The sequence below is a fragment of the Erythrolamprus reginae genome, chromosome 2 (genome assembly GCF_031021105.1).
Source record: "Erythrolamprus reginae isolate rEryReg1 chromosome 2, rEryReg1.hap1, whole genome shotgun sequence".
Classification (NCBI taxonomy): domain Eukaryota; kingdom Metazoa; phylum Chordata; class Lepidosauria; order Squamata; family Dipsadidae; genus Erythrolamprus; species Erythrolamprus reginae.
This window is the reverse complement of record NC_091951.1, coordinates 39,400,375-39,660,257: the sequence shown is the minus strand read 5'-3', so window position 1 is coordinate 39,660,257 and position 259,883 is coordinate 39,400,375. Positions and strand designations below refer to the sequence as shown.

Below are 259,883 nucleotides of genomic sequence, written 5' to 3'. Positions count from 1 at the left end.
CAAATCTAATATTAAGTCTAAAATAACAATTTTACATTCAAAACCTAAAAAAAACCTTAAATAAAAACATACACACAAACATTCCATACATAAAACTACATAGGCAAGGGGAGATGTCTCAGTTCCCCCACGCCTGACGGCAGAGGTGGGTTTTAAGAAGTTTACGAAAGGCAAGGAGGGTGGGGGCAGTCCTAATCTCCTAGTTCCAGAGGGTCGGGGCCGCCACAGAGAAGGCTCTTCCCCTGGGCCCCGCCAGCCAACATTGTTTAGTCGACGGGACCCAGAGAAGGCCAACCCTGTGGGACCTAATCGGTCGCTGGGATTCGTGTGGCAGAAGGCGGTCTCGCAGATATTCTGGTCCGGTGCCATGAAGGGCTTTATAGGTCATAACCAACACTTTGAATTGTATCAATGGATTGGGGACTCAGGTACAACACTTTGCAACCTCCGCTAGATACTATTGGTTTAAAGATGGAAGACAGAAGAGCTCTGAAAGGGATGATGCAAAAATAAGGACATACCGATACAAAAGCAAATACACTGCACAAAGCATTTTACACACACAGCAGGAAAGGTTTTTTTAGATCCAAGAATGCTTTTAAAGTCTCAGTAACATGGTGACAAAAAAGATTAAACTACTGAAAAACAGTGAAGAGTTTTTCTTCCCTCTTTCAGGAATAACACCTACACTGGAAATTAGTGAAAACCGAGCTTATTAACTTATTCTGACTCCAGGTGAAGAAACATTGTATCTTCACCTGGGGGACACTATTTTCACTATCGAGTGTGACAACTCGAACCTCACAAGTAAATTTGCCCAATATTGCAACTTCAAAATGTTCCTCAACTGTTGGCAAAGTGTGGTCTCCAGATAGCTTGATCCAAATAAGGAGAGGCTCACCTGCTGCAGAGAGGAACAAAATAGTAAGTATACAGAGAATCCAGGGAGGGTCCTTGAAGCATCCCCACTTCTTCTCCATAGTAGCAGAGTAGAGCAGAGAGCAGCGGTCTTGGGTGCACTGGTCAATTTTCTGGCAAGACTCCTGCAATATTTGCAACCCTTTTATATATAAGCGATTGCAACAGCCAATTCTTTCCTAATTTAGCAATACCTCTTCAGCAAAATAAGTGTCTCAATGCGTGAAACATTCGTCATATTTTATCAAAATATGCACAGATGTGCATTAAAACAGGAAAGGGCCTGAAATATACTTGTAAATCTGGCTTATTATTATTTTGTCATCTTCCTCCAGTTAATGGAAAAGAGAGAGTTGAAAAAGAGAGAGAGAGAGAGACAGAAAGAAATATGGTCCCGATGCATTAAATTGCAGTGTAGGTTAGTCCCATGCGGTTAATTACAGAGGCACAAAATTAACAGGGTGATTAATAACCCAGCTGGAATGAACCCAAGTTGAACTGAATTATGGGTGTTTCTGGAAATGACAAACCTGTTCCTGAAGTGTCCTATTATTATTTTTCTGTATATAGCCCCGTTCTTTATAAGAACTCACCCCTGCCTTATTACCTGCTCCCTCGAGAATGCCTAGGATAACAACAAGGGCAGGGAATGAGATTCCTTCCCAGGTGGCTTCAACCTCAATCTTTGTGAGATGTCAATGCTGAAGAGGCAAGGATCTACCTCTCAACCAGGGGTGGGTTTTAACCAGGGGTGGGCAGCAGGCAGGATGGGGTGCGGCGGAAATGAAGATGTGTGCACAGCTCCAGCTGATTGGCAGCTATCACTTCCTGGATTACTGGTCAAGGCTTGGTTCTCTTATTTTTCCACTGCTGCTGCGTCTGCATCTGCGCTCTTTGCTTTTTTCCTCTTTTCTCCTTCCTGGCCTCGGACGAGCTTCTCTTTCTCCTGCCTGGCTTCCCTCCAGCCTCATGTGGCCACCTCCCCCCTGAGGTGCAAGCAGAAGCCGTGAGTGGAAGCAGTGCTGGCAATATTTATGCTTCTGGCAGCACCCGTTCGCCTAGCTACCTAGCCTGAGGCGGAGGGGGGGTAGACCAGGAAGGAGAGTGCCGGAAACGTGAAGCAAATTGTCACTCCAGTGAGCGACACTGGTAAGGTTGTAAGTTGAGGACTTAACAGTTCACTTGAATAATGATGATCGTTCAAGCCACTCCCACTTTGTCACATGGCCGGCAAGCCACTCCTTTCCAGTCACATGACCATTAAGCCACACCCACAAAATAAGCCACATCCATAGTGTGGCAGTAAAAACTTTGGCTGCTCATTACTGGTTCTAACCAGGGGCAGATTCCTATCCCCATCGCTACTGCTGCACAGGCACAGGAAGCAAAATCTCACGAGGGGACGTGCGCAAGAGAGATTCTGAGAATGTGCAGAACTTGAGTTTCTGACATGGCGCCTGCCGCGCCATCTATTTTTTGTCTTCTTGGCGGGGGGATTTTTTTCAGATTTTTTTGTCCTGCGCATATGTGCATATCATATCCTCGGCACACCCACATGGCACAGGAGGAAGCGAACTGGCAGTGAGATAAGTACCCACCCCTGATTTACATGCCCTCTGTAGCCCCTTACATTGTCTATATGTACATATCCTTAAATTAGAATCATAGGATTTGGAAGTCAGGAAACCCATTGTATTTGAATGACTTGAGCCTTCTTGGTTAGGACATATTTATTTATTTATTTATTTATTTATTTATTTATTTATTTATTTATTTATTTATTTATTTATTTATTTATTTATTTATTCATTTGTTTGTTTGTTTGTTCATTCATTCATTTATTCATTTATTCAGCCCTATGCACAATAAATAAACAAACAAACGAACAAACAAATAAATAAACAAACAAACAAATAAATAAATAAATGCAGTTATTTGGATCAGGTGTATTTAGTACTGATAACTCATTTGGGGTTGCTAATAATAGCAATAGCACTTAGATACTGCTTCACGGTGCTTTACTGCCCTCTCTAAGTGGTTTACAGAATCAGCATATTGCCCTCCCGCACAACCAGGGGTGGGCTACTGCCCAGACCGGGGGGGGGGGGACTCAGTGGGGTAGCAAAAATGGAGCTCCATCCCAGAGCACCCAATTTGCACTGAAAGATGTTGAAAGAAAATGCAGGGCGTCCTGCATAAGTCACACCCACAGTGTGGTAGTAAAAATTTTTGGTAGCCCTTCACTGCCCACAACCATCTAGGTCAGTGTTTCCCAACCTTGGGCACTTGAAGATATTTGGACTTCAACTCCCAGCGAATGCTGGCTGGGGAATTCTGGGAGTTGAAGTCCAAATATCTTCAATTCTGGGAGTTGAAGTCCAAATATCTTCAATTCTGGGAGTTGAAGTCCAAATATCTTCAATTGCCCAAGGTTGGGAAACACTGATCTAGGTCAGTGATTGTGAATCTATGGCATGGGTGCCACAGGTGGCACATGGAGCCATATCTGCCGGCATGCTAGCTGTTGCCCTAGCTCAGCTCCAGCACCGATGTGCGTACCAGCCAGCTGATTTTTGGCCCGCATGGAGGCTCTGGGAGAGCATTTTCAGCTTCCGGAGGGCCTCTGGGGGAGATGGGGGAGGATGTTTTTGCCCTCCGCAGGCTACGGGGAAGCCTTTGGAGCCTGGGGAGGGTGAAAAATGGGCCTATTGGGCCCACCAGAAGTTGGGAAACAGGCTGTTTCTGGCCTCCAGAGAGTCTCTAGTGAGGCAGGGGATGCAATTTTTGCCCTCCTCAGGCATTGAATTATAGGTATGGGCACTTGCGCAGGTGCAATAGTGTGTACACACATACTTTCAGCACCCGATGGGAAAAAGGTTCGCCATCACTGATCTAGATCCTCGTTTTACCAACCTGGGAAAGATGGAAGGCTGAGTCAACCTTGAGTCGTTCACGATCGAACTGCTAGTAGTTGGCAAAATTATTGCATTCTAAGCTCTGTGCCACCAAGGCTCTTGGCACATTTATTGGTAACTATTAAATGTCAAATAAAAGACAAAATACAAAAAAAGGAGAAACCATTTTGGATGTTTATGCAGAGCATTTTCCCCAAAACCTCCAAATATGATCAGAAGAGAATATTTATAACTTAGGGTTGGACTGAAATTAAGTTAAGTTAAGTCAATAATGGTGGAAGGTCTTAAGCATAAAACGTATCAGGAAAGACTTAATGAACTCAATCTGTATAGTCTGCAGGACAGAAGGGAAAGGGGGGACATGATCGAAACATTTAAATATGTTAAAGGGTTAAATAAGGTTCAGGAGGGAAGTGTTTTTAATAGGAAAGTAAACACAAGAACAAGGGGACACAATCTGAAGTTAGTTGGGGGAAAGATCAAAAGCAACATGAGAAAATGTTATTTTACTGAAAGAGTAGTAGATCTTTGGAACAAACTTCTAGCAGACATGGTTGATAAATCCACAGTAACTGAATTTAAACATGCCTGGGATAAACATATATCCATCCTAAGATAAAATACAGAAAATAGTATAAGGGCAGACTAGATGGATCATGAGATCTTTTTCTGCCGTCAGTCTTCTATGTTTCTATTATTATTATTATTATTATTATTATTATTATTATTATTATTATTATTATTATTATTTATTAGATTTGTATGTCGCCCCTCTCCGAAGACTCGGAGCGGCTCACTACAGGAATACAAAACACAAATCCAATGATTAAAAAGCAAAACAGTTAAAAACCCTTGATTAAAAATACTCATACAACCCAAACAACCATACATAAAATGGAGCGGCCGAGGGGAATCAATTTCCCCATGTCCCCCTGTTAAGTTAAATTAAATTGTGGAATCTTTGATGCTCTCTGAGCTTGATTGTGTTATTGACGTTTCAGTACCAAACTAGGTAGCATCATCAGTGTTGATGGTAATGAAACATCAACACGAAAACAAGATCAGAGAGCACCATAATACAAGAATATCCCTGACATCATCTCAGCTCATCATCCTCCCTAAGAAGTTCTTCTGAGCCTTTCTGGTGTTTTAGAAGTCTAGCAGGAAGGAGGAGGTTCATCTTTTGTTTTTGCAGTTATTTACAACAATTCTTCTGTTTTAATTACAGGCTATCCATATATTTACATAGGAAATAGCATGCATTCTCTAGGTGTGTATGGAGCCAGTGGTTCTTCATTTGTCCATAGTCTTTCCTAAAATGTTTGGCTTGATCACATAGGCTAAACCAATGGTTCTCAACCTTTTTTTTTTGGCCATGCCCCACCTAAGCATCTCTAAAAGCTTGATGCCCTCCCTTGTGACATACAATTCTTATTATTCAAAAAGTGAACTCCTACTCATGTGGAGGAAGCCTAAAAGGCCATTAACTGCCAATTGCCCCTCCCATTCAAAATTAAAATTCCCCCCCCCAATGGGGCGTGGGCCCCACATTGAGAACCACTGGATTAGACATTGAATAATTCACCCCAAAACATGTTTTAAACATCCGTGTCTGGAATAATTCCACAATTCTATCAACACTGACACAATTATTCACACAATATGTAAAAAACTTTAAAAATTTAAAACTAAGAGAACATTGCAAACTCCCATAGACCAGATGACCTGGTCTATTTCCAGCCAATCGTTTTTTCCTTTCTTGGTGTTCTTATTTTTCTGTATCCCACTAAATTAAGGTGACCATACGTCCCGCTTTTTGGCGGGACAATCCCGATTTTTAATAATTTGTCCCGCGTCCCGCGGGTTTTTAAAAAGTCCTGATTTTTCTTTCTGGGGACCGCCCAGAGGGAATCAAGTGTTTCCTTTCTCTGGGTGCTGGGAGAAGCTTTCTCCTCCCGGCGCCCAGAGAAAGGAAATGCTTTATTCGCTCTGGAGGGCTCAGAGTGAATAAAGCATTTCCTTTCTCTGGGTGCTGGGATGAGGAAACTTCTCCCACCGCCCAGAGAAAGGAAATGCTTTATTCGCTCTGGATGGTACAGAGCGAATAAAGTGTTTCCTTTCTCTGGGCACTGGGAGTTTTCTCCTCCCGGTGCCCAGAGAAAGGAAACACTTTATTCACTCTGGGCAGTCCAGAGCGAATAAAGTCCAGGCTATGGATTGCTTTGCGCATGCGAGAGAGAGAGAGAGAGAGAGAGATCGGAGGGTTGGAGAAGAGGCGCTGGGGCTGACCTAGGGCAATGGCTCATGTGCCATCAGATATGGCACAATGTGCCACCTATGGCACATGTGCTAGAGTTTTGCCATCATGGCCCTATACTATTTCCAACAAATAGCTGTCTGCATCTCTTCTTAAAAATCTCTAGTGATGTATTCCATGTTCTCCATGACTCTGTTTGGAAGTTTTTCCAGGCCAATCTGGAGATGTTGAAGACTGAATGTAGGTCCTTCTGTGTAGAAATCATGTGCTGACCCTTAACTTATGCTCCCTTCTTAAAGTTGTGGAACTTTTTCACACGTGACAACATCCTACCTCTTCTTCAGCAAATTCCCATGTAAGCTTGTATTTATAAACTGTTATTGCAACACTTCCACAATGTTTAGGAAGTGTCAGATGCAGTCATCCTGTTGATGGAAATGTCATTCTGGAACTGGGACATTCTTTGTAGATGTGAAATTGGTTTGTGGGGGAGGGGAATTGGGCTGAAATTCACAGATTATGAACATAAGTCTACACCAGGTGCACCATAGTACGAGTATAAAATATATATTGTATTATACTTGTATAAGAGTAGATATATTAAGTTTGGTTACATTTCCAATGTCTGGATTTTATTGAAAAAAATTAACAATTGTGAAATTTTCAATCATAAAGTTTGGCCAACACTGGAGGGAATATTTCATTTCTGACAACCATCAATAGATGGCTGGTTTTGTTTGTCAACCTTTTTTTAAAGAAAAAGTTATAGAAAGAGATGTTTGAGCTGTATTTTAATTGTATGCATACAAATCTAATTATTATTATTAATAATAATAAAAATAAAAATAATGGTTATGTTTATTGACAGATTTTGCTATTGTCGAATTTTGTTTCTACTTTGATGCTTATTTTATTTTGATTGCTGTGAGTTGCCCAGAATCTATGACTGAAAGGCATATAAATCATGTGTTGAATATAATATTTAATGTCATAATAGATCAACCTGCTTTGAATGTTTGGGATTAATTGTCCAAGCCTTTCCTTTCCCTTTCTCCTTCCTTCCTTCCTTCCTTCCTTCCTTCCTTCCTTCCTTCCTTCCTTCCTCCTCCTCTCCCTCCCTCCTCTTCCTCCCTTCCTTCTTCCTTCCTCTTCCTTCCTTCCTTCCTCCCTTTCCCTTTCTTCTTTCTTTCTGTTTTGAAGTTATAACATACGGTTAACCCCGTCCAATGTAGGCATTTTCCTTAACTAGTTAATATAATAATTTATATTTTAAGATAAATCCTATTGCGATAAGACCTAATTATCTTTTTTTTAAAAGTTGGTATTTATTTTGTGTGCTTCACTTCCCTGTGTCCCATAACTGCTTATTAGATAGAGAAGTCCATGTGTCACCATACTTCAGCAGTTTAGAATAACTGGAGCACATGAAGTGATGCTGTTTGTGATGGATGTGACATTTTGTGCTGATAGCCAGAGGCCACATTATATTTAAGATGTGTTTTAAATAACAAACATCCTTTCTTACCATCCATAGTAGATCCATTATGTGGGAAGATGCATGTTTAATTCTTCCTCCATGTTATAGGTCCATTGAATATCATGATTTCAAAACTTGTATTTGCTGCAGGAACAATTTAACAAGAATTGTTAAATTCTTGTTGAAGCTACAAATGGGAAGGATCAAGTCCATTCATCTATATGGTATCCCCAATCAGGTCTGTTCTCCTATAAACATCAAATTCTGAGTATCATTTAAAAAAAACCACCACCAGCAAATAGCACAATTTGTTGTTAATAGATCTTTATTGTTCAATACAGAGGCAATGATGACAAGGATAATTTCATTTAGGACACAACCTGACTTGTCCTCTTTGGGATGTTTATATACAACAGTTTTTCTCAACCTCGTCTCAAATTGTATAGTCTCTTCCTTGAGCAAGAGACTAGAAGATCTCCAAGGTCCCTCATAGCTCTGTTCTGATTGATTGATTGATTGATTGATTGATTGATTGCCTGCTTTAATAACATATATGGACTTCAATTCCCAAAATTCCCCTACCAGTCTTGTTGGGTGGAGAATTCTGGGAGTTGAAGTCCACACATCTTAATATAATCGAAGTTGAGAAACACAGAATATTATCCTGGGGTGGATAAGACACTGGCTATTGTTGGCCTCTGTCAAGATCTTGGTCAAAGAGTGGCAAAAACCTCTACAACTAGATAAAAACTAGATGTGCGACAAAAATCAGGAGACAAACATATAGAATGTATTTGCTCAGGCCTTCACAACGCTGCAAGATGACCTCTCTATGTGCTCACAGAATTACTGTATATGATCTTCAAAAATAAACAGCAGAAATGTGGAAAGATTATAAAATCTCAGGAGATACCACAATTCCTGTAAAAAATCTTACAAGGTCAGAGGTGAGAATGGGTGAGAAATTGGTGTATTGTCTTAAGAATGCATGAAAACAGATTCGGTGATCTTGTACTACTTCAGCCATATATAGGAAATAATGTGCATATCTGAAAAAAATCTCTTTTGTAAAATTATACAATGGCTGTTTGTAAAACAAAACAAAACACCTGAATTGTTCCTAATATGTTGTTGGTTAAACTAAACAGTTTGTCCTGGTTTTTAGGGTTTTAACATTTTATAATCAATTTTATTTACCCACTGTTCTATCCCGCGCCTACACAGATTGAAAACAAAGGAGGAATCTACCCACTGATATTTCAAATCAATCCTTTTATATAGAAAGTCTCATTTATACAAGCCAAATTCATGCATGTGACTTCATCTTGGTGGCTTCTCAGTGAGAGGAGTTAAAAGATAGCAGTCCTGCAGCTGAAGATCAAAGCTAATTGCAAATTCCTTTATGAGATAAGGAGTCTCCAGTCTCACTGACTTACATTTACAGCTTTCCAACATCTCTGTAGACAGGGCACTTTTACTCTAAGGATTTTAGCAGGGAAATAACAGATAGCTAGCATAACCTGGCTGAAACCTCAAACATTGTTCTGTTGAGCTCTCTGGCAGAATCCTCCCGAAAATTCAGATACAAATTTCAGACACACACACACACACGTTTGAAAATTCAAAACAATGTTCTTTATAATGAAAATTCACTTAAACAAAGCCCTCTTTTTGAATAGCAAAGAGCACTCATCTCCAAACAAACTGGTAATTGGTACAAGTCCTTTATCAGTTCTGAGATACTTAGCTTGCAGCTGTGAGGCAATTCACAGTCCTTCTTCTTTCACAAAGTGAAACACACTTTGCTCTGGTTTAGCTTCAAAGCAGGGAAAAAGCAACACACCAAGGTCGAAGTCAGCAAGGCAGGCACGAAACACAATGATCAGATAATCCTCCACAATGGCCAAACCCACACGCTGCTCTATATAGCAGCCTCACTAATTACCACAGCCCCACCCAACCACAGGTGGTCTCATTTTCTTTGATAATAATCTCTGCTGCTGCCTATGCATCGCTCTCTGCATGCGTGGCTGTATCATTAACTCTTGTTCCGAATCCAAGGAGGAGCTAGATAATTGATTTCCTTCTGAGCTGTCTGCCACACTCTCCTCCTTGTCACTCATGTCTTCTTGGTCAGAGGAGCCTTCATCAGCAGATTCCACCGGGAGCAAAACAGGCCTGCGGCATGTGGATGTCTCCCCCACATCCACAGTCCTTGAGGCAGGAGCTGGGCCAGAGCTAACCACAACAAACATCAATCAACTTCATTACAAAGCATTGAAACTGCACTCAAATTTCCCATCCGCCACCCTTTAATTCCCTATGGGGAGTGGTCAACAATTCCCTAGAGCAGGGGTAGGCAAAGTTGGCTCTTCTATGACTTGTGGACTTCAACTCCCAGAATTCTTGAGCTAGCAGGATTGGCTCAGGAATTCTGGGAGTTGAAGTCCACAAGTCATAGAAGAGCCAACTTTGCCTATCCCTGCCCTAGAGTTAACAAACCACAGACTACTTGCTTTTCCCATACAACTATTCTTGTCTTTTTTCATAGTTTTCTAAAGCAGGCATCTAGCAAAGGCTCATGGTCCTCCTCCTTCTCCTCTAAGTCAGACTCTATTGCCATTGGCATTTCTGGCACCTCTGGTGGTCCTTCAGGTTCATCCAGGTCTATTTCTCCCTCACTCTCACACTCTGCATCAGTTGGCAAAACCACTGACCCAGGGTACCAAGATCGGCCTGGCTCATCCTCCTCAGAATCTATCATTACCAGAGTTGGTGAGGACCACTCACAACACTTACATTATAGTTTATTAATTCATCCCTACAACAATTATTAAAAAACCCACAGAGAATCTAATTCCTGGGTATATAGATAAAAGAAAACAAAGTAATAAAATACATCTGTGATAAATATAAAGAATCAATATATCACCTTTACAGAATACCCAAATATGTTGATATAACAGGTTCTTAGCTCAACTGTCTTAATAACAAGCTTAATATTCCTTTTCACAATGTATACATTAGTGTCTGGGGCAAGATTATTTGCTAATAGAAAGTCTCAATATCGTGAGGAATCAGCCTATTTTCAATTATCTTTTTCTTTTATGTACGCTGAGAGCATATGCACCAAGACAAATTCCTTGTGTGTCCAATCACACTTGGCCAATAAAATTCTATTCTATTCTATGCACAATGCATTACCCAGAATACTTTCTAAGTTGAGAGAAAAAAAAAATGATAAACCATATGCCATATCTGCAGCAGACACTCATATATTTTATCGGTGGAAAGCTAAATAAAGACATAAACGGACTCATTCTAAAATCCCATTTTATTAGCATGAAAAATAACTCACAGTGTTTTCCTTTCTTGAAAAAAAATTGTATAACGCTTGAAAATCCAAATGTCTTAAAACAAAAGGATTTTTTTTTTCCAGTGAAAAGAAAGAAGGACTTTCTCTGTAAGTTGAACATTTTTCTCTGAAGTTATTTGGGTAAATATGTGCTTCTCTTACATTCAGGGAAAGATTTACTGTGAGTTCTAAGGATTATTGCAGCTTGACAAAATAATTTCTAGAGACTTAAGAGATGGTTGGGTTTCCAGGCACCTTCAAGCGAAATGTCAGGTCTTCTCAGATGGGATTTTGCTCTGCTTCTCTTCCTTCCCCCTTCCTTGAGCGTCTGCTTCAACGGGCTATGTGGGTTGCTGGAAAACATTCGTGCGGTCAGTTCCTTGCGCATCAACTCGTTCACTTCAAACTGAAGGTCTCTGGCGCTGAATAAACAGAGATTCCTGGCAACTTTTGCCCTTTTAGCTTTGGAGGAGGCCTGACAGGCGCTTCTAGTGGAGGAAGCTGCCTTCCCGCTGCTCTTCGGAGGCAAGCGAGCTTTTCTTTGGCGGCCCACTCGAGACATCTTAGGCGCAGGTGAACCGGAAACCTCTCCCTTCTCCTTCCTCTTATTCCCCGGCCTCACCGTTGGCGTTTTTTGGTCCTGTTTGCTTTGCCTGAGCTCTGGTTTCTTCTCTTTGGTTGGTACTCTTTTGCATGGGGTCTTCCCTCCTGGAAGCCGCTGTGTTTTCTTCTGAGGCTGAGATTTCTTCTTTCCATTTTGGGCGGCAGCCATTTTCTCTTTTTCCTTCTTGCTGCCAGCTCTGGGGTTTAGGGACCAAGGCGTCTGTCCTCTTGCCACCTCTGGGAATTGGATTCGGTGAAGGGCGGGAGCAATTGGCTGTCTAGAGGAATACAGCTGCCTTGTGACATAGCGGCCGGAGAGCTTCATAATATGTATCTATGAGGCGTCCATCCTTCCCACCCATATGCAAATACAAGGAATTGTGACATCAAAGCCTTTGGTGGCCAATTGGAAAGATGCAAAGGAGTCATAACGGTGGTTATTGGTGTCTCTGGGTGTGAAACCTAACACAGTAAAGTAACAAATCTAAGAATCTATCATTACAAGAGTTGGTGAGGACCACACACAACACTTACATAAGTTTATTCGTCCCTACAACAACTATTAAAAAACCCATAGAGAATCTAATTCCTGGGTATATAGATAAAAGAAAATACAGTAATAAAATAAATCTGTGATAAATATAAAGAATCAATATATCACCTTTACAGAATACCCAATTCTGTTGATATAACAGGTTCTTAGCTCAATTGTCTTAATTACAAACTTAATATTCCTTTTCACAATGTATACATTAGAGTCCGGGGCAAGATTATTTGCTAATAGAAAGTCTCAATATTGTGAGGAATCAGCCTATTTTCAATTATCTTTTTCTTTTATGTGCGCTGAGAGCATATGCACCAAGACAAATTCCTTGTGTGTCCAATCACATTTGGCCAATAAAATTCTATCCTATTCTATGCACAATGCATTACCCAGAATACTTTCTAAGTTGAGAGAAAAAAATATGATAAACCATGTGGCATGTCTGCAGCAGAAACTCATATATTTTATCAGAGGAAAGCTAAATAAAGACATAAACGGACTCATTCTAAAATCCCATTTTATTAGCATGGGTGTGAAACCTAACACAGTAAAGTAACAAATCTAAGAAATAAAATCTAAGAAATAAATGAATTACCCCACAATTAATTAACATAATAATAATAATAATAATAATAATAATAATAATAATAATAATAATACAATAATAATAATAATCATCATCATAAATTTATTGTCATTGTCAAAACAACGAATTGTCATTGGCAACGAAAGTCGTGCGACACCCAGAGACCAGTCCCACCATACATAAAGTTAGAATAGGTAAATTTAAAAATAGAATTAACAATAGAATTAAATAATAGAATAAAATGTCCCTCCACTACAAATTCCCCACCCTAAACCACTCAACCATCCACACGACAAAACGAGTAATATTGTCCAACGGTTCACTGATGGTGACCCTTTAGTTCGTTGTTAAGTACGAGTATAGCTCTGGGATAAAAACTATTCAGGAAACGTGTGGTCCGAGTTCTAATCGTTCTGTATCTTCTGCCAGAAGGCAACAGTTCAAAGAGATTGTAAGCAGGGTGAGAAGAGTCTTTGAGAATAGAATGCACCTTCCTAGAACAGCGAGATGTGGAGATGTCATCCAGGGCGGGTAGCTGGAGCCCAATGATGCTCTGGGCAGTTTTAATAATTCTCTGTAGAGCTTTTTTGTTCGCTACAGAGCTGCTCCCATACCAAGCTAGTATGCCGTATGTCAAGACACTCTCAATGGTGCTGCGATAGTAGGACAACAGTAGATGCTGAGATAAATTTATCTTCCTGTTTTGACTAATGTGATGAAGGGGGAGGGGTAACATTGCTTGTATTTTAGAGCAGGGTTACCAGATCAAAGAACCAGTTTGCCATCAATAGACTGGAAACTGGGAGACGCTGAGTTTTATTCAGAATACAGCCGCGCGAGCTATCATGGGTCTACCCAGATACACGTATACATCTCCATCGCTCCGCGAACTGCACTGGCTTCCGATTGGTCTCCAAACGTAATTTAAATTGAGACATCTCCCCCAGGCTTTTATAGTTTTATGTATGGTATGCGTGTGTTGCATTGTTTTAAATGATGGGTTTTTTAGATGCCTTTTTAAATATTAGATTTGTTTACATTGTCACTTTTATTATTGTTGTGAGCCGTCCCGAGTCTTCGGAGAGGAGCGACATACAAATTTAATAAATTATTATTATTATTGTTGTTGTTGTTGTTATTATTATTAAATTGTTGGTTATTATTACCTGTAAAGCCCTACATGGCTTAGGACCAGATTACTTATGAGACCGTCTTCTGCCTCATGTGTCCCAATGGCTGGTCAGATCCCACAGTCAACCTTCTCTGGGCACCATTGGCTAGGCAGGGCAGCAGGCAGGATGACTTGGTAGGGCCTTCTCTGTGGTGGCCCTGGCCTTCTGGAATCAACTCCCCCCTGGAGATTTGTACTGCCCGCACCCTCCTGGCCTTTTGAAAGGCTTTAAAAATCTCCCATTTTTTATAATGTAAAAAAATATTCTCTCCATGAGGCATGAATTCCTGATGTATTTATTTTTTGCTTCAATTAGAAATCCAGTTCAGCCAGAGGCAAGCGATACCTATTTAATACCACTGCTAATTAAGTTATTAAGTCTCCATAGTTTTCAGATTATTTTCTTTAAATGTTTTGAAAAGTGCTGTATGGTATGTGGAAAGAAGCTGCTTCATCATTAATAAGTATAATGACCAATTAAGGTAACAATTAGAAGAGAATTTTTAACACTAATTGCCAGGCTTAAGTGCAGACAATTTTTTTAGGCAGCCTTTAATCATACAAGAGAACATGAACTTAAAACCAAAGAGGGAGGAATTAGAAATGAATACAAATGAAGTTCGTTGGATCTCCTGTTTCTATTCAATGTGATTTGAGGGAAGAATCGTTACCTTCTAACTTTCTAGATCTGTACAATTGTGTTGTATTTCCTTCAAGCTATTCTGTTTGGCTAGAAACAAATTATACACCCAATGCAGCTGCAAAGAATGTAATGAACCACAGCAAGGTGGCCATCTGAGGATGAGTGTTATTGAGGCAGAAACCATGGTTTTAAAGCTTCGTTTAGCATACCCCCCGTTTCACATCCCTTCCATTGAACAATGTTGAATCTCCACACCCCGTTTCCCACAATCCTTTGTCTTTATACCGACTGGAAGTGGCATCACACCTCAAAGAGGCTAAGGCTGTAAGCTAATGCCTTTTACTACGTAACTCCTCTCGCCTTCTCAATAATCTTCTACATCGAGGGTCAATCCATTGACTTTCCACTCTCATGTCTTCCTCATCCTCCAACTGGGACCACTCCGTTGTCACATCAACGCCCTCTAGTGGTTCCTCAGGCTCACTCAAGTTACTTTCTGCCTCACTCTCGCTCTCTGCTTCGTCTGTCAACCCCGCTGGCCCAGGGTATCCAGAGGGCCTGGCACATCCTCCTCACAATCTGACAAGACCTGAGGTGGACAAGGAGCACTCACAACAGAAAGAGTAACAATGAAAGAGTTTGCAAGCCCTTAAAAGCTGGAAAGATCATTAGCACCTAGTTAGGGCTGGAAAGAAATTTATTCGGAGCAAGTAGAGCAATGAAAAAAAGCTTGCAAAGACTTAAGGCTGGGAAAACAATTCTTCAGAGATATTAACAATGAAAGAGCTTGCAAGCCAGTAAAAGCTGGGAAGATCGTTAGCACCTTGTTAGGGCTGGGGGAAAAAAGCTTTGAAAAAAGCTATATTCAGAGTATAAGATGCACCTAAATTTTCAGCCTCTTTTAGGGAGGAAAAGGTGCGACTTATACTCCAAAAAATATGGTACTAAAGCAGTAGTAATAAAGAATCTGCATACCAGATTTGGATTATAACATTCCAGGTGTCCACTAGATGGCAGCAAAGACATACAGGAAGAATTACATAGGCCTGTAAATTTCTGAAGTCAGAAATCAAAACTGACTTGAAGGATTGTACATACACACAGAGATTATAAAGTTATAATTATATATATATATATATAATTATGTATGCTGCCCCAATCCAAGTCTTCGGAGAGGGGCGGCATACAAATCTAACTAATAATAATAATAATAATAATAATAATAATAATAATAATAATAATAATGATGATGATGATGATGATGAAATACGAAATCCAGCATAGTGATCTCGTTTGCTGTGTTGTATTGACATAATATTAATAATAATAATAATAATAATAATAATAATGATGATGATGATGAAATACGAAATCCAGCATAGTGATCTCGTTTGCTGTGTTGTATTGACATAATAATAATAATAATAATAATAATAATAATAATAATAATAATGATGATGATGAAACACGAAATCCAGCATAGTGATCTCATTTGCTGTGTTGTATTGACATAATAATAATAATAATAATAATAATAATAATAATAATAATAATAATACTTTACATTATATTTTTCCTTTCCTAAAATGAGGTCATGTGACAATGGAACAGAGCAAACAGTTGAAAATGTGGCTTGACTTCTGAGCACTTAGTGTGGTCATGTGATCTTGAGGGGGCAACAACCACCAGAATTTTAAATTCAGGTCATAAGCACTCCTTAGGTAGGTACATCAGAACTTCAAACTGTTGCTTAAGTCGAGGACTACCTGTATTAAGGCAACTGTCTTGTTGCAACCCAACAAGACCAACACAGACTTCAGAGAATAATCAGAACTGCAGAAAAAACAATTGCTGCCATTGAGGACTGTATACTGCCTGAGTCAAAAAGAGGGCTGTGAAAATATTTACTGACCCCTTGCATCCTGGACATAAACTGTTTCAATTCCTACCCCCAAAACGTCGCTACAGAGCACTGCACACCAAGACAACTAGACACAAGAACAGTTTTTTCCCAAGCGCCATCACTCTGCTAAACAAATAATTCCTTCAACACTGTCAAACTATTTACTACTCTATTACTACTAGCTTTTTCTCATCATTCCTACCACCCATTTTCTCCCACTTATGACTGTGTGACTATAACTTGTTGCTTGTATCCTCAAGATTTTTATTAATATTGTTTCTTCATTGCTTATTTGACCCCTATGACAATCATTGAGTGTTGTACCCTCATGATTCTTGACAAATGTATACCGTATATTTTTTAATGTACACTGAGAGCATATGCACCAAAGACAAATTCCTTGTGTGTCCAATCACACTTGGCCAGTAAAGAATTCTATTCTATTCTCTCCATCTACAGGTCTTTAAACTTGGCAACTTTAAGACTTGTGGACTTCAACTCATAGAACTGGCTGGAGAATACTGGGAGTTGAATTCCACAACTCTTAAAGTTGCTGTTTGAGGACCTCTGAAATACAGCTTGGCTTTATTACCAGCTGGAGGAGTGAACTGTCCATGGTCCTGAACTCCTTTGTCCTTTAACAAAGGATCTCCATAGACTCAAACATGGGCAACCGTCCCTTTAAAAAAAAATGTATAACACTGAGAGTTTTAAAAACAAATATTTTAATAGGGTACCAAACAATCATATACTCCAAGCCAAGTGAGGCAGGCTTGTGTAGTCAAAAGGACCAAAAATGTAACCCTATGATCATCCCTGCTAATGGAAAGGAAATTATCTGTAAGGGGGGGGAGGGGGGATACAGTGACCATTCCCTCTTTATTAGAGAATTAAATCAATCAACCATGACCATGACATTCACATCATTGTTCAAATAATCTATTCCAACAATTTCTAAGCAAAGCATTCATATCGGGTGGGGGGTGGGGGGGAGGTTTCATGGCAGATGCCATCACAATGGCTCTGATATATTTTTTCAGCTTCCATCGTCACTGATGCTTCTAAAATTGGGCTGGTTCCAACAAACCTTGAGTAATAACTCTAAGATCAACTCCCACCACAGAAGGTGATGCCTAAACTCTGGTGAAGCTTCCAGGATCTGCATCCTCCAGCTCTGCATCTTCTGCTTTGGAGTTAATTCTGCTATCTGGAACAGGGTAAATCCACTAATTCTCCTTAAGTCAGTTGAGCATCCCGTTATTTGTCCATTTTCTGCAACGTGGCAAACACTTGCTCTAAGTGCTGAAGCTCTGAACGAAGCAAGGAGATCTGTGGAGAAAAAGGGAGTGTTAAGTAAGTAGGTGGGCCAGGCCTTCCTAACATCATGGCAACTGCTTTCTTTGCGCCCTGTGAAACGCTCCAAAAAATGTCAACTGGTGCCAGAGGGACCAAACAATTGGGAATCTTAGCGTGAAGCTCTTGATACCTTTTGTTCGTGATTCATTTTGGCTTTTAAGGAGTTTTGCTTCTGAAGTTTTTCAGTGAGATTTGCCAGCTGCTGCTTTAATTTCTGTTGCCGAGATGTCAGTTTGAGGAGTTCTTTAGGATCCACCAAACCCTAAGAGGGGGTGGGGAAAATCAGACAAAAACCATGTAGTGGAAGATATAACCCGCCTTCTAAACACCCTATTCTCCATTTATGGTCCTTCTAGCTCTGTGTCATCTGTCTGTTTGTGACTGTCTGTCCATCTACCCACCCACCCACCCATCCATCCGACCTCTCTCTCTCTCCTTCCCTCCCTCCCTCCCTCCCATCTCTCTATGTCTCTGGTCTCTCTCTATATATGATCTCTCTCTCTCTCTCTCTCTCTGGTCTCTCTCTTTTTATGGTCTTTCTCTACGATCTTTCTCTCTCTCTCTGGTCTCTCTCTTTTTATGGTCTCTCTCTACGATATCTCTCTCTCTCTCTCTGGTCTCTCTCTTTTTATGGTCTCTCTCTACGATCTCTCTCTCTCTCTCTATGGTCTCTCTCTTTTTATGGTCTCTCTCTACAATCTCTCTCTCTCTCTCTCTCCAATCTTTTTCTATGGTCTCTCTTGCTCTTTCTCTCTCTACAGTCTCTCTCTCCCCACACCATCCTTAAGATTGACTCAGACTTCCATCCTTCTATCATCTATCTATGATGCACTGGCCCATTCACTGATTCTCTGGTAAGAGGCCATGAACTTTCCACAGTCCTTTCAATCAGTTCCTTTCTTTGATTCCCCATAAATCTTGAAGCCAGTTATGCGCTAAATTGTAGCCCACCTGCAGATCCATGTAAATGCTAGTATGACCATTGACTTTCACAGCCAGGCAGTTCAGAGGTAGCTCTATTTCCTCAGAATTGGCGAGAAGATTCACAGATCCAGCCAAAGACAATGTCTGCAATGGCTCCTGATATTTCTCAAAGGCAGCCCAGGGGACTGTTTCTGAACAAGCCAGGTACACTGGGAGCAAATAGAAAAAAATTAAGTATAACTGCCACTTTCAAGGTCAAGACCCCAAGAAAAGAAGAAACCAACATATGTTTGATTGGGAACCTTGTTATCACCTTCACGTGGGTATAGTTTATAAAGTGTATAAATAAACATCTAATAAACTTTGCAAGGAGAAACTTTCCTTCTCAAATAAACATAAGTCTTGATCTTCTGCCTACTTTTGCAACGAATCTGAGAGATTACAAATTTCATTCCAGGTCATTGCAAAAAAAGCAAATACCACAAGAAAGTCAGCCATACTTAATTTTGGGAAGGGTTCCCACTCTACTTAATTTTTCAGACAAAAAACAACCTTAGAAAAAAAAATTGGAACTTTGATTTTATATGTTGACATCAACAAGACTCAGGAAAAGGGCGGCCTAGAAATCAAATAAATAAACAAACAAACAAATAAACAAATACATACATGCATGCATACATACATACATACATACATACATACATACTTACATACATACATCACCATGGACTAATGGCTACAGAAGTTGATGGAGTTGGCAGAGATGGTTAAATTGAGTGTTTTGATCAAAGAAAAAAAAAATCCGTACTTTTGTTGCTATATGGAAACGCTTCTGGACTTCATGCTTGAGGTGGGAAAAAATATGCACCAAGACATATTCCTTGAGTGTTCAATCACTCCTGGCCTATAAAAATTCTATTCTATTCTATTCTACCCTACCTTATTGGAAAATCTTGTAAAAAATGCAGTATCTATGAAGAACTATCAAGAAAAGTGAATAAAACAAAATATGTCTGTATCTCTTCAAATATCTTTTGGATGGAAGTGGCTTTAGAGTATTTGTTGAAAATACCAAACATACAGAATGGACCACATCTTCTGATGCTACAATCCATAGGCCTATGGCTTAATTAATGTTGTCATTTCAGTTTTAGCACTTTCGTTCTAGTTTTAAGGTTCTGCTATTCATCTCCACTGTAGTATCTTAAATACCATGTGCACTCCTGGTGATCATAGTTCCCTCTAAGCTGAGCAGTGAGCAATGTCTCACTTAAAAATCATCATCAACTCAGAGTTTTTCAAACCTGCCCAGAAGCCGAGAGGGAAAGAGTGAGAGGGAAAGAGTGCTGCCCAGTCCCGAAGGGACTGCTGCTCAGACACTATACTTTTCCGCCCACCCCCCAAAAAAATTAGAGGGAACACTGCTGGTGATATCTTAGAAATGTTTTAAACTCTGAACCATTTTAATGCTCTTTCTAGATAATATCTATGTTTTCTTTGCTATGTCAGGGTTCCTTGCACATTGTTTTTAAAATTATTTTTATAATGGTTGATTATTCAATTTGCTAAGATGTCCAAGAACAACAATTAGGTTTGTGGCTTACTGTAGATAGCAATAGCACTTAGACTTATATACTGCTTCACAGTGCTTTTACAGCCCTCTCTTAGCAGTTTATAGAGTCAGCATATTGTCCCCAACAATCTGGGTCTTCATTTTACCCACCTCGGAAGGAAGGAAGGCAGGCTGAGTCAACCTTGAGCCTGGTGACATTTGAACTGCCAAATTGCAGTCAGCCGACAGTCAGCAGAAGAAGCCTGTAGTACTGTACTCTAACCACTGTGCCACCACCTGAGTTTACCATCCTCAGGGCTCTCATTTATTACTTCTGCCCCAGAGCTGTACATGCATTAAGTTGTACACTCTATTTATTATTTGACATTATGTGCTACCCATGAAGTATTACTCTGCTAAAGGGAAGTCCATGCATCCACAGGCTTTGATAGAAAATGGAGAGCCCAGACTCACCTGTTGGTCGAGCTTTGGTTAGCTGGCAAGTTGTCCTCATGGACCGTATCACTTGGATAATTCGCTGCACTAACAAGAAGTTTGCCTCTTCCTCGGGATTACACCAATGTCTCTGGAAGTTGGGAAGAAAAAAATCACTCTTGAAAAGATCTCTTTTTTGTGCTCTCAAATTCTAGGACATCACTGTCATTTATGGGAGGAAGAACTAGGTTTGCCCCAAGTAATGGAGGTCACCAAGGGAGCTTCCATGTGAAAGTTGGACTCACCAGATGTTCCGGGCTTGGGTACCTGGCCACACAGATACTAGGAGACATCTCCAGGTCTGTTTTGGGAAGCCGCTGCCATAGCTCCTCGGTGAGGAAAGGCATGAAGGGAGATAGGAGGCGCAGAGCCAGGTCTACACAACTGTACAAAGTCTGCTGAGTAGACAAAAGACGAACGGCATCTCCATTCCTCAGGATGGGCTTGACAGATTCCTGGAAAGAGAGAACCAACACATTATTATTATTTTATTTTGTTATTTATTAGATTTGTATGCCGCCCCTCTCCGCAGACTTAGGACGGCTCACAACAGTGATAAAAACAATACATGGTAACAAATCTAATGATTAAAATCTAAAATAACAGTTTTACATAAAAAAGTCTAAAAAGAAAAAAGACCCCAATATATAAAAACATACACACAGTCATATCATACACAAAACTACATAGGCAAGGGGAGATGTCTCAGTTCCCCCAAGCCTGACGGCAAAGGTGGGTTTTAAGAAGTGTACGAAGGGTAAGGAGGGTGGGGGCAGTCCTAATCTCTAGGGGGAGCTGATTCCAGAGGGTCGGAGACGCCACAGAGAAGGCTCTTCCCCTGGGTCCCGCCAAACGACATTGTTTAGTCGACGGGGCCCGGAGAAGACGGGCTTTAAAATTTGGAGGCCCGTAAAATGTTTAAGCACACATACACACATACTACAACCTAATGAGCTCTGCAGGAGTTCGAGCACAAATCCTGGAACTACTTAAGAGGACCGTGTTTTAATGTAAAGACACAGCTTCTGGCCCTGTAATCCAATACAACCACGTCTTTCACATACACACGAAAATAACCCAACACAGAATAACCTACCATATTTTTTGGAGTATAACACGAACCCTTTCCCCCCCTAAAAGAGAGTGGAAATGTCGACGTGTCTTATATACTAAATACAGCCATTTTTAGCTCCCTGAAACCCCGCCCCCGTGTCCTATTTAGGCAAAAAATGGGCCCGGTTTTTTTGCAAAAATGGGGTGCACAAAGGGTTGGGGGAACTGCAGAGTGCTCCTGGGTACTGGGGAAAGGCAAAAACACCTTCATTTTGGGGGGGAAACTGGCTGGTTTTTTGCAAAAATGGGGGGCCTTTTTTGCCTTCCCCCAGCCCCCAGGAGCACTCTGCAGGCTGTCAGGATTAGTCCCTGAGGTAATATTCCAGTTACAATGGAGTAGATGGTGATTAATGTAAATTAAAAGGAATGCTGAGTCACGGTGGATCAGCAGAATGTGCTATGACCTGATTGGTTAAGAACTGTATATACTGTAATGCCCCTTTGCATAGTTGTGGTTAGTTTGTGGTTGGTTGGTTAGTTTATGGTTGGTCTATGATTGTGGTTAGTGTTGTCTAGTATAGTTTTCCCCAACCTTGGCAACTTGAAGATATTTGGACTTCAACTCCCAGAATTCCCCAGCCAGCAAATGCTGGCTGGGGAATTCTGGGAGTTGAAGTCCAAATATCTTCAAGTTGCCAAGGTTGGGAAACACTGGTCTAGTAAGATAGTGTTGGCGTTATGTAATATTATATAGAGCGTATAGTTTTTGCCATGAAGAAGAAGTAAAGGTCTTCTCAAGAATTCCTGCAGTACTGTCTTCATTCTGAAACATCTCCAGTTCCTGATATCGTGTCTGAATCTGGGTGGGTAGCTTCCAAACGCAACTCTGGTGCATCTTACAGTCCGAAAAGTACGGTACTTACAGGTAGGCCTTGACTTACAACGTTTCATTTAGTGACTGCTTGAAGTTATAGATTTGGGGGATTTTTGTTTCTCATGTGAGATTCCTCATTGTTAAGTTATACAGTGTCATTGAAAAAAGTGACTTATGACCCCTTTTCACACTTTCACAACCATTGCAGCATCCCTACCTGGTCACGTGATTAAAATTCAGAAGTTTGGCAACCGACTCATATTTATGACGGTTTGCAGCGTCCTGGGGTCGTGTGATCCCTTTTTGCGACCTTCCGGCAAGCAAAGTCAATGGGGAAGCCAGGTTCATACAACAACCGGGTTACTAATCTAACAACAGCAGTGATTCACTTAACAACTGCAGCAATAAGATGGGGCAAAATTCACTTAACCGCTGCCTCGCTTACCAACAGAAATGCTGAGCTCCATTGTGTTCGTAAATGGAGGACTACCTTTACTCCATGTGGCTTCCAATGAGGAATCTCACATGAAAGAAAAAATCCCCCAAATTCTTAGGACTCTCTGTGCACTATTCCAGCTGTGTACCTGATGCCTGGAATTGCCCAGATATTGACTGCCTTGATGGTATTTCCTCCACTGAATTTGGAGCTTGAAGCCTGTCAACTTGAAGGATGCCCAGGTATTTAGAAACATAGAAACAGTCTGCCCTTATACTATTTTCTGTATTTTATCTTAGGATGGATATATGTTTATCCCAGGCATGTTTCAATTCAGTTACTGTGGATTTATCTATGTCTGCTGGAGGTTTGTTCCAAGGGTCTACTACTCTTTCAGTGAAATAATATTTTCTCATGTTGCTTTTGATCTTTCCCCCAACTAACTTCAGATTGTGTCCCCTTGTTCTTGTGTTCACTTTCCTATTAGAAACACTTCCCTCCTGGACCTTATTTAACCCTTTAACATATTTAAATGTTTCGATCATGTCCCCCCTTTTCCTTCTGTCCTCCAGACTATACAGATTGAGTTCATTAAGTCTCTCCTGATACGTTTTATGCTTGAGACCTTCCACCATTCTTGTAGCCCGTCTTTGGACCCATTCAGTTTTGTCAATATCTACATCAAGATATTTGTCAATATCTAACATCAAGAATACAATCACTACAAATTTGTAGTGATTGTATTCTTGATGTTATTTCCATAGGAAATCTTCGTTCCTTCAGTTTTCACTATTTTCCCCCCGTTGATGGTGGGCGAGGCACATTTGTCCAGTCCAAACTCCGTTACAATAACTTGGCTACTTCTCTTTTTCTACTCCTTTCTCCTAGATCTGGTTCATTTTGTTCAAAACAGAGTATGTAAGGTATATATTTTTTTTAAAAAGTTCAAAACCACAACTGCTTTTCTTTAGTGTTAGCATTGTAATTTTTTTTAATTTCACTATTTAATAACCAAGAAAATTGGAAATACAGTAAAACCTCACCTATCGCTGGTGTTACGTTCCAGACCCGGCCACGTATAAATATATATATATATATATATATTTAAAGGGCTGGTTGTCCACGTTTGCGTCTATGGAAATCCTTTGTTGAAGGGCAAAGGAGTTCAGGACCATGGACAGTTCACTCCTGCAGCTGGTAATACAGTAAGACCTCACCTATCGCTGGTGTTACATTCCAGACCCGGCCGCGATAGGTGAAATCCGCGATGTGGAATTTATCGACTGATCGTACTTATTTAAGTATTTATATTGTAATTGTTTGGTAAGTTTTCATTGTTTTACGTGTTTATAAACCCTTCCCACACTCTTACAAAATACATATCACAGTAGTACATATATAATATAACTTAAAACTAATAAAAATAATAAAAAACAATAAAGCAACAACATTCTCTTTCTCTCTCATACGTATACATAATCTCTCTCTCTCTCTCATATATCCTAAGAAATATTTCTTGAAAACCGCGATGAAGTGAAGCCGCGGTAGGTGAAGCGCGATATAGCGAGGGACTACTGTATCCCAAGTGCGAAGGTCTAGCAGCAATCCCTGCAAGGAATATGTGAAGGTGATTACGCTGAACCCTGGAATGTTGAACTGGGTTACAAACAATATTTGTGTTTTCTCTCCTAATCCATAAGATGGAGAGGAGAGGGAGATTTTATGTCTAATAATTGTAAATTTAGTTTACATTCCTTCCATCACACTGATAATTTTATTTCTTAACATCAACCTGCATGATTTCCTAGGCCAAACTATGCTCCTCCTACCGCAAATGGGGTCGTTGAATCAAGACTAAGCTTACCATATAGGTGCTGCAAAAATCTTGCAGCCAGAAAAGATAAATAGCGTTGGCCACAGAATGCAGCTTGTAATTCTCAAAGTGCTGGGCACAAAGTTCTGCTGTGTGATAGAGACGGCTCAAAATCCACTGGTCCATCGGAAAACTTGGGAAGACCTGGAAGGTGTAAAGAAAGATAATTCAGAGTCATGTTGCCTTTGTGCTATCTATCCATGCATGAAGAGGTTTAAAAGATAAGAAATTCGGCTGCATCACGTTACATCATCTATAGACTAGACTAGAATAACTTTTATTGTCACTTTGAATGTGCACTAATTGGCATACATTAAAATAAAATTTCATTTTCACACAATTTCATCACAGTTGTCACACCCAGTTACCTGCTCTGGATCCAGTGGGACAAAATTTTCTCCCAAAGCTGCAAAAGTGAACTTTAGGGCATTCCACACCTTATTACAGAAATGGGAGGCTTTTTCCGTCTCTGCCATATCTAGATTAATACTAGTACCTGTTGGGATATGAATTAAGTAGAGTCTAAATTTTCAAGTGCACCTATGATACACAGTTGCCATTAATTTATACAAGCAGTAGTTGTATTATATCATGATGTCAAGACTAACTACATGGTGCCTATTGATTCCTCTCATAATATCTCTCCGGACACCCCAATTAGGACAATTTCCTAATTCTTCTGACTTTTTCCACATCTCCTTTAAATTTAAAAAAATAAACAGGAGGTTCTTGATTGCAAGAAAGCCAGCTTGGTATAATAGTTAAAACAGTGATTCACAGCCTTAGAAACTTTAAGATATATGGACTTGTAGGACTGGGATGGAGGGAGGAAGGGATGGAGGGAGGGAGGGAGGGAGGGAAGGAAGGAAGGAAGGAAGGAAGGAAGGAAGGAAGGAAGGAAGGAAGGAAGGAAGGAAGGAAGGAAGGGTGAGATGCACCAAGATTTCAAAGAGTAAGAAAAAAAGTATTTGTGAAAAATGGGTCACATAGAGTTTGGGAGGCCTACACCAGTGCTCCTGGGAGCTGGGAGAAGGCAAAAATGCCCATTTTTGTGAAAAATGGCCCGTTTTTGCAAAAACAGGCATTTTTGCCTTATCCCAGCCCCCAGGAGCACTCTGCAGGCCTCTCAAAACTTCTGTACATGTTTTTGCAAAAGAACAAGCCCATTTTCCACAAAAATAGGACGTAGGGGCAGGGCTTCCGGAGGCCAAAAATGATGTGTCCGGTGTATAAGTCGCACAACATTTCTGCCTTTTTTAGGGGAGAAAAGCTTGCATCATACTCTGGAAAATATGGTAAGTCTGGGTGGGACTTGACCCTTACAATTTCCAAGGTTATATTTTGAACCAAACCAGCATGAAAGAGACTTTGCCAAAAGCTGTATCATTCCTAGCCTTCTTAGTTGGCCAACTACCTGGAGCTTGACCGATGGCCAAGTCAATAATAAATTGTCGGTTTTGTGATTCTTCTTAGGAGTTCTTAAAGGGCCAGCAACAGATCCACATCGTGAGAGAAGGACCGAATGAATAGATTTCTCACCCTGGGCATCGTAACGGCAGAGAGCAAACCGCAGAGCATCCGAGCCACTTTCAGCGATTCCTTGAGGAAAATTCTGCAGCTGAAAGGGAGCAGAGAGAGGACCACTGAGATCACAAGGGCCATGGGAAGAGAGACGGATGAAGGTGGGGGACGGACAATAAGGAAAAGAGATTACCAGGCCTTCTGTACCAATGACAAGCTCTCGCGGACTCAAATTGCTGTCCTTTAGCTTCTGTTGTAGGACCTGAGACAGGAACAGAAGCAGCCAATGACTGACCAAAAGAAACCTCCAGGCACCTTATCAATACCAAGTACTGTATGGGTTGGGTTTTCAATATATGGAGATAAACCAGCATTGTATGTTAGGAGAAAATAGTAGTATTAATAGGTGGCAATTATGAGCTAGACTGCAATTTAGCTACCGTATATAAGAAACATAGAAACATAGAAGTCTGACGGCAAAAAAAGACCTCATGGTCCATCTAGTCTGCCCTTATACTATTTTCTGTATTTTATCTTAGGATGGATCTATGTTTATCCCAGGCATGTTTAAGTTCAGTTACTGTGGATTTATCTACCACGTCTGCTGGAAGTTTGTTCCAAGGATCTACTACTCTTTCAGTAAAATAATATTTTCTCATGTTGCTTTTGATCTTTCCCCCAACTAACTTCAGATTGTGTCCCCTTGTTCTTGTGTTCACTTTCCTATTAAAAACACTTCTCTCCTGGACCTTATTTAATCCTTTAACATATTTAAATGTTTCGATCATGTCCCCCCTTTTCCTTCTGTCCTCCAGACTATACAGATTGAGTTCATGAAGTCTTTCCTGATACGTTTTATGCTTAAGACCTTCCACCATTCTTGTAGCCCGTCTTTGGACCCGTTCAATTTTGTCCATATCTTTTTGTAGGTGAGGTCTCCAGAACTGAACACAGTATTCCAAATGTGGTCTCACCAGCATTCTATATAGCGGGATCATAATCTCCCTCTTCCTGCTTGTTATACCTCTAGCTATGCAGCCAAGCATCCTACTTGCTTTCCCTACCGCCTGACTGCACTGTTCACCCATTTTGAGACTGTCAGAAATCACTACCCCTAAATCCTTTTCTTCTAACGTTTTTGCTAACACAGAACTGCCAATACAAAAGGGAGACAGATGTGTTGTTCTCTGTTACATTCTGTAGTTGCATTCCGTTGAGTTGTTGTTGTTGCATTGAGTCTGTTCTGTTGCCTTACATTGTATTGTTGGTGTATATATGCTGGTTAGTATTAATATCTGGACTGTGTGCAATATACTGTGTAGAATATACCATACAGTGATACCTCTACCTACAAATGCCACTACTTATGAACTTTTCTAGATAAGAACCGGGTGTTCAAGATTTTTTTGCCTCTTCTCAAGAACCATTTTCCGCTTACAAACCTGAGCCTCCAAAACTGTAACTGGAAAAGGCAGGGAGAAGCCTCTGTGGGGCCTCCTAGGAATCTCCTGGGAGGAAACGGGGTTGGAAAAGACGGGGAGAAGCCTCCGTGGGGCCTCTCTAGGAATCTCCTGGGAGGAAACAGGGTTGGAAAAAGTGGGGAGAAGCCTCTGTGGGGCCTCCTAGGAATCTCCTGGGAGGAAACAGGGTTGGAAAAGACAGGGAGAAGCCTCCGTGGGGCCTCTCTAGGAATCTCCTGGGAGGAAACAGGGCTGGAAAAGGTGGAGAGAAGCCTCTGTGCGGCCTCTCAAGAAATCTCCTGGGAGGAAACAGGGCTGGAAAAGGTGGGGAGAAGCCTCTGTGCGGCCTCTCTAGGAATCTCCTGGGTGGAAACAGGGCTGGAAAAGACGGGGAGAAGCCTCCGTGAGGCCTCTCTAGGAATCTCCTGGGACGAAACAGGGCCTCCACCCTCCCTGTGGTTTCCCCAGTCGCACACATTATTTGCTTTTACATTGATTTCTATGGGAAAAATTGCTGCTTCTTACAAACTTTTTGGGGAAAAGGAATCCTCAATCTGAGTATTGTATTGGCAGTTCAGTGTTGGCAAATACTTCAAAAGAAAAGGATTTAGGGGTAGTGATTTCTGACAGTCTCAAAATGGGTGAACAGTGCAGTCAGGCGGTAGGGAAAGCAAGTAGGATGCTTGGCTGCATAGCTAGAGGTATAACAAGCAGGAAGAGGGAGATTATGATCCCACTATATAGAATGCTGGTGAGACCACATTTGGAATACTGTACTGTGTTCAGTTCTGGAGACCTCACCTACAAAAAGATATTGACAAAATTGAACGGGTCCAAAGGCGGGCTACAAGAATGGTGGAAGGCCTTAAGCATAAAACGTATCAGGAAATACTTAATGAACTCAATCTGTATAGTCTGGAGGACAGAAGGAAAAGGGGGGACATGATCGAAACATTTAAATATATTAAAGGATTAAATAAGGTCCAGGAGGGAAGTGTTTTTAATAGGAAAGTGAACACAAGAACAAGGGGACACAATCTGAAGTTAGTTGGGGGAAAGATCAAAAGCAACATGAGAAAATATTATTTTACTGAAAGAGTAGTAGATCCTTGGAACAAACTTCCAGCAGATGTGGTAGATAAATCCACAGTAACTGAATTTAAACATGCCTGGGATAAACATATATCCATCCTAAGATAAAATACAGAAAATACTATAAGGGCAGACTAGATGGACCATGAGGTCTTTTTCTGCCGTCAGACTTCTATGTTTCTATGTTTCTGCTTAAGAATCTGGTCACGGAATGAATTAAGTTTCCTAAGTAGAGGTACCACTGTAATGTTGTAAAGGTATTTGCTGTCGAATAAGAGAATATATGTAATAGTATATGTACCTGCTACGTGCAAATAAGAGATGTATTGTGGACTGCATTAATATTATGGAGATATTGTATATCTTGTAAACAATACCTTTACTATATGTGTATTATTGACTGAACAACCACCACTGCCACATCTACACTGGTTCAAATACAGTATTTCGATCATTGGCTGTTTAGACCAGCGTGGAATGCCGACACAACCCAAATTCATATTTATAGCCTACCTAAAACCTTTCCCCAAAATCATAGCACTGGAATTTGGACAGAGTTTTTCTCATTTTTTTCAAGATATAAGCCCCCAGGTACTTAATTTTTTTTAAACATACCTTAAAGTATAAAAACTTTAAAGTACTTTCAAGGTACTTTAAGATGAAGCATTCCTTATTCCCTTCTTTAAGAAGATTCCGAGTCTCTGAGCTAACCCTAACCTTAATATCTGCTGTTGTAGAAATAAGCCCAGTTGGGAGGATTTTTTTTTAAAAAACTCAAAGGGAAGGCTATGAAAGAAACTCTTAAATGCCTTCACATCTATCTGACCCACCAGAGCAAGGAGGCAGGGAATGCTGCGGGTCCCATCCCCGAGGGAGGTACACCTGGTGGGACCCAGAAGGGCCTTCTCCATGGTGGCTCCCTCTCCCTGGAACATCATTCCCTCAGAGATTAGAATGGCCCCACTCTAATAGCCTTCTGGAAGGTATTGAAGACCTAGTCCTGCCAGCGGGACTGGGGAACCCAGAGCGGGATGGAGTCCACTAAATGGCTTGTGTGATTTGTTGTCGCTGAGGCAAGTGTTGGTGTTGATTGTATTGTATTGTAATTGCATTGCGTTGCATTGAACTGAATTGCATTGTAAGTGTAATTGTATTGTATTGATCAGTTTCCGGTCATAATTCAAACTGTTGGTTATGACCTATAAAGCCCTTCATGGCACCGGACCAGATTATCTCTGGGACCACCTTCTGCTACACGAATCCCAGCGACCAGTTAGGTCCCACAGAGTGGGTCTTCTCCGGGTCCCGTCAACTAAACAATGCCGCTTGGCGGGACCCAGGGGAAGAACCTTCTCTGTGGCGGCCCCGGCCCTCTGGAACCAACTCCCCCCCAGAGATTAGAATTGCCCCCACCCTCGCCTTTCATAAGCTACTTAAAACCCACCTCTGCCGCCAGGCATGAGGGAATTGAGATACCCTTTTCCCCTAGGCCTTTACAATTTTATGCATGGTATGTCTGTATGTATGTTTAGTTTTTATTATAATGGGTTTTTAAATTGTTTTTAGTATTGGATTATTGTTATATGCTGTCTTATTATTGCTGTTAGCCGCCCCGAGTCTCCGGAGAGGGGCAGCATACAAATCCAATCAATCAATCAATCAATCAATCAATTGTATTATGCATTGCATATCACATTACATTATTAATTTATTTGATTCCTGTTATTACTTTTGTTGTTTTAAATGTGGTTTTATATTCTATAGGCCACTTTGAGTTGTCCTGGGTGAATAGGAGGCAATATAAATTCAATGAATGAATGAACGAACGAACGAACGAATAAATGAATGCAAAATACCTGCAAAGAGGCCCCATGAATAACATCCAAAGGGTCAATCACGTTCCCTAGAGATTTGCTCATTTTCCTGCCATGAGCATCATGGATTAAGGAATGAAGGAAGACCTGAAGCAGAGAGAAAGAAGACAGGATGGAGCACAAAACTCTACTAAAAAATCTTCACCTTGGATTCTTTTTTTTCTCCGACACATAATTCATAAAATCCTAGCACTGAGAGGTAACCAAGTTCGGTTAGGTGACCATGTCCTAATTTCTGCTCAATCCAAGTTCAAGCTTCTCTAACCAATGGCTGTGTGTCTTCTGTATATCAAAGACATCCCCGAGTCTTCGGAGAGGGGCGGCATACAAATCTAATAAATTATTATTATTATTATTATTATTATTATTATTATTATTATTATTATTATTATCTAAGAGAAAAGTCCGTCAGCTCTCTACCTAATTCAAAGTGTTGGTTATGACCTATAAAGCCCTTCATGGCATCGGACCAGAATATCTCCAGGACCGCCTTCTGCCGCATGAATCCCAGCGACCAGTTAGGTCCCACAGAGTTGGCCTTCTCCAGGTCCCGTCGACTAAGCAATGTCGTTTGGCGGGACCCAGGAGAAGTGCCTTCTCTGTGGCGGCCCCAACCCTCTGGAACCAGCTCCCCCCCAGATATCAGAGTTGCCCCCACCCTCCTTGCCTTTCGCAAGCTCCTTAAAATCCACCTCTGTCGTCAGGCATGGGGGAATTGAAATTTTTCCCTTCCCCCTAGGCTTATAGACTTTATACATGATATGCTTGTATGTATGAGTGGTCTCTTAAATTGGGGTTTTTTAGATTGTTTTTAATATTAGATTTGTTACATTGTCTTCTTTATTGTTGTTAGCCGCCCCGAGTCTTCGGAGAGGGGTGGCATACAAATCTAATAAATAAATAAATAAATGATTTCACTGATGAACAAATACTTTAAGAAAATCCTTCTGGCATATGAGGAAGAAGTGCCATCCTGCAACTTAAGATCACATCCTCTACTCTAGGAGTGTGGAAGTGCTTGATCCAGGGATCAGCAAACCCACGGCTCTGGAGTCGCATGTGGCTCTTTCATCCCTCTGCTGTGGCTCTGTCACTCAAAATATGTGTCACAGCTGCCTATGTGCAACACCTACAGACACAAAATTTATTAAGCTTTTTGAGCCCTGGTATGCCAACCAAGTTTCAGAAGAAAACAGAATCTTTAATTCAACTATATATGTTAGTTTGGTGGCCGTTCAGGAAATAGTCAGGTACATGAAGAGTTTTGTGGCTCCCGGTGTTTTCTTTTCTGTGGGAAACGGGTCCAAATGGTTTCTGAGTGTTTAAGGTTGCCAACCCCGGCTTGATTCCTCCAAATTATTTGTATAACTATGATTACTTGTCATTAACTACATTGTGGGTATTGAAAGCCCCAACGTAACTGCCTATCCTGTAGTAGATGTATTATGATTCTTCAACTAAAACTGAAGTAAACAATATGATGTTCCCTATTTTAGGTTACGGTTTTTACAATTCTTTACTGTCTTCGGCTGTAGCTGGTGGAGTGCAATCAAACTGAAGGCACAGAATTCTTTATTTCTAATATACACCATATAATTGGTTCGATTACTGCAACGCTCTCTACATGGGGCTACCTCTGAAAAGTGTTTGGAAACTTCAGATCATGCAGAACGCGGCCGCGAGAGCCATCGTGGGGCTACCTAGATTCGCCCACGTTTTTGCAACACTCTGTGGCCTGCGTTGGCTGCCGATCAGTTTCCGGTCACAATTCAAAGTGTTGGTTATGACCTTTAAAGCCCTGCATGGCATTGGACCAGAGTACCTCCGGAACCGCCTGCTACCGCACGAATCCCAGCGACCAATAAGGTCCCACAGAGTTGGCCTTCTCCGGGTCCCGTCGACTAAACAATGTCGTTTGGCGGGCCCCAGGGGAAGAGCTTTCTCTGTGGCAGCCCCAGCCCTCTGGAATCAACTCCCCCCGGAGATTAGAACTGCCCCCACACTCCTTGTCTTTCGTAAATTACTCAAGACCCATCTATACCGCCAGGCTTGGGGGAGCTGAGACACCTTTCCCCCAGGCTTTTTTATATTTATGTTTGGGTATGTATATGTTGTTTGCTTTTTTAAAAATATGATAGGGTTTTATGTGCTTTTTAATATTAGATTTGTTTTCGCTGGAATATTGTTTTTATTATTGTTGTGAGCCGCCCCGAGTCTTCGGAAAGGTGCGGCATACAAATCTAATAAACTGAATTGAATTGAATTGAAAGACAATAAAAGGTCATGAAAGTCCCCTAGTTATGATCCAGAATCACAAATACAGTACAGGTAATCCTTGACCTAGGCCCCTGATGGAGTCTGCTCATTGTGGTCATATGTTCCTATGCTCGCTAATCAGGTTGGTCATATGGCCAATCTGATTTTATGATTTTTCTTAATAGCAGCCACTAAGTGATTGTGGCAGTCGTAAAACAGATGCTATGGGTTTTTTGCAAACATTTCTGTCATTTAAAAAAAAAAAACTTGCTTAAAGTGGTTTGTTATGTGTGTAGTTTTGCTGAAAACCAGGAGTGCTGGTTTTTGGCAAAAGCATCATAAACTGCAGTCAGATAATTATGGAATGCTACACATGGCTGTAAATGCTAGGGAGCTAAAGTTTGGTCACGTGATCGTGAAGGGGGCCTTCAAATTTCAAACAGTTGCTATGCGACCAATAATAAAGCCAACGGCAGTCTAAATAACAATCTAAGCTGAATTCGGTGTGACCAATACAATCGATGTCAAACCAAAGAGGAGTGAGTTCACGATGATAGAAAAATTAACCAATGGAACTCAACAAAGAAAATGCAGACTGTGAGGGAGAACACAGTACAGTGGTACCTCGACATACGAGTTTAATTCGTGCCAGAGCCGAGCTCGTATGTCGATCAATTCGTATCTCGAACGAATGCATTTAGATTTGGCTCTTCGCGCCGAGATAACTGGAAAAAATGGAATTCTTGCGCCACCTAGTGGACGCTCGGCTCGTATCCCGAATTTGAGCTCGGGTGTCGAACAGAAATTTTGCTTGCGTCTCAGCTCGTAACTTGGAATACTCGCATGTGGAGCAGCTCGTATCTAAAGGTACTACTGTATTAATTAACAAAGAACCTAGACCAGTGATGGCGACCTTTTTTCCCTCGGGTGCCGAAAGAGCCTGGGCATGTGCTATTGCGCATACACGAGTGCCCACACTCATAATTCAATGCCTGGGGAGGGCGAAAAGAGCTTCCCCTGTCTACCGGAGGCCATAAACACCTGTTTCCCAACTTCTGGTGGGCTCAGTAGTCTCGTGTTTTGCCCTTCCCAGGCTCCCAAGGCTTCACTGGAGCCAGGGAAGAGTAAAAATGCCCTCCCACATCGCCCGGGACGCTCTCTGGAAACCAAAAAACGTCCTCCCAGAGCCTCTGTGCGAGGCAAAAATCAGCTGGCCAGCACACACATGCACATTGGAGCTGAGCTAGGACAACGGCTCACGTGCCAGCAGATATGGCTCCACATGACAGCTGTGGCACCCGTGCCATAGGTTCACCATCAGTGACCTAGACGAAGCGAAGCTTCTCAGAGTTAATGGATACTTTGGCTCCCGTCTCTCAATTGGGTATTCCTATTGTGCCCTCAGGTGAATCCCAAGAGCTCAAAAGGCAAGACACCTGGCTTCCAGCCCTCACCTGAGAGAAAGGCAATTCTCCAGTTAGCTGTTTTCCCAGCATCACCATCCGGGCGACCCAAAAGAACAGAAGATCGCTCCCAGTCTCCAAAAGGCTGTTGGGAAAGAATTGCTGGAGATCTTCTGTCTGAGGGAAACAAGAGATGCCTCTGAGATCACCTTCACCATTAGGGAACACTTGATTACACAAGGTTCCTGTCCGTCTTGAGAAATCACCGAGAGAGCATCTGCTGAAGGCCCCATGTGTCAACTTGCAAAGATTTCAAGTTGTCATAAGCAGGAGGGGGGGGACAGGATCCCGGGGGTCCTTAAAATAAAGACATTGTTAGTACTCATGGTTTTCACTTCCTGTCCAGACTGAAAATATCGTCAATGCAAGCCGCCCTTAGTCCTCAGAGAGGGGCGGCATACAAATCTAATTAATTAATTAAACAAACAAACAAACAATATTAAAATAAAATAAAATAAAATAAAGCCAACTGCTCTAATTCTCCACTCACCTTGTGGGGCCAGCCCAAAGCAGCAAAAGGGAAAAGGCTGGAGGAGAACCAAGTATCCAAGACATCAGAATCTATTGAAGAGAAAAGCAAATGGAGATGTTGCCTTTAAAATCATCTCACAGCCCCTTTGATTGTAAAAGATTCAGTGAAGCCAAAATGTTTTTGGAAAATGTTTCATAGAAATACCGCATTTTTCGGAGTATAAGACGCAGATAAAAAGAGGGTGAAAATTTGGGTGCATCTATCAAATTTCTAATAATTTCCAAAATTTTTGGGCATAAGTACATTTACCCATTTACCCTTTGTTAATTAATAAACTTTATTTATTTAAAAAAAGAAAAGAAAATTTGGGTGCGTCTTCTACATTGAATGTAGCCCCACCCAGCCTCTCAAAGGAAAGTTTCAGAGGCTGAAAACAGCCTGTGAAGCCTCCCTTTTGTTCTCCTGGTTGAGCAGCAGAGAAAGACAAAACACACACACAGACTGGAGGCTTCTGAAAGGGAAAAATATATTGCTTTACAAATTGGCTAAGAGCTGCAATGACAGCAGAAGAATGTCTGTGTATGACCAAACTCCTGCGAAGAACCTCCCACAAAACCTCCCCTTTTAAGCCTGCTGCAGCATTCCCTAATTACTCCCAGCTGTGATTTAAGATCTTCTTCTGCGCCTGTGCAGCTGCTCCTGTCGTCCCATAATTCTACACCCAGATGTTTACAATGAGGTCATTAATCACCCCCTCCCCATCTGACACAGATGAGGCTCTAACTGGAGGTTCCACAGGCACTGCAGGGGCCTCTACCTCTCCAGCAACTTCAGCTTCCATCTCTCCTTCCCCCTCACTGTCTGAACCCTCAAGAGCCACACCGGTCTCTGATGCTCCGATGGACCCAGCTCATCCGGTTCAAAATCTGTTAACAGAGGAGCTGGCCTTGAGCCAACCACAACACATTTGTGTGTGTGTGTGTGTGTGGGGGGGTGTTCCAGCCCCTGAAACCTCCGTTTGAGAGGCGGGGTCGGGCAATAGTCCTAAATGTGAAAAATGCTCATGTCATTTTTTTCTTCCGAGTCCTCTAAGAGGGGCGGCATACAAATCTAATAAATTATTATTTATTAATTATTATTATTTCCAGTGCTATTGTAACTTTGAATGGTCACCCAACTGTTGTAATTTGAGGACTACCTATAAGCTCCTATATTGTTGCTTTACCTCTCACCAACTCCAGCTGCTGTTCGGATTTTCCCAGCATGCCAGCTGCTTTCGTCCGAGCTTCTGCTTCTGTCCTGCCCACTACCCATAGCCCATCACTCTCCTTCTTCTGAAAAGCACACACAGAGGAATATAATGATCGAAACATTTAAATATCTCAAAGGGTTTAATAAGGTCCAGGAGGGAATTGTTTTTAATAGGAAAGTGAACACAAGAACAAGGGGACACAATCTGAAGTTAGTTGGGGGAAAGATCAAAGGCAACATGAGAAAATATTATTTTACTGAAAGAGTAGTAGATGCTTGGAACAAACTTCCAGCAGACGTGGTTGGTAAATCCACAGTAACTGAATTTAAACATGCCTCGGATAAACATATATCCATTGTAAGATAAAATACAGGAAATAGTATAAGGGCAGACTAGTTGGACCATGAGCTCTTTTTCTGCCGTCAGTCTTCTATGTTTCTATGTTTCTATAAGTTGCACGGTGGCTGAGGGAAACAGACAAGCATTCGTTTACAGTTGTGATCTACAGTTAGAAAGGTTGATGCTTACCTCTTCTAGATCAGGTGACCCAGGAAGCATGACCCGATAGGCTGGAATCTGATGACCCCACCACAGTTGTCGAGAAATGCACCAGTCACTAAGCGAGAACACCAGAAACACAGCATGAGCAGATTTAAAAGATAAGAAATTCTGCTGCATGAAGTTAGACTAGACTAGAATAATTTTTATTGTCACTTTGACAAATGTGCACTAATTGGCATACATTAAAATAAAATTTCATTGCATACAGTTCTCAAAAGGGTCTTCACCTCCAATACAGTGTTCCCTCGATTTTCGCGGGGCATGCGTTCCGAGACCGCCCACGAAAGTCGAATTTCCGCGAGGTAGAGATGCGGAAGTAAATACACTATTTTTGGCTATGAACAGTATCACAAACCTTCCCTTAACACTTTAAACCCCTAAATTGCAATTTTCCATTCCCTTAGCAACCATTTAGATTATTACTCACCATGTTTATTTATTAAAGTTTATTAAAAAAATATTAATTAAAAGCAGACGAAAGTTTGGCGATGAGATATGACGTCATCGGGTGGGGAAAAACGTGGTATAGGGAAAAAACCCACGAAGTATTTTTTAATTAATATTTTTGAAAAACCGTGGTAAAGACTTTTCGCGAAGTTTGAACCCGCAAAAATCGAGGGAACACTGTATACACTAAGCATCACTACCGTATTTTTCAGAATATTTTTCAGGACAGGAAAACAAGGGGGAAAAATTCTACCTGTGTGGTTCTGTAACAAAATATGGCTGCATTCTTGTTCCTTTTACAAAAATAAATCATCAATCTTTACATTTTTCTCACACTCTGCCTCCCAGCAATTTGCCAAATAGCAAAGAATAAAGTTGATATATACTGTTTGTTGTGTGTTTCTTTGCATGTGTGCCTGACCCATAGAAATAGCAAAGAATTGGAATAATAATAATAATAATAATAATAACAATAATCATCATCATCATCATCATCATAATCATAATCATAATAATTAGATTTGTATGCCGCCCCTCTCCGAAGACTCAGATCGAAATGTAAATTATGGCAGTGTATTAACGCCATTAAGTTTCCTTGAATGTAGTCACAATAACCCCTCCCAATTATTCAAATAGATCTACTCCAAACATTACTAAGTTAGGGTTTAGCTCAGCTGCCTTATCTTAATACTAAAACAGGACACAGTTGTACAGATGCTGTTAAAATTGATGTGGCTTTCTGGAAGTATACATTATTCTCTGCTATCTTAATGAAGATACTATAGCACTGGGCCTCTTCAGATCAAGCATTTATTTTAAAAAGCTTCTTCATTTTGCTGGGTTGTCTAGAACAATAATAAAGCAGTCTTTAAAATAAGGTTTAATAGTTTGAACATTCTATAGATATTTATATTTATTGACTTACCTCCTTGCATCCAGTTCCAACAGTCTGATTAGCATAAGAAAATAACATTTTCTCTCTGCCTCTACTTCTACCTGCCAGCAATTTGCCTCCTTGCAGCTAGTTTCACTTTCAGTTTTAGCACCTGGCCTGCCTGCAGGCTCAATCAGCTGTGGGTCAGGAAGCTGATAATTGGTTGCTTGTGCTAATCAGATTCTGTTTGCTGCCAGGAAGTAAATTGCTGGAAGGCAGAGATCAAATGGGAATGGCTGGGTGGGGCTACACCCAAGTTTTCACCTTGCTTTGTGGATAAAAAGGTACGTCTCATACTCCAAAAAATACAGTAAACAAACAAACAAACAGTTACACACACACACACACCGGGCCAGATTATCTCAGGGACCGCCTTCTGCCGCACAAATCCCAGCGACCAGTTAGGTCCCACAGAGTGGGCCTTCTCCGGGTTCCGTCAACTAAACAATGTCAGTTGGCGGGGCCCAGGGGAAGAGCCTTCTCTGTGGCGGCCCCGACCCTCTGGAACCAACTCTCTCCAGAGATTAGAATAGCCCCCACCCTCGCCTTTTGTAAGCTCCTCAAAACCCACCTCTGCCGTCAGGCATGAGGGAATTAAGATAATCTTTCCCCCTAGGCTTCTACATTTTATGCATGGTATGTTTGTATGTATGACTGGTTTTATAACAAGGGTTTTTAGCTGTTGTAGTATTGGATTTTTACATTCTGTTTTTTGTCACTGTTGTTAGCCGCCCCGAGTCCACGGAGAGGGGCGGCATACAAATCCAATAAATAAATAAAATAAATAAAATAAATATGTTTACACACAAAATTGCATATATCCACATATATTATGACACAGAGAAACATGTACCTGGCGAGAAAAACGATTCTTGAGAGTTTGCCAGACAAATGGCATAAGGAACAAAGCTGTCACACTCTCTGGCAGTCTTGCTAGAAACACTTCGAAACCTCCTCCCAGAGCGGAACAACAGATTCAGACTGTAAAGTGGGTGTGTGGGTCTCCAACAATGCTAAGAGCTCTAAGCACATGGCGCTTATTAGCAGTATCTTGAATGACAGGAAGCAAGCTTCCTATAATTTAAAACCAACCAAGTTTGCTCTTCCCTAAGCTAAGACCATATTTTGCATAATTTCCATGGAGTTGCAATCTCTGCAAAAGCTCAGCTCAAGAGACCATGCAACGCTACCACTAACAAGACCAAACAGTGGTGACCAAATGCAGAATAATTTAATAATAAACTGGCTGCCGATCGGTTTCCGGTCACAATTCAAAGTGTTGGTAATGACCTTTAAAGCCCTTCATGGCATTGGACCAGAATACCTCCAGAACCGCCTTCTACCGCACGAATCCCAGCGGCCGATAAGGTCCCACAGAGTTGGCCTTCTCCGGGTCCCGTCGACCAAACAATGTCGTTTGGCGGGCCCCAGGGGAAGAGCCTTCTCTGTTGTGGCCCCGGCCCTCTGTTCTAATCTCCCCTCAGAGATTAGAACGGCCCCCACCCTCCTTGTCTTTCGCAAGTTACTCAAGACCCACCTTTGTCACCAGACATGGGGGAATTAAGACATCTCCCCCAGGCTTTCTTATATTTTATGTTTGGTATGTATGTATTGTATGGTTTTTAAATTGTTGGGGTTTTTTAATGTAATTTTATTATTAGATTTGTTCCATTGTTATACTGTTTTTATTATTGTTGTGAGCCGCCCCGAGTCTTTCGGAGAGGGGCGGCATACAAATCTAATAAATTGAATTGAATTATTTAATAAAGAGCATTTTTCATCTACAATAGAGGTGGAGGTTACAATGCTGAGCCATTCTTCAAAAATATGAATCCCAGCCAGCTAAGTAGAAGATAATAAAAAGAACATGAAACCATTCATGGAAGATCTCATTTGTTGGATGAAGATGTTGGATAACCATTTGTCTGACGTGGTGTAGGGTTTCCTGCCTAAGCAGGCAGTTGGACTAGGAGACCTCCAGGGTCTCTCCCAACTCTGTTGTTGTGGTTGTGGTTGTAATTATTATTATTGTTGTCTCATGTGTCTTACTTGATGTTCAAGAGCCAAGTCCTCCAGTTTTTCTCATAAAATTGGGGTATGAGCTTCAAAGATCCAGATTCCACAGCCTTGGGAGACAAACAGGAGAGGTGAATTCTTAAAGAATCTATTGTTATCTTCTTCATAAATGTGCTTATGACAAGCCTGTATAATTTGACACCATCATACCCTGTTTCCCCGATAGTAAGACACCCCCGATTGTAAGACGTATTGGGGGTTTCAGGGGGGTCGGCTAATATAAGCCGTACCCCGAAAGTAAGACATATGTCTTACTTTCCGGGAAACACGGGGGTATTGCCGCCTCCCTCTCATCTAGCTGCGCGCCGCCTCCTGCCCACGTCCGCACCGTCCCCCTCTCCATACGTTGCCGCGTCTGCCACCTCCCTCTGATCTTAATGAGCGCTGCCTCCTGCCCACTTCCGCGCCGCCCCCCCTCCATACGTCACCGCGTCTGCCGCCTCCGTCTGTTCAGGTTGTTAATAAATGTTAATTTTATGGTTAAAACAAAAAATCCGACAATTTTTTTCCAATATAAGACATACCCCGAAAGTAAGACATAGTGGGGCTTTTGGGGATAAAAAGAAAGTAAGACACTGTCTTACTTTCGGGGAAACACGGTATATCTCTACAGCAAAGCTTCAAATCTTATGGCTGGAATCACAGGTCACAAGAAGCCATAATAGCATTTTATTTTAGCTTAGCAATATGTGCGGACTTGATTGCTATGTTAGTAAATGGTATACAGAATCAGGCACGATAAAGCATTTATCTTGCCTATGTAGTTTTATGCATGGTATGTTTGTGTGTATGATTTTTAAATAATGGGGCTTTTAGACTTTTAATGTTAGATTTGTTATTTTAGACTTTAATATTAGATTTGTCATTGTATAATGTTTTATCACTGTTGTGAGCTGCCCCGAGTCTGCGGAGGGGGGCGGCATACAAATCTAATAAAAATAAATAAAATAAATAAATAAATAATAATAATAATAATAATGGCTGCCAACTATTAATATTTATTACAGGTACAGTATTACATTCTCAAAATAAATAAGATATTGATATGCCCATCAATTATTCAGACACACACACACACACCAAAAAAACAAAGCAGGGGTTGGTAACTATGGCAACTTTATGACCTGTGGACTCCAACTCCCAGAATTCCTGAGACTACTACAGCTGCCTCAGGAATTCTGGGAGTTGGAGTCCACAGGTCATAAAGTTGCCATAGTTGTCCACCCTTGAATTGGAGTGTTACCTCTAAGGTGCTTTGAGCAATGGCTTCACTTTGGACAAACCACTGGTTCTTCAAGAGGATTTCAACCACATCTCCAGAGCGGCTATGAGAGGAAAAAAAATTGCTTCCTTACGATCTATTTGTTCTTTTTTTATTTTATTTAGACCCCATCTTTCCATTTGAATGAGGTGACAACAAAAATTTAGAAATGAAAACAGAACAGGTTATCAATAGAAAGCTAGGAATTAAAGGAGTTAAAACTTTAAAGTTATTTATTTATTTATTTATTTATTTATTTATTTAGTTAGTTAGTTAGTTAGTTAGTTAGTTAGTTAGTTAGTCCAATACACAATTAGTGTTTTAGTGGGTGTATGTATGTATGTATGTATGTGTATATATATATATATATATATATATATATATATATATATATATATATATATATATATATATATGTGTGTGTGTGTGTTAAATGTTTTTAGCTGGAATTTTAAAATTAAGGGAGACTAGGATAGATCCATTTCGGCCTTATTAGGCCTCATCAGCTAGCCACACCCTTTCTTTACTGGGATTCGATCTGGGAAGCTTCTGCATTGTAAAGCAGAGAGCTTTACATAAGAAAAACATATATATATGTTTTTAACATATATAAAATTAACTGCCTTGGAAATGGCCCTGGGTTGGGCCGAGAGGCAAAAAAGGAGCTGTGATGTTCCTTCAATATACCAGGGTGATTCGACACAAAATGTAACCCTTCCCTGGTACAGAGCTGAAGGGATTGGATACTGTAGCCTAGAGGATAATTCTCTGCCTTACAAGGCAAAGGTTGCAGGTTCAAGTCCCAGTGGGTATGGCTAGCTGATGAGGCCAAAATAAGGCCGAAATAGATCTATCCTAGTCTCCCTTAATTTTCAAATTCAGCTTAAACATGTGACACATACAGATAGAATTGTCGGCTATCAATAAAATTAACTGCCTTGGAAATGGCCCTGGGTTGGGCCGAGAGGCAAAAAAGGAGCTGTGATGTTCCTTCAATATACCAGGGTGATTCGACACAAAATGTAACCCTTCCCTGGTACAGAGCTGAAGGGATTGGATACTGTAGCCTAGAGGATAATTCTCTGCCTTACAAGGCAAAGGTTGCAGGTTCAAGTCCCAGTGGGTATGGCTAGCTGATGAGGCCAAAATAAGGCCGAAATAGATCTATCCTAGTCTCCCTTAATTTTCAAATTCAGCTTAAACATGTGACACATACAGATAGAATTGTCGGCTATCAATAAAATTAACTGCCTTGGAAATGGCCCTGGGTTGGGCCGAGAGGCAAAAAAGGAGCTGTGATGTTCCTTCAATATACCAGGGTGATTCGACACAAAATGTAACCCTTCCCTGGTACAGAGCTGAAGGGATTGGATACTGTAGCCTAGAGGATAATTCTCTGCCTTACAAGGCAAAGGTTGCAGGTTCAAGTCCCAGTGGGTATGGCTAGCTGATGAGGCCAAAATAAGGCCGAAATAGATCTATCCTAGTCTCCCTTAATTTTCAAATTCAGCTTAAACATGTGACACATACAGATAGAATTGTCGGCTATCAATAAAATTAACTGCCTTGGAAATGGCCCTGGGTTGGGCCGAGAGGCAAAAAAGGAGCTGTGATGTTCCTTCAATATACCAGGGTGATTCGACACAAAATGTAACCCTTCCCTGGTACAGAGCTGAAGGGATTGGATACTGTAGCCTAGAGGATAATTCTCTGCCTTACAAGGCAAAGGTTGCAGGTTCAAGTCCCAGTGGGTATGGCTAGCTGATGAGGCCAAAATAAGGCCGAAATAGATCTATCCTAGTCTCCCTTAATTTTCAAATTCAGCTTAAACATGTGACACATACAGATAGAATTGTCGGCTATCAATAAAATTAACTGCCTTGGAAATGGCCCTGGGTTGGGCCGAGAGGCAAAAAAGGAGCTGTGATGTTCCTTCAATATACCAGGGTGATTCGACACAAAATGTAACCCTTCCCTGGTACAGAGCTGAAGGGATTGGATACTGTAGCCTAGAGGATAATTCTCTGCCTTACAAGGCAAAGGTTGCAGGTTCAAGTCCCAGTGGGTATGGCTAGCTGATGAGGCCAAAATAAGGCCGAAATAGATCTATCCTAGTCTCCCTTAATTTTCAAATTCAGCTTAAACATGTGACACATACAGATAGAATTGTCGGCTATCAATAAAATTAACTGCCTTGGAAATGGCCCTGGGTTGGGCCGAGAGGCAAAAAAGGAGCTGTGATGTTCCTTCAATATACCAGGGTGATTCGACACAAAATGTAACCCTTCCCTGGTACAGAGCTGAAGGGATTGGATACTGTAGCCTAGAGGATAATTCTCTGCCTTACAAGGCAAAGGTTGCAGGTTCAAGTCCCAGTGGGTATGGCTAGCTGATGAGGCCAAAATAAGGCCGAAATAGATCTATCCTAGTCTCCCTTAATTTTCAAATTCAGCTTAAACATGTGACACATACAGATAGAATTGTCGGCTATCAATAAAATTAACTGCCTTGGAAATGGCCCTGGGTTGGGCCGAGAGGCAAAAAAGGAGCTGTGATGTTCCTTCAATATACCAGGGTGATTCGACACAAAATGTAACCCTTCCCTGGTACAGAGCTGAAGGGATTGGATACTGTAGCCTAGAGGATAATTCTCTGCCTTACAAGGCAAAGGTTGCAGGTTCAAGTCCCAGTGGGTATGGCTAGCTGATGAGGCCAAAATAAGGCCGAAATAGATCTATCCTAGTCTCCCTTAATTTTCAAATTCAGCTTAAACATGTGACACATACAGATAGAATTGTCGGCTATCAATAAAATTAACTGCCTTGGAAATGGCCCTGGGTTGGGCCGAGAGGCAAAAAAGGAGCTGTGATGTTCCTTCAATATACCAGGGTGATTCGACACAAAATGTAACCCTTCCCTGGTACAGAGCTGAAGGGATTGGATACTGTAGCCTAGAGGATAATTCTCTGCCTTACAAGGCAAAGGTTGCAGGTTCAAGTCCCAGTGGGTATGGCTAGCTGATGAGGCCAAAATAAGGCCGAAATAGATCTATCCTAGTCTCCCTTAATTTTCAAATTCAGCTTAAACATGTGACATATATATATATATATATATATATATATATATATATATATATATATATATATATATATATATATATGTAGTAAAATACATGAAGAAGGTTATAGAGGAGATATTCATACTAAAATATATCTATGAAAGAATACAAAAGAAGATATAGTAATTGAACATGTCAATGAAAGAATAGAAGAAGAGATATAGGAATAGAAGAAAGGTATAGGAGATAGAGGAGAGCAATAGGACAGGGGACGGAAGGCACTCTAGTGCACTTGTACTGACCTCTTAGGAATCTGGATAGGTCAACCGTGGATAATCTAAGGGTAAAGTGTTGGGGGTTTGGGGATGACACTATGGAGTCCGGTAATGAGTTCCACGCTTCGACAACTCGGTTACTGAAGTCATATTTTTTACAGTTCAGGTGGAAGAAGCTTACATTATCAATACAACTTCTAAAAAGTTAATAAATATATGGATGCTCGAATTGCACAATTTTTAAAAAGTTTTATTTATTAAATTTTGCAAATTATAAACTGAATTGTATAATTAAAGCTAAGTATGGCCTTGGAAGACCTTTGTAAAGTGCATTTAAGGTTCCTATGAGGTCCTTGGTGCTCTCTGTCTTTGATGGTTTTCTTGCAGATGTTTAATTACCAAACTAGGTCATATCATCAGTACTAGCATACGATATGTTATAGAGAATATATATTTTTGTTAAATGTTTACCCTGTCTAGCTTCCCGCGGCTTCTTGATAGCTTCCCACAAAATCTGATCCATGACCCTGAAGGGAGGGAGGCAAAGGGGGACAAATAGGAAGCCCACCAGAAAACATTTCAGGGTCCCATTACCTGCAAACCGGGAGGACTAAGCAATGGTCTTTCGCACCCCGATAGAGTCCTTTCTCCTTCAAGGCAGCCAAAACTTTCTCTCGAGCCAGGAATCGATGCAGTCCCTGAAAAGTGAACCACCTATGTCCAAATCAACTCAGTGGCATCTATTTTACTACTGATTGGGCTCCATCTTCAAATGTGCAGCCCCCCACCCTGTTCTGGTTTCTGGTATAAATTCAGCAAGTACAAATAACTTTTATCAAGCACATTATTTCATAAACAAAGAAACTCCATTTTATTCTCTTCTCTTCTGGTTATGCACACATTTCATACTGGCGTATCTCTCCTGGCTCCGTTATTTTTCTTAATTGCATTCCTTACATTCCTTCTCCTGCTCTGCTAGACAAGATTTATTTCGTAAAAGCATGATCACTAAAAAACAGCAGACGGACAGAATACTTGGCTTACTTGGAGTGCGGCATAAAAATCAACATCTTTTTATTCGGCAACGTTGAAACTCCACCCTTCTCCTTCACTGGTCCCATGACGTGCCAATTACCTCACTCAATTATTTAACCCATTCATCTCCTTAATACCTTCTTCCAGACCTTTGCTCTCTACGTTTCTGAATTCTTCTGAATTTAGGATTAACCCAGCGTGCCTCTAATTCTCCCTCACTAGATCCTGAACTCATAGCCCCATCCTGTGGCTGGCCTCCCACCTGTTCTACTACCTATAACCCCGGGCCCCCCACTACTTCATAAACACTATCTGAATCTGAGTCCTCAATATCTTCATCATCCTCCAACTGATCAAGAGTACGTACAATACACCCCACCCAGCCAAACACATATTCAGGTGTCTTGAGTCATAATAGAAACATTATATACTGCTCAAAAAAATAAAGGGAACACTCAAATAACACATCCCAGATCTGAATGAATGAAATATTCTCATTGAATACTTCGTTCTGTACAAAATTGAATGTGCACAACGGCATGTGAAATTTGATTGTCAATCAGTGTTGCTTCCTAAGTGGACAGTTTGATTTCACATAAGTTTGATTTACTTGGAGTTATATTGTGTTAAGTGTTCCCTTTATTTTTTTGAGCAGAGTACATTCCAACAACGGAGGAATGAGCTGGGGTGGCGCAGCAGGTAGAGTGCTGTACTGCAGGCCACTGAAGCTGACTGTAGATCTGTAGGTCAGCGGTTCAAATCTCATCACTGGCTCAAGGTTGACTCAGCCTTCCATCCTTCCGAGGTGGGTAAAATGAGGACCCGGATTGTGGGGGCAATATGCTGGCTCTGTTAAAAAGTGCTTTTGCTAACAGGTTGTAAGTAGTGATGGGCGAACTCAACAGTGTTCGGATTTGGCAAGTTCGGATGAACTTTACACAAAATTTGTCCGAACCCGAACCGAACCTGAACGGGGAATCCCACCAAGAGATTCCGGGGGCGGAGCTTTGACGTCACGTATACCGGCAGGTTACTAAGGACACCAAGGTGATCACTTCCTGGAGACCTCCCTTTGAAGGAGCTGGGGAATCCCTCCCACGAAGAGATTCCGGGGCGGAGCCTTGACGTCACTGGCAGGTTGCTAAGGACGCCAAGATTATCACTTCCTGGATTCCATGGAATCCAGGAAGTGATCACCTTGGCATCCTTAGCAACCTGCCTGTGTCGAAGCTCTGAACGCCGAACGCAACCCCGAACTTTGGCCGAACTTTCAAAAAATTTCGGGTTCATGTTCAGCATACCGAACACCGCAAAATTCGGTACGGACCTGAATTGTGCGGGTTCGGTTCACCCATCACTAGTTGTAAGCCAACCTGAATCTAAGGAGCAGGGCAGCATAAAAATTGAATAAATAAATAAATAAATGGGCTTACCTGCACCCATTCTCCACATTCTGCGGTCATCGTGCCATTTTCCGCAATAACGGAAATGAGCGGCAAATTGTGCCTCTGGGCCAGTTTGTAGTCGACGTGGTTGTGTGCTGGAGTGACCTTCACAGCCCCTGAAAGATGGTAGGAAGCCCCAAGTTGAGAGGCATCAGGGCAAGCATTTGCCACACCAACCTTTGGCTTCTGCCAGGTAGCAGCGAGGTATGTTTCTCACCTGTGCCCATCTGTGGCTCCACTGCTGGATCCGTAATGATAGGAAGGAGACATCCGGTGAATGGGTGGCACACTCTCTTGCCATGTAAGTGCTGCCAAAAACATGCCAGAAAGTCAGTTCATATATGGTGAAGGGGTTCTGCCTGAAATAAATAGATGGGCAAAACTTTGTGGCAATATCACCTCGAGGTTTGACTACTGCAATACTCTCTACATGGAGCTACCTTTGAAGAGTGTTCGGAAACTGGAAATTGTGCAGAAAGCAGCTGCACAAGCGGTCATGATCCCTCCTAGGCATCTCCATATTTCTCCAACACTCCGTGGACTGCACTGGCTGCCAATTGGTTTCCGGATGCAATTCAAAGTGTTGGTTATGACCTATAAAGCCCGACGTGGCATCGGACCAGAATACTTGCGGGACCGCCTTCGGCTGTATGAGTCCCAGCGACCGGTCAGGTCCCACAGAATCGGCCTTCTCCAGGTCCTGACAACTAGACAATATCGTTTGGAGGGACGTAGGGAAAGAGCCTTCTCTGTGGAGGCCCCAGCCCTCTGGAATCAGCTCTCTCTGGAGATTTGCGCTGCCCTCCACCCTCCTCGCCCTCCGTAAGAGTCTTAAGACTCATTTATGTCATTAGGCTTGGGGCGATTAGACCCTAGCCCCCTGGCCGACGAATATTATGTATGGTTGCTATTTGAATGGGTATGGTTGATTTTTAATATAGTTAACGATTTTCGAGTAGTTTATTTAATTTTACTTAATTGGATCTAGTGTATAGAAACATAGAAGACTGACCTCATGGTCCATCTAGTCCATCTAGTCTGCCCTTTACTATTTTCTGTATTTTATCTTAGGATGGATATATGTTTATTCCAGGCATGTTTAAATTCAGTTACTGTGGATTTATCTACCACGTCTGCTGGAAGTTTGTTCCAAGGATCTACTACTCTTTCAGTAAAATAATATTTTCTCATGTTGCTTTTGATCTTTCCCCCAACTAACTTCAGATTGTGTCCCCTTGTTCTTGTGTTCACTTTCCTATTAAAAACACTTCCCTCCTGGACCTTATTTAACCCTTTAACATATTTAAATGTTTCGATCATGTCCCCCCTTTTCCTTCTGTCCTCCAGACTATGGTATTTTATTGTTTTTTTTTTATATGCTGGGAGCCGCCCCGAGTCCTCGGAGAGGGGCAACATATAAATTTATTTATTTATTTATTTATTAAATTTGTATGCCGCCCCTCTCCGTAAATCCAATAGACAAACAAACATAGCCTCCCAATGACTCAATAGGGTAAAATACACAAAGCTGCTTTGTGCATCTTTGGCTATAAAGTCATAAGGCCAGGATTATGGGCACTGATTTTTCAGGATCTCCCTCAAGCAGTGTGTTATATATTTGTATTTGTATTTATTAGATTTGTATGCCGCACCGCTCCGAAGACTCTGGGCAGCTAACAACAATATAAAAAGACAATGTAAACAAATCTAATATTAAAAACAATCTAAAAAAACCCAATTTAAAGAACCAATCATACATACAAGCATACCATGTATAAATTCTAAAAGCCTAGAGGGAAGGGAAATTTCAATTCCCCCATGCCTGACGACAGAGGTGGGTTTTAAGGAGCTTGAGAAGGCAAGGAGGGTGGGGGCAACTCTGATATCTGGTGGGAGCTGGTTCCATAGGGCCGGGGCCGCCACAGAGAAGGCTCTTCTCCTGGGTCCCACCAAACGACATTGCTTAGTCTATGGGACCCGGAGAAGGCCCACTCTGTGGGACCTAACTGGTCGCTGGGATTCGTGCGGCAGAAGGCAGTCCCAGAGATATTCTGGCCCGATGCCATGAAGGGCTTTATAGGTCATAACCAACACTTTGAATTGTGACCGGAAATTGATCGGCAACCACTGCAGACTGCGGAGTGTTGGTGTAACATGGGCATACTTTGGGAAGCCCATGATTGCTCTCGCAGCTGCATTCTGCACGATCTGAAGTTTCCGAACACTTTTCAAAGGTAGCCCCATGTAGAGAGCATTACAGTAGTCGAACCTCGAGGTGATGAGGGCATGAGTGACTGTGAGCAGTGAGTCCCAGTCCAGATAGGGTCGCAACTGGTGCACCAAGCAAACCTGGCCAAACGCCCTCCTCGCCACAGCTGAAAGATGGTTCTCTAATGTGAGCTGTGGATCGAGGAGGACACCCAAGTTGCGGACCCTCTCTGAGGGGGTCAATAATTTCCCCCCCCCAGGGTGATGGACGGACAGATGGAATTGTCCTTGGGAGGCAGAACCCACAGCCACTCCGTCTTATCCGGGTTGAGTTTGAGTCTGTTGACACCCATCCAGACCCCAACAGCCTCCAGGCACCGGCACATCACTTCCACTGCTTCGTTGACTGGACATGGGGTGGAGATGTATAACTGGATATCATCCGCATACTGATACCTCACCCCATGCCCCTGGATGATCTCACCCAGCGGTTTCATGTAGATATTGAACAGCAGGGGGGAGAGGATCGAGCCCTGAGGCACCCCACAAGGGAGTAACCTCGAGGTCGACCTCTGACCCCCCACTAATACCGACTGCGATCGACTGGATAGGCAGGAGGAGAACCACTGGAGAACAGTGCCTCCCAAAGTCCCAAAGTTTTAACACTTTTAGTACTTCGTTTTCTGACACTCCCACACCAACATTCCAGCTTTTCTCCCTCCAGAGACACAGGTATGTCCCCAAATCCAGGGGTGAAATGCCCCCAGCCTGATCATGCCTATCAGTCTTTCTAGAGCTGGTTGCGAAGGGAGTGCAAAGCTCCGCCAACCCACCCAAATGCCACCATTTGGGGTCTTTTATCCTCTGCGCAAGCACAGAATGCTTTGTGTAGGCACAGAGGGTAAAAGAACCCAAATGGCGCCGTCTGGGCGAATGGGTGGAGCCTCGCACACCCTTCGCGATTGGCTGTCCTACGACCTACAGGCACGAGCGAACCAGGAGTATTTCACCCCTGCCCAAATCTCTTGTAGTCTTAAAAGTTGGGAGCGGAGGACAGAAGTCCTCCTACTTATGTCCTTCCTGGTCAAGGAACTCAATCAGAGAGAACCCCTTAAACCTTATAACTCAGGACGGCTTTCTTTATTTTTCTGTCTTTCCTTAAGAGAGAAAGAGAAGGATAACAAAGCCATTGCAGTTACAAGATAGAGTAACGTTAAATCTGGTCTCAGGATGGACCAACTTCCTTCTACTCAGAAAGGTTAGCAGTAGTGTATTATCAGTTTGTTTTATATAAAACTTATTAGAACTGAAATCTCTCAAGGGAAGGTTTAGAGGGAGAGAGAGGAAGTAGTTGGAGAAAGGTAGAGGTGGGGTGGAGAGAGGAAGGAAGGAAGGATGGAGAGAAAGGAAGGCAGCTAGATGGGAGTAGAAGGGGAGTGAGAAAGAGAAATATGAATACAGACTGATAACTTATTAATATGATAGAAGTGTTGATATGAGATCAGTCAGAAATATGAAACTATGCATGTTATGGATATGTTTGTAAGGCATATGCATTGATATATGTATGAATATGGAGTTTAAAAAAATAGAAACATAGAAACATGACGGCAGAAAAAGACCTCATGGTCCATCTAGTCTGCCTTATACTATTTTCTGTATTTTATCTTAGGATGGATATATGTTTATCCCAGACAAGTTTAAATTCAGTTACTGTGGATTTATCTACCACGTCTGCTAGAAGTTTGTTCCAAGGATCTACTACTCTTTCAGTGAAATAATATTTTCTCATGTTGCTTTTGATCTTTCCCCCAACTAACTTCAGATTGTGTCCCCTTGTTCTTGTGTTCACTTCCCTATTAAAAACACTTCCCTCCTGAACCTTATTTAACCCTTTAACATATTTAAATGTTTCGATCCTGTCCCCCCTTTTTCTTCTGTCCTCCAGACCAGCGTTTCCCAACCGGTGTGCCGCGGCACACTAGTGTGCCGCGAGACAGGGCCAGGTGTGCCGCAAGCTCCTAGGGAAGCTGCAGCTGGGCGGGGCGCTGCCGGCATAGATCCCTGTAAGCTGCACAGTGAGCTGGGGCACGGGCAAATTCCAAGCATGGCGCACCCTTTTTCAAGCTAGCGCACAGTAGCCCGCCTTCCCCGCCCAACAGCTGATCTGCCCCTCCCAAGCTGTGGGCGGGGGAGAAAACCCCGGCTTCTCCGGCTCTAGTAGGCTGCAGTCGCGTGTGCCTACCTCCCCTGCGACCTCAGAAGGCGGCAAAACATGGCCTCCTTCCCTGCCAAGCATCAAGGGCACAGAGGAGGCACGGAAACTTTTACAAACATTGGAGCCCGGCTTGGCTCCTACCGCGGAGGTGGCTGCAGCTGCGGCGGAGCCTGCGACTTCTCCTATTCCTTCTCCTCCTCCGGCCGCCGTCCTGCTGTGCTCCTTGTCTGAGCAGTCCCATCGCCTGTGTCCCGGCGCCCCTGCCTGAGTGTCGTCCTGGGCGGGAGAGAAGCGCGGGGGTGGGAAAGGAGCGCTTCCCCTCCGCCAAGCTGCCTGCTTTTCCTCGCACCTCGTTGCTACCTCCTGCCTTTTTCCAGGGGCCTTTGGAAGGAACCCAGGGAAGGGGGGGGGATTGGGGGTGGCTGCAGCAGCTTCTCGTCCTCCTCATCCGGCTGCTAACACCCGCCCGGCCCCTCTTGCAGTTCTTTCACTGAGCGCTTTTGTCCCAGGCTGTCAGCAGGCGTTCTTCTCACAGCTGAGGCAGGATTTGGAATGTCGGGTGTGTGTGCGTGCGGGCTCCGCATCCCCCTGCCACCCGGAACATTTAAAATAAGAAAAACCTTCGCCGGCCTCCGCAGAGAAGAAAGGAAGAGAGAGAAAGAGAGAGAGAGTGCAACAAACAGAGCAAGATAGAGAGAAAGTGAGAGAGGGGGGGGAGAGAGGGAAGAGCTAGCAAGAGAGAGAGAGAGACAGAGAGAGAGAGAGAAAGAGAGCTAGCAAGAGAGAGAAAAAGAGAGACAGAGAAAGAGAGAGAAAGAGTTAGCAAGAGAGAGAGAAAGAGAGACAGAGAAAGAGAGACAGAGAGAGAGAAAGAGATAGCAAGAGAGACAGAGAAAGAGAGAGAATGAAAGAGAGATAGCAAGAGAGGCAGAGAGAGCAAGGGAGAGAGAAAGACATAGGGAGGGAAGGAGGGAGAGAGAGAGAGCAAAAAAGAGAGGAAGAAAGAAAGAGGGATGGAGAGAGAGAAAGAAGGGAAGGAAGGAAGAGAGAGAAAGAGTGAAGGTGAAATAGAGCGAAATGGAGGAAGATTTTTTTTTGTCAAAACTTTTCTTTAGCCGCCCCCCCCCCCCCTCCCCGTTCAGTGTTCCCCAGGATTTTGAAAATATGAATAATGTGCCGCGGCTCAAAAAAGGTTGGGAAACACTGCTCCAGACTATACAGATTGAGTTCATGAAGTCTTTCCTGATACGTTTTATGCTTAAGACCTTCCACCATTCTTGTAGCCCGTCTTTGGACCCGTTCAATTTTGTCAATATCTTTTTGTAAGTGAGGTCTCCAGAACTGAACACAGTATTCCAAATGTGGTCTCACCAGCACTCTATATATCACACACAAAAGAAGAGGACTTGGGCAGAAGGGCCTTACCAAATAGCGTGAGTCATCTGGGTGAATGGCGACAGCCACGTCACCCAACATTGTCTCAGGACGGGTAGTAGACACAGGAACTTCCATGCCTGTTTTCATCCAAGAAAGAGAAGTGTCATTGGAATGAAAAATAAATAAATGAAAAGAATCATCGAACATTTTTGTAGCTATCTTTTGTTGTCTGATTGTTTGCTACTCCAAGTTATTGTATTTTTCGAAGTATAGGACGCACCATTCCCTGCCTAAGAGACTGAAAATTTGGATGCGTCTTATGCTCCAAATGTAGCTTTCGCTAAGCTTTTATTGAGCCCTAACGAGGTGCTAACACAATCTTCAGTGCTTTGCTAGCTAAGCCATCTTTCCTTTCCTGGCTTCTTTCATTGCTGCTCCCTCCGACAATCAGCTGAGCCTTTTTTTCCAGCCCTAACAAGGTGCTAAAAGTGAAGCAATCTTCCGTGCTTTCCTAGCAAGCGATCCTCTACCTTTTTTTCAGCCCACCAGATTATTCTCCTTCTTTCTTTCTGAAGAGAGAGGGAGAAGTGGAGTATTTTAGAAACTGTCTTTTATCCCCAATCAGGGGATACAAAGCAAGCACGTGGGCTCAAAACCAGCAAACTAATGTGCTGAAGATGACCAGACTAAAGACTAGACAGATTATTGCCTGGTAGGTGTTGTGATTCAGCCTGAGGCTCCTCAGGGACCGGCTGGAGCTCTGCCGGATCCATGCCCAGAGGAGGAGGACAGTGAACAGGAGGGGGAGGACCAGGCAGACGGGGGAGAGAAACGTCAGGAAGAGGAAGAGGGAGAGCAGCCTGAGACCCCCGGGCGGGGGCCTCTCCCCAGGTAGTAGCCTGGATTCATTGGATGAAGACGCACAGGCTATAATAGACATAAGGCAGAGACGGGCAGCTCAAAGAAGGGGCCAATTAGCAAGGTATTTCCATCCCTGAATTGGCAACAGCTGGGTTTGGGTGTGGTTCTCCTCAGCAGGGTTGAAAAGGCAGGCCCGCCCTTACAGTCTTGTGGAGAGTTATCAACTGGGAGTCCTGTGACCTTGCTTCGATTCTTGGCGTCTCTGATCTTGGCTTGTGGCCTAGAAGTCTGGAAGACTTGGGGGAGGCGTGGGTTTTATTATCTCCAGCGTTATTTTTGCCAGCAAGAATCCTGTTTTATTGCCTGGCCATCGTGAAACCTCTGTGAAGCTTCATCGTGTTCCTGTCTGTTAGAACAGTTTTTGTTACCTGTGTTTGCTTTGAATTATATAAACTGCCTTTGCTTTTTACCAGTGTGTCTGGATACTCTTTTTGGTTGGTGTTGGCGTCTGGGGGGGACCCAGACAGAACAGTAGGCAGATTATTTTCCTTTATTTTCTTCTCCAAAAACCTAGGTGCGTCTTATTTATGTATGTATGTATGTATGTATGTATGTATGTATATATGTATGTATGTATGTATGCATGCATGTATTCATTCATTCATTCATTTATTTATTAGATTTGTATGCCACCCCTCTCCGCAGACTTGGGGTGGCTCACAGCATACAATGAAACAATTCATAACAAATCTAATAAATTTTAAAAACTTTTAAAAGCCCCATTATTAAAAGAGACATACACACAAACATACCATACATAAATTGTATAGGCCCGTGTGTGTGTGTGTGTGTGTGCCTCAATTCCCCCATGCCTGATGGCAGAGGTGGGTTTTAAGGAGTTTACGAAAGGCAAGGAGGGTGGGGGCAGTTCTAATCTCCAGAGGGAGCTGGTTCCAGAGAGTCGGGGCCGCCACAGAGAAGGCTCTTCCCCTGGGACCCGCCAGACGACATTGTATACTATGGTGCATCTTATACTCCGAAAAATACAGCACTTCTTTGAAATGGCTGGCTATAAAAAGTGAATAAATAGATAAACAAACATTATTTGGGGCATTTGCCTATGGCCTTCAGCAATGCTTAAGGTTTTCATGGCTACTAATTGGTCTCCGGTCACAATTCAAGATATTGGTTATTACCTATAAAGCCCTACATGGCTTAGGACCAGACTATTTATGGGACTGTCTCCTGCCACATACCTCTCAGAAACCAATTAGATCCCACACGGTTGGCCGTCTCCAGGTCTTGTCAACTAAGCAGTGCCGGTTGGTGGGCTTTCAAGGGATAGCATTCTCTGTGGTGGCCCCAACCCTTTGGAACCAACTATCCCCAGACATCCGTGCTGCTCCCATCCTACTGGCCTTCTGAAAAGCCTGGGAGCCGTGAGAATTAACATCTAAATCCTGACCGAGTCATGCTTCGATTGGTATGTATGAGTGTATGATTGCATTGTTTAGTCTAGGGATGTTATTGTTATTAATATTGATTGAGTAGCTTAACAGAGTTTTATTGCTTAATATTTGACTTTAATTTTTAATTAAAGTCAAATTTACTTTAATTTTAATTAATATAAAATTTTAAATTTTATATTGTTTGAAACATAGAAACATAGAAGTCTGACGGCAGAAAAAGACCTCATGGTCCATCTAGTCTGCCCTTATACTATTTTCTGTATTTTATCTTAGGATGGGTCTATGTTTATCCCAGGCATGTTTAAATTCAGTTACTGTGGATTTATCTACCACGTCTGCTGGAAGTTTGTTCCAAGGATCTACTACTCTTTCAGTAAAATAATATTTTCTCATGTTGCTTTTGATCTTTCCCCCAACTAACTTCAGATTGTGTCCCCTTGTTCTTGTGTTCACTTTCCTATTAAAAACACTTCCCTCCTGAACCTTATTTAACCCTTTAATATATTTAAATGTTTCGATCCTGTCCCCCCTTTTCCTTCTGTCCTCCAGACTATACAGATTGAGTTCATTAAGTCTTTCCTGATACGTTTTATGCTTAAGACCTTCCACCATTCTTGTAGCCCGTCTTTGGACCCGTTCAATTTTGTCAATATCTTTTTGTAGGTGAGGTCTCCAGAACTGAACACAGTATTCCAAATGTGGTCTCACCAGCATTCTATATAGCGGGATCATAATCTCCCTCTTCCTGCTTGTTATACCTCTAGCTATGCAGCCAAGCATCCTACTTGCGTTCCCTACCGCCTGACTGCACTGTTCACCCATTTTGAGACTGTCAGAAATCACTACCCCTAAATCCTTTTCTTCTGAAGTATTTGCTAACACAGAACTGTTTTATTATAGTAAGCTGCCCTGAGTTCTACAGGATTGGGTGGCATATAAGTCAAATAAATAAATAAATAAATAGAGAGAGAGAGAGAGAGAGAGAGAGGGAGGGAAGGAGAGGGAGGCCAACTCACTTTCTTCTCCTTCTACTTGGTAAGCAAATGTCTCCAATACTCCAAACAGCACTGTGTCCTCAAGTCCAGGCACAGAGAGCTTTGTCCGTCCTTTTATCTGTCTATTCTCCACCTGCCAGGAACACAATCTATCAGTTTCTAGTCTCTAAGCATTACCAATGTCCTTATTTCAGGCTGTACTCCAACTACATACTTCAACGTCAGAAATAGCCGACTGCAAGGCACAGGACCAGTTCACCAGGCGCCTGTCTCGATATATCAGGCCTTGTTCATGGAGTTGCACAAAGGCCTCTGTCACGGCTTCGGAGAAACGCTGGACAAGAAAAGGAGGAGAATTGTTAAACTCAACAACTTTTAAAATGTGTGGAGTTCCAATTCCAAGAATTCATGTCAAGGCTGACTCGTAACGCAACCTGACAACAGAAACGAAGAGGGCCGGGAGAGAAATGCTTGCACTGTATTAGGAGCTGAGAGGGAGGCGAGGAATTCATGTGAGCCGTTTGCAGCCTGAGAGAGGCCAAGAGATGGAAACTTTCCAAAGGCATAGGCTGTTTTCCCAAAATAAAAAGAATATGTAGGATTGAGGCAAGGGTAGGCAAAGTTGGCTCTTCTATGACTTGTGGACTTCAACTCCCAGAATTCAATTCAATTCAATTTATTAGATTTGTATGCCGCCCCTCTCTGAAGACTCGGGGCGGCTCACAACAATGGTAAAAACAAAATTACAGTGGCACAAATCTAATATTAAAAGAAATAACTAAAATCCTATCATATTAAAACCAGACAACACATACATACCAAACATAAATTATAAGGAGCCTGCAGGAAGGATGTCTCAAATGACCCATGCCTGGCGGTATAGGTGAGTCTTGAGTTGTTTACGGAAGACAAGGAGGTTGGGAGCAGTTCTAATCTCCGGGGGGAGTTGGTTCCAGAGGGCCGAGGCCGCCACAGAGAAGGCTCTTCCTCTGGGGCCCGCCAGACGACATTGTTTAGTCGACGGGACCCAGAGAAGGCCAACTCTGTGGGACCTTATCGGTCGCTGGGATTCGTGCGGTAGCAGGCGGTTCCGGAGGTACTCTGGTCCAATGCCATGTAGGGCTTTAAAGGTCATAACCAACACTTTGAATTGTGACCGGAAATTGATCAGCAGCCAATGCAGGCCACGGAGTGTTGTAGATACATGGGCGAATCTAAGAAGCCCCACGATGGCTCTCGCGGCCGCGTTCTGCCAATATGCTAGCTCAGGAATTCTGGGAGTTGAAGTCCACATGTCATTGAAGAGGCAACTTTGCCTACTCTGGGATTGGTGGGGAAAACGAGAAATTAATTATATTGTCCCAAAAGTGCTTTTTTCTCTAGAGACATTTGCACAGGTGCACCAATTGTGACCTTACTTGGATCAGGAGGCTCTTCTTATGGTAACTCATGCCCTTATCATCTCACAGTTAGATTGTCTACATGGGGCTACCCCTGAAAAGCGTTCTGAGACTATAGTTGGTCCAGAATGCAGCCCGCGAGCTATTGTGGGTGTACCTAGGTACACCCACTTTACACCGATCCTCTGCAGACTGCATTGGCTCCCGATAGGTCTCTGAGCGCAATTCAAAGTGTCGGTCATTACCTTTAAAGCCCTACTTTGCTTAGGGACAGACTATCTATGAGATTGCCTTCTACCACATAGCTCCCAGCGACTAATAAGGGCCCACAGAGATGGTTTTCTCCAGGTCTCATCAACTAAACAGTGTTGGATGGCAGGTCCGTGGGGTGAGGGCCTTCTCTGTGGCTGCTCCGACTCTTTGGGACCAGCTGCCTCCTGAGATCTGGACTACCCCGACCCTAGTCGCCTTCCAGAAAGCAGTAAAGACCTGACTTTTCCGTCCGTTGATCTGATGGTGCACCATCGTGATCTGGCCATAAATGGTATGTATGGTTTTTAACTGTTGGATTTAAATTGTTTTAAAATTGTTTGTAGAGGTTTTAATATTATCTGTATGTTTTAATTTTAATGGAAGGATTCAAACTCAATTTGAGACACAAATGGGACAAGAAATGTAGATTATTTTCACTTGCTTCGTCTCTAACAATACCACACAATTTGGTCCAGAGTTTTTCAGGCACTGTATTTATGAAATTTAGACCACTAAATCAATATCATTGGAACATGCAAGCCCTTTTCATGGTAATGATCCATGGAGGAGTTCTTACACTTTGTCGCCTGTACAAAATGAGAATGAAAATTTGCAGATCATCCTAGGCTTGTGACTGGTTGCTGAATGACCATTTGAAGTTAGGATGGACACTCCCAAAAGGTATTCAGTTCCGAAGGTCAGGACCCATCCTGCAGTCACATGACTGTGTTTCAGACTTTTGGCAATCATCCCACATTTATCGTGTTTACAGCATCCCGGTGGTAACATTCCCACAATTTATTACACTTTTTTTCGCCCCAAACCGCCATTTCCTTCCGGGTTTTGGCAAAACACACCATAGTGAACAACGGGTTCTCTTTACAGCTGCAGCATGATGATATAAAAACTTAGCAAACCTGACCCACAGAAAAAAAAATTGCCCGTGAAGATATCAACTACTCACCGAATCCATAGTAAAACAAGCTCTATCCCAGTCCAAAGATGCTCCCATCTCTTTCAGCTGCTTGAATATTTCATTCCCTTTCCTGATATTGCAGAAAGACAAAATAAATCTTTTTTGGTCAGAAATATAAAGAAAGATACAAAGCATTTGACAGTGTAAGCTGTTTATTTATTTATTTTATTTTATTCTATTTCTATGCTACCCAACTCCCTAGGGACGCAGGGCGGTTCACAGTAAAATAAATTCTTCTTCTTCTTCTTCTTCTTATTATTATTATTATTATTATTATTATTATTATTATTAATTAATTAAATGTGTATGCCGCCCCTCTCCGTAGACTCGGGGCGGCTCACAACAATAATAAAACAATGTATAACAAATCTAATAATTAAAAGTCGCTAAAAACCCCTTATTAAAAAGCAAAATATACACACAAACATACCATGCATAAACTGTATAGGCCCGGGGGAGATGTCTCAATTTCCTGGCGGCAGAGGTGGGTTTTAAGGAATTTACAAAAGATAAGGAGGGTGGGGGCAATTCTAATCTCCGGGGAGAGCTGGTTCGAGGGTCGAGGCCGTCACAGAGAAGGCTCTTCCCCTGGGTCCCGCCAGACAACATTGTTTAGTCGACGGGACCTGAAGAAGGCCAACTCTGTGGGACCTGACCGGTCGCTGGGATTCGTGCGGCAGAAGGCGGTCCCGGAGATATTCTGGCCCTATGCCATGAAGGGCTTTATAAGTCATAACCAACACTGGATCCATATAAAAAAAATAGTACAATTTAAAATAATTGCAGCCATCCATACATTCATTGTTAGTAGCCCACGAGGTGAATGGTCCCAGGCCTGTTGGAAAAGCCAGGCGTTTACAGCTTTCCAGAAGGCCAATGAGGTGGGAGCAGTGCAGATCTCAGAAGGTAGCTGATTATAGAGAGTCGGGGCTACCACAGAGAAGGTTTCTCCCCTGCGGACTCACCAGCCAACACTGTTTAGTTGACAGGACCTGAACACCAACACTGTAGGATCTAACTGGTTGCTGGGAGGTATGTGGTAGAAGGCGATCTCGAAGATAATAATAATAATATAATAATAATAATAATTATTATTGTTGTTGTTGTTGTTGTTGTTGTTATTATTATTATTATTATTATTATTATTATTATTATTATTATTTATTAGATTTGTATGCCGCCCCTTTCCGCAGACTCTGGCCCTGAGCCACATAGGGCTTTAAAGGTAATAACCAACAAATTGAATTGTGACCGGAGACCGATGGGAAGTCAGTGCAGCTTATGAAGAATTGGTGAAGTGTGGGTATATCTGGGCGCACCCATCACAGGTCGAGCAGCTGCCTTCTGGACTAACTGTAGTCTCTGAACACTCTTCAAGGGCAGCCCCATGTAGAGTGCATTGCAATAATCCAGCCGTGAGGTGATAAGGGTGAGTGACCGTGTTCAGGGAGAAATTGATCAGTTCCTGCCTTTAAAAATCTATTTCAGCATTTTTTCAAGCTTAGCAACTTTAAGAAGTCTGGACTTAATTTCCCAGAATTCCCCAGACAATATGAAGTCCAGATACTTTAAAATTACTCAAGCTAAAAACCCACTAATTTATTCATCTATTTAACCTTAAAATTAAACCATTCCTAAACAATGGCTGGAAGCTGACCAAGGAGAGATTCAACCTAGAAGTAAGGAAGAACTTCCTGATGGTCAGAGCGATCAACCAGTGGAACAACCTGCCTGCGGAGGTTGTGAACTCCCCAACTCTGGACACTTTCAAGAGGAGATTGGACTGCCACCTGGCTGGGGTGCTTTAGGATTCCTGCTCAGGCAGGGGGTTGGACTTGATGACCTTTCAACTCTAACAATAAATAAATAATCCAGAATTAACCACCTGTCAGATAAAGATATCATCATCTTTCGGCTGTGGCGAGGAGGGCGTTTGCCCAGGTTCGCCTGGCGCACCAGTTGCGGCCCTATTTGGACAGGGAGTCATTGCTCACAGTCACTCATGCCCTCATCACCTCGAGTTTCAATTACTGCAATGCTCTCTACATGGGGCTACCTTTGAAAAGTGTTTGGAAACTTCAGATCCTGCAGAATGCGGCCGCGTGAGCCATCGTGGGGCTCCCCAGATTCGCCCATGTTTCTGCAACACTCCATGGCCTACACTGGCTGCCGATCGGTTTCCGGTCACAATTCAAAGTGTTGGTAATGACCTTTAAAGCCCTACATGGCATTGGGCCAGAATACATCCGGAACCGCCTTCTACCGCACGAATCCCAGCGGCCGATAAGGTCCCACAGAGTTGGCCTTCTCCGCGTCCCGTCGACCAAACAATGTCATTTGTCGGGCCCCAGGGGAAGAGCCTTCTCTGTGGCGGCCCCAGCCCTCTGGAATCAACTCCCCCCAGAGACTAGAATGGCCCCCACCCTCCTTGTCTTTCGCAAATTACTCAACACCCACCTTTATCGCCAGGCATGGGGGAGTTAAGACTACGGCCCACATGTTGGGGACCCCTACTTCAAGAGACTCAGACTATTATTAGTTCAGAAAATTGTCACCACCACTTCCACCCAAACTTTGCAGCCTCTTCACCTCTAATACTCACTCCTCGATCCACTTCCAAACTTCTTGGAGAAATTCGTCGCGTGAGAGATTTTGCCGCAAAACTCCCTGTTCTTTCCAGATCTTCTTTTCTACCACCGCCTGGTCAGATCAAGAAAGAACATAAAAAAACCGTGAGGGGCTCACAAGTGAGACAAAGAATACTGTATATCCAAAGAGTGTAGTACTCAACTTATGAACACAGCTGAGCCCCAAAGTTATCATTGCTAAGCAAGGCAAGTGAATTTTGCTGACGTTTAGGTCCCACAGAGTCGGCCTTCTTCAAGTCCGATCAACTAGAGTACTAGACAATGTCACTTGGCGGGGCCTAGGGGAAGAGTCTTCTCTGTGGGGGGGCCGCCCTCTGGAATCAGTTCCCCCCAGAGATTCGTACTGACCCCACCCTCTTTGCCTTCTGTAAGAGTCTAAAGACTCATTTGTGTCGCCAGGCTTGAGGCCATTAGACCCTAGACCTCTGGGCGATGAGTGTAGGTATGTCTGATGCTGAACAGGAACGAGGGATTTCTAAATGCTATTAGGGTTTTTAAATTTAATCAGCTAAATTAATTGGATTTTAGATACAGTGGTACCTCGTGATACGAACCTAGGGTTCGGAAATTTTTTGCCTCTTCTTACGAACCTATTTCAGCTTACGAACCCACCGCAGATCGCAAAATGGCGCTCCGCTGAGAGCCGTCGCCCGGCTGTCACCTTTTAAAACAGCCGGAAGGCTTCTTGGCAGCCTCCTGAACCCGAAAAGTTCGGGTTCGGGAGAATGCCGAGAAGCCCCCCAGCTGTTTTAAAAGGTGACAGCCGGGCGACGGCAGCCAGCGGAGCGCCATTTTACGATTTTTCCCCCCTTTGCACGCATTAATCGCTTTTACATTGTTTCCTATGGGAAACAATGTTTCGTCTTACGAACTTTTCGCCTTACAAACCTACTTCCGGAGCCTATTAAGTTCGTAAGATGAGGTATTACTGTATTTGTACTGTATATTGTGTTTCTCGATATGTTGTAACTGCCCTGAGTTCTCGGAGGGGGCAGCATATAAATCCAATAAATAAATAAATTTATTGCCACAGTTGTTAGGTGAATCACTGCATTTGTTAAGCTAGTAACACACTGGTTAAGTGAATCTGACTTTGCTTGTCAGAAGGTCACAAAAGGTGATAGCATGATCTCAGGATCCTGCAACCATCATAAATACATGCCAGTTGCCAATCATCTGAATTTTGATCATGTGACAGTAGGGATTGCCTCAACAGCCATATATGTGGAAAAAACAGTCAGAAGGCAGTTTTTGCAGTGATGTTGTAACTTCGTCACTAAATGAATGGTTGTAAGTCGAGGATTATCTGTATATTTAAAAGTGCTGAGATTTCTTTTTATGTTTTGATTCAGAGCTGCTTTGGCAGAATGAGAAGTCTTCCTCTTAGGGTAAAATGTCGGGTTAAAATATGCAAATTAATCCACATCCAAACCATTTTTCAATCCCAAGAATCCTTCCAGTTACAGTATTCCCTCGATTTTCGTGGGGGATGTGTTCCGAGACCGCCCGCGAAAGTTGAATTTCCGCAAAGTAGAGATGCGGAAGTAAATACAGTGATCCCTCGATTATCGCGAGGGTTCCGTTCCAAGACCCCTCGCGATAATCGATTTTTCGCGATGCAGGGTTGCGGAAGTAAAAACACCATCTGCGCATGCGCGCCCTTTTTTTCATGGCCGCGCATGTGCAGATGGTGGAGTTTGCGTGGGCGGCGGGGAAGACCCAGGGAAGGTTCCTTCGGCCGCCCAGCATCTGATCTGCTCGGCAGCGCAGCGAGGAGCGGAATCGGGGTTTCCCCTTTGCGTGGGCGGCGGGGAAACCCCTATCTTCGTCTGCTCACTGCTGCTGCGGCCGCCCAGCAGCTGATCTGCTCGGCAGCGCAGCAGCAGTGAGCAGACGAAGATCGGGGTTTCCCCGCCACCTACGCAAAGGGGAAACCCCGATTCCGCTCCTCGCTGCGCTGCCGAGCAGATCAGCTGCTGGGCGGCCGAAGGAACCTTCCCTGGGTCTTCCTCACTGATGCCCCCGCTCACCCGCCCACCCGCCCGCCCGCCGCCCGCCAGCAAGAGGGGGAGAGATAGAGAAAGAGAGAGAAGGAAAGAAAGAGATGAGAGAGGGAGGAAGAGAGTGTGAGAGAGGAAGAAGCAAGATAGAGAAAGAGGGAGAGAAAGAAAGATGAGAAAGGAAGAGAGTGACGTCATCGGGTGGGAAAATATTTTTAATTAATATTTTTTGAAAAATCGCGATATAGCGTTTCGCGAAGATCGAGATCGCGAAAATCGAGGGATCACTGTACACCATTTTGGGCTATGAACAGTATCACAAGCCTTCCCTTAACACTTTAATCCTCTAAATTACCATTTCCCATTCCCTTAACAACCATTTACTCACCATTATTACTGGTAGTCACCAGTGAATAAGTCACTTAGTGATCCTGATATTTATAAACATAATTATTTATTAACAATAATTATTTTTTTTGTTATTTATTTGCAAAAACTATTAGTTTGGCGATGACGTATGATGTCATCGGGCGGGAAAAACCGTGGTATAGAAAAAAACCCCTGTGAAGTATTTTTCTATTAATATTTTTTGAAAAACCGTGGTATAGGCTATTCGCGAAGTTCGAACCCGCTAAAATCGAGGGAACACTGTAATTCTTAAAGGATTTCTCACCTGAGTTGCAATTCCAGCATGATCAGAGCCTGGAAGCCATAGAACTCGATAGCCTTGCATTCGTCTCCTGGAACACATCGAGAAGGAAAAAAGAAATCTTGCATTCAACTCTATTCATTAAAAGTTCCCAATCCTTAGATGGCTTTCAGATTCAAACAGAGATAATGTCCAAAATGCAGCGGAACAGGAAGGTAAAAATACCGCTGTCAGTACATTTAAGGCAATGTTTCTCAAGCTTAGGTTTTAAGATGGGTGAACTTCAATTCTGGCTGAGGAATTCTGGGAGTTGAAGTCTACCCATCTTAAACTTGGCAAGGTCGAGAAACACTAAATTAACCCCCGGAGATTCAAACTGCCCCCCCCACTCCTCGCCTTCCGCAAGATGTTGGCATCGGACCAGATTATCTCCGGGACCACCTTCTGCCGCATTAATCCCAGCGACTGGTTAGGTCTCACAGAGTTGGCCTTCTCTGGGACCTGTCGACTAAGCAATGTCGTTTGGTGGGACCTAGGAGACGAGCCTTCCCTGTGGGGGCCCCGACCCTCTGGAACCAGCTCCTCCCAGATATCAGAGTTGCCCCCACCCTCCTTGCCTTTCGCAAGCTCCTTAAAACCCACCTCTGCCGTCAGCCATGGGGGAATTGAAATCTCCCTTCCCCCTAGGCTTATAGAATTTATACATGGTATGCTTGTATGTATGAGTGGTTCTTTAAATTGGGGGTTTTAAGATTGTTTTTAATATTACATTTGTTTATATTGTCTTTTTATATTGTTGTTAGCCGCCCTGAGACTTCGGAGAGGGGCGGCATACAAATCTAATAAATAAATAAATAAAATAAATAAATGTTGAAGACCCATTTATGTTGCCAGGCATGGGGTGTGATTGTGTAGTATTGTTTTTAGTAATAATGGGTTTTAACTTGTTCTTTTTAATATTAGATTTGTATTGCTATTGTATTGTATTATATTTGTATTGCTATTATATTGTATTATATTGTATTGCTATTGTTGTTGTGAGCCGCCCCGAGTCTTCGGAGAGGAGCGGCATACAAATCTAATAAATTATTTATTATTATTACTATTATTACTATTATTACTATTATTATTATTATTATTATTATTATTATTAAGGAATGGGTTGTTCCTCACTTGAAATTAAGTAAGGGACAACCCATGATTGGCAAATCATTGCCAATAAAAGCAATGCAATCACACGACTCTGATTTCTCAGGCGTAGCGCCATCTGTTGGTTTTCATCAGCCTTTTTGAAGATATCTATATTTCTCAGTGATATGACTAAATGCATCACTAGTAAACTTAAAGCCTGCGGGGTCCATCACTATTGACGCTAGATCAATGATGGCGAACCTATGGCATGGGTGTCACAGGTGGCATGCAGAGCCATATCTTCTGGCCCGCGAGCCGTTGCCCTAGCTCAGCTCCAATGTGCATGTGTGTGCCAGCCAGCTGATTTTTGGCTTGCACAGAGGCTCTGGGAGGGCGTTTTTGGCTTCCAGAGAGCCTTCATGGGGATGGGGGAGGGCATTTTTACCCTCCCTTGGCTCCAGGGAAGCCTTTGGAGCTTGGGGAGGGTAAAACAGGAGCCTACTGGGTCCACTGGAAGTTGGGAAACTGGCTGTTTCCACCCTCCAGGGGGCCTCCGGGGGATGGGGGAAGTTGTTTTTGCCCTCCCCAGAAATTGAATTATGGGTGTGAGCACTCGCGCATGTGCGATAGCGTGCACCCATGCTCTTTCGTCATCTGGGCGGGGGAAAGGTTCACCATCACTGCCCTAGAACATAGAAACATAGAAGTGTGACGGCAGAAAAAGACCTCCTGGTCCATCTAGTCTGCCCTTATACTATTTTCTGTATTTTATCTTAGGATGGATATACAGTGATCCCTCGAGTTTCGCGATCTCGATCTTCGCGAAACGCTATATCGCGATTTTTTCACCCGATGACGTCACTCCCTTCCTTTCTCATCTTTCTTTCTCTCTCTCTTTCTCTATCTTGCTTCTTCCTCTCTCACACGCTCTTCCTCCCTCTCTCATCTCTTTCTTTCCTTATCTCTCTTTCTCTATCTTGCTTCTTCCTCTCTCACACTCTCTTCCTCCCTCTCTCATCTCTTTCTTTCCTTCTCTCTCTTTCTCTATCTCTCCCCCTCTTGCTCTCGAGCGGCGGGCGGCACCCAGGGAAGGTTCCTTCGGCCGCCCAGCAGCTGATCTGCTCGGCAGCGCAGTAGCAGCGAGGAGCCGAAGATGGGGTTTCCCCTTTGCGTGGACAACGGGGAAACCCCATCTTCGGCTCCTTGCTGCTACTGCGCTGCCGAGCGGATCAGCTGCTGGGCGGCCAAAGGAACCTTCCCTGGGTCTTCAACTCCCAGAATTCCCCGCCGCCCACGCAAAGGGGAAACCCCGATCGTGAACCGAGCGGCGGGCAGGCGAGCGGCGGGCGGGCGGGCGAGCAGCGGGCGGGCGGGCGGCGGGCGGCCAGCGGACAAGCGGCGGGCGGAAAAGCGGCGGGCGGAAAAGCGGCGGGCGGACAAGCGGCGGGCAGACAAGCGGCGGGCGGAAAAGCGGCGGCCAGGCGGGCAGGCAGGCGACTCCTCAGCTGCTGGGCGGTGGAAGGAACCTTCCCTGGGTCTTCCCAGCTGCGGAAGTAAAAACACCATCTGCGCATGCGCGGCCATGGAAATAGAGGCGCGCATGCGCAGATGGTTTTTTTACTTCCGCACCACTACATTGCGAAAAATCGAGTATCGCGAGGGGTCTTGAAACGTAACCCTCGCGATACTCGAGGGATCACTGTATGTTTATCCCAGGCATGTTTAAATTCAGTTACTGTGGATTTATTTACCACGTCTGCTGGAAGTTTGTTCCAAGGATCTACTACTCTTTCAAATAATATTTTCTCATGTTGCTTTTGATCTTTCCCCCAACTAACTTCAGATTGTGTCCCCTTGTTCTTGTGTTCACTTTATTAAAAACACTTCCCTCCTGGACCTTATTTAACCCTTTAACATATTTAAATGTTTCGATCATGTTTCCTTCTGTCCTCCAGACTATACAGATTGAGTTCATTAAGTCTTTCCTGATACGTTTTATGCTTAAGACCTTCCACCATTCTTGTGGCCCGTCTTTGGACCCGTTCAATTTTGTCAATCTTTTTGTAGATGAGGTCTCCAGAACTGAACATAGTATTCCAAATGTGGTCTCACCAGCACTCCATATAGCAGGATTATAATCTCCCTCTTCCTGCTTGTTATACCTCTAGCTATGCAGCCAAGCATCCTACTTGCTTTCCCTACCGCCCGACCACACTGTTCACCCATTTTGAGACTGTCAGATCTGCACAGCCATTTCTGGCCGAGTTGGGCGGCCTATAAATCCAACAGATAAATATATAAATAAATTTCCCAAGTCTCCACTTACCATCGTACCAAAGCATCTTCAATGGCCACAGTCAGGGCATGGCCCAGGTGAAGGGATCCTGTGACATTAGGTGGCGGGAGAGAAATAGAAAATGTTTCTGGCTTTCTGTGGGGCAGGTGTTGCTGTGAAAAAGAGGAACTGGGTTTAGCATTGGTCCAGGTTTGCCCTCATACCATCCTATAGAGCTGTGATGGCATGCGCGCCGTGTTGTCTGCTCTTCTAACATGCGGGTGCATGGTCCAGTTTTGGCACACAGCGCCGAAACGTTTTGCCAGCAGTGCTATAGAGCAGAGTTCTCCTACCTTGGCAACTTTATGAGATGTGGACTTCAATTCCCAGAATTCCTCAGCCAGCCATGCTGGAGACCTCTGCTATAGAGGCTCCATGCTGGTACTGCAAAGCCTGAAACTCTTAAAAATGTGAGGGAATGTGAGTTTGTTTACAAACTGAGCATGAAAATAGTTTGACTAGCAATTCCCACAGAAAATACTATTCACGGAGTGTTGTGGTTAGCTCTGGCCCAGCTCCTGCCCTAAGGACTGTGGATGTGGGGGAGACATCCACATGCTGCAGGCCTGTTTTGCCCCCGGTGGAATCTGCTGATGAAGGCTCCTCTGACCAAGAAGACATGAGTGACAGGGAGGAGGAGAGTGTGGCAGACAGCTCAGAAGAGATCAATTATCTAGCTCCTCCTTGGATTCAGAACAAGAGTTAATGATACAGCCACGCATGCGGAGAGCGATGCATAGGCAGCAGCAACTGAGAGATTATTATCAAAGAAAATGAGGCCACCTGTGGTTGGGTGGGGCTGTGGTAATTAGTGAGGCTGCTATAAATAGCAGCCTGTGGGTTTGGCCATTGTGGAGGATTATCTAATCGTTGTGTTTCGTGACTGCTTTACTGACTTTGACTTTTTGTGTGCTGATTTTTCCCCGCTTTGAAACTAAACCAGAGCAAAGTGTGTTTCACTTTGTGAAAGAAGAAGGACTGTGAATTGCCTCACAGCTGCAAGCTAAGTATCTCAGAACTGATAAGGGACTTGTACAAATTACCAGTTTGTTTGGAGACGAGTGTTCTTTGCTATACCAAAAGAGGGCTTGGTTTAAGTGAATTTTCATTATAAAGAACATTGTTTTGAATTTTTAAACATGTGTGTGTCTGAAATTTATACCTGTGAATTTTTGGGAGGATTCTACCAGAGAGCCCGACAGAACACGGAGGAACACAAGCAATTCCTGGGTGAAGAACAAACTCCATTCTTAACTCATTTATTTCAAATTTGCATAGGTAGTCCTCCACGTATGACTGAATTGAGCCAGGAATTAACATGCTAGTACCTAGGTCATAAATCATGCTTGTAGCAAGTCATTATATCCATTGTTCCATTGTTATATTCTTTTTTATTATTGTTGTGAGCCGCCCCGAGTCTTCGGAGAGGGGCGGCATACAAATCTAATAAATAATAATAATAATAATAATAATTATTATTATTATTATTATTATTATACGACCAACCCAATTTTATGACACTTTATTGCAATTAGACTTATATACCGCTTCATAGTGCTTTTACAGCCCTCTCTAAGCAGTTTACAAAATCAGCCTATTGCCCCCAACAATCTGGGTCCTCATTTTACCCACCTCGGAAGGATGGAGTCAACCTTGAGCTGGTGGTGAGATTTGAACTGCTGTTGCAGTTGCAATTGTTATGCAAGCCCACTGTCCACAATGGGTGGTTTTTTTGCAGGAAACTGGAAGTAAAATTTAGTTTCTGGCACAAAAATGACGTAAATTGCAGTCTCATGATTGTGGGATGCTGCAAATGAGGACTCGGATTGTGGGGGCAATATGCTGGCTCTGTTTAAAAGTGCTATTGCTAACATGTTGTAAGCCGCCCTGAGTCTAAGGAGAAGGGCGGCATAAAAATCGAATGAATGAATGAATGAATGAATGAATGAATAGACACAAATGGGGTTCAGTTGCCGGATACCCAAAATGCAAATCTAATCAATCAATAAATAGATAGATAGATAGATAGATAGATAGATAGATAGATAGATAGATAGATAGATAGATAGATAGATAGATAGAAACATAGAAACATAGAAGTCTGACGCCAGAAAAAGACCTCATGGCCCATCTAGTCTGCCCTTATACTATTTTCTATATTTTATATTAGGATGGATATATGTTTATTCCAGGCATGTTTAAATTCAGTTACTGTGGATTTATCTACCACGTCTGCTGGAAGTTTGTTCCAAGGATCTACTACTCTTTCAGTAAAATAATATTTTCTCATGTTGCTTTTGATCTTTCCCTCAACTAACTTCAGATTGTGTCCCCCTGTTCTTGTGTTCACTTTCCTATTAAAAACACTTCCCTCCTGGACCTTATTTAACCCTTTAACATATTTAAATGTTTCAATCATGTCTCCCCTTTTCCTTCTGTCCTCCAGACTATAGATAGATAGATAGATAGATAGATAGATAGATAGATAGATAGATAGATAGATAGATAGATAGATAGATGATGGAAAGATAGATAGATAGATAGATAGATGGAAAGATAGATACATAGATGATAGATAGATAGATAGATAGATAGATAGATAGATAGATGGAAAGATAGATAGATAGATAGATAGATAGATAGATAGATAGATAGATAGATAGATAGATGGATGGATGGAAGGAAAGATAGATAGATAGATAGATAGATAGATAGATAGATAGATAGATAGATAGATAGATAGATAGATAGATGGAAAGATAGATAGATAGATAGATAGATGGAAAGATAGATAGATAGATGGATGGATGGATGGATGGATGGATGGATGGATGGATGGATGGATGACTGCATCGTAACTAAGGAATGCTACAGATGCATAAGAAATCACGCGAAATGCTTCTTCTATCCTCAGTCACTTGGACTGGGGGACTCAAATAGTTACTATTATGGGAAAAGGAAGAAAAAAGTTTTACCAGTTTTTTCATCTATTACAAGTTGGAGCACTTGCTTGTGACTGATGCTAATACTAATAATTAATATTAATAATTTAACAGACACTTTTTTTTTACCTGGAATTCTGGTTTAAAAAAACCTTCTTTCACCCACCAAGGATACCAAGCAGCTTCAACATAGCGTGGGCTATAGGAGGCGGGCAAAGGGGATGAGGTATCTACGGGAAAGAAAGTCACACTAATAAGATCCCATAATTAAAACAGGCACTTGTGCAATCTGTATGTCCCAAATGGTCACTGAGTCTCTCCCGCAATGGGGCACAAGCGTGGGGCGTGCATGTGTGAGGCCACACACGGGCATGGGGGGCAGGGTACACCGGGAGCGGGGTGCACATGCGTGGGGTGGGCGCATTGCATTTTGGGGTTCAGCACTCGCTCCAAAAAAGGTTAGCCATCACGGGCCTGTGCGCTCTCTTTTTTGTACCCCCAGTATACTTTTTTCTATGGGACAAAGAATCCTTGGCACATTAAAAAGTCACATTAGTTTTGTATACCACTATGAGTTTAGAGCGAGAATATCAAATCAACTGGATAAAATACAAGAAGGAAAAGTGATATTTTTCTAATCAATTGACTAATAAGCTTCCTGACAGCCAAACATACAAAGAGGAATTTATAATAACAATAATAACAGAGTTGAAGGGGACCTTGGAGGTCTTCTAGTCCAACCCCCTGCTTAGGCAGGAAACCCTGTACTACTTCAGACAGATGGTTATCCAACATCTGCTTAAAACTTCCAGTGTTGGGGCATTCACAACTTCTGGAGGCAAACTGTTCCACTGATTACCGTAATTGTTCTGACTGCCAGGAAATTTCTCCTTAGTTCTAAGTTACTTCTCTCCTTGTTTAATTTTCACCCATTGTTTCTTGTTCTACCCTCAGGAGCTTTGGAGAATAGGTTGACTATAGATTTCTTGATTTAAAAATAGATTTAAGACAGATGTATGGAGACAGTAAAATGGATCTCAACATTAGATTTAATCCTCACTATATCACAGCTTTATCACAGCTCCGTTCCTTTCTTGTCTATTCCTTTTTCTTTTATCAGCCCATGAGAAAGTCAGAATTTCAAGTTTAGCAACCAGGTATGGTACCTTTTCCACAAAGAAAGACAAGCTAAATTTCTTTTAAACAACATTTTAAAAAGAGAAAATCCTGCAAACCCATTTGAACCAAGCTATTTCCATCCTACCTTTTTTCTGTCCAGCTAGAGTTGGGATGTCATATTCTGTGATGTTTTTTGAGGAAAGGGTCTTGCCTTGATCTGAAGGTTCCTTCAATGAGGAATGGAAATAGAAGGGGGGGGGAACGTAAACAAGTTTTTTGAAAGAGGAAGCAATGTTATTTATTTACAGGTAGTCGTCAATTTAGAACCATAATTGAGCCCCAAATTTATGTAGCCAGATTATCTCAGGGACCGCCTTCTGCTGCACAAATCCCAGCGACCAATTAGGTCCCAGAGTGGGTCTTCTCCGGGTCCCGTCAACTAAACAATGCCGCTTGGCGGGACCCAGGGGAAGAGCCTTCTCTGTGGCGGCCCCGGCCCTCTGGAACCAACTCCCCCCCCCAGAGATTAGAATTGCCCCCACCCTCCTTGCCTTTCATAAGCTGCTTAAAACCCACCTCTGCCGCCAGGCATGGGGGAATTGAGATGCTCTTTCCCCCTAGGCCTTTACAATTTCATGTATGGTATGTCTGTATGTATGTTTGGTTTTTTATATTAATGGGTTTTTAATCATTTTTAGTATTTATTGGATTATTATTGTACATTGTTTTATTATTGCTGTTAGCCGCCCCGAGTCTCCGGAAAGGGGCGGCATACAAATCCAATCAATCAATCAATAAATAAATAAATAAATAAATAAGTGGATCACTGTCATTGTTAGGTTAGTAACAAGGCTGTAAAGTCAATCTAGTTTCCCCCCACTGACCTTGCTTGTTGGAAGGTTGAAAAAAAATGATAACTCTCTCACACTCAAACACACACAGACAAACACAATCCTTTTAGACTGTTGCCTTCTGGCAGAAGATACAGAACAATTAAAACTCGAACCACACGTTTTCTGAACAGTTTTTATCCCAGAGTTATAATTGCACCTAACAATGAACTAAAGGTGTCACCATCAATGAGCTGCTGGACAGTATTACTTAGTCTGTTGTGTAGATGTTTGGGTGGTTCAGAGTGGGAGATTTGTGGCGGGTGGGGCATGTTTTTTGGGACTGTTATGTGTGGTGGGCCTGGTCTTTAGGCATCATGTGAATTTTGTTGTATGGATATATTGTGTATATACATACAATGACAATTAATTATTTCATTTATATATTTACATTCATTTTCATATTTTCATATGTCTGTCTGTCTGTCTGTCTGTCTGTCTGTCTGTCTGTCTGTCTATCTATCTATCTATCTATCTATCTATCTATCTATCTATCTATCTATCTATCTATCTATCTATCTATCTATCTATCTGACAAATAATATTGGTAGCAACCAGAACCAGAATGCCACAACTCTACCATCAATGTGATAAAATCATGGAAAGTTCTACAAACAACAAAGCAGAACTTCCCCTAGTCTTGAGGGAAAAATCGATGTTTTTTTAAAAGTAACAAGCCATTAGTTTTGACCAATTTTTTTAAGTAAAGTTTTTATTCACAAATAGAAAAACAATACAATTAAAAAAGAATAGTAAATGGCTATTACAAACATATACTGGTAATTAAAAGAAAGAAAAGGATGGGGAGAAGGGGAAAAAAGGAAAAACCTGGCAAAAGAAGAGAAAGAGAAATGAGAGAGGGACAGAGACAAAAAGAGAGAAAGGAAAATAGAAAAGAAAAAAGAAAAAAAATGGTTACATAGTACGTCATTTCCATTTTGTTAGTTTTGACCAAATTAATAACCGAACATCGGTTCCTGTTAAGCAGTCTTACCTTGGAGACAGCAGCCATATGAGCTTCAATGGCCTCCATCTTCTTCCATAACCGCTTTTGTCTTTGTTCCTTATTTTTTAGATGGTCCATTTTCCTTGATTGCTTATAAAGGTCAGGCTTATTTCCTTGGGAATAACTCCTCCTCCATCCACCAAATCCATTACAGGTTCTCTTCTTTGCCCAGATAAGCAGACGGTAAAGAGTGGACATATTCCAATGGGAGGCAGAATTAAGATGGGCTGAAGGCATGTTTGAATATCGGTGAGCTTAGTCCTTTTGCACAAGTATAAAAAAAAGCACACCGCCTTCCTCCTTTTGGTTCCAATGGCACATGCTTCCAATAGTCGCTTTTCGATCCCTTATATTGCCAACGGGGCCTACAGAAATAAATACCAAAGAAATCATATAAATAAGGTGACCCAAAACGTTAGGGCCACTGGTCCAGGTCAGGAAACAGATCCTACAAGATTTTTTAAAATATCCTAGATTTTATTGAGTTAAGACTTAGGAACAGGGTCATTTTTTGTCAAGTGGACCAGATGCCCACTTGACTGATTTTTGCAGCCTTATTTGAAAAGAAACCATCACAAACACAACATATACGATAGAAAAATATGTGCACTTTTTAATGAAACAAAAATGAAGGTGATCAAAGGTGAGAAAACAGAGCTGTTTCATCACCTTCAATCATCTTTATTAGAAAGAGCATTTTTTTTTCTATCCGTTTTCTCACCTTCAATCATCTTCATTTTCATTTCACTAAAAAGAGCACTTTTTTTTCCTTTCATATATTTATTTATTATTATTATTTATTTATTTATTTGATTTCTATGCCACCGCACTCCAAGGTCTCGGAGCGGCTCACAACATATAAAATATACAATAGACAATATATGTTGTTTTTGTGATGGTTTCTTTTCAAATAAGGCTTCAATTTCACCTGGTCCACTTGACAAAGAATAACCCAACAGTATCTTGCAACAAGTCTACTAATATTTTCTATTTCCATCCACTTACACCCATAGAGTTTGGGGGAAACCAACCTAATAATTTTTTTTCGTTTCCCAGGGCTTAAGACCGACTTCTGTCCTTTTTCATTTTGCAATCCATTTTGAATAGCTCTCTCAAAACCAGTAGAGTCAAACTCAATTTCATTGAGGACCACATCAGCAGGTGGGAATTACTACTTACCACCACTATTGGTGCGATGTGTGCGCAGCCTCGAGTCGCCGCATGGGCAGGAAACAAAATCTCACAAGAGCATGTGTGCAAGAGAGGTTTCAGCAATTTCTTTTTCCTTCCGCGCATGCAGAAGGAAAAAATCACAGAAGCAAAAAATCACCGAAATCTCTCGCGTGCACGTGTCCCCTTGTGAGATTTTTTTTAATTGCAAGATGGCGCCGATGAAGGCTGCCTTGGTGAAATGCTCTCACCAAGACAACTAGACACAAGAACAGTTTTGTCCCAAACGCCATCACTCTGCTAAACAAATTATCCCCTCAATATTGTCAGACTATTTACTAAGTCTGCACTATTACTACCGTTTTTTTCTCATCATTCCTATCACCCATTTTCTCCTATTTATGACTATGACTGTAACTTGTTGCTTGTATCCTGAAGATTTTTATTAATAGTTTCATTGCTTATTTGACCCCTATGACAATAATTAAGTGATGTACAGTACTTCATGATTCTTGACCAATGTATCTTTTCTTTTATGTACACTGAGAGCATATGCACCAAAGCCAAATGTCTTGTGTGTCCAATCACACTGGGCCAATAAAGAATTCTATTCTATTCTAAATGTGCACTCACTGCACTTCTTATTCCCTTTTGAATAAGAAATGCAGAGTGGAGCAAAGGAGTTAAAAATGGTACACCAAAAGAACGAAAGTCCCAAGGACAGGATTAGGGATTGGATTAGGAAGAGTAAAGGCGGCGGGACTCCAAATCCCATTCGCTTTAGCTAACACAGCAAGGAATGGTAGCGCCCTAACACAAAACCGTCTAGAAAACCCAGCTACTACCCCCTCGCCCCCAATACCAGACCCCAGTTTTTGTACCAGTTTTGCACGCCCCCTTTCCTCATTGACAACGGTGAATCGACTGGATGGTCTTAAGAGTCTGGCCTCCCTCCCCGCCCCCCCCAAAACACCCTTCCCCTAAACCAGACTAGATGGATCATGAGGTCTTTTTCTGCCGTCAGTCTTCTATGTTTCTAATAAATAAATATAAATAAATAAATAAGCAGCGCCCGAACACAACATCTGGAAAACCCAGTTATCAAGAGACTCATATCTTCCCTCCAAGTGTGATTGGACACACAACGAATTTGTATAAGACAATCCTTTATACATATTTACAAATATGCACCCACGCACCCGCACTGACATTCCCTTTTGAATAAGCAACGCAGAGCAGAGCAAAGACACGATTAGGAATAGAAAAGCGGGCGGGACTCCAAATCCCATGCGCCTTAGCTAACACGGCCAGGAATGGTAGCGCCCGAACACAACAACATCTGGAAAACCCAGTTATCAAGAGGCTCACACATCTTCCCCCCTCGCCCCCAATACCACATTATTAAAGATTCCCAGAACCCACTTTTGCACGACTTTTTCACGCGCATTTCCACTGTGAATCGACTGGATGCTCTTAAGAGTCCCGCCTTCCTGCCCCCCCCCCCAAAAAAAAACCACCCTTCCCCTAAATGGAGACCTGCCCACAATCCGGGCCGCGTTAAAAACCAGCCTTAGGTCTCCTGCAACCCGGGCCTTTCCCCCCCCCCCCCTTTTTTTTTCCGCGCTCCCGACATGCAACTCACACAGGAAAAGGAGGCGACGCCTTGAGGTGGGCCGGGCCGATCGCTTCCTGCTCGCCGGGTGGTGCGGGCTGCATAGCTGGCGTGGAGCCGCTGCCACGGATCCTCGTCCCCGTCGCGATCCCGGCGAAGGTGAGTCCTTTGGATCGGGACATACAAGCGCCACCGCAGCAGCCGGGTTGGAGGACCCGGAGGAGCCTTTGCGGTCCGGGGAAGGGTGGGTTGCAAACGCCGCCCCGTCTAAATAGCAATAGCGTTTAGACTTATATACCGCTTCCCAGTGCTTTTGCAGCCCTCTCTAAGCGATTTGCAAAACCAGCATATATTGCCCGCAACAATCTGGATCTTCGTTTTACCCACCTCGGAAGAAGAAGAAAGCCCTGGAGGGGATTCTCCCAGCCCTGGGCATCATCGGTGGGGGGGGGGATGTCTCTGGAGAAGGAGACCCTGGCGAAGGGGAGCGCCCCGTTTTGGTGTGCCAGCGTGGAAAAGTTGGAAGATCGCAAATAACCGAATGGAATTATGTTTGATAAGTCGCTCCGGTTCCTTAAGAAGGTCTGACTGGTGTATAGACGCCCATCCAGCGATCCGATTGAGAAAGAAAATGTATAGAAATATATGATCCCCAAATGCACCAAAGCAGGCACAGTTAGCAACAATTCCTATACAGATTATTTTCCCCTCTGCCGGAAGTCTCTCCTTTAAGTCTATTGTCTATCGTCTGGCTCTTTGTTTAGTCTTATCTTATTTGTTTTATCTTTGTATGCCCCCCTGAGTCCATTAGGAGAAGGGCTGCCTATAAATTCAAATAATAAATGGACGGATGGATGATAGATAGATAGATAGATAGATAGATAGATAGATAGATAGATAGATAGATAGATAGATATGGATGATAGATATGGATGGATGGATGGATGGATGGATAGATGATAGATAGATAGATAGATAGATAGATAGATAGATAGATAGATAGATAGATAGTTCATAGACTTTCCTAAAATATGTGATTTTCTACTTATCCCTGTGCTGGTTCCATCCACAGTGAACGTAACTGTGTTACTGAATTCACCAGATGTTTTATCTTTCAACTGGAACTAGGTTCTAGGCTGCATTAATAGAGGGATAGAATCAAGGTCATGTGAAGTGTTAATACCACTTTATAAGGCCTTGGTAAGGCCATACCTGGAATGCTGCATTCAGTTTTGGTTGCCACGATGCAAAAAGGATGTTGAGACTCTAGAAAAAGTGAAGAAAAGAGCGACAGGTAATTAGGGGACTGGAGGCTAAAACATATGAAGAATGTTTGCAGGAACTGGGCATGGCTTGTTTAATGAAAAGAAGGACCAGGGGAGACATGATAGCAGTGTTCCAATATCTCAGGGGTTGCCACAAAGGAGTCAACCTATTCTTCAAAGCACCTAAGTGTAGAACAAGAAGCAATAGGTGGAAACTAAGCAAGGAGAGAAGCAACTTAAAACTAAGGAGAAATTTCCTGATAGTCAGAACGGTTGATCAATGGAACAGCTTGCCTCCAGAAGTTGTGAATGCCCCAACCCTGGATGTTTTTAAGCAGATGTTGGATAACCATCTGTCTGAAGTACTGTAGGGTTTCCTGCCTAAGCAGGGGGTTGGACTAGAAGACCTCCAAGGTCCCTTCCAACTCTGTTGTTGTTGTTGTTGTTGTTGTTATTATTATTATTATTATTATTATTATTATTATTATTATTATTACTATCATAGCCTTTGCAGGAAAATGTCCCGGTGATGAAGGGTAGCTGCCATGACGGACTCAGTGATGAAACTGCAGAGAGTTCAACTGAAATGCAAGAACCTTCATGAATACCTGCGGGGTCTCAGCCCCGGGATTTTGGATCGGCTGTATAATCATCCTGCCACTTGCCTGGCTGTCCTTCGGTAAGTGAGAATCTTGCCCATCCTCAAATATTAGAATATAGGCCTTGTATTAGCTGAGGGTGAGATTGGGGATAAAAAGATGCAAGTCTCAGGCCTGGAAAACATTTTGAGCATTGGGTCTTCAGGCCTACCACATTTAGTGCTGGGGGAAACTGGGAGAGGAGATTGTACGGAGCTTGGGGAGATATATACCCTGTTTCCCCCAAAATATCTCAGGGACCGCCTTCTGCCTCACGAATCCCAGCAACCAGTTAGGTCCCACAGAGTGGGCCTTCTCCGGGTCCCATCAACTAAACAATGTCGTTTGGCGGGACCCAGGGGAAGAGCCTTCTCTGTGGCGTCCCCGGCCCTTTGGAACCAACTCCCCCCAGAGATTAGAATTGCCCCCACCCTCCTTGCCTTTCATAAGCTTCTTAAAACCCACCTCTGCCGTCAGGCATGGGGGAACTGAGATATTCTTTCCCCCTAGGCCTTACAATTTACGCATGGTATGTTTGTATGTATGTTTGGTTTTATAATAAGTTTTTTTTTAGTTGTTTAGTATTGGATTGTTACATGCTGTTTTTATCACTGTTGTTAGCCGCCCCGAGTCTGCGGAGAGGGGCAGCATACAAATCCAATAAATAATAATAATAATAAATAAGTCACCCCCGAAAGTAAGACATAGGAGAGGTTTCGTAGAATTGCCTAATATAAGGCATCCCCTGAAAGTTAGACGTAGGAGACGTTTCGTTTCTCAGCATTTCTGAACAGAACATATATAACACTGCTGTCAATAAATTGCAGCCCAAAACGCTGCATCAATCAATCAGAAAGAGAGGAGGGAAGTGACGTCAAGGGGTTATAGAGTACTGTGATTACTGTGAAACATTTCGTCCAACATTTTTTCCCCTCAGGGAAACTAATGAAATCTCTTTAATATTAATTAAACTATGCTATATTAATTAACTGAAACCATCAATTAGAGATCTGTGATTCAGATTATCTCCTTTTAGCAACCCTATATAAACTTGTATAGTTAAAATAGAGACTACAAATCTACAAAAACCATAGAAGAACACCAAAAATGACCATGTTGTACATGGAAATAATGGTACGGTAGTAGTAAGAAATTCTTGATAGGATTCACAGTTTGTCTGGTTATGCTGGTTTGTGATGACAACTAACGTACAGTATGTAATAAATGTTCATTTTTTTGTTCAGCCATAAATGTGAATTCTTCTTCATTGAAAAAATGTAAGACATACCCTGAAAATAAGACGTAGCACATCTTTGGGAGCAAAAATTAATATAAGATGATGATTATGATCGTTCAAGCCACTCCCACCTGGTCACAAGGCTGGCAAGCCACTCCCACCTGGTCACATGACCATTAAGCCACACCCACAAAATAAGCCACACCCACAGTGTGGCAGTAAAAAAATTGGCTGCCCATTACTGGTCAAGGCCACTTCGGCTCATGCGTGGAAGCAAAGAAATTGCTGAAAATAGGTGAAATCTGACACGTGAGATCATCCTTGTGCAAGATTTCGCTTGCGGTGCATGCGCAGAAGTTGAATCTCACGCTGATAGACACCCACACCAGTGTCAGAGAGCACACTGGTAGCCCCGAAGAGGAGAAGCCTTTTACTGGGTGCGCCCCACTTTGAGAAGCACTGCTGTAGCCGAAGAGCAAACAAGCACTAAGATGGCAGTTAATACAGACTTTGGCAGACCATGACTGGCTATAAAAAGAAAAAGCATACTAACATAAGAAGAACCATGCTGAATCAGGCCGAAGCCCATCGAGTCCAGCATTCTGTGTCCCACAGTGCCCCACCAATTGCCCTTGGGGATCTTAGGTTTAGGTTTATTGGATTTATATGCCGCCCCTCTCCGCAAACTCGGGGTGGCTCACAACAATAATAAAAAACAGTACAGTACATAATACCAAATCCAATGCCCACGCATCTAGTTACAATTTAAATTAATAATCTCATAAAAACAGTATATATAAAAAACAGGCACACAGTCAATCAATCAACAAAACAACATGGGCAAGGGGGAGGTGTTTTAGTTCCCCCATGCCTGACGGCAAAGGTGGGTCTTAAGGAGTTTACGAAAGGCAGGGAGGGTGGGGGCAATCCTAATCTCAGGGGGGAGCTGGTTCCAGAGGGTCGGGCCCCCCACAGAGAAGGCTCTTCCCCTGGGTGCCGCCAGACGACATTGTTTAGTCGACGGGACCCGGAGAAGGCCAACTCTGTGGGACCTAACCGGTCGCTGGGATTCGTGCGGCAGGAGGAGAAGATAAAACCCTCCCTTTCCCTCGACCCCCAACAAATGGTACCCAAGGGAATCCTGCCTGCCTCAAGCAACATAGAGGCAACACTTGGACATCCCCCCACCCTCCTTGCCTTTCGTAAACTCCTTAAAACCCACCTCTGTCATCAGGCCTGGGGGGACTGAAACATCTCCCCCTGCCTATGTAGTTTTTTGTGTATGATATGACTGTATGTATGTTTTTATATATTGGGGTTTCTTGTTTTTTACACTTTTAAAATGTATTATTGTTATTTTAGATTCTAACTATTAGATTTGTCATTATATATTGTTTTTATCATTGCTGTAAGCCGCCCCGAGTCTACGGAGAGGGGCGGCATACAAATCTAATAAATAATAATAATAATAATAATAATCCGTTTCAATAACCACTGATACACTGGGCATCCATGAATCTGTCTAATGCTGCCTTGAACCTATCCAGGCTGACAGCTGTTGGTTCCATAAACCAACAACCCTCTGGGTGAAGAAATATTTCCCTTTATTTGTCCTCACTTTCTTACCCATGAGCATTGACTGTGAGGTTTCCAAAAGACGCCCTAATTAATTCATTCATGAGCCCATGAGTCCCAAAGAAATTCAAAGATTTATTAAAAGTGACATTTTGGCAATAGATGCAGCCAGAACTGAGGTCACGCCCGTCGCACGTGGCCAAAACCCTGTTTGCCCCCTTCTTCTCATAAATCACATCCTCCAATTAATCACAATGGCAGCTTGTGACCCCCACACCCCTTCTTCTGACTCAGTCAGTACACAATCAGTAAAGGAAACATTTATGGAATACATTTTCAGTTCGGGAAACAGTCTTCCTCCAACTTTCTCCCGTCCCCACTTCTTTTCATGGCAACTTGAAATCTTTGCAAGTTGACGCATACCTTGTTGCATTCTTCTCTTCTCAGGGAACTACCTGGGTTAGCCAAAAATTATGTCATGCGGATGCTTTTTCTGGAGCAGCCTCTTCGTCAGGCAGCCGTGGCCCTGTGGGTGAAGAAGGAATATGCCAAGTAAGTTTATAGCTCAAGCCCTGATTGTCTAGCAAAGTTTTTGTTTTAAAGCCAAAACTATGACTGCTTAAATGAACATTGGTATAAATAAAGCCCGTGTTCACATTCATTTACCATATTTTTCAGACCCACCTAGCCCCCCAAAAGAGGGTGAAAATCTGGGTGCGTCTTATACTCCAAATATAGTCAGCACAAGCCAACTGCTCTATTCTCCAAAGGTTACTCAACTTATAGGGCAAGCCCAAAGGAGCAAAAGGCTGGAGGAGAGAACCCAGTTTCCAAGACATCAGCATCTAGAGAAGAGACAAGCAAATTAGTTAAATCAAATTAGATTAATTAAATCAATTTTAAATTAGGATTTATTGATTTGATTGGATTGGATTGGATTGGATTTGTATGCTGCCCCTCTCTGTAGACTCGGGGCGGCTAACAACAGTAGTAAACAGCATATGACAATCCAATATAAACAGTTAAAAACCCCTATTGTAAAACCAAACATACAAACAGACATACCATACATAAAATTGTAAAGGCCCAGGGGGAAAGAGTATCTCAATTCCCCCATGCCTGGCGGCAGAGGTGGGTTTTAAGAAACTTACGAAAGGCAAGGGGGGTGGGAGAAATTCTAGTCTCTGGGGGGAGTTGGTTCCAGAGGGTCGGGGCCGCCACAGAGAAGGTTCTTCCCCTGGGTCCCGCCAAGCAACATTGTTTAGTTGATGGGACCCGGAGAAGGCCAACTCTGTGGGACTTAATTGGTCGCTGGGATTCGTGCGGCAGAAGGCGGTCCCTGAGATAGTCTGGTCCGGTGCCATGAAGGGCTTTATAGGTCATAACCAACACTTTGAATTGTGACCGGAAACCGATCGGCAACCAATGCAGACTGCGGAGTGTTGGTGTAACATGGGCATATTTGAGGAAGCCCATGATTGCTCTCGCAAATGCATTCTGCACGATCTGAAGTTTCCGAACACTTTTCAAAGGTAGCCCCATGTAGAGAGCATTACAGTAGTTGAGCCTCGAGGTGATGAGGGCATGAGTGACTGTGAGCAGTGACTCCCGGTCCAAATAGGGCCGCAACTGGTGCACCAGTTGCTTTTATTGTTTTTATAGGTTGTAAGTCGCCCCGAGTCTTCGGAGAAGGATGGCATATAAGTCTGAATGAATGAATGAGTGAGTGAGTGAAAGTGAACGCAAGAACAAGGGGGCACAATCTGAGGTTAGTTGGGGGAAAGATTAGAAGTAACATGAGAAAATATTTTACTGAAAGAATAGTAGATGCTTGGAACAAACTTCCAGCAGACGTGGTTGGTAAATCCACAGGAACTGAATTTAAACATGTGTGGGATAGACATAGATCCATCCTAAGATAAAATACAGGAAATAGTACAAGGGCAGACTAGATGGACCACGAGGTCTTTTTCTGCTGTCAATCTTTTTCTATGTTTCTTTGAATGAATAAATAAATGGGATGTTTGTCTTTAAAGACATCTTGCAGCCCCTTTGATTCTAAAAGACTCAGTGGAGCCAGATGTTTGTGAAAAATGTTTTATAGAAATAACCGTATTTTTCAGAGTATATGACACACTTTTCTCCCCCAATAAGTGGGTAAAAATTTGGGTGTGTCTTTTACTCCCAGTGTAGCCCTGCCCAGCCTATGAAATGGAGGTTTCATAGGCAGAAAAAAAAAGCAAGGCACAGAACTTGCAACCAGTGAACCTTTTACTAAAATTCACCTCTGGGAACAGCTGATTGAAGGTATTCCAGGAGGCCGATGCACCTGCCAATCAGCTTTTTTTCTTATTTTCCTCTCCCAAAACTAAGGTGTGTCTTGTACTCTGGTGCATCTTATAGCCCCAAATATACGGTATTCAATAAACACAGCCTCAATTACAATGACAACTTGAGACATTTTACATATTCAGATTAAAATAATAAAAAAAACCTCAAAAGACACAACGGTAGCAACATACTAATGGAAGAGAATATTTGTAGGTGAGCATTGACCTGTGGAATCCTTGGTACCCTCGGAGCTGGTTTGTTTTCTTGCAGACATTTCATTACCCAACTAGGTTATACCATCAGTGCTAGAACGGAGTGAGATTTGCTTTTTGTTTATATACAGTGGTTTGCCTTGTCAATGTTGGTGGGAGTGTTGTTTTCTTCTTGGTAGTTCCTTGTTCAATTACTCTTAGTTGTCTTAAACTTAACTCCGGTAAACTACCTTAATCAAGGAACTACATTTCCTAAATTGATGATGGGCTCTGGTGTTTCAGGGAACAAGAAGAGAGCTCGGATATCCTACTCGGACTGCGCCTTTGGCACACCCAGCTGCTCCCAGGAGGCCTCGAAGGGATCATCTTGAACCCCATCTTCAAGGAAAACCTGCGGGTTGCTCTCTTGGGAGGGTGAGTGAAGGCCACCCAGATTCTTAAGTGAGGGCAGGCGCTAAATAGAAATTATTGCATGGGCTGAAGATGGGGGTACTTTCAGTTCTCTGAAACGGGATTTGGGGGTCCTGCCGCTTCACATATAAGGAGCAAGCTAGCTATTAATAGGTCAAATGTCTATGGAGATTCTCAGTCATCCAGGTTGCCCCAAAGGTATGAAGGTGCAAATGACAGACTCAATAATTCCTTCATAGGTTGAAATTATTATTATTATTATTATTATTATTTATTAAATTTGTATGCCGCCCCTCTCCGTAGAAATATGTATTAAGAGGGAAGGGGGCACTACGGCTTAGATTTCAAGATTTTAAAGATATTGTTTTTATTAATAGGTCAAGGAATACTAATGGTGAATTTAATTAGAGTAGTGATTTTCAACCTTTTTTGAGCTGCGGCACATTTTTTACATTTACAAAATCCTGGGGAACACCACCAACCACTCTAACACAGTACATATTATACATATAGTTAATAATATAGTTTCTAAATGTATTTAGAAACTGACTTGGTGTGAAACCTGGGCCTGTTTTGATGAACACAAAAGGGATATCCTAGCAGGAATGGTAGTTTTCAGACCCATGTTTAATTTATCCGCGGCACACCTGACCATGTCTCACGGCACACTAGTGTGCCGCGGCACACTGGTTGAAAAACACTGAATTAGAGGATAATTGGGCTTATCTGGATGGCAAAATTAGAAAAGATGGAACAAGGGGGTGTGATGTCTACTGAAATTAATAGATGAGATTTAAAAATTTGTAATTTGAATATACAGTATAAGGTTTACTAATTCAAGACTATTTTATTGTAAGAAAAATAGAAGGTATCTTGTTTTTTGTATGTTATGTAGACATAATTTTTTTTAAAAAATGTACGTGGAATAATTCCTTTATTTATTTATTTATTTATTTTATTTATTTATTTATTTATTTATTTATTTATTTATTTATTTATTTATTTATTTATTTATTTATTAGATTTGTATGCCGCCCCTCTCCGTAGACTACAATTCCTTTGTAGGAATTGCTTTTCTTTTTTAAAAAAAATGTTTTATTTATTGTTTTTAATACATAAAGAAAAATATATTTACAGATCATTTCCCATTTTTTATGTACAATTGTAAATTATCTTTAATTCATTGATGAAAGGGGAAAAAAGAAAAATAGAATGGAAAACTTACTTCAGTCCAATAAAAGATATTAAAATAGAACAAATAGTAAGTGTATACATATATTCACAATAAACCAAATGAAGGAAAAGAAAAAGAACAATTTTTAACCTAAATTCATATATCAATATCTTTTAAATTTTCTAATTGCAAACTTTTTGTCATATATTTCAGAACACCTATAGTCTGAGATTAACTATCATTCTATCTGGTATCTTTTTTGAATCCATTTGTGCCATTTTCCCCATATTTTGTTGGTTTCATTATCTTTGGTTTTTTAAAATTGCTTTTCAATTTAATACCTACAGAAGATTTATTACACTGATGGTGAACCTTTTTTGGGTTGGGTGCCGAAAGGATGCGTACACACGCATGGTCACACCCATAATGCAACGCCCTTCCCCCTGTGCATTCACACAGGCCTCATTGAAGCCTCCGGACTTCCGGTAGGCCCGTTGGACTGTTTTTTGGCAATCTCCAGGGTTCAGGAAATCCTCCTGAAGCCTGTGGTGAGCGAAAAACTCATCAGTGGGCCAACTTCCAATTGGGCCATTTTTTTGCCATCCCCAGGGTTCAGGAGGCTTTCCTGAAGCCTGTGGAGAGCGAAAACAGCCGAAACGAAGGCTGAAAATCAGCTGGCCAACACATGTATGCGTGTTGGAGCTGACATAGGGCAACACTTTGCATACCCTCATATATGGCTCAGTATGCCACCAGTGGAACCCGTGCCATAGGTTCTCCATCACTGATCTGTCAGGATTAAGCATATCCTGAGGTAATATCTCAATGCAGAAGAACGGCCTACGTTGAGAATGCTGAGTCATTCTGAGGCAATTAAGCATGCAGCAACCTCATCAGGTGATAAGTATTTAAATAGGCAAGAGCTCTCTGCTCTCTGTCTTGCTCACACTCTCTCTGATCTCTGTGTGAAGTGTGCTCTGGAGTTGCTGTATTGATCTGTTGGTTCCTGTGAGTTATTGTAACTGAGATAGCTGTAGTGAGATACTAGTGAGATACTAGTGTGATATATGTATAGTAAAGTAGAATACAGTTAATGTAAATAAGAAGTAAATATGTTTTTCCAAGACTTCCTACTGCTGCTGTGTTTCATTGAAGACTTCAACTCCATATCTATTGGTCTGTGGGTGGCTGGTTGGGCTGGTTTGCTGCTTGGACAGGCTAAGAATCATTACTCTTGAATAGGACATTAGTAGTGCTATCCTTAAATTATAGCCTATAAATAGTAATGGTGTTTCTTGCGTCTTAATTCTCTGTCCACAGAGGTAAGGCCTGGTCTGATGATACTAGCCAACTGGGCCCAGATAAGCATGCCCGAGATGTCCCATCTTTGGACAAGTATGCAGAAGAAAGGTGGGAGGTGAGCATTTTGCCCTGTATAAGTAGCCTGATTTATTATTCATGTACCATATTTACAGGTAGCCCTTGACTTACAACCTTTTGTTTGGTGACTGATTGAAGTTACAGTGGCATTGAAAAAAAGTGACTTATCACCAGCTCTCACATTTATAACTGTTGCAGCATCCCAACGGTCACATGGTCAAAGTTACATACGTGGAGGTGGCATGTATTTCGGGAAGTTGCAATATCCCACGATCAGAGGATTGCCCTTTGCAATCTCCCCAGCTAGCTTCCGGCATGCAAAGTCAATGGGGGGAATGTCAGATTAATTTAATGACTATGATTTACTTAACATCAGTGATTCGCTTAACTATAGGAAGAAAAAGAAAAAAGTTAAAAAAATGGGTATAACTCAATTAATAGAAAAGAATAGAATTTTATTGGTCAAGTGTGATTGGACACACAAGGAATTTGCCTTGCACATGGTCTCATTGTACATAAAAGAAAAGATAAGTTCACCATGAATCATAACCTATAAGACTTAATGATAGTCTTAATGATAGCTGACAACCACCTTGCTTAGCAACTGAGATTCTGGTCCCAATTGTGATGATAATTTGAGGATAATTGTGATGATAAGTTGAGGACTACCTGCATTAATCTTCAAATGACTGACTTTGTTGCAATGTTGCAATGTTTTCCTACCTTTTGCCACTGAAGTCATCAAGGCTGCTGCTTCCCCTCCTTCCTTGGACTTTTTATTTGTTTATTTCAATTCAATTCAATTTATTAGATTTGTATGCCGCCCCTCTCCGAAGACTCGGGACGGCTCACAACAACAATAAAAACAGTATAACAATGGAACAAATCTAATAATAAAATTACATTAAAAAACCCCAACAATTTAAAAACCATACAACACATACATACCAAAGATATAATATAATTATTTATTTATTTATTAGATTTGTATGCCGCCCCTCTCCGAAGACTGATTGTTTGTTTGTTTATGAGATTTAATAATTTAAATTAAATTATTTAATAATAATAATAATAATAATAATAATGTATTAGATTTGTATGCCGCCCCTCTCCGAAGACTCATTTAGTTTAAAAAACTTCCTTTTGGGAAAACAGCAGGTTAATCATGCAACAAGAAGATCTTCTGGCTGACAAAATTAAATTTTCTTGGAATCAAAGTATTTAAAATGGTGTGTTTCCTTCGATGGAAGATCAAGCTCCCATTTTAATTCATTCACGAAGGAATACTACAGTGTTTCCTTTTCGCCAGACCATGTTTCTCAATTCCTTACTGGCTCTCCCTTTATCTCCACCGCACGAATCCAAGCGACTGGTGAGGTCCCACAGAATTGGCCTCCTTAGGGTCCCGTCGACCAAACAATGTCAGCTGGTGGGACCTAGGGGAAGAGCCTTCTCTGTGGGAGCCCCGACACTCTGGAATCAGCTCCCCCCAGAGATTCGCACGGCCCCCACCCTCCTTGCCTTCCGAAAGGGCTTAAAAACTCATCTTTGCCGCCAGGCTTGAGACTTTTAGATCTTCCCCCTGATCATTGAATGCTTTAAATATGATTGTTGAATGATTGGCCGATAAGTTTTTCTTTTAATTGCTTTTAAATGTAGCATTAATTGGATTTATATTATTGTTCTGTTTTTTATATATGCTGTCAGTCACCCCGAGTTCTCGGAGAGGGGCGGCAAACAAATCCAATTAAATAAATAAATAAAATAAATAAATATCTAATGTGGTCTTACGGTCTTTTAGTAGCATTTGCAGTTGCCTGTCGCTTCATAGTTTCAGCTGAGAGTAGTTGCCATTACAAGCCAGGATCCCTCAGTTGGGTCTATTCTAGAATTCTGCCCACCAAAGCAATAGACACGATGACGAATCATGAGTGGAATTGCAACCATTTGTAGAGTCTCCAGTGACTGGCTGGCCTTTGCGTATGGTGGTGTAGCACACACAGTGAGTTGACTTTACCAAACACCGTTGTGAACATAGTTCCACAGAGATGACAGTTTTTCTTCTCTTTCTCCACATGGTTCCATTTAGGTCATCCTGCATTTCATGGTAGGCTCTCCGAGTGCAGCGGTGAGTCAGGACCTGGCTCAGCTGCTGATTGAAGCAGGCCTGATGAAGAGGTAAGTAGTGTCTCAGGGAGGGACAAACGTTTAGATCAACCCCTTCCTAAAGTTTCTCCTCTAGCCGTAATACGGCCCAGTGTCTGTTTTCAACCTCAGATTTTAGCATTAGTAGAAAAAGAATGACTGCACAGAAAGACAGGGGTACCATTCAGACAACAATTTTTACCCTCTGAATCTTTTATTTATTTATTTTTGCTTTAGTTACTCTATCAGAATTTATTTATATTATTTTATTTATTTATTTTATTTATTTTATTTTATTTTGTTTATTTTATTTTGTTTGTTTGTTTGTTTGGATTTGTATGCTGCCCCTCTCCGAGGACTTGGAGAATAGAACAGAACAGAATAGAATAACAGAGTTGGAAGGGACCTTGAAGGTCTTCTAGTCCAACCCCCTGCTTAGGCAAGAAACCCTACACTGCTTCAGACAAATGGTTATCCAACGTCTTCTTAAAAACGTCCAGTGTTGGAGCTTTCACTACTTTGGGAGGCAAGTTCTTCCACTGATTAATTGTGCTAACTGTCAGGAAATTTCTCCTTAGTTCTATGTTGCTTCTCTCATTGAGGTTAGTTGGGGGAAAGATCAAAAAGCAACATGAGAAAATATTATTTTACTGAAAGAGTAGTAGATGCTTGGAACAAACTTCCAGCAGGTGTGGTTGATAAATCCACAGTAACTGAATTTAAACAGACTTGGGGTAAACATAGTTCCATCCTAAGATAAAATACAGGAAAGGGCAGACTAAATGGACCATGAGGTCTTTTTCTGCTGTCAATCTTCTGTGTTTCTGTCACTGGACTAGAAGACCTCTGAGGTCCCTTTCAACTCTCTTGATTTGTCAGGCATGAATACTCAGATAATGGCAGGACAGAAAGCACATCAGCCTCCTGTAGCATCAGGGAACAACAGCCACCATCGGTGGGATCCTTGTGAAAACTGGGTGCAACTTTGCAAAACTAAGAATTATTCTTTTTCTTTTCTTGTTTTTTTACTTGAGTTACTCTTCTTCCCAGCAGTGAGCCTGGGGAACCTCCCTGCATCACATCCTCTGGCTTCCAGTTTCTGTTGCTGGATACTTCGTCACAGCTGTGGTACTTCATGCTCCAATATCTCCAGTCGGCAGAGGTGAGGAGGAATAGTGACGTGAACTGCTTGCCATCTCAGTTCTCGTTATTCTGTCTTTTAGTACTATGTTAAAGGGTTAAATAAGGTCCAGGAGGGAAGTGTTTTTAATAGGAAAGTGAACACAAGAACAAGGGGACCACAATCTGAAGTTAGTTGGGGGAAAGATCAAAAGCAACGTGAGAAAATATTATTTTACTGAAAGAGTGGTAGATGCTTGGAACAAACTTCCAGCAGACGTGGTTGGTAAATCCACAGTCACTGAATTTAAACATGCCTGGGATAAACATAGATCCATCCTAAGATAAAATGCAGGAAATATTATAAGGGCAGACTAGATGGACCATGAGGTCTTTTTCTGCCGTCAGTCTTCTAGGTTTCTATGTTTCTATGTACATAACTAGTTTGGTTTGGCAATATATAAAATAGACCAACAATGTATGCTTACATGTATTGGAACACTACTGCTTTAAGAGCAAGTGTTACAGATTGCCACAAGAGGGAGCCAGAAGCGTGATTCTCTCTCTCGGCTATTCTCTGCTATTTCTGTTTTGTCTTTGTGACTGCTGTAGTAAGAACTGTGTGTTCAAATGATGGTTTATGTATTTGTAAGCTGGACAAATAAGTTTATATATTGTGTATGTATCGAGAGTTTATTTATTTATTTATTATTTATTTATTACTTGGATTTGTATGCCGCCCCTCTCCGAAGACTCGGGGCGGCTCACAACATGTAAAAAGACAAATCATAAGTAATCAACAATTTAAAATTTTAAAGATTTAAAAAACCCCACAAACTAACAGACTCACACACAAGCATACCATATATAAATTCAACGTGCCCAGGGGGGGGGATGTTTCAATTCCCCCATGCCTGACGGCAAAGGTGGGTTTTAAGAAGTTTACGGAAGGCAGGAAGAGTAGGGGCAGTTCTAATCTCCGGGGGGAGTTGGTTCCAGAGGGCCGGTGCCGCCACAGAGAAGGCTCTTCCCCTGGGGCCCGCCAACCGACATTGCTTAGTTGACGGGACCCGGAGAAGGCCCACTCTGTGGGACCTAATTGGTCGCTGGGATTCGTGCGGCAGGAGGCGGTCTCGGAGATATTCTGGTCCAGTGCCATGAAGGGCTTTAAAGGTCATAACCAACACTTTGAATTGTGACCGGAAACTGATCGGCAGCCAGTGCAGACTGCGGAGTGATGGAGAAACATGGGCATACCTAGGTAAGCCCATGACTGCTCTCGCAGCTGCATTCTGCACGATCTGAAGTTTCCGAACACTTTTCAAAGGTAGCCCCTTGTAGAGAGCATTACAGTAGTCGAACCTCGAGGTGATGAGGGCATGAGTGACTGTGAGCAGTGAGTCCAGATAGGGCCGCAACTGGTGCACCAGGCGAACCTGGGCAAACGTCCCCCTCGCCACAGCTGCGAGATGTTGTTCTAATGTGAGCTGTGGATCGAGGAGGACGCCCAAGTTGCGGACCCTCTCTGAGGGGGTCAATAATTCCCCCCCCCAGGGTAATGGACGGACAGATGGAGTTGTCCTTGGGAGGCAAAACCCACAGCCACTCCGTCTTATCCGGGTTGAGTTTGAGTCTGTTGACACCCATCCAGGCCCCAACAGCCTCCAGGCACCGGCACATCACTTCCACAGTAACTTCCAGTTACTGACTGATTTAACTGTGTATGACTAGGACTGTTCTTGATTAAGATATTTGCCAAAGTAGATAATATTGCATACACATAATGATAGTAATAGTAGTAGTAGTAGTAGTAATAATAATAATAATAATGTATATAATAAAGAAAGTATGGATCATCAACATCGCAATACCAGGGGACAGCAGAATTGAGGAGGAGCAGCTAGAGAAATTAGTGAAATATGAAGATCTAAAAATCGAGCTGCAACAACTCTGGCATAAGCCAGTGAAAGTGGTCCCAGTGGCACTTGGCACGCTGGGCGCAGTGCCAAAGGATCTCAGTGGACATTTGAAAACCATCAGAATTGACAAAATCTCCATCTGTCAATTGCAAAAGGCCGCTTTACTGGGATTGGCAAACATAATTCGCCGCTACATCACACAGTCTTAGGTGCTTGGGAAGTGTCCGACTGGTGATGAAATACGAAATCCAGCATAGTGATCTGGTTTGCTGTGTTGTATTGACATAGTAATAATAATAATAATAATTAATAATTAATAATAATAATAATTTATTAGATTTGTATGCCGCCCCTCTCCGAGGACTCGGGGCGGCTCACAACAATAATAAAATACAATAAACAGTGGTACAAATCTAATACAGTATTAGTAAAAGCTAGAATTTAAACCCCTTAATATTAAAAAAAAACAATCAATGCTACTCAATCATACCATTCTCAAGTGCTATAGTTAGCAGAGGGGGTGGGGTGGAATCAGTCCCCCCATGCCTGGTGATATAAGTGGGTCTTTAACATCTTGCGGAAGATGCGGAGTATGGGGACAATTCGAATCTCCGGGGGGAGCTGATTCCAGAGGGCCAGGGCCGCCACAGAGAAGGCTCTTCCCCTGGGTCCCGCCAGACAACATTGTTTAGTCGATGGGACCCAGAGAAGGCCAACTCTGTGGGACCTAATCAGCCGCTGGGACATAATGTATCTGGATTGTATTGATACTTAATGTATCTGGATTGTATTACTGAACCATTACTCGTATCTCTGGGCTATCAGCTGGATATTTGCTAGAACTCCATGTTTCCTCTGCGTACGTGTATGTTTGACAACTCAGAGATCATTCTGCACCCTCCTTAACACTGTCCACTTCTTGTTTCTCCTTCTAATTCCCCTTTTTCTTTGCATCTCTCTACAGACCAGGGGCATGGACTTGGTGGAGATTCTTTCCTTCCTCTTTCAGCTCAGTTTCTCCACACTTGGCAAGGTGAGAAGCAATGATGGCCGGCTACCGGAATGAGAAGGTGCTACGTTCCGGTAGTGATTTCCGGGATGCCTGCGCAGCTGCGCCGCCCCCCCCCCATGCACGCCCGCATGCGATTTGGCTTCTGCACATGTGCAGCAAGCGAAACCCTGTGTGCGAGGGAGATTTCAGTGATTTTCAGCGATTTTTTTGCTTCTGCGCATTCGCAGAATCCAAAATATCGGCAGAAATCGCCAAAATCTCACTCTCGCGTGCGTCCTCACTTGTTGCGCATGCGCAGGAGCCAAATCTTGCGCTTACGGGCACATGCGCCCACAATGGCCTTGGAGGGCGTACTGATAGTGCCGAAGACAGCAGGCCTTTGCAGGTGAGAAGGGTAGAAGACGGAACTCCTTTTATCTATGAGCAACAGTTCCTGTTGAGAAGTTGGGCTACGTATCCAAGTCAGTAACTGAGAAGAGAAGTTGTTGCCATGGTGGTGCTCTGAAGAAGTTTAGAACATTCTGGGAAAGGATGGAAAAGATGAGTCCCCTCATTAGGCCATCTGAAGAATAGTACCTCCTTAGGGAGAAGATGAATCTTCTCAAATTGTTTACAAGATCATCCCTTTATTGTATTTTTTTTAACATGAATTAAGGTTTATTTATTTTATTTATTTTATTTATTTTATTTATTTTAGTTCAGTTCAATTTGTTTGTTTGTTTATTTGTTTATTTATTTATTTATTTATTATTAGATTTGTATGCTGCCCCTCTCCGTAGACTCGGGACAGCTAACAACAATAATGAAACAACATGTAACAAATCTAATATTTAAAATAATTTTAAAAACCCTGATTTAAAAAACCATCAGAATACCATGCATAAATTGAATAGGTCTAGGTGGAAGGGAGTATCTCAGTTCCCCCATGATTGACGACCAAGGTGGGTTTTAAGGAGCTTACAGAAAGGCAAGAAGGCTGGGGGCAATTCTGATCTCTGGGGGGAGTTGGTTCCAGAGGGTCGGGGCCGCCACAGAGAAGGCTCTTCCCCTGTGTCCTGCCAAACGACATTGTTTAGTCGACGGGACCCAGAGAAGGCCAACTCTGTGGGACCTAACTGGTCGCTGGGATTCGTGTGGCAGATTCAGGAGAGAAGTGTTTTTAATAGGAAAGTGAACACAAGAACAAGAGGGCACAATCTGAGTTTAGTTGGAGGAAAGATTAGAAGTAACTTGAGAAAATATTATTTTACTGAAAGAGTAGTAGATGCTTGGAACAAACTTCCAGCAGACGTGGTTGGTAAATCCACAGTAACTGAATTTAAACATGCCTGGGATAAACATATACCCATCCTAAGATAAAATACTGGAAATAGAAGAAGGGCATGAGGTCTTTTTCTGACAACAATCTTCTATGTTTCTAAGCCCCTCTGATCATTTTGCAATATCCTAGGACAGTGATGGTGAACTTTTTTTTGGCTCGGGTGGCAAAAGGGTGTGGATGCCCACACCCATAATGCAATGCCCTCCCCCCACCTCACGTGCACAGAACTCCCCACACTGCCTCCACTCATGTGCGCACACACCTGCACTGCCCCAGGTCTCACTGAAGCCTCCAGACTTCCAGCTGGCCTGTTGGGCAACTGGACGTCTGGAGCCCCGGAAAGCCTGGGGACAGCAAATAAACAGCCCAACACGCCAACCGGAGGTTCAGAAACAAATTTCCAGTTGGCTACTTGTGCCATGTCTACCATCGGTTCACCATCACTATCCTAGGAGAACATGAAGGATCCCAATTGCAACTGCTTCACTGATATCTATGAAGGCTTCATGGCCCTTCACAATGCCTTCACAATGTCCTGGGGGTAGAGGGGTTCATTTTCCATTTTATAATGCTCTTTCCACTGAGTTTCAAGGGATCACCTTCAACAACTTGTCATGTCAGTAAAACCATCTGTGTTTATTATCTATTTATCAGTGATGGGCAAGGTCCTCTATAGCAGTGTTTCCCAACCTTGGCAACTTGAAGATATTTGGACTTCAACTCCCAGAATTTTCCAGCCAGCATTCGCTGGCTGGGGAATTCTGGGAGTTGAAGTCCAAATATCTTCAAGTTGCCAAGGTTGGGACAGTGGGGTTAATCTTGAATATGAGGATTGGCAGTCTCCAATTGTAGTGGCTTCATAGCAATAGCACTTAGACTTATATACTGCTTTCACAGCCCTCTCTAAGTGGTTTACCGAGTTGGCATGTTTTCCCCAACAATCTGGGTCCTCATTTTACCCACCTTGGAAGGATGGACGGCAAGAGTCAACCTTGAACCTGGTGAGATTTGAACTGTTGGCAGCCGGCAGTCAGCGGAATTAGCCTGCAGTATTCCATTCTAACCACTGTGCCACCACAGCTGTTGACTTAGAGGAGACTTAGACTTAAAGGAGATTTTGTTTCAAGTCTGCTTGATCACCAAAACCACTGGATCACTTTGAACCCATCACTTAAGGTTAACCTGACCCCTTCATTACAGGGTTTTTGTTGTGGGGATAACGTTAGAAGAAAATTCACTTAGACAGCAAAAAAATTTCAAAGAAAAAGTGAGAATTTAGAAAGAAGAAAGCAGATGTTATGAATTATAACAGAAAACCTGGCTTTCTTCCCATGAATTAAAGGATTGTTGTACCCAAGGTTGATTCCTGAAATCATGCATACTGACTTTGATTAGGGGTAACCATGGTCCTTGAACTAACTCCAATTAAAGTCTTACCTCTAGATAGCACACATTATTCAATTACTAATCTAAACAATAGTGTTTGACGGGTGATGTTGAGAGGCATCGAAAGCCAGAACCTAGAAAATTGAAGCAAACGGCTGAAAATAAGACATTTGGTTAGTGCAGAAATGGTGCATTTGATAAATGCTCAATTTAAATTATGACATCACAAACATATAATATTTTTCGGAGTATAAGACGCACTGGAGTATAAGATGCATCTTAGGTTTTTTAGGGAGGAAAATAGAGAAAAGAATCTGCTTATCAGGTATTCATGGCTAGCGAATCCTTAGTCTGGTCAGCTTCAGCCCATTATTTTATCCCCTGGTTAGGGCTTTAAAAAACTTTATTTGGAGAGAGTAACAGCGAAAGAGGTTGCAAGCCAGCAAGAGCTGGGAACATCATTAGCACCTGGAAAGAAACATTTGGAGCAAGTAGAACAATGGAAAACCCCCTGCAAAGACTTAGGGCTTGGAAAACATTCTTCGCAGAGAGTAACACTGAAAGAGCTTGCAAGCTGGTAAGAGCTGGGAACATCGTTAGCACCTGGTTAGGGCTGGAAAGAAACTTATTCGGAGCAAGTTAGAGCAATGAAAAAAACCTGCAAAGACTTAGGGCTTGGAAAACACTCTTTGCAGAGAGAAACAATGAAAGAGCCTGCAAGGTAAGAAATGGGAAGATCGTTAGCAGGTAGTTAGTGTTGGAGGGGCTGGAGAAGCTACATTCAGAGTAGTTAGCAGCTAGTTAGGGCTGGCGGGGAAGAAGCTACATTCAGAGTATAAGATGCACCCAAATTATCAGCATCTTTTAGGGAGGGAAAGGGTGCGTCTTATACTCCGAAAAATACGGTAGTTTAATTGTTCAAGAAAAAAGGCATGAATGGCACATGCCCAGAGCATTCGTCCCCTTAATAAGTGCATCTTCAATTGATGACTATTACAGATAAATCAGCAGAATAATTCTTTCATGGCCTTTCATTGTGATTTGAATTGATCTACTGGTCCTTATACATTGACCAGTAGAGATGTTTGTGCAACGTACTTGTCTGTGAACAAATTCTTTTCCAATTTCTTTATTCCCAGGATTATTCCGTGGAAGGAATGAGTGATTCCCTTCTGAATTTCCTTCAGCATCTCCGGGAATTTGGTCTGGTGTTTCAAAGAAAGGTACAGCACAGTAGGGGGATTGTATGAGGAGCTGAACCAGAGTTTTAAAAAACACAAATTGTCATGTGTTAGAGGTATTAAGGACTTCTTCAAGGATCTTGTGAGGCTAAAATGGTAGGTTTGTCTTCCGAAAGATGAATTGTCAAGACAGCTCTGAAGTTACCGCCAACTTGTTTGCCAATGTCTTTCCTTCTTCCTTTGCAGAGAAAATCCAGGCGTTACTATCCCACCCGCTTAGCTATTAATCTTTCCTCCGGCATCTCAGGTACCACCGTGGATAGCCATAACCAAGGCTTCATCGTGGTGGAGACCAACTACAGGATCTATGCATACACAGGTCTGAAACCACACCAATTTCTAGTCCATCCCACTTCTTCTAATTCATAATTGAGAATCAGTGATCCTCAACCCATTTTATGTGTGTGTGTGTGTATAACATTTTTGCTAATAATGAAAAAAAAGGGAGGCTAGTATAGATCTATTTCGGGCTTATTTGCCTTCAACAGGTAGCCATACCCTTACTGGGATTTGAACCTGGGGCCTCTGCCTTATAAGGCAGAGACCTTAGCCATTAGACTACAGGCTCATCTCCTGTATCAGCTTGTACCAGGGAAGAGTTATGTGTGGTTTTTTTGTCGAGTCACCCTGGTATATTGAATACAGTAATCACTCGTTTTTCACGGGGGATGCGCTCCAAGATCACCCACGAAAAACGAATTTCCATAAAATAGAAGAAAGATATTTTTTAATGTATTTAACAAGTATTTGGACTCTTAAAACCCTCCCTGTATTGTTGACAACCCACCGCTGCTGACCGCTGCGAGAGACCGGCTTCTCTCAGCAGTCAGCAGTGGTGGTAGCGGCTTTCCTGTAGTCAGGCGGCGGTGGATGACCTTCAGAGAGTGGAGAAACATCCATGAACCAAGACAAGCTGAGCCTTCCTCCGTGACGCGTGGGCTGAAGGAAGCCGCCACTGCAGTCGTCCCCGCCCCCCAAACTATCCCTGCCCTGGCGTTCTAAGCCATAAGATTCCTTTGAAAAAAACGTGAAGTAGCGAATCCGCGAAACATGAATCACAAAGTAGCGAGAGATTACTATATATATATATAAAATTTCATGGTTGTATAACAGAAAACAGCTGAGATTTTGCTTTACTAATTGGAGGAAAGAGTATTTAGCCAGGATTACTTTCTTTTATGTTACATAGGACAATATTTCTGAAATTGTCTGCTATTCTAATATAATTTTTAAAAAATGAATTGGAAAAAACCCGGGGTCCACCCAATTAAATGCACCCTTTCCTAGGTTTTTGTCTTTAAGAGCAGGGTAGTTTCCATTCGTTTTTTTTTTTGGGGGGGGGGGGGGGGACTTACCTTCCATCGCTTTAAAAGGTATCTTTTAGATTAAACTTTGTACCAAAAGATGTAATCCAAAGTTAAGTATTAATTTGTTCCCTTGGATTGTGTGTGCGTGTGAGATGTTGAGGAATTCTGGGAGTTGTAGTGCACACACTGTCAGGCCGAAGCCATCGTTTGAGTTGGAGACTTCTGGCCTGCCACATATTATGCATTAAGCTGTATTAGTGCTGTGGGAATTTGGGAGGGGCTGCTGCATGAGGGATGTAGAGAGTAAGCCATAACAAATTCCTTCTAGATTCTCAAGGTCATCCTTTGTTTGACACCTGCCCAGAAGTTGATAGGAGTAACTGATACGTTGGCATGGAGGAGACTGGTCAACGTGATGGACTTGTGGGTGGGGAACGAGGGAATGAACATTAAATTGGGTGGAGAAACCCACGGGACTTCAGCTTCGAGTTTCTCACAGATGTGCTAACATGGCTCTGTTAATAAATGGGAACCAGGAGGAAGTCTATGCCTCAGACTCTGATTTAATTTCAGATGCTATTTCAAACCTGTACACACATCTTAAAATGGCCAAAGTTGAGAAACACCAGTCTATTTAAAGGACACCAGGCTGGGGAAGGCTGCTCACGTGTTTTAAAGCAGGGTTTCTGAGAACTCAGCCACGTTAGGTTGTGTGGACTTCAACTCCCAGAATTCCTTGCCTCGGCCACCCTGGCTGGGGAAATCTGGGAGTTGTAGTTCACACATGTTAAAATGGCCACGGTTGAGAAACACCAATCTATTTAAAGGACACCAGGCTGGGGAAGGCTGCTCATGTGTTTTAAACCAGAGTTTCTGAAAGCTCAGCCATGTTAGGATGTGTGGACTTCAACTCCCAGAATTCCTTGCCTCAGCTACGCTGGCTGAGGAAATGTGGGAGTTGTAGTCCATGCATCTTAAAATGGCTGAGCTTGAGAAACATTTTTTTAAAAATGTTGCATTTCCCTCTCTCTCTTTTCTTACTTCCAGATTCAGAACTACAAATTGCACTAATTGCCCTCTTCTCTGAGATGCTGTATCGCTTCCCTAACTTGGTGGTGGCGCAAGTCACCCGCGAGAGCACACAGCAGGCCATTGCCAATGGGATCACAGCCGATCAGGTGAGGATAGGTTTAAAGGGGACTTTGGAGTCGTGCTCTGCTTCCCTCGGTTGGGTGGGTGGGGATTTAAACTTTAAATGGCGAAGTCCCAAATTTGCCAAGGTTCATTATCCTCTTTTGCTACAGATCATTCACTTCCTACGGACAAGAGCTCATGCGGTGATGCTGAAACAGGTGAGGAAATGGTTACAACCGGGGTGGCGCAGTGGTTAGAGTGCAGCACTGCAGGCTATTTCAGCTAACTGCTAGCTGTAGTTCAGCAGTTCAAATCTCACCACCAGCTAAGGTTGACTCAGCCTTCCATCCTTCCGAGGTGGGTAAAATGAGGACCCAGATTGTTGGGGGCAATAGGCTGATTCTGTAAACTGCTTAGAGAGGGCTGTAAAAGCACTATGAAGCAGTATATTTATTTATTTTTATTTATTTATTTATTGGATTTGTATGCCGCCCCTCTCCGCAGATTCGGGGCGGCTAACAACAACAATAAAACAGTATATAACAAAATCTAATACTAAAAACAGTTAAAAGCCCATTATATAAAAACCAATCATACATACAGACATACCATGCATAAAATTGTAAAGGCCTAGAGAGAAAGTATATCTCAGTTCCCCCATGCCTGGCGGCAGAGTTTTAAGCAACTTTCGAAAGGCAAGGAGGGTGGGGGCAATTCTAATCTCTGGGGGGAGTTGGTTCCAGAGAGCCAGGGCCGCCACAGAGAAGGCGTAAATGCTGTTGATATTGCTACAGGAGATGAAGGGAGAGGACACCTGGGGGAGATTATGGCATCTAAGAAAAACTTTGCCCTTTGTAAGAGTTTTTTTACTGTTTAATAAAGCTGGTTCAATATTTATGCTATCTTAAGAAACACAGGACCTAAGCCATCCCAAACGGCATCCCCAGAACCCCAAAATTACCACAAGTTATTTTTTTTCAAAATGGTCTTCTGTTAATTTAAAAGTTGAACCATTATTTTTTTAAATTTGTAAAATGTATTGCCCGTCCATGTTTTCACAAGATAAATCTGGGTGGCTTACAATCTTAAGAAAAATAAACATATACAAAATCTAAAAGGTATAAATGAAACACTGTAAATATCAATGAAATTATGCATAAAAAAAGATTGCTAAATCTTCTGGGGAGAAAGCCCAATACTGGGCTTAACACTGATCCCAAATATGAAATATGAATTAAAACAGCGGTCTTGAACCTTTCCGGCTTGGTACCCTGTGCAGAGGGGAAGGTTCTATGCAAGTGGCGGGTGTGCACACAATTCCATTTGTGCAAGTGTTCGTACCCACCAAATGTCAGAGTTCCAAATAGCATCCAAAATTCAAAAGTCCAAGACACGGATTTCCTCAAAATTCCTATTTATTAGCAGAGCCATGTTGTCACATCTGTGAGAAACCTGAATCTAAAGCCACAAGGGTTTATCCACCCAGTTTAAAGTTAATTCCCTTGCTCCCACACCCACAAGTTCATCACGTTGATTGACCATTCATCTTCTGCCAACATGTCCGTTACTTCCAGGCAAGTACTAAACAAAGGATGACCTTGAGAATCTAGAAGGAATTTTCTTATGTCTACTGTTCTGTCTAGACGAGCCACCGACAGTAACTAAGGATCACACACACTCCACAGATAGCATATAAATGACATATATTGATTAAAAAACGTCAAGGCATAAAATGGTTAGTAGTCCAACATATATCTTAGTTCATTCTTGCACTGTTCCCATTCTAAGGACTTCCAGATAACAATAGTTCTGGGCCCGAAGCCAAAGAGTCATTAAGGATTTCACTTTGAAGTGATTCTGTCGAATAAACTAACTCACACATCTGTGTACCCACTCCGAAGATGCAGATTTCATGGTTTTAAAACTGTCTTTGAGGCACAAATACTCTTGAAACTCCAGAGCTCACATCTGGCCGTAATAGAATGGTTGCTCGTCACACTCACTATTCACCAAACTGTCCCTTATATAGTGACAAGGCATGGCCAAGTGTTCCATAGAGCTACTGTTCTGTCAGGCTCTCTGGTACACTCCTCCCCAAAATTCACAGGTACAAATTTCAGACATACACACGTTTGAAAATTCAAACAATGTTCTTTATAATGAAAATTCACTTAAACTAAGCCCTCTTTTGCTATAGCAAAGAGCACAGGTCTCCAAACAAACTGGTAATTTGTACAAGTCCCTTATCAGTTCTGTGATACTTAGCTTGCAGCTGTGAGGCAATTCATAGTCCTTTTTCTTTCACAAAGTGAAACACTTTGCTCTGGTTTAGTTTCAAAGCGGGGAAAAATTAGCACACAAAAGGTCAAAGTCAGGAAAGCAGTCATGAAACACATAATCCTCCACAATGGCCAAACCCACAGCTGCTCTTTATAGCAGCCTCACTAATTACCACAGCCCCACCCAACCACAGGTGGCCTCATTTTCTTTGATAATAATCTCTCAGTTGTTGTTGCCTATGCATCGCTCTCCGCATGCGTGGCTGTATCATTAACTCTTGTTCTGAATCCAAGAAGGAGCTAGATAATTGATCTCCTTCTGAGCTGTCTGTCACACTCTCCTCCTCCCTGTCACTCATGTCTTCTTGGTCAGAGGAGCCTTCATCAACAGATTCCACCGAGGGCAAAACAGGCCTGCAGCATGTGGATGTCTCCCCCACATCCACAGTCCTTGGGGCAGAAGCTGGGCCAGAGCTAACCACAACAGCTACTAATGCAAAGATCTCTTTCTTATCAGATACTCTGTCTGGTCATAGTTCTCCTCACCCTTGCGTCTTAACGGGCTCATCCTCAGATTCAGCCTCCTCCTCTTCACTCTCCCTCAACACCCACTCTGCAGGTGCCACAGTCTCTGGTTGGCTTTCCCTTTCTAACTCCTCATCCTCAGACTTGGGTTCCAAAAACACTGGTCTAGGACACCAATACGCATCGGTCTCTCAATCTATGAAATCCGTGATCAGCTGAGCAGGACGTGGACCAGCTACAACAGCTACATATCTAAATAATAATAATGATGATGATGATGATGATGCTACAACAGCTACATATCTAAATAATAATGATGATGATGATGTTGATGATGATAATAATAATAATAATAATAATAATAATAATAAATTTTATTGGATTTGTAAGCTGCCCCTCTCCGCAGACTCGGGGCGGCTAACAACAATAATAAACACAACATGTATAATCCAATAATAAAAAACAACTAAAAACCCCTATTATAAAACCAAACATACACACAAACATACCATGCATAACTTGTAATGGCCTAGGGGGAAGAGCTATCTCAACTCCCCCATGCCTGGTGGTATAAATGAGTCTTGAGTAGTTTACGAAAGACAGGGAGTGATGGGGCAGTTCTAATCTCCGGGGGGAGTTGGTTCCAGAGGGCCGGGGCCGCCACAGAGAAGGCTCTTCCCCTGGGGCCCGCCAAATGACATTGTTTAGTCGACGGGACCCGGAGAAGGCCAACTCTGTGGGACCTTATCGGTCGCTGGGATTCGTGCGGTAGCAGGCGGTTCCGGAGGTACTCTGGTCCATTGCCATGTAGGGCATATCCCTATATCCCTCATGCAACAGCTCTTCCCAAGTTCCCACAGCAAGAATACATTCTAAAGCATAAAGTGTGGCAATGGCTTCGGCCTGACACCAGATATGAGAAGGGAGCTTCGCAAGTGAGCACAAACTCCCACTGCTCGTGTGAGGGAAGCTTGTGCACAGATGTGCTTCTATTATGCTTTTTGCGGCCTAGTTTATGAACAGGCCTCATGGCTCAGTAGTGGGCCATAGCCCCGAGATTGTGCATCCCTGGATTAAAAAGTTGAGGGAAAATACGGGTTGGTCATTTCTTTTTCTTTCTTTTTAAAAAAATATTTTTTATTATTTTTCAAAAAAGACAAAGACAAACGTCATTAAACATTTAAGGAGCTACCATTGCTCTGCTTGTCGTGGAAGGCTAACTAATACAAAAATATAAAACCCTAACTATTGTCAGACCAATACAGAAATGTCACACATGCACATTACATTCTTGTTAAATTTAACTCTATATTCTTTATGTTAATTATGTTAGTTAAATTTCTTTATCTATAAAATATCATGTACTTATTCAAAAAGATAGAATATAAAAAATACAAGGAAATATAATATAGAAACATAGAAGACTGACGGCAGAAAAAGACCTCGTGGTCCATCTAGTCTGCCCTTATACTATTTCCTGTATTTTATCTTACAATGGATATATGTTTATGCCAGGCATGTTTAAATTCAGTTACTGTGGATTTACCAACCATGTCTGCTGGAAGTTTGTTCCAAGGATCTACTACTCTTTCAGTAAAATAATATTTTCTCATGTTGCTTTTGATCTTTCCCCCAACTAACTTCAGATTGTGTCCCCTTGTTCTTGTGTTCACTTTCCTATTAAAAACACTTCCCTCTTGAACCTTATTTAACCGTTCTAACTTTATCACATTATAAAGGAAAAAAGAACAAAAATTCTATGTTTATATTGTTTTTAAACTAATTCACTCTATCTTATAAATCTTAAAATAATTATAAATTCTTACTTATTTAATTTTTAATACTATTTTTAAAATTCCACCAGTCATATACTTTATCCCATATTTTATAAAATTCTGTTTCGGCTTGATTGTTCAAACGTTTTGTCATCATATCTAGTTCTGCACATTCTATAATTTTCTACATCTTTTGGTATTACCTTTTCTTTCCATTTCTGCGCAAATGTAATTTGTGCCGCAACCAATATATGTACAGTGTTCCCTCGATTTTCGCGGGTTCAAACTTCGCGAAATGTCTATACCACGGTTTTTCAAAAATATTAATTAAAAAATACTTTGCGGGTTTTTCCCCTATAACACGGTTTTTCCCGCCCGATGACGTCATATGTCATCACCAAACTTTCGTCTGCCTTTAATATTTTTTTTTAATAAACTTTCATAAATAAACATGGTGAGTAATAATCTAAATGGTTGGTAAGGGGATGGAAAATTGCAATTTAGGGGTTTAAAGTGTTAAGGGAAGGCTTGTGATACTGTCCACAGCCAAAAATAGTGTATTTACTTCTGCATCTCTACTTCGCGGAAATTCGACTTTCGCGGGCGGTCTTGGAACGCATCCCCCGCGAAAGTCGAGGGAACATTGTATTATTAAATAGTAAATTTCTTTTTTATACTTTGTATTTGAAATGCCCAATAGGAAGAATTCAGGAGATTTTTTAATCTTCCCCTTTGTTATTTCATTTATCCATTTCTCTACTTTGTTCCAAAAGTTTTTAGCCTCAGGACATGTCCACCATGTATGGTAATATGTGCCAGTTTCTTTTTTGCATTTCCAACAAACCGGTGACACTGTCGGAAACATTTTAGAAATTCTATCTTTTTCTTTGCTTGTTAGCACATAGATATTTTGTGGTCTCTTAACATTTCCACTCTCCTCCCCACAGACCCCTGTGCTTCCCCCCACCATCACAGATCAGATCCGGCTGTGGGAGTTGGAACGGGACAGACTGCGCTTTTCTGAAGGTGAGCCTCTCTGAGAAATGGCACGGATGGTCAGGAGAGGAAGCAATAACCATGAGAAGAATTTAATAGGAGGTCAAACTAGGTCAATTATAGCTTATACAGTGTTCCCTCGCTTTTCACGGCGGATGCGTTCCGAGACCGCCCACGGAAGTCGAATTTCCGCGAAGTAGAGATGCGGAATTAAATACACTATTTTTGGCTATGAACAGTATCACAAGCCTTCCCTTAACACTTTAAACCCCTGAACTGCAATTTTCCATTCCCTTAGCAACTATTCACCATGTTTATTTATTAAAGTTTATTTTAAAAAAATTATTAAAGGCAGACGAAAGTTTGGCGATGACATATGACCCAGGGGAAGAGCCTTCTCTGTGGCGGCCCCAGCCCTCTGGAACCAACTCCCCCCAGAGATTAGAATTGCCCCCACCCTCCTTGCCTTTCGTAAGCTACTTAAAACCCACCTCTGCCGCCAGGCATGGAGGAATTAAGACTTCTTCTCCCCCTAGGCCGTTACAATTGTATGCATGGTATGTTTGTATGTATGTTTGGTTTTATATATTAAGGGTTTTTAATTTGCTTTTAGTATTGGATTATTATTGTATATTGTTCATGATTGTTGTTAGCTGCCCCGGGTTTTCGGAGAGGGGTGGCATATAAATCCAGTAAAACTTGAAACTAGATTGACGGCAGAAAAAGACCTCATGGTCCATCTAGTCCAGAGGTCTTAAACCCAGGCCACTTTAAGACTTGTGGACTTCAACCCCCAGAATTCCTCAGCCAACTTTGCTGAGGTGAGGTGTTGAGCTTTGCTGGCTGAAGAATTCTGGGAGTTGAAGTCCACAAGTTTTAAAGTGCCCCAGGTTTGAGACCCCTGATCTAGTCTGTCCTTATAGTATTTCTTATACTTTTGGGGCCATTTTTCGCTCTCCCCGTGCTTTAGGAGGCTTCCCTGAACCCTGGAGATGGCAAAGTTCGTTTCTCAACTTCCAGTTGGCCCATTTTGGCCATTTTTTGCTCTCCTGAAGCTTTAGGAGGCTTTTCTAAACCCTGGGGAGAGGGAAAAACAGCTCAACGGGCCTACCGGAAGTCCAGAGGCTTCAGTGAGGCCTGTGTGCATATGTGGGGGGGAGGGGATTATCCATAAGGAGTTGGGTAGCATACAAATCCCAATAATAAATAAATAATTGTGCACATGTGCAGGGGGGCAGCGGTGTGTGTTTGTGCAGTGGGGGAGGGCATTATACAGTGGTACCTCATCATACGAACTTAATTGGTTCCAGGAGGAGGTTCGTAAGGTGAAAAGTTCGTAAGATGAAACAATGTTTCCCATAGGAATCAATGTAAAAGCAAATAATGCTTGCAAATCCTTCAGGAAAATCCCAAACTTTAGAAGGGAGGCGAACAGAGGGCAGGGAGGAGCAGTTAAAGGGGGTGGGGGGAAGAAGCAAGGCTAGGCTAAAGGGTGAGTGGGAAGGAAGAAAGGCAAGGGGGGCACCGTTTCAGTGCCTTTGCAAGCACATTGTTCTCTGCAAAATCTTTCCTCCTCCAAGCCGCCCCTCCCTTTTCTTTCTTCAAAAGACACCGTTTCAGTGCCTCTGCAAGCATGTTGTTCTCTGCAAAATCTTTCCTCCTCCAAGCCGCCCCTCCCTTTTCTTTTTTCAAAAGACACCCTTTCAGTGCCTTTGCAAGCACGTTGTTCTCTGCAAAATCTTTCCTCCTCCAAGCCGCCCCTCCCTTTTCTTTCTTCAAAAAAGGGGAAAAAAAGAAACCCCTTCATCCCAGCAGCAGCGGCTTGGGTTCGTAAGGTGAAAATAGTTCGGAAGAAGAGGCAAAAAAATCTTAAACACCGGGTTCGTATCTTGAAAAGTTCATTAGAAGAGGCGTTCGTAAGATGAGGTACCACTGTATTATAGGTGTGAGCATGAGCGGACGATATCGCACAGGATATCGCGCCTGCACGCACCCAAGCCAAAAAAGGGTTCGCCATCACTGCCTTACTTCTTCCATCCTTATTTCTCTTTTGCCACATATTGCTGCCACTGCTTTTTTTTCCACACCAGTCTCTTCCTATTTCTCCACGCCATTTCTCCTTGCATACCCTTCCTGTTCATCTCTTCCTGTTCATGTGGATTTGCAGCTGGCTGAAGCGTAGACATCAGAGAGTTATTGTTAATGGCGAGTATTCTGAGCAGGGACAGGTTACAAGCAGTGTGCCACAAGGGTCTGTTCTGGGTGCTATTCTTTTTAATATGTTTGTGAGTGACATAGGGGAAGGTTTGGTAGGGAAGGTTTGCCTATTTGCCGATGACTCTAAAGTGTGCAATAGGGTTGATATTCCTGGAGGCGTCTGTAATATGGTAAATGATTTAGCTTTACTAGATAAATGGTCAAAGCAATGGAAACTGCAGTTTAATGTTTCCAAATGTAAAATAATGCACTTGGGGAAAAGGAATCCTCAATCGGAGTATTGTATTGGCAGTTCTGTGTTAGCAAAAACTTCAGAAGAGAAGGATTTAGGGGTTGTGATTTCTGACAGTCTCAAAACGGGTGAGCAGTGTGGTCGGGCGGTAGGAAAAGCAAGTAGGATGCTTGGCTGCATAGCTAGAGGTATAACAAGCAGGAAGAGGGAGATTGTGATCCCGCTATATAGAGTGTTAGTGAGACCACATTTGGAATACTGTGTTCAGTTCTGGAGACCTCACCTACAAAAAGATATTGACAAAATTGAACGGGTCCAAGGGCGGGTTACAAAAATGGTGGAAAGTCTTAAGCATAAAACTTATCAGGAAAGATTTAATGAACTCAATCTGTATAGTCTGGAGACCAGAAGGAAAAGGGGGGACATGATCGAAACATTTAAATATGCTAAAGGGTTAAATAAGGTTCAGGAGGGAAGTGTTTTTAATAGGAAAGTGAACACAAGAACAAGGGGACACAATCTGAAGTTAGTTGGAAAGATCAGAAGCAGCGTGAGAAAATATTACTTAATGAAAGAGTAGTAGATCCTTGGAACAAACTTCCAGCAGCCGTGGTTGGTAAATCCACAGTAACTGAATTTAAACATGCTTGGGATAAACATATATCCATCCTAAGATAAAATACAGGAAATAGTATAAGGGCAGACTAGATGGACTATGAGGTCTTTTTCTGCCATCAATCTTCTATGTTTCTATCTCTTTCCCACAGGTGTCCTCTACAACCAGTTCTTATCCCAGGTGGACTTTGAGCTGCTCCGTGACCATGCCAAGGAACTTGGAGTCCTCGTTTTTGAGAACCCAGTCAAGCGTCTCATGGTGGTGACACCGGCCGGCCACTCGGACGTCAAACGCTTCTGGAAGCGTCAGAAACACAGTTCCTGAAGACATTGATTGCGCTCCGTGTTCTTCCGATCATGCTTGTTGGAAAGGGGACCAAACAGAAAGGCAGGAATATCTTTCCTCCCGTTTACTTGGAGTTGGGTGCAAGACATGTGGAGAGAAGGAAAACGCGCATGGCTGACTGATTATCCCTCTTCAGCCAAAAAGAGATTCAAAACTTGTTTTTTTTAAAAAGAACAAAAAAGGTCATTGGTGTCACCTTTCCATCAATTGTCTTTGGAAGGAATGACCCCCAAACTTGGACAACATGGCACTGAAATTGGTTAGAAGTCCAGTGAAATGCTTTGAGAAAATAGAACTAGCAGGGGCAAAGCCATCTCACTAAACTAAAGACCAAGGAAGTTTGTCGGTGGAAAATTACTAAAGTTGAGAGGATCTTCCCTGCGTGGTTGAATACTGAATCTTCAAGGTGCCAGAGAGTTCCAGTATCAAACGGTCTACAACTTTGCGCCAACCTACTATTTAGGCCCTTGCTGCCATCCTCCTGTCTGGGGAATGATAGAAATTGGAGCCCAGCACATCTGGAATGCAACACGTTGAAGAAGGGTGTCAAAACAAAGTGTTAAGCAATTACCATTTTTAGTCTTTAAATGGTTTGACTCTCATTTCAAGGGGTCCAGGAAGAAGAGACTTTCATTTTAGTTTTATAGTAACAAAGCACAGCTTACGTTCAGGTTGCCTTGTTCTAATAAGACATGAGTTTTTATAGGAAGTGATTCAAGGTGTTTTTCTATCCCTGTGTGAATGAAGATAAATCTCTATGCAGAAACTGGGTTTACACATTGCACTAACCCGTATTGTGATTAGTTTGGCCCTAACATAATGTGTTCAGCACACCAAATCACCCTATCTTGATCTGGTGATTTGCCTAATTTGATATGCCATCATGGGGTTGCCATTTGTTGTTGTTTTAAAAAAAAACCAGTGCCAATTGCTCTGATGTTTCACCGTTGACTCAACACTGTAACTCCAGCATGAAGATGCTGTGGTTTCTTCTATCTGTGAGGGAGACTTCTGTTGAAGTCAAGCAGATAACCTGTTCACCAATCTGTCCTATGTTGGTGAACTTACCTAATCTTGTACGCACATTTGAAACCTCTGTTGCGATGGGCAGGTCAAGTCAACAGATTCCTCATTCCAGCTTTTTTTAATCTGAAATTCAGATGTTGGATTAAAACTAGCTGAGAAGTAGTGGAAATATCTTCAGTTTTTATTCTTCATCCTAAATTTGGCATCTCCAAACATTGCAAAGGGAAAGGTGTATTTTATACTTGGGAAGCTGCGCTGGGTGGCTTATGGGTGATTGTAAAGAGGAAATGGGAATCTTTTATGTACATCAAACAGATAAAAATGATTTTTTTTTAAAAAAAAATAAATAAATAAAAATAAAGCACCTTGGGTGTATCCCTGTACTTGGAGGATCTATCATTCTAAAGTAAAGAATAAGGCAAGAAAATGTGGTAATTGCTAGAGATGAATAATCCAGAGGTTCTCATTCCTGACTGCTAATAAAATTCTTATTTATCTCTGGTTCTCAGAGATACAGGTTTTATATCACTGAAAGGGAATTCTTTCCTCAATCTGAGGTTTGCCAGGTTGCTTTAGCAAATTTTTCCTATTGTGATAAAAACTTACAATAACTTTATATAAACTTCCCTGTCCATCCACTGTAGGAAATGTTCCCAGGTAGGCCAAATGTCCCCTCACTTCCTTGATTGGCCAGAATGTGGGGATTTATTTATTTATTTATTTATTTGAATAGTGAATAGAATTCACTATTCTATTAGTTAGAATTGTGAATTGTGTTCTGCTGTCCATCAGTCCTTCTGATATGATCTACCTTGAGCCTAAGGCCACCATCATGGGCCACCCTGGGGAAATTAAGCAAGGAAGGTGGTGATATGAAAGGCAGCTGGGTCTAGTGATTAAAGCACCAGGCTATAAACCTGGAGACTCTTGAGTTCTACCCTAGCCATGAAAACCAGTTGGATGACTTTGAGCTAATCATCCTAGAAGCTTCATCATTTCTGAATGGTCTTGCAGCCCATCTGCCTTACCAAATTCAGCAGTCCATTTGCATTTGAAAGACAAAGGCCATTCTTTTGAAGATAGCAAAGTCCATAATCTGGATAGAGAAGACCACTGTTTTGAAAGATGTGCCAAATAGGCTATCTATATTAAAATTGAAGAGACCTCCTTCGACAGGATTGTCTTTTCTACAGTAGGTAGAAGTTATTTGTGTGTCTATTGATGGCCAATTTGTCACAGTGCGAGGGTCCCAGGAATTCTCTAGAGTTTTTGGACTCGGCTTGGTCTAGGATGGTCACCGTTTCTCAACTGAAATTATGGTTAAGTCCATAAATTGTGAAATTAATGAGTTTTCATCATGCCCTTTGACTGGCACTCTGACAAATCAGCCATTTGTTTGCAAGAAAACAACCAAGCTCAGAGAGGACCAAGGATTCCTCATTTCAATTCTGAGCTACAACTATTCTCCTTTAAAGTAGAATAATTTGACCCAGGTCACTTATACCACAACTGGGAATGCTGGGTTGATTTGCTCCATTGGTTTCTTTTCCTGGCTGACCGTGGTAGCCTCAGGAGTCTTCTCCAAGATTAAAATTCAAAGGTGTCAATACTTCCCATCTTGCTTCTTTAAATTACAACTTTTGCTTCCCTAGAGTGCCACAGGGAATACCATAATTAATTCTTCTCACCCAAACGCACAAGACTGCTTACCTAAAGGGTTTATAGGGTTCAATGTACTACCATTGACCTGGTTGATGGCAGACATTGAAGAATGTCTGGGAAGAGAGCCAACTGACCTAATGTTGGCTGTACACATGTCAGAGGTGCATTTGTAAGGTGCCACCTCTCACCAGTACGCCAACATTTTTTGCTGAAGTCTTAATAACAACAACAGATTTGGAAGGGACCTTGGAGGTCTTCTAGTCCAAACCTCTGCTTAGGCAGGAAACCCTACTTCAGACAGATGGTTATCCAACATCTTCTTAAAAACTTCCAGTGTTGGAGCATTCACAATTTCTGGAGGCAAGCTGTTACACTGAGTAATTGTTCTAACTGCCGGGAAATTTCTCCTTAGTTCTAAGTTATTTCTCTTCTTGTTTAGTTTCCGTCCATTGCTTCTTGTTCTACCCTCGGGTGCTTTGGAAAATAGGTTGACTCCTTCTTTGTGGCAACCCCTAAGATATTGGAACACTGCTATCTTGTCTCCCCTGGTCCTTCTTTTCATTAAACTAGCCATGCCCAGTTCTTGCAACTGTTCTTCATATGTTTTAGCCTCCAGTCCCCTAATCATCTTTGTTGCTCTTCTCTGCACTTTTTCTAGAGTCTCAACAGCCTTTTTGCATCATGGCAACCAAAACTGAATGCAGTATTCCAAGTATGGCTTTACCAAAGCCTTATAAAGTGGTATTAAACACTATGTGATCTTGATTCTATCCTTCTGTTAATGCAGCCTAGAACTGTGCTGGCTTTTTTGGCAGCTGCTGCACACTGCTGGCTCATATTTAAATGGTTGTCCACTAGGATTCCAAGATCCCTCTCACAATTACTACTTTTGGGGCCATGTACCACATATACTTTACCTGTGCATTTTGCTTTTCTTGCCTAAATGTAGAATCTTACTTTTTTCACTATTGAATTTAATTTTGTTAGATAGTGTTCAGCCGGCATATGCCACGCACCTTCAATTAAAGGGAATTTGAGCCAAGCAGACACACACACACGAGAGAATGAAATTAAATGTTTTTTATCCAAACAAAAAAGAAGCAAAACTCCCTTTTAAACTTCAAAGGGATTTCTTGTACAAACAAGGCACTCTTGAATACAGACAGATAACAGAGTCCAAGCAATAAACCAGTAACTATGAAGTTCATCACAGCTACTGTTGTTCAAACGTGATAAACACTCACAATGTCTTTATATTCCAAAGTCCGGGAATCCAAACAAAGTCCTGAGCACAATCCAGAAACAGCAAGGTACAATCCAAACCAATATGATCAGGTAATCTTCCACACTGCGAGGCCTGCACACTGCCAATTTATCAGCAGCCCTAATTACTGGAGCCGCACCCAACCACAGGTGGCCTCTCTATCTCCTATAATATTTCTTAAGTTCTCTCCTATGCATAGTTCTAAGCATGCATGGGTCTACCATTATTTCCTCATCCAAATCTAACGAAGATAAGGAGGATTGGCTTCTTCCTGGGCTGTCTGCCAAGCTGTATTAAAAGGGATAGAATCAAGATTACATGAATTATAATGCCTTGGCAAGGCATGCCTGGAATAATGTTGCGACCCTACGTGGACCGGGAGTCACTGCTCACAGTCACTCATGCCCTCATCACCTCGAAACTCGACTACTGTAACGCTCTCTACAAGGGGCTACCTTTGAAGAGTGTTCGGAAACTTCAGATCGTGCAGAATGCAGCTGCGAGAGCAATCATGGGCTTCCCCAAATATGCCCATGTTATACCAACACTCCGCAGTCTGCATTGGTTGCCGATCAGTTTCTGATCACAATTCAAAGTGTTGGTTATGACCTATAAAGCCCTTCATGGCACCGGACCAGATTATCTCAGGGACCGCCTTCTGCTGCACGAATCCCAGCAACCAGTTAGGTCCCACAGAGTGGATCTTCTCCAGGTCCCGTCAAGTAAAGAATGTCGCTTCGTGGGACCCAGGGGAAGAGCCTTCTCTGTGGCGGCCCTGGCCCTCTGGAACCAACTCCCCCCAAAGATTAGAATTGCCCCCACCCTCCTTGCCTTTCGTAAGCTGCTTAAAACCCACCTCTGCCGTCAGGCATGGGGGAATTGAGACCCTCTTCCCCCTAGGCCTTAACAATTCTATGCATGGTATGTATGTATGTATGTTTGGTTTTTTATATTAATGGGCTTTTAATTATTCCTAACATCAGACTACAATTGTACACTGCTTATTGCTGTTAGCCGCCCCGAGTCTCCGGAGAGGGGCGGCATACAAATCCAATAAATATATAAATAAATAAATAAATAAATAAATAAATGCATACAGTTTTGGTTTCAATGATGTAAAAAAGATGTTTTTGCTCCAGAGTGCAGAGAAGAGCAAAGTACAACAAAGATGATTAGGGGACTGGAAGCTAAAACATATGAAGAATTCCAGAATTCGCTATGTCTAGTTTAATGAAAAGAAGGACCAGCTCCTCCTTGGATTCAGAACAAGAGTTAATGATACAGCCACGCATGCGGAGAGTGATGCATAGGCAACAACAACTGAGAGATTATTATCAAAGAAAATGAGACCACCTGTGGTTGGGTGGGGCTGTGGTAATTAGTGAGGCTGCTATAAATAGCAGCCTGTGGATTTGGCCATTGTGGAGGATTATCTGATCGTTGTGTTTTGTGACTGCTTTACTGACTTTGACTTTTTGTGTGCTGATTTTTCCCTGCTTTGAAATTATACCAGAGCAAAGTGTCTTTCACTTTGTGAAAGAAGAAGGACTGTGAATTGCCTCACAGCTGCAAGCTAAGTATCACAGAACTGATAAGGGACTTGTACAAATTACCAGTTTGTTTGGAGACGAGTGCTCTTTGCTATACCAAAAGAGGGCTTGGTTTAAGTGAATTTTCATTATAAAGAACATTGTTTTGAATTTTCAAACATGTGTGTGTCTGAAATTTGTACCTGTGAATTTTTGGGAGGATTCTACCAGAGAGCCCGACAGAACACCGGTGATGCTGTCTGTCCAACATTTTCAGTCATCCAATTTAGGGTCACCTCAGGTCTTTGTTATTTGCTTAAGTTTCTTTCAAATATGGACAGATGTTGCAATGGCTCTTTTCAAGGCTGCCTACCAGAGACAGTGACTGCCCTTTGGTCTAGAATTCTCTTACCCCATTTGAAGGAAGTTCTCTCTTTTTCCATGTCTTTGATATTGGAGCTTTTCGCCAATACTTGCAGCTTCCTCCCCCTTTGTGGACAGAATCCAGTTGGTCAATGGACCTTCTTGGAATATATAAAGTTGCTCTTTTGTTGATCATTTGTGTGTGTGTGAGCAGGATACAGCCCGATGATCTCTCTCAAGCTGCTTTCTTCTTTCGAATAACAAATAATCCCGTTCAATCTGAGAAGTGAGTAAGTCTGCAGGATTTTTGAATAACAGTTTTATTTTTCAGAGAATTAGATGAATTTTAGGAAAGGGACTAGAATTTCTAGTGGGGGTTTTTTCTGGCTGGTTAATTCTGTTTAGGCTAGTTAGTTCTATTGCAGGCTAAACATTCATAAAGAAACAACAATTTCTTCAGCCATAATAGGAAATATCTGCTAGAGTTTGAGACACAGAGAACAAGGGTGGAAAAGAAAAGCAGGGAAGAGAAATCCCATACTGGGCTCTCATTTCTTCTAGGTTCAGATAGCTGCTTGCATATTCCTACCATCTTTATTATTTTTTTATTTATTTTATCCAATATACAATGAGGGTTTTAGTGGGTATATATCAATATACACATAGTAAAATACAGGATAAAGGTTATAGAGGAGATACTCATAGTAAAATATATCTAAGAAAGAAGAGAAAAGAAGATATAGTAATAGAACATAGCAATGAAAGAATAGAAGAAGAGATATAGGAATAGAAGAAAGGTATAGGAGATATAGGAGAGCAATAGGACAGGGGATGGAAAGCACTCTAGTGCACTTGTACTCGCCCCTTAGTGATCTCTTAGGAATCTGGATAGGTCAACCGTAGATAATCTATGGGTAAAGTGTTGGGGGTTTGGGGATGACACTATGGAGTCCGGTAATGAGTTCCACGCTTCGACAACTCGGTTACTGAAGTCATATTTTTTACAGTCAAGTTTGGAGCGATTAATATTAAGTTTAAATCTGTTGTGTGCTCTTGTGTTGTTGTGGTTGAAGCTGAAGTAGTCACTGACAGGCAGGATGTTGCAGCATGTGATCTTGTGGGCAATACTTAGATCTTGTTTAAGGCATCTTAGTTCTAAACTTTCTAGGCCCAGGATTGAAAGTCTAGTCTCGTAGGGTATTCTATTTCGAGTGGAGGAGTGAAGGGCTCTTCTGGTGAAGTATCTTTGGACATTTTCAAGGGTGTTCATGTCTGAGATGCGATATGGGTTCCAAACAGATGAGCTGTATTCGAGGATGGGTCTGGCAAAAGTTTTGTAAGCTCTGGTAAGCAGTGTGAGATTGCCAGAGCAAAAGCTACGTAGGATTAGGTTTACAACTCTTGAAGCCTTCTTGGCTATATTGTTGCAGTGGGCTTTGGCACTTAAATCTTTTGTTATTAGTATACCAAGATCTTTAACCGAGTGGGGATTATCTGTGATAATTTGATTATTCAGTTCGTATTTGGAGTTCAGATTCTTCTTCCCAATGTGTAGGACAGAGCATTTGCTAGTTGAGATTTGGAGTTGCCATGTGTTAGACCACTCAGAAGCAGCGTCAAGGTCTTTTTGGAGAGTAGTTGTGTTATCGGTGGTGCTGAAGAGTTTTACATCATCGGCGAAGAGGACACAGTTGCTTGTGATGTAATCGCAAAGGTCATTGATGCAATAAGATCTGTTAAAAATCAGTGGGATATTCTTTTAGGTAGATACTGATAGAATTGCATTTCCTAAAGCACTTGTGCAATTGTACAGGTTATATCATGGGCAGCATTATTTTTACTTTGCTTTGCTCTAATATTGTTGTCTGTACAGTTGGACGATTTGTTCAGTTTTAGAATCTGAGTGTCTAATGTTAGACCTTATTCAGAAAGATCAAAGAAATGCTTGTTAGGCAGCCTTGAGTGCCCGTCGAGAAAATCGTGTATGGATAGGAAAATGTGAGTTAAAGTTAGGGCAGAGGTCCCCTACCTTTTCGGCTGTGGACTGTTGGGGGGTGGTGGTGTAGAAGGGAACAATCTGTGTGTGAGGCAAACACACACACATGCTTCTCACGTGAGTGGAAATTATTATTATTATTATTATTATTATTATTATTATTATTATTATTTATTAGATTTGTATGCCGCCCCTCTCCGAAGACTCAGGGCGGCTAACAACAATAAAAAAGACAATGTAAACAAATCTAATATTAAAAGACAATCTAAAAAACCCCAATTTAAAGAACCACTCATACATACTAGCATACCATATATAAATTCTATAAGCCTAGGGGGAAGGGAAATTTCAATTCCCCCATGCCTGACGACAGAGGTGGGTTTTAAGGAGTTTGCGAAAGGCAAGGAGGGTGGGGGCAACCCTGATATCTGGGGGGAGCTGGTTCCAGAGGGTCGAGGCCGCCACAGAGAAGGCTCTTCTCCTGGGTCCCGCCAAACGACATTGCTTAGACGACGGGACCCGGAGAAGGCCAACTCTGTGGGACCTAACCGGTCGCTGGGATTCGTGCGACAGAAGGCGGTCCCGGAGGTATTCTGGTCCGATGCCATGAAGGGCTTTATAGGTCATAACCAACACTTTGAATTGTGACCGGAAATTGATCGGCAACCAATGCAGACTGTGGAGTGTTGGTGTAACATGGGCATGCCTTGGGAGGCCCATGATTGCTCTCGCAGATGCATTCTGCACGATCTGAAGTTTCCGAACACTTTTCAAAGGTAGCCCCATGTAATGTGTGCCTGTGTACACATTCATCTGCCACCTCCACAGCCTAGTTCCAGAAGGCTCAAGGGCAGGTAGTGGGCCACGGCCCAGTGGTTGGGTATCCCTGAGTTAGGGGAATGTAGTTGTTCTAAAAAATATTTCTGAGGCTAGCCTCTGGGGAAAGAAAATAAGGAAACCCCATGGTGATTAAAAACCTGAGTTACTGGGTTCAGAGGCAGAAGTTGAAAATGTGCTCTTTGTCTTTTCATGTTTTGTAACATTACCATATTTTTCAGTATATAGGATGCACCTCTTTTTACCCCCCAAAAGAGGGCGAAAACTTGGGTGCATCCTATACACCACCTGTAGACCCAGCCATCCCCACGCTTTGGCCTCTGCCTCCCAGCAATTTACTTCCTTGCAGCAAACAGGGGAGAGCCTGTTAAGCCAAGCAATTGATTATCAGCTTCCCAACCCCTCTGCTGATTTGTGGCTGCAGGCGAGCCCCAAGTGGCTAAAATGAAAGTGAAACTAAAGCTGCAAGGAAGCAAATTGGGAGGGAGAAGCCGAGGCAGAATTTTATTTTCATGTGCTGATCAGTTGCTGAATCTGGATGCTAGGAGGTAAGTCAATGTCTGTAGAATGTCTGTAGAATGTTCAAATTTTTAGACTTATTTTTTAAAGACTGCTTTATTATTGCTCTAGACCAGTGTTTCCCAACCCTGGCAACTTGAAGATATCTGGACTTCAACTCCCAGAATTCCCCAGCCAGCATTCGCTGGCTGGGGAATTCTGGGAGTTGAAGTCCAAATATCTTCAAGTTGCCAAGGTTGGGAAACACTGCTCTAGACAATTTAACAAAATGAAGAAGCTTTTTAAAATAAATGCTTGATCTAATATTAAATATAAACTTAACATAAGGCGGTAAGCAAATAATGAACTTATGGACAAATCTTAATAAACCAAGATGTATGATTGAACAATGATAACCCAATGCCAGATGAGAGACAGGATTAAACTCAGGTTTGGTGTTTTTTTTTTCCTTTCTCCTCACAAAGCATGAAATAAATAAATATAAGTTAATATATTGTTATTTAACATTTGTTGTGATTAGATTTTCTTTTCTTCTTTAGTATTTGTTGCCTTTATTTTATTTTTTTCTTTGTTTTTTTTTAATGTTCTTCCTTGATTATATTTGTGTATTGTATGAGGTTTCTTTATTACTGTATGTTATATGTTTTTTTAATGAAGAAATTTAATAAAAATTTATTTACAAAATAAAATAAAATAAATCCTTGATCTGAAGAGCCCCAGTGCTATTGTATCTTCTTTTAAATAGCAGCGAATAATGTATACTTCAAGAAAGCCACCTCAATTTTAACAGCTCTGTACAAGTATAGTCTGAAATGTAACTGTCCTGTTTAGTATTAAGATACAGCAGCTCAATTAAATCCTAATTTAGTCATGTTTGGAGTAGATTTATTTAAATAATTGAGAGGAATACTTAAATGACTACATTATGTTCTGTCGGGCTCTCTGGTAGAATCCTCCCAAAAATTCACAGGTACAAAGTTTAGACACACACACGTTTGAAAATTCAAAATAATATTCTTTATAATGAAAAGTCACTTAAACTAAGCCCTCTTTTGGTATAGCAAAGAGCACTCGTCTCCAAACAAACTGGTAATTTGTACAAGTCCCTTATCAGTTCTGTGATACTTAGCTTGCAGCTGTGAGGCAATTCACAGTCCTTCTTCTTTCACAAAGTGAAACACACTTTGCTCTGATTTAGTTTCAAAGCGGGGGAAAATCAGCACACAAAAGGTCAAAGTCAGTAAAGCAGTCACGAAACACAACGATCAGATAATCCTCCACAATGGCCAAACCCACAGCTGCTCTTTATAGCAGCCTCACTAATTATCACAGCCCCACCCAACCACAGGTGGCCTCATTTTCTTTGATAATAATCTCTCAGTTGTTGCTGCCTATGCATCGCTCTCCGCATGCGTGGCTGTATCATTAACTCTTGTTCTGAATCCAAGGAGGAGCTAGATAATTGATCTCCTTCTGAGCTGTCTGCCACACTCTCCTCCTCCCTGTCACTCATGTCTTCTTGGTCAGAGGAGCCTTCATCAGCAGATTCCACCAGGGGAAAAACAGGCCTGCAGCATCTGGATGTCCCTCCCACATCCACAGTCCTTGGGGCAGGAGCTGGGCCAGAGCTAACCACAACACATTAAAAAAAACTTTCTGGCATTAATACACTGCCATAATGTACATTTCTCCAATTCTTTGCTATTTCTATGGGTCAGGCACACATGCACAGAAATACACAGCAAACAGTGCATATCATCTGTGCTGTTTGCTGTTTGGCAAATTGCTGGGAGGCAGAGGCCTTTTTTCCTTGTTTTTCTCCCCGCAAACTAAGGTGCGTCTTATACTCCAAAATACGGTATTTCTCAACTTTGAAAACTTTAAGACAGTGGTTCTCAACCTGGGGATCGGGACCCCTTTGGTGGTTGAATGACCATTTCACAGGGGTCGCCTAAGACCACGGGAAAAGACAAATTTCCCATGGTGTTAGGAACTAAAGCTTTTATTCTGGCCCTTGGAACATATTTTTACAATCCAACCAATCAGATGTTTACAAGGGTGGTATCCCTCTGATCTTCCTGCCAATCAGCTTAAAGCTCTGTTGGGAGAATTGACGCTAGACTTATGGCTGGGGGTCACCACAACATGAGGAACTGTATTAAGGGGTCGTGGCATTAGAAAGTTTCAGAACCACTGCTTTAAGATAAGTGGACTTCAACTTGCAGAATTCTGGGAATTGAAGTCCATACATCTTAAAAGTTGCTAAGATTGAAAAACATTGCTTTATAGACATTATAGATTAGCCCTCTCCATTTTTTCCCTTGATTCTTCTAGCTTTTGTTGTGGTTCAGCCTGAGGCTGCTCAGGGACCAGGTGCATCTCTGCTGGCTCCATGCCCGGAGGAGGAGGACAGTGCAGAGGAGGGGGCTGAGCAGTCGGACGGGGGAGAGGACAGTCAGGAATGGGACGAGGAAGAACAGCATGTGAGCCCCGGGGGGGGGGCTCTCCCCAGCCAGTAGCTTGGAGTCATTAGGTGATGACGCAAAGCTGTCATTGACATGCGACAGAGACGTTCAGAGAAAAGGAAGGAGCAATTAAAGAAGTATTATCAGCATTGAATTAGGAACAGCAGGGCTTGGGTGTGGTCCTCCTTAGCAGGCAAGCCCTTGAAGCCATGTGGAGTGTTATCAGTTGGAGTTACGGTGACCTGCTTTGTTTCTCAGCGTCTCTGTTCTTGGCTTGTGGCCCAGCAGTTTGGAAGACCCGTGGGAGGTGTATGTCTGCTATCTACAGCCTCGTTTTGGCAGCAAGAATCCTGTATTGCTGCATGGACTATTGCCTTCGTGGATATATTGGAAGTTCCAGCGTTTTCCTGTTTGTAAGGACATTTTCTGTTAACTGTGTTTTTCTTGAATTTTATAAACTGCCTTTGCCTTTTACCGGTGTGTCTGGCTTATCTTTTTGGGTTGGTCTTGGCTTCCGGAGTGACCCAGACAGAACAGCTTTTAAGCAGTATCTTGCTTGTTGGTATTCTTTTCTGGCCTCTTTTATAAGTGCCTCTAACCATTCTTAGCATAACTAGTTTTTCTAGGGAATTTTATTGCAGAAATTTTATATACCCAAAAGAGGGATACACTTGCCTTCATAATCCTTCATAATAGAAACATAGAAACATAGAAGACTGACGGCAGAAAAAGACCTCATGGTCCATCTAGTCTGCCCTTATACTATTTCCTGTATTTTATCTTACAATGGATATATGTTTATCCCAGGCATGTTTAAATTCGGTTACTGTGGATTTACCAACCACGTCTGCTGGAAGTTTGTTCCAAGGATCTACTACTCTTTCAGTAAAATAATATTTTCTCATGTTGCCTTTGATCTTTCCCCCAACTAACTTCAAATTGTGTCCCCTTGTTCTTGTGTTCACTTTCCTATTAAAAACACTTCCCTCCTGAACCTTATTTAACCCTTTAACATATTTAAATGCTTCGATCATGTCCCCCCTTTTTCTTCTGTCTTCCAGACTATACAGATTGAGTTCATCGTTTCAGTGACTCTTCTGGCTTGACATGGTTGGTGGATATAAAATAGGATAAATGTTGATTTGGGGTAATTTTACCATGTTCTTTATTTCAGTTATATCTTAACCATACTTTACAATATAGAGTTAGTACAGCAAGTTCCTGAATCGGATTCTGGAATAAGTTAGAAACACAGAACGCAGAGAATCAGTGGTGGGTTCAGGCCCGTTTGGCCAAATCGTTGGTGGCAGTGGGAGGCTGTGCCTACCAGACCAGATGTCATCAAAAATGCTCTGTGCATGTACAGAGGCACTGCATGCTTGCAAATAAGCCCATATGCCTGTCGCTACCTATACTGAATCGGTGGCACTGGTATTTGAATCCCACTATTACACATAATATATAACAACATGGTATTGGGAATCCTGGAGAGGATCTATTAGCAATTCTGTGTAAAACTGTGTACAATATTTGTTGAAGGGAACCCAGAGTTCTAAGCAGTTCATGGAGAAGGGCAAAGTTGACCAAGTCATTGGTATCCTCAGCAAAAAAGTAGCTCCACCATCATGATAAAGTAATCATGACTTGGCATAAGGTGGATTTATACACTATTGCAATAATCTTATATTGGTTGAAACTTTTTCCAGGTCCATCAACTCATCCTATTGATGCAATGCCTTGTCTGCTATGCCCGTCTCTCTTGTGCTGCCTCCTCATCCTCTTTCCATTACTCTCCGGTTCTGCTTCTAATGAGGACACAGTGGTCATAACCAGCAGTGGCCCTATTAAGGGCAAGCAGTTCCTATCTGACCTTGGATCTGTGACAGCCTACCTAGGCGTTCCTTATGCTGAGCCTCCCCTGGGGAAATTGCGTTTCCAGAAACCTCGCCCACATCAGCCATGGAGTCAAACATTGGAAGCCACCAGCTTTGGCGATTCCTGTCCTCAATTTATTTTCCGGGGTGACCTCGAAGAAAAGATATGGTCTCCTAAAACACCACTGTCAGAAGATTGCCTTTCCCTGAACATCTGGGTGCCACATCCACAACCTCCTTCACCACTGCCAGTTTTGGTCTGGATACATGGAGGGAGTTTTTTAATGGGTACATCTTCGGTGGACATCTTCAATGGGGCACCTTTGGCTGCCACTGAGAATGTCATTGTGGTCACCATCAATTATCGCTTGGGAGCCCTGGGCTTTCTGTACTTGCCACCAGATGCTCCAGGGAACCTAGGCTTATGGGACCAACAGCTGGCCCTGAAATGGATAAAAGAGAATGCAGCTGTCTTTGGGGGAGATCCTTCTCAGGTGACTATTTTTGGCCACAGTGCTGGAGCAGCTTCTGTGAATTTCCACCTTCTCGCACCAAAAAGCCAGGACCTTTTTGCCCAAGCGGTTATCCAGAGTGGAACGGCCAATGTCTTCTATTCTTGGAGGTCTTCTGAAGAAGGCAAACAAAAATCACTGGAATTTGTTCATCTGCTAGGTTGCTCCGAGGACAATAATATCAGCATAGTGAATTGTCTGCAAACAAAAAACGTTTCTGAAATTATTTGGCATGAAACAGTTCTCTTCCTCAAAGGTGACTTACTTTTGAATTTTCCCTCCAAGCCAACCATAGATGGGGAGTTTTTGCTTGGTGATCCAGAAAAACTCATGGAGGAGGGGGAAATTCAAGTCAAACCAGTCCTCATAGGTGCAACCTCTGATGAAGCAGCCCCATTTATCCACAATATTTTCCCTAACATCACTGACAATCTCATCAATCAGGAGCAGCTTCTGAAGGGGATAGGGCTGTTGGTGCGAAATGCAACTGAAGATTTAATTCAGACTATTGCAATGAAGTACAGTGAAGGACAACACGGCCCAGCACAATACCGCTCTGCTCTGTCCCACTTCTATACAGATCAAGTCTTTGCATGCCCAACAAAGGAAGCTGCAGAAAATATCGGGAAAACTGGGAGTCCTGTATATGTCTATTTATTTGCACATCGCCCTTCATGGTCAGTTTGGCCTGAATGGATTGGGGCATCTCACGGTGCTGATGTTCCCTTTGTTTTTGGAACCCTGGAATCAGTGATTCCTGTCAATCAAACAAATACAGAGGCTGAAGTCAGACTGAGCCATAAGATGATGCACTACTGGGCAGAGTTTGCCAGAACTGGGTAAGTGGTTCACTTTATTTCTATAAAATTGTATTTGAAATCCAAAGAAAGCCCTTCCATTCACAAACACACTTTAAATTTAAAGTAATGCAGCCATAAAATAATGCATGCTATTCTTTTGTATATGTTTACAGATTGTATTAATACAAGTAGCTCATGGTTTACGACTACAGTTGGGACTAGAATTTCTGTTGCTAAGCAAGGCAGTTGTTGTTCTGCCGGGCTCTCTGGTAGAAGCCTCCCGAAAATTCAAGGGTACAAATTGCAGACACACACACACACACGTTTGAAAATTCAAAACAATGTTCTTTATCACAAAATTCAAAATAAACTAAGCACTCTTTTTGTATTGCAAAGAGCACTCGTCCCAAAACAACCGGGTAGTCTGTACAATTTCCCTTAAGCAGTCATTAAGTACTTAGCTAGCAGCTGTGAAGAAACTTCACCCCCCTTCTTCCTTCAACAAAGTGAGGCACACACACACACACACACACGTTACTCTGCTGTGGTTTCAAAGGCATGAAAAATCAACAAACAAAGTCCAGAAAACAGCAACACATGATTCCTGAAGAACTGCGATCAGATGCTCTTTCACAAACGGCCAAACCCACACGCTGCTATTTATAGCAACAGCCCTAATTACTGGAGCCCCAACACACCACAGGTGGCCTCATTTTCTCTTGTAATAATCCTTCAGTTGTTGTCTCCTATGCATCACTCTACACATGCGTGGGATGTGTCATTAATTCTTGTTCAGAATCCAAGGATGATACAGATGATTGATCTCCTCCCTGGGCTGTCTGCCAAACTCTCCTCTTCCCTGTAATTCATGCTTCCTTGGTCAGAGGAGGCTTCATCGGCAGATTCCATCGGGAGCAAAACAGGCCTGCGGCATGTGGATGTTTCCCCCACATCCCCCTGCACATTCCTTGGGGCAGGAGCTGGGCCAGAGTAACCACAACGGTTGTTAAAAGAATCATAAGTGAGGAGATTCACTTCCACTTTTATTGAATATGATGTGCGGATCATTGGCTGAGCGATGGTGTTCTCTGAACCACCTTCTCACTGCAGAACAGGGTCCCATTTTGGAATAGGTAGGCCAGTAACACTGATGGTCATGAGGTTGGTTAAAGTGGAAATGGTTAGGCGGCTTCTGTTTTCTGAACTTCATTTTCAAAAAAAAAACCCTTTCCACAGTGGGAGGATAGGAAAGGAGAAAGTCATTAAGAAAGCAAATCGAGGTTCTTTAGGCAAATGATGTGCAATATACTCCATATAATCAGTTAAAGCACATTGAAAAGATAAGTTATTCTGAAAATAAAATTGAAAATCAAATTTAGGAGAGGAAGAATAGTATTAATTAAATTGGTCCCAGTTCTTTGGCAAACATGAGTGTGTCCCAAAGTTATTATTTTAGCAAAGGCCTGGATAAATGGCAAAACATCTTAGGATGGGGTACGGGGTAAATAAAGCCATTTAATACAATATAATTTCTGCAACTCTAATACAATTAATCCTCCCGTAGGCAACTTGCTAGTAGGGAATATCAAAAGAGTTAACTGACAATCATTATGAGGAATACAATCCACAAATTGAGTGCTCAAGATGTCATTAATTTGCTCAATCCTGGCAAGTGCTGCAGGCAAAACTACAATGAGATTTCCAGGTTGTTTTTCTTTAGTCAATAAATCAAATAATGGACTAAATAAATGTGTAGGTAAAGAAAAATATGGGCGAATCTAATTGAGGGTACCTAACAATTGCTGCCAATTTTCCAAAGAAATAACTTTGGGTAAACTCAAACGAGGAAAAACTGGAGCAGAATATGATTGAAACATTTTATGCCCTAAATAAAGATAGAGAGAGTGTAGCTGCAATCCATAAATACTTTAATCATTTTATTTATTTATTGGATTTGTATGCCGCCCCACTCCGTAGACTCGGGGCGGCTAACAACAATGATAAAAACAGCATGTAACAATCCAATCCAATAGTAAAATAACTTTAAAAACCCTTATTATAAAAACCAAACATACATACAGACAGACAGACATACCGTGCGTAAATTGTAAAGGCCTAGGGGGAAAGAACATCTCAGTTCCCCCATGCCTGATGGCAGAGGTGGGTTTTAAGAAGTTTACGAAAGGCGAGGAGGGTGGGGGCAATTCTAATCTCTGGGGTGAGTTGGTTCCAAAGGGCCGGAGCAGCCACATAGAAGGCTCTTCCCCTGGGTCCTGCCAAATGACATTGTTTAGTTGATGGGACCTGGAGAAGGCCCACTCTGTGGGACCTAACTGGTCGCTGGGATTCGTGCAGCAGAAGGCGGTCCCTGAGATAATCTGGTCCAGTGCCATGAAGGGCTTTATAAGTCATAACCAACACTTTGAATTGTAACCGGAAACTGATCGGCAACCAATGCAGACTGCGGAGTGTTGGTGTAACATGGGCATATTTGGGGAAGCCCATGACTGCTCTCGCAGCTGCATTTTGTATTTCAAAAAGCCAATTAGATTGTATCTTGGAGCTGCAATTAAAATATCATCCATATAATGATATACAAAAGCCAGTGGATAATATTTGCGAAAAGGGGCTAATGCTGCATCAAAATAAAGCTGACATAATGCACAGTACCAAAACTGCTTTGGTTGCACTGATGGGTGATCTCTGGAAGGAATGGGATAGGAGTCATTCCTCTATCATGGTGCTCCTTGATCTCTCAGCAGCTTTCGATACCAATCGACCATGTTTGCGCCCATAGGAGGCACCATTCTGTGGTGGTTGTCCTTCTACCTCTCTAGTAGGATGCAGTCAGTGTTGGCAGGGGGTCAGAGGTTGACTCCTAGGTCTCTCCTTTGTGGGGTTCCTCAGGGGGAGGTCCTCCCCAACCCTGCTGTTAAAAATCTACATGAAACCAGTGGGTGAGATCATTACCACCAGTACACATGTACGACGCAGCTGTACATCTCTACCCCGTGTCAATTCATTGAAGTACTAGAGGTGATGTGTCAGTGTCTGTAGGCTGTTAAGGTCTGGATGTGTGTTAACAGGCTCAGACTCAACCCTGACAAGATGGAGTGGTTGTGGGTTTTGCCTCCCAATGATGTTTTTATCTGTCCGTCCATACCCCTGGGGTGGGGAGAACTTTTGACCCCCTCAGAGAGGGTCTACAACTTGGGAGTCCTCCTTGATCCACAGCTGACTTTAGAACATCATCGTTCAGCTATGGCAAGGGAAGCTTATGCACAGGTTCGCCTGCTGCACCAATTGCGGCTCTATGTGGACAGGGAGTCTCTGCTTGCAGTCACTCATGCCCTCATCACCTCAAGGATTGACTACTGAAATGCCCTCTACATGGGGCTACCTTTAAAGAATGTTTGGAGACTACAGTTGGTGCAAAATGCAGCTGCGCGAGCAATTACGGGCCTTCCTATAGGCCTTCCTAGGCATATGCACATCTTGCCATCACTCTGTGAGCTACATTGGTTACCAATAGGTCTCTGGACACAATTTAAAATGTTGTTCATGACCTATAAAGCCCTACATGGCTTAGGACCAGATTACTTATCTTCTGCCTCATGTATCCCAGTGGCTGGTTAGGTCCCACAGAGTTGGCCTTCTCCAGGTCTGATCAGCTAAACAGTGTCAGCTGTGGGGCCTAGGGGAAAAGCCTTCTCTGTGGCGGCCCCAGTTCTCTGGAACCAACTCCTTCCAGAGATATGTACCACCTGCAGAATTTCACCCCTGGCCTATTCCATTCTGTTTCTATCCAATCTCTTCTTAAAAACCTCCAGTGATGAAGCACTCACAGCTTCTGAAGGCAAGCTGTTCCACTGATCAATTGTTCTCACTGTCAGGAAATTTCTCCTTTTTCCTAGGTTGGTTCTCTCCTTGATTAGTTTCCATCAATGTCCTTTCCTTTCTCCATAGGAATCCCACTGGGTTAGCAGCCACCAAGGATGAGTGGTCAGTCTATAATGCCACAGAACAGAATTTCTTCCTTCTTAATACTGAGCCATTCCAGGAAAGGGTCAGTGATTGTGATTTTTTAAAGAGCCTTTCTTCAAAGGCTGAAGAGACAGGTAAGTTCAGCTATTAGTTCTGCCTTTGGAAGGGAATAGTGGTTGATGAAAAAGATATTTTTAAAAACCATTTATATAGCAAATATAGAAATCGCCCATCTCACCCATACAGCAATTTCTAAAAATTGATTTTACTGCCAGCCTTTACTGAAACATACTCATTTGATTTTACACTAGGCAATGTTGTAATGCTATTTATAATTTTTTGTAGAGCAAGCATATTTCATTACATCCCAAGAGTTGGGTCTCTAGTAATGTATATAGAGCGCTGGTGAGACCACATTTGGAATACTGTGTTCAGTTCTGGAGACCTCACCTACAAAAAGATATTGACAAGATTGAACGGGTCCAAAGACGGGCTACAAGAATGGTGGAAGGTCTTAAGCATAAAACGTATCAGGAAAGACTTAATGAACTCAATCTGTATAGTCTGGAGGACAGAAGGAAAAGGGGGGACATGATCAAAACATTTAAATATATTAAAGGGTTAAATAAGGTCCAGGGGGGAAGTGTTTTTAATAGGAAAGTGAACACAAGAACAAGGGGGACACAATCTGAAGTTAGTTGGGGGAAAGATCAAAAGCAACATGAGAAAATATTATTTTACTGAAAGAGTAGTAGATCCTTGGAACAAACTTCCAGCAGACGTGGTTGGTAAATGCACAGTAACTGAATTTAAACATGCCTGGGGATAAACATATATCCATCCCTAAGATAAAATACAGGAAATAGTATAAGGGCAGACTAGATGGACCATGAGGTCTTTTCGGAGGACTCTGGTGCACACTGTTAACAGTAAATACTGCAGCAAGACTTGATTGTGTGCTTTGGGTCCTGCATTTTGATTCCATAAACCCCTCCATGTTTAGTATAAGGGAAATACAGAGCACCTCAAATTGACTTTTAACGTTAAGTTTAAGGCACCAGGCTAGATATCAGGACACTGTGAGTTCTAATCCTTGAAAGTCAGAAAGGTAGGATTAGAATTCACAGCCTGATCCCTTTAGCCCTGGTGCCTTAATCTCAAAAACCCATCTAATGTGCTATGTGTTCCCTTTATAATAAATAGACTGGTTTTAGACTATTCACTCTCTCTCGGCCCAACTCACCTCAAAGGATTGTTATTTTGGGGGAAATAGGAGGAGGAAGGTGTGTGGGGTATGTTCTCCACCTTGGGATATTTGTAAAAATAATAAGACGACATACATATACAAATTTAAATAAAATTCTCTTATTCTACCTTACTACAGAGTAGAGCATTTTGGAACCTCTGCTTTGCCAGTGTCTTGAACTGGTCTATAAAGGCTGGCACTTAGGTTGAACCTCTTTGAAAATGGCATCCATATCTCAAAGGCACCATTTGAAAACCTAGCTACAGTTTTGGTGGCTTCAGAATAATGGTTGTGTGTTTATTTCTCTCAGGAATCAACCAAGACTTCTCTTAAAAGCCTGGGGAGATTATCACAAGCTGCACCAGAGAACCTTCCAGAAGCATCCATTGTCCCTTCAGTGACTGACTGGTGGGATCTTGGAAGACAAATGAGGAGACCACTAAAACCCACATCACTTTTACGGTTACAATAATACATTGTTAGGAGTAATTTATTATATCTTGATTTGAGACAGGCTTTTAATTAACCTCCCTCCCTCAAAAAGAACCTCTTAATAAACACTGTCTGACTTCTTAGGATAAATTATAAATTATTTTCACAACATAAGAAATTGACGCAATAGGGAAAAAGCAAATAAATAAACCATAAATTCTGCCAAATTTTGCTATAATCTAATGACTCACATAACTTTTCCTTAAATCTAATAAAAGGGCAGATTTGGTATTCTGGGTATCAAAATTATTTTAACATATCCTGATATGGAGAAAGGTAGGTAGGATGCTTATATTGGGACATCATTCATTTAATTAGAGATTTTTTTTCTCATGTGCAATAATGCTTGTAAACATGGTGGTTTAAAATTGGTTCACTGCAGATCTCCTCAAATGCAAGTCTACTCCCACATCTACTCCAATTTACCTGTGCTTCAATATCAGAGAATAGTCTACATCTTGTGCCATATCGTAAACTGTAAAAAAATACTGTTTTAATACTAAGTTCATGTTTTTCATTTGTCTTCCTCATTATTTTTTCAATAGCACCCTGCTCCATTGTTTAACGCTTTCTTTGCAAAGGGCCTTTGATTTTGATTTAAAATGTTCAAGGATTTTTTTTTTCTGAGTGATGATTGCTGCACCTCCTTATTTATCCTGGCTGCCATGATGCTGAAATTTTTTCATTCTCTGGAAACATGAATTACCTTTCTCCAATGAGAACTCATATTTCTCACAGTACAAGCAACCTAACTTTTTGTCTGATAACGCTAGCCCATCATACTTCTCCTGGAAGTTTCTTTTTTTTTTTTAATTTAAAAGTTTTTATTTACAAATATACAATAAATACATAAAAAATGTATAACGACGGTTGGCAGTTGAAACATAGCACATTACATAGGCAGTAGTCGTGTATTTGAACGATAGGCCAAAATATAAAAACAAAACAATCAACGAACATACAAACTTACAAAGGAAAGAAAGGAAAAAGGAAAGAAAGAAAAGAGGAGAAGAAGAAGAAAAAGAAAGGAAGAAAAGAATGGGCGGGTGTGCGGTGAAGCTGTGTTAAGAATATGAACTAGTTTGAATTTCAGCAGCTCATTACCTAGAAACATAGAAACATAGAAGTCTGACGGCAGTAAAAGACCTCATGGTCCATCTAGTCTGCCCTTATACTATTTCCTGTATTTTATCTTACAATGGATATATGTTTATCCCAGGCATGTTTAAATTCAGTTACTGTGGATTTACCAACCACGTCTGCTGGAAGTTTGTTCCAAGGATCTACTACTCTTTCAGTAAAATAATATTTTCTCATGTTGCCTTTGATCTTTCCCCCAACTAACTTCAGATTGTGTCCCCTTGTTCTTGTGTTCACTTTCCTATTAAAAACACTTCCCTCCTGAACCTTATTTAATCCTTTAACATATTTAAATGTTTCGATCATGTCCCCCCTTTTCCTTCTGCCCTCCAGACTATACAGATTGAGTTCATTAAGTCTTTCTTGATACATTTTATGCTTAAGACCTTCCACCATTCTTGTAACCTGTCTTTGGACCCGTTCAATTTTGTCAATATCTTTTTGTAGGTGAGGTCTCCAGAACTGAACACAGTATTCCAAATGTGGTCTCACCAGCGCTCTATATAAGGGGATCACAATCTCCCTCTTCCTGCTTGTTATACCTCTAGCTATGCAGGCAAGCATCCTACTTGCTTTCCCTACTGCCCGACCACACTGCTCACCCATTTTGAGACTGTCAGAAATCACTACCCCTAAATCCTTCTCTTTCCTTACCTCGAAATTGGTAGTATGAATAGGTAAAGGCAGACGTTGAATAAATCACGGTATAGAGATTTTGAAAATAAAAGATACATTCCATTTTTAAATATCTAATATCTCTTACAACTACTGGAAAAAAAGGGGAAAGTTTTATACCAGATTTGTATCTGTTCAAATATATACAATTCATTTCATTTGTTAAGCAAATTGTTCTCTTTTTTTTAACCAACAGTAGAAAAGATCCCAGCAATTATTAAATAAAGACTCGGTTTCGTTTCTAACTGCCATAGTTAACTTGGTCATCTCTGCACAATATTTAATTTTCCTTATTATTAAATCGTCTGGGGGTATATCTTCATTTTTCCACCACTGTGCGAAAGTTAATCTAGCTGTAGTGGTTATATGGATAATTAAATGTATAGTGATACCTTGTCCTACAAACTTAATTGGTTCTGGGACGAAGATGAAAAGTTTGTAAGACGAAACAATGTTTCCCTTAGGAATCAATGGAAAAGCGATTAATGCGTACAAGCCCAAAATTCACCCCTTTTGCCAGCCGAAGCTCCCGTTTTTGCGCTGCTGGGATTGCCCTGAGGTTCCCCTCCATAGGAAACCCCACCTCCGGACTTCTGTGTTTTTGCGATGCTGCAGGGGAATCCCAGCATCGCAAAAACAAGCGCTTCGCTGGCAACGGAAGTCTGAAGGTGCGTTTTCCCATGGAGGGGAGACTCAATGGAATCCCAGCAGCGCAAAAACGGGTGCTTCGCTGGCAACGGGAGTCTGGAGGCGGGGCATCCCAGCAGCGGCGATGGGTTTGTAAGGTGAAAATAGTTTGTAAGAAGAGGCAAAAAAATCTTAAACCCCGGGTTTGTATCTCGAAAAGTTTGTATAATGAGGCGTTTGTAAGATGAGGTATCACTGTATTTGAATTTTAGGTAGATTTTGTCTTAGAATACCTAAGAGGAAGCATTCTGGGGTTTTATCTATTTTCAAATTTAACATTTCCATATTGCTGTAACTCCAGCAGACAGAAGGTTGTGGAAGAATTTCAATTGAGGAGATGGACTTGCTGCTTTCTCCCACTTCAAGTGGTGGAAGCGGTGCTGCTGGTGGTACTGGTGTTGCTGGTGACTGTTTTGGATCAACTGATTGTGCCCGACTCGGTTTCTTTGAAAAGAAATCGGCGAAACACTGTTGCCTCCCCTTCATCCTGTTAAATAATACTAACTGCAAAAGAAATAAAATATATTGTGGTATGGACTCCATTAAGTATGAAAGAAAACACTAAGTGTGTTGTGAGGAAAGGTCACTTAGATGTATCAGCAAATATTATTAGTATTTGCTCATTATTTGGTTTTTATAATAATGGATTTTTAACTGTTTTTAGTATTGGATTATTATTATATGCTGTTTTATTATTGCTGTTAGCTGCCCCGAGTGTCTGGAGAGGGGCGGCATACAAATCCAATAAATAAATAAATAAAATAAAATAAATAAATTATTAATGTGTATAGATAACTGCAGGACATTACACACTATGACAGTGTTAGGCAAACATCAAAAGAACCACAAGTTTTCCAAAACACCAGGTTTTTTTCATTAGGGACTGAAAAGACAAAACCACTGGAAAAGAAACCATCAAGCCATTGTGGAAAGTACAGTATTAGCTTTATGCTGCATAATGTGCCTCAATCCTCACAGAAAACATTGCCAAGAAACTCAAGCCAGCCCTTTCCCTTAAAGGAAACTCACAGGGAAAAACACCAGCTTAATTCTTAAGTAAATCAGTAATGGGATTGGGGCTCTGGTAGTAAAAATGGAGATGCGCACACATTTTCGCACACCCAACGCATGCACACACATGCACGCATGAGATTTCCTTGCGCTGTAACCACTTGACTTGATGAAAATAATTAACAATAAAATATTTTTTTAAAAAATATTAAAAGTATAAAGGAAAAAAAAAACCAGCCACTTACCAGCAGGCAAAATCAGCTTATCTCCGATGATACAGCAGTCCAGGTGAAAGTAAGTTAGAGAACTGGAGGCACCGAGGGACAACCCAGTTAGCTAGGCTCACCTGGCATGGAAGGGTGGCAAGAAAACTTCCTAGGAGCTCTGCTGGGGTACTAAGTCTACAGGAATACAGGGGATAGTTGCAACTAGCAAAGAACACCATTCCCAGGGCTCCAGCAGACAGCTAACGGAGCAGTTTTCAGCTATTATCTCCACTCCACTCCACTCCTCTACTATTCTGCTCCTGTTCTGTTCTGCTCCCTTCTCCTCTCCTCTCTTCTCTTCCCTTCCATTCCATTTCAAAAATCTTTCACCCTTTATTTCTTTTCTTACTCTCTAATGCCTTAGAGCAGGGATAGGCAAAGTTGGGTCATCTATGACAGTGTTTTTCAGCCAGTGTGCCGTGACGCATTAGTGTGCCACGAGACATGGTCACGTGTGTCGTGAAGAAGGAAGCTCAGGTTCCGGTCTCACAACTTTTTGCTGAGGGTGCGAAGAGCAAAAAGTTGCGAGACCGGAAACTGAGTTTCCTTCTTCGCGCCTCCCAAGTTTTCTGGCAGCTGCAGTGCCCCGCCTGGCTGGAGCTTTGGGGCCCGGCGGGAGGGCGCCAGCAGCGGGAGCGGGAAGGTGCCAGCAGCAGCGGCACTGGACTGTAGCCATGGGGCAGCGGCTGCAAGCGGTCAGCAACAGTGTACACCACACTGGCAACAGCGGCATCGGGCAAGAGAGAGAGAGAAAGAAATCAAAAGAGAGAGAGAAAGAAATCAAGAGAGAGAGAGAAAGAAAGAGAGAGAGAGAGAAAAAGAAAGAGAGAGAAAGAAAGCAAGAGAGAGAAAGAAAGAGAGAGAGAGAAAGAAAGAGAGAGAGAGAAAGAAAGCAAGAGAGAGAGAAAGAAAGCAAGAGAGAGAAAGAAAGAGAGAGAGAGAAAGAAAGCAAGAGAGAGAGAGAAAGAAAGAAAGAGAGAGAGAGAAAGAAAGCAAGAGAGAGAGAGAAAGAAAGCAAGAGAGAGAGAAAAAGAAAGAAAAAGGGGAGAAAAAAAGAGAAATGAGAAAATGATTGAGGCAGAGAATGAGAGGAAAGAGAGAAATAAAAGAGAGAGAGAAGTGACTCTTGATTTAAAGCATATGATAAAAATCACCCAAAGAATAAGAGAGACAAAACCCCCAGCCCTAACCTGTTTTTGAAAATGGTTCAAGAGTGTGTACACACACACGCACACACACAAGGGGGGGGAGGAGACAGGGATGGAATAAGGGAGGAGAGTGTCTTACAAGTGTCATTTTGTGTCATTTTGGTTGGTGGTGTGTCCCAGGATTTTGTAAATGTAAAAAATGTGCCATGGCTCAAAAAAGGTTGAAAATCACTGTTCTATGACATGTGGACTTCAACTCCCAGAAGTTCTGGGCTAGCATGATTGGCTCAGGAATCCTGGGAGTTGAAGTTCACAAGTCATAGGAGAGCCAACTTTGCCTACCACTGCCCTACGAATGAGCCAATCCCCTTTTCTTTGTGACAGCCCCTCAAGTATTAGAAGATAGCTATCATGTCCCCTCTAGTCCTTCTTTTTTATAGGCTGGTCACTAGACGTACTTAGCTCCCACAATTGTTCATGATTCTTGCTGAGTGCAGTTGGTCAGCCAATTGCAAATCTATCTGGTGGTGATGCTGCCTGTCCAACATTTTTAGAGTCATCCAATTTAAGTTCACCTCAGGTATCTGTTATTTGCATTCAGGTTCTTTAGTTGCTTTCAAATATGGACAGATGTTGTAATGGCTCTTTTCAAGGCTGCCCACCAGAGATAGTGACTGTCCTTTGCTCTAGAGTTCTCTTACCCCATTTGAAGGGTATGTATGTGTGAGAGCAGGATACAGCCTGGTGATCTCTGAAGCTTCTTTCTTCTTTTGAATAATCCCATTAAATCTGACAAGTGAGTATGTCTGTAGAATTTTTGAATACTGTAACAGCATTTTTTTTCAGAGAATTAGATGATTCTTAGGAAAGGGACTAGAATTTCTTATTGTTGTTTTTCTGGGTGGTTAATTCTATTTAGGCTAGTTAGTCCTATTCCAGGCTAAACCTACATAAAGAGACAACAATTTCTTCAGCCATAATAGAAAATGCTTGCTAGAGTTTGAGACACAGAGAACAAGGATGGAAAAGAAAAGCAGGGAAGAGAAATCCCATGGTGATTAGAAAATTTGAATTACTCGGTTCCGAGGCAGAAGTTGAAAATGTGGTTTTTTTTAATCTTTTCAGTTGTACCTGGCTTTTTATAACATTATTTCTCAACAGTGGCGACTTTAATATGTGTGGACTCCAACTCACAACTTAAATTGCACACATCTTAAAAGTTGCTAAGAATGAGAAACTTTGCATTATAGACTTTATAGACTAGCACTCTCCATTTTTCCCCTTCTAAGTTTTAAACAGTATCTTGCTTATTTGTATTCTTTGCTGGTCTCTTTATAAGTGCTTCTAACTATTCTTAGTATAACTGGTTGTTTTCTAAGGAATTTTATTGCACAATGTATCCAAAAAGTGGTCAGGCTTAACTTCTTAATCCTTATTATTATCTTTAGCAATAAGACCTGTTAAAAATCAGCAGGATATTCTTCTAGGTAGATGATAGAATTGCATTTCCTAAAGCACTCGTGCAATTGTATTGGATACATCATGAGCAGCATTATTTCTACTTTGCTTTGCTCTAATTTTGCCGATGATTTGTTCAGTTTTGGAATCTGAGTGCCTTGCTCCTCAAAGACAAATAATGTTAGGCCTTTGTTAGATCCAGGGAAGAATCAACTGCAGACTCTTTGAACAAGTAACGGTTCTTTGGAACAGAATTAACGGTTACAGAATGGAACGAGACAACAACAATGTCACGGCCGTGCCTGGCAGCTATATATATACCCCAGGCTGCCAGGCTGAGCCAACCAATCATTGCACAGTATTTTCCCGCCCAAGGAATATGGGGTGGATACAAAACCTAACTGTCCTCTGGACACAACAGCCTTCTTCAGGAAGCCTATAGAAATGCCTGTTAGAGTGTCTGCTGAGGAAAGCATGTGTGCATAGGAAAATACTATGGTTAGGACAGAGTTCCCCAAACTTTTCAGCTGTGGACCACAGGGCTGGGGGGTAGTGTAGAAAGGGACAGTCCATGTGTGCGGCAGACAAACATGCTTGCTGCTTGTGTGACTGAGGAGTGCGTGTATGCTCACACACTCATCTGCCACCTCCACAGCCCGGTTCCCAAAGGCTCAAGGCCTGGTGACGGGCCACAGCCCAGGGGTTGGGCACTCCAGAGTTAGGGAAATATAGTTGTTCTAAAAAATATCTCTGAGGCTAGCCTTTGTGTGAAAGAAAATAGGAAACACCATGGTGATTAAAACCCGAGTTACTGGATTCAGAGGCAGAAGTTGAAAGCATGCTTTTTGGAGAGAAGGGTGTGGCCAAGTGCCATGGTGACATGGAGTTCCCCATGATCTGCTGGGGAACCCCAATATCCATGTCAGCGGAGACTCGGTCAGAAACCAGGCCAAAACCACCCTGGAGAGATGGTGAAGAAAAGAGACATATCAGCAATCCAGGAGGGAATTTATTTATTTATTTATTTATTTATTTATTATTTAGATTTGTATGCCGCCCCTCTCCGAAGACTCGGGGCGGCTCACAACAAGATAAAACAAATCATAAATATGGCAATCCTCTCCCCCCAGGAGCCAATAAAGAGCTCCTGACTAGCAGCACTGGAAAACAGCTTAATACAAGCTGTCCAAACCACGGTGGTCACAGACAGATTGAATGGAATTTTGGATGGGAAATCACCTGGAATGGAATGAAAACTAAGAAAAGTGCCGGAGAGACAAGTTGGGAGAGTATAAGTTGAGCTGGTGAGTTTAAGTTTAAGTTTTATTAGATTTGTATGCCGCCCGTCTCCGAAGACTCGAGACTTACTTTGCCAATGAAAATACCTGGGACTTTTTTTCCCTTAAAGACTAAAACGGGAACAAAAAGATTGTCTAAAACCTCCCCAGGAAGCAGCTATTTAGCACAGAAGGCTATAGAAGAAACGAATTGCTAAATAAAGCAGTAATTAAATCCCACTCTTTGAGAACTCTTGGAGATACTGTTATATTGAATCAATTTTAATCTATGAAGCTAAAAAAAATCCAAATCAATATGAATTTTAAAATACCTGTTAAAATACTCTATATAATGGGAAGAATGGACTTGACGAATCTGTGAATAGTGACATCTGTTGGCTGGTGGAATTATTACTTTGGAAGATTTGGATAGATGTTTAGACTGCTGCTGACCTTGGATAGGGATTATTTTGGGGTCTGAGATAGATAATTGCTGGCAGATGGATTGATAGTGAAGACTGGTGAACAGTAAATCTTTGGAATGTGGATCTTTCTGAAGAAGAGGAACCTAAAACATTTTTTAAGGACTATGTTGAAGGATTAAAGAGATGTTTTATGAAATGGGAAGACAGATTTAAACTAGCAATTGAGGAATTTTTGGAGTGCAGTGAAGATTTTGATAACTTAATTGCAAGAAATAAAAAACAAAGCAGCGAGGTGGAGAGGAAACCAGAAAGAGAAAAACAGGTGGAAGAAGATACTGACAACAATGGAGATAAAAACAAAAGGAACTATGAGAATGGACAGATTAATGATTACATTAATCTATTGGATGGTTATAACTAATATTTTTGAGTCAATGGATTAAATTAAAATTTTATATTTATATTTATATATATTATATTTGTTAAAATTAATATATTTATATTATAATTGTTAAAATATATTATATTTGTTAAAATTGTTACATTTTGGATCAGCAAAGAGGTACTCACAAGCATCACAATCAGTAATGGATATAATGAATTAATTTTGGGAAATTTGGGATTTTGAATGACTAATAGTTGATGATGAGGATCACATTTGCATTGATGTTAATTTTATTTAAGAATTAAATGTAACATATGTATTTAAAAGTAATTAACTACCGTATATAAGGAAGTAATAATTTTGGGGAAAACTAATTATATTAAAGATTGATACAAATTTGGATTTGTTATATATGAAGCATAAGAGGGAAAGACACAGTGTACTGAACAATGAATAAGCAAGAGAGAATAACTAGCAGAGGAAGTAAAGAATAGCATTAAAAACTAACTGGAATATGAAACAATCGGTGTGAACCAGGTGACAAAATTAGACAAAGGAGGCAGGAGGTTAATGACATATACTGAGAGTAACAGATATGAAATTAAGTAGTATTAATGATAGTAGATGATATATGTTTACTAAGTTGACCTGTATGATGTATGTTCTTTTTAGTGGGGAGAAAAATAATAACAAAAAAAATATTTGTAGTTAAAATTACCTACTCAGGGAAGGATTTAGAGAGTGTAAGAAGAAGTAGGTAAGGAGGAGAGAAAGGAGTGAGAGTAGAAGGGGAGGTAGAGAAGATGGAAGGAAAGAGAAGGAAGGAAAGAAAATAGAAGGAGGGCAGAGAAGGAAGAAGGAAGGAGGAGGAGACAGTAATAGGAAAGGGGAGAGAAGGTGTAAGAAGGTGGAATAGCCTGAAATAGAAAGAGGGGAATGGACTGAGGGAGCAGTGAGATGTATTGAATAATAAAATTAAAATTGGAATGCAACTTAGGTTAATGTACTATTGTTTGTAAGCGACAATATTTATATATTGATTTTTATTGAAAGTACAGTATACGTGATGTATGTTATTGATGTTATTGATTTGGAGCGGGAAAAACCATTTTTCTTTTAAAAAAGAAAGCGTGCTTTTTATCTTTTCAGTTGAATCTAACTTTTTGTAACATTATTTCTCAACCTTGGTGACTTTAAGATGCAGAATTCTGGGACTTGAAGTCCACACATCTTAAATTTGCTAAGATTGAGAATCACTTATTTATAGTCTTTTATAAATTAGCTCTCTCCAATTGTTTTCTGATGCTTTACAATTTTGCCTTTTGCCATTCTTAGCATAACTAGTTTTTCTAAGGAATTTTATTACACAAATTTTATATACCCAAAAGAGGGCACGCTTACCTTTGTAATCCTAGGTTTCAGTGAGTCTTCTGGCTTAACATGGTTAATGGATTTAAAACAATTTGGGGTAATTTTACATTGATATTTATTTCAATTATATATTAACCATAGACAAGATAGAGCTTAGTGCACCAAGTCCCAGAACAGGATTCTGGAATAAGTTAGAGAGTTAGAACACAGATAATATATAACAACACTGTATTGAGAACCTTGGAGAAAGTCTACGAGCAATTCTGTGTAATACTATACATTCACTGAACAAGGCGATCAGTAATCAAGATTTCTAAGCAGTTCTTCCAGAATGTTATCCATACATCATGGAGAAGGGCAAAGTTGACTAAATCATTCCCTGCTCACCATTGGTGTCCTCAGCAAAAATGTAGCCCCGTCATCATAATAAAGTACAGTCATACCTCGTCTTACAAACCTAATTGGTTCCAGGGGGAGGTTCGTAAGATGAAAGGTTCATAAGACGAAACATTGTTTCCCATAAGAAACAATGTAAAGTCAATTAATCCGTGCAACCAAAAAAAAAACCTGCAAAAACCCGCTGCGGCCCGGCTGTCACCTTTTAAAACAGCCTGGGGGCTTCTCAGCGGAAGTTTGGCAAAAGTTCGGGGTTCGGGAGGTTGCTGGGAAGCCCCCCAGCCCGGCTGTGACCTTTAAAAACATCCGGGCGGCTTCCCAGCAGCTTCCTGAAGCCGAATGCCAAACCCGAACTTCCGTGTTCGGCATTCGGAGGCTGCTGGAAAGCCGCGCAGCTGTTTTATAAGGTGACAGCCGGGCTGGGAGGCTTCCCAGCAACCTCCTGAACCCCGAACCCGGAAGTTCGGCAAAAGTTCGGGGTTCGGGAGGTTGCTGGGAAGCCCCCCAGCCCGGCTGTGACCTTTTAAAACAGCCGGGCGGCTTCCCAGCAGCTTCCCGGAGCCGAACGCCAAACCCGAACTTCCACGTTCGGTGTTCGGAGGCTGCTGGAAAGCCGCGCGGCTGTTTTAAAAGGTGACAGCCGGACTGGGAGGCTTCCCAGCAACCTCACGAACCACAAACCCGGAAGTTCGGCAAAAGTTCGAGGTTTGGGAGGTTGCTGGGAAGTCCCCCAGCCCAGCTGTGACCTTTTAAAACAGCCGGGCGGCTTCCCAGCAGCTTCCTGAAGCTGAATGCCAAACCCGAACTTCCGGGTTCGGCGTTCGGAGGCTGCTGGAAAGCCGCACGGCTGTTTTAAAAGGTCACAGCCGGGCTGGAAGGCTTCCCAGCAACCTCACGAACCCCGAACCCGGAAGTTCGGCAAAAGTTTGGGGTTTGGGAGGTTGCTGGGAAGTCCTCCAGCCCAGCTGTGACCTTTTAAAACAGCCGGGCGGCTTCCCAGCAGTTTCCCGAAGCCGAACGCCAAACCCGAACTTCCACGTTCGGCGTTCGGAGGCTGCTGGAAAGCCGCGCGGCTTTTTTAAAAGGTCACAGCCAGGCTGGGAGGCTTCCCAGCAACCTCACGAACCCTAAACCCGGAAGTTCGGCAAAAGTTCGGGGTTTGGGAGGTTGCTGGGAAGCCCCGCAGCCCGGCTGTCACCTTTTAAAACAGCCGCGCGGCTTCCCAGCAGCCTCCCGAACGCCGAACCCGGAAGTTCGGGTTTGGCGTTCGTAACACGAAAAAAGTTTGTAAGAAGAGGCAAATTTTTTCTGAACCCCGGGTTCGTATCTCGAGTTGTTCGTAAGACGAGGGGTTCGTATTTTGAGGTACCACTGTAATCATGAATTAGCATCAGGTGAACTTATAGAGTATTGGAATAATCTCATATTGGTTGTAACTTTTTCCAGGTCCATCAACTTGTCCTACTGTTGCAATGCCTTGTCTACTATGCCCGTCTCTCTTGTGCTGCCTCCTCCTCCTCTTCCCATTAGCCTGTGGTTCTGCTTCTAATGAGGACACAGTGGTCATAACCAGCAGTGGCCCTATTAAGGGCAAGCATTTTCTGTCTAGCCATGGATCTGTGACAGCCTATCTAGGCGTTCCTTATGCTGAGCCTCCCCTGGGGAAGTTGAGTTTCCAGAAACCTCTCCCACATCAGCCATGGAATCAAACATTGGAAGCCACCAGCTTTGGCGATTCCTGTCCTCAATTTATTTTCCGGGATGTCCCTGAAGCAGAGATATGGTCTCCTAAAACACCACCGTCAGAAGATTGCCTTTCCCTCAACATCTGGGTGCCACACCCACAACCTTCTTCACTAGTGCCAGTTTTGGTCTGGATACATGGAGGGGGATATTTAATGGGCACGTCTTCACTGGACATGTACAATGGGGCACATTTGGCTGCCACTGAGGACGTCATTGTGGTCACCATCAATTATCGCTTGGGAGCCCTGGGCTTTCTGTACTTGCCACCAGCTGCTCCAGGGAACTTAGGCTTATGGGACCAACAACTGGCCCTGGAGTGGATAAAAGAGAATGCAGCTGTCTTTGGGGGAGATTCTTCTCGGGTGACTGTTTTGGGCCACAGTGCTGGAGCAGCTTCTGTGAATTTCCATCTTCTCGCACCGAAAAGCCAGGACCTTTTTGCCCAAGCGGTGATGCAGAGTGGAACAGCCAATGCCTACTGGGCTTGGAGGACTCCAGAGGAAGCCAAACGTTTAGCTCTGGAATTTGCTCATCTGCTAGGTTGCTCCGAGGACAATAACATCAGCATAGTGCATTGTCTGCAAACAAAAAATGCTTCTGAACTTGTTCAGCATGAAACAGCTGTGTCCTCCAAAAGCTTCTTTGAAGATTTTCCCTTCACACCAACCATAGATGGGGAGTTTTTGCTTGGTGATCCAGAAAAGCTCATGGAGAAGGGACAAATTCAGGTCAAACCAGTCCTCGTAGGTGCAACCTCTGATGAAGCAGCCACATATGTCCCCTATATTTTTTCTAACATCACCCAAAATCTCATCAATCAGGAACAGCTTCTAAAAGGGATAGGGCTGTTTGTGCCAAATGCAACTGAAGATTTTATTCGGACTATTGCCATGAGGTACAGTGAAGGACTACACGGCCCAGCACAATATCGCTCTGCTCTGTCCCACTTCTATACAGATCGGATCATTGCATGCCCGTCGAAGGAAACTGCAGAAAATATCAGGGAAACTGGGAGTCCTGTATATGCCTATTTATTTGCACATCACCCTTCATGGTCAATTTGGTCTGAATGGATTGGGGCACCTCATGGTGTCGAGGTTCCTTTTGTTTTTGGAACCCTTGAATCAATGATGCCTGTCAATCAAACATACACAGAGGCTGAAACCAGACTGAGCCGTAAGATGATGCACTACTGGGCAGAGTTTGCCAGAACTGGGTAAGTGGTTCACTTTATTTCTATAAATTTATATATAAAATCCAAAGAAAGCCCTTCCGTTCACAAATACACTTTAAATTTAAAGTTTCACGGCCAAAAAATAATGTATGCTAATCCTTTGCATATGTTTATAAGTTGTGCTAATACAAGTAGTTCATGATTTATGACCACAGTTGAGACTAGAATTTCTATTGCTAAGCAAGATAGTTATTAAGTGAATCATAAGTGCAAGGACCAGTTGTAAGTCACTTTTTTCAGTGGCTTTGTAACCTTGAATGGGCATGAAATGAATAGTTGTAAGTCAAGGACTATCTGTACTGGAAACAGCCCTGAAACCTTTAAGGATTCTTAACAATGTCACTTATATATAATTATAATAATTTATTAGACTTGTATAATTGTTCTTTTATGAGTTTAGTGGTATCACACACATTCTATGGTACATTATTTCTCCAAGTGGAATAAAGAAGGCAAAGGGGAGATAAGAAACAGAGCATTGCTCTTCCATTAAGAGAACAAGCAAAGGCTTGCAAGGGAGTAAGTAATAAAGGGAAAACTCACAAGCTGGAGGGTGTGCAGGGTGTGAGGATTGTAACTGGCAAATCCAAGTGTCTACGAGGAGCTGGCCTGGTTTTGTGTTCTGTATCCATGGTTACGGGGGTGTCAATCATTATTCAAATTATCTTTTTGCAGATAGTTTAAAGTAATTGGTTAAGCCGCGCGTGGGAAAGTACAAAGGGCTATCAAAGCCACGCCTCCCAAAACCTGAGCCCTTTAAAAAAAAGGAAACCCGAGCCACATGTTGTTACATGTTGCTACAAAATGCTTTCTTTGTTTCAAGCTGTGGATTCCTAATAAATGAATCTGACCAGCCCACTGCGTGTTCTCTCACAACTTAAAAGTGGCAACGAAGGTGGGATCTTACGACTTAAAAGTTTGGATCACCAATGAGGAGACGCAAGAAATTTCACCCCTCCTTCAAAGTCCCTTTTGGGAATTCCCTTGGGCTGTAGTTTCTCAAGGCAAAACCAGTCTCTTTGGAAAGAGCGACATCAGAGTAACCGAGTTGGAAGGGATCTTGGAAGTCTTCTGGTCCAACTTCCTGCTCAAGCAGGAGATCCTATTCCAGGGGTGACATTCAAATTTTTTCCCTACCGGTTCTGTGGGCGTGGCTTGGTGTTGTGTGGCTTAGTAGGGGGTCATGTGATTCTGTGGGTGTGGCCAATTCGATATAACTCACGGTAAGGTAGGCTGGCAGCACCTCACCAAGTCTCACCCACAGAACTGACGGAAAAATTCAGCCAAGTCTTCTAGCTTTCAACCTGGCTGCTTCTTGTCTCCTTCTCATGTTTGCTCTGTGTGTATGAGGCCGAGGAGAGAAGGAGTGAGTGGGAGGGCCAGGGAGGGGAGGGACGGGGCCAGTCAGTGGCGTAATTTACCAGTTCTCCAAACTGTGCAAAATGGCCGCCACCATTGAAGGAAAGAGGGATAACTAAGATAGAACAGTTGTACAAGAAGGATGGGAGGGCAAGTAGAAATCATATAGAATGGTGGTTGGGTAAGGGAAGATGGCTATTAATAAATGCAATATGTAAATATCTGAATGAAAGGGAGAATAAAGAAGCACTATTTAGGGAGGAGATAGAGTTAGAGAAAATAATAAGAGAAAACAGTGAGGGTACCAAGGCACAAGCAAGTAATATATATAAGATGTTAGTGCAGTCAGATGGGTATGTGACCCAAGGTTCGACTAAATGGTGGCAGAGTGAAATACAAGTAGATGTGCAAGAGATGAAAAATATAGTCGAGAACATAAGGAAAATTAAGAATACAAGGTTTAGGGAAATGAGAAGGAAAATATTACATAAGTGGTATTTTACACCCGTTCAACTTGCATATTTCCAGCAGAATGTTAAAAATACTTGTTGGCATGGGCGTCAAGATAAAGGAGTATTTATGCACATACTTCGGGAATGTCTGGTAGCGCAGAACTTCTGGCAAAAAGTGCAAGAGGATATTAACACGATTGTAAATATATGATGGATAATTATTAAGGAAATGGCAGTATTAGTTAAAAGCAATGCGATGGGAGAATTTAGAGAAATAAAACAAGCAGCGATAGAAAGTGCTCAGGCAGTTTGTTTGTTTGTTTGTTTGTTTGTTTGTTTGTTTGTTTGTTGATTGATTGATTGATTGATTGATTGATTGATTGATTGGATTTGTATGACGCCCCTCTCCCTGGACTCTTATATTATATTCTTGGGTTGGAAGGATGTGACAAAATGGACAATGCAAAATTGGTAGTGGTACATGGTGGATCATATTCAATTTGAGATTATTAATGAAAGGATTAATTCGGTTAATGAAACTAATTTGTGACAACTGATGGGACGATGGGACAAGGTAAGATGATATATGGCTAGTAGAATCCGAGACCAAGCTACAAGGAACAAATTAGAATCACTTTATAATATGTAAAGAGATATTTTGCTCTTGAGCTAAAATGGTATATATCAGAAACACCTCCAATTTGGTGGTGGGGTGTGAATGTTTGTCTGGTGGTGGGCACCAATCGCAGAGCACTTGTTTGTCTTGTGTGTGTTCATAGTTTATAAAACCAATAAAAAGAAAAAAGAAAAAAGAAAAAAAAATGGCCACCACCGGTTCTATAGAACTTGTTCGAACCTGCAGAATTTCTCCCCTGGCCTATTCTATTCTGTTTCTATCCAATCTCTTCCTTAAAACCTCCAGCGATGAAGCACATACAGTTTCTGAAGACAAGCTGTTCCACTGATCGATTGGTCTCACTGTCAGGAAATTTCTCCTTATTTTTAGGTTGGTTCTCTCCTTGATTAGTTTCCATCAATGTCTTTTTTTCCCTCCACAGCAATCCCACTGGGTTAGCAGCCACCAAGGATGAGTGGTCAGTCTATAATGCCACAGAGCAGAATTTCTTTCTTCTTCATATTGAGCCATTCAAGGAAAGGGTGATAGAGCACTGTGGTTTTTTAAAGAGCCTTTTTTCAAAGGCTGAAGAGTCAGGTAAGTTCAGCTATTAGTTCTGCCTTTGGAAGGGAGTCATCATTGATGAAAAATCATTTATATAGCAAATATAGTGATAACCCATCTCACTCATAAAGCAATTTTGATTTTACTACCAGCCTTTGCTGAAAAATACTCATTTGATTTTGCACTGGGCAATTTTGAAAACGCTCACGATAAATTTTGCAGGGCAAACATATTTCATGGCATCCCATGAGTTGGGTCTCTAGTAATGTCCTCTAAGTAAGCCTTAGTTGCTCACATAAAGATAACAACAGCAACAACAACAATAACAAACCCCAAAACATCTGGACCACCTCTTGACCACTATCAGCATTGACAAAATCCCTCTCAGTCAATTGCAAAAAACAGCTTTGCATGGAACAGCTTACAATGATACCTTTAACACCATCAAAAAATATCTGTCCGTCCCAGGTTTTTGGGAAGGACTGAATAGGTGGATAAAAAGTGTCATATACAGTCTAAATATCTGGTTGACCCTGTGATGAACAATAATGTTTTGATATATATATTTAATAAATACATATTATGCCATGAATGATGGAATCCTCAGAATTCTACTTCTAGATTCAGATTCTTTAATGATAAGATTTATGTATTTATTTTATTTGTCAAGTACGTATTTGTAATCTATATACGAGGGTCTCCCAGAAAGCAATGCACCCCTGTTTTTTTTCTCAGCCTACAGTAATGGTATGAATGCGAAACTTTAGATATACATTATTTGAATTGTCAGGAGTGCGTGTGTAAATTTTGTGTTTCTTCAGACAGGTAGCATAGCTGGAACAGTGTTTTGAAATGGCATCTGTAAGTGATGTACGTTACAAGCAGCATGTCGTCATTGAATTTTTCACTGTGGAGAAAGAAACTGTTGGGAACATTCACAAACATTTGTGTACAGCTTATATAGAATCTGCAGTCGACAGAAGTACAGTAAGTCGCTATGCATATTTTGAAGGTGACGAAGAGGTGATTCGCACAGTGCAGAAATGGCTTAGTGACCAGAACAAAGAGTGGTACCGACAGGGCATACACGCCCTTGTTTCTCGCTGGACGAAGGCCATGGGACTGAGATTACGTGGAAAAATAGGGAATGTAGATGAAACATCATTCTTTCTTGTGTTTAACTTTCATTGTGTTCAATAAATAATTGTTGAAGAAAAAAAAGTGGTATATTACTTTCTGGGCGACCCTCATGGATATAACATCGTTTATATACATAAGATGCGTACTGATAAGAGGGAACAATTGGACAGGGAAGGGAGGCACACTGGTGCGCTTATGCACATTATCTTGATAGACCTTATCTTGATATTTCATTTTTCCTTGTTCTGCAGACAAGCCCAAAGGTGATTCTGTTTCATCGGACTAGGAAGAAGACAGGAAGTACCTTGGTTGTAGTAACAGTCTTCAATTGGGGTACAGACGGATGATTTCCTTTCTAAATAGTAGTTTCACATCGGCATTCCAAACCATTTTTAAATAGCACTTTTGTGTCTCAGCTTCACTGTGTGAAATGGAAGCTCTCCAAGCTGTTGCCCATGGCCTTTGTGGAAGAGGAACCTGGAGAAACCTCTAGATCTCAGCATAAACAAACACAGATCTTGGGCATAAGGAAGGAAGGAATGAGTAACTTGAGGAGAGGATTACGCAGTGCTCAGAAACCATGGGAATGAAATTGAGCCTGTTGGGGAAATCAGTTTCCGTATGAATGAGGCTATTTAATAGACAAATGGAAACATTGGGAATGTATTGGAATAAGGTAGAAAAATGGTTAAAGAAAATTACAAATAAGGAAATTAAGAAAACCCTGGAATTTTTCTTACTAGGTATTACTGATACTAAATATAAAAAAGAAATATGCTATTTAATAATTCATATATTAGCAGTGGCAAGAATTGCATTTGCACAGAAATGGAAAGAAAAGGAAACTCCCAAAGACGAAGACGTCTTTAAGAAAATTATGGGATGTGCAGAATTAGATATGATGACGAGAAGGTTAAATAATCAAATGGAAACAAGAGTTTTATAAAACCTGGGAGAAAGTATATAATTGGTGGAACGCTAATAAAGATTATTAATGATATAAAAATAAACTATAGAAAAGTTAAAATTTCAAGGTAGAATACATAGTATACTGATACTTAATGGGTAAGTTTTAGTTTTATTAATTGATTGTGATTATTATAACTACAATGATATAATGAAAATGTCGAATTGTGTCGATTTTATATCATAGTAGTATATCAAGAGATATGTTATTAACAATTTTTATCTTTCTGTATTGATCTAATTATAAGTAGCTATTCTTTTTTGTAGTAGAAAGACTTCTATGCTAAAGAAGCAATGGTAGCTCCTTTACATGTTAAATGTAATTTGTTTTATTTTGTCTTATATTTTAAAAAAATAATAAAAAATATTATTATTATTTTTTTAAAAAGGAAACATTGGGAATGTGTTCTTGTGGCCCTGTGATAAATATTATCAGAACATTCCCATAGGAACCCCTGAATGTCAATATGCATATATTTCTTCCAACTAAGACCATTGTCCTCTCTTGCTAACAGAAGGGCAGGAAATAACTTGAGATCAGTTATACTGTATATGTGAAAGGCAAAGAGGGTGGGGGCAGGACAAATCTCTGGAAGGAGTGGGCAGGGGTGGAATTCAACAGGTTTTGGCAGGTTCTGGAGAGTCGGTAGTGGAAATTTTGAGTAGTTTGTAGAACTAGCAAATACCACTTCTGGCTGGCCCCAGAGTGGGGAAGGAATTGGGATTTTGCAATATCCTTCCCCTATCACAGCCACCAAGCCATGCCCACGGAACCGGCAAGGAAAAAGTTTGAATTTCATTCCTGAGTGTGAGGTATGTTCTCCACCTTGGGATATTTGTAAAAATAATAAAGGTGAGATACATATAATAAACAAAGCTAAATAAAATTCTCTTATTGTACCTTACTACAGAGAAGAGCATCCTGGAATCTCTGCTTTGTCTGTGTCTTGAACGGGCCTACTATGAAGAGTTGCCATTTAGGTTGAACCTCTTTGAAAATGGCATCCATATCTCAAAGGCACCATTTGAAAACCTAGCTACAGTTATGGTGGCTTCAGAATAATAGTTGTGTGTTCATTTCTCTCAGGATTCAATGAAGACTTCTCTTTAAAGCCTGGGCCGATGATGGCAAGCTGCACCAGAGAACCTTCCAGAAGCATCCATTGTCCCTTCAGGGACTGACTGGTGGGATCTTGGAAGACAAATAAGGAGACCACTAAAACCCACATCACTTTTGCTTTTAAAATAATAAATTGTGAGGAGTAATTTATTATATCTTGATTTGAGGCAGGCTTTTAATTAATTCCCCTCCCTCAAAAAGAACTTCTTTATAAATACTGTCTGACTTCTTAGGATACATTATTTTCACAACATAAGAAATTCACGCAATATGGAAAAACAAATAAAGGAAACAGGAATTCTGCCACATTTTGCTATAACCCTGCTGTTCTTTTCGAAAAAACTCCTTAATCTTCTGTTCCCGGGTCACCCTGACCCGGACCGAAAACCCTTCATTTGAAGTGCTTATGTTTGGTCTTTTTGAAAGCTTTTTTCACTTGGAAAGTAGTCTGAACATTTCTGCACACAATGATATGAAAATTGAAATGAAAAAAGTAAATCTTATTGGTTTATTTAGCTGATATAATGCATGCCCCCCCATTTCTGTGAAATAGTCTTCACTTTATGGATAGTTTTGCTAGCAAAATGCATTCTATTTTACTAAAGTTGGTGTGGGATTTGTAGCTTGAACATTTCTGAACATAATGATATGAAAATTGAACTGGAAAAATTGATGCATATTGGTTTATTTTGCACATAAAAGTATGCCTCCCCCGTGTTCAATTATTTCAATTTATATAAAAATTACATACCTTTTTTTAGTAAAATGGATTTCTTTCATAAAATTAGTTCTCTGGCTACAATGTGGTTGATTTTCAAAAGGGTATTCCAAATATTTCTAGCCAAATATGTATAAAAAGTGACAATAATGGCACACAGCACGGCCGAGGGGGGGTGGCCCTTTTGTGGCAAAAATAAACCAATAAGAACCATTTTTTTCAGTTCATTTATATTTTTCTGATGTTCAGGATTGTTCAATTTAGTATATCAAACCCTTTGGGGGGAAATTCCTTAGGGATTTGTAGCCTTAAAAAACCCTCCCATAATTCTTACTGACCTCTTAGGAATCTGGATAGGTCAACCGTAGATAATCTAAGGGTAAAGTGTTGGGGGTTTGGGGATGACACTGTGGAGTCCGGTAATGAGTTCCACGCTTCAACAACTCGGTTACTGAAGTCGTATTTTTTACAGTCAAGTTTGGAGCATTTAATATTAAGTTTAAATCTGTTGTGCACTCTAGTGTTGTTGTGGTTGAAGCTGAAGTAGTCGCCGACAGGCAGGATGTTGCAGCATATGATCTTGTGGGCAATACTTAGATCTTGTTTAAGGCATCTTAGTTCTAAACTTTCTAGGCCCAGGATTGAAAGTCTAGTCTCGTAGGGTATTCTGTTTCTTTGTGACAGCCCCTCAAGTACTGGAAGATCATTATCATGTCCCCTCTAATTCTTTTTATTAGGCTAGCCACTAGACATACGGTACTTAATTCCCACAATTGTTCATGATACCTGCTGAGTGCAGTTGGTCAGCCAATTGCAAATCTATCTGGTGGTGATGCTGCCTGTCCAACAATTTTAGAGTCATCCAATTTAAGGTCACCTCAGGTATCTGTTATTTGCTTTCAGGTTCTTTAGTTGCTTTCAAATATGGACAGATGTTGTAATGGCTCTTTTCAAGGCTGCCCACCAGAGATAGTGACTGTCCTTTGCTCTAGAGTTCTCTCACCCCATTTGAAGAAAGTTCTCTCTTTTTCCATGTCTTTGATATTGGAGCCTTTTGCCAATACTTGCAGCTTCCTCCCACTTTGTGGACAGAAACCAGTTGGTCAATGCACCTTCCTGCAATATATAAAGTTGTTCTTTTTCTGATCTTTTTCTTTTGTGTGTGTGTGAGAGAGCAGGATACAGCCTGGTGATCTATGAAGCTTCTTTCTTCTTTCGAATAATCCCATTAAATCTGACAAGTAAGTATGTCTGCAGAATTTTTGAATAACAGGCTTTTTTTCAGAGAATTAGATGATTTTTAGGAAAGGGACTATAATTTCTTACTGTTGTTTTTCTGGGTGGTTAATTCTATTTAGGGTAGTTAGTTCTATTCTAGGGTAAACATACATAAAAAGACAACAATTTCTTCAGCCATAATAGAAAATGCTTGCTAGAGTGTGAGACACAGAGAACAAGGGTGGAAAAGAAAAAGCAGGGAAGAGAAATCCCATGGTGATTAGAAAATTTGAATTACTGGGTTCCGAGGCAGAAGTTGAAAGTGTGCTTTTTTAACTTTTCAGTTGTACCTGGCTTTTTATAACATTATTTCTCAACAGTGGCGACTTTAAGATGTGTGGACTTCCACTCACAGAATTCTGGAACTTAAAGTCCACTCCACACATCTTAAAAATTGCTAAGAATGAGAAACATTGTTTTATAGACTTTATAGACTAGCACTCTTCTAAGTTTTAAACAGTATCTTGCTTATTGGTATTCTTTGCTTGTCCCTTTATAAGTGCTTCTAACTATTCTGAGTATAACTGTTTTTTTCCCTAAGGAATTTTATTGCACAACATAACCAACATAACTTTAATCCTAGGTTTCAGTTTGATAGGGACAAAAGTCTCCTAGGTTGCTATATTTGCCCTCTGAGATATGAGCATTAGCGGTATCCAATCCCATAATTTGCAAGAGTCAAATTTTCTTCTGTCTGTCTTCCTTTTAAGTGTCCAGTTTTCACAACTGGATATAGTTATTATAGGAAAGACTGTAATACAGGTAGTCCTCAATTTACATTCATTTGAAATTGAAACAAGTGATTTATGACCTTTGCTTCATACTTACGACAATTGCAGCCTCCCAATGGTCACATGATCAAAATTTGGATGCCAAGCATGTATTTATGACGATTACATTGTCCCAGGGTCACGTGATCACTTTTAGCAACCTCCTGACAAGCGAAGTCAACGGGAAAACCAGATTCACTCAACAATCATTTTACTAAGAATAACTGCAGCAATTCACTTAACAACTGTAGCAAGAAAGGTCGTAAAATGGGGCAAAACTCATCTAACAATTGCCTTGCTTAGTAGTGGAAATTTGTGGCTTAATTATGGGTCATAAGTTGAGGACTCCCTGTACTGTGGGCAAATTTAAGAGGGAAATATCCAAAGTTTATTCATTTTCAGTGGTTGACCCACCCTGGCAGGAAAGGGGAATATCGGACAAATCAAGGTTAGCATTCGCATGTGAAGGGACTACAGTAGTAGAAAGCTGTTTTTCAATTACTTTCTCCACTGTTGAAGTTGTGTCCAGAGATACTTTACTAAAGAGCCCTCCACTCCTCCACTCGTAACAGAATACCATACGAAACTAGACTTACAACCCTTGGTTTAGAAAGCTTAGAACTACGTCGCCTTAAACACGATCTAAGCATAGTCCATAAAATCATGTGCTTCAACGTCCTTTCTGTCAATGACTACTTCAGCTACAATCACAACAACAGACGAGCACACAACAGATATAAACTTAAAGTAAACCGCTCCAAACTCAACTGCAGGAAATACGACTTTAGTAACCGAGTAGTTGATGCATGGAACTCACTACCAGACTCTGTAGTATCATCTCCTAACCCCCAAAGCTTTACCCTTAGACTATCCACCGTTGACCTCTCCCAATTCCTAAGAGGTCAGTAACGGGAGTGCCTTCCGTCCCCTGTCCTTAATATTCTTCAGTTTTACAAGTTGCATGTATTTGAATATTATTATTTCTAATATACTCTTTTTCAAATTTTTGATTTTATTAGTATCATGGATTTTAATATTATTATATCTTCACTTGTCTTAACTAACTAACTAAACTAACTAACTAACTAACTAACTAAGTAACAAACAAACAAACAAATAAATAAATTTTATTGGTGGTTGTATGCCACAGTCACTTTTTGGGAGATGGATGGCCTTTTAAAGGTGAGAAATAAAAATAAAATTTACTTATCACATTTATATGCCCACCCCTCTCACCGAACATGATGTATACAACCAACAACAATTAAACAACGTCACAGCTATTAAAAGCTTATGAAATATATAAAAGCAACCTTTGGGGAGAAAAACATCAATCTAAAGATAATATAACCATTACACAAACTTACACTGGGCTCCCCAAAGTTGCTGGGAAAACCACATCTTCAGGGCCTTCTGAAAGGCTAACTGGGTTTTGGGGATGTTTACAACAGAACGACTTCAGTTTCACAACTCACAGATGTGTGTGTGTGTGTGTGTGTGTGTGTGTGAATGTGACAGAAAGAATCAACTGGATAGTTTGGATGATTTAAAGCAGGACTGGAGAAGTAAAAGTGTTGATTGGGGGTGATTTTACATTGTTATTTATTTCTGTTAAATCTTAGCCATAATCCATAAGATAGGGATTGCTACACTAAATTCCAGAATGGGATTTTGGAATGTTAGAAAGATATACCTTCTACCACATAGTTCCCAGCGACCGATAACGGCCCAGAGAGTTGGCCTTCTCTGGGTCCCATCAGCCAAACAATGTCGGGCCACAGGGAAGGGCCTTCTCGGTGGCAGCTCCAGCCCTCTAGAAACAACTGCCTCCAGAAATCCGTACCATCCCCACCCTACTGGCCTTACCCAAAAGTGTAAAGACCTGGCTTTTCCACCAAGCCTGGGGCCGTTGATCAAATGAGGCGCCATCAAGATCCATCCATGAGTGAGAGTGAGGGATATGTATGGTTTTATTAGGGTTTTCTAAATTATTCTTAAATCGTTCCTTTTAAATGTTGTTTCTTTATGTTGTAAGCCGCCCAGAGTCCTTAGGGAGTTGGGCGGCATATAAATTAAATTAATAAATAATAAAACAAAACATTAAATATTATAGGCATAATGAAAACAATATATAATAACATTGTATTGGGAAACCCCGGAGAAGATTTACTAACAATTCAGTGTCAAAACTGTCCATTCGCTGAGCAAAGGGATCGGTAACCAAGAGTTCTAAGCGGTTCTTCTGGAATCTTGGAGACACATCATGGAGAATGAAGTAGACCCAGAGACAGGGTTTGGAGCAATCGGTACTTTTATTCAGCTCAGAGAATAAGTGACAGCTCAGCAAGGTAAAGTGACAATTCAGCGAGTACCGACTGACTCTGGCTGGAGAAACCGCTCCTTTTATATATTTGCGGTTCCCGCCAAAGCCAGAGCCGGCCGCGTCTGAGCCAATCAGGAGCGACTTCCTGCTTGGGCTCAGACAGCGCTGAAAGAGGAACAAACTATTTACAGAGTTACAAGGTAGCCATTACAGGATACAACAGAGAAGGCAAAGGTGACTAAGTCACTCCTTGCTCACCATTGGGGTCCCCATCAGAGTAAATCAATGATGAATTGACACTACATGGGCTTATATAGTAAGTGGAATAATTTCGTATCGGTTGTAATTATTTCCAGGTCCACCGACTCATCCTACTCTTGCAATGCCTTCTCTGCTATGCCCGTCTCTCTTCTGCTGCCTCCTCCTCCTCTTTCCATTAGCCTCCGGTTCTGCTTCTAATGAGGACACAGTGGTCACAACCAGCAGTGGCCCTATTAAGGGCAAGCAGTTCCTATCTGACAATGGATCTGTGACAGCCTATCTAGGCGTTCCTTATGCTGAGCCGCCCCTGGGGAAGTTGCGTTTCCAGAAACCTCTCCCACATCAGCCATGGAATCAAACATTAGAAGCCACCAGCTTTGGCAATTCCTGTCCTCAATTTATTTTCCAGGGTGTCCCTGAAGCATGGTCTCCTAAAACACCACCATCAGAAGATTGCCTTTCCCTCAACATCTGGGTGCCACACCCACAACCTTCTTTACCAGTGCCACTTTTGGTCTGGATACATGGAGGGGGATTTGTATTAGGCGCGTCTTCACTGGACATGTACAATGGGGCACATTTGGCTGCCGCTGAGGACGTCATTGTGGTCACCATCAATTATCGCTTGGGAGCCCTGGGCTTTCTGTACTTGCCACCAGCTGCTCCAGGGAACCTAGGCTTATGGGACCAACAACTGGCCCTGGAGTGGATAAAAGAGAATGCAGGTGTCTTTGGGGGAGATCCTTCTCAGGTGACCATTTTTGGCCACAGTGCTGGAGGATATTCTGTGAATTTCCACCTTCTCGCACCAAAAAGCCAGGACCTTTTTGCCCAAGCGGTGATCCAGAGTGGAACAGCCAATATCTACTGGGCTTGGAGGACTCCTGAGGAAGCCAAACGGTTAGCTTTGGAATTTGTTCATCTGCTAGGTTGCTCCCAGGACAATAATATCAGCATAGTGCATTGTCTGCAAACAAAAAATGCTTCTGAACTTAGTCAGCATGAAACAGCTCTGTTCCTCAAAGGTGGCGTCCTTGCAAATTTTCCCTTCATGCCAGCCGTAGATGGGGACTTTTTGCTTGGTGATCCAGAAAAGCTCATGGAGGAGGGGCAAATTCCGGTCAAACCAGTCCTCATGGGTATAACCTCTGATGAAGCGGCCACATTCGTCCCCTATATTTTTCCTAACATCACCGACAATCTCATCAATCAGGAGCAGCTTCTGAAAGGGATACGGCTGTTGGTGCCCAACGCAACTGAAGATTTTATTCGGACTATTGCACTGAGATACAGTGAAGGACAACACGGCCCAGCGCAATACCGCTCCGCTCTGTCCCATTTCTATACAGATCGGACCTTTACATGCCCAGTCAGGAAAGCTGCAGGAAATATTGGGAAAACTGGGACTCCTGTATATCCCTATTTATTCACACATCGCCCTTCATGGTCAGTTTTGCCTGAATGGATTGGGGCATCACATGGTGATGAGGTTCCTTTTGTTTTTGGAACCCTTGAATCAATGATGCCTGTCAATCAAACATACACAGAGGCTGAAGCCAGACTGAGCCGTAAGATGATGCACTACTGGGCGGAGTTTGCCAGAACTGGGTAAGTGGTTCACTTTATTTCTATAAATTTGTATATAAAATCCAAAGAAATCCCTTCCATTCACAAACACACTTTAAATTTAAAGTAACACGGCCACAAAATAATGCATGCTATTCCTTTGCATAAGTGCAAGGACCAGTAGTAAGTCACTTTTTTCAGTGGCTTTGTAACCTTGAATGGGCATGAAATGAATAGTTGTAAGTCAAGGACTATCTGTACTGGAAACAGCCCTGAAACCTTTAAGGATTGTTAACAATGTCACTTATTTATAATTATAATAATTTATTAGATTTGTATAATTGTTCTTTTATGAGTTTAGTGGTATCACACACATTCTATGGTACATTATTTCTCCAAGTGGAATAAAGAAGGCAAAGGGGAGATAAGAAACAGAGCATTGCTCTTCCATTAAGAGAACAAGCAAAGGAGTAAGTAATAAAGGGAAAACTCACAAGATGGAGGGTGTGCAGGGCGTGAGGATTGTAACTGGCAAATCCAAGTGTCTACGAGGAGCTGGCCTGGTTTTGTGTTCTGTATCCATGGTTACGGGGGTGTCAATCATTATTCGAATTACCTATTTGCAGATAGTTTAAAGTAATTGGTTAAGCCGCGCGTGGGAAAGTACAAACGGCTGTCAAAGCCACGCCTCCCAAAACCTGAGCCCTTTAAAAAAGGAAAACCCGAGTCACGTGTTGTTACATGTTGCTACAAAATGCTTTCTTTGTTTCAAGCTGTGGATTCCTAATAAATGAATCTGACCAGCCCACTGCGTGTTCTCTCATGACTTAAAAGGGGCAACGAAGGTGGGATCTTACGACTTAAAAGTTTGGATCACCAAGGAGGAGACACAAGAAATTTCACCCCTCATTCAAAGTTCCCTTTTGGGAATTCCCCTGGGCTGTAGTTTCTCAAGTCAAAACCAGTCTCTTTGGAAAGAGCTACATCAGAGTAACTGAGTTGGAAGGGATCTTGGAAGTCTTCTGGTCCAACTTCCTGCTCAAGCCGGAGATCCTATTCCGGGGGTGACATTCAAATTTTTCCCTACCAGTTCTGTGGGCGTGACTTGGTGTGCCTGGCTTAGTAGGGGGTCATGTGACTCTGTGGGTGTGGCCAATTTGATGTAACTCACGGTAAGGTAGGCTGGCAGCACCCCACCAAGTCTCACCCACAGAACTGACAGAAAAATTCAGCCAAGTCTTCTAGCTTTCAACCTGGCTGCTTCTTATCTCCTTCTCATGTTTGCTCTGTGTGTATGAGGCTGAGGAGAGAAGGAGTGAGTGGGAGGGCCAGGGAGGGTAGGGGCCAGTCAGTGACGTGATTTACGGGTACTCCAAACTGTGCAAAATGGCCACCACCATTGAAGGAAAGAGGGATAACTAAGATAGAACAGTTGTACAAGAAGGATGGGAGGGCAAGTAGAAATCATATAGAATGGTGGTTGGGTAAGGGAAGATGGCTACTAATAAATGCAATATGTAAATATCTGAATGAAAGGGAGAATAAAGAAGCACTATTTAGGGAGGAGATAGAGTTAGAGAAAATAATAAGAGAAAACAGTGAGGGTACCAAGGCACAAGCAAGTAATATATATAAGATGTTAGTGCAGTCAGATGGGTATGTGACCCAAGGATTGACTAAATGGGGGCAGAGTGAAATACAAGTAGATGTGCAAAAGATGAAAAATATAGTCGAGAACATAAGGAAAATTAAGAATACAAGGGTTAGGGAAATGAGAAGGAAAATATTACATAAGTGGTATTTTACACCCGTTCAACTTGCATATTTCCAGCAGAATGTTAAAAATACTTGTTGGCATGGGTGTCAAGATAAAGGAATATTTATGCACATACTTCGGGAATGTCTGGTAGCGCAGAACTTCTGGCAAAAAGTGCAAGAGGATATTAACAGGATGCCCAAATATACGATGGATAATTATTAAGGAAATGGCAGTATTAGTTAAAAGCAATGCGATGGGAGAATTTAGAGAAATAAAACAAGCAGCGATAGAAAGCGCTCTGGCGGTTATAATCTTGGGTTGGAAGGATGCGACAAAATGGACAATGCAAAATTGGTACTGGTACATGGTGGATCATATTCAATTTGAGATTATTAATGAAAGGATGAATTCGGTTAATGAAACTAATTTGTGACAACTGATGGGACGATGGGACAAGGTAAGATGATATATGGCTAGTAGAATCCGAGACCAAGCTACAAGGAACAAATTAGAATCACTTTATAATATGTAAAGAGATATTTTGCTCTTGAGCTAAAATGGTATATATCAGAAACACCTCCAATTTGGTGGTGGGGTGTGAATGTTTGTCTGGTGGTGGGCACCAATCGCAGAGCACTTGTTTGTCTTGTGTGTGTTCATAGTTTATAAAACCAATAAAAAGAAAAAAGAAAAAAGAAAAAAAAATGGCCACCACCGGTTCTATAGAAATTGTTCGAACTTGCAGAATTTCTCCCCTGGCCTATTCCATTCTGTTTCTATCCAATCTCTTCCTTAAAACCTCCAGCGATGAAGCACATACAGTTTCTGAAGACAAGCTGTTCCACTGATTGATTGGTCTCACTGTCAGGAAATTTCTCCTTATTTTTAGGTTGGTTCTCTCCTTGATTAGTTTCCATCAATGTCTTTTTTTTCCTCCACAGGAATCCCACTGGGTTAGCAGCCACCAAGGATGAGTGGTCAGTCTATAATGCCACAGAGCAGAATTTCTTCCTTCTTCATATTGAGCCATTCAAGGAAAGGGTGATAGAGCACTGTGGTTTTTTAAAGAGACTTTTTTCAAAGGCTGAAGAGTCAGGTAAGTTCAGCTATTAGTTCTGCCTTTGGAAGGGAGTCATCATTGATGAAAAATCATTTATATAGCAAATATAGTGATAACCCATCTCACTCATAAAGCAATTTTGATTTTACTGCCAGCCTTTGCTGAAAAATACTCATTTGATTTTGCACTGGGCAATTTTGAAAACGCTCATGATAAATTTTGCAGGGCAAACATATTTCATGGCATCCCATGAGTTGGGTCTCTAGTAATGTCCTCTAAGTAAGCCTTAGTTGCTCACATAAAGATAACAACAGCAACAACAATAACAAACCCCAAAACATCTGGACCACCTCTTGACCACTATCAGCATTGACAAAATCCCTCTCAGTCAATTGCAAAAAACAGCTTTGCATGGAACAGCTTACAATGATACCTTTAACACCATCAAAAAATATCTGTCCGGCCCAGGTTTTTGGGAAGGACTGAATAGGTGGATAAAAAGTGTCATATACAGTCTAAATATCTGGTTGACCCTGTGATGAACAATAATGTTTTGATATATATATTTAATAAATACATATTATGCCATGAATGATGGAATCCTCAGAATTCTACTTCTAGATTCAGATTCTTTAATGATAAGATTTATGTATTTATTTTATTTGTCAAGTACGTATTTGTAATCTATATACGAGGGTCTCCCAGAAAGCAATGCACCCCTTTTTTTTTCTCAGCCTACAGTAATGGTATGAATGCGAAACTTTAGATATACATTATTTGAATTGTCAGGAGTGCGTGTGTAAAGTTTGTGTTTCTTCAGACAGGTAGCATAGCTGGAACAGTGTTTTGAAATGGCATCTGTAAGTGATGTACGTTACAAGCAGCATGTCGTCATTGAATTTTTCACTGTGGAGAAAGAAACTGTTGGGAACATTCACAAACATTTGTGTACAGCTTATATAGAATCTGCAGTCGACAGAAGTACAGTAAGTCGCTAGGCATATTTTGAAGATGACGAAGAGGTGATTCGCACAGTGCAGAAATGGCTTAGTGACCAGAACAAAGAGTGGTACCGACAGGGCATACACGCCCTTGTTTCTCGCTGGACGAAGGCCATGGGACTGAGATTACGTGGAAAAATAGGGAATGTAGATGAAACATCATTCTTTCTTGTGTTTAACTTTCATTGTGTTCAATAAATAATTGTTGAAGAAAAAAAAGTGGTATATTACTTTCTGGGCGACCCTCATGGATATAACATCGTTTATATACATAAGATGCGTACTGATAAGAGGGAACAATTGGACAGGGAAGGGAGGCACACTGGTGCGCTTATGCACATTATCTTGATAGACCTTATCTTGATATTTCATTTTTCCTTGTTCTGCAGACAAGCCCAAAGGTGATTCTGTTTCATCGGACTAGGAAGAAGACAGGAAGTACCTTGGTTGTAGTAACAGTCTTCAATTGGGGTACAGTCGGATGATTTCAGAAGGGGCTAGACTCCTTTCTAAATAGTAGTTTCACATCGGCATTCCAAACCATTTTTAAATAGCACTTTTGTGTCTCAGCTTCACTGTGTGAAATGGAAGCTCTCCAAGCTGTTGCCCATGGCCTTTGTGGAAGAGGAACCTGGAGAAACCTCTAGATCTCAGCATAAACAAACACAGATCTTGGGCATAAGGAAGGAATGAGTAACTTGCAGAGAGGATTACGCAGTGCTCAGAAACCATGGGAATGAAATTGAGCCTGTTGGGGAAATCAGTTTCCGTATGAATGAGGCTATTTAATAGACAAATGGAAACATTGGGAATGTATTGGAATAAGGTAGAAAAATGGTTAAAGAAAATTACAAATAAGGAAATTAAGAAAACCCTGGAATTTTTCTTACTAGGTATTACTGACACTAAATATAAAAAAGAAATATGCTATTTAATAATTCATATATAAGCAGTGGCAAGAATTACATTTGCACAGAAATGGAAAGAAAAGGAAACTCCAAAAGACGAAGAAGTCTTTAAGAAAATTATGGGATGTGCAGAATTAGATATGATGACGAGAAGGTTAAATAATCAAATGGAAACAAGAGTTTTATAAAACCTGGGAGAAAGTATATAATTGGTGGAACGCTAATAAAGATTATTAATGATATAAAAATAAACTATAGAAAAGTTAAAATTTCAAGGTAGAATACATAGTATACTGATACTTAATGGGTAAGTTTTAGTTTTATTAATTGATTGTGATTATTATAACTACAACGATATAACGAAAATGTCGAATTGTGTCAATTTTATACCATAGTAGTATATCAAGAGATATGTTATTAACAATTTTTATCTTTCTGTATTGATCTAATTATAAGTAGCTATTCTTTTTTGTAGTAGAAAGACCTCTATGCTTAGCGAAGCAATGGTAGCTCCTTTACATGTTAAATGTAATTTGTTTTATTTTGTCTTATATTTTAAAAAAATAATAAAAAATATTATTATTATTTTTTTAAAAAGGAAACATTGGGAATGTGTTCTTGTGGCCCTGTGATAAATATTATCAGAACATTCCCATAGGAACCCCTGAATGTCAAGATGCAAATATTTCTTCCAACTAAGACCATTGTCCTCTCTTGGTAACAGAAGGGCAGGAAATAACTTGAGATCAGTTATACATGTGAAAGGCAAAGAGGGTGGGGGCAGTACAAATGTCTGGAAGGAGTGGGCAGGGGTGGAATTCAACAGGTTCTGACAGGTTCCAGAGAACTGGTAGTGGAAATTTTGAGTAGTTTGTAGAACCAGCAAATACCACTTCTGGCTGGCCCCAGAGTGGGGAAGGAATGGGGATTTTGCAATATCCTTCCCCGATCACAGCCACCAAGCCATGCCCACGGAACCGGTAGGGAAAAAGTTTGAATTTCATTCCTGAGTGTGTGGTATATTCTCCACCTTGGGATATTTGTAAACATAATAAAGGTGAGATACATATAATAAACAAAGCTAAATAAAATTCTCTTATTGTACCTTACTGCAGAGAAGAGCATCCTGGAATCTCTGCTTTGTCTGTGTCTTGAACGGGCCTACTATGAAGAGTTGCCATTTAGGTTGAACCTCTTTGAAAATGGCATCCATATCTCAAAGGCACCATTTGAAAACCTAGCTACAGTTATGGTGGTTTCAGAATAATAGTTGTGTGTTCATTTCTCTCAGGATTCAATCAAGACTGCTCTTTAAAGCCTGGGCCGATGATGACAAGCTGCACCACAGAACCTTCCAGAAGCATCCATTGTCCCTTCAGGGACTGACTGGTGGGATCTTGGAAGACAAATAAAGAGACCACTAAAACCCACATCACTTTTGCTTTTAAAATAATAAATTGTGAGGAGTACAGTAATTTATTATATCTTGATTTGAGGCAGGCTTTTAATTAATTCCCCTCCCTCAAAAAGAACTTCTTTATAAATACTGTCTGACTTCTCAGGATAAATTATTTTCACAACATAAGAAATTGACGCAATATGGAAAAACAAATAAAGGAAACAGGAATTCTGGCAAATTTTGCTATAATCTAATGACTCATATAACATTTTCAAAGGGTTGAGCTCCTTAAATTTAATAACGGGAAGTTTGGTGTTCTAGGTATCAAAATTGTTTTAATATATCCTGATATGGAGAAGCCAGTTTAGCCAGGATGCTTACATCGGGACACAATTCATTTAATCAGAGTTTATTTTTCTCCTGTGCTGTAAAAACAGTTTCCATGTCAGATAGTAGTTACTGGAACCCATATGTCCTGGTTTAGAAAAATAGCTCCACCTGTTGCCCAACCAGCAGAAATGCATAGCATTAAAAGTTGGGCTTTTCAACTCTTTTTTCCTCCTTAGCAACTATCTACTGAAACCACCACACTACACCACACACATGCCACATGCACACCTCACCATATACACCTTACACACATCTCACACTATAACCACACTATGTACCCCACACATCATACATCACATCACACCACACTTCACCACATACATCTCACACCATTCATTCACACACAAACATACACACAGAGTACACACACACAACACACCGCACCACATACACACCATACACAGACCTCACACTATACCCACACTATGCACATCACACGTTATACATCACACCACACTATATCACATACATCTCACGAATCCCAGCAGCCGGTTAGGTCCCACAGAGTTGGCCTTCTCCAGGTCCCGTCGACTAAACAGTGTCGGCTGGCGGGACCCAGGGGAAGAGCCTTCTCTGTGGCGGCCCCGACCATCTGGAACCAGCTCTCCCCAGAGATTAGGACTGCACCCACCCTCCTTGCCTTTCGTAAACTTCCTAAAACCCACCTCTGCCGTCAGGCATGGGGGAACTGAGACATCTCTCCCTTGCCTATGTAGTTTTATGTATGATATGTTTGTATGTATGTTTTTTATATACTGGGTTTTTTAGGCTTTTTAATGTAAAATTGTTATTTTAGATTTTAATATTAGATCTGTTACTATATATTGTTCTTATGATTGCTGTGAGCCGCCCCGAGTCTGCGGAGAGGGGCAGCATACAAATCTAATAAATAATAATAATAATAATAATGATAATATACAACCCCCCATCCCACTCCACCGGCGCAGTGGTTATAATGCAGTACTGAGACTAATTCTGCTGACTGCGGGCTGCTAGAAGTTTGGCAGTTTGAGTCTCACTGGCTGGAGCTTGACTCGGCCTTCCATCCATCTGAGGTAAAATGAGGACCCAGATTGTTGGGGAAAACATGCTGGTTCTGTAAACTGCTTAGAGAGGGCTGTCTCCTCACAATTTGACATTAATTTCTTTTTAAAAAAAATAATTTTTATTTACATATATTTAACACAAACACACAAATTATATACAGAAAAAGACAAAAGTACGTCCCCTCCCCCCACACTGGCTGTCTCATCGACAGCCTCCTTCTATACTCTTTTTCGGTAGTGTTACCATTGGTTACTATTGTGTCCAGAGGACAGTTAGGCCTTGTACCCGCCCCATATTCCTTGGGCGGGAAAGTACTATAATGTGTTTGGTTGGCAGCCCGGCTTATATATAGCTGCCAGTCACGGCCCTGTTGTCTTTTGTTTTAGTTCTGTAACCGTTATTCCTCGTTAATAAAGAATAGTTATTTACCATAAGAATGCAGTCCTTCATTCAAGCAAAGATCCAACAGTTACCATTGATTTTGTCAGTAATGTATAATCTATATCTATATATTGAAATATATTTAAGTTCTTACTCTGTAATTATTGACCTTAATTTCTAATGTACTGCAGTTTTCACCTCCTACACTCTTGATGCCTTATTTAGTTTTTATTTACAATTGTTTACTGTCAGGAATTTTGAGACAGTCGCTAAGGGGCAGCACAGGCCCGAAGCACAGCAAACACAGAGAGAGTGAAGATTATACAAGAATAAGCTTTCATGCCCTAGCACAGTGATGGCAAACCTATGACACGGGTACCACAGGTGGCACATGGAGCTATATCTCTATCTGTTAAACTGTTGAACTTTGAAGATGATACAAGAGTGATCAGTCTCATTCGAGACGATGATGAATCCACATACAGAGGGGAGGTCGAACAACTAACCTTGTAGTGCGACTGGAACAATCTGGAACTGAACACACCTCAAAAAAGAAAAGAAAAGAAAAAGAAATGGTGGTAGACTTTAGGAGAAAAGCCTCCCATACTTCCACCTCTTAACAATATTAAGTATGCCCATGTCACACCAACACTCCGCAGTCTGCATTGGTTGCCAATCAGTTTCCGTTCACAATTCAAAGTGTTGGTTATGATCTATAAAGCCCTTCATGGTATCGGACCAGAATATCTCCGGGACCACCTTCTGCCGCACAAATCCCAGCGACCAGTTTGGTCCCGCAGAGTTGGCCTTTTCCGGATCCCGTCGACTAAACAATGCCGTTTGGCGGGACCCAGGGGAAGAGCCTTCTCTGTGGCAGCCCCGACCCTCTGAACCAACTCCTCGCAGAGATCAGAGTTGCCCCCACCCTCCTTGTCTTTCGTAAGCTCCTTAAAACCCACCTCTGTCATCAGGCATGGGGGAACTGAGATATTTTCTCCCCCTAGGCTTATAAAATTTATACATAGTATGTCTGTGTGTATGATTGGTTTCTTAAAGAAGGTTTTTTTTTAAAAAAAAAGTTAACTTAAATATTAGATTTGTTCATATTGTTTTGTTATTGTTATTGGCCACCCCGAGTCTACGGAGAGGGGCGGCATACAAATCAAATCAATCAATCAATCAACAATCAAACAAACAAACAAACAAACAACACAGTATCAAGAGTAGAGACCTCCAAATTTCTAGGTTCTACCATGTCTCAGGATCTAAAATGGACACTTAACATCAAAAACTTCATCAAAAAAGCACAACAAAGAATGTTCTTTCTGTGCCAACTCAAGAAGCTCTAATTGCCCAAGGAGTTACAATACAGTTCTACAGAGGAATTATTGGCTACAGAGCTGACACAGGGGGTTGGATTAGAAGACCTCTAAGGTCCTTTCCATCTCTGTTTATTCTACTCTGTTCTCTTCCATTCTGCGCTCTTCCATTCCATTCCATTCCATTCCATTCCAAAAAGCTTCCACCTTTTATTTCTTCTGTTACTCTCTGGTGCCCCAGGGAATGAGCCAATCCCCCTTTTTTTGTGACAGCCCCTCAAGTACTGGAAAATCACTATCATGTCCCCTCTAATCCTTTTTAATAAGCTGACCACTAGATATACTTACTTCCCAAAATTGTTCGTGATACCTGCTGAGTGCCGTTGGTCAGCCAATTGCAAATCTATCTGGTGGTGATGCTGCCTGTCCAACAATTTTAGAGTCATCCAATTTAAGGTCACCTCAGGTATCTGTTATTTGCTTTCAGGTTCTTTAGTTGCTTTCAAATATGGACAGATGTTGTAATGGCTCTTTTCAAGGCTACTAACCAGAGATAGTGACTGTCCTTTGCTCCAGAGTTCTCTCACCCCATTTGAAGAAAGTTCTCTCTTTTTCCATGTCTTTGATATTGGAGCCTTTTGCCAATACTTGTAGCTTCCTCCCCCTTTGTGGACAGAAACCAGTTGGTCAATGCACCTTCCTGCAATATATAAAGTTGTTCTTTTTCTGATCTTTTTCTTTTGTGTGTGTGTGAGAGAGCAGGATACAGCCTGGTGACCCCTGAAGCTTCTTTCTTCTTTCGAATAATCCCATTAAATCTGACAAGTGAGTATGTCTGCAGAATTTTTGAATAACAGGCTTTTTTCCCCAGAGAATTAGATGATTCTTAGGAAAGGGACTAGAATTTCGTATTGTTGTTTTTCTGGGTGGTTAATTCTATTTAGGCTAGTTAGTTCTATTCCAGGCTAAACCTACATAAAGAGACAACAATTTCTTCAGCCATAATAGAAAATGCTTGCTAGAGATTGAGACACAGAGAACAAGGGTGGAAAAGGAGAAGCAGGGAAGAGAAATCCCATGGTGATTAGAAAACTTGAATTACCTGGCTTTTTATAACATTATTTCTGAACAGTGGCGACTTTAAGATGTGTGGACTTCCACTCATAGAATTCTGGAACTTAAAGTCCACACATCTTAAAAATTGCTAAGAATGAGAAACATTGCTTTATAGACTTTATAGATTAGCACTCTCCATTTTTTCCCCTTCTAAGTTTTAAACAGTATCTTGCTTATTGGTATTCTTTGCTTGTCCCTTTATAAGTGCTTCTAACTATTCTTAGTATAACTGGGTTTTTTTCCTAAGGAATTTTATTGCACAACGTAACCAAAAGTGGTCAGGCTTACCTTCTTAATCCTAGGTTTCAGATTGACAGGGATTAAAGTCTCCTGGGTTGCTATTTTTGCCCTCTGAGATATGAGCATTAGCGGTATCCAATCCCATAATTTGCAAGAGTCAGATTTTCTTTTGTCTGTCTTCCTTTTAAGTGTCCAGTTTTCACAACTGGATATAGTTATAGGAAAGACTGTAATACAGGTCGTCCTCAATTTACATTCATTTGAAGTTGAAACAAGTGATTTATGACCTTTGCTTCATACTTACGACAATTGCAGCCTCCCAATGGTCACATGATCAAAATTTGGATGCCAAGCATGTATTTATGACGATTACATTGTCCCAGGGTCACGTGATCACTTTTAGCAACCTTCTGACAAGCAAAGTCAATGGGAAAGCCAGATTCACTCAACAATCATTTTACTAAGAATAACTGCAGCAATTCACTTAACAACTGTAGCAAGAAAGGTCGTAAAATGGGGCAGAACTCATCTAACAATTGCCTTGCTTAGTAGTGGAAATTTGTGGATTACTTATGGGTCATAAGTTGAGGACTCCCTGTACTGTGGGCAAATTTAAGAGGGAAATATCCAAAGTTTATTCCTTTTCAGTGGTTGACAAACCCTGGCAGGAAAGGGGAATCTCGGACAAATCAAGGTTAGCATTCGCATGTGAAGGGACTACAGTAGTAGAAAGCTGTTTTTCAATTACTTTCTCCACTGTTGAAGTTGTGTCCAGAGATACTTTACTAAAGAGCCCTCCACTCCTCCACTCGTAACAGAACACCATATAAAACTAGACTTACAACCCTTGGTTTAGAAAGCTTAGAACTACGTCGCCTTAAACACGATCTAAGCATAGTCCATAAAATCATATGCTTCAACGTCCTTCCTGTCAATGACTACTTCAGCTTCAATCACAACAACACACGAGCACACAACAGATATAAACTTAAAGTAAACCGCTCCAAACTCGACTGCAGGAGATACGACTTTAGTAACCGAGTAGTTGATGCATGGAACTCACTACCAGACTCTGTAGTATCATCTCCTAACCCCCAAAACTTTACCCTTAGACTATCCACCGTTGACCTCTCCCAATTCCTAAGAGGTCAGTAACGGGAGTGCCTTCCGTCCCCTGTCCTTAATATTCTTCAGTTTTACAAGTTGCATGTATTTGAATATTATTATTTCTAATATACTCTTTTTCAAATTTTTGATTTTATTAGTATCATGGATTTTAATATTATTATATCTTCACTTGTCTTAACTAACTAACTAAACTAACTAACTAACTAACTAACTAACTAAGTAAGTAAGTAAGTAACAAACAAACAAACAAACAAACAAATAAATAAATTTTATTGGTGGTTGTATGCCACAGTCACTTTTTGGGAGATGGATGGCCTTTTAAAGGTGAGAAATAAAAATAAAATTTACTTATCACATTTATATGCCCACCCCTCTCACCGAACATGATGTATACAACCAACAACAATTAAACAACGTCACAGCTATTAAAAGCTTATGAAATATATAAAAGCAACCTTTGGGGAGAAAAACATCAATCTAAAGATAATATAACCATTACACAAACTTACACTGGGCTCCCCAAAGTTGCTGGGAAAACCACATCTTCAGGGCCTTCTGAAAGGCTAACTGGGTTTTGGGGATGTTTACAACAGAACGACTTCAGTTTCACAACTCACAGATGTGTGTGTGTGTGTGTGTGTGTGTGAATGTGACAGAAAGAATCAACTGGATAGTTTGGATGATTTAAAGCAGGACTGGAGAAGTAAAACTGTTGATTGGGGGTGATTTTACATTGTTATTTATTTCTGTTAAATCTTAGCCATAATCCATAAGATAGGGATTGCTACACTAAATTCCAGAATGGGATTTTGGAATGTTAGAAAGATATACCTTCTACCACATAGTTCCCAGCGACCGATAACGGCCCAGAGAGTTGGCCTTCTCTGGGTCCCATCAGCCAAACAATGTCGGGCCACAGGGAAGGGCCTTCTCGGTGGCAGCTCCAGCCCTCTAGAAACAACTGCCTCCAGAAATCCGTACCATCCCCACCCTACTGGCCTTACCCAAAAGTGTAAAGACCTGGCTTTTCCACCAAGCCTGGGGCCGTTGATCAAATGAGGCGCCATCAAGATCCATCCATGAGTGGGAGTGAGGGATATGTATGGTTTTATTAGGGTTTTCTAAATTATTCTTAAATCGTTCCTTTTAAATGTTGTTTCTTTATGTTGTAAGCCGCCCAGAGTCCTTAGGGAGTTGGGCGGCATATAAATGAAATTAATAAATAATAAAATAAAACATTAAATATAATAGGCATAATGAAAACAATATATAATAACATTGTATTGGGAACCCCGGAGAAGATTTACTAACAATTCAGTGTCAAAACTGTCCATTCGCTGAGCAAAGGGATCGGTAACCAGGAGTTCTAAGCGGTTCTTCTGGAATCTTGGAGACACATCATGGAGAAGGCAAAGGTGACTAAGTCACTCCTTGCTCACCATTGGGGTCCCCATCAGAGTAAATCAATGATGAATTGACACTACATGGGCTTATATAGTAAGTGGAATAATTTCGTATCGGTTGTAATTATTTCCAGGTCCACCGACTCGTCCTACTGTTGCAATGCCTTCTCTGCTATGGCCGTCTCTCTTCTGCTGCCTCCTCCTCCTCTTTCCATTAGCCTCCGGTTCTGCTTCTAATGAGGACACAGTGGTCACAACCAGCAGTGGCCCTATTAAGGGCAAGCAGTTCCTATCTGACAATGGATCTGTGACAGCCTATCTAGGCATTCCTTATGCTGAGCCGCCCCTGGGGAAGTTGCGTTTCCAGAAACCTCTCCCACATCAGCCATGGAATCAAACATTAGAAGCCACCAGCTTTGGCAATTCCTGTCCTCAATTTATTTTCCAGGGTGTCCCTGAAGCATGGTCTCCTAAAACACCACCATCAGAAGATTGCCTTTCCCTCAACATCTGGGTGCCACACCCACAACCTTCTTTACCAGTGCCACTTTTGGTCTGGATACATGGAGGGGGATTTGTATTAGGCGCGTCTTCACTGGACATGTATAATGGGGCACATTTGGCTGCCGCTGAGGACGTCATTGTGGTCACCATCAATTATCGCTTGGGAGCCCTGGGCTTTCTGTACTTGCCACCAGCTGCTCCAGGGAACCTAGGCTTATGGGACCAACAACTGGCCCTGGAGTGGATAAAAGAGAATGCAGGTGTCTTTGGGGGAGATCCTTCTCGGGTGACCATTTTTGGCCACAGTGCTGGAGGATGTTCTGTGAATTTCCACCTTCTCGCACCAAAAAGCCAGGACCTTTTTGCCCAAGCGGTGATGCAGAGTGGAACAGACAATGCCTACTGGGCTTGGAGGACTCCTGAGGAAGCCAAACGGTTAGCTTTGGAATTTGTTCATCTGCTAGGTTGCTCCCAGGACAATAATATCAGCATAGTGCATTGTCTGCAAACAAAAAATGCTTCTGAACTTAGTCAGCATGAAACAGCTCTGTTCCTCAAAGGTGGCGTCCTTGCAAATTTTCCCTTCATGCCAGCCGTAGATGGGGACTTTTTGCTTGGTGACCCAGAAAAGCTCATGGAGGAGGGGCAAATTCAGGTCAAACCAGTCCTCATAGGTATAACCTCTGATGAAGCGGCCACATTCGTCCCCTATATTTTTCCTAACATCACCGACAATCTCATCAATCAGGATCAGCTTCTGAAAGGGATAGGGCTGTTGGTGCCCAACGCAACTGAAGATTTTATTCGGACTATTGCACTGAGATACAGTGAAGGACAACACGGCCCAGCGCAATACCGCTCCGCTCTGTCCCATTTCTATACAGATCGGACCTTTACATGCCCAGTCAGGAAAGCTGCAGGAAATATTGGGAAAACTGGGACTCCTGTATATCCCTATTTATTCACACATCGCCCTTCATGGTCAGTTTTGCCTGAATGGATTGGGGCATCACATGGTGATGAGGTTCCTTTTGTTTTTGGAACCCTTGAATCAATGATGCCTGTCAATCAAACATACACAGAGGCTGAAGCCAGACTGAGCCGTAAGATGATGCACTACTGGGCGGAGTTTGCCAGAACTGGGTAAGTGGTTCACTTTATTTCTATAAATTTGTATATAAAATCCAAAGAAATCCCTTCCATTCACAAACACACTTTAAATTTAAAGTAACACGGCCACAAAATAATGCATGCTATTCCTTTGCATAAGTGCAAGGACCAGTAGTAAGTCACTTTTTTCAGTGGCTTTGTAACCTTGAATGGGCATGAAATGAATAGTTGTAAGTCAAGGACTATCTGTACTGGAAACAGCCCTGAAACCTTTAAGGATTGTTAACAATGTCACTTATTTATAATTATAATAATTTATTAGATTTGTATAATTGTTCTTTTATGAGTTTAGTGGTATCACACACATTCTATGGTACATTATTTCTCCAAGTGGAATAAAGAAGGCAAAGGGGAGATAAGAAACAGAGCATTGCTCTTCCATTAAGAGAACAAGCAAAGGAGTAAGTAATAAAGGGAAAACTCACAAGATGGAGGGTGTGCAGGGCGTGAGGATTGTAACTGGCAAATCCAAGTGTCTACGAGGAGCTGGCCTGGTTTTGTGTTCTGTATCCATGGTTACGGGGGTGTCAATCATTATTCAAATTACCTTTTTGCAGATAGTTTAAAGTAATTGGTTAAGCCGCGCGTGGGAAAGTACAAACGGCTGTCAAAGCCACGCCTCCCAAAACCTGAGCCCTTTAAAAAAGGAAAACCCGAGTCACGTGTTGTTACATGTTGCTACAAAATGCTTTCTTTGTTTCAAGCTGTGGATTCCTAATAAATGAATCTGACCAGCCCACTGCGTGTTCTCTCATGACTTAAAAGGGGCAACGATGGTGGGATCTTACGACTTCAAAGTTTGGATCACCAAGGAGGAGACACAAGAAATTTCACCCCTCATTCAAAGTTCCCTTTTGGGGATTCCCTTGGGCTGTAGTTTCTCAAGTCAAAACCAGTCTCTTTGGAAAGAGCTACATCAGAGTAACTGAGTTGGAAGGGATCTTGGAAGTCTTCTGGTCCAACTTCCTGCTGAAGCCGGAGATCCTATTCCGGGGGTGACATTCAAATTTTTCCCTACCAGTTCTGTGGGCGTGACTTGGTGTGCCTGGCTTAGTAGGGGGTCATGTGACTCTGTGGGTGTGGCCAATTTGATGTAACTCACGGTAAGGTAGGCTGGCAGCACCCCACCAAGTCTCACCCACAGAACTGACAGAAAAATTCAGCCAAGTCTTCTAGCTTTCAACCTGGCTGCTTCTTATCTCCTTCTCATGTTTGCTCTGTGTGTATGAGGCCGAGGAGAGAAGGAGTGAGTGGGAGGGCCAGGGAGGGTAGGGGCCAGTCAGTGACGTGATTTACCGGTTCTCCAAACTGTGCAAAATGGCCACCACCATTGAAGGAAAGAGGGATAACTAAGATAGAACAGTTGTACAAGAAGGATGGGAGGGCAAGTAGAAATCATATAGAATGGTGGTTGGGTAAGGGAAGATGGCTACTAATAAATGCAATATGTAAATATCTGAATGAAAGGGAGAATAAAGAAGCACTATTTAGGGAGGAGATAGAGTTAGAGAAAATAATAAGAGAAAACAGTGAGGGTACCAAGGCACAAGCAAGTAATATATATAAGATGTTAGTGCAGTCAGATGGGTATGTGACCCAAGGATTGACTAAATGGTGGCAGAGTGAAATACAAGTAGATGTGCAAGAGATGAAAAATATAGTCAAGAACATAAGGAAAATTAAGAATACAAGGGTTAGGGAAATGAGAAGGAAAATATTACATAAGTGGTATTATACACCCGTTCAACTTGCATATTTCCAGCAGAATGTTAAAAATACTTGTTGGCATGGGTGTCAAGATTAATGAGTATTTATGCACATACTTTGGGAATGTCCGGTAGCACAGAACTTCTGGCAAAAAGTGCAAGAGGATATTAACAGGATGTTAAATATACGATGGATAATTATTAAGGAAATGGCAGTATTAGTTAAAAGCAATGCGATGGGAGAATTTAGAGAAATAAAACAGGCAGCGATAGAAAGCGCTCAGGCGGTTATAGTCTTGGGTTGGAAGGATGTGACAACTGATGGGAAGATGGGACAAGGTAAGACGATATATGGCTAGTAGAATCCGAGACCAAGCTAACCAGGAACAAATTAGAATCACTTTATAATATGTAAAGAGATATTTTGCCCTTGAGTTAAAATGGTATATATCAGAAACACCTCCAATTTGGTGGTGGGGTGTGAATATTTGTCCGGTGGTGGGCACCAATCGCAGAGCACTTGTTTGTCTTGTGTGTGTTCATAGTTTATAAAACCAATAAAAAGAAAAAAGAAAAAGAAAAAAACAAAATGGCCACCACCGGTTCTATAGAAATTGTTCGAACTTGCAGAATTTCACCCCTGGCCTATTCCATTCTGTTTCTATCCAATCTCTTCCTTAAAACCTCCAGCGATGAAGCACATACAGTTTCTGAAGACAAGCTGTTCCACTGATTGATTGGTCTCACTGTCAGGAAATTTCTCCTTATTTTTAGGTTGGTTCTCTCCTTGATTAGTTTCCATCAATGTCTTTTTTTTCCTCCACAGGAATCCCACTGGGTTAGCAGCCACCAAGGATGAGTGGTCAGTCTATAATGCCACAGAGCAGAATTTCTTCCTTCTTCATATTGAGCCATTCAAGGAAAGGGTGATAGAGCACTGTGGTTTTTTAAAGAGCCTTTTTTCAAAGGCTGAAGAGTCAGGTAAGTTCAGCTATTAGTTCTGCCTTTGGAAGGGAGTCATCATTGATGAAAAATCATTTATATAGCAAATATAGTGATAACCCATCTCACTCATAAAGCAATTTTGATTTTACTGCCAGCCTTTGCTGAAAAATACTCATTTGATTTTGCACTGGGCAATTTTGAAAACGCTCATGATAAATTTTGCAGGGCAAACATATTTCATGGCATCCCATGAGTTGGGTCTCTAGTAATGTCCTCTAAGTAAGCCTTAGTTGCTCACATAAAGATAACAACAGCAACAACAATAACAAACCCCAAAACATCTGGACCACCTCTTGACCACTATCAGCATTGACAAAATCCCTCTCAGTCAATTGCAAAAAACAGCTTTGCATGGAACAGCTTACAATGATACCTTTAACACCATCAAAAAATATCTGTCCGTCCCAGGTTTTTGGGAAGGACTGAATAGGTGGATAAAAAGTGTCATATACAGTCTAAATATCTGGTTGACCCTGTGATGAACAATAATGTTTTGATATATATATTTAATAAATACATATTATGCCATGAATGATGGAATCCTCAGAATTCTACTTCTAGATTCAGATTCTTTAATGATAAGATTTATGTATTTATTTTATTTGTCAAGTACGTATTTGTAATCTATATACGAGGGTCTCCCAGAAAGCAATGCACCCCTTTTTTTTTCTCAGCCTACAGTAATGGTATGAATGCGAAACTTTAGATATACATTATTTGAATTGTCAGGAGTGCGTGTGTAAAGTTTGTGTTTCTTCAGACAGGTAGCATAGCTGGAACAGTGTTTTGAAATGGCATCTGTAAGTGATGTACGTTACAAGCAGCATGTCGTCATTGAATTTTTCACTGTGGAGAAAGAAACTGTTGGGAACATTCACAAACATTTGTGTACAGCTTATATAGAATCTGCAGTCGACAGAAGTACAGTAAGTCGCTAGGCATATTTTGAAGATGACGAAGAGGTGATTCGCACAGTGCAGAAATGGCTTAGTGACCAGAACAAAGAGTGGTACCGACAGGGCATACACGACCTTGTTTCTCGCTGGACGAAGGCCATGGGACTGAGATTACGTGGAAAAATAGGGAGTGTAGATGAAACATCATTCTTTCTTGTGTTTAAGTTTCATTGTGTTCAATAAATAATTGTTGAAGAAAAAAGTGGTATACAGTGGTACCTCGAGATACGAGTTTAATTCGTTCCGGACCTGCGCTCTTAAGTCGAGCAGCTCTTATCTCGAACGACTTTTCCCCATAGGAATTAATGTAAATAATTTTAATTGGTTCCAGCCCTCAAAAAACTCACAAAGTTAGTCTAAATTATGCAAAAAGACATTGCAAGAATAAATGTAACTTTACTTATTAATAAGATGATAAGCTGAGAGCTTTCCTTCCCTTCCTCTTTTTACCCAAAACAATCAACATGGCAAACTTTTATTTTTATTCATTAAACTGTAGTTATTTATTCAACTTCACTGCCACCCAATCCTGTAGAGGGAGGAAAGAAGGGAGGAAGGAAAAAGAAAGCAAGAAATGGAGGGAGGAAAGGAAGGAAGGAAAGAAAGAAAGGAAGGAAGAAAGGAAGGAAGAAAGAAAGGGTGAAGGGACAGGAACAGAGGAAGGAAGCAAGGAAACTTATGAAAGGGGAGAGTAACTTCACTGCCACCCAATCCTGTAGAGGGAGGAAAGAAGGGAGGAAGGAAAAGGAAAGCAAGAAATAGAGGAAGGGAAGGTAAAAGAGAGAAAGAAAAAGAGCAAGAAAGAAAGAAAGCAAGAGAGAAAGAAAGAAAATGAAAGAGAAATAAAAATAGAGAGGGAGAATGAAAGAAATGGAAGGAGGGAAGGAAGGAGAGAAAGCAAGAGAAAGAAAGAAAGCAAGAGAAAGAAAGAAAGCAAGAGAAAGAAAGAAAGAAAGAAAGAGAAAGAAAGAAAGAAAGAAAAAGAAAAAAGAATGAAAGAGCAAGAGAGCAAGAGAGCAAGAGAGAAAAAGAAAGAGAGAGAGAAAGAAAGAAAGGCAACTTCAAAGAAAGGCTCACTGAGCATCTCTCACTCTCTCTCTCTTTCTATCCCTCTCTCTTTCTCTCCCCCCTCTCCCCCCTTTCCCTCTCTCTTTCTCTCTCTCCCTCTCTCTTTCTCTCCCCCCTCTCCCCCCTTTCCCTCTCCCCCCCCAGGCCGGCAGCGATGTTTTAAAACAGCCGCGCCGTTTGCGAGCTAACTCCTGAGGTGCGGAAGTTCGCCTTTGGCGTTTGGGCCACTCGGAATGTGAAATTCAAAACAGCGTTCGGATCCCCCCACCCCCAGCAGAAGCCAAGGACCCCCAGAGTGGGGCGGCAGGGGAGGCGACCGCCTCTCCACTCACCAAGTGCCGGGATACGAGCCGAGAAGAGCCGGGCTGGCTTACTTTCCTTCCTTCCCGCGCTGATGCAGAGCCACTCGAACAAAGCGTCACGCCCCCCTGACGCTTTTGGCGGCAAAAGAGCCCAGCGTCGCTTCGGAAGCCGCCGAAAGCATCAGAGGGGCGCGACGCTTTGTTCGAGTGGCTCTGCATCAGCGCGGGAAGGAAGGAAAGTAAGCCAGCCCGGCTCTTCTCGGCTCTTATCGCGGAGAGGGGCGGCATACAAATCCAAGTAATAAATAAAATAAAATAAAAAAATGTCTCTCCTCTCCCAGCTCTTATCTCGAGTAGCTCTTAAGTCGAGCAGCTCTTATGTCGGGGTTCCACTATATTACTTTCTGGGCGACCCTCATGGATATAACATCGTTTATATACATAAGATGCGTACTGATAAGAGGGAACAATTGGACAGGGAAGGTAGGCACACTGGTGCGCTTATGCACATTATCTTGATAGACCTTATCTTGATATTTCATTTTTCCTTGTTCTGCAGACAAGCCCAAAGGTGATTCTGTTTCATCGGACTAGAAAGAAGACAGGAAGCAGCTTGGTTGTAGTAACAGTCTTCAATTGGGGTACAGTCGGATGATTTCAGAAGGGGCTAGACTCCTTTCTAAATAGTAGTTTCACATCGGCATTCCAAACCATTTTTAAATAACACTTTTGTGGCTCAGCTTCACTGTGTGAAATGGAAGCTCTCCAAGCTGATGCCCATAGCCTTTGTCGAAGAGGAACCTGGAGAAACCTCTAGATCTCAGCATAAACAAACACAGATCTTGGGCATAAGGAAGGAAGGAATGAGTAACTTGCAGAGAGGATTATGCAGTGCTCCGAAACCATGGGAATGAAATTGAGCCTGTTGGAGAAATCAGTTTCCGTATGAATGAGGCTATTTAATAGACAAATGGAAACATTGAGAATGTATTGGAATAAGGTAGAAAAATGGTTAAAGGAAATGACAAATAAGGAAATTAAGAAAAACCCGGAATTTTTCTTACTAGGTATTACTGACACTAAATATAAAAAAGAAATATGCTATTTAATAATTCATATATAAGCAGTGGCAAGAATTACATTTGCACAGAAATGGAAAGAAAAGGAAACTCCAAAAGACGAAGAAGTCTTTAAGAAAATTATGGAATGTGCAGAATTAGATATGATGACGAGAAGGTTAAATAATCAAATGGAAACAAGAGTTTTATAAAACCTGGGAGAAAGTATATAATTGGTGGAACGCTAATAAAGATTATTAATGATATAAAAATAAACTATAGAAAAGTTAAAATTTCAAGGTAGAATACATAGTATACTGATACTTAATGGGTAAGTTTTAGTTTTATTAATTGTGATTATTATAACTACAATGATATAACGAAAATGTCGAATTGTGTCGATTTTATACCATAGTAGTATATCAAGAGATATGTTATTAACAATTTTTATCTTTCTGTATTGATCTAATTATAAGTAGCTATTCTTTTTTGTAGTAGAAAGACCTCTATGCTTAGCGAAGCAATGGTAGCTCCTTTACATGTTAAATGTAATTTGTTTTATTTTGTCTTATATTTTAAAAAATTAATAAAAAATATTATTATTTTTTTATAAAAAAGGAAACATTGGGAATGTGTTCTTGTGGCCCTGTGATAAATATTATCAGAACATTCCCATAGGAACCCCTGAATGTCAAGATGCAAATATTTCTTCCAACTAAGACCATTGTCCTCTCTTGGTAACAGAAGGGCAGGAAATAACTTGAGATCAGTTATACATGTGAAAGGCAAAGAGGGTGGGGGCAGTACAAATGTCTGGAAGGAGTGGGCAGGTGTGGAATTCAACAGGTTCTGACAGGTTCCAGAGAACTGGTAGTGGAAATTTTGAGTAGTTTGTAGAACCAGCAAATACCACTTCTGGCTGGCCCCAGAGTGGGGAAGGAATGGGGATTTTGCAATATCCTTCCCCGATCACAGCCACCAAGCCATGCCCACGGAACCGGTAGGGAAAAAGTTTGAATTTCATTCCTGAGTGTGTGGTATATTCTCCACCTTGGGATATTTGTAAAAATAATAAAGGTGAGATACATATAATAAACAAAGCTAAATAAAATTATCTTATTGTACCTTACTACAGAGAAGAGCATCCTGGAATCTCTGCTTTGCCTGTGTCTTGAACGGGCCTACTGTGAAGAGCTGCCATTTAGGTTGAACCTCTTTGAAAATGGCATCCCTATCTCAAAGGCACCATTTGAAAACCTAGCTACAGTTATGGTGGCTTCAGAATAATAGTTGTGTGTTCACTTCTCTCAGGATTCAATCAAGATTTCTCTTTAAAGCCTGGGCCGATGATGGCAAGCTGCACCAGAGAACCTTCCAGAAGCATCCATTGTCCCTTCAGGGACTGACTGGTGGGATCTTGGAAGACAAATAAGGAGACCACTAAAACCCACATCACTTTTGCTTTTAAAATAATAAATTGTGAGGAGTAATTTATTATATCTTGATTTGAGGCAGGCTTTTAATTAATCCCCCTCCCTCAAAAAGAACTTCTTAATAAATACTGTCTGACTTCTCAGGATAAATTATTTTCACAACATAAGAAATTGACGCAATATGGAAAAACAAATAAAGGAAACAGGAATTCTGGCAAATTTTGCTATAATCTAATGACTCATATAACATTTTCAAAGGGTTGAGCTCCTTAAATTTAATAACGGGAAGTTTGGTGTTCTAGGTATCAAAATTGTTTTAATATATCCTGATATGGAGAAGCCAGTTTAGCCAGGATGCTTACATCGGGACACAATTCATTTAATCAGAGTTTATTTTTCTCCTGTGCTGTAAAAACAGTTTCCATGTCACATAGTAGTTACTGGAACCCATATGTCCTGGTTTAGAAAAATAGCTCCACCTGTTGCCCAACCAGCAGAAATGCATAGCATTAAAAGTTGGGCTTTTCAACTCTTTTTTCCTCCTTAGCAACTATCTACTGAAACCACCACACTACACCACACACATACCACATGCACACCTCACCATATACACCTTACACACATCTCACACAATAACCACACTATGTACCCCACACATCATACATCACATCACACCACACTTCACCACATACATCTCACACCATTCATTCACACACAAACATACACACAGAGTACACACACACAACACACCGCACCACATACACACCATACACAGACCTCACACTATACCCACACTATGCACATCACACGTTATACATCACACCACACTATATCACATACATCTCACGAATCCCAGTAGCCGGTTAGGTCCCACAGAGTTGGCCTTCTCCAGGTCCCGTCGACTAAACAGTGTCGGCTGGCGGGACCCAGGGGAAGAGCCTTCTCTGTGGCGGCCCCGACCATCTGGAACCAGCTCTCCCCAGAGATTAGGACTGCACCCACCCTCCTTGCCTTTCGTAAACTTCCTAAAACCCACCTCTGCCGTCAGGCATGGGGGAACTGAGACATCTCTCCCTTGCCTATGTAGTTTTATGTATGATATGTTTGTATGTATGTTTTTTATATACTGGGTTTTTTAGGCTTTTTAATGTAAAATTGTTATTTTAGATTTTAATATTAGATCTGTTACTATATATTGTTCTTATGATTGCTGTGAGCCGCCCCGAGTCTGCGGAGAGGGGCAGCATACAAATCTAATAAATAATAATAATAATAATGATAATATACAACCCCCCATCCCACTCCACCGGCGCAGTGGTTATAATGCAGTACTGAGACTAATTCTGCTGACTGCGGGCTGCTAGAAGTTTGGCAGTTTGAGTCTCACTGGCTGGAGCTTGACTCGGCCTTCCATCCATCTGAGGTAAAATGAGGACCCAGATTGTTGGGGAAAACATGCTGGTTCTGTAAACTGCTTAGAGAGGGCTGTCTCCTCACAATTTGACATTAATTTCTTTTTTAAAAAAATAATTTTTATTTACATATATTTAACACAAACACACAAATTATATAAAGAAAAAGACAAAAGTACGTCCCCTCCCCCCACACTGGCTGTCTCATCGACAGCCTCCTTCTATACTCTTTTTCGGTAGTGTTACCATTGGTTACTATTGTGTCCAGAGGACAGTTAGGCCTTGTACCCGCCCCATATTCCTTGGGCGGGAAAGTACTATAATGTGATTGGTTGGCAGCCCGGCTTATATATAGCTGCCAGTCACGGCCCTGTTGTCTTTTGTTTTAGTTCTGTAACCGTTACTCCTCGTTAATAAAGAATAGTTATTTACCATAAGAATGCAGTCCTTCATTCAAGCAAAGATCCAACAGTTACCATTGATTTTGTCAGTAATGTATAATCTATATCTATATATTGAAATATATTTAAGTTCTTACTCTGTAATTATTGACCTTAATTTCTAATGTACTGCAGTTTTCACCTCCTACACTCTTGATGCCTTATTTAGTTTTTATTTACAATTGTTTACTGTCAGGAATTTTGAGACAGTCGCTAAGGGGCAGCACAGGCCCGAAGCACAGCAAACACAGAGAGAGTGAAGATTATACAATAATAAGCTTTCATGCCCTAGCACAGTGATGGCAAACCTATGACACGGGTACCACAGGTGGCACATGGAGCTATATCTCTATCTGTTAAACTGTTGAACTTTGAAGATGATACAAGAGTGATCAGTCTCATTCGAGACGATGATGAATCCACATACAGAGGGGAGGTCGAACAACTAACCTTGTAGTGCGACTGGAACAATCTGGAACTGAACACACCTCAAAAAAGAAAAGAAAAGAAAAAGAAATGGTGGTAGACTTTAGGAGAAAAGCCTCCCATACTTCCACCTCTTAACAATATTAAGTATGCCCATGTCACACCAACACTCCGCAGTCTGCATTGGTTGCCAATCAGTTTCCGTTCACAATTCAAAGTGTTGGTTATGATCTATAAAGCCCTTCATGGTATCGGACCAGAATATCTCCGGGACCACCTTCTGCCGCACAAATCCCAGCGACCAGTTTGGTCCCGCAGAGTTGGCCTTTTCCAGATCCCGTCGACTAAACAATGCCGTTTGGCGGGACCCAGGGGAAGAGCCTTCTCTGTGGCAGCCCCGACCCTCTGAACCAACTCCTCGCAGAGATCAGAGTTGCCCCCACCCTCCTTGTCTTTCGTAAGCTCCTTAAAACCCACCTCTGTCATCAGGCATGGGGGAACTGAGATATTTTCTCCCCCTAGGCTTATAAAATTTATACGTAGTATGTCTGTGTGTATGATTGGTTTCTTAAAGAAGGTTTTTTTTTAAAAAAAAAAGTTAACTTAAATATTAGATTTGTTCATATTGTTTTGTTATTGTTGTTGGCCACCCCGAGTCTACGGAGAGGGGCGGCATACAAATCAAATCAATCAATCAATCAACAATCAAACAAACAAACAAACAAACAACACAGTATCAAGAGTAGAGACCTCCAAATTTCTATGTTCTACCATGTCTCAGGATCTAAAATGGACACTTAACATCAAAAACTTCATCAAAAAAGCACAACAAAGAATGTTATTTCTGTGCCAACTCAAGAAGCTCTAATTGCCCAAGGAGTTACAATACAGTTCTACAGAGGAATTATTGGCTACAGAGCTGACACAGGGGGTTGGATTAGAAGACCTCTAAGGTCCTTTCCATCTCTGTTTATTCTACTCTGTTCTCTTCCATTTTGCGCTCTTCCATTCCATTCCATTCCATTCCAAAAAGCTTCCACCTTTTATTTCTTCTGTTACTCTCTGGTGCCCCAGAGAATGAGCCAATCCCCCTTTTTTTGTGACAGCCCCTCAAGTACTGGAAAATCACTATCATGTCCCCTCTAATCCTTTTTAATAAGCTGACCACTAGATATACTTACTTCCCAAAATTGTTCGTGATACCTGCTGAGTGCCGTTGGTCAGCCAATTGCAAATCTATCTGGTGGTGATGCTGCCTGTCCAACAATTTTAGAGTCATCCAATTTCAGGTCACCTCAGGTATCTGTTATTTGCTTTCAGGTTCTTTAGTTGCTTTCAAATATGGACAGATGTTGTAATGGCTCTTTTCAAGGCTACTAACCAGAGATAGTGACTGTCCTTTGCTCTAGAGTTCTCTCACCCCATTTGAAGAAAGTTCTCTCTTTTTCCATGTCTTTGATATTGGAGCCTTTTGCCAATACTTGCAGCTTCCTCCCACTTTGTGGACAGAAACCAGTTGGTCAATGCACCTTCCTGCAATATATAAAGTTGTTCCTTTTCTGATCTTTTTCTTTTGTGTGTGTGTGAGAGAGCAGGATACAGCCTGGTGACCCCTGAAGCTTCTTTCTTCTTTCGAATAATCCCATTAAATCTGACAAGTGAGTATGTCTGCAGAAGTTTTGAATAACAAGCTTTTTTTCCCAGAGAATTAGATGATTCTTAGGAAAGGGACTAGAATTTCTTACTGTTGTTTTTCTGGGTGGTTAATTCTATTTAGGGTAGTTAGTTCTATTCTAGGGTAAACATACATAAAAAGACAACAATTTCTTCAGCCATAATAGAAAATGCTTGCTAGAGTGTGAGACACAGAGAACAAGGGTGGAAAAGAAAAAGCAGGGAAGAGAAATCCCATGGTGATTAGAAAATTTGAATTACTGGATTCCGAGGCAGAAGTTGAAAGTGTGCTTTTTTATCTTTTCAGTTGTACCTGGCTTTTTATAACATTATTTCTCAACAGTGGCGACTTTAAGATGTGTGGACTTCCACTCACAGAATTCTGGAACTTAAAGTCCACTCCACACATCTTAAAAATTGCTAAGAATGAGAAACATTGTTTTATAGACTTTATAGACTAGCACTCTTCTAAGTTTTAAACAGTATCTTGCTTATTGGTATTCTTTGCTTGTCCCTTTATAAGTGCTTCTAACTATTCTTAGTATAACTGGGGTTTTTTCCTAAGGAATTTTATTGCACAACGTAACCAAAAGTGGTCAGGCTTACCTTCTTAACCCTAGGTTTCAGTTTGATAGGGACAAAAGTCTCCTGGGTTGCTTTTTTTGCCCTCTGAGATATGAGCATTAGCGGTATCCAATCCCATTATTTGCAAGAGTCAAATTTTCTTTTGTCTGTCTTCCTTTTAAGTGTCCAGTTTTCACAACTGGATATAGTTATAGGAAAGACTGTAATACAGGTCGTCCTCAATTTACATTCATTTGAAGTTGCAACAGCACAGAAGTGATTTATGATCTTTGTTTCATACTTACGACAATTGCAGCCTCCCAATGGTCACGTGATCAAAATGTGCATGCCAAGCATGTATTTATGATGATTACATTGTCCCAGGGTCATGTGATCACTTTTAGCAACCTTCTGATAAGCGAAGTCAATGGGAAAGCCAGATTCACTCAACAATCATTTTACTAAGAATAACTGCAGCAATTCACTTAACAACTGTAGCAAGAAAGGTCGTAAAATGGGGCAAAACTCATCTAACAATTGCCTTGCTTAGTAGTGGAAATTTGTGGATTACTTATGAGTCATAAGTTGAGGACTCCCTGTACTGTGGGCAAATTTAAGAGGGAAATATCCAAAGTTTATTCATTTTCAGTGGTTGACAAACCCTGGCAGGAAAGGGGAATCTCGGACAAATCAAGGTTAGCATTCGCATGTGAAGGGACTACAGTAGTAGAAAGCTGTTTTTCAATTACTTTCTCCACTGTTGAAGTTGTGTCCAGAGATACTTCACCAGAAGAGCTCTTCACTCCTCCACTCGTAACAGAATACCATACAAAACTAGACTTACAACCCTTGGTTTAGAAAGCTTAGAACTACGTCGCCTTAAACACGATCTAATCATAGTCCATATAATCATATGCTTCAACGTCTTTCCTGTCAATTACTACTTCAGCTTCAATCACAACAACACACGAGCACACAACAGATATAAACTTAAAGTAAACCGCTCCAAACTCGATTGCAGGAAATACGACTTTAGTAACCGAGTAGTTGATGCATGGAACTCACTACCAGACTCTGTAGTATCATCTCCTAACCCCCAAAACTTTACCCTTAGACTATCCACCGTTGACCTCTCCCAATTCCTAAGAGGTCAATAACGGGAGTGCCTTCCGTTCCCTGTCCTTAATATTCTTCAGTTTTACAAGTTGCATGCATTTGAATATTATTACAGTATTTCTAATATACTCTTTTTCAAATTTTTGATTTTATTAGTATCATGGATTTTAATATTATTATATCTTCACTTGTCTTAACTAACTAACTAAACTAACTAACTAACTAACTAACTAACTAACTAACAAACAAACAAACAAACAAATAAATAAATTTTATTGGTGGTTGTATGCCACAGTCACTTTTTGGGAGATGGATGGCCTTTTAAAGGTGAGAAATAAAAATAAAATTTACTTATCACATTTATATGCCCACCCCTCTCACCGAACATGATGTATACAACCAACAACAATTAAACAACGTCACAGCTATTAAAAGCTTACAAAATATATAAAAGCAACCTTTGGGGAGAAAAACATCAATCTAAAGATAATATAACCATTACACAAACTTACACTGGGCTCCCCAAAGTTGCTGGGAAAACCACATCTTCAGGGCCTTCTGAAAGGCTAACTGGGTTTTGGGGATGTTTACAACAGAACGACTTCACTTTCACAACTCACAGATGGGTGTGTGTGAGAGAGAGTTTCAACTGGATAGTTTGGATTATTTAAAGCAGGACTGGAGAAGTAAAAGTGTTGATTGGGGGTGATTTTACATTGTTTTTTATTTCTGTTAAATCTTAGCCATAATCCACAAGATAGGGATTGCTACACTAAATTCCAGAATGGGATTTTGGAATGTTAGAAAGATATACCTTCTACCACATAGTTCCCAGCGACCGATAACGGCCCAGAGAGTTGGCCTTCTCTGGGTCCCATCAGCCAAACAATGTCGGGCCACAGGGAAGGGCCTTCTCGGTGGCAGCTCCAGCCCTCTAGAAACAACTGCCTCCAGAAATCCGTACCATCCCCACCCTACTGACCTTACCCAAAAGTGTAAAGACCTGGCTTTTCTGCCAAGCCTGGGCCGTTGATCAAATGAGGCACCATCAAGATCCATCCATGAGTGAGAGTGAGAGATATGTATGGTTTTATTAGGGTTTTCTAAATTATTCTTAAATCGTTCCTTTTAAATGTTGTTTCTTTATGTTGTAAGCCGCCCAGAGTCCTTAGGGAGTTGGGCGGCATATAAATTAAATTAATAAATAATAAAACAAAACATTAAATATTATAGGCATAATGAAAACAATATATAATAACATTGTATTGGGAAACCCCGGAGAAGATTTACTAACAATTCAGTGTCAAAACTGTCCATTCGCTGATCAAAGGGATCGGTAACCAAGAGTTCTAAGCGGTTCTTCTGGAATCTTGGAGACACATCATGGAGAAGGCAAAGGTGACTAAGTAACTCCCTGCTCATCATTGGTGTCCCCATAGCAGTAAATCAATGATGAATTGACACTAGGTGGGCTTGTATAGTAAGTGGAATAATTTCATATCGGTTGTAACTTTTTCCAGGTCCACCGACTCGTCCTACCGTTGCAATGCCTTCTCTGCTATGCCCGTCTCTCTTCTGCTGCCTCCTCATCCTCTTTCCATTAGCCTCCAGTTCTGCTTCTAATGAGGACACAGTGGTCATAACCAGCAGTGGCCCTATTAAGGGCAAGCAATTCCTGTCTAACCATGGACCCGTGACAGCCTATCTAGGCGTTCCTTATGCTGAGCCTCCCCTGGAGAAGTTGCGTTTCCAGAAACCTCTCCCACATCAGCCATGGAATCAAACATTGGAAGCCACCAACTTTGGCAATTCCTGTCCTCAATTTATTTTCCGGGGTTTCCCTGAAGCAGAGATATGGTCTCCTAAAACACCACTGTCAGAAGATTGCCTTTCCCTCAACATCTGGGTGCCACACCCACAAACTTCTTCACCAGTGCCAGTTTTGGTCTGGATACATGGAGGGGGATTTGTATTAGGCGCGTCTTCACTGGACATGTATAATGGGGCACATTTGGCTGCCGCTGAGGACGTCATTGTGGTCACCATCAATTATCGCTTGGGAGCCCTGGGCTTTCTGTACTTGCCACCAGGTGCTCCAGGGAACTTAGGCTTATGGGACCAACAGCTGGCCCTGAAGTGGATAAAAGAGAATGTAGCTGTCTTTGGGGGAGATCCTTCTCGGGTGACCATTTTTGGCCACAGTGCTGGAGGATGTTCTGTGAATTTCCACCTTCTCACACCAGAAAGCCAGGACCTTTTTGCCCAAGCGGTGATGCAGAGTGGAACAGCCAATGCCTACTGGGCTTGGAGGACTCCTGAGGAAGCCAAACAAAGATCACTGGAATTTGTTCATTTGCTGGGTTGCTCCGAGGATAATAATATCAGCATAGTGCATTGCCTGCAAACAAAAAATGCTTCTGAACTTGTTCAGCATGAAACAGCTCTGTTCCTCAAAAGTGGCGTCCTTGCAAATTTTCCCTTCACACCAGCCGTAGATGGAGACTTTTTGCTTGGCGATCCAGAAAAGCTCATGGAGGAGGGGCAAATTCCGGTCAAACCAGTCCTCATAGGTGCAACCTCTGATGAAGCGGCCACATTCATCCCCTTTATTTTCTCTAACATCACCGACAATCTCATCAATCAGGAGCAGCTTCTGAAAGGGATAGGGCTGTTGGTGCCCAACGCAACTGAAGATTTTATTCAGACTATTGCAATGAAGTACAGTGAAGGACAACACGGCCCAGCGCAATACCGCTCCGCTCTGTCCAACTTCTATACAGATCGGACCTTTACATGCCCAGTCAGGAAAGCTGCGGGAAATATTGGGAAAACTGGGACTCCTGTATATGTCTATTTATTCACACATCGCCCTTCATGGTCAATTTGGCCTGAATGGATTGGGGCATCACATGGTGCTGAGGTTCCTTTTGTTTTTGGAACTCTTGAATCAATGATGCCTGTCAATCAAACATACACAGAAGCTGAAGCCAGGCTGAACCGTAAGATAATGCACTACTGGGCAGAGTTTGCCAGAACTGGGTAAGTGGTTCACTTTATTTCTATAAATTTGTATTTGAAATCCAAAGAAAGCCCTTCCATTCAAAAAAAAAATGCACTTTATATCTAAACAGACGTAGTGCTTCAGTGGTTGATGCTGAGCTTGTTGATCATAAGGTCAGCAGTTCAACGGTTTGAATCCCTAGTGGCATTTTTATTCTTTTTTATTTTATTTATTTATTTATTCATTTGTCCAATACACAAATACATAGGAACAAAAATAGACACGTGGTAATATATATAAGGGTGAAAGTGAACTTAGAGGAGAGGATATATGAAAGGAAGAGAATATATATGATAGGTGAAAGAAAGGAAAGACAATTGGATAGGGGGACGAAAGGCACACCAGTGCACTTATGTACGCCAAAAAGGCTTCTAGAGTTGTTGACCTAATCCTACGCAGCTTCTGCTCTGGCAATCTCACACTACTCACCAGAGCCTACAAAACTTTTGCCAGACCCATCCTTGAATACAGTTTATCTGTCTGGAACCCATACATAATGGGGTGAGCTCTCATTACTTGTCACAGCTTCTGCCAACCTAACAGTTCGAAAGCACTTTAAAAAATGCTAGGACCACCTTTGGTGGGAAGGTAACAGAGTTCCATGCGCCTTTGGCATTAGTCATGCCAGCCACATGACCACAGAATCGTCATCAGACAGTGTTGACTCTTCGCCTTAGAAACAGAGATGAGCACCTCCCCCTAGAGTCGGGAAAGACTAGCATGCACATGCGAGCGGACCCTTTACCTTTACCTTATCCAAAGTAATACAGCCATAAAGTAATGCATGCTATTCCTTTGCATATGTTTACAGGTTATATTAATGCAAGTAGTGCATGAATTATGACCCGAGTTGGGACTAGAATTTCTGCTGCTGTACAAGACAGTTGTTAAGTGAATCACGCCCAATTTCAAAACCTTGCTTACCACAGTTTTTAAGCAAATCACTAAGTACAATATATGATTATGTGAATCCAGCTTCCTCCATTAAACTTGCTTGTTGAAAGTCACGTGACCATGAGGATGCTGGAATAGTTCCCATTGTCCATCTCTTACCACTAACGGCTGTATGACTGTGACTTTGTTGTTTGTATCCTTATGATTTATATTGACTGGTTCCTAATATGATTTGATTGCTTATTTGTACCCGGATTATCATTAAGTGTTGTACCTCATGATTGTTGACAAACCTACCTTGTCTTTTTATGTACACTGAGAGCATATGCACCAAAGTCAAATTGCTTGTGTGTCCAAGCATACTTGGCCAATAAATTATTCTATTCTATTCTATTCCATTCCATTCCACTCATTCCATTCCATTCTATTCTATAAAAAAGAATAGATGCAATTACGTCTATTGTAAGTCACTTTTTCAGTGCCATTGTAACCTTGAATGGACATGACATGAATAGTTGTAAGTCAAGGACTATCTGTACTGGAAATAGACCTGAACTTTTTAAAGGATTCTTAACAATGTCACTGTTAGATAATTGTTTTTTTATGATTTCAGTGGTATCACACATATTCCAGGGTATATTATTTCTCCAAGTGGAATAAAAAAGGGAAAAGGGAGATAAGAAACAGAGCATTACTCTGCCATTAAAAGAACGAGAAAAGGCTTGCAAGGAAGTAAGTAGTGAAGGGAAAACTCACAAGATGGAGTGTGCCCAGGGTGTCAGGATTGGAACTGGAAAATCCAAGTGTCTACGAGGAGCTGACGGTGACCTGGGTTTGGATCAGCAAGGAGGAGACAAAAGAGATTTCACCAAGTCAAACTCCACCCCTCCTTCAAAGTCCCTTTTGGGAGTTCCTCTGGGTTATAGTTTCTCAAGTCAAAACCAGTCTCTTTGGAAAAGAGATGCATCAGAATAACAGAGTTGGAAGGTCTTCTAGTCCAACTTCCTGCTCAAGCAGTTGGCAAGTAGGCAACTAGAACTAGCCCTATTCCATTCCGGACAAGTAGCTGTCCAATCTCTTCTTTAAAACTTCCAACAATGAAGCATTCACAACTTCTGAAGGCACAACTTCTGTTCCACTGATCAATTGTTCTCACTGTTAGGAAATTTCTCTTTAGTTCTAGGTTGGTTCTTTCCTTGATTAGTTTCCATCAATGTCTTTTTTCCCCTCTCCATAGGAATCCCACTGGGTTAGCAGCCACCAAGGATGAGTGGCCACTCTATAATGCCACGGAGCAGAATTTCTTCCTCCTTAATACTGAGCCATACCAGGAAAGGGTGGTAGAGCACTGTGATTTTTTAAAGAGCCTTTTTTCAAAGGCTGGAGAGACATGTAAGTTCAGCTATTAGTTCTGTCCTTGGAAGGGAGTTGTCGTTGATGAAAAAGATATTTTTTAAAATCATATACATATCAAATGTAGAGATAACCCATCTCACTCATAAAGCAATCTCTAAAAATTGATTTTATTCCTGAAACATGCTCATTTGATTTTGCACTTGGTAATTTTGCAATGGTAGTGATAAATTTTGTAGAGCAAACATAATTCATGATGTCCCAAGAGTTAGATCTCTAGTTAATATTCTCTAAGTAAGCCTCAGTTGCTCACATAAAGGTAGCAACTGGCGACGTTTTGATGAGGTCCCACTCGTCATCTTCAGGCTGGTGCTTCTGAAGTTTAGAAATTTCTAAACCCTACACAGGAAGAAACCCAAATATACCAAGACCATCATACCTGTACCCGTGAAAATCTACGAAAACACATATATATTTAATAAATATATATTATGCCATGATTAATGGAATCCTCAGGATTCTACTTCTAGATTCAGATTCTTTAGTGATAAGATGTACACCTTATCTTGATATTTCATTTTTCTTTGTTCTACAGACGAGTCCAAAGGTGATTCTGTTTCATCGGACTAGGAAGAAGACAAGAGGTAGCAACCCAGTGCTTGATTATAGTAACACCCTTTAATTGGGATCAAATTGGATGATTTCAGAAGGGGGCTAGACTTCTTTCTAAATAGTAGTTTCACATCGGCATTCCAAACAATTTTTAAGTAGTACTTTTGTGACTCAGCTTCACTGCGTGAAATGGAAACTCTCTAAGGTGATGCCAATGGCCTTTGTGGAAGAGGAACCTGGAGAAACCTCTAGATCTCGGCATCAACAAATAAACAAATATAGATCTTGGGCAAAGGGAAGGAAGAAATGACCCATGAAGAGTAACTAACAGAGAAGATTACCCAGTGCTGAGAAGGAGAATGCATGAGAACGAAACTTAGCCTGTGGGGGAAATCAGTTTCCGTATGAATGGAACTTTTATTTTTCTTTATTTTTAAAATAGAGGTCTGTAAGGGGCGTGCATAAGTGCACCAGGGTACTTACCATCCCTGTCCTACTGTTCCCATTTATTCATACCCATTTCCTGTGTTCATTTTCTGATACCTATTTACATTTGTTTATACGTATACCTGTTATCTCATGCTATTTTCTAATTTATATTTGACAAACTTACCAACTAAATAAATTTAATAGACAAATGGAGACATTGGGACTGTATCCTTGTAGCCCAGTGATAAATGTTATCAGAATATTCCCATAAAGATCCCTGGATCTCAAGATGCAAATATTTCTTCCAACTAAGACCATTGTCCTCTCTAGATAATTTGAGATCAGTTATATTATTAATTACCAGTGTGTATGCCCGCATATAAATCCCCCTCCATTTTGAAATGTATAAATATGAGTGAATCTGTCAGGTCTGCCATCTTAATGGCTTTAGCCCACTTTGCTTCACTGGCATCCCACCATAAAATGTGGGAGGGGAGAATAGGGACGTAGGGGAATGGGGATGGCAGAAACCAGAGGTGTCAATCCGGAACAGACCGGTTGATCCAACAAAATGAGCATGAAAAATGGAATGCGAAACTTCACCAAAATGGTGCCAAACCTTAAAGCTGTTACCAAAACTCCTAATATCATTGGAGTCTTAAAACTGGTCAAGATGGGAGGGTCCTGGAGAAGGGGAAGAGGCAGGCTTTGCACAGGAATACTCAGATCCACTTTCTTTGTGCTGTAAGTCAGTGTTTTTCAACCAGTGTGCCTCAAGACATGGTTAAGTGTGCTGCGAAGAAGGAAGCTCAGATTCTGGTCTCACAACTTTTTACTGAGGGCGCAAAGAGCAAAAAGTTGTGAGACCGGAAGCTGAGTTTCCTTCTTCACGCCTTCCAAGTTTTCCGGCAGCTGCAGTGCCCCGCCCAGCTGGGCTTCCCTGGCGGTGGCGGCAGGTGAGCTTTGGAGCCCGGAGGGAGGGTGTCGGCAGCAGGAGCAGGAGGGTGCCGGCAGCAGCGGCACCAGACAGTAGCGCTTTAGCAAGCAGGCAATTTTTTAAGTCGCCGCGGTGACGTCATGATGTGGCGACCTGGGGGCAGCAAGAACCTTCAAATTTGCATATTCAAAGCTCAAATCGAGCTTTAGAGTAGCTGGCCATGCTACAGGCTTGGGGGGAATCAGGTGAGACAGCGTTAGAGCGAAATGGAGAAAGATCCCGACTTACACCGAAATTTGGCTTACAATCCACCATAGGAACGGATCGACGCGGTAAGTCGGGGACCCACTGTATACTGGATTAATCTCTAGACTCTACTATAATAAGGTGACCAGATTGTAACTTCAGTAAAGCGGGATACCATTGACCGGTGGGGGATGGATGACTGAAAATTTTCTACAGAATTTTACCTCAGCGTTTGTTTTTCCATTTAATAATGTTAGAGTGGGGGTTCACCTCAAAGTATGTAGTTTCCCTACTCTTTTCCCCCACAACGCTGGAGAGGTGCAAGCTCAGTCTCTTCTCCCCGCTGATCTCTCTCTTGCGCGCTGTTGTAGCTGATAGATAGCACCAAAGTTTCAGGCCACCACTTCATTTTTTCTTTTCCCCCCCCTCCCCACTTTGCATCGGCCGATTCTGGGCAGCGTGGAAGCTGAGCTGCTTGCCAGGTGACTCCTTCAGGCCATGTCATTGCCCGGCATCAAAGGATGAAAAGAAAGTCCCTCCGGCTCCAATACAATCTCCAGCTGGCATTCAAGCTGCTGACTGGTTCAGTATTTCTTTAAAAAAAATTAGGAGTTTTAAAAAATCCTGTGGGATGTGGGACAAATTGCTCAAAACCAGGATGTCTGATCACCTTATATTATAATGGATTCAGAGCCATAATGGCGCAGTGGTAGAACGTAGTACAGCGGGTTATTCTGCTGATCACTTGCTGCCAGAAGTTTTGCAGTTCGATTCAGACTCGCTCAAAGTCTGAGCCGGAGTGGCGCAGCAGGTAGAGTGCCGTACTGCAGGCCACTGAAGCTGACTGTAGATCTGAAGGTCAGTGGTTCAAATCTCATCTCACCGGCTCAGGGTTGACTCAGCCTTCCATCCTTCCGAGGTGGGTAAAATGAGGACCCGGATTGTGGGGGCAATAGGTTGGCTTTGTTAAAAAGTGCTATTGCTAACATGTTGTAAGCCACCCTGAGTCTAAGGAGAAGGGCGGCATAAAAATTGAATGAATGAATGAATGAATGAATGAATGAATGAATGAATGAATGAATAAATAAATAAATAAATAAATAAATAAATAAATAAAGTTGACTCAACCTTCCATCCTTCCAAGGTAAGTAAAATGAGGACCCAGATTGTTGGATGCAATATGCTGACTCTATAAACTGCTTAGAGTGGGCTTTAGCGCACTGTGAAACGGTATATAAGTCTAAGTGCTATTACTATTAGAAATAAATATCCTTAAGCTGGCCTTGTTCCTAACTGGTATCCTTTCAAGTGGTTCAATAGTAGTTTGAACTGTAGTTCAAACAATAACAGGTATAAACCTCTTTGGGGAGCATTAAGTCAAGAAAGTATTAAGTCAATACTTCAACCAAAAAGTAATAATTTTTAACGCAGTAATTGCTAGAAGGGATTCTGAATGGGTAGTTTATGGTTCACAGTGCTACTGAGATAGATATTTGGCCATTTTTTTTCTATGTCTCCTCACAATTTGGTATTACTTTTGTAATGAAGTTAATCTGCTTTTTTTTAAAAAAAAACAACCTGTGGTTTTCACCTCCTGCACTCTTGGAAGCTTATTTAGTTTTTATTTACAATTGTTATTTTTACTATGCGACAAACAGCTGAATCGGGCGAGGTGGCAGCACAGAGAGAGAGAGAGAGTGCTGGCAGTAAAAAGGGCAAATAGCAGCAACAGGGTGAATAAGAAAGCACCTTCGTCGCCAATGTTAAGTTCTCAGAGAGAAAGTTGGCAACTCAGGCCAACAACTTTATTCAGCTCCACAAGAAAACAGGCAACTCACTAGATCAACACAACTGAACAGGCCACGCCTGGCAGCTATATATATACTCTATTGCCAGGCATGTCCAACCAATTAACAGCTTGCGTTTTCCTGCCAAGGAACCCGGGACATAACAGTCAGAAATTTTGAGGCAGTCGCTAGGGGTCAGCACTGGGTCGAAACACAGCACACACAGAGAGAGTGAATATTATATAAGAAGAATCTTTCATGCCCATCTGATGAGCTTCTGCCTCCAGTCTCTGCATTATTAAAGTCAATGTGATTGGCCAGCTAGTCAGGCCAGAAGAAAAGCCCCATCACACAGTCTGTGTTTTCAATGACATCTCAATTTTGTCCTTACAGGACTGACCTGGGTGAACTTCCCATGCCTCAACTTTATTCTACTTCTCTATGACAATCAAATGGTGGAAAACTCTCCAAAGACATTTCCCCAGCAACTGGAGAAGTTTGAAATCATCATTCTATTAATCTCAAAGCCTGCAAATTAAGAGAGTGAGGCACTCGGGCTCTTAGGACTAATGCCGACCTACAAAGCTATAACATACATTTTAATTTCTTTGGGGAAATAGCTGTATTGCTTGAAATATTTGTGGGGAAATGGGTGTTCATAGAATTAAAGTGGGAAAGGAGAGATGAGACAAAAGTCATTGGCAGTTGGAAAGTCTCAGCAAGCGTGCAGATATGTCATTTCAATAAAAGACAACATGTCAAACCAGTTTTGTCTTTTTCAGTTCATTCCTTTTACTTAAATAAAGGATCATCATTACCACTATCAACATCACAATATTTTCTTCATCCAGAGTTTAAAGAAAAATTTGGTTACCTAGTTGGAAAAACCTCTTGAAATCACATTTTATTATATTAATCACAATTGATTGTAGTTCACCTTTCCTTTTGTTGAATATGCCTATAGGGTTTTGGCATATGAACGAACACCTGGAAATAAAAAGGTACAGTTTCTTGGCAAACATTTGTTTACTGACTGTTCAAAGATATAGTGTTGCTAAAAAAAGTGATACTTTTATGACCATTGCAACATGATCAGAATTTGAGAGCTTGGCAACTGGCATGTATTTAATACTTACTAATAACAATAGAGTTGAAAGGGACCCTGGAGGTCTTCTAGTCCAACCCCAATGTATCATAGGAAGAGAGCCAACTGACCTAATATTGGCTGTACACATGTCAGAGTTGCATTTGTAAGGTGCCACCTCTCACCAGTACGCCAACATTTTTTGCTGAAGAGCTATTAACAACAACAACAGATTTTGAAGGGACCTTGGAGGTCTTCTAGTCCAACCCCCTGCTTAGGCAGGAAATCCTACACTACTTCAGACATGTTTATCCAGCATCTGCTTAAAAACATACGCTTAAAAAGCGTTCACAACTTCTGGAGGCAAGCTGTTCCACTGATTAAGTGTTCTGACTGTCAGGAAATTTCTCCTTAGTTCTAAGTTACTTCTCTCCTTGTGTAGTTTCCACCCATTGCTTCTTTCTTACTTACTTACTTACTCACTCACTCACTCACTCACTCACTCACTCACTCACTCACTCATTTATTTATTTATTGGATTTGTATGCCGCCCCTCTTCGGGCGGTGAGCAGTGTACAATAGTAGTCTGATGTTAGAAATAATTAAAAGCCCATTAATATATAAAAAAACCAAACATACATACATACATACCATGCATAGAGTTGTAAAGGCCTAGGGGGAAGAGGGTCTCAATTCCCCCATGCCTGACGGCAGAGGTGAGTTTTAAGCAGCTTACGAAAGGCAAGGAGGGTGGGGGCAATTCTAATCTTTGGGGGGGAGTTGGTTCCAGAGGGCCGGGGCCGCCACAGAGAAGGCTCTTCCCCTGGGTCCCGCCAAGCGACATTCTTTAGTTGACGGGACCCAGAGAAGATCCACTCTGTGGGACCTAACTGGTCGCTGGGATTTGTGCAGCAGAAGACGGTCCCTGAGATAATCTGGTCCGGTGCCATGAAGGGCTTTATAGGTCATAACCAACACTTTGAATTGTGATCGGAAACTGATCGGCAACCAATGCAGACTGTGGAGTGTTGGTGTAACATGGGCATACTTAGAGAAGCCCATGATTGCTCTCGCAGCTGCATTCTGCACGATCTGAAGTTTCCGAACATTTTTCAAAGGTAGCCCCACGTAGAGAGCGTTACAGTAGTCGAGTTTCGAGGCGATGAGTGCATGAGTGACTGTGAGCAGTGACTCCTGGTCCAAGTAGGGTCGCAACTGGTGCACAAGGCGAACCTGGGCAAACGCCCCCCTCGCCACAGCTGAAAGATGTTTCTCTAATGTGAATCTTGTCCTGCCCTCAGGTGCTTTGGAGAATAGGTTGACTCCTTCTTCTTTGTGGCAACCCGTGAGATATTGGAATACTGCTACCATGTCTCCCCTGGTCCTTCTTTTCATTAAACTAGCCATGCCCAGTTCCTGCAACCGTTCTTCATATTCTCCGAAGACTCGGAGAGGCTCTTCTCTGCACTTTGTCTAGAGTCTCAACATCCTTTTTGCATCATGGCGACCAAAACTGAATGCAGTATTCCAAGTGTGGCCTGACCAAGACCTTATAAAGTGATATTAACACTTCACGTGATCTTGATTCTATCCCTCTGTTAATGCAGCCTAGAACTGTGTTGGGTTTTTTGGCAGCTGCTGCACACTGCTGGCTCATATTTAAATGGTTGTGCACTAGGACTCCCAGATACCTCTCACAGTTACTACTGTTGAACAATATCCCACATACTGTATACTGTACCTGTGTGTTTTGTTTTTCTTGCCTAAATGTAGAACCTTCATTTTTTCACCACTGAATTTCATTTTGTTAGATAGCGCCATTGTTCAAGTTGTTGTTGTGCTGGATGCGGAATAAGATGCAGAGACAAAAGCTGGAATTTAACTTGGGTCACTTTATTTAAATTAATACAACTTTAATTGTTGTAAACAAATAAACAAAAGGACCTGCAGAGGCCAGTCAAACTAATGGGGTAGAAATTAATGGATAGCACGGCTCCGGTGCTTGCGCAGTGGGGGGGGGGGTCTGCGGAGAGGGGTGGCATACAAATTTAATAAATTATTATTATTATTATTATTATTATTATTATTATTATTATTATTATTATTATGTCAATACAACTCAGCAAACGTGATCACTATGCTGGATTTCGTATTTCATCACCAGTCTGGTGCTTCCCAAGCACCTAGGACTGTGTGATGTAGTGGCAAATTATGTTTGCCGATCCCAGTAAAGCAGCCTTTTGCAATTGACAGATGGAGATTTTGTCAATTCCGATGGTTTTCAAATGTCCACTGAGATCCTTCGGCACTGCGCCCAGTGTGCCAAGTACCACTGGGACCACTTTCACTGGCTTATGCCAGAGTCGTTGCAGCTCGGTTATTATTATTATTATTATTATTATTATTATTATTATTATTATTATTATTATTATTATTATGTAAAAACCTTCCTTGGCAACTATGGGGCATAACTCCTTGCCAGATGATGGTAGCCACTTTCACCTGGATCCGAGCCACGCCCTTAAAAGCATATGGGAGGAGCTCACCATCCAATCCCCTTCGGGAAATTGGATTAGGTGATTCCCATAGGCATCCCCTCTCTACTCACCCAGATTGTGCAGACCTATAGTTCCTGGCAAGAGGCGGCCCATCATCTTTGAAAAGATGCCCAAAAGGAGAATGTGCAGTTGCTACAACTTCCCATTTCCGCCCCTAACCTGCCAACCCCACTGACCAGAGGGATAGCCAAATCAATCAAATTATGACTAAAGTAGCACCTCACCCCCTAACCAGTCCTTCCTTAATGTCAATCTGGAATAGGCAAAAAACCGGTCACTACCCGTGAGTGAGACCACAAAAAATTCCTATTCGGCCCCAGAGGTGACCCCATTTGAGCAGACAGTAAGATAGAGGAGGGCAGGCAGGGGTTCGCTTTGGATGGCCGGAGGTGAAAAAGTGGCGGTCCCGTGATGCAGCCCCTTTTATAGGGTGCGCCCAGGCCACCCATGGCTCCCAAGAGGCCACGTGCATTGGCACGTGGCCAGGAGTGGCAGTGTCATGTTGACAGTGAGACCGCCACACCCTCCGACTGCGGAAGTGTCGGAGCCGTGTTATCCTGCTCCAGCGCAACTTTCTGCCGGCAGTAAGTCCGCGGGCCGTGCAATTGTCGTAAGTCAAGGACTATCTGCATAAAGCTAATTATAGCTTTATCAAAGTTACCTTAAAAGCCACTGAAGACAAAAGCACCCTGAGAAAATATTATTTTACTGAAAGAGTAGTAGATCCTTGGAACAAACTTCCAGCAGAAGTGGTTGGTAAATCCACAGTAACTGAATTTAAACATGCTTGGGATAAACATATATCCATCCTAAGATAAAATACAGAAAATAGTATAAGGGCAGACTAGATGGACCATGAGGTCTTTTTCTGCCTTCCGTATGTTTCTATGTTTCTAAGACAGCAAAAGGGAGCCTTTCAATACAATGTAGCATTTTATAGAAAGATAAACTGTAAAGTGCATTCTCATAAAAAGTTAACACATGGAAAGCCAAAACATTATTGTTTAAGCTGCTAGTCATGATGTGATTCATACTTCAGCTGTTAGTTTTTTGGTGCAAAAACACTCCCTGCGGCAAAAAAAAAAGCATGTTCCCTAGTGCTACTATTTTTTTAAAGCTGCAATTAACTACTGTACTTTTTTTCATAGAAGGAAAAAGTAGAAGATAGCAGGAGGATCTAAAAACCTGTAAAACAAAAAGGACAAACATAAGAAGTGGAAAGCTGAGAGTTAGGCAACAGAGATCACGGATCAGGGCACTTTAGTGGACATGTTCAGACCTGGTTTAAAAACTGATTTAGAAACTATTCTCAAATTGTTTATTCCACACCCAAGCAGGAGTCTTCGGTGAGGAGCTACAAGGCCCTTACATTCTTTCATGATTTAGTAATAGTCTGATGAAAAGGAGGAAGGAATACTAATAAATCTGCACATGACACCAAATTAGATGATTTAGCTAAGACTTGAGATTTTATCAAGTAGTGATTTCTGACAGTCTCAAAATGGGTGAACAGTGCAGTCAGGCGGTAGGGAAAGCAAGTAGGATGCTTGACTGCATAGCTAGAGGTATAACAAGCAGGAAGAGGGAGATTATGATCCCACTGTATAGAGTGCAGATGAGACCACATTTGGAATACTGTGTTCAGTTCTAGAGACCTCACCTACAAAAAGATATTGACAAAATTGAACGGGTCCAAAGACGGGCTACAAGAATGGTGGAAGGTCTTAAGCATAAAACGTATCAGGAAAGACTTAATGAACTCAATCTGTATAGTCTGGAGGGCAGAAGGAAAAGGGGGGACATGATCGAAACATTTAAATATGTTAAAGGGTTAAATAAGGTTCAGGAGGGAAGTGTTTTTAATAGGAAAGTGAGCACAAGAACAAGGGGACACAATCTGAAGTTAGTTGGGGGAAAGATCAAAAGCAACATGAGAAAATATTATTTTACTGAAAGATTAGTAGATCCTTGGAACAAACTTCCAGCAGACGTGGTTGGTAAATCCACAGTAACTGAATTTAAACATGCCTGGGATAAACATATATCCATCCTAAGATAAAGTACAGAAAATAGTATAAGGGCAGACTAGGTGGACCATGAGGTCTTTTTCTGCCGTCAATCTTCTATGTTTCTATGCTGCTATTCTATTTAAGCATTATTAAATGATTATCTGCATCATTAGAAGAATCTATTGGCTTGACAAACACTTCTTTTTCTTTAGAACCAGCCTTTAACAATTCCACCTTTCACCTTGCATTCTTCTGAAAGATAAGCTTGGGCATTAGTGGCAAGGCCTGAACATTTTTGTAGTCAGTTGATGGCAATATTTATTGGCTGTTTTCTCACAGGGAGAAAAAACCCCCAAGTGAATGGCTAAGTGAACCAGAGCTGGCCTGTGACCTTTCTCTACAGCCTTTTTTGGAAACAAATCCATTGGCACCATTGAGCCCTCAAGAGCAGAGCAGAGGTGCTGAGAGATGGTCAAATCAGAGGCCTCACTCCTTCTATCGCTTCTCTATCATAAGTGGCCAGTTCTGCTCATTCTCCCACAGAACTACAAGCTCAGAAACGCGTATATACACACACACAAAAGACACACCCCACACATTCTTCAAAGGGCACTCTGAGGAACATCTTGTCAAATGGAGGATGAGGAAGGCTACTTGGCGCTTAACATACAAGCCAGAAAACAGCAAAGCCCGATCTCTGTGGCTCTGCAACCAGGTAAAATAACATTTTATTTAGATTAAGAACTATGACTTCATAAGATTTCTAATCATATGTGGGAGGTTGTGTCTGTAGGTAACAATACGCTTTCTACATTCTTACTTCTGCTATTTGTTTGTCTATGGGTTTGATTGCCACATCTGCTAAATATTTTTGATTGCTGCAAGGAGGGAAGTATTTGCAAAGAATGTTAGGCTAAATGGACTGAGAGGTGCTGGACTCTGATCCTCCCAGCTATGAGGCTGAATGGCTAATTTTAGACCAATCACTATCTGCCCTCCTGGAAGACTTGTTTTGGAAGACATCCAAAACAAGTATATAAATATGACCTGCTTTTCTAGTTCAGAACATTTGCCCATTCTTTGTTCTGATAATTTATAGAGTATCTAATACTTTATGGACTTCCACAAAGGAAACAGACTGGCAGTCTTCCACTAATATGACTAGCTTCAATTTGCTAGCAATCTACCTTTGAAGAGTGTTCAGAAACTTCAGATCATGCAGAATGCGGCCGCGAGAGCGATCGTGGGACTTCCTAGATTTGCCCACGTTTCATCAACACTCCGTGGCCTGCACTGGCTTCTGATCAGTTTCCGGTCACAATTCAAAGTGTTGGTAATGACCTACATGACATTGGACCAGAATACCTTTGGAACTGCCTTCTGCCGCACAAATCCCAGCGACCGATAAGGCCCCACAGAGTTGGCCTTCTCCGGGTCCCGTCGACTAAGCAATGTCATCTGGCGGGCCCCAGGAAAAGACCCTTCTCTGTGGCGGCCACTGCCCTCTGGAATCAACTCTTCACAGAGATCAGAACGGCCCCCACCCTCCTTGCCTTTCGCAACTTACTCAAGACCCACCTTTGTCGCCAGGCATGGGGTAACTGAGATACTCCTGAGCACATATAGTTTTACGAATAGTATGATTGTATTGAATGGTTCTTAAGGATGGGTTTTCAAAATGTTTTGTTTCTTTTTAAATATTGGATTTGTATATTGTTGTGATTGTTGTGAGCCGTTCTGAGTCTCCAGAGAGGGGTGGCATACAAATCTAATTAATAATAATAATAATGATGATGATGATGAAATAATAATAATTATTATTATTATTATCATATTATAATAGGTATAATAATAATTATAGTTATAATTATTAATATTATTATAATATAATTATTTTATTATTATTAAAATATTATTATTAATCATGGCTCAGGCCTTGATTGTTCTTACCTGCTGCTACTGATGCACTGCGCATGTGAGTCTCCAGCGTGATTTTGCTTCCGCACATGTGCAGGAAGCAAAAACACACCAAAATCTTGGGAGGTGATGCATGCATAAGATTTCAGCAATTTTTTACTTCCACACATTCATGGAAGCAAAAATAAATAAATAGGCAAAATCTCACGCACGTCTCGTGAGATTTTGCTTCTGTACATGCACAGGAAAGAAAAAAATACCAAACATTAAAGAAAAAAGATAGCAGTGCCCAAAGGACTGGCACTGGAGAGGTCACATGAAAATTGTGCAATATGGCGGCTGCTACTGGTGCGCAGTTGCCTATTGCACCAGCAGCAACCCACCACTGTCGTGGTTATATTGTTGAAAGAAATGCAAATGTGATGTTTGCCTATCTCAGCTTTTAATTTAGAAACATAGAAACATAGAAGTCTGACGGCAGAAAAAGACCCCATGGTCCATCTAGTCTGCCCTTATACTATTTTCTGTATTTTATCTTAGGATGGATATATGTTTATCCCAGGCATGTTTAAATTCAGTTACTGTGGATTTATCTACCACGTCTGCTGGAAGTTTGTTTCAAGGATCTACTACTCTTTCAGTAAAATAATATTTTCTCATGTTGCTTTTGATCTTTCCCCCAACTAACCTCAGATTGTGTCCCCTTGTTCTTGTGTTCACTTTCCTATTAAAAACACTTCCCTCCTGGACCTTATTTAACCCTTTAATATATTTAAATGTTTCGATCATGTCCCCCCTTTTCCTTCTGTCCTCCAGACTATACAGATTGAGTTCATTAAGTCTTTCCTGATACGTTTTATACTTAAGACCTTCCACCATTCTTGTAGCCCGTCTTTGGACCCGTTCAATTTTGTCAATATCTTTTTGTAGGTGAGGTCTCCAGAACTGAACACAGTATTCCAAATGTGGTCTCACCAGCATTCTATATAGCGGGATCATAATCTCCCTCTTCCTGCTTGTTATACCTCTAGCTATGCAGCCAAGCATCCTACTTGCTTTCCCTACTGCCTGACTGCACTGTTCACCCATTTTGAGACTGTCAGAAATCACTACGCCTAAATCCTTCTCTTCTGAAGTTTTTGCTAACACAGAACTGCCAATACAATAGTCAGATTGAGGATTCCTTTTCCCCAAGTGCATTATTTTACATTTGGAAACATTAAACTGCAGTTTCCATTGCTTTGACCATTTATCTAGTAAAGCTAAATCATTTACCATATTGCCGACGCCTCCAGGAATATCAACCCTATTGCACACTTTAGAGTCATCGGCAAATAGGCAAACCTTCCCTACCAGACCTTCCCCTATGTCACTCACAAACATATTAAAAAGAATAGGACCCAGAACAGACCCTTGTGGCACACCGCTTGTAACCTGACTCTGCTCAGAATACTTGCCATTCACAACAACCCTCTGGTGTCTATGCTTCAGCCAGCTGCAAATCCATTGAACTATCCAGGGATTAAGTCCAATCTTCACTAATTTATCTATCAGCTCTTTATGTGGAACCGTATCAAAGGCTTTGCTGAAGTCCAGGTAGGCAATATCCACGGCACCACCTTCATCCAACACCTTTGTGACATAGTCAAAGAAATCAATGAGATTAGTCTGACATGATTTGCCTTCAGTAAAGCCATGCTGATTTGGGTCCAATAAGTTATTGTTTTTTAGGTGCTGATTTATCCTCTTTTTCAGTAGAGTCTCCATCATTTTAACGACAACTGATGTCAAGCTAACTGGCCTGTAGTTACCAGCTTCTTCTCTACTGCCCTTCTTATGGATAGGCACAACACTTGCCATTCTCCAATCCTCAGGAACATCTCCTGTTAACAAGGATTGGTTAAACAAATCAGTCAGAGGGGTAGCAATGACAGATCTGAGTTCTTTAAGAACTCTGGGGTGGATGCCATCTGGACCCATTGCCTTATTTATCTTTAATCGTTCAAGTTCTTCTAAGACATCGGCTTCTAAGATCACTGGAGCTGAATCCGTACAGTTGGAAGCAATGCTATATCCCTCTATAGTATTATTTTGTAAGGTGTCTTTTGAGAAAACTTTGAAAGCCAGTGAAGCAATTAGGTCCCAATTTCACAAATCAAAATGTCATTGGGTATGGCTGAGGAGAGGGAATTTTTTTATCATTGAATAAGGTATTTGGGCCCAAGTGAAGGGTAAATTTCCAAATATGCAAATTGGAATTAAGCGACTACTCATTAGTGTTGGGAGAACTGAACCTGGCTTCAGGAGAGTACCAGGAAGTGCCACCGCCCAGCTGTCACCTTACAAAACAGCCGGAGAGCTGTCGGCCAGTCGGGAAGCGAAAAAGGAGGTGGGGAATCCCACGAGGAGATTCCAGGGGCGGAGCTTTGACGTCACTGAGACATCCTTCCTGGCCAGCTGAAACGGGGACTCCAGGAAAAAACGTCTCAGTGACATCAAAGCTCTGCCCCTGGAATTCCCTCGTGGGATTCCCCACCTCCTTTTGCGCCTCCCGACCAGCCGACAGCTCCCCGGCTGTTCTGGGAAGCGCCGCCGCCCAGCTGTCACCTTCAGAAACAGACAGGGCGCTTCTTAGCGGTCTCTCGAACGCCAAACCCGGAAGTTTGGCAAAAGTTCGGGTTCGGGAGAGCGCCGGGAAGCACCCCGACTATTCAGGAAGGTGACAGCTGGGCAGCGGGGCTTCCTGGCGCTTTCCCGAGCGCCGAACTCAAAAGTTCGGCAAAAGTTGGGGTTCGGGTTGGAGTGCCGAAACCGGACTTTTAAAAAAAATTCGTGTGCCGAACCCAAACCCGAACTTCATTGGGTTCGCCCAACACTACTACTCATCCATAAAGGAACATTTTCATTTTGCATTTTAGTATACTAGCTACTGTCCTTATTTATTTTGTTTCAGGAATGTAACATTATCCTTGGGTTGTTTTGTAGATCGTCCGCTGAGATACCATTGTTATCGTTGGATCATTACTGGGGCTGGATGTGTTGTGATCAGCCTGTTAGTAGGAGCTGTGATAGCACTGCGTATCTGTGGTGAGTCGCTATAAATTCAACACCTTCTGCCCTGAACCTCTGAATATTTTGAAATGTATCTAAAATAAGGAAGCTTACATTTATTTATTTATTCATTCATTCATTCATTCATTCATTCATTCATCCATCCATCCATCCATCCATCCATCCATCCATCCATCTATCATCTATCTATCTATCTATCTATCTATCTATCTATCTATCTATCTATCTATCTATTTATCTATTTATTTATTTGAGTTAGAAGTCAAGCTGTGCTCGGAGGGGGTGTGCTCGGAGGGGGTGTGCTCGGAGGAGGCGTGCTCGGAGGGGGCGTGCTCGGAGGGGGCGTGCTCGGAGGGGGCGTGCTCGGAGGGAGCGTGCTCGGAGGGGGCGTGCTCGGAGGGGGCGTGCTCGGAGGGAGCGTGCTCGGAGGGAGTGCCAAAATCAACTATCTCAACATTCCTGAAGAACAAAGAAGCTTTAAAGGCTGCTGATGTTGCAAAAGGTGTTACATTGTTAAGCAAGCAAAGGCCTCAGGTAATGGAGGAAATGGAGAAGCTGCTCCTTATATACATTAAAGAAAAAGAGTTAGCAGGTGAAGCTTGTATTTGTGAGAAAGCGCTACAAATACACGATGATCTTGAGAAACAAAGTCCTGGTACAAGTAGTGAAGGTGCTTTTACCTTTAAAGCCAGCAGGGGTTGCTTTGAGAAATTTTGAAAGCGAAGTGGCATACATCATGTAGCTAGGGATGGGGAGGCGGCTAGTTCAAACCGGAGTTTGTCAAAGAATTTAGAGATTATGTAAGTGCAGAAGGGTTTGCTCCTGAGCAAGTGTTCAACTGTGATGAAACTGGATTATTTTGGAAAAAAATGCCAGCCAATACATACATAACAAAAGAGGAAAAATCACTGCCAGGGCACAAGCCTATGAAAGACAGGCTCACTCTTTTGTTTTGTGCAAATGCAAATTGTGATTGCAAGGTTAAACCCTTGCTTGTTTATCATTCCGACAACCCCTGGCCCTTTAAAAGGCACAATGTAATGAAAAGTAAATTGGGTGTGATGTGGCGGTCAAACACAAAAGCTTGGGTTACCCAACAATTCTTCACAGAGTGGGTGCGTGAAGTTTTTGCCCCTCGAGTGAAAGAATACCTAACAGGGAAAAAAATGCCTTTGAAATGCCTTTTGGTGATGGACAATGCCCCTGCTCACCCAACCCCACCCCCGCTTTAGAGGAAGACCTAGCTGATGACTATAGCTTCATCGAGGTGAAATTTTTGCCCCCGAATACAACGCCTATTCTTCAACCCATGGACCAACAGGTCATATGTAATTTTAAGAAACTGTACACAAAGGCACTCTTCCGGAAGTGCTTTGAAGTGACAAATGACACACAGCTAACTCTGAGGGAATTTTGGAAAGAACACTTCAACATCCTGAATTGTGTGAATTCAATTGACACTGCTTGGAGTAATGTCACTCATCGCACATTGAATTCGGCATGGCGAAAACTTTGGTCAGAATGTGTACCAGAAAGAACACTGAGGATTTGGAACCTGACCCAGCTCCTGTCATTGATGAGGATGTTGCTGTGATTGATGATATTGTGACCGTGGGAAAGAGCATGGGGCTTGATATTCAACAAGAGGATGTTAATGAACTTGTGGAAGGCATGCTGCTGACTTAACCACAGAGGAATTGATGCACCTACAACAACAGCAGCAGAAGGATATGGTTGAAGAAATATCTTCTGAGGAGGAGGAGAGAAGAGAAAATGTTTCAAGTGGCTTAATTCATGAAATGTGTGCTAAATGGGCAGAAATAGCAAATTTTGCTGAAAAACATCACCCTGATAAAGTCCTAGCAAATAGAGCAGTGAACATTTTTAATGATAGTGTTATGTCCACTTTCAGAAAAAATTTATTAACAAGACAAAAACAAATAACAATTGACAAGTTCTTCCATAATGAAAAGAGACAGGCAACTGCAGAGCCAGATTCTCCTGAGCAAAAAAGACAAAAAAACAGAAAAAACACCCGAAGGGAAGTTACCCCCTGTTTCTATGGAAGGGGAATCCCCTTCAAAAGAATAACATCCATTCCCATATGCCATCACAATGCAGTCACAAAGGTATGTAAATTGTATTTGCAGATGCCTGTCTGCCTCTTCGGGAGTCAGGAATAAAGAGGGAGGGCGGATCGCTCGTGCGTTGCCTAAACGGCTGCAGTTTATTTCTTTTTGTTTCGGTTCTCGACCAAATCGGTTCTCGACCAAACTTTTGGAACAGATTATGGTCGAGAACCGAGGTACCACTGTATTTCTAACATAACTCAAGGCAGTGAACATGCCAAATACAGTAATACCTCATGATACGAACTTAATTGGTGCAAGGAGGAGGTTCGTAAGACGAAAGGTTCGTAAGACGAAACATTGTTTCCCATAGGAAACAATGTAAAGTCAATTAATCCGTGCAACCAAAAAAACCCCCGCAAAAAAACGGCTTTCGGCGACTGCTGGGAAGCCGTGCGGCTGTTTTAAAAGGTGACAGCCGGCCTGGGGGGCTTGCCAGCACCCCCCCGAACCTGGGTTCTGGGTTCGGGGGGGTGCTGGGAAGCCCCCCAGGCCGGCTGCGACCTTTTAAAACACCCGCGCTGCTTTGCAGCTCTCTCCTGAAGCCAAACGCGGAAGTTCGGCTTTAGCGTTCGGCTTCAGGAGACAGATGGGAAGCGGCGCGGCTCTTTTAAAAGGTCGCAGCCGGCCTGGGGGGCTTCCCAGCAACCTCCCGAACCCCGAACCCGGAAGTTCGGCAAAAGTTCGGGGTTCGGGGGGGTACTGGCAAGCCCCCCAGGCCGGCTGCGACCTTTTAAAACACCCGCGCCGCTTCGCAGCTGTCTCCTGAAGCCGAACGCTAAAGCCGAACTTCCGTGTTCGGCTTCGGGAGACAGCTGCGAAGCGGCGCGGGTGTTTTAAAAGGTCGCAGCCGGCCTGGGGGGCTTCCCAGCAACCTCCTGAACCGAACCCGGGGTTCAGCAAAATTTTGCCTCTTCTTACGAACTTTGTTCGAGTTACGAACCAGCGTTCGGGAGGCTTCTGGGAAGCCCCGCCGCCCGGCTGTCACCTTTTAAAACAGCCGCGCAGCTTCCCAGCAGTCTCCGAACGCCGGTTCGTAACTCGAAAAAAGTTCGTAAGAAGAGGCAAATTTTTTCTGAACCCCGGGTTCGTATCACGAGTTGTTCGTAAGACGAGGGGTTAGTATCTTGAGGTACCACTGTACTTCCACCTCCTATTTTCATCACAATAAGAACCCTGTGAGGGAGATTGGGCTGAGGAGAGCGATTGGTCTAAAATCAGCTAGCCGGATTTCATACTTAAGTGGGACTTAACCCAGCAGTCCCCAAACTACGGCCCGCAGGCCGGATGCGGCCCGCTGAGGCCATTTACCCAGCCCGCGGCAGCGTACGAGATTTTACCATCTATATACTAAGTTCCCAAGTCTCCCCTCCACTCTGCTGCTGAGCGTCTGGCGACGGCAAGGAAGAGGAAAGCCAGGGGGCAGGGAGGAAAGCACCCTATGGCAGAGCAGCAACAGTTCCTCTCCCTAAAGGCGAGAAAGAAATTGGCCAACTGCTTTCCTCCCTGCCCCCTGGCTTTCCGCCTCCTCCTCCTCCAGACGCTCAGCTGCAGACCGTCTTGGTCCCTCCAGTGCCGCTTTTTTGTTTTTTGGGGGTTTTTGCACCGGTGAGGTTTGCGTGTGCTTGGGCACTTTTGGCGTTGGGGGGGGTGTCTGCTGCGGAGAGGGAGGGAGAGAGAGAAAGAGGGAGACATAGAAAGGGAGTGAGAGAGAGAAATAACGCAAGAAAGAGAGGGAGAGAGCGGGAGAGTGCTGCTTTTTTGCTTCTTCGCTGCCTGCGGGGAGCCTGGAAGCCCTGCAAGAGCGTCTGGATGGGGCAGTAAACAAGCCATCATGACCCACTAACTTGTTAACGGCCACGCCGTCCTGGATCACAGGGAGGGGAGCTGTTCCCCGGCCAGGCAACGGCAAGGCTGTCCCGATGCTTGCCCGCCACCCAGGCCCCACACTTGGAGCCGGGGACGACAGGCCTAGCCTTGGCTTACTTGGCCCCGGCGTGGCCGAAGTGCGGGGCGGAGTAGGCGGCGGCGGCTGCTTCAGACCCCCCCCCCGAGCTGAGCTTCCTTTGGCTTCCTTTGAGGCACAGCTGCAAAGCTCAACTGCCGCCTCGAAGGAAGCCAAAGGAAGCTCAGCTCAAACAATACAATGTACCATCTAATTTTCCCTGAATAAAATGCGGTATTTTGTCAGTAACTAATATCAATCATCAAAACAGTTGCAAAAGTTTGTTTTCTAATGTTGTCATCCAGGTACATACTTTTCTTTTAATTAAGTTCCCTCCTTAATGTTCCTTCAAAAAGTACAACACCAATTATATTTCTAACTTATTAACCATTATGCCAAAGTGCTTCCTTCTTTCTTTATATATTTTTCTATAAATATTTTTATACATTTTTCTATAAACCAAGAAAACCTTGTATAGCCAATCAGATGTTAACAGAAGAAAATTAAAAACAAAACATAAACATGTATGAATTTGAGACTTCTCTCCCCCCCCCCAAATAGTACATTCCCATTTTGTTTTTTTACGTTAAAACAAGGTATGTGCAGTGTGCATAGGGATTTGTTCATAGTTTTTTTTTATAGTCCGGCCCTCCAACAGTCTGAGGGACAGTGAACTGGCCCCCTGTGTAAAAAGTTTGGGGACCCCTGCCTTAACCACTAGATCAAGCATATACCACAAAGTAACTACACACATTTGTGTAATGGTAATATGGTAGACAGATAACACCTCCTGCCGTGTGTGTGTGCGTATGTGTGTGTCTGAAACCCAAGATGGTGGCTGAAACCATGTGATTGATTCACACAAAAAAGGGAAGGGATTATGAATCTTAGCAGTTACCACTTGGAATTTGATATCACCTGTGCTTTCAAATCATATTATTAAATCTCAATCATGCTTGTGTTTGTTTCTTCTTCCTAACATAAGCCTGGACGTAATAGTGTTACCTCTTTTTTATCCTATTATTTATGTATTTTAAAATGTTTCATCCTACTCTTCAAAACCAAAATGTTCTGAATTAAATAATAATGATAATAATAATAATAATAATAATAATAATAATAATAATAATAATAATATCTTCCTTTCCTCAATTTATTTATTTCCTGTTTGAATTTCAAGCTTTTCACAGAAGACAATACAAGGAGGCTTTTGACAAATCTGTTGACTCTCAGGAGACCAGCAATGACACAGAAATTAAGACCAGATTGGAGAACATTGTCTCTATTATTTATGTATTTTAAAATGCTTCATCCTACTCTTCAGAAAAACAAAATGTTCTGAATTAAATCATAACCAGATGGTTAATAAGAGAGAATGGAGGATTGCTTAGGAAGAAGAGATGATGATGATGATGATGATAATAATAATAATAATAATAATAATAACAACAACAACAACAACAACAACAATAACAATAATTATATCTTCCTTTCCTCAATTTATTTATTTCCTGTTTGAATTTCAAGCTTTTCACAGAAGACAATACAAGGAGGCTTTTGACAAATCTGTTGACTCTCAGGAGACAAGCAATGACACAGAAATTAAGCCCACTTTGGAGAACGTTGTCTCTCAGTTGCCAACATTTCTATGTAAACAAGTCCCGGTTAACTCAACAGGTAATTCCAATATTCTCTCCCTGTGAGATAAGGATGGAGAATATGACCCATCTGCGATCTCTTAAATTTTGAAAAAATTCCATCTTCAGCAGATGTTGGGAGGATCTGAGATGTAACCATCACTTGTCTTTCTACACATGATGGGAATACGAGCTTTGGGATATTGAGGGATATATATACTGTACAGGGTTATTCAAAAAGATTGAACTGGCCTGACTGAAGCCTATGTACTTTAGTCTGGGAATGTAACAGTCGCACATACTTTTTCACCCTCGGCGCATGCTCAGAAGGCTTTGTGCATGCACAGAAGGTAAAAAAAAAGAAAATTATGACATCCAGATGGATGTGCAGAGCCTTATGCTGTCGTTGCTACCGGTTCTCTGAACCACCAGCAACTACCGCTACCAGTAAGCCCGAACCGTGTGGAACTGGTAGCATTTCACCCCTGCTCTGTGGTCACATGAATAAAATTCAGGTGGCTTCACCTTTACAACCAATTGCAGGGACAGTGCAATGCCTCCCCTCCTATTTCCTCCATGATAACCAATTATTAACAATACACTTTAAAGAGAAAGAAAAATAAGGCAAATTAAAACACAGTGGTTTGAATGCTAGAAAACTTGGCTGAACTTTTCTGTCAGTTCTATGGGTGTGGCTTGGTGGGCATGATTTAGTGGGGTGCCACCACCCCACCTTGCCATGAGTGATGACAGGTTGGCCACACCCACTCAGTCACATGATTCCACCACCAAGTCACCCCCACAGAAACTGTAGGGGAAAAATTGGATGTCAACTTTTCTAGATAAGAGCTGGGTGTTCAAGATTTTTTTGCCTCTTCTCAAGAACCATTTTCCACTTACAAACCATTTTTGTTTGGCCTTCAGAAAGATTCAGATGTCACTCGTGTCCTGAAAACTGGTCTTATCATGATGGCAAATGCTACTGGATTTCCAAAGAACCAGGGACCTGGCACAAAAGCCAGGAAGACTGCAGAGCCAGAGGGGCTCAAATGCTGGTGCTGAAGGAACCAGAAGAAATGGTAGGTCAAGGTTTTGGTTGGGGAGGTCAAAGGAGCAATGAAGATAGATGAAAAGAGAGCTGAGCCACAAGCCCCACAATTCCCTGCTTTCTAGATAGAATAGCAATTATATGTGTTGATTAAGCAGATGCTATCTCAAAGTCAGGTCAGGTTGCCATGGGAGGGAGGGAGGGAGAGGAGGAAGTATTTGGAAACTTCAGATCGTGCAGAATGCAGCTGCGAGAGCAATCATGGGCTTTCCCAAATATGCCCATGTTTCAACAAAACTCCGCAGTCTGCATTGGTTGCCGATCAGTTTCCGGTCACAATTCAAAGTGTTGGTTATGACCTATAAAGCCCTTCGTGGCATCGGACCAGAATATCTCCGGGACTGCCTTCTGCCGCATGAATCCCAGCGACCAGTTAGGTCCCACAGAGTTGGCCTTCTCCGGGTCCCATCGACTAAACAATGTCATTTGGCGGGACCCAGGGGAAGAGCCTTCTCTGTGGTGGCCCAGGCCCTCTGGAACCAACTCCCCCCAGAGATCAAAATTCCCCCCACCCTCCTTGCCTTTCGTAAACTTCTCAAAACCCACCTCTGCCGTCAGGCATGGGAAAATTGAAATATCTTCCCCAAGCCTATATAATGTATGTATGGTGTGTTGTGTGCATGTTTTTTAAATTATGAGTTTTTAACTTGGTATTATTAGATTTTTATTGTACATTGTTTCTATCACTGCTGTGAGCCGCCCCGAGTCTACGGAGAGGGGCGGCATACAAAATAAATAAGTAAGTAAGTAAGTAAGTAAGTAAGTAAGTAAGTAAGTAAGTAAGTAAGTAAGTAAGTAAGTAAGTAAGTAAGTAAGTAAATAAATAAGTAAATAAGTAAATAAATAAATAAGTAAATAAAATATGTTAAAAAACATAAAACAAGATGGAACTGTAACTGTATGATAGAAACTCCACCCTTTGTGTTCTGAGTGCATATCCCTTTGAAAAGTAAACAATCATTCAATAGCTCCTTCCTGTCTGATAAGGAACAAAGCAGATTCTGGACTTGTGGGAATATGCTAGGAAGAAGTTGGAGGGAAAAGTTGTCATTAAATCCAGCACTGGATTGCTAATCGGTTTCCAGACTCAATTCAAAGTGTTGGTTATGACCTATAAAGCCCTACATGGCATGGGACCAGATTACTTGCGGGACCGCCTCCTGCCACATGAATCCCAGTGACCGGTTAGGTCCCACAGAGCTGGCCTTCTCCAGGTCCCGTCAATTAGACAATGTCACTAGGCGGGACCTAGGGGAAGAAGAGCCTTCTCTGTGGGAGCCCCAGCCCTCTGGAATCAACTTCCCCCAGGGATTTGTGTTGCCCCCACCCTTCCCCACCTTCTGTAAGAGTCTAAAGACTCATTTATGCCGCCAAGCTTGGGGTCATTAGATTCTACCTCCTGGCCAATGAATGTATAGTAGGTTTGTTTGAATGGGATGTGTGCATGTTAATAGGCCTTTCAGTTTCCTTTTTAAATGCAATTCTTAATTTTAACTTTAATTATTATCTCGATGTATACTGCTTTTATATGTTGTAAGCTGCCCTGAGACTTTGGAGAGGGGCGGCATATAAATTTAAATAATAATAATAATATTTATTTATTTATTATTTACTTACTTACTTACTTACTTACTTACTTACTTACTTACTTACTTACTTACTTACTTACTTACTTACTTACTTACTTACTTACTTACTTACTTGATTTGTATGCCGCCCCTCTCTGTGGACTCAGAGCGGCTAAGAACAATGATAAAAACAGCATATAACAGCATATAACAATTGTTACAATAGTAATAACAACAACAACAATAATAATAATATATGGTATTGATATACTTACGCAACCACTATACATTTATAAATAGCTTCAGATATAGTGCGTGAAACCAGGGATGGGTTCCTCTTACTGGCATACCGGTGCACTATGCATGCATGCTGGCAACTGGGGTGCTCTCGCGTGCCTTCTTACACAATATTGCCTCCACGTATGCGCAGGAAGCAAAAAAATCACTGAAATTTTGTGAAGAGATGCTCATGTGCAATTTTGGTGATTTTCTTGTATGCGCGGAAGCAAAAAATTGGCAAAATCTCTCATGCATGAACCCCCCCCCCACAAGATTTTGCTTCTGCACATGTGCAGGAAGCAAAAAAAAGGGCCAAAAAATTGGAAAAAAAGATGGTGCCGCCCAATGGAGCAGCGAAGACACAGCACCAGAGTGGTCGCATGCAAATTGCGCAATCTGTGGGCTGCTACCAGAACGGCACTCCCTAACGCACCGGTAGGACCCCACCCCTGCCTGAAACATAATTTTATTCAGCATCTGCTGAATGACAGACAGTAAAATCAAGACCTCGCTATTCAGCCACCTCTAATCAAGTGCTTTTTTAAAACAGACTTTTATCCAGAGTATTTCTGATGAAACACAGTCACTATGGATTGGGTTGATAGGAATGTTTTCAGCAAGAAAGTGGATGTGGGTTGACGATTCCCCATTGAATGAAAAACTGTGAGTATTTCTTTCTAGACTTATTGAAATCCTGCAATGGACTATTCCATCCACTACACAACATAAAGTCTAGTTCTGAGTAAAAGTGAATAGAATCAGAAATAATCAATTCAACAGCACATGCAAATGATACTTGTAAATAACTAAAACAAGTGACTTTATTGTTTCCTACTTAAGTTATAGAGCAGTGATGGCAAACCTATGGCATGGGTGCCACAGGTGGCACGTGGAGCCATATCTGCTGGCATGCAAGCTTTTGCCCTAGCTCAGCTCCAATGTGCATGTGTATGCTGGCCAGCTGATTTTTGGCTTGCCCAGAGGCTCTGGGAGGGCATTTTTGGCTTCCAGAGAACCTCCGGGAGGATGGGGGAGGATGTTTTTACCCTCCCCCGGCTCCAGGGAAACCTTTGGAGCCTGGGGAGGGCAAAACACGAGCCTACTGGGCCCACCAGAAGTTGGGAAAGAGGCCATTTCCAGCCTCCAAAGGGCCTCCAGGGGCTTGGTGAAGCTATTTTCAACCTCCCCAGGCATTGAATTATGTGTTTGGGCACTCACACACACTCTTTTGGCACCCGAGGAAAAAGAGGTTCGCCATCACTGTTATAGTGTGCCTAGACCGGTTATCAGATAAGGCATCTTGGATCTTGGGGAAGGTCAAGTGACAAAGCACTATTGTGCAATTACCTTTTTATTCTTTTCCCTTCTCCTCCCCCACCTCTCCATAATTCCATTCCTCTTCTCTTTCAATTCTTTTTAGTCCCCAAATGTGTAAATCAATTCAGTCCTCTTTCAACAAAAAGTTCATATAAGGTTTCTAATCTTTCAAAAAATCCTTTATCAGTGTTTCTGGACAAATAAAAGATGTACTGTATATTGTGTCCGATCAACATATAAATATTGGAAGCAGGGCTGACATCCAATTTTCCCCCTACAGTTTCTGTGGGGGTGACTTGATGGTGGAATTATGTGACTGAGTGGGCGTGGCCAACCTGACATCACTCATGGCAAGGTGGGGTGGCGGCACCCCACTAAATCATGCCCACCAAGCCGCACCCATAGAACTGACAGAAAAATTCAGCCAAGTTTTCTAGCATTCAATCTGGCTGCTTCTAGCCTCCTTGTCATGTTTGCTATGTGTGCATGAGCCCAAGGAGGAAAGAAGGAGAGAGTGGGATGTGGGAGGCCAGCCAGTGGTGCAATTTAATGGTTCTCCAAACTGTGTATAATCATCGCCTCCCATACCGTTCTGTCCATTCGATAACGCTCCACAAGGCTGTAAGGGCTGGTCTGCCTTTTAAAACCCTGCTGAGGGGAACCACACCCAAACCCAGCTGTTGCCAATTCATTGGTGCAAATATCTTTCTAATTGGCCCCGTCTCTGAGCAGCACGTCGCTGTCTCATGTCTATTATGGCCTGTGCGTCCTCATCCAGTGAGTCCAGGCTACTGGCTGGGGAGAGGCCCCCCCGGGGGCTCTCAGGCTGCTCTCCCTCATCCTCTTCCTGACTTTCCTCTCCCCCGTCTGTCTGGTCCCCCCCTCCTGGTCACTGTCCTCCTCCTCCGGGCATGGATCCAGCAGAGACGCAGCCGGTCCCTGAGGAGCCTCAGGCTGAATCACAACACGTTCTATCAAGCCTTTATTTATTTTTATTTTTATTTATTTATTTTGTCCAATACATAGTATACATTGAAGAGAAAGATATGTAATAATATAAGTAAAGAAAAGAATAGAAGAAAAGATATAAAAGTATAGGTGAACATATTTGAAAGGAAGAAAAGATAAATGAGATAAGGAGAGACAATTGGACAGGGGACGGAAGGTACACTGGTGCACTTATGCACGCCCCTTAACCTGTCCGAACCTGCTGAATTTCACCCTGTTTGGAAGGCTGATTATGGGGAATAGAAAAATCCAGCCAAGAAACAAAGGGGGGGGGAGGAAGGGAAGGGGGAGACGGCAGGAAGATAGACTGCTCTTTCTAAAAACCATGATTTTCTCTTTTATTCTTCAGGCTGCAAGAATTGGGGCCCCTTTTAGGAAACAGCTGCGGGATGCTGACTGGGCCAAGGATTGTTGCTGAAACCTGCTTGACTCTCTCCATGTGGGTTTGCCAGCTAGAAGCTTTGGATATAAACACTCCTTTGGCTTGAGCTAAAATGCAGTTTTGGACCCGATTTATTTTATTTATTTATTTTAATTGGATTTGTATGCCTCCCCTCTCCGAGGACTCGAGGCGACTCACAGCGCATAATAAAACAGTAGAAAAACAATCCAATTAATAACATAAACAATCATTTAAAAATTCTAATTTTAAAACTTCAATTAACAATTCCTACAATACTCATTTTAGGAAACATTCATTGGTCAGGGGGAAGTTCGAATAACCCCAGGCCTGGCGGCAGAGATGGGTTTTTAAACTCTTTCGGAAGAAGGCAAGGAGGGTGAGGGCAGTGCGAATTTCCGGGGGGAGCTGGTTCCAGAGGGTTGGGCCCCCACAGAGAAGGCTCTTCCCCTAGGTCCCGCCAGTCGACATTGTTTGGTTGTCAGGACCCTAAGGAGACCAACTTTGTGGGACCTCACCGGTCGCTGGGATTCGTGCGGCAGAAGGCGGTCCCGGAGGTATTCTGGTTGATGCCATGAAGGGCTTTATAGGTCATAACCAACACTTTGAATTGTGTCCGGAAACAGATTGGTAGCCAATGCAGTCTGTGGAGTGATGACGAGATATGGGCTTGTCTTGGAAGGCCCAAAACTGTTCGCGCGGCTGCATTTTGGATGATCTGAAGTTTCCGAACACTCTTCAAAGGTAGCCCCACGTAGAGAGCATTGCAGTAGTCGAACCTCGAGGTGATAAGGACTATTCTCAGATACGCCCAGATACGAAAAGGGACAAAGTGCACCACTGTGCCTATTGTCTCCTGTCCTAATGTTTCTCTCTTACTAGTATCATATAAACATTGTTATATCTTTGTATACTACCAATACGTACTGATTTTAATACCATTGGGGTTTTAGATTCACTGTTTAAATTAATTGGATTTGATGTTGTATTGATTTTTTTAATATGTTGTAAGCCACCCCGAGTCCTCAGATAGGGACGGCATATAAATCCAATAAGTAAGGTAAGTAAGTAAGTAAGTAAGTAAGTAAGTAAGTAAGTAAGTAAGTAAGTAAGTAAGTAAGTAAGTAAATACTTGAATAAATAAATAAATAATAAATAAATAAATAAATGAATAAATAAATAGTGAAACAAACTGCACGGCCACAGCACAGAAAGCCCATTTCTGTCTCTTTTCTCATTAGCTGTGAAGGGCTACCAAAACCTTTACTACCACACTGTGGGCGTGGCTTATGCAGGACACCCTGCATTTTCTTTCCACATCTTTGAGTGCAAATTGGGTGCTCTGGGGTGGAGCTCCATTTTCACTACCCCCCTGCATTCCCCTCTCCCATCGGGCAGTAGCCCACCCCTGTTTAACTGGCAAGTGGAACCCATACCACATCTTTTATATCTTTTCTTCTATTCTTTTCTTTGCTTATATTATTACATATCTTTCTCTTCAATGTGTATTATGTATTGGACAAAATAAATAAACAAACAAACAAACAAACAAACAAACAAATAAATAAATAATAAAGTGTCAGATTTGCTAAAGTGCTTTCTCCCATCCTCAATCCAGGAACTGAGAACTAAAGGGAGGAATGAAGCAAGGATTAGAGCTCCAGTTCAACCAGATCAAGTAAAGGATTTAATCGAAAAACAACAAAAACATTTTAAAGAATATGATTCCCCATCCTCAGATCTTTCTCCCTGTTAGCAAGTAGGGAACTAGATCAGATGGACTAGGCTACACAATTATGGTATTGGCCTTGCCAAAAGAAAAGAATAATTATTGAAATGTCACCACAGGAAAAGCTGGAAGGAAAACTGGAAGCTGACGGGCAGTCTGGATTTTCAGGCCCTTTCAGTAGGCCAAAAGGCGGGGGCGGGGGGGGATGGCAGAGATTTCATCTTGAGGGATATTATATTCCAAAGGCAAGTGTCATGATAGAAAAGGTTCTTCCTCAATACCAAATTCAAAAGTAATAAATTTAAACACTAATTATACATATTAAGATACCACAGCACCATTATACCATTGAAGGATAGATATATGAATGATCAAATGTTATGAAGAATTGGAAATGTAAATATGTAACTGATGTACAACAAAGTAATAAAAGGACTAGACTTAAGCTGCACATCAAACTTACTACTCATAGAGTAGTTCAAATGTAAATAACGATATCAAAATGTAATTGATAAAGCAGAGTGCTTTATTTTTTATTTTCTTAACTTCTTTCACATCTATCTCTTTTTTCTCAACCTTTTTCTTTTCTCTATTTAAATCTTTGTGTACGGAGTGTTGTATTATATGTATTGTAGTTGTGTGATTTTATTGTAAATATCTAATAAACTTTTAAAAAAAAGATAGAAAAGGTTCTTCTCCTAGAGCAGTGGTTATTAACATTTCTAATGGCGCAACCTCTTAATACAGTTGCATGTGTTGGCATGACTTCCAAGTGTAGCACCAATTCTCCCAACAGAGCTTTAAGCTGATTGGCAGGAAGGTCAGAGGGGCACCCCCACTGTAAATGCCTGATTGTAAATCTCCCTCTTCCTTTGGGAAGCAATTGCACCGCTTAAAGCCTTAGGCTCTTTGTCAACAAAGCAGATCTCTTTTAGGAATGTGTGCTTGGTTCTAAACCACAAAAGTTAATTGAAAACATTTTAAAGCTAGGGAGTTTACAAATACACTGTACACCCCACATTGCCCTTTGCCAAGGAAACACTGTGGATGGAACTAGTAAAATCAGACAGAGACCTGGCTGAAAGCCATTAGTCGGTAGGCATCTCTTCCTTTTCTCATGAGTCATATATAATCCAGACCTGGCCAGGAGACAAAACATAGAAACACAGACACATAGAAGACTTTTTACTACCACACTGTGGGCGTGGCTTATGCAGGACACCCTGCGTTTTATTTCCACATCTTTGAGTGCAAATTGGGTGCTCTGGGGTAGAGCTCCATTTTCGCTACCCCCCTGCATTCCCCTCTCCCATCGGGCAGTAGCCCACCCCTGCTTAACTGGCAAGTGTCAGATTTGCTAAAGTGCTTTCTCCCATCCTGAATCCAGGAACTGAGAACTAAAGGGAGGAATGAAGCAAGGATTAGAGCTCCAGTTGAACCAGATCAAGTAAAGGATTTAATTGAAAAACAACAAAAACATTTTAAAGAATTTGATTCCCCATCCTCAGATCTTTCTTCCTGTTAGCAAGTAGGGAACTGGATCAGATGGACTGGGCTAGACTAGATTATTGGCATGGCCAAAAGAAAAGAAGAATTATTGAAAAGTCGCCAAAGGAAAAGCTGGCAGGAAAACTGGAAGCTGGTGGGCAGAGTCTGGATTTTCAGGCCCTTTCAGTAGGCCAAAGGGTGAGGGAGATGGCAGAGATTTCATCTTGAGGGATATTACATTCCAAAGGCAAGTGTCATGATAGAAAAGGTTCTTCTCCTAGAGCAGTGGTTCTCAACATTTCTAATGCTGCAACCCCTTAATACAGTTCCTCACATTGTGGTGACCCCCAAGCATAAGCCTAGCACAAATTCTCCCAACAGAGCTTTAAGCTGATTGGCAGGAAGGTCAGAGGGGCACCCTCACTGTAAATGCCTGATTGGTTGGATTGTAAAAAATATGTTCCAAGGTTCCAGAATAGATGCTTTAGTTCCTAACACCATGGGAAATTTGTCTTCTCCCATGGTCTTACATGACCCCTGTGGAACGGTCGTTCGATCCCCAAAGGGGTCCTGACTCCCAGGTTGAGAACCACTGTCCTAGAGAGGCCTTGCCAACTGGGATTCCTTGGCTGATGGAGTCTGCAGCATGTTCCTTTTGCCGGCGCAGGTGGGGTCAGCCCAAAGTGAAGTCAGTTCTAACACTCCTGACCGTTGGGATGAGACAGTTTGCTTAGGTAACCAATTAAACTACAAGGTATGAGTCCAGTCTGCTTCAGGGGCTTCCCATCCTGAAACTGAAAGAAATGTATGCACCTGCCAACACATGCAAAGGTCAAAATGCACCTACAATTAACTACCTGCAGATGGACCTGAAAGCTCCAGGCTGGAAAGGGCTGAATCCCAAATCCAGAGGGAGGAACATCCCACACAGGGTCAACTTATTAAAGGGAAGACTATCATGATCTAAGAATAGAATAGAATAGAATAGAATAGAATAGAATAGCTATAAGAAACAAGTTGGAATCACTCTATAATATGTAAAGAAATATTTCACTCCTGGGTTTAAATGATTTATACAAGAAATACCCCCAACTGGTGGTGGGGTATGATTGATTGTCTGGTGGTGGGATCACTGAGCACATGTTATATGTAATATGTTGTGTGTGGGTTTTATATTATAAAAATCAATAAAAAATATGAATTAAAAAAAATAGAATAGAATTCTTTATTGGCCAAGTGTGATTGGACACACAAGAAATTTGTCTTGGTGCATATGCTCTCAGTGTACATAAAAGAAAAATATACATTGTCAAGAATCATGAGGTAAAACACTTAATGATTGTCATAGGGGTCAAATAAGCAATGAAGAAACAACCAATATTAATAAAAATCTTAGGATACAAGCAACAAGTTACAGTCATACAGTCCTAAATGAGAGGGAAGGATGATAGGAATGATGAGAAAAAACTACCGTATTTTCCGGCGTATAAGACGACTGGGTGTATAAGACGACCCCCTAACTTTTCCAGTTAAAATATTGAATTTGAGATATACTCACCGTATAAGACTACCCCTCCCGCCGGAAAATACGGTACTTAATTTATTTACAAGGAACATCTTTTAATAGTATATTTTAACTAATGTGCAGATGAGATATATTTTCGATGTCTTATTGATTGAAAATGTGAAAGCAATAGTAAAATTGTATCAGCAGCTTGACCAGCTTTTATGCTAATTTTATTATTGTAACGTATTACGTTATATATATATATGTCATATTTTTTTCTATCTTGAGTATCTCCTTGAGAATTTATACATTCATTTTTAATGCAGCAATTTTTCAGTTTGCTTTATAAGACACGCTCAAGGCAATGTTCAAAGCAGAATAGGCACTTTAAATGGAAAATGTGTACATTTGGGAAATAATTGCTTAAACAGTGATACATGGAGATGAAAATGCCCTAGATTCACATTCTGTATTTACTTAGTATGCTCAATTTTCATTTGTTTTTGTTTTTATACTGAAAAATGTGGTTAGTCTGATCAAAGATAATCTCACTTTAAAAAAAAGAAATCTCTATGTGTAAGTTTCATTTACAATACTGGATGACACGATTTTGGATAGGAAATTGAATCAGATGACTAGTTTCATATACATGCTAAACCAATTTGTATCTGCTATGCAAAACATAGCAAATTACATTGTGGCACTGTTCCCAATCAATGGCATAATATTATTACTCTACAATGATTATATTTTTCTACCCACTCCAGTTCTGCCTAATTGTCTTTCATTTTCTCACTCATTCCAGTACAATGGAACATTTGAACTTTTGGTTTAACTCTTTAAAGATTTTTTTCTTCATTTATGAAATAAGTTACCCCATTTTTGCCAGTACTTTTGACATGCGGATTTCATTTTTTGCCTCTAGCTCTGCAAACTTAAAAAGTTTCTCAAAGTATTATATAATTAATATTTTATTACTTGCTGTAAAATATATTGTTTTTCCAGTTGCATAAGCCTGTAACCCACAAGTCTTAATTAATGGATGATTGCTAACAAACAAGTCCTAACACTAGTTAGCTTGATAATCAAGGTAATCACATTCAGATACATAACTACCCAATGTGTGTATACAATAACAGGGGAAATTTTAAAAAACTCTGCCAATTCAAGTAAATATCTGCCATACTTTTGGTGACATCTGCACCAGGAGAGTCTTCCTTACGCAGCCTGGCGCCAGCTTTCTCTTTCCGCGGCGGCACGCTCCGGAGGGAGCTCGGGCGGTGGCAAGAAGATGGGATTCCGGGTGCCGAGCGCCACCTGCCCGCCGTTCCAGCGCCTCGGCCTGCTCGCCCGGCCTCTTGCCCGGCGGGGAGAGCAAAAGCGGCGGCGGGAGTAGCGGAGGCGAGGCGGAGAAGAAAGAAGCGGCGGATAGCTGGCGAGGCACCGGCTAGAGGGCTGGACCCCGCCGCTTTGCCGCCGCTCCCGCCGCCGGCTTTGCTGGGGTCGAGCGCCGGCTACCCCCCGCAGTTCCTGCCGCCGGGCGTGGCGCTCAACCCCAGCAAAGCCTAGCAGAGGACATCTTTTCTCCATACATCCTAGCCAGAGGATGTGCTTTTCATGTCTCTCCAGACATTTATTGTTTTTATACTTTTCTAATAAAAAGTAACTTGTTCATTCGAACATGCTTGTCTGTACTTCACTATTCATCACCTCTGGAAGCTCCTGGCTCACTCCTCACTCCTCACGCCGCTTCTTTCTTCTCCGCCTTGCCTCCGCTACTCCCGCCGCCGCTTTTGCTCTCCCCGCCGGGCAAGAGGCCGGGTGAGCAGGCCGAGGCGCTGGAACGGCGGGCAGGTGGCGCTCGGCACCCGGAATCCCGTCTTCTCGCCACCGCCCGAGCTCCCTCCAGAGCCTGAATAATGTATCCGGCGTATAAGACGACCCCCCACTTTGGAAAAGATTTTCAGGGGTTAAAAAGTGGTCTTATACGCCGGAAAATGCGGTAGTAGAAGTAGAAATTCAGACTTAGTAAAGTTTGACAGTGTTGAGGGAATTATTTGTTTAGCAGAATGAAATAGGCAAAACAAGGCTATGCATTCAGATTATTTCCTTGTTACCTACCGTAGAGCTCTCAGTGAAAATCAAAGAGGAAGGGAAGAGGAGAAAGGGAGGAGTTGGTAGACAATAATACTACGGGACTCTGTTGTTTCTTCCCCCAATCCCAAAATCTTCAACCTTACATTATCTACAATAGACCTCTCCCCTTTTCTAAGAGGTCTGTAAGTGGGGTGCATAAGTGCACTTTTGTGCCTACCATTCCTGTCCTAATGTCTTTTTTTATCTTTTCTATCTCTACTTTATACTTATATTATGTTAAACATACCACAATACAATACTATACTTGTATGACAAATAAAATAAAATAAATAAAAAATAGACTGGAGGGGTGCTGGGAAATAGCTCTGGGGGAGGGGTATTTAGAGACTGTTTCTCCTGTTTCAAGAGACAGGGGAAAGAAAGAACCTTTCTACTGATAAGTTTGGACACTCTGGTGTAAATGGTGGATGATATCTCTCTAAATCCCTGTAAATACAGTGAACCCTCTATCATCGGGAGGGTTCCGTTCCAGGACCCCACGCGATGATCGATTTTTAGCGAAGTAGCGGTGCGGAAGTAAAAACACCATCTGCGCGTGCGCAGATGGTGTTTTTGCTTCCACTGCCGCCCGCCCTTCGCCCGCCCACCCCGTTGCTCGCGCCTGGGGTGCGCGCTGTCCCCAGGCGCGCACGCTTTCCCCAGCAACGCGCGCGCGGTGGGGACGCCCTAGCTCCGCTTCCCAGCTGGGAGGCGGAGGTGGGGTGTCCCCAAGCGCGCGCGCTTTCCCCAGCAACGCGCGCACGCGTGGGGACACCCTAGCTCCGCTTCCCAGCTGGGAGGCAGAGGTGGGGGTGTCCCCAGGCGCGCGCGCTTTCCCCGGCAATGCGCGCGTGCGTGGGGACACCCTAGCTCCGCTTCCCAGCTGGGAGGTGGAGGTGGGGTGTCCCCAGGCGCGCGCGCTTTCCCCAGCAACGCGCGCACGCGTGGGGACACCCTAGCTCCACTTCCCAGCTGGGAGGCGGAGGTGGGGTGTCCCCAGCCGCGCGCGCTTTCCCCAGCAACGCGCGCGCGGTGGGGACACCCTAGCTCCGCTTCCCAGCTGGGAGGCGGAGGTGGGGTGTCCCCAAGCTCGTGCGCGCCGCCCGCCCGCCCACGCTGTTGCCGGCTCCGCTTCCCAGCTGGGAAGCGGAGCTGGGGTTTCCCGCGTGCGTCCCGCCCGCCAGCCCACGCCGTTGCTCGCGCCGCCGCTGGGGTCTTATCGGGGCAAGAGGGGGAAGACCCAGGGAAGCCTCTGCCCGGCGGGGAAACTCCACCATCTACGCATGCGTGGAAGGGCACGCATGCGCAGATGGTGGAGTTTACTTCCGGGTTGAAAACTAGCGATATAGCCCTTTCGCGATGCTCGAGGACGCGAAACTCGAGGGATCACTGTATACTTGTAGAGAAAGAAAAAAGCCTCCTGGTTTCTCCCTCTTCCTTTGGGAAGCAATTGCTCCGCTTAAAGCCTTAGGCTCTGTCAAAGAAGCAGATTTTATTTTATTTATTTATTTATTTATTATTTGTCCAATATACAATACATATGGAAGAGAATAGACATTAAGTAATATATATGACGATAGAAAGTAAAAAGAAGAGAAGTAGATGGGAGGGAGAGAGTATATATGATATAATAAGAGATAAGAAGAGAATATTGATAGATAGATAGATAGATAGATAGATAGATAGATAGATAGATAGATAGATAGATAAGGAGAGAATATATATGACATATGAGATAAGGAAAGACAATTGGACAGGGGACGATAGGCACATCAGTGCACTTACATACGCCCCTTACTGGCCTCTTAGGAACCTGGAGAGGTCAATCGTGGAGAGTCTAAGGGAGAAGTGTTGGGGGTTGGGAGTTGACACTATTGAGTCCGGTAATGAGTTCCATGCTTCGACAACTCGATTGTTAAAGTCATATTTTTTACAGTCAAGTTTGGAGCGGTTAATATTAAGTTTGAATCTGTTGTGTGCTCTTGTGTTGTTGCGGTTGAAGCTGAAGTAGTCATTGACCGGAAGGACGTTGCAGCATATGATCTTGTGGGCAATACTTAAATCATGTTTTAGGCGCCGCAGTTCTAAGCTTTCAAGACCCAGGATAGATAGTCTATTTTCATAGGGTATTCTGTTTCGAGTGGAGGAGTGAAGGGCTCTTCTGGTGAAATATCTTTGGACGTTTTCGAGAGTGTTGATGTCTGAGATGTGGTATGGGTTCCAGACAGATGAGCTGTATTCGAGAATGGGTCTGGCATAGGTTTTGTAGGCTCTAGTCAGTAGTGTGAGATTGCCAGAGCAGAAGCTACGTAGGATCAGATTAACAACTCTGGAAGCCTTTTTGGCGATATTGTTGCAGTGGGCTTTAGCACTTAGGTCGTTTGATGTTAGTATTCCAAGGTCTTTTACTGAGTGTGGGTTGGCTGCGAGAATTTGTTTATTCAGTTCATATGCGAGGTTTGGATTCTTTTTGCCGATGTGGAGGGTAGAGCATTGGTTGGTTGATATTGGAAGTTGCCAGGTGTTAGACCAATCTGAAACAAAGTCAAGGTCTTTTTGGAGAGTGAGTGTGTTGTCAGTGGTGTTGAATAGTTTCACATCGTCGGCAAAAAGCACACAGTTGCTTGCGATATTATCACAGAGGTCATTGATGTATAGGATGAAAAGAGTAGGACCTAGTACACTGCCTTGGGGAACGCCGCTTTTGACAGGGACGGGGGTGGAAATGGCGCTTCCGATTTTGACAACTTGTTGCCTGTTTGACAGGAATGCAGTAATCCAGTTGTGGAGGAGTCCTGAGATGCCATAGGATTTGAGTTTTAGGAGAAGTTTGTCATGAACCACTGAGTCAAAGGCTTTGCAGAAGTCGATATAAATTGCACCGATGGATTTTCCTTGATCAAGGTGGGTAGTCCAGATGTTTTTGCAGTGAAGTAGTTGTAGGTTGCAGGATAGTTTCTTTCTGAATCCAAATTGTTTTTTTGATAGTAGGTTATTAGATTCTAAGTAAAGGGTGATTGATCGATTTATAATTGATTCCATGATTTTACAAGGGACGCAGCATAGTGATATTGGTCTGTAGTTGTCAACTAGTGATGGGTCTCCTTTTTTGAAAATGGGGATGACTACTGCTTTTGACCACAGCTTGGGGAGAGTGCTGGTCCTGAAGGATTTTTGGAAGATAATGCTTAGGGGTTCAGCTATGGCAGAGGAAAGTTTTCTTAGGAAGTATGCACAAAGACCGTCTGGTCCAACAGATAGGGAAGGTTTGAGGTCACGGATTGCTTTTTCAACGTAGTCTATAGTGAAGATGATTTGGGTTAGGTTTTTTAATGAGTTTGGAATGCGATTTGCGAAGAGGGGGGATGAGTCATTACTGTTAACAAAAACAGAGCCAAAAAAGAAGTTGAAGAGGTTAGCTTTGGATGGGTCATCGTGGTATTCTTTGTTGTTGGGTCCTACGAGAGGTGGAATAGGTCTGGAGTCGTTAAATTTGTTGTTGACGAAGTTGTAGAAGGCACGGTTAGATTTGGTACGTAGGAGGTTTTCCTCTTGTTCACTGTGATAGTTGAGACATTCTACTTTTATTTGATGGCATATGCTTCTGTAGCGGCTTTTAAAGTTGGTTACTGGGCCTTTTTTATTTCTACGCCAGAGGGATCTTTTTTTGGTTTGTAGTTTCTTTATCGAGACTGGTACGTTATTTTTTCGTTTTCTTCTAGGAGAGGTGAGTGGAACATGCAGATCTATAAGTCTATTAATTTGGTGTAAGAACGTGTTGTAGAGGTCATCAATGGTGATGCAGTTAGAGAACAAGGATTGCCAATTTATAAATGAGAGATTGGCGTCTATGAGTTCATAGTTGGCTTTCCTGAAATTGTACTTAGGCGCCGCATACTTCAGGTGAGTGTTTAGATGATGTAGGTTGAGGTTGAAGTTGATCATACTACGGTCGCTGTTGGAAAAAGGTTCTTTTGTGTGCAGTCCATAGATAGCACTTTTGCTGTTGCAGAATATGAGATCGAGACAGTTGTTGAGTCTGGTGTTGTTTGATACTAATTGTTCTAGTCCTAGGCTGGTGACGGCGTTATAGATGGCGGTATGTATAGGTTCAGTGGAGCATTCGTTTAGTGACCAGTTGATGTGCGGTAGGTTGAGGTCACCAAGAAAGATAATGGGATGGGGGCAGGAGGTTGCCCAAGTTAGGAGGGAGGTTAGTTTAGTTGCATGGGTAATGTCGTAGTTTGGAGCTCTGTAGCACAGAAGGAAACGGAGTGTAGTGTTGGGGGAAATGTCGCAAACTAGGCTTTCAGGGAGAATGAGATCTTGTGTAACTTGAATGTTTTTTAGGTTGAGTGAGCTTTTGTAGAATATGGCTACACCACCCCCTCTGCGGGAGTCGCGGTCAGACCGGAAGACCAGGTAGTTACTTTGTGTGATGATGGAGTCAGGATATGAAGAGTTCAGCCATGTTTCACAAACAAATATTAAGTTAAATGTGTTTGTGTCAAGAAGGATGAGGAATTCAGATAATTTGTTGATTATGCTTCTTGCATTGATTAGTTTACATTTGAGATTGAGTTTGTGGTCAAGGGTGGGATTGGGTTGAGTTGGCTTGAAATTGGAATGGAATGAGGTAGTAAGAGGCGCACTATCCTATTTGTTGCTTGAAGTGCTGGGGGGGTCCGTTTGAAGATGAGGGATGATAGGTAGAGAAGATGGCTGAGGAGGGACAATGGGTTTGGGGAAGAAGGGAGGATTATGAGATTTGGTCCTGATGCAATCAGAGCGGTAGTCAATGTAGAGGTTAGTTTCACCTTGGTCACAACGTCTCCGGAGTTCAGCCCGTAGTTCACGAGAGCGGATGCGTTGGAGTAGTGTTAGGTCTGGTCTGGATTTGTTGTAATTTGCGTTATTTCTGGCGATGGAGTTCACGGTCCTGATGAACTGTTGTTCTGCACAGATCTCTTTTAGGAATGTGTGCTTGACGGTTCTAAGCCACAAAAGTTAATTGAAAACATTTTAAAGCTAGGAAGTTTACAAATACACCCACCTGGCCCTTTGCCAAGGAAACAATGTGTGTGGAATTGGTAAAATGTATCAGAAGACAGAGAAGTGGCTGAAAGCCATTAGTCGGTTGGTGTCTCTTCCTTTTCTCACGAGTAATAAAATGTAATCCAGACCTAGCCAGGACAGAAAAAGAGACAAAGTACTGCCTGCCTTTTCCTGCTCAGTGAGGCTGCTCCGCTTGAGTCTCTGAGTCACCGAAATATTTTTTTTTAATGAATTATGAGTTTATTTCATTTTCCCCTTGCTTTTGTACAAAACATCAGTAAATAATTCCATTGCCAACATCATAAAAGTTATGTTTGGTGAAAAAAAAATCCACTATTATTTACCTCATGATAAAATAAGTCCAATATAGTATAGTTCAGATATTGATTTCTGTGGAATTCAGTGAGATTTTTTTCAACAGTGTGATGGACAAGAGGCATTTATGATTCGTACTTCATCAAGGCACAATCTATTGTCAACTTGGTATAAAACAGTCCAGTCATTACGTGAACTTAAATATACAAATATCCCAGCAGCAGGAATACCAATTACAGAACTGCTATGTTTACAGCATAGTTGATTTTTGTCCACCTGACAAATCACAAGCAGCAGATATTAGGGTCTGTAGCTGCCAACAAGGTACATGAAAAACAATATTTAATCTTTTAAAATATATGATGGCATGTTAACTTTCTCACCTACTTGCTGGACTGCATAAATTCAAGTAAGCTTCTTAATAAGGCAAGTTATTGCTATTGAATGACAAATTATACCTGAGCACCGCATTGGTAGTATACAAAGATATAACAATGTTTATGTACATGATACTAGTAAGAGAGAAACATTCGGACAGGAGACAGTAGGCACAGTAGTGCACTTTGTCCCTTTTCGTATCTGGGCGTATCTGAGAATAGTCCTTATCACCTCGAGGTTCGACTACTGCAATGCTCTCTACGTGGGGCTACCTTTGAAGAGTGTTCGGAAACTTCAGATCATCCAAAATGCAGCCGCGCGAACAGTTTTGGGCCTTCCAAGACAAGCCCATATCTCGTCATCACTCCACAGGCTGCATTGGCTACCAATCTGTTTCCGGACACTGTTTCAAAGTGTTGGTTATGACCTATAAAGCCTATAAAACATGGCATCAACCTCTTTTTCCTCGGGTGCCAAAAGAGTGTGCGTGAGAGCCCACACATATAATTCAATGCCGGGGGAGATTGAAAATAGCTTCAACCAGCCCCTGGAGGCCCTTTGGAGGCTGGAAATGGCCTGTTTCCCAACTTCTGGTGAGCCCAGTAGGCTCGTGTTTTGCCCTCCCCAGGCTCCAAAGGCTTCCCTGGAGTCGGGGGAGGGTAAAAACACCCTCCCCCATACTCCCGGAGGCTCTGTTGTGCTTATAGAGGATATAGTAGAGAAGATTTAGGAGATATAAGAGAGACTATAGGACAGGGGACGAAAGGCACTCTAGTGCGCTTATGTATGCCCCTTACTGACCTATTAGGAATCTGGAAAAGTCAACCGTGGATGGTCTAAGGGTAAAGTGTTGGGGGCACTCCTTCCGTCCCCTGTCCAATTGTCTCTCCTTATCTCATTTATTTTTTCTTCCTTTCAAATATGTTCACCTATACTTTTATATCTTTTCTTCTATTCTTTTCTTTACTTATATTATTACATATCTTTCTCTTCAATGTGTATTATGTATTGGACAAAATAAATAAATAAATAATAAAGTGTCAGATTTGCTAAAGTGCTTTCTCCCATCCTCAATCCAGGAACTGAGAAATAGATGGAGGAATGAAGCAAGGATTAGAGCTCCAGTTCAACCAGATCAAGTAAAGGACTTAATCGAAAAACAACAAAAACATTTGAAAGAATTTGATTCCCCATCCTCAGATCTTTCTCCCTGTTAGCAAGTAGGGAACTAGATCAGATGGACTGGGCTAGACAATTATTGGCATGACCAAAAGAAAAGAAGAATTATTGAAAAGTCACCACAGGAAACATTCTCAACATTTCTAATGCCGCAACCTCTTAATACAGTTCCTCACGTTGTGGTGACCCCCAAGCATAAGTCTAGCACAAATTCTCCCAACAGAGCTTTAAGCTGATTGGCAGGAAGGTCAGAGGGGCACCCTCACTGTAAATGCCTGATTGGTTGGATTGTAAAAAATATGTTCCAAGGTTCCAGAATAGATGCTTTAGTTCCTAACACCATGGGAAATTTGTCTTCTCCCATGGTCTTACATGACCCCTGTGAAATGGTCGTTCGACCCCCAAAGGGGTCCTGACTCCCAGGTTGAGAACCACTGTCCTAGAGAGGCCTTGCCAACTGGGATTCCTTGGCTGATGGAGTCTGCAGCATGTTCCTTTTGCCGGCGCAGGTGGGGTCAGCCCAAAGTGAAGTCAGTTCTAACACTCCTGACCGTTGGGATGAGACAGTTTGCTTAGGTAACCAAGGTATGAGTCCAGTCTGCTTCAGGGGCTTCCCATCCTGAAACTGAAAGAAATGTAAGCACCTGCCAACACATGCAAAGGTCAAAATGCACCTACAATTAACTACCTGCAGATGGACCTGAAAGCTCCAGGCTGGGAAGGGCTGAATCCCAAATCCAGAGATAGGAACATCCCACACAGGGTCAACATATTAAAGGGAAGACAATCATGATCTAAAAATAGAATAGAATAGAATAGAATAGCTATAAGAAACAAGTTGGAATCACTCTATAATATGTAAAGAAATATTTCACTCCTGGGTTTAAATGATTTATACAAGAAATACCCCCAACTGGTGGTGGGGTATGATTGATTGTCTGGTGGTGGGATCACTGAGCACATGTTATATGTAATATGTTGTGTGTGGGTTTTATATTATAAAAATCAATAAAAAATATGAATTAAAAAAAATTGAATAGAATTGTTTATTGGCCAAGTGTGATTGGACACACAAGAAATTTGTCTTGGTGCATATGCTCTCAGTGTACATAAAAGAAAAATATACATTGTCAAGAATCATGTGGTACAACACTTAATGATTGTCATAGGAGTCAAATAAGCAATGAAGAAACAATCAATATTAATAAAAATCTTAGGATATAAGCAACATGTTACAGTCACACAGTCCTAAGTGAGAGGGAAGGATGATAGGAATGATGAGAAAAAAACGAGTAGAAGTAGAAATGCAGACAGTAAAGTTTGACAGTGTTGTGGGAATTGCTGTATTTGTTTAGCAGAATGAAATAGGCAAAACAAGGCTATGCATTCAGATTATTTCCTTGTTACCTACCGTAGAGCTCTCAGTGAAAATCAGAGAGGAAGGGAAGAGGAGAAAGGGAGGAGTTGGTAGACAATAATACTACGGGACTCTGTTGTTTCTTCCCCCAATCCCAAAATCTTCAACCTTACATTATCTACAATAGACCTCTCCCCTTTTCTAAGAGGTCTGTAAGTGGGGTGCATAAGTGCACTTTTGTGCCTACTGTTAAATCCTGTACATTCTGTAATGTTCTATAATGTTCTGTATCTGGGTTAACTGGTTAAGCAAGAGTTGTTAAGCAGAATTGAAAGAAACCATAGGCATTGTTTACCTGCTTCCTATTGGCTGCTCTAGAGGGCGCCAAAATGGAAGAGCTGTCAGCCGCCGGCTGTTGCTGAGGGAAAGTCTTTAAATAGCCGAGCTCCTGGTCTTACGCGCTTCTTCTGTAACTCGCGTATACAGTGAAAGTGTTTTCCGCTCGCTCAGAGCCTGAAGAGAATAAAAGAGAGTTTATTTGGAAACCGTGTTTCTCGGTCATTTCATTGGCGACGAGGGTCTTAGCGGTGATTTTTTTTTAGGAAAAAATCAATATGTCGACCCCTTCGCTGATTCAACCTCCCGAGTTGTTTGACCCGGAAAGGTCAACTTGGGCAGCCTATATGACTAAATTTGAGATTTTCCTGGAAGCTGCCAGCCTACATATGGCTGAGGACAGCAGGAAACGCGCTTTATTTTTGAATTACTGCGGCACGCATATTTTTGAATTGGCCGGGACTTTAACAGATCCCGAACCACCTAATGCTGTACCATGGGCTACTTTACAAGAGAAATTGGCTGCCCATTTTAAGCCAACTAAGCCGCCCATAGTTTATAGGCATCAATTTTCCCGTATGTCTCAATCAGATGGGGAATCTATTAACCAGTTCGCGACCAGACTCCGAACTATCCTAGCGAAATGTCAATTTGACAATCCGGAAGCCAGATTGACGGATGCCCTCATTTTTGGGATGCGAAACGTTACCATAAGGAACAAGTTATTGGCAACTGAGAGCTCCACATTGCAAGACGTGATTAAAGCTGCTCAGACAGCTGAGGTAGCTGAGGCTGCGGCAGCTGATTTAAAGTCCAATGACAAGCTGCAAACTGTTTTTAAAATCACAGACTCTCAGCGTCCCTCGGCTCGCCGCCTACCTGAAGTTCAGCTCGCCGACTATGAGGACTACAATGACCACTGCTGCTACCTTCGAGGACCACCAGAACGACAAGCCAGGACAACTTTTCCTGCCTGCGCCGGATGCAGAGGGCAACATCAACGGTCGCGCTGTCCCTTTAAGGACGCCTTCTGCTACAGATGCGAGAAGAGAGGCCACATCGCCGCCGCTTGCCGTGCTGCCTTGCCAGATGACAACTCTTCTCCACAAGGTCAACAGCCTTCCTTTCCTGCTCCCCGAGCCTACCGTCCTTTCCGCCCACAAGGACGGGGTTTTCGCCGGCCTTGGAATGCCAGAGGTAACCGCTTTTTCAGTGGTTCTACAGTTTACCCTCCTGCCCCTAATAAAATTGTTGTCCCCATCCTTTTAAACCATCAGCCGTGCCATATGGAATTGGACACAGGCTCGAAATATACACTAATGCCTTGGCATAAATTACATTTGTATATACCAAGTTTGGCACGGGACAGTTTGCAACCTTTGGACATTGCTATCAATGATTTCCAGGGTCACCCAATTAGGATTTTGGGTAAAACTAGGGTTCCTATCACCTTTAGAAATGTGAACCATGTTCTCCCTCTGTTAGTTGTAGACGGGGCTAATCATTCCCTTCTAGGGTTGGACTGGATGGCACCTTTGGGATTAGCGGTAACGGGTCTTAACAAATTGACATTTTCTACTGCCCCTGATTTTGTCACTGAATTTCCTGAGGTTTTCCGTGCTGGTCTGGGTACCTTTAAAGGACCTCCTATCTCTTTTTCATTAGACCCTTCTGTTCCTCCCGTTCGATTAAAACCTCGCAGGGTACCTTTACCCTTGCTGAATCAGCTAGATGAACAATTAACAAAACTTCAAGCACAAGGTATATTGGTTCCAGTGGAACATGCACCCTGGGAAACACCAATTGTAACCCCACTGAAGCCAGATGGCTCCCTACGAGTTTGTGCGGATTACAAATCCACTATTAATAAGGCACTACAGCACAACTCGTATCCTATTCCAGTGGTGCAACAGCTGTTACACACCTTGGGGTCTGGGAAAATCTTCGCGAGGCTGGACCTTGCACAGGCTTACCAGCAATTAACAGTGGACGAAGCCACTGCCTTATCACAGACTATTGTAACGCACAGGGGTGCTTTTAAGTGTACGCGCCTGCAATTTGGAGTGAGTGTTGCTCCTGGTATATTCCAGCGGTTAATGGAGCGCTTATTGGGGGGCCTTGATGGGGTGGTCCCGTATTTGACGACATTTTAATTTGTGGGGACACCGCTGCCCAGCTGCACAGTCGAATTAGACAGGTACTCACTAGATTAAGAGATAAGGGTCTACGGCTAAAACCAGAAAAATGTGTGTGGGGAACCCCTTCAGTCGAATTTTTGGGATTTCGTATAGATGCTGAGGGCATTCACCCCACAGAGGAAAAAGTTAGAGCAATTAAAGACGCCCCTGCCCCAACTTGCAAAGCAGAGCTGCAAGCCTTTTTAGGGCTCTTAAATTTTTATGCTGTTTTTCTGCGACAGAAAGCCTCAGCAGCTGAACCCCTACATAGACTTCTCCATAAAGGGACAGAGTGGCATTGGGGTGAGAAGGAACAACGGGCGTTTTGCATGGTTAAAGATCTTTTGTCGTCCCATAGCTTGGTAGTGCAATATAGCTCAACCCTCCCTGTGAGGCTCACCTGCGACGCTTCTCCGTACGGGGTGGGCGGTGTGTTGGCCCATATTTTTCCTAATGGGCAGGAGGCTCCAATTGCCTATTTTTCTAGAACACTATCTGGGGCTGAGCGCAATTACGCGCAGATTGACAAGGAAGCTCTGGCGCTGGTAGCCGGGGTGAAAAAATTTCATCATTATCTGCTTGGGAGACCTTTTCAATTAGTAACGGACCACAAGCCTCTCTTGGGTCTGCTAGCCACCGGACGGCCAACTCCTCCCTTCATGTCTCCCCGTATGTCCAGATGGGCTATTTTCCTAGCCGCATATGACTACCAGCTCATTCATAAAGGGGGCTCTGCTATTAATCATGCAGACGGCCTCAGTCGCTGTCCATTGGGACAGAGAGTAGAAGACCCAGCGCCCGCTGCAGAAGTACTCCTTATCGAATTAGATAAGTCTCCTGTGGTCACTGCCAGGCAGGTGGCATTGGAAACCAAGCAAGATAAGACTTTGAGCAGGATTTTGAATTACATTTTAAAAGGCTGGCCAGCAAATGGGGACGATCCCTTAATAGGTGAATTTAAAACAAAGAGGCTAGAACTATCAGTTATGCATGATTGCATTCTCTGGGGGGAAAGGGTGGTTTTCCCTACTGCCCTGAGACCGAGGGTTATGAAAATGCTACATGAGGGACACCCAGGGGTGGTGAGGATGAAGGCATTGGCAAGGGGGTATTTGTGGTGGCCCGGCTTGGATAAAGAAATTGAGAACTGGGTGGCAACATGTGGCCAGTGCCAAGAAACGCGGCCAGACCCGCCTAAAACCACCCCTGCACAGTGGGACAGTCCCCAAGGGCCATGGTCTAGGGTGCACATTGATCTGGCTGGACCAGTGGGGAATCATATGTTTTTAATCCTGATTGATGCGTATTCAAGGTGGCTTGAAATAGTGCCATTAACATCTACCACATCATCAGCAGTAATACATGTATTAAGGAAGTTATTTACAACACATGGGTGCCCGGACATATTAGTCTCGGACAACGGGACCCAATTTACATCTAAACAATTTGAGGTGTTCCTAGCCGGTCTGGGGGTCCGACATGCACTTACCTCGCCCCACGCAGCGTGGTCTAATGGAGCAGCAGAATGTTATGTTCGAGTGGCCAAAGAGGCCATTAAGAGGTCAGCTCCAGGTGACATCCAGGAGAGATTAGACACGTTTTTGCTGACCCAACACATAACACCTAGTATGACCACTGGGAAAAGCCCTGCTGAGTTGCTAATGGGGAGAAGGTTAAGATCAACCCTGGATAGGCTGCACCCCTCCTATATCAAATTAAAATCGGACAATATACTAATACCTGAACGTGCAGTGGCCGTGGGACAAAAGGTATATGTTAAAAATTTTGATACAGGGAAGCATTGGGAAAGTGGCATTGTGCAAGACCAAACAGGTCCCAAAACATATATGGTGAAATTACTAGATGGCCGCCTCTGGAAAAGGCACATTGACCACATTAGGGGGAGAGTGGAGAAAATCGAGAGTGAAGGACATAAAGATAACACTCATCCCCTCCCCACAGGGAATTTCGCAAGGACAAACAGGAACCCGGAACCAATTGATTGGGACTTACCTGGGGGAAATAGCCACTCCAGCGCTGCCTCAGCTCTGCCATCTCCTGGTCATGGGAGCAACGCGTCTGCAGGACGAGAGGAACCATCTTCGTCGGTGGACACACAAGTCATGGGCGACCCTCGACGGTCAGATCGGACTTCGCGAAGACCCCCTCACTTAGAAGACTTTGTTACTTACTTGACCGAATAAAAATCTGTAAAATCATCCAGAAGGGGGAGGGGTGTTAAATCCTGTACATTCTGTAATGTTCTATAATGTTCTGTATCTGGGTTAACTGGTTAAGCAAGAGTTGTTAAGCAGAATTGAAAGAAACCATAGGCATTGTTTACCTGCTTCCTATTGGCTGCTCTAGAGGGCGCCAAAATGGAAGAGCTGTCAGCCGCCGGCTGTTGCTGAGGGAAAGTCTTTAAATAGCCGAGCTCCTGGTCTTACGCGCTTCTTCTGTAACTCGCGTATACAGTGAAAGTGTTTTCCGCTCGCTCAGAGCCTGAAGAGAATAAAAGAGAGTTTATTTGGAAACCGTGTTTCTCGGTCATTTCACCTACCATTCCTGTTCAAATGTCTTTTCTATCTTTTCTATCTCTACTTTATACTTATATTATGTTAAACATACCACAATACAATGCTATTTATTTATTTATTTATTATTTAGATTTGTATGCCGCCCCTCTCCGCAGACTTGGGGCAGCTCACAACAGAATAAAACAATTCATAACAAATCTAAATTATAATTTAAAATATTTAAAAAACCCCATTTAATAAGCAAACATACCATGCATAAATTCTATATGCCCGGGGGAGATGTCTCAGTTCCCCCATGCCTGATGACAAAGGTGGGTTTTAAGGAGTTTACGAAAGGCAGGGAGAGTAGGAGCAGTTCTAATCTCCGGGGGAAGTTGGTTCCAGAGAGTCGGGACCCGGAGAAGGCCCACTCTGTAGGACCTAATCGGTCGCTGGGATTCGTGCGGCAGAAGGCGGTCTCGGAGATATTCTGATCCAGTGCCATGAAGGGCTTTAATGGTCATAATCAACACTTTGAATTGTGACCGAAAATTGATCGGCAACCAATGCAGACTGTGGAGTGTTGGTGAAACACGGGCATACCTAGGTAAGTCCATGACTGCTCTCGTAGCTGCATTCTGCACGATCTGAAGTTTCCGAACACTTTTCAAAGGTAGCCCCATGTAGAGAGCATTACAGTAGTCGAACCTCGAGGTGATGAGGGCATGAGTGACTGTGAGCAGTGACTCCCAGTCCAGATAGGGCCGCAACTGGTGCACCAGGCGAACCTGGGCAAACGTCCTCCTCGCCACAGCTGAAAGATGGTTCTCTAATGTGAGCTGTGGATCGAGGAGGACACCCAAGTTGCGGACCCTCTCTGAGGGGGTCAATAATTCTCCCCCCAGGGTGATGGACGGACAGATGGAATTGTCCTTGGGAGGCAAAACCCACAGCCACTCCGTCTTATCCGGGTTGAGTTTGAGTCTGTTGACACCCATCCAGGCCCCAACAGCCTCCAGGCACCAGCACATCACTATATTTGTATGACAAATAAAATAAAATAAATAAAAAATAGACTGGAGGGGTGCTGGGAAATAGCTCTGGGGGGAGGGGTATTTAGAGACTGTTTCTCGTGTTTCAAGAGACAGGGGAAAGAAAAAAGCTTTCTACTGATAAGTTTGGACACTCTGGTGTAAATGGTGGATGATATTTTTCTAAATCCCTGTAAACACTTGTACATAATAAGAGAAAGAAAAAAGCCTCCTGGTTTCTCTCTCTTCCTTTGGGAAGCAATTGCACCGCTTACAGCCTTAGGCTCTGCCAACGAAGCAGATCTCTTTTAGGAATGTGTGCTTGGCGGTTCTAAGCCACAAAAGTTAATTGAAAACATTTTAAAGCTAGTGAGATTACAAATCCAGCTCACCTGGCCCTTTGCCAAGGAAACAATATCTGTGGAACTGGTAAAATCTGACAGAGACCTGGCTGAAAGCTATTAGTTGGTTGGCATGTCTCTTCCTTTTTTCATGAGTCATATGTAATCCAGACCTGGCCAGGAGAGAAAAAGGTCTACATTGTATAGCCTGCCAATTCCTGCTCCGCTTGAGGCTGCTCTGCTTGAGGCTCTGAGTCACTCCTTTTGTAACACAAAGTTTATTTTTATATATTTCAGAGATTTTTGATGGAATTTCCTTACTGTTATTGTTTGGGTGAGGGGGTTGGGAAGTGGGGGAGAAGAAGGGAGGGAGGGAGAAAGAGAGAGAGAAGAATGAGAAACAGAATGAGAGAGACAGAGAATGAGAGAGGGAGGGAGGGAGGGAGCACATTGCCCCTAAAATCCTGACAGGGATTTATAAAATCTGTAACACAACAATCCATGTCTTGCTATTTATTCTTCATTTGGCAATTTATATTAGAATACTTTCCCCCAAACTCCATGATGCTCTCTAAAGGAGTCTGTAGTATCATCCCCCAACCCCCAACACTTTACCCTTAGACCATCCACGGTTGACTTTTCCAGATTCCTAATAGGTCAGTAAGGGGCATACATAAGCGCACTAGAGTGCCTTTCGTCCCCTGTCCTATAGTCTCTCCTATATCTCCTAAATCTTCTCTATTATATCCTCTATAACCACAACAGAGCCTCCGGGAGTATGGGGGAGGGTGTTTTTACCCTCCCCCGACTCCAGGGAAGCCTTTGGAGCCTGGGGAGGGCAAAACACGAGCCTACTGGGCTCACCAGAAGTTGGGAAACAGGCCATTTCCAGCCTCCAAAGGGCCTCCAGGGGCTGGTTGAAGCTATTTTCAATCTCCCCTGGCATTGAATTATGTGTGTGGGCTCTCACGCACACTCTTTTGGCACCCGAGGAAAAAGAGGTTGATGCCATGTTTTATAGGCTTTATAGGTCATAACCAACACTTTGAATTGTGTCCGGAAACAGATTGGTAGCCAATGCAGCCTGTGGAGTGATGACGAGATATGGGCTTGTCTTGGAAGGCCCAAAACTGTTCGCGCGGCTGCATTTTGAATGATCTGAAGTTTCCGAACACTCTTCAAAGGTAGCCCCACGTAGAGAGCATTGCAGTAGTCGAACCTCGAGGTGATAAGGACTATTCTCAGATACGCCCAGATACGAAAAGGGACAAAGTGCACCACTGTGCCTACTGTCTCCTGTCCTAATGTTTCTCTCTTACTAGTATCATGTACATAAACATTGTTATATCTTTGTATACTACCAATACGTACTGATTTTAAGACCATTGGGGGTTTAGATTCACTGTTTTAAATTAATTGGATTTGATGTTGTATTGATTTTTTTAATATGTTGTAAGCCACCCCGAGTCCTCGGAAAGGGACGGCATATAAATCCAATAAGTAAGGTAAGGTAAGGTAAAGTAAGGTAAGGTAAGGTAAGGTAGTAAGTAAGTAAGTAAGTAAGTAAGTAAGTAAGTAAGTAAGTAAGTAAGTAAGTAAGTAAATACTTGAATAAATAAATAAATAAATAAGTAAATAAGTAAATAAATAAATAAAATACAATTGTGAAACAAACTGCACGGCCACAGCACAGAAAGCCCATTTCTGTCTCTTTTCTCATTAGCTGGGATCAACTCAGAAGACTTAATTGCAGTGAAGAGCTACCAAACTTTTTACTACCACACTGTGGCCGTGGCTTATGCAGGACACCCTCTTAATACAGTTCCTCACGTTGTGGTGACCCCCAAGCATAAGTCTAGCACCAATTCTCCCAACAGAGCTTTAAGCTGATTGGCAGGAAGGTCAGAGGGACACACCCACTGTAAATGCCTGATTGGCTAGATTGTAAAAAATATGTTCCAAGGTTCCAGAATAGATGCTTTAGTTCCTAACACCATGGGAAATTTGTCTTCTCCCATGGTCTTACGTGACCCCCGGTCGTTCGACCCCCAAAGGGGTCCTGACTCCCAGGTTGAGAACCACTGTCCTAGAGAGGCCTTGCCAACTGGGATTCCTTGGCTAATGGAGTCTGGAGCATGTTCCTTTTGCCGGCGCAGGTGGGGTTAGCCCAAAGTGAAGTCAGTTCTAACACTCCTGACCGTTGGGATGAGACAGTTTGCTTAGGTAACCATACAATTAACTACCTGTAGATGGACCTGAAAGCTCCAGGCTGGGAAGGGCTGAATCCCAAATCCAGAGGGAGGAACATCCCACATATTAAAGGGAAGACAATCATTATCTAAGAATAGAATAGAATAGAATAGAATAGCTATAAGAAACAAGTTGGAATCACTGTATAATATGTAAAGAAATACAGTGATCCCCCGGGTATTGCGATCCCGATCATTGCGAACGGCTATATGGCGATTTTTCAACCCGGAAGTAAAAACACCATCTGCGCATGCGCACCCTTTTTTCTATGGCCACGCATGCGTAGATGGCGCCGGGCAGATCAGCTGCTGGGCGGCTTCCCTGGGTCTTCCCCCTCTTGCTGGCGGGAGGGCGAGAAGTCCCCCCAGCACCCGCTCGCCCGCCGTTCGCCGTTCGCCTGCCCTTCGCCCGGCCACCCGCCGTTCGCTCGCTGCTCGCCCGGCCACCCGGGTTCGGGGGGGTGCTGGCAAGCCCCCCATGCCGGCGGCGACGTTTTAAAACAGCCGCGCGGCTTCCCAACTGAGTCCCGAAGCCAAACGTCAAAGGCGAACTTCCGTGTTTGGCTTCGGGACTCAGTTGGGAAGCCGCGTGGCTGTTTTAAAACGTCGCCGCCGGCATGGGGGGCTTGCAAGCACCCCCCGGACCCCCAACCCGGGTTTGGGGGGCTGCTAGGAAACCCCCCATGCCGGCGGCGACATTTTAAAACAGCCGCGCGGCTTCCCAACTGAGTCCCGAAGCCAAACATCAAAGGCGAACTTCCGCGTTTGGCTTCGGGACTCAGTTGGGAAGCTGCGCGGCTGTTTTAAAATGTCGCCGCCGGCATGGGGGGCTTGCCAGCACCCCCTGGACCCCCAACCCGGGTTTGGGGGGCTGCTAGGAAGCCCCCCATGCCGGCAGCGATGTTTTAAAACAGCCGCGCGGCTTCCCAACTGAGTCCCGAAGCCAAACGTCAAAGGCGAACTTCCGGAAGTTCGCTTCAGGACTCAACTGGGAAGCGGCGCGAGCGAACGGCGTGGGCGGGCGAAGGGCGGGCGCGCGGGCAGGCAGGCGGCGGACAAGCGGCGGGCGCGGCAGCAGCGAGGAGCTTGTGTGGGCGGCGGGGAAACCCCAATCTTCGGCTCCTCGCTGCTGCGGCGGAAGGAAAAACACCATCTGCGCATGCGCAGATGGTGTTTTTACTTCCGCAGCGCTACTTCGCGAAAAACCGATCATTGCGAGGGGTCCTGGAACGGAACCCTCGCAATAATCGGGGGACCACTGTACCTCACTCCTGGGTTTAAATGATTAATACAAGAAATACCCCCAACTGGTGGTGGGGTATGATTGATTGTCTGGTGGTGGGATCACTGAGCACATGTTATATGTAATATGTTGTGTGTGTTTTTTATATGATAAAAATCAATAAAAATATTAATTTTAAAAAAATAGGATAGAAGTCTTTATTGGCCAAGTATGATTGGACACACAAGAAATTTGTCTTGGTGCATATGCTCTCAGTGTACATAAAATAAAAAGATACATTTGTCAAGAATCATGTGGTACAACACTGAATGATTGTCATAGGAGTCAAATAAGCAATGAAGAAACCATCAATATTAATAAAAATCTTAGGATACAAGCAACATGTTACAGTCATACAGTCCTAAATGAGAGGGAAGGATCATAGGAATTATGAGAAAAAACTAGTAGAAGAAGAAATGCAGATTTAGTAAAGTTTGACAGTGTTGAGGGAATTATTTGTTTAGCAGAATGAAATAGGCAAAACAAGGCTATGCATTCAGATTATTTCCTTGTTACCTACCGTAGAGCTCTCAGTGAAAATCAGAGAGGAAGGGAAGAGGAGAAAGGGAGGAGTTGGTAGACAATAATACTACGGGACTCTGTTGTTTCGTCCCCCAATCTTAAAATCTTCAACCTTACATTATCTACAATAGACCTCTCCCCTTTTCTAAGAGGTCTGTAAGTGGCGTGCATAAGTGCACCTTTGTGCCTACCATTCATGTCCTAATGTCTTTATCTTTTCTATCTCTACTTTATACTTATATTATGTTAAACATACCACAATACAATACAGTGGAACCCCGACATTAAGAGCTGCTCTACTTAAGAGCAACTCGAGATAAGAGCTGGGAGGGGAGAGATATTTTTGTTCTACTTACAAGCCCAAATTCGAGATACAAGCGCCAAGGAGCTGTCTCCTGAAGCCAAACGCTAACTTCCGCGTTCGGCTTCAGGAGACAGCTGCGAAGCGGCGCGCGTGTTTTAAAAGGTTGCAGCCGGCCTGGGGGGCTCGGGGGGGTGCTTGCAGCTTTCTTTCTTGCTCTTTTTCTTTCTCTCTTTTACCTTCCCTTCCTCTATTTCTTCTTTTCTTTCTCCTTCCCACCTTCTTCCCTCCCTCCCTCCCTTCACTCATTCCTCTCTTACTCTCCCCTTTCATAAGTTTCCTTGCTTCCTTCCTCTGTTCCTGTCCCTTCCCCCTTTCCTTCCTTCCTTCCCACCCTCCGTCCATTCATTCACCCATTCCTCTCTTGATCGCTTAAAGCCGGTCCCTGGTACAAAAAGGGTTGGGGACCTCTGTCCTACAGGATTGGGTGGCAGAGAAGTTGAACATATGTAAATTTAAAAGTTTAAGAAAGTTTACAAGTTAAGTGAAAGAAACTTCATTATTCATTTATATGTACATGTACATTTCTTCATTAAAAACATGTCTTTCTGCATAATTTAGACTAACTTTGTGAGTTTTTTGAGGGCTGGAACCAATTAAAATTATTTACATTAATTCTTATGGGGAAAAGTCGTTCGAGATAAGAGCTGCTCAACTTAAGAGCCCAGGTCCGGAACGAATTAAACTCGTATCTCGAGGTACCACTGTACTATATCTGTATGACAAATAAAATAAAATAAATAAAAAATAGACTGGAGGGGTGCTGGGAAATAGCTCTGGGGGAGGGGTATTTAGAGACTGTTTCTCCTGTTTCAAGAGACAGGGGAAAGAAAAAAGCTTTCTACTGATAAGTTTGGACACTCTGGTGTAAATGGTGGATGATATCTCTCTAAATCAGCGTTTCCCAACTGGTGTGCTGCGAAGCTCCTAGGGAAGCTCCAGCTGGGCGGGGCGCTGCCGGCTCCCCTGCCTGAGTGTCGTCCTGTGGATGGTCTTGGGCTTCACAGTCGCTTCCTGGTTCACTCTCCTCCCACCGCCTGTGTCTCCCGCCGTCACCTCCCAGCAAGCCGGCGGCCGTTGCCGTGGGTTCCTTGAGTGGGAGCGGCCGCTTCCCTCCGGCCAGCCCAGCCATGCTGCCGTAGAAAGCACGGAGGTTATTGCCACCGCTTCTGCCTCCACTCAGGGAGCCACCGTGGTCACCGCGCCTTTTCCTCTCGCTCAGCTCAACCACGATGGCTCCCTGAGTGGAGGCAGAGGCGGCGGCAATAACCTCTGCGCTTTCTACGGCAGCGTGGCTGGGCTGCCTGGAAGGAAGCGGCAGCTCCGGCCCGAGGAATGAGGCGCTGGCGGTAGACACAGGCGGTGGGAGGAGAGGGAACCAGGAAGCAACCGTAAAGCCCAAGACCAGCCACAGGACGACCTTCAGCCAGGGGCGCCGGGACTGCGCGCAGCCATGGTGGGAGTAGCATGGGAAAGAGGATTCCATCCCACGAGGAGACGCCTACCGAGCTGCAGGTCCCGCTGCCATCGCCTTCTTTCCCTCCGCCTCTTTCTCCTCATGCAGCCTGAGCCCACCTTTGCGAGTCCGCCCTGGCTTTCGCTTCGCCCCATGATTTCCCCGCAATTTCATCCAGGCCGCCTCTTGCCTCCTTTTCAACTGCGGGAAAATCTGCGGGCGAAGCAAAAGCCAGGGCGGGAGAGAAGCGCGGGGGTGGGGAAGGAGGAGAGCCCCTCAGCGTTTCCCCTCCGCCAAGCTGCCTGCTTGTCCTCGCGCCTCGTTGCTACCTCCTGCCTTTTGCCAGGGGCCTTTGGAAGGCACCCAGGGAAGGGGGGGGGATTGGGGGTGGCTGCAGCAGCTTCTCGTCTTCCTCATCCGGCTGCTAACGCCCGCCCGGCCCCTCTTGCAGTCCCTTCACCAAGCGCTTTTGTCCCAGGCTGTCAGCGAAAGGGCTACAGGACAGGCGGGGCAGGCATTCTTCTCACAGCTGAGTCAGGAATTGGAATGTCGGGTGTGTGTGCGTGCGGGCTCCGCATCCCACTGCCACCCGCAACATTTAAAATAAGAAAAACCTTCGCTGGCCTCCGCAGAGAAGAAAGGAAGAGAGAGAAAGAGAGACAGAGAAAGAGAGGCAGAGAAAGAGAGAGAGAGAGAGACATAGCAAGAGAGGCAGAGAGAGACAGAGAAAGAGAGACAGAGAAAGAGAGAGAAAGAGAGCTAGCAAGAGAGAGAGAAAGAGAGACATAGAAAGAGAGACAGAGAGAGAGAGAAAGAGATAGCAAGAGAGACAGAGAAAGAGAGAGAAAGAAAGAGAGAGAATGAAAGAGAGATAGCAAGAGAGGCAGAGAGAGCAAGGGAGAGAGAAAGACATATAGGGAGGGAAGGAGGGAGAGAGGAAGAGCAAAAAAGAGAGGAAGAAAGAAAGAGGGATGGAGAGAGAGAAAGAAGGGAAGAAAGGAAGAGAGAAAAAGAGTGAGGGAGAAAGAGCGAAATGGAGGAAGATTTTGTTTTGTCAAAACTTTTCTTTAGCCGCCCCTCTCCCCCCACCCCACCCCCGTTCAGTGTTCCCCAGGATTTTGAAAATATGAATAATGTGCCGCGGCTCAAAAAAGGTTGGGAAACAGTGTTATAGAGGATATACTCATAGTAAAATATATCTAAGAAAGAATAGAAGATATCGGAATAAAACATATCAATGAAAGAATAGAAAAAGAGATATAGGAATAGAAGAAAGGTATAGGAGATATAGGAGAGCAATAGGACAGGGGACAGAAGGCACTCTAGTGCACTTGTACTCGCCCCTTACTGACCTCTTAGGAATCTGGATAGGTCAACCGTGGATAATCCAAGGGTAAAGTGTTGGGGGGTTGGGGATGACACTATGGAGTCCGGTAATGAGTTCCACGCTTTGACAACTCGGTTACTGAAGTCATATTTTTTACAGTCAAGTTTAGAGCGGTTAATATTAAGTTTAAATGTGTTGACTCTTCTATACCTATATCTTTTTCTGCTATTCTCTCATACGGTAGTTATATTTCACTCCCTTATTTTCTCCTCTATTCCCCCTTTAATACGTTCTACCTGATTATATCCTCTATAACCCTCATTGTGTATTATTGTGTATTGGACAAAACAGGTGGCACATGGAGCCATATCTGCTGGCATGCAAGCTGTTGCCCTAGCTCAGCTCCAGTGTGCATGTGTGCACTGGCCAGCTGATTTTTGGCTTGGGCAGAGGCTCTGGGAGGGCATTTTTGGCTTCCAGAGAGCCTCCGGGAATATGGGGGAGGGTGTTTTTACTCTCCCCGGCTCCAGGGAAGCCTTTGGAGCCTGGGGAGGGCGAAACATGAGCCTACTGGGCTCACCAGAAGTTGGGAAACAGGTCATTTCCAGCCTCCAAAGGGCCTCCAGGGGCTGGTTGAAGCTATTTTCAATCTCCTCCGGCATTGAATTATGTGTGTGGGCTCTCACGCACATTCTTTTGGCACCCGAGGAAAAAGAGGTTGATGCCATGTTTTATAGGCTTTATAGGTCATAACCAACACTTTGAAACAGTGTCCAGAAACAGATTGGTAGCCAATGCAGTCTGTGGAGTGATGACGAGATATGGGCTTGTCTTGGAAGGCCCAAAACTGTTCACGCGGCTGCATTTTGGATGATCTGAAGTTTCCGAACACTCTTCAAAGGTAGCCCCACGTAGAGAGCATTGCAGTAGTCGAACCTCGAGGTGATAAGGACTATTCTCAGATATGCCCAGATACGAAAAGGGACAAAGTGCACCACTGTGCCTACTGTCTCCTGTCCTAATGTTTCTCTCTTACTAGTATCATGTACATAAACATTGTTATATCTTTGTATATTACCAATACGTACTGATTTTAATACCATTCGGGTTTTAGATTCACTGTTTTAAATTAATTGGATTTGATGTTGTATTGATTTTTTTAATATGTTGTAAGCCACCTCGAGTCGTCAGAAAGGGACGGCATATAAATCCAATAAGTAAGGTAAGTAAGTAAGTAAGTAAGTAAGTAAGTAAGTAAGTAAGTAAGTAAGTAAGTAAGTAAGTAAGTAAATAAGTAAGTAAGTAAATACTTAAATAAATAAATAAATAAATAAATAAAAATACAGTTGTGAAACAAACTGCACGGCCACAGCACAGAAAGCCCATTTCTGTCTCTTTCCTCATTGGCTGGGATCAACTCAGAAGACTTAATTGCAGTGAAGGGCTACCAAAACCTTTACTACCACACTGTGGGCGTGGCTTATGCAGGACACCCTGCATTTTCTTTCCACATCTTTGAGTGCAAATTGGGTGCTCTGGGGTGGAGCTCCATTTTCGCTACCCCCCTGCATTCCCCTCTCCCATCGGGCAGTAGCCCACCCCTGTTTAACTGGCAAGTGGAACCCATACCACATCTCGGACATCAACACCCTTGAAAATGTCCAAAGATACTTCACCAGAAGAGCCCTTCACTCCTCCACTCGAAACAGAATACCCTACGAAAGCAGACTATCAATCCTAGGTCTCAAAAGCTTAGAACTACGTCGCCTAAAACACGATCTAAGTATTGCCCACAAGATCATATGCTGCAACGTTCTACCTGTCTATGACTACTTCAGCTTCAATCGCAACAACACAAGAGCACGCAACAGATTCAAAGTTAATATTAACCACTCCAAACTTGACTGTAAAAAATATGACTTCAGCAACCGAGTTGTCGAAGCGTGGAACTCATTACCTGACTCCGTAGTGTCAACCCCTAACCCCCAACATTTTTCCCTTACACTATCCACGATTGACCTCTCCAGGTTCCTTAGAGCAGGGTTTTTCAACCAGTGTGCCGTGGCACACTAGTGTGCCGCGAGACATGGTCAGGTGTGCCGCGAAGAAGGAAGCTCAGGTTCCGGTCTCACAACTTTTTGCTGAGAGAGAGAGTGAGAGTGAGAGAGAGAGAGAAAGAGAGAGAGAGAGAAAGAAAAGAGAGAAAGAGAGAGAAAGCAAGAGTGAGAGAGAAAGAAAGCAAGAGAGAGAGAAAGAGAAAAGGAGAGGAAGGGAGAGAGAGAGAGAGAAATGAGCCAAAAGGAGAGGAAAAAAGAGAAGTGAGAAAATGATTGAGACAGAGAATGAGAGGAAAGAGAGAGAAACAAAAGAGAGAGAGAAGTGACTCTTGATTTAAAGCAAATGATAAAAAGCAGCCAAAGAATAAGAGAAAAAACCCAGCCCTCACCTGTTTTTGGAATTGGTTCAAGAGTGTGTATACATACACACACACAAGGGTGGGGAGGAGACAGGGATGGAAAAAGAGAGGAGAGTGTCTTAGGGTGTCATTTTGGTTGGTGGTGTACCCCAGGATTTTGTAAAGGTAAAAAATGTGCCGCGGCTCAAAACGGTTGAAAATCACTGCCTTAGAGGTCAGTAATGGGCCTGCATAAGTGCACCAGTGTGCCTTCAGTCCCCTGTCCAATTGTCTCCCCTTATCTCATTTATCTTTTCTTCCTTTCAAATATCTTCACCTATACTTTTATATCTTTTCTTCTATTCTTTTCTTTACTTATATTACTGCATATCTATTCTCTTCAATGTGTATTATGTATTGGACAAAATAAATAAATAAATAAATAAATAATAAAGTGTCATATTTGCTAAAGTGCTTTCTCCCATCCTCAATCCAGGAACTGAGAACTAGAGGGAGGAATGAAGCAAGGATTAGAGCTCCAGTTCAACCAGATCAAGTAAAGGACTTACCGGTAATCAAAAAACAACAAAAACATTTTAAAGAATTTGATTCCCCGTCCTCAGATCTTTCTCCCTGTTAGCAAGTAGGGAACTAGATCAGATGGACTGGGCTAGACAATTATTGGCATGGCCAAAAGAAAAGAAGAATTATTGAAAAGTCACCACAGGAAAAGCTGGAAGGAAAACTGGAAGCTGGCAGGCAGAGTCTGGATTTTCAGGCCCTTTCAGTAGGCCAAAAAGCGGGGGTGGGGATGGCAGAGATTTCATCTTGAGGGATATTATATTCCAAAGGCAAGTGTCATGATAGCAAAGGTTCTTCTCCTAGAGCAGTGGTTCTCAACATTTCTAATGCCGCAACCTCTTAATACAGTTCCTCACATTGTGGTGACCCCCAAGCATAAGCCTAGCACCAATTCTCCCAACAGAGCTTTAAGCTGATTGGCAGGAAGGTCAGAGGGGCACCCCCACTGTAAATGCCTGATTGGTTGGATTGTAAAAAATATGTTCCAAGGTTCCAGAATAGATGCTTTAGTTCCTAACACCATGGGAAATTTGTCTTCTCCCATGGTCTTACATGACCCCTGTGAAACGGTCGTTCGACCCCCAAAGGGGTCCTGACTCCCAGGTTGAGAACCACTGTCCTAGAGAGACCTTGCCAACTGGTATTCCTTGGCTGATGGAGTCTGGAGCATGTTCCTTTTGCTGGCGCAGGTTTCAGAAGGCCAAGAGACTGCGTGGGAGGAAGGCGGATATTTTGCCTTGAGGGATATGTTGTTCCAAAGACAAGTAGTATCATGGTAGAAAAGCTTCTTCTCCTAGAGAGGCCTTGCCAGCTGGGATTCCTTGGCAGATGGAATATGGAGAGTGTTCTTTTTCCTGGCACGGGGTGGGGGTGGGGATGGCAGAGATTTCATCTTGAGGGATATTACATTCCAAAGGCAAGTGTCATGATCATAGTTCCTGAAATGATGCAGACCAGTCAGAAATGGTAAAGACGGTTCCGTTTATTCAGCTCGTAACAAGTGACTCCAGCCAGGAAACGCGTCTGAGCTGTCAGTGTCAAAAACAGCTCTATTTATACTTTAAAGGCTCGCGCCTAAAAGAAACGGCCGTGCGTCTTAACCAATCAGACGCGACCTTGATTTATTCACATTTAAAATTTACAGAGACAGTATTTTTACAGAATTTCTTTTTACAGACTTAACAGTTCCCTCTAAGCTGAGCAGTGAGCAATCGCTCACTTAAAAATTATCATCAAAGGCAAGTGTCATGATAGAAAAGGTTCTTCTCCTAGAGCAGTGGTTATTAACATTTCTAATGGTGCAACCTCTTAATACAGTTGCATGTGTTGGCATGACTTCCAAGTCTAGCACCAATTCTCCCAACAGAGCTTTAAGCTGATTGGCAGGAAGGTCAGAGGGACACACCCACTGTAAACGCCTGATTGGTTGGATTGTAAAAAATATGTTCCAAGGTTCCAGAATAGATGCTTTAGTTCCTAACACCATGGGAAATTTGTCTTCTCCCATGGTCTTACGTGACCCCTGTGAAACGGTCGTTCGACCCCCAAAGGGGTCCTGACTCCCAGGTTGAGAACCACTGTCCTAGAGAGACCTTGCCAACTGGGATTCCTTGGCTGATGGAGTCTGGAGCATGTTCCTTTCGCCGACGCAGGTGGGGTCAGCCCAAAGTGAAGTCAGTTCTAACACTCCTGACCGTTGGGATGAGACAGTTTGCTTAGGTAACCAATTAAACTACAAGGTATGGGTCCAGTCTGCTTCAGGGGCTTCCCATCCTGAAACTGAAAGAAATATAAGCACCTGCCAACACATGCAAAGGTCAAAATGCACCTACAATTAACTACCTGTGGATGGACCTGAAAGCTCCAGGCTGGGAAGGGCTGAATCCCAAATCCAGAGGGAGGAACATCCCACACAGGGTCAACTTATTAAAAGGCACTCTATAATATGTAAAGAAATATTTCACTCCTGGGTTTAAATGATTTATACAAGAAATACCCCCAACGACCGATAAGGCCCCACAGAGTTGGCCTTCTCCGGGTCCCGTCGATTGAGCAATGTCATCTGGCGGGCCCCAGGAAAAGAGCCTTCTCTGTGGCGGCCACTGCCCGCTGGAATCAACTCTTCACAGAGATCAGAACGGCCCCCACCCTCCTTGCCTTTCGCAAGTTACTCAAGACCCACCTTTGTCGCCAGGCAAGGGGTAACTGAGATACCCCTGAGTACATATAGTTTTACGAATGGTATGATTGTATTGAATGGTTCTTAAGGATGGGTTTTCAAAATGTTTTGTTTCTTTTTAATATTGGATTTGTATATTGTTGTGATTGTTGTGAGCCGTTCTGAGTCTCCAGAGAGGGGTGGCATACAAATCTAATTAATAATAATAATAATAATAATAATAATAATAATAATAATAATAACAACAACAACAACAACAATAATGATGATGATGATGAATTAATAATAATAATTATTATTATTATCATATTATAATAGTTATAATAATAATAATTATTATTATTATTATAGTTATAATTATTAATATTATTATAATATAATTATTATTATTATTATTATTATTATTAAAATATTATTATTAATCATGGCTCAGGCCTTGATTGTTCTTACCTGCTGCTACCGATGCACTGCGCATGTGAGTCTCCAGCGTGATTTTGCTTCCGCACATGTGCAGGAAGCAAAAACACACCAAAATCTTGTGAGATGATGCATGCATAAGATTTCAATGATTTTTTACTTCCACACATTCGTGGAAGCAAAAAAAAAAATAGGCAAAAATCTCACGCACGTCTTGTGAGATTTTGCTTCTGTACATGCGCAGGAAGGAAAAAATACCAAAAATTAAAGAAAAAGTATGGCGGTTCCCAAAGGATTGGCACTGGAGAGGTCATGTGAAAATTGTGCAATGTGGCGGCTGCTACTGTTGCGCAATTGTCTACTGCACCAGCAGCAACCCACCACTGTCGTGGTTATATTGTTGGAAGAAATGCAAATGTGATGTTTGCCTATCTCAGCTTTTAATTTGAAAGCCAGTGAAGCAGTTAGGTCCCAATTTCACAAATCAAAATGTCATTGGGTATGGCTGAGGAGAGGGAAATTTTTTTATCATTGAATAAGGTATCTGGGCCCAAGTGAAGGGTAAATTTCCAAATATGCAAATTGGAATTAAGAGACTACTTATTAGTGTTGGGAGAACCGAACCTGGGTTCAGGAGAGCGCCAGGAAGTGCTGCCACCCAGCTGTCACCTTACGAAACAGCCGGGGAGCTGTCGGCCAGTTGGGAAGTGAAAAAGGAGGTGGGGAATCCCACGAGGAGATTCCAGGGGCGGAGCTTTGACGTCACTGAGACGTCCTTCTTGGCCAGCTGAAACGGGGACTCCAGGAAAAAACATCTCAGTGACATCAAAGCTCCGCCCCTGGAATTCCCTCGTGGGATTCCCTACCTCCTTTTGTGCCTCGTGACCAGCCGACAGCTCCCCGGCTGTTCTGGGAAGTGCCGCCGCCCAGCTGTCACCTTCAGAAACAGACAGGGCGCTTCTCAGCGGTCTCCCAAACGCCAAACCCGGACGTTTGGCAAAAGTTCGGGTTCGGGAGAGCACCGGGAAGCGCCCCAACTATTCAGAAAGGTGACAGCTGGGCGGCGGCGCTTCCTGGCGCTTTCCCGAGCGTCGAACTCAAAAGTTCGGCAAAAGTTTGGGTTTGGATTGGAGTGCTGAACCCGGACTTTTTTTAAAAATTCGGGTGCCGAACCCAAACCCGAACTTCATTAGGTTCGCCCAACACTACTACTCATCCATAAAGGAACATTTTCATTTTGCATTTTAGTATACTAGCTACTGTCCTGATTTATTTTGGTCCAGGAATGTAAGATTATCCTTGGGTTGTTTTGTAGATCGTCCGCTGAGATACCATTGTTATCGTTGGATCATTACTGGGGCTGGATGTGTTGTGATCAGCCTATTAGTAGGAGCTGTGATAGCATTGCGTATCTGTGGTGAGTTACTATAAATTCAACACCTTCTGCCCTGAACCTTTGAATATTGTGAAATGTATCTAAAATCCACAGTCTGCATTGGTTGCCGATCAATTTCCGGTCACAATTCAAAGTGTTGGTTATGACCTTTAAAGCCCTTCATGGCATTGGACCAGAATATCTCCGAGACTGCCTTCTGCCGCACGAATCCCAGCGACCGATTAAATAATAAATAAATAAATAAATAAATAAGGAAGCTTACATTTATTTATTTGTTTGTTTATTTATTAGTTTGTTTGTTTATTTATTTATTTATTTTTAGAGTTGGTAGGGACCTTGGAGGTCATCTATTCCAACCCCCCATTCAAGCAGGAGTTTCCTTTGCTTTCTTTTGCAAGGGAGACCCTCTTCCCCTTCCCATAGCCTCCCTGGATCCTGGGCAGCTGCAAGTGGGTGTGCCAATGGTGCTCAAATCCATGATCAAGTCCTGAAGGGTAGGACAAGCCTCCATGTGTAAAAAAGCAAGCTGTTTAATCCTGACTGGCGGGGCATATGGCATGGGCTCTGAGTCTAAGGAGAAGAGCGGGAAAGAAAAGAAAGAAAGAAAGAAAGAAAGAAAGAGGGAGAGAGAGAGAGAGAGGGAAAGAAAGAAAGAAAAAAGGAAGGAAGGAAGGAAGAAGAAAGAAAGAAAGAAAGAAAGAAGAAAGAAAGAAAGAAAGAAAGAAGGAGGAGGAGGGAGGGAGGGAGGGAGGAAGGAAGAAGAAAGAAAGAAAGAAAGAAAGAAGAAAGAAAGAGGAAGAGAGAGAGAGAAAGAAAGAAAGAAGAAAGGAAGAAAGAAAGAAGAAAGAAAGAAAGAAAGAAAGAAAGAAAGAAAGAAAGAAACTGGGGCACATGGAGCAATATCTGAGGGCACACAAGGTGTTGCCCTAAATCACTCCATTCCTAAGAGATCTGTAAGGAGCATGCACCAGCATGCCTACCGCCCCATTGAATTTCATTTTATTAGAAAGCGCCTGTTGTTCAGGTTTGTCAAGATCCTTCTGTTTTGCACCTATCTTCAGTTGCAAAAACTTTTGCATCTATCTTCTGACTTTGATGAGGATATTGTCTAAGCCAGAGGACCCGGAATGTGGCTCTGCTAAAAACTGCTATTGGTAACATTTTGTAAGCTGCCCTGAGTCTAAGGAGAAGGGCGGGAAAGAAAAGAAAGAAAGAAAGAAAGAAAGAAAGAAAGGAAGGAAGGAAGGAAGGAGAGAGAGAGAAAGAAAGAAAGAAGGAAGGAAGGAAGGAAGGAAGGAGGAGGAGGAAGGAAGGAAGAAGAAAGAAAGAAAGAAAGAAAGAAGGAAGGAAGGAGAAAGAAAGAAAGAAGAAAGAAAGAAAGAGGAAGAGAGAGAGAGAAAGAAAGAATGAAAGAAGAAAGAAAGTAAGAAAGAAGAAGAAAGGAAAGAGAAAGAAAGAAAAAAGAAAGAAAGAAAGAAAGAAAGAGAAAGAGAGAGAGAGAAAGAAAGAATGAAAGAAAGAAAGAAAGAAAGAGGAAGAAAGAGAGAGAGAGAAAGAAGAAAGAAAGAAGAAAGAAAGAAAGAAGAAAGAAAGAAAGAAAGAAAGAAGGAAGGAAGGAAGGAAGGAAGGAAGGAAGAAAGAAAGAAAGAAAGAAAGAAAGAACCTGGGGCACATGGAGCAATATCTGAGGGCACACAAGGTGTTGCCCTGATTCAGCTCCAGATTTTCGGCCATCTTTTTGGCCATTTTTGCTCTCCCCAAACTTCAGGAAAGCCCCCTGTGCCTGTGTAAACCCCCTGTGCTGTTCCCCAGTGCATGCGCACAGAACTCACTGAAACCTCCAAACTTCCATTTGGCCTATCGGGCCATTTTTTGCTCTCCCCAGGCTTCTAGAGGTTTTCCTGAACCCCGGGGAGGACGAAAAATAGCCCAACTGGCCTACCAGACGTCTGGAGGCTTTAACACGGGGGGGGGGGGCAGCATGGGGGCTGTGTGCATGTGTGAAGGGCACTGCATTATATCTGTGGGAACGTGCATGCTGTTTCATATACACGCACCCTTTTGGCACCCCAGCTGTTAAATCTTGGAATGAAGGACTGCAGTCTTGGGATAAGAACGATCCTTTATTTAACAGTATGTAACGGTTACCAGAACAGAACAAAGACAAAACATGGCCGTGCCTGGCAGCTATATATATCCCGGGCTGCCAGGCTGAGCCAACCAATCAGGAGACAGTATTTTCCCACCCAAGGAATGTGGAGCGGGTATAAAGCCTAACTGTCCTCTGGACACAACACCAGCCAAAAAAGGTTCATCATCACAGCTGACGTCCTGTTCAGCAACAGGCAAATAACACTTGGAAGAAACTCAGGCAGTTCTCTGCCTCCCTGAACTAGGTGAAGGGGGAGGAAAGTGAGAGGAAGTTCAGTCAAATCAGATTTGCAAGATTCTTAAGCAAAATCTTAAGGAAAATAATTTTATTTATTTATTCGTTTTCTATGCCGCCCAATCCTGAAGGACTCAGGTTGGCTTACAACAACAATATAAATACAATATAAATAGATACAAAACGATAGAAAGAAGTAGAATATTATCGAAGAGTAAAACATTATCTATAATTTTAGCTTTCCCATGGTGTCATTCATCTAATGGTGCTACAAAATACCAGGATTTAATGGCATAGAAGATAACTCTTCTGAACCACGTTAAGGTTCTTCTATTTGGAATTTTGCTCACCACTAAGGCCTTATAGCTGTTATACTTTACAATGTCTTCACTCATTCTCTCAGATAAATTTTAGGAAATCATGCCAGGAATCATAGATATCAGCTAGAAGCCCTAGTTAGTTCATTAGTTGGTTAGTTAGTTAATATCCTGCCGTTACCCTATTATTTCTAACATAACATATTTCTAACATAACTCAAAGCAGTGTACATACCAAATACTTCCACCTACTATTTTCATCACAACAAGAACCCTGTGAGGGAGATAGGGCTGAGGAGAGCGATTGGTCTAAAATCAGCTAGCCGGCTTTCATACTTAAGTAGGACTAGAACCCATTCTCCTGGGGTCTAGCCTGATGCCTTAACCACTAGACCAAGCATATACCACAAAGTAACTACACACATTTGTGTAATGGTAATATGGTAGACAGATAACACCTCCTTCCGTGTGTGTGTGTGTGTGTCTGAAACCCAAGATGGTGGCTGAAACCATGTGATTGATTCGCACAAAAAAGGGAAGGGATTATGAATCTTAGCAGTTACCACTTGGAATTTGACATCACCTGTGCTATCAAATCATATTATTAAATCTCAATCATGCTTGTGTTTGTTTCTTCCTCCTAACATAAGCCTGGATGTAATAGTGTTACCTCTTCTTTATCCTATTATTTATGTACGAACCCCTCGTCTTACGAACAACCCGAGATCCGAACCCGGGGTTCAGAAAAATTTTGCCTCTTCTTACGAACTTTTTTCGTGTTACGAACGGCAAACCCGAACTTCCGGGTTTGGCATTCCGGAGGCTGCTGGGAAGCCCCGCAGCCCGGCTGTCACCTTTTAAAACAGCCAGGGGGCTTCCCAGTTGCCTCCCGGAGCCAAACCCGGAAGTTCGGGTTTGGCGTTTGGCTTGGAGAGGCTGCTGGGAAGCCACCCGGCTGTTTTAAAATGTGACAGCCGGGCTGCGGGGCTTCTCGGCGGCAGCGGCAGGTACGTAAGACGGAAAACGTTCAGGAGGCCGCTTTGGGTTTTTGGCTGGGAGGGAGGGCAGGAGGTCCGACGCTGGGGGAGGGAGTCAGGAAGGTCCTCCTGCTCCCCCCCTCAGCGAAAAACACAAAGACGGTCTGCCATCGCATGACAGGCAGGGCGGAGCAGCGTGGAGCAAAGGGAGTCTGAAACCGCCAGCAGCTTCAGTTTCCCATTGCTCCGCGGGCGGCGGCAGACCGCCTTTGTATTTTTGGCTGGGGGGGAAAGCAGGAGGCGCAGGATCAGGCCGGCGGCGGGCACGGGAGAGGCAGCAGGTCTGCATCCTGGGCGGGTGGGCGGGCCGCGGGCGAGGAGGCGCTACCGAGCGGGCCGGCTCAGGCTCTGGCTAGGACGGGGCGGGCAGCGGCTGGGCGCGGCAGCGAGGGTGCGTCTGACTCGAGGCTTGCGGCGCCTGACGCAGCGGGGAACAACAGCGTGGGAGGCAGGAGAGGACCAGGCAACCGGAGCAGCGTTGCCGCTGCTCCCGACTTGGCTTCCCTGGCCGCCTTGGCTTCCCTGGCCGCCTGGCGCTGCGATCTTCCAATCTTCCCTTGGCGATCTTCTGATCTTCCCTGGCTTCCCTGGCCACCTGGTGCTGCGATCAGAAGATCGCAGCGCCAGGCGGCCAGGGAAGTGGCCAGGGAAGTGGCCAGGGAAGCGGCCAGGGAAGCCAAGGGAACATCGGAAGATCGCAGCGCCAGGCGGCCAGGGAAGCCAAGGGAAGATCGCCAAGGAAAATGCCCAGCCCCCCCCCCCCGGCATTTTCCTGGAAGGAATGCCATCCACCACCGAGTTTTTCGTAATCTGTTTAAATTTCCTTCACTCCCCCAACATTCCCCGCCTTGCCTCGCTTGACTGGCCAGAGGACATGACATTCACCGCCTCCCGTGCCTCCTTTGGCTTTGCGATTGGACGCGCCTCCCGCCGCTCTGCCCAATCACAAAGCCGAAGGAGGCACGGGAGGCGGTGAATGTCATGTCCTCTGGCCAGTCAAGCGAGGCAAGGTGGGGAATGTTGGGGGAGTGAAGGAAATTTAAACAGATTACGAAAAGCTCGGTGGTGGTGATTGCACTCCTTTTAGAAAAACGCCTCCACGGGGGCTGGGCTGGGTATTTTCCTGGAAGGAATGCCATCCACCACCGAGCTTTTCATAATCTGTTTAAATTTTCTTCACTCCCCCAACATTCCCCGCCTTGCCTCGCTTGACTGGCCAGAGGACATGACATTCACCGCCTCCCGTGCCTCCTTTGGCTTTGCGATTGGACGCGCCTCCCGCCGCTCTGCCCAATCACAAAGCCGAAGGAGGCACGGGAGGCGGTGAATGTCATGTCCTCTGGCCAGTCAAGCGAGGCAAGGCGGGGAATGTTGGGGGAGTGAAGGAAATTTAAACAGATTACGAAAAGCTCGGTGGTGGATGGCATTCCTTCCAGGAAAACGCCCAGCCCAGCCCCCATGACTGGCCAGAGGACATGACATTCACCGCCTCCCGTGCCTCCTTTGGCTTTGCGATTGGGCAGAGCGGCGGGAGGCGCGTCCATAGGCTTGGTCGGGTCGCCGCAGCACCCTCCCTTCGCCAACCCTTTGGCGGTCACCGGTGGGCTTAGGGTGCCTCGGCACCGACTTCGCTGCCCCTTCCCGAGCCCAGCCCCGTGACATTCGCTTTCCTCCCGCCCGCAGCCGAGACTGATCGTGGGCTCCTTCGCAACCTCGGAGAGCTTCCAGGGCATGAAAGCTCACGAAAACCAGGAAGCTCTCCGAGGTTGCGAAGGAGCCCACGATCAGTCAACTGCGGGCGGGAGGAAAGCAAATGCCAAGGGGCTGGGCTCGGCTCCCCCCTCGGCTCCCCCCCTTGCAAGCCCCGCCGCGGAAGGCTCCATTCTGTTCCCTGCCGGCCCGATTGAGCGGCCGGCGGTCTCCATTCAGGGAACAGGATGGAGCCTTCCGTGGCGGGGCTGGTAAGGGGGGGAGCCGAGGGGGGAGCCGAGCCCAGCCCCGTGGCATTCGCTTTCCTCCCGCCCGCAGCCGACTGATCGTGGGCTCCTTCGCAACCTCGGAGAGCTTCCTGGTTTTCGTGAGCTTTCATGCCCTGGAAGCTCTCCGAGGTTGCGAAGGAGCCCACGATCCGTCGGCTGCGGGTGGGAGGAAGGCGAATCCCCCGTGGGCTCCGTTACATCTTCCGCTGCCAGCCAGGCCATGCTGGCGGCAGCGGAACAATCGCCTTCCTCCCGCCCGCAGCCGACTGACCGTGGGCTCCTTCCCGAGCTCCCTTCCTGAGCCTCCCGTTCTCTCTCCCCCCCCCCCTCGCCCCTTCGCCTCCCTGTGTTCCTAGGAGAAGTGCTGGGGATTGAGGCAAGACAGACCTTCTGCTCCTCACCAGCACTTCTCCTAGGAACACAGGGGGGCGAAGGGGCGAGGGGGCGGAGAGAGAACGGGAAGCTCAGCATTCCGTCAGCCGCAGCGCTGGCTGTCAACTTTTCTTTTTAAAACTGGGCAGGAGCTGACTTGCCTCCCCAGTGCTAAAAAGAAAAGTTGACAGCCAACGCTGCGACTGACGGAATGCTGAGCCTCCCGTTCTCCCCCCCCCCCCCACCTTGCCCCTTCCGGTTTCGGCGTTCGGGAGACCGCTGGGTTCCCAGCTGTCTCCGAACGCCAAACACCAAAGCCGAACTTCCGCGTTCGGCTTCAGGAGACAGCTGGGAAGCGGCGCGGCTGTTTTAAAAGATGACAGCCGGCCTGGGGGGCTTCCCAGCACCCCCGAACCCTGTGCTGGGAAGCCCCCCAGGCCGGCTGTCACCTTTTAAAACAGCCGCGCCGCTTCCCAGCAGTCGCGGAAAGCCGTTTTTTTTGCGGGGGGGTTTTTGGTTGCACGGATTAATTGACTTTACATTGTTTCCTATGGGAAACAATGTTTCGTCTTACGAACCTTTCGTCTTACGAACCTCCCCCCGGCACCAATTAAGTTCGTATCTTAAGGTACCATTGTATTTTAAAATGTTTCATCCTACTCTTCAAAACCAAAATGCTCTGAATTAAATAATAATGATGATGATGATAATAATAATAATAATAATAATAATTATTATTATTATTATTATTATTATTATTATTATTATTATTATTATTATTATTATATCTTCCTTTCCTCAATTTATTTATTTCCTGTTTGAATTTCAAGCTTTTCACAGAAGACAATACAAGGAGGCTTTTGAAAAATCTGTTGACTCTCAGGAGACCAGCAATGACACAGAAATTAAGCCCAGATTGGAGAACATTGTCTCTATTATTTATGTATTTTAAAATGTTTCATCCTACTCTTCAGAAAAACAAAATGTTCTGAATTAAATCATAACCAGATGGTTAATAAGAGAGAATGCAGGATTGCTTAGGAAGAAGAGATGATGATGATGATGATGATGATGATGATGATAATAATAATAATAATAATAACAACAACAACAACAATAACAACAATTATAATTATATCTTCCTTTCCTCTATTTATTTCCTGTTTGAATTTCAAGCTTTTCACAGAAGACAATACAAGGAGGCTTTTGACAAATCTGTTGACTCTCAGGAGACCAGCAATGACACAGAAATTAAGCCCAGATTGGAGAACATTGTCTCTATTATTTGTGTATTTTAAAATGTTTCATCCTACTCTTCAGAAAAACAAAATGTTCTGAATTAAACTATAACCAGATGGTTAATAAGAGAGAATGGAGGATTGCTTAGGAAGAAGAGATAATAATAATAATAATAATAATAATAATAATAATAATAATAATAATAATAACAATAACAATTATTATATCTTCCTTTCCTCAATTTATTTATTTCCTGTTTGAATTTCAAGCTTTTCACAGAAGACATTACAAGGAGGCTTTTGACAAATCTGTTGACTCTCAGGAAACCAGAAATGACACAGAAATTAAGCCCACTTTGGAGAACATTGTCTCTCACTTGCAGACATTTCTATGTAAACAAGTCCCGGTTAACTCAACAGGTAATTCCAATATTCTCTCCCTGTGAGATAAAGATGGAGAACATATCACATCCGATCTCCTGAATTTTGAGGAAATTCCATCTTCTGCAGATGTTGGGAAGATCTGAGATGTAACCATCACTTGTCTTTCCACACATGATGGGAATATGAGCTTTGTGATATTGAGGGATATATACTGTACAGGGTTATTCAAAAAGATTGAACCAGCCTGACTGAAGCCTATGTGCTTGGGAATGTAACAGTCGCACATACCTTTTCACCCTCGGTGCTTGCACAGAAGGCTTTGTGCATGCACAGAAGGTAAAAAAAAGAAAATTATGACATCCAGATGGGTGTGTTGAGCCTCATGCTGTCGTTGCTACCGGTTCTCCGAACCACCAGCAACCACCGCTACCAGTATGCCCGAACCGTGTGGAACTGGTAGCATTTCACCCTTTCTCTGTGGTCACATGAATAAAATTCAGGTGGATTCACCTTTACAACCAATTGCAGGGACAGTGCAATGCCTGCCCTCCTATTTCCTCCATGATAACCAATTATTAACAATACACTTTAAAGAGAAAGAAAAATAAGGCAAATTAAAATACAGTGGTTTGAATGCTAGAAAACCTGGCTGAATTTTTCTGTCAGTTCTATGGGTGTGGCTTGGTGGGCATGATTTAGTGGGGTCCCACCACCCCACCTTGCCATGAGTGATGTCAGGTTGGCCACGCCCACTCAGTCACATGATTCCACCAACAAGTCACCCCCACAGAAAGTGTAGGGGGAAAATTGGATGTCAACTTTTCTAGATAAGAACTGGGTGTTCAAGATTTTTTTGCCTCTTCTCAAGAACCATTTTCCACTTACAAACCATTTTTGTTTGGCCTTCAGAAAGATTCAGATGTCACTCGTGTCCTGGAAACTGGTCTTATCATGATGGCAAATGTTACTGGATTTCCAAAGAACCAGGGACCTGGCACAAAAGCCATGAAGACTGCAGAGCCAGAGGTGCTCAAATGCTGGTGCTGAAGGAACCAGAAGAAATGGTAGGTCAAGGTTTTGGTTGGGGAGGTCAAAGGAGCAATGAAAATGGATGAAAAGAGAGCTGAGCCACAAGCCCCACAATCAGTGTCCCCTCTAATTTTTTGGGGGGGTGGGCTGAAAAGTATAGTGTCTGAGCGGCAGTCCCTTCGGGACTGGGTGGCACAAAAATAATAAATAAACAAACAAACAAATAAAAATCCCACCCCGTTTTGCCTCAGAGAATTTCAAAATAAAATACTGTACTGTGTGTCTATAACAGTGAGCTCATAATAGGGCAACTCTACCAATATCAAAATGCCACTTAAATAGTTGAGCTAGTTTCAAACCAGATTTTGATTTTCCTTCTCTCTTCCTTACTCCCATTCTTTTTCTTTCTCTTTTCCTTCCTCTCTTTTTTCTATCTGTTTCTCTCCCTCTCTCTCTCCTTCCCTCTCACTCTTTCCCTCTCGGCTTCTGGGCAGGTTTGGAAAACTCTGAGTTGATGATGATTTTTAAGTGAGCGATTGCTCACTGCTCAGCTTAGAGGGAACTATGCCCACAATTCCCTGATTTCTAGATAGAATAGCAATTATATGTGTTGATTAAGCAGATTCTATCTCAGGTCAGATGAGGTTGCCATGGGAGGGAGGGAGGGAGGGAGGGAGGGAGAGGAGGAAGTATGTTAAAAAACATAA

General features: G+C 42.4%; 8 protein-coding genes and 1 long non-coding RNA gene across 24 annotated transcripts; 7 read left to right on the top strand and 2 right to left on the bottom strand.

The window, feature by feature from the left end:
- Positions 1 to 17,080: 17,080 nt before the first annotated feature.
- VARS2 (valyl-tRNA synthetase 2, mitochondrial) lies at positions 17,081 to 76,753 on the bottom strand. Of its 3 annotated transcripts, none has more exons than XM_070737866.1 (30): positions 76,706 to 76,753; positions 73,882 to 74,258; positions 72,143 to 72,224; positions 71,008 to 71,108; positions 67,928 to 68,049; positions 64,495 to 64,561; positions 61,776 to 61,873; positions 59,162 to 59,243; positions 56,760 to 56,879; positions 56,567 to 56,678; positions 53,269 to 53,357; positions 47,635 to 47,725; positions 47,406 to 47,533; positions 45,532 to 45,635; positions 41,587 to 41,668; positions 40,317 to 40,393; positions 36,854 to 36,941; positions 36,299 to 36,407; positions 35,092 to 35,162; positions 34,593 to 34,718; positions 30,865 to 30,969; positions 26,650 to 26,718; positions 26,475 to 26,553; positions 25,304 to 25,431; positions 24,927 to 25,079; positions 20,945 to 21,154; positions 20,679 to 20,790; positions 18,680 to 18,861; positions 17,859 to 17,990; positions 17,081 to 17,701 (listed from the first exon to the last, which is right to left on the bottom strand). In XM_070737866.1, exons 2-30 carry the CDS (start codon positions 74,128 to 74,130, stop codon positions 17,630 to 17,632), a joined length of 3,240 nt encoding a protein of 1,079 aa, XP_070593967.1. In that variant the 5' UTR covers positions 74,131 to 74,258; positions 76,706 to 76,753; the 3' UTR covers positions 17,081 to 17,629. The 3 variants fall into 3 exon arrangements, with proteins under 3 accessions (XP_070593967.1, XP_070593965.1, XP_070593968.1); XM_070737864.1 differs by lacking the exon at positions 76,706 to 76,753 and adding an exon at positions 76,486 to 76,698; XM_070737867.1 differs by lacking the exons at positions 64,495 to 64,561; positions 67,928 to 68,049; positions 71,008 to 71,108; ... (1 more) ...; positions 73,882 to 74,258; positions 76,706 to 76,753 and having other exon boundaries at positions 61,763 to 61,842.
- Positions 76,704 to 109,876, top strand: GTF2H4 (general transcription factor IIH subunit 4). 2 transcript variants are annotated; one of them, XM_070737882.1, is made up of 14 exons: positions 76,704 to 76,834; positions 78,446 to 78,619; positions 81,838 to 81,942; positions 84,216 to 84,347; positions 86,839 to 86,935; positions 88,988 to 89,076; positions 90,094 to 90,205; positions 93,046 to 93,114; positions 96,940 to 97,023; positions 97,228 to 97,360; positions 99,396 to 99,526; positions 99,653 to 99,700; positions 105,009 to 105,087; positions 108,274 to 109,876. In XM_070737882.1, exons 2-14 carry the CDS (start codon positions 78,486 to 78,488, stop codon positions 108,444 to 108,446), a joined length of 1,386 nt encoding a protein of 461 aa, XP_070593983.1. In that variant the 5' UTR covers positions 76,704 to 76,834; positions 78,446 to 78,485; the 3' UTR covers positions 108,447 to 109,876. The 2 variants fall into 2 exon arrangements, with proteins under 2 accessions (XP_070593983.1, XP_070593984.1); XM_070737883.1 differs by having other exon boundaries at positions 76,706 to 76,834; positions 78,455 to 78,619.
- Positions 109,877 to 114,329: 4,453 nt separating this feature from the next.
- Positions 114,330 to 131,096, top strand: LOC139160219 (cholinesterase-like). 6 transcript variants are annotated; one of them, XM_070737868.1, is made up of 5 exons: positions 114,330 to 114,597; positions 120,387 to 120,541; positions 121,835 to 123,353; positions 127,281 to 127,432; positions 128,855 to 131,096. In XM_070737868.1, exons 1-5 carry the CDS (start codon positions 114,464 to 114,466, stop codon positions 128,875 to 128,877), a joined length of 1,983 nt encoding a protein of 660 aa, XP_070593969.1. In that variant the 5' UTR covers positions 114,330 to 114,463; the 3' UTR covers positions 128,878 to 131,096. The 6 variants fall into 6 exon arrangements, with proteins under 6 accessions (XP_070593969.1, XP_070593971.1, XP_070593972.1 ...); XM_070737871.1 differs by lacking the exon at positions 120,387 to 120,541 and adding an exon at positions 121,190 to 121,238 and having other exon boundaries at positions 114,522 to 114,597; XM_070737872.1 differs by lacking the exon at positions 114,330 to 114,597 and adding an exon at positions 121,190 to 121,238 and having other exon boundaries at positions 120,500 to 120,541.
- LOC139160220 (cholinesterase-like) lies at positions 117,033 to 148,239 on the top strand. 3 transcript variants are annotated; one of them, XM_070737874.1, is made up of 4 exons: positions 117,033 to 117,692; positions 140,722 to 142,237; positions 145,125 to 145,279; positions 146,638 to 148,239. In XM_070737874.1, exons 1-4 carry the CDS (start codon positions 117,683 to 117,685, stop codon positions 146,670 to 146,672), a joined length of 1,716 nt encoding a protein of 571 aa, XP_070593975.1. In that variant the 5' UTR covers positions 117,033 to 117,682; the 3' UTR covers positions 146,673 to 148,239. The 3 variants fall into 3 exon arrangements, with proteins under 3 accessions (XP_070593975.1, XP_070593977.1, XP_070593976.1); XM_070737876.1 differs by lacking the exon at positions 117,033 to 117,692 and adding an exon at positions 134,641 to 134,759; XM_070737875.1 differs by lacking the exon at positions 117,033 to 117,692 and adding an exon at positions 136,450 to 136,725.
- Positions 148,240 to 150,355: 2,116 nt separating this feature from the next.
- LOC139160222 (acetylcholinesterase-like) lies at positions 150,356 to 161,753 on the top strand. 4 transcript variants are annotated; one of them, XM_070737878.1, is made up of 5 exons: positions 150,364 to 150,431; positions 153,918 to 155,430; positions 158,089 to 158,243; positions 159,598 to 159,679; positions 161,408 to 161,753. In XM_070737878.1, the coding sequence occupies exons 2-4, from the start codon at positions 153,944 to 153,946 to the stop codon at positions 159,630 to 159,632; spliced, it is 1,677 nt and encodes a 558-aa protein (XP_070593979.1). In that variant the 5' UTR covers positions 150,364 to 150,431; positions 153,918 to 153,943; the 3' UTR covers positions 159,633 to 159,679; positions 161,408 to 161,753. The 4 variants fall into 4 exon arrangements, with proteins under 4 accessions (XP_070593980.1, XP_070593982.1, XP_070593979.1 ...); XM_070737879.1 differs by lacking the exons at positions 159,598 to 159,679; positions 161,408 to 161,753 and adding an exon at positions 159,032 to 159,427 and having other exon boundaries at positions 150,356 to 150,431; XM_070737881.1 differs by lacking the exons at positions 159,598 to 159,679; positions 161,408 to 161,753 and adding an exon at positions 159,028 to 159,427 and having other exon boundaries at positions 150,358 to 150,431.
- LOC139160224 (uncharacterized) lies at positions 151,312 to 161,547 on the bottom strand. The gene is made up of 3 exons (XR_011557905.1): positions 161,222 to 161,547; positions 155,883 to 156,004; positions 151,312 to 151,402 (listed from the first exon to the last, which is right to left on the bottom strand). It is a non-coding gene; the product is annotated as an uncharacterized lncRNA (long non-coding RNA).
- A 3,652-nt stretch (positions 161,754 to 165,405) lies between the features above and the next one.
- LOC139160161 (acetylcholinesterase-like) lies at positions 165,406 to 176,347 on the top strand. 3 transcript variants are annotated; one of them, XM_070737753.1, is made up of 4 exons: positions 165,406 to 165,477; positions 168,674 to 170,186; positions 172,746 to 172,900; positions 175,810 to 176,347. In XM_070737753.1, exons 2-4 carry the CDS (start codon positions 168,700 to 168,702, stop codon positions 175,842 to 175,844), a joined length of 1,677 nt encoding a protein of 558 aa, XP_070593854.1. In that variant the 5' UTR covers positions 165,406 to 165,477; positions 168,674 to 168,699; the 3' UTR covers positions 175,845 to 176,347. The 3 variants fall into 3 exon arrangements, with proteins under 3 accessions (XP_070593854.1, XP_070593855.1, XP_070593856.1); XM_070737754.1 differs by lacking the exon at positions 175,810 to 176,347 and adding an exon at positions 173,689 to 174,082; XM_070737755.1 differs by lacking the exon at positions 175,810 to 176,347 and adding an exon at positions 173,685 to 174,082.
- Positions 176,348 to 181,580: 5,233 nt separating this feature from the next.
- Positions 181,581 to 193,458, top strand: LOC139160160 (cholinesterase-like). The gene is made up of 5 exons (XM_070737752.1): positions 181,581 to 181,677; positions 184,894 to 186,412; positions 188,566 to 188,720; positions 189,277 to 189,325; positions 193,086 to 193,458. Exons 2-4 carry the CDS (start codon positions 184,920 to 184,922, stop codon positions 189,309 to 189,311), a joined length of 1,683 nt encoding a protein of 560 aa, XP_070593853.1. The 5' UTR covers positions 181,581 to 181,677; positions 184,894 to 184,919; the 3' UTR covers positions 189,312 to 189,325; positions 193,086 to 193,458.
- Positions 193,459 to 198,976: 5,518 nt separating this feature from the next.
- Positions 198,977 to 214,811, top strand: LOC139159377 (killer cell lectin-like receptor subfamily B member 1B allele B). The gene is made up of 6 exons (XM_070736696.1): positions 198,977 to 199,058; positions 203,246 to 203,347; positions 208,934 to 209,083; positions 209,968 to 210,122; positions 212,549 to 212,661; positions 214,673 to 214,811. Exons 1-6 carry the CDS (start codon positions 198,977 to 198,979, stop codon positions 214,809 to 214,811), a joined length of 741 nt encoding a protein of 246 aa, XP_070592797.1.
- The last annotated feature ends 45,072 nt before the right edge of the window (positions 214,812 to 259,883 follow it).

Coding starts and splice junctions, on each gene's coding strand:
- LOC139160222 (XM_070737878.1), top strand. CDS start 153,944: ATGCCTTCTCTGCTATGCCCGTCTCTCTTCTGCTGCCTCCTCCTCCTC. Junction 155,431..158,088: donor GCGGAGTTTGCCAGAACTGG/GTAAGTGGTTCA, acceptor TTTCCTCCACAG/GAATCCCACTGGGTTAGCAG. Junction 158,244..159,597: donor TTCAAAGGCTGAAGAGTCAG/GTAAGTTCAGCT, acceptor CTTGTTCTGCAG/ACAAGCCCAAAGGTGATTCT.
- LOC139160161 (XM_070737753.1), top strand. CDS start 168,700: ATGCCTTCTCTGCTATGGCCGTCTCTCTTCTGCTGCCTCCTCCTCCTC. Junction 170,187..172,745: donor GCGGAGTTTGCCAGAACTGG/GTAAGTGGTTCA, acceptor TTTCCTCCACAG/GAATCCCACTGGGTTAGCAG. Junction 172,901..175,809: donor TTCAAAGGCTGAAGAGTCAG/GTAAGTTCAGCT, acceptor CTTGTTCTGCAG/ACAAGCCCAAAGGTGATTCT.
- GTF2H4 (XM_070737882.1), top strand. CDS start 78,486: ATGACGGACTCAGTGATGAAACTGCAGAGAGTTCAACTGAAATGCAAG. Junction 86,936..88,987: donor ATGCAGAAGAAAGGTGGGAG/GTGAGCATTTTG, acceptor GGTTCCATTTAG/GTCATCCTGCATTTCATGGT. Junction 97,361..99,395: donor CAGGATCTATGCATACACAG/GTCTGAAACCAC, acceptor TCTTACTTCCAG/ATTCAGAACTACAAATTGCA.
- LOC139160160 (XM_070737752.1), top strand. CDS start 184,920: ATGCCTTCTCTGCTATGCCCGTCTCTCTTCTGCTGCCTCCTCATCCTC. Junction 186,413..188,565: donor GCAGAGTTTGCCAGAACTGG/GTAAGTGGTTCA, acceptor CCCTCTCCATAG/GAATCCCACTGGGTTAGCAG. Junction 188,721..189,276: donor TTCAAAGGCTGGAGAGACAT/GTAAGTTCAGCT, acceptor TTTGTTCTACAG/ACGAGTCCAAAGGTGATTCT.
- LOC139160220 (XM_070737874.1), top strand. Junction 142,238..145,124: donor GCAGAGTTTGCCAGAACTGG/GTAAGTGGTTCA, acceptor TTCCCTCCACAG/CAATCCCACTGGGTTAGCAG. Junction 145,280..146,637: donor TTCAAAGGCTGAAGAGTCAG/GTAAGTTCAGCT, acceptor CTTGTTCTGCAG/ACAAGCCCAAAGGTGATTCT.
- LOC139160219 (XM_070737868.1), top strand. CDS start 114,464: ATGGACCTTCTTGGAATATATAAAGTTGCTCTTTTGTTGATCATTTGT. Junction 114,598..120,386: donor AATCCCGTTCAATCTGAGAA/GTGAGTAAGTCT, acceptor TTTGTTTCTCAG/CGTCTCTGTTCTTGGCTTGT. Junction 120,542..121,834: donor GTTCCAGCGTTTTCCTGTTT/GTAAGGACATTT, acceptor AACTTTTTCCAG/GTCCATCAACTCATCCTATT.
- LOC139159377 (XM_070736696.1), top strand. CDS start 198,977: ATGGAGGATGAGGAAGGCTACTTGGCGCTTAACATACAAGCCAGAAAA. Junction 209,084..209,967: donor AGTCCCGGTTAACTCAACAG/GTAATTCCAATA, acceptor TTTGGCCTTCAG/AAAGATTCAGATGTCACTCG. Junction 210,123..212,548: donor TGAAGGAACCAGAAGAAATG/GTAGGTCAAGGT, acceptor TTTTTAAAACAG/ACTTTTATCCAGAGTATTTC.
- VARS2 (XM_070737866.1), bottom strand. CDS start 74,130: ATGCCTTCAGCCCATCTTAATTCTGCCTCCCATTGGAATATGTCCACT. Junction 61,874..64,494: donor ATGCTGGAATTGCAACTCAG/GTGAGAAATCCT, acceptor TGATCTGACCAG/GCGGTGGTAGAAAAGAAGAT. Junction 18,862..20,678: donor AACCAAAGCTCGACCAACAG/GTGAGTCTGGGC, acceptor ATTTGCTCCCAG/TGTACCTGGCTTGTTCAGAA.